Here is a 246,381-nt window from a genome sequence, read left to right on the forward strand (position 1 = left end):
TGGTTCTACAAAATATTCACATTGTAAGAGTGAGTTAAATAAAGTAAAATCTAATGGTCTTGGGATTTTAGAAACTAATCCTGAAGGAATGAGACAAATTATTAAACAATTGTGTGGTGATGGAGTTAAGATTTTATCATTCGGTTTTGATATCGATGAGGAGACTCAACGCAAACATATGAAAAGCAGAGATACAAGTATTAGTGAAGAAGAAATAACAACTCGTATTAATACCAATAAAGAATTTGATGAAATATTTAAAGAAAAGGATTTATTTCAACACATTTACTATAATGATGAAGAAAAGGAAAATTTTCCCATTGACCTTTACAATTCATTAAATGATATTTTTCAATACTAAATGAATGCCGAAGAAAGAGCAAGAAAGTTTAAGGAACATCAACAATTAGTTTCAAAAGTTGTTAAACAACAGGAAGGGATAAAGAAGAAACGGAGACAAAAACTGACTGGCGAAGAAGTCTTTGAAAGAAAACAAGAGAAATTCTTTAAACCACTTTTGAAAACTCAACACTCACCTACAGTCCCCACGGTAGAATTTACTCCAAAAAAACTTCAAATGATCAAAGATTTTAGTCAAATGACAGAGCAAGAACTTGGTGAATTAGAATATGATGACGAGGGATTATTTCAGAAACTTGAGGAGGTAAATCAACCCCCTAATTATGTTGTGGAAGCTCTTCAAAACAATGAGTATTCGGCAGGTTCAAAAACCAGAGCAGGTCTCATTCCAACAGAAGAACCAGCACAGTTCCATCTTGTGAAAGAAAGGTTATTGATATTTAATGATAAATTGGTGTTCTTAAGTTCTGCTCAACCAAATGTTGAATTAACTCCAAGAATAATGTTTCTTCTAACAAACTCCGGATTCAGCGGTTCAAAATATTTTGAGGAACCACTTGATATGGAAAGAGAGGAAGATAGGGTATATATTGATTTACTAAACGCACTTGATTATAGAGTTTCTGTTGCTGGTAAAAGTAAGAAGAATGAGAAGGAGAAACATATTATTGATGCTTTAAGTAAGCTTGGTTCGGGTGTTAGCTTTCTTCCAAATGACCCATCACAATTAGTTAATAGGCTATTATTGTTGTTAGGTAGTAAGAAGGCTGGAAACAACAATTGTTTTAATGAAACATCCGCCATTTTAGACCAGTTGATGCATATGAAAATAATTAATAAATGTCAATACAAAGATATTTTATTAGATATTAAATAAGATGAGAAGCACAATTCTTAGTTTTAATTTCACAATGAGTGATTACACAGCTTCATTCCCTTACCCACTACAACTTGACCCCACAAAATAATATGAGGCTTCTTTGTTGTCAATGGAGACTTACAATACACTTTTTAATATCACAGAGAAAAACAACAAGTTTAGTTATAATCCAGGAAGTGGATATAAAACTATAACCATTTCACCCGGAGCTTACGAGATTTCTCAAATATCTTCAGAAGTCTCTCGCCTTATGAAAGAAAAAGGTGATGAACCAAAAAATATTGTAATAGATATTCAAAAACACACTTCAAAATCAACTATTAAACTTAAAAATAATTATAAAGTTGATTTCATGATTGAAAATTCGTTCAGAGAGCTATTGGGTTTCTCTTCAAAAAAGATTGAAACTAATGGGACGTTTTACAGTGATAATGTCATTCAAATATCCTCCGGTATAAATTCGGTATTAATTCATTGTGATTTGATTGATGGTGCTTATAACGATGGAATAAGAACAAATACAATATTTTCATTCAGCGCATACTCAACACCGATTGGTTATAAATTCAATATGGAACCAAAAAATCTTGTCTATTTACCTGTGTCAGGAAAAACCATATACAGAGTAAATTTTAGGATAACCGATCAAGATAATCGTATGATCTCCTTTAATGAAGAAATTATATCCATCAGAATACACCTTCGTGAAGTTTTTTTTGATAAATAAATAATGGTTATTGTGAGAAAACACGAGTTGGGAAAATATAAAATAATTACAGGGGATGGGATGTTCCTTTCACCATACTATAAGGGTGAAGGTATGTTTCTTGGTAGAGGATACAAAAAACCAAAGAGACAACGGGGTGTGGGACATCAATTTAGAAATAAAGGAGATGGGATAATTGATACTCTTATGGGTATTGGTTCAACCATCCTTAAACATAAAGACCTAATTTGTTCAACTGCTTCTGCCGTAGGCTCAGTTGCGGGTGCTATAAAGAGTATAAAAGATGCTCAAAAGGAGTCTCATAAATTACAGGCAATCAAAGAAATTAAAAAAGGTAAAACTCAACTATCTTCACAAGAACGACAAAAAATCATTAAAATACTTGGGTCGGGGTTTCAACAATTTTAATGCTATATAAATACAAGTATGGAAGCGATTGATAGTATCTATGATTTGGATGATACAATTATCATTTCAAACTCCACTAAAAAGGAAGACTATTTTAAGGTAAATGCTATAACAGGAACAGACTGGAATTCAAACGGAACAAAAAGTTTTGAAATAAATAATCAACAAACTTACTTGAATATAGCTGATAGTTTCTTGCTGTGTAAATTTAAATTCACTAAGGCTGCGAATAATACTAATGCTACACTCGTAAATGATTTCTTCTGGAAAATGTTTGATAGTGTCCGCCTGTATATTGGAACACAAGAGGTTGAAGCGGTTGATTATGTCTCTGCTACATCTGAAATGATGAAATTTACACTATATTCGTTTAGTGATAGAATGGGTAAGGGAGCTGTTGAAGGTTTTATTCCTGATATGTCAACGGGAACAAATGCTGACCCTGGTTATATTCAAAGGAAGGCAATGTATAATGATGAAACAAAAGCAGAGAATAGTTTTACCATAGCAGTACCTCTTAAAGGTATATTTGGATTTTGTGATTATGATAAAGTTTTGTATGGGCTTAAAATTAGATTTCAACTACAAAGGAATGATAATGTAAATAGACTGCTTTTTGGGGCTCAAAATGCTTTTGGTGATAATAATAAATTTGTTATTAATGATTTGTGTTGGTATATTAGTGAATATACTCCTAATCTTAAAACAGAAGAGATGTTAAATAGAAGACTTAACTCAAAGAAACCACTAAATGTATCACACCTTAAAAGAAGATGTCAACACGTTAAACTTGAACACACTACCTACACTTGGAATTTAGGTGTTCTTCAAGGAAAGCCACGATACCTATGGCTCATTTTTAAGAAACCAGATGGAGATGAAGGTACTGATAAGAATAATGCGCTGAGTGATAATGCTAAGGTGAAACAACTTCGGGTTTCTCTTGATGGTACATTTTATCCGCGAGATAGATTGGAAATTGATTGGGAAAAAAATGATTATGCGGAAGCCTACAAGTCTTACCAAAAGGTGTGTGAAAGCAACGGTAATAATAATCCAATTTTGGATATGGTTGCGTTTCAAAAACTTTATACGATCTACGCAATTGACCTGAGTTCTCAAAAAGAAACTATAAAGTCGAATAGAGTGGATACTTCTCTATACATTGAAAGAGGGGAGAGTGAAGAGGTTAATGCATATTGTTTGCTTTTGGAGGAAACAGAATTACAGATTAATACAGATAATGGTGTTATGATTAATATCACATAGGTTTTTTCTCATAAATAAATGGTAGGGGTATATGTTAATCAAATCAATCTTAATAAATTAACATCTTGTATTCAAAATCAAAAGCCTTGCATTATTAATGTTAATACAATTCAAAGAAAAGGTGCTGTAAGAATTGATGTTTTACTCACACACACACACACAAGTAAAAACACTAAATGATACTGGTTCACTTAAAATTAAAATGACAAAACCTATGTTAAAGAAATATTCAATAGACGAGTCAAGAGGAGGATTTCTCCCATTTCTAATTCCTTTATTTGCTGGTTTAAGTGCGGCGGGAGCATTGACTGGTGGTATTTCAGCAGCGGTAAAAACTGCTAACGAAAGGAAGGCACAACTAAAAGCTCAAAAAGAATTGGAAAGACATAACAAGGAGTTGGAGAAACAAATTAGTGGAAGTGGTGTAATTGTAGATTTTGCTCAAAAACTTGAAAGTCTACCTGATAAAGCCAGATTGTTGGTTGGAGATATGCTTTCCTCTCGCTCAAGCGGGTGTTAAACTAACTAAACGGGGTAATGGATTGTATCTTTCTCATAAATAAAAGGATAAATGGTTTAAACAATTTGGAAAGAATACAACGTCAAATATAGAACTAGCTAAGTATTGTAAAACACTAAAAATTGATAATGTGGTTATTTGTATGAGAGATGAATTAATACATATAAATAAGAATACAAATAATATTATTATGAATTTAGACACACAGAATGGTTCTCATTGGGTTTGTATTCATAATAGTCAGGATAAATATTATTTTGATAGTTATGGTATGCCACCACCTGTTGAAGTAATACAATTCTTACAGAATGGTGTTTGTCAAACATTTCAAGTTCAAGAAATTAATTATAAATGTTGTGGTCAATTATGTTTATATGTATTATTTCAACTCAACAATAATGAAAATTTTAATGATATCATTTTAAATCTAATATAAATGACTTATGTTGGAAAAGATGGTTCTATCTTTGGAAATTCCTCTCAGGATATTGATTTATCAAATTATTATACAAAGGCACAGGCTGAACGACAAAAATATAGTATAAGTAAAAATATTAATATGAAGAATACTTATAAATTAATCAATTATCCAAACCCTACAGATGCGAATGACTTAATTAGATTCAGTGATTTATCACAATATATATTTTGCAAGAAAACAGCACGTTTTGTTGAACAAGTAAAATTTACAACCACAACACCTGGTTATACTGACCATACACCTTTCCTCATTGAATTTAACTACCTGCTTACAATTGAATTTTATAAAGAAGGACATATAGTTAATATGCGAATTAATAAATGGGGGTATGATATGCCCGATTTAGGGTATAATTGGTATTTTTCAATAAACTTAGAAGACCTACATGATTTGAATCAGTCTCGTAAAGAAGAATATTATCCGCTTGGCGAGGATAAGGATTTATGTGGAAGTACAATTAGTAAACAACAAATACATGATTTTAAGAAAATAAAAATATATGATAGTATAGCGATGGTTAGCATGACAAAGAAGGAAGGTAATGAGATAAGGATAGAAAGCCGAGGATTACAAACCGATTTGGTAGTGGGAAGATGTGGTGGTATTACCTGTCATAATATTAATCTCACATATATTTCTGATACATAAATGGCAGGAAAAAGACTACAAGAGAATTATAATTTTTGTATTCAGGGATACCTACAAGAAAAGGGTGCTCGGTATTACATACCTTATGATTTGGAGCATATACATGGAAATTTTGTCATTAAAAACTGGCCTTATACTGATATTGCTAAACGCACAAATAGAGACTTGTTTAAAATATTAAATAAAAATGAACTTCTCAAAGTTATGAAATATAAAACTCTTTTAGAAATCGTCAACAAATCTTATTGGTATCCTATTATGAGAAAAATAATTATAGATACAACAATATCTCAAAATCCAGATGAGTATATGTATAATATTCTTTGGGGCTCAAGCTCAAGGGTAGCAAGGGATGAGGAAGGAGTTGAAGAAGAGAAGGAGGAAAGAGAGAAGGAGGAGAAGGAGGAAAGGGAGAAAAAGGAGAAGGAGGAGAGGGAGAAAAAGGAGAAGGAGGAAAGAGAGAAAAAGGAGAAGGAGGAAAGGGAGAAAAAGGAGAAGGAGGAAAGGGAGAAAAAGGAGGAGGAAAGGGAGAAAAGGGAGAAGGAGGAGAGGGAGAAAAAGGAGAGGGAGGAAAGGGAGAAAAGAGAGAAGGAAGAGAGGGAGAAAAAGGAGGAGGAGAGGGAGAAAAAGGAGAAGGAGGAGAGGGAGAAAAAGGAGAAGGAGGAGAGGGAGGAAAGGGAGCAAAGAGAGAGGGAGGAAAAATATAAAAAGATGAAAATCAGTGAGATTCGTAAAAGATTGAGTGTATTACAGCAAATAAATCAATCTCAACGCACCGAAGAGGAAAATAAAGAATTAACGACTCTTACTAAGATAATGATTTTAAAAATGGTTGAGATGAGTTCAGCGAGGAGATTTACATGAAGAAGACAAAGATTATGTGGTTGATGATGCTATTGACTTTAGTTGGTTTTTATTTGTAAATAAATGGAGGAGAGAGTGAAGGCATTCCTAAGGATTCTTTATGTTTTAAAAATTAAGATAGAAATGTATATGTTGAAAACCAAAAAGGTTTTGATACTCTGTCGGACTTTTTCTGATAAATAAATATGAGTTATTGTCTCAAATGTAAAAAGAAAACTAAATCTAAAAATATCTCTTATGTTAAAGCTATAAATAATAGAGTTTATCAAAAAGGAATATGTCAGGTGTGTGGCTCTAAAAAGTGCCAATTAATCTCTCCTAAAAGTGGAGGAGACATAAAAAAGTTTCTGTCAGGAAGTAAATTTACAACAACTGGAATTCCGGGGGAATTACACCTTCCAGGGTATTCTTTCCGTGGTCCCGGAACAAACTTGGATAAAAGATTAGATGAGGCTAACAATCCTAAACCTTGGTCTAAACCAAAAAATAAGGTTGATGAAGTGTGTATGAAGCATGATATTGCTTATGGGAATACCACTACATTGGATGAAAAACATGAAGCAGACAGAGAAATGTTGTATAATTTGTCTTTGATAGGAAATCCTACGTTGAGAGAGAAAGTTGATAGGTTTATTGTAAAAAAAATGATAAGTGCTAAATTGAAACTTGGTCTTGGTTATTCCTCAAAAAACTATTAGGCTCTAATGATGTCATCAAGACTGAGGAGCTTTTGGCTAAAGAATTACATAAACCTATAATCACAAAGTTTAAAAGAAGGAAAGTTTATTCTAAATACACCGACCACATATGGTCCGCTGATTTAATCTAACTAAATAATGATAAGGGATACAGGTATGCTTCAACCGTTATTGATTTGAGGAGTAGATTTGCCTGGGTTGTTCCTTTGAAAAACAAGAGAGGTCATACTTTAATGTTAGCCTTTAAGCTAATATTTGATAGGAATAAAAGGAAACCAAAGAAGTTATGGAGTGATGAGGGAACAGAGTTCTATAACAAAATATTTATTAAATTTCTTAAGGGGGAGGGTATTAAATTATACAGCACCTTTAATGAAGGAAAAGCAGTTGTTATTGAGCGTTTTAATCGTACTTTGAAAGAGAGACTATATAAAAAATTCACACAACTCGGTTCTCAAAAATGGGTGTATTTAATTCAGGATATTGTAGATAATTACAATAATACAGTTCATTCATCAACAAAATCAAAACCATCGGAAACATTTACAAAATTAGAATATGAAAAGGAGATTAATTTGAGAAAGCCCAAGTTTAAAGTTGGTGATATTGTAAGAATATACAAATGGAAAAGTCATTTTGAGAAAGGTTACACACAAAAATGGACTCGTGAATTATTTTAAATCATTGGTGTAATGGATACAGTCCCTTGGACCTACAAATTATATGATTTAAATGGAGAAGAAATCTTGGGTTCATTTTACTCGCAAGAATTACAAAAAACACAAGTAAGCAGATAATACCCTTGAAAATAATAAATAAATTAATAAAATGTAATGGGGATACGTTTTTAAATCTGTGAACCCCAAACACAGAATCCCACAACTTTTTAGTTGGGGCTTAACTTTTGTGTGTACAATGGGGATACGTTCTTGAGATCTGTGAACCCCAAACACAGAATCCCTCAACTTTTCAGTTGGGGCTTAACTTTTGTGTGTACAATGGGGATACGTTCTTGAGATCTGTGAACCCCAAACACAGAATCCCTCAACTTTTCAGTTGGGGCTTAACTTTTGTGTGTGTGTATGTGTGAGTGAGTCATAATAATATACAAACCCTAACCCAACCCCATCCCCAACCCAACCCTAACCCAACCCCATCCCTAACCCAACCCCATCCCTAACCCAACCCCATCCCTAACCCAACCCCATCCCTAACCCAACCCCATCCCTAACCCAACCCATCCCTAACCCAACCCCATCCCTAACCCAACCCCATCCCTACCCCATCCCTAACCCTCACATTCAAAATCCCAACCCTAACCCAATCCCATCCCTAACCCAACCCCAACCCTAACCCTCACATTCAAAATCCCAACTCTCACCCAACCCCATCCCTAACCTAACCCCATCCCTAACCCTCACATTCAAAATCCCACCCTAACCCTAACATAATCTTTTTTTTCTTCTTTTTTTAAATACGTATTTCATTTTTTTTTTTTCCTCTTCCTCCAATTCTGTCTTTCAAGGCTTTCAAGTTTAAAGAAGTAGAAATGGGAAGAAAGAATTTTCCAGCATTTTCTTCCTCGAACTTTCTTGTTATTGCTTAAATCAAGCGTCATTAAACAAAGAACATTGTTCATTGCTTTAGAATCCAAAGAGTCTCCAAGATGGACCCCACAGGTAGAGTCTCCAAAATAAAACCAACTTTCCAAGTTCCCAAGGTATAACCACATTCCTGTTGAGCCTCCAAGATAGGTATCACATTCCGAGTCATCAAAACAAACCCCCCATTCCGAGTCCCCAAAAATATAACCATCTTTCCAAGTCTCCAAGGTAGAACCACAATTTTCAGAAATATTGGGGGTTTCCGTGATAAGTCTCACATAGTATAACTGCGGACCATCAGGGAGAACTCTCCTTGCCCAATTTTTTAGGGTTTCTATGATTTGTCTCACATAGTATAACTGCGGACCATCAGGGAGAATTCCCGTTTCCCAATTTTTTAGGGTTTCTATGATGTGTCTCACATAGTATAACTGTGGACCATCAGGGAGAACTCTGCTTGCCCAATTTTTTAGGGTTTCTGTGATGTGTCTCACATAGTATAACTGCGGACCATCAGGGAGAATTCCCGTTTCACAATTTTTTAGGGTTTCTATGATGTGTCTCACATAGTATAACTGCGGACCATCAGGGAGAACTCCCCTTTCCCAATTTTCAGAAATTTGTGGGTCTCCAATGTATGACTTGTATTCTGGCTCATCAAGGTAGAACTTGTTCAGTGGGTTTTGTTTGATAACTCACAACAAGTATCATCATGGTAAAACTCTTTTTCAGGATTTTGTGGATCTCCAAGGTATAACTCTTTGGCTGGGTCATCAAGGTAGAACTCGTTCTGGGGGTCTTGGTTGTTCAAAATGTCTTCAAACAAAAAAATAACTTCATCCCAAGTTGTGTTAAAAGCAGAATTTTCATTTCGTATCTCAGATATACATCCTGTGAAAGAAAATAACAATGTATTAATTTAATACAATATTTTTATTTGTATAAATCAAGCTCTATGAATATTAAAATAAACTTTGTTAACTCTTACACGAGTCTCATCTAAAAAAAAAAAAATTAAAATAAATAATTAAATAAATAAAGAATTAAATAAATAAATAAATAAATAAACAAACTTACCTCCATTGATAAGAGGTTCGAGTCCAGTTCATCAATCTGAAGGTTGAGTTCTACACAGGTAGTAGGACTCCAAGGAATAGCAAAGTTATCCCATTCCATTTCGGCATAGTAGTCCATTCTCAAGTGAAGCAGAAAGCGTGTTTGAAAAAGCCTGTGTGGTCGGTGCCTTTTATAAGGACTGGGTGTGTCATTTCCTGTGGAAATTCCCTGGGCATGTCTTAACTGGAAATGATGTGATGGAAATTCCCTGAAAATGATGTAATGTCTTAACTGAAAATGATACAATGGCAGAGTTTATAAAGTGGGTGGGGCTAACAAAAAGTGGGCGGGGCTTAGTAAAAATGGGCGGGGTTTAGTTAAAAAGTGGGCGGGGTTTGCCAAAAAGTGGACGGCACTTAGTAAAAAAAAGTGGGTGTGGCTTACCAAAAAGTGGGCGGAGCTTACCAAAAAGTGGGCGGCACTGGAGGCGCTCAGACAAGAACATTGAGGGAGGTTTATCATTTTATCTCAGCTCAGTTAAAATATCTTGAAAAAGAACCAAACTCAAACCTCTTCTTTAATAATATATTAGATGGTGAAGAGAGTTGTAGGAGAATTAAATTATTTCCCACGCATAAACAAATATTTGAAGGATCGATGTTTGAGTGGTCTACTCGGGATCATTGATAGTAAGAGTACCATAAGACCAAGGGGGAATCATTTTTTGAGTGTTAAAAGGCTAAAAGGTTCGTAAAGAGGTGAGAGGAAAATGAACATGTAAGTGAATGGGTCGATGTTTGAGTGGGTCAAAGATAATCTGCCAAATGATATGTTGAAGAAGGATTATAGGTCTATAAGGGAAAACAAATATTTGTAGTGTTTGAGTGGTCTAATAAACAACATTAAGGATAGGTACTATAAACAAAAGGTTCATAAAGATTAGGGTGGGAGAAATAGAGGTGTTAATGGACAATGAGGTTTAGAGGAAAATTAACATGGAAGTCAATGGGAAAATGAGAGTGTCCCAGAAGCAACATATATACACTACTTGTGGGGTTATGTTAACTCCAATTACTAGCCCTTCCAAATATAACCATGACTCTCCAGTCTGCAGTACACCACTGTTCATCATAACAGACCTCAGAACACTAATCACCCCACACTCCGCTCTCATGTTCCTAGTTGAACATTTCTCCTGTTTCGATCCATCCCTGTCGCCATCCCTCTCATGGTCCCTCAATCTCTATTTCTGTATGCGGCATGTTCTCGCTACTCTTTCCACTCCATTATCGCCTGCTGCATTGATCCTGGGGGTTTATAACCATAATGAGCATTGATGTTCTTCTTCTTCCTTACTTTTCAATTCCGTCGTTTCCTTTCTACACAACTATGAACCTCACTCATTTTTGTTTTCTTCCTGACTTTATAATTTGGCTGTTTCTTGGCTGAAGAACCATGAACCTTGCACCTCTTCTTTTTCTTTTTGACTTTATAATTCTGCCGTTTGTCTGAAGACCCATGAACCTTGCACCTCTTCTTTTTCTTCCTGCATAAGGCTCTGTTTTTATTGACTTTCAATCTTGGCCTTGATTCACCATCTGATCTATTGTTGCAATCAGTAACAGCTTTGCTCCGCATGAGCACCAATTTCAACCTCTCCAACTTGACCATCGGAGCCACTCATATTCATCTCTTCTTTCAATGACTGCATAAGGTTTCCTTGCAGGCATTTTACAATGTCTGTGCTGGGCTGTATTTCCTGTGTCATTTGATATGAAGACAGTTCTTCATCCTCACCATCTGCCTCTTCCTTTGCAGTTCCATCTTCTTTGTCATAACTACTCTCAGCATCAATCTGCTCATTTTTGTCAAGAATTCCACTCTCTGGATTCTTTCGAGTTCCATGCACCTTCTCTTTCTGCCATGCCTCCTCACCTTGATGTGCAAAGCATTTCAGAAAACTTGAAGAAAACTCTTTTTCATTCTCCTCTTTATCAAGACTCTTCACATTACTCTCACCATAATTAGTTCCTTCCTCACCATACCCGTTTTCCTTTAGTGACAATTCCTGATCAATTTCTAAGATGGTAATCACTTCCCCAACAGACAGGGCCTGTTCCATTTTTATCCCCTGGACCATGGCTACCAAGTCCTGCAGAGCTGCTGTTCCCCCTTGAGGAGCTGGTACCACAACCCCCAATTTGTTAGGCAATTCACATTTTGTTTCCTTCTCCTGCTCCAGCCCAGCTCGCTGTTTTTTTTATTTCCTCCTCACTCTCCAACCTCGTCTTTTCTTTCAGTTTGTCCATCGCTCGGTAATGTTCCTTCTGTATTGACCAATCACCCGGTCGTGCTCCCTCTGTGTTTCCTTCTCCATCCTTTTTCTTCCTTCATTCTCCAATCTCATCTTTTCTTTCAATTTGGCTATCACTCGGTCATGTTACTTCTGTGTTTCCTTCACTAACCTCTTCTTCTCCTCACTCTCCAACCTAATCTTTTCTTTCAACTGACCAATCTCCCAGTCATGCTCCCTCCGTGTTTCCTTCTCTATCCTTGTTCTTCCTTCATTCTCCCATCTCCCTTTTTCTTCCAGCTGACGCAGCCCTTGCTTCAGCCAGCTAATCTCTTCCACACAAGCCGTTAGTTCAGCACTCTTCTGTAGGTTTTCCTGGGTCAGCCTTCTTTCTACCACGTTTTGTTCATCATATTGTCGTGTGACTACCCTTGGTGAATACCGTAGGGTAGCACGGAAGGCCAAACGCAAGCTTTAACTCAGAGGCGACTGATCAAATGCAGATTTTACATATGCGCCGGAGGGAGAAAGAGAAGGGAAAACTGAAGCTTACCTGTCGCGATCGCCGGCAGTCCCAAAGCCTGCAAAGAAATAACTCAAACAAAAACCGGGTTTAGAAATGTACAAAAAATAACGAAGGGAGTTAATAAACGGAATGCCGTGACAAAGAAAAGCGCAACGATAACTAAAGTCCTAAATGGAGCGCTCCCTCACCAGACTTAGAAACACAGATGAAGGGAAGGATAACCTGGAAAATAAAAACGTGTGGTTAATTGCACTTAGCTCAATCGGCTTGAACCTCGTCAGGGTCTGCGAACGGTCCGAGGCGCTGGTAGCGTTGCGTGCGAAGCACGTGCATTGGCATGAAACAGGCCTCACTAGGCCTCGATGAAGGCCTCCCGAGCGTTCGTCCACGTGTCGTTTCTGCTGGCAAAACTGCAGCTTTCCGTCTGCAGCTCTTCCTCCTCAAATCAGGCGAACAGGGGGACGAGGATGTGATGCCGGCCCACAACCGCTTCCGCCAGAACCGAGGTCCATCAAACCTCGTCAAGAGAGGTGGGAGAATCATCAGCGCTGAACCGTCTTTCACCAGAGTCCGATACCAAGGGGGCCAGATGTCGGCCAGCGTGTTCTTTTATCAGCCGTCTCGTGACGTCATCTGTGACTCTCCACCAATTGGCCCGCAGGCCATCCCTGCATGCTCAGCTCTACACCAATCAGCGCACCGCTTCTTGCTCGCCCTTCTTTCACCAATCAGCGAGTGCCTTCTTGCTCCGCCCTGGCCAATCAGCGAGTCCCTTCTTACCCCGGCCTTCCTGTTGGTCAACTACCGCCCAATCACTGTCCTTCTGGGCGTGGCTCTCAGCCCTGCCTGAGCGATGTGTGCTTGCCAGGCGGGATTGTCAGTCCTAGTGCTTGTTGCCTGGCTTCCAGGTTGGTTTTTATTGTTATGTGTGGTTTAATGGGCAATTCTAACATGGTGTCTATGGTGCGGTGCCATAAAGGACAAAGGATAGATCGCAGAGGTTTGACGAACAGGGGAATTAACATAATCCCTATAACCAATTAACATGACCCATTCCTCCTGATGGGGACAGATATACAATTTATCTGACATCCGGGCTAAACAGGTTCTCCACTTATTACATGGTGGTGGTCCTTCTTCACGACAGTCGGAGCATGATACCTACACAAAAATACCTGCCTCTACATATCACTACCCCACCGACATAACAATATTCCTGCTTTAGCTCATTAAACTGGCATTGCAAGTTGTCCGCATCCTTCACCAGTTGCTCCCTTATTATAGTTTGTTATTTTAGCTGCTGCCCGGAGCATCGTGTTTTTTCCTCAGTGCACTGCAGCAGTCTCTGCAGGATGCAAATGTTAGCCTGCCGCTTATTCAGCTCTTCCTGAAACTTATTTTCATGTTTGATTCTTTCCTCTACACTTTCCTTCAACCACTGCTCCCTTTCTTGTTCTTCTTCGTCCCTTTTCTTAATTCTCCTTTTCTTCATCTCTCCTTGTCACCTTGCATATCTCCTCAACCTTCATTTTTTTCCTCCTCTAGTTGTTTGACTCTCACTTCCTTGTCTTTCCACTCAATCTCAGCTGATTCTTTCCACCTCTGAATCTCTTCAAAGGCTCGCATGATCTCTTTTCTTTCTTCCTTGACCCTCCTAAGACTTCCCATTTGTTCCTTTGTCTCCTTTTTGACTTCCATACAATTCTTCTCCATTTGTTTTACCTGCTGCATTGTCGAGTCTCTTTCCTTTTGTAAATCTTCAATCTCCTTTTTGTATTCCATGCAACATTTCTTCATTTGTTTTACCTGCTGCAGTACCTCATCTATTTCCTTATGTAGATCTTCAATCTTTGTGTCTTCCAAGCAATATTTCCCCATTTGTTTCTCAGCCGATGTAGCCAGAGTGTTGAAAATTATCTGCTGTTGCGGTCGGGGCAGCATGCAAAATACAGCAGAAAATTCAATCTGTGCCGTTTGTGGCCTCATCCTGCCATTCCTGCTCTGCTCCATAGGCTCTGTCATACCACGAGTCTTGCTCAGTCCCATAGGCTCCGTCATATGAGTATTTCTCTGCTCTATTGGCTCTGTCTTCATGGCATGAGTGCTGCTCTGCTCTATTATATTATATTCCCCATAAGTGACATTTTCAGGGAGGTCATGCCACACACCAAAACTATCTCGCCTTCCCCTTCTTCTACTCCTCCTTCCTCTCCTATGGCAGTGTTGATGCGCCATCAAATTCAATTACTAAAGGCAATTGTAACAGCACTGGGTGTACACTCGTCTCAGGTCCTTATCGCAGTACACACAGACACCAGTGTTATGGGAAATGAGAAGGGCAAGACATTTTTAGTTTTCCCCCCAATCTGGACAACCAATTGTTACGGTGTCCAGAGGATTCGAATATCCCACTTCCAGGCACCAATTGTTACGGGTGTCGGGGATGAGGACCAGAGTCCCAAACGTCACTCCCGACTAAGTGTGTTATCGGGTGACTAATGTCAGCGACCCTCAGTGCTATCCCCAACCCGCCGGGCCGAAGCCCACAAGCTGGCCGAGCAGTTTTTGGAAGCTTAAATTTTTGGCTTAATGTAAAGAGTAGAGGCTCCAGAGTTTAGAGTTTAAACTGCCACACTGGCGGCTCAGGGGAGCTTGCAACCCGATCCGAAAAATGTCAAACAAAATGAAATACAACCAATTTACTTCACAGAATGCAAAACGATGCAATCAGCAAATCATACAAGTATGACGATGAATGATTGAATTAATAATGACAGACTTAATTATGACAGACTGAATTAACACAGGCCACATACAACCGATACGAAAGGCCGACAACATACACACACACACAGACCCTGATCTAAACCAGGGCAGGGAAGGGAAGCAAATTAACAAAACAATATTCGCAGGGAATTGAAATAAAACAGGATGAGGATGGGAATGGAATGAGGTTCAGGCCTGTTTCAAGATCAGGTGCATCAACCCTCGTCAGAGCAGAAATTGGTGGGAACAAACGTTAATGGACCAATCATCACGCTCTGTAATTACTTTCTCCTTTGATCCCTTTCCTTTCGTCAACCTCCTTCATACAACACAGCAAATCCCTCAGGAAGTTCATCGAGGTCGACTCCTTCAAAAAGCACACGCCGAGCCTATTCACAGCATGAAGCATGTATCGTTTTCCCACAGAGACCCAAAAAAGCGCCTTTTCCCACACAATACGCTCTTTTCCTTTTTGTCCACCTCCTTCATGCACAATGAATCCTTCAGAAAGTACATAGAGGTCGAGTCTCTCACAGCAACAAGCTCACCGAAGCCGTTCACACCACGAGCATGGATCGCTTTTTCACCACCCCGCCAAGAACCGCTCTTCTTCTTCTTCCTCTTACCCTTTTCCAGCACTTTCTTGTTTCAAATAAAAAGGGTTGAATCGTTTCCAAAGATGCTTTGTGCACCACCACCAACAGTCAAAATCACATGGCATAAAGGGAGTGGATATGGGGTAAACTTTAATAAAAAGGAAAAATAAATACTAAAAGGTCCTATTTGGGGATCCACAGCTGAACTGGCATTTCTATGTAATACACCCTAAACAACACGACTCCTAAATGATTGACATTCCCACAAACATAACAATACTTTCGTTGAAGACGATAGTATGACCAGGGTGGGGATACCACTTAGCAAATATTGCATTACATTTTTTGACTTCAGGCATGGACAACCGGTTCGTGAATGACTTGGGAAAAAAATCAGCGAATGGCAAATGATGAACCAATAAATTCCACATTCCTGTGCCACCTTCAGTCGAACGTCAGGCATTCACCGCAGGTTCTCTACATTTTCATTCCAAACAGCAACATTCATCATTCCAATCACAAATGAATACCAAGGTTTTAATGTATCAAAATATAATGTTAAATCAGGATTGTATTGAGATATTATCAAACCAGCGAACCATCATCTGTTCATTTCCGGATTCAGGAGCAAGGTCCGTGTGGATCACATTTCAAAATCATAATTGAATTGAGGAATTCCTGAAACTTCCACCTACCTCACAACACCCTTTGGGACCCCAAAACGTTCCACAGAAGGTTGTTATATTTCCTTTTAGTAAAACATGCAACTGTAATGGTTAATAAACACATCCCCCTGTCATGTGACCAGATCCTCAGCTCTGATTGGTGGACGTTTGTGGGGACAAACAAACATAATGTAAAAAAAATAATCAAATAATAACGGATGTTTTCTTTCACAATATCGCGAGATTCCTGGAAGTTCTCACTAAAGACCTGTATAATGAATGACACGAGTTTTATCGTCCCGGGTCGAGTCGTTTAAGAGATAATAATTGGAAACGAGGGAGAATTGCTTTGCAATAAATGTCCCTTACCATTAAATGTTCTTGTTCCATGCAAAAAGGGCATAACTGTGAAAAATTTGTGAAACACCCCAAAACTCAAACTTGTTCTGTAACTCATCATCATAAAGCCATGTACCAAGGTTCAGTTGAATATGTTAAAGGGTATGGGAAAAAAAGTAAAGAAAACCACAGGTGGGACGGACAGACATACAGAGAGCTAATCTATTGTCCCCTCTGGATATGGGGCTAAGAAGAGCAATGAGGTACGTGCGTAACCTCCGTGGTAAAATCCCTGCTTGAGAGAATGGCACATACTTATGGGCACTATATAAATAACAGACCGCTAAGGCCCATCTTCACAAGGGAAGTGACACCTATCGGCTCAAAATCCTTTTAACTGTCGTTTTGGTCATTTTACACTGAAGAGAAAACTTATAGGGACGGCATGGCGATTGTGAATATTGTCGCATGGTTTGCGCGACCCCGTTCCCTTACCAAGGGGAGATTAAGCCCCTTGTTCTCCTTGGGTCGTCGTAACCGTGAGACTTGAGTCGCCACTTCCGGTCAGACGCGGGACAGGGTTTCGGGAAGATGTTCGCACGTACCTAAGTACCCACGCCGCCGCGGAAGCGGGGATCAAATCTCCTACGAACCACGCGTAATTTGAGTGCACCGAGTGGATGGTGCACCACGTGGTCCGTGCTATTACCTTGGTATTGGAACCCGATTAGAGCGGTATTATTCGTACCACGGTCAGTCAATGAGGAAAAAGACGAGACGGTCGAATCAAAGAAATATTAGGTTTAATAATTGTCCCCCGTCGCACCGCGGAGCGAAAGGGGGACTATGGTTTTCCCCTCCGTGTGTCCGTCTGTCCGTCCGTGCGTGCGAGCGTAAGCGAAGGACTGCATTCGAATTTGGTGTGTGGGTGCAACCTACGTCAAGATCCAAGATGGCCGCCGCCAAGTATGTCTGACGCCATGTATGTCTGAACCTTGTGAGAGGAATATCTTGAAAAATAAGCAAAGTACCAACTTCTAATCTGGTGTGTGGGTGTATCTAGGCATAAGGAAGAACGCTATTGAAAATTGGGTCGCCACGTCAAAATCAAAGATGGCCACCGCCATGTATGTCTGAACCTTGTGAGCTGAATATCTTAAAAAATAAGCGAAGTACCAACTTCTAATCTGGTGTGTGGGTGTATCTAGGCACAAGGAAGAACGCTATTGAAAATTGGGTCGCCACGTCAAAATCCAAAATGGCCACCACCATATATATTTCTGAACCTTGTGAGCGAAATATCTTGAAAAATAAACGAACTACTAACGTCTAATCTGGTGTGTGGGTGTATCTACGCATAAGGAAGACCGCTATTGAAAATTGGGTCGCCACGTCAAAATCCAAGATGGCCACCGCCATGTATGTCTGAACCTTGTGAGCAGAATATCTTGAAAAATAAGCGAAGTACCAACTTCTAATCTGGTGTGTGGGTGCATCTAGGCATAAGGAAGAACGCTATTGAAAATTGGGCCCACTGTGGGCCCACTCACACATTCAGGGGGATGAAGGAGGAAAAGTTCATGCGCTGGACACGCCGGCTTTATCGTTCAGGAACAGCTCACCCGGCGTGGCACTCTGCCGGTCACAGCACGTCCCTCGACGAAGGCAGGCAGGCAGGAGGGATCCTTGCGGCGCGTATCTCGAACAAAGGCAGGCCGGCAGGAAAATATACGCGCACCTCTCACCCGGCACGGCGGTCCTTCACAGCGCGATTAATCAACGGCACGTTTTCCCTCGTAACTCAACGGAGGATCTGACTCAAGCTCAACCGCGAACTCAACTTGTAACTCAATTCAACAGAGGACCCTGGCTCATAACTTGATTCAACACCGTGCTCTCAGAACTCCAACTTGGTTCAGCGCACCTCTCCCCAGAACTCGTCTCAGCGCACCTCTCCTCATAACTTAACGGAGGACCGAATACAGCGCGTCCCTTCTCGCCTCATAACTCAGGTGGGGGCTTTGGGCACAGGGTTATATGGTTCCGCCCTGGCCCGCATCGAATGTTCCAAACCACGCCTTTTCCCGCAGTGCTAAGCCACTACCCTCGAGCCCTGATTGGCGGCTCGTGCTTACCGGTCACTCCCACTTCTCCTGCCCCGCCTTCCTTCGGCCTGGATCGACTTGTCAGGCCGGCCTCGTGGTATTTTGCGCCAAAACTCAAAGCATCGAGGCAGCATAAGCATTGGAAGGAGACCTAACTCTCATTATTCTACTCAACGGAAAAACTAACAGGAAAAGGACTACGCTTACACTTACGAAGAAATAACTGAACTATCGCGAGGCTACGTGTTGTAGTGTGACTAAACTATGAGGGGAAATTAACCTTTATTTGTAAAAACACAAAACTGCAACAATATAACAGCTCCACAGATGTCTGACTTCACATCGCTGTAAGCACCAACATGGTGGCCGTCATACTGTACATACATTGTCGGTGGATTTGGGTAAACTGACCAACCAATAGGTGGAACTCAGACGCACGCACGGCTCCATTTATACTCCAGTATTGATGTAATTAATAGACGTACTCACATTGCATTTGTGCATAGTTACTGGATCAACTTCCCATCATTGGCATTAGTTGGTGGACGTTAAAAACCCAAGAATGTCCTTCGCGAAGAGTAGGCAAGCTATCACCAGCACTGTGGTTAAAATTCCAAACCCCTGCCCTAACTACCACTGGGAAGGCAATGGCAAACGACCCATTATAACCCTTGCTCAGGAAGCTGCGTCGGTGGCACGGACGCTCTGTGAGGAGTATGGTACATCAGAAAAAAAACCCCACATTTCGAAGCCATTTTTGCCCGCAAAGCGGGGGTTGGCCTTTTTCAGGCACCGTGGTTGTTGTTGTTTTTCTGGCCCCTTTTTGAAGCAATGTTTTACGGCCGGATGCCCTTCCTGCCGCCAACCCTGTTTGTCGCCTTTTACGACAAACAGGGCATTACCAGTGAATTGGTACTCAATTAGCCGACCTCGGAAGGATGAGACAGGCTGAGTCAACCCCCCCCCCCCCCCCCCCGGCGTTAATTCAGCGATCGACCAGGATTCGAACCCAGGATCCTAAGCTGGCACCCTAGCCGCTAAGCCAACACAAGGCTATGGTACATCAGAGACAGAGAGAATGGACCTACTCACGTTCCTGTCGTATGTAATTAATAGATGTACTTACGTTCTGTACAGACAAAAGGACCAAATCCAAATGTAATACCCTCATATCTCCGAAGAAAAAAAAAACTATGACGGTACTCTTCGACATCAACAGGTAGGCCTCCGCCAACAGTACATCATTATAATACTTGTACCAAGTTTGATTCAAATCCCTGCAGCTGTTCTTAAGTATCACATCTTCACCTGCCATGACCTCTGACCTCTGACGCAGAAACCTAAATTCATCTTTTCATCATAATATTGTTGTGGATTTGAGAATTGTTGTTTTTTTTGTATTGTTGTAAGTGTAATGAATACTTGTAAATCACCCTCCGTGTTGTGTGTAAAGGTCAAAGGTCGTCCCTTAGTTCGGCCAAATACAATCACGTAGCAAATCATAGATCTCCCTGTTTAGTAGTTATATCCTTATTATGTGTATTAGTTTAAGGCTCTGTTCCCACTAGTTGACACTGCATTGCACCAAATGAAATAAGGTAGAATCCCCTTTCAATTGCCACCAAAACGCAATTGCCGGTAGCATTCGCTCCCCTTTGGCTGGGGCTCGCTCGAATCACCCCAAACTCCATTACGCACGTGGTCAGCTCGGAGAAGAAGGGCGTGGCCCGCCCCTCGTCATCATGGGCGGAGCCAGGAAGAGCCCGTGCCCACCAATCGGCACTGCGGAGAGCAACCCGGTAGGCGTGCCCTCTTAACCCGCGGCTTGATCGCGGGAAAAGCAATAAAAGGGTGGCGGAGGGACTACAAAAATAGATGAGTGAGGAGGGCGCACAGAGCAGTCAGGGAAGGAGGAGCTGAAAGTGGAGCTTTGACGTGCAGTTTTCGATCCGCTGTGGCGAAGCAACGTGACCGTGCGACCCAGATTGCGGAGGATCGGCGGCCACTCACCTCGAGCCTTGCCGTCTACATGGACCGGACCCGCATCCTCCCCGCCTTGTAATCCCGCCTCGTCCGTCCAGCCATCCCTCTGGTCCGAGCTGAACCTTCCTCCCTTTCCAGCCATTCGTGCCTGCCTTCATTTCCCCATTCGTGTGAGTCTGTCTTTGTTTGTTCTGTCCTGGGTTTGTAAGTAAGACTGCCATAGGTAAGCTAGCATTGCACTGTGTCCTTCTGGTCCGTCCCTCTTTCTGCAATTATTTTCTTATTCTTCCTTCTCCCTTGGTTTCTTTGATTGTGTAAATAGTAATTAGTAAATAAATCATATTTGTATTTCCCACCTTTGTTCTGCTTCTTCTTCACATCCGTGTCGCTTTAGTGATTTCCCAATTGAATACCTGTGGCACGATTTGGCCAACGTTCAAGAATCGGGTCTAGTCCTTGTTAATAGTTCGTGCCACGGTTGCTAAAACCGCTCGGCAATTAACATCTGTCCGCGGTACGAACGGGGCTGCGCACTTGCCTTTCCGGAGGTAGCCGTGTAGCGTCAGGAGCGGAGACGGCCAGTGAAAATAGAAGGGGGGATTCTACCTTATGTCATTTGGTGCAATGCAGTGTCAATTCGCCATGGCGAGATTTTAAAATATTTTTTGGTCAGTTTGCACCTCCAAAATAGCGGCCATGGCAGAGTTTGCAGTTGGTTATGGAGCTTAGATTTCACCTTCAGGGCAGAAAAACACGATGGAGTAAATGAGGAGTTTAGAAACTGTCAAATTGAGCACAGCCAATTATTTTGTCCCGCACCTGATAACTTGGCACGCCCAAAAAACAATCTGAATTAGAAATACGGGTTGCTCTATTTGCAATATTTCATACTTTTCCATCGTGTTCCTTCCACTTAAACTTGAAGCCGACTGTAGTTCGCCAGAAACAGAGGTGATGTCGGAAATGCAAAAATAGTTGGCGGCATTTGACATTCTAATGGATTCCTCAAAACAACTAGATGGTATTCATAGAATACTTACCCCATGCAGTCAACTTGATGGAGTTAACTCTGCTGGTTGAAGGTTTTTTTTTCTTTTTCTTTGACCAACATGGCTGCCAGATCATGTGATCAACGGTCATAAATTTACATTCTCCAATAGTTGTTACGTTGATCACGCTCAAGAAATTTCAAACTGATTGGACCAAGTATTGCACTTGTCGAATTATGACATAATTGACAACACATTCCCCAAGCAAAGTTCTTTACAATGAGGCACGTTTCAATTTCTTCGATAGAGGTGCAACATTTTCCGTTTTTTCCAATATGGTGCCTGTACCACATGACCTATGACGTCATTTTAAAAGTTTCTACAGGAAGCAGCGCTCCCATAGTGAAAATGTGTCCATCAGACCAACAGTTGCAGAGGAAAAAAAATTCATACCAATTGGATCAAGCGTTGTACTGGTCGAATTATGGCGTCATAATGAAGGCACCGATGACATCATTAACATATCTTATTCCCCATGGCGAGTACATGACAATAAGCCACGTTTCAATGTTTTCCATGGAGCAGTTTCGAAGATATAGAGGTGCAAGGTTTTTCCAAGATGGCGCCCATACGTGACCTATGACGTCAAAATCACGAAAAATTATAGAGGTGGTGATGCTCCTATGGTGAAAGTTTTGTGTCAATGGGTCCACCTCTTGCCAAGAAAATGAATTTTTAAAATGGACACGTACGACATATGTAAGTACGCAACCGATCGCTTTTCGATTCGCAAGCGCAGGGTAAAAACAAACATTCTGCCGTCGCCAAAATTTACCAAGTACTTGCAGGCTGCGATTAACCACATCACATCTATCTATAATTCCAGTAATCTCTGTCTGTACGTTTGTACGTCTGTCTGTGACCGCTGTTTCTCGACAACCACGGGTCCGATATACTTTTAACTTGCCAGGTATATTGCTGGGGACCCGAGGATGTGCCTTTTCAAGGTTTCATATTAATCGGACAATTACTTACCGAGCTATGTCCAAAAAACGATTCAACCAATCAGAGAGCAGCGAACGATCGCGTGTGCCGAACGTGGAGGACACACTCTGCCTCGGATGGCACATTTGAGAGCGTATTCATTTATTTCACGTTTGCAAACTATGTTGGCGTTAAACTATGTTTTAAAACTAATAAAACCGAATTTGCGATTCATTCGCTTTCCTGCGCGTTTGTGCACGCGATGGCGATTTCTTTACCAAACTCCGGAAGCCGTTCGCTTTGGACCAAACCATTGCATGTAAATAGAGGGGGGGGATTGTCACCGTACTCGCAAGCCGTTCGCTTTGGACCAAACCATTTCATGTAAATAGAGGGGGGGGATATAATTTTAGATATAGATATAGTACGGGCAATGCCCTAGTTTTAAATAAATGAAGACAATAAACTGAGGCGTCAACTACCACAGGAACAACTAGTGCGACCATTTTAAAGACGATAGCACTTGGGAGGCCACATACTGTATGCAAGTCAAATGTATTTGGAGGAGGCCTCTTCAGCATTTATAATACAAGTAACACTCACTGAGAACCAGAGGATTTTTTTTATTTTTTTTTCAGAATTGGCATTGTTTCCCAACCTCAATAGCCCCCCTCCACTCCACTCCACTCCACTCCACTCCACTCCCGCCAAGAGGTCAGTGTCAAACAACTTGCACAATACAGGTGATAATCACAAGTTCTCACAGGGGAGAGAGGGGAGATTTATTAAATGCATATGAACTGACCCTGGGTACCCCAAGCACGAATGCAAAATTTAATGACTCACTTTCCAACGTTACCATTTTAATTATTCTACAACAGGAGCCACTGCATTAGAGTTCAAAGTCCTGGGTGACGGATGGGTCTCATTTTAATAACAGTAACAACTGTTCAGTGGAAAAAGGTGTCAACACCTACTCCCTCCGGCAGGGGTCAGTGGTTAAGCCACTTGAAATGCAAAAATAGCATATTGAAGGGGTGGGAAAGGGAGGGTGGGGGGGGGGGGGGGAATTATTTTGTGCCCATGGCCTGACATTGAGCAGAAAGAGCAGGTACAAAAAGTGGAATTCAAATATGAACAAAATGGCATGCACATTTTTGCAGAGAAACTAAATAAAAAATTTTAAAAAAAATTAGGGGTCCAAGTTTCATTTTATTTTCCAGCACAAAAACATTGCAGACCATATCAAGGTAGACTAAATGGGAAAAAGGCTAGCATCTATATTATTGATTTTTGATGCTATATGTACTATGTGTGTGTGAGTGGGAGGGAGAACTTAGAGTCCCAACAAGTGAAACAAAGAAGAAGAAGAAACTAAAAGGGCACTGTAAAAAGCCACAGTTCTCAAAAAATCACATCTATAAAACACTATGGCCAGCAGTGCATGTAAATAAAAATAAAAACACAAGACTGCAAACTTTCACAACCATCATGGGACTAGCTTCAAAGCTAATACCGACCTGCAACACAAGGAAAGAGGCAATTAATTCCATTGATGAAAACGAGGTCCAAAAAAAATTATACAATTTAGACAACAACAATGGCACTCCTCGCAATACAAATTAGATGTACACAAAAGTAGCGTTTACAGTATACCGAAAATGATTTTCCCATCGGCATTGTTATATATCGAGTATACGCTACCTTTAAACACGGCGGTGGAAAAAATGTGCATCAGCGAAAATACTTGACAGATAGTGAAAAGAGCCCGTTACCTTATTCATTGTGCATTAACAAAAATGTGTTCACAAGGAGTGCGTGTAGCGACGATTGCCGACACTACTACCTTTTAGCCATCTGCTTGCAACAATAATCATGCTCAACCAGAAAATAGCTTGCAAAGAAAAGTAGTTCCCACCTCATGCAACCACAATCCACACAAAGTGACTATATTGTCGCACAACGGCCGAAATTAATATCTGGCGGTCGCGGATTGCCGATCACGAGGCTTTAACTCCGAGGCGGAAACTCAATAGCTGATTCCAAAATCTAAAACCCCTAAGCGTGCGGAATGGAGGGAAGCAGCGCACGTCCCCGCAGCCTTATCTATCAAATCAATCACCCAGTAAACTGCGTTCAGGTATCATATACAAAAAGTAATATAAGGGTTTATTGGGAAAAGCAAAGACAGGAAAAGCACGCGCCGATAATAAAAGAAGGTAGCTAAATCGGGATCCCGCACACAACAGATATTAAACACGAGACGAGGGAGATTAATTAAAGAAAGAAACACGTCTTGTAAAATGTACACGCGGAGCTCGGCTTAACTTGTCTTGTCGTCTTCTTCCGCTGCTGTCCAGCACCGCCCCCCACCCGGCCCGACCGCACACCACGAGATCCCGCTCCAAGCTCCGATCATCTCGCCGCCAACAAGGTCCGTGCACCAAGCTCCAAAAGCACCAGCACCGCTCCACTCGGGCTACACCTCAGCCTAACTCGGGTCGGGATCTCTGAACGACTTGACCGGGCTGCTGAAGACAACTCCTCGTATCGACTCGACTGCCCAATGGCGTTCGGCAAACTGGCGTTCAGCAACTCCCTATGGCTCAACTGCCAATTCTGCGAACCCAGCTGCTCTGGACTGCGCCAGGAATGTCACTCAACTCCCTCGCTCCTCCTGCTCAACTCAGGTGGGGGCTCCGATCTCATCTGAACTAAATGGCGTCCGGCCCTCGTTAATATCTCCGGCCGATGACGTCAGCATTGGCGCACTGCTCTGCCAATCAGAGCCTCCACCGACTCGCCCCTGTGCACGCCCACTGCGTCACTCCAACTCTTGTCCCCTACTCCGTGGTCCTTGTGTTATAGCTACACATCGGAATTTTATGTGATAAAATAAAAAATATTTTTTCACATAAAACGGCTTTTCTGTGCGCAAAAAAATTATTTTGCTATTTTCGGAGAAAACAAAAATTTCGCCCTTTTTCGGGAAAAATAAAATAAAATGCCCTTTTTGGTCGAAAATGTCTGGCAACGCTAAAACAAATTGGGGAATTTTTCGAAATTTTTTACTGCGATCGAAATTTTTAACTGCGATCGATCTCAAAAACAAAACGTTGCGTCCACTTGCGTCCCCAGCGTGTACAGCAGTGAGGCGGTGTACTACAGTGAGAGAGTGTACACAAAGTGTGAACGAGTCTATCAAGATGAGTGCTGCTCTTCGTGACAAGTGGCTGAAGGAATTCAACGCTGGCGGCGATGGGGCCACCTTCAAGTACGTGTCGAGTGACACGGCTTTCTGTCGAGCTTGTGAAAAGACTTTCCGGGCGAAGCAGAAGTCTGAGCTGGCCCAACATGTCCGAGGAGACCGCCACAAGAGCAACTTGGCCTTGAAGAAGAAGAGGACGGTCATGCAAGCCACCATCGAGGACTTTGGTGGCGGAAAGAGGCACAAGTGCGACGCCGTGGCTCAGGAGCTGTGCCAGGCCATGCTGGCTGCTGGCATCCCATGGTCGAAATTGGAAAACCCTGCCCTCCGGTCGTTCCTGGAGAAGCACATCACTCTCCAGATCCCCGATGAAAGCTGGATTCGAAAGCACTACCTCGACAAGTGCTACGACGAGGCCTCGCCGGGGATCCGTGCCGACCTCGGACAGCAGCCCATCTGGCTGTCCGTCGACGAGACGACCGATTCAGCAGGTCGATATGTGGCCAACATCATCGCGGGACGCTTGTCCAAGGAGGGGTACTTTCGTCCCCACCTCGTCCAGTGCATGTTTCTGGAGGAGACCAACTCCGGGGAGATCGTGCGCGCAGTCAATGACACGCTGCGCTATCTTTGGCCTGATTTCAAGCCGGAGTGCCTCAAGGTCCTCGTCAGCGACGCCGCGGCCTATATGATTAAGGCCGGCCATGCCCTGAAGGAACTCTTCCCGGACTTGCTGCATGTGACTTGCGTTGCCCACGCGCTCCACCGTGTCTGCGAGACAGTCCGAGAAATGTTCAAGGACGTCAACGACCTGATTGCCACGACGAAGAAGGTGTTCGTCAAAGCCCCGTCGCGTGTTGTCCTTTGGAAGGAGCAGCAACCCAATCTTTCTCTCCCCCCGGAGCCCATTCTGACTCGGTGGGGGACGTGGATCGACGCCGGTGTTTTACGCCGAGCACTTCGAGGCCGTCTAGGACATTGTGGACCAGCTGAACGATGACGACGCGATGGCAATCCGGAGTGCCAAGGACCTGTTCGGAAAGGCGGACATCAAGCTCAGTTTGGTCTTCTTAAATGCCCACGTATCGTTCATCCCGAAGATCCTTAAGCAGCTGGAGGAGGCCGGCATGGAGCTGGTCAAGGCCTTCCAGCTCCTTGATCAGGCCAAGGAAGAGCTCGAAAAGATCCGAGGCTGCCGTAAGGAGATCCTGCTCACCAAGTTCAAGGCGGTGCTGCAGCGCAATCCCGACATTGGTGCGCTGAGGACAGTGGCTTTGATCCTGGATGGAGATCAGCACGGATCTGAGGTTGGTGTGCCGGCTGGAGTCAAGCTTGCCGACATCCCCCTCTTGAGGTACTGCCTCATCGTCAGCGTCGACGTGGAAAGGTCCTTCTACGTCTACAGAAACGTCCTCACCGACTGCCGACACCGCCTCACCAAGGAGAACATTACCAAGATAATGATTTCAAACACCTACTTTAACCGTTCCTAAAAGGGTTCCTAAAAGGCAATCTTGTCAATTTCTTCTAGTCGTCTACTTATCAAACAATGCGGTTGCAATAAAGGTACCTGAGCGTCATTATTTTACCTGTTTACTAGCCCAGAGTGCTTAATGTTGTGCAGGAAAAAGCTTACCATTTTTTGTTCTTTTTTTGACTGATTTCTGAAAAACTTGGTAATAATAAAAAATGAATAAAACGGGGGAAAAAAATATTTCGGGATTTTTTCACATTAAAAAAAAAAATTCCGCTTCTCAAAACATAAAAGGCCTATTTACTTAACATAAAAATCCGTAGTCTAACTTATAGCACATGCTATGCGAGGTAGGTAGGCCTCGGAGGTGTAAATGGTGGCGGCCAATTGTGGCGGTGTTCTAGCCTGATTTCTTCCTAAGTCATGTCAGGGGGGAAGGGTGTCATTTAGTGTTGTACTAAAGGCCATAACTAATGTTCAAGTGGTGTTCAGTGCCAAAATGGACAAAGGTTTGACTACCAGGTGAGAAATACAAGGGCTCTACTGATTAGCCCCTACACTACCTATCACCCGAATCTCCTGGTAGATCCACAGTTATACACCTAAACCCGACAAATGCCTACACATGACTTATTACAGGTAGATTCCCTAACGCGACACCTCGAAGCATGTTACCTACTCAGATATAATCTGCTCGACATATTGCTCTACCAAATTCGTAACAATATTACCCTCGACACCAAATTAAATTAAAACAAGCACAGATACATTCAAAGTACACCGCCCCCATGCCAAATAATTAAATATCCTACAGCGCGGCATTGCCGGGGCGCCTCTGGCACCCGACAATACCGCAATGCAGCTCATAGAGTGCATTGGGAGGGAGAGGTGTACAATAATTGATTGACTTATTGTATAATTAAAATAAATAAAAGATTATCACAAAATATTTTCTTAATCAATTGGCTAATAGCATAACTAAACCAAAAGTGCTTCATCCGAAGATGTATCTTTTAGAAATTTAATTAAATAAGTCAGTAAAAAAAAATTAAATAATTAATCGATTAGTCAATAAATAATTAATCGATTAATCAATAAATAATTAATCGATTAAATGATTAATCAATAAATCAAAAATATCCTTGATAGCCACATCACTTGGTCACTGTCATGTCCAAATATTAGCTTGCCAGCTCAAAAGGTGCCTGAGATATTGGCCAAATGAGAAAGAAAATAAATAAATGATTAATAATGAAAATAAATAAATAATAATCATTAAAAAATTAAATTATCAATCAATTCGGTCACAGAACACAAACCACCACCATTTCATCAGAATCTGTAGCGTTCTTCCTTATGCCTGGATACACCCACACACCAGATTAGAAGTTAGTAGTTCGTTTATTTTTCCAAGATATTTCGCTCACAAGGTTCAGACATGTATATGGTGGCGGCCATCTTGGGTTTGGACGTGGCGACCCAATTTTCAATAGCGTTCTTCCTTATGCCTAGATGCACCCACACACCAGATTAGAAGTTGGTACTTCGCTTATTTTTCAAGATATTCCGCTCACAAGGTTCAGACATACATGGCGGTGACCATCTTGGATTTTGACGTGGCGACCCAATTTTCAATAGGGTTCTTTCTTATGCCGAGATACACACACACACCAGATTAGAAGTTTGTACTTTGCTTATTTTTAAAGATATTTCGCTCACAAGGTTCAGACATACATGGCGTCAGACATACATGGCGGTGGCCATCTTGGATTTTGACGTGGGTTGAACCCGCACACCAAATTCGAATGCGGTCCTTCGCTTACGCACGCACGGACGGAGGGGAAAACCATAGTCCCCCTTTCGCGCCGCAGTGCGACGGGGGACAAAAAGTAAGTACACCCCATGTAAAATTTTGACTTTTTCAACATATTTCAATATCCAGCTATTTGATCTTCATTTCAACAATATTGATAGCTAAAGGTGATATAACATAAGTACATAACAAATATCATGAAACATTTACATAAGTCTCTGACATCGACTGGGAGAAATTTTTACCCACTCCTCCATGCAGAATTGTTTCAGCTGTGCAATGTTTGAGGGGTTTCTTGCATGCACAGCTCGTTTCAAATCCCCCCCACAACATCTCGATGGGATTTAGATCCGGGCTTTGACTTGGCCATTTCAGAACCCTCCATTTCTTTCTTTTCAGCCATTCCTTGGTGGATTTACTGGTATGTTTCGGGTCATTGTCATGTTGCAAGGTCCACCTTCGGTTGAGCTTCAACTTTCCGACAGATGGCCTCACATTATCCTCAAGCACCCTCTGGTACAATGAAGAATTCATCGTGGATTCTATGATGGTGAGCTGCCCAGGCCCTGATGCAGCAAAGCTGCCCCAAACCATATTTCCACCACCATGCTTTACAGTTTGTATCAGGTTCTTGTGGTCAAATGCTGTCTTTGGTTTTCGCCAAACATGTCTTCTGGTACTGTGGCCAAATAGCTCTACCTTTGACTCATCTGTCCAGAGCACATTGTTCCAGAAGTGCTGGTCTTTGCCTAGGTGTTCATTGGCAAACTTTAGTCTTGCCCTGATGTTCTTTCTGGACAGCAAAGGTTTCCTCCTGGCACACCTCCCATGTAGATCAAATTTGTGCAGCCTCTTTCTCATGGTGGACTCGTGCACTTTGACATCAACAGTGGCAAGAGCTACCTGTAGGTCCCGTGATGACATTCTGGGGTTCTTAGAGACTTCTTTCAGCATCTTGCGGTCTGCTCTCGGGCTGAACTTGCTGGGACAGCCTGGCCTGAACAAGTTGGCAGTTGTTTGGAATCTTCTCCACTTGTAGATGATCTTCCGGACAGTCGAATGATTGATTTCAAATTGTTTGGAGATCTTTTTAAATCCCTTCCCAGACTCGTAAGCATCTATAACCTTCTTTCTGAAGGCATCAGAGAGCTCTTTTGATTGAGGCATGGTGATGCCGCACACTTCAACAACAAAGAGCAAACCAAACTAAATTTCTGAGGTTTAAATAAGACAGGTTCCTCCAAGATCCTCTCTAACAATGTTCTAATCATTTGCACCTGAGCTGGTGCACCTGATTCTAATTTTAGGTATTTGAAGTAGTGATAAATGTAGGGGTGTACTTACTTTTTCCACATGCGAAATTTGCATTTATGTTTATTTAAATTATACAATGGACTACAAAATGTAAATGTTTCATGATATTTGTTATATTACATCACCTTTATCTATCAATATTGTTGAAATGATGATCAAATAGCTGTATGTTGAAATATGTGGAAAAAGTCAAAACTTTACATGGGGTGTACTTACTTTTTCACATGACTGTATATATATATATATACATATACATATACATATACACAGTCATGCGTCGCTTTACGTCTGTCCGAACAACGTCCGATCGTTTATACGTTTGTGGCCCATAAAAATAATAAGAAAATAATGGGGATAAAAAAACCCGTTCAGACATGACGTAGCGGACGTAAGTGGCCTCAAAGCAGGCGCACTCACGCATGCATCACGTGTTCTTAAACAAAGTAGATTGTGCTGCCAGGCGTATGATGACAGTGCAGTAACTATATATCCATAATATGTGTTGATAGATAAGAAATGCCTATGTTACTGGTTTATGTTTTTTGGCTATTGTTGTGTACAGTACTTTTAATTCGATTTCCTTACTTACAAAATAAAAAGTTTACAAACTTTATAACAGTGTATGCTTGGTTTTGCCTCGTCGGCAGCGCCGCAGCATCATCAGCATCCAGTCTCGATTACCCCTGCGTATCGTGAGCGTTATTCCAGTCTTTTCATTTGATTTTATTAAAATCAATCCACCCAAAAGTTAATCATGGGTCCCAAACGCAGCGCAACCAGTCCTCGTGGTAGCAGCAGCAAGAAACAACGCAAGAGCATTGATTTGGAGGAGAAGCAAAAAATAATAAGACAGCGTGAGGGCGGCAAATCTGTGAATGCTATCGCACGTGATTTCGGCATGTTTTTCGGCACGAATACCACCTCTTTGATTCAGCCTATGGATCAAGGGGTTATTGCAGCTTTCAAGTCCTATGTTCTGACAACGTCCAATTCGGTTAGAGTCACGTTTCCAAGAACGTATCTAGGACATTAAGCGACGCATGACTGTATATACCTGTGCAGTATCTGTCCTGTCCTGTGTTGTCACCGAACTACTCTCAAACTTTTTTGAAATCCTACCAAACTTCTAGTATGCACCTACCTCTCCCGTGTGTATGTCCTAAGGGTATTTGTTTGTTGTTTTTTTGGGGGGGGATTTAAGAAGAAAAAAAATTTCAACTTAAATCTTCAACTTCAATTTTTTGATAAAATGTATCATCACATATATTACTAATACATTTGTACAAAATAATAATTGTTTGCATTGCGATTGGTGTAAACCATGACAAAACAGCAACTCGGGTACAGTCATCCATCTATATGTCAACATATCTGGGCAGTGTCTGTGTTGTCACTGAACTACTCCCTAAAACTTTTGTTTCCGTGGTGGTGACGTGTTTTGAATTACGTGGTGGTGACGTGTTTTGAATTTCGTGGTGGTGAGGCGTTTTGAATTTTGTGGTGGTGAGGCGTTTTGAATTACGTGGTGGTGAGGCGTTTTGAATTACGTGGCGGTGAGTAGTTTTGAATTAGTTGGTGGTGAGGTGTTTTTTATTCTGTGGTGGTGAGGTGTAATCGTCCCAAACTTCCAGTCTGCACCTACCCCTCCTGTATGAATGTGCTGAGGTTTTTTTTTTTAAAAAAAATATTGTTTTCAACATACATTGCTTATAAAATGTAAAAAAACCTTTCCAGGACTTTGATTACAAGGGTTTTGTAAAGGGGTGGGGGGGGGGGGGGTGCACCCCATGTTGTGCTCTCATTGCGATTTTGATTAATCATATTTCCTGTATAAAGTGGGTTTTCATTACATCAGATTTTTATGTACTTTATTTATTTATCTGCCCGTTTGGTGACCGGCTATTGTAGACTTCGTTTTACAAAATAATTAAAAAAGCAATGCAGAAATATCTAATTTACATAAGTATTCAGCCCTCTGCATCAATACTTTGTTGAAGTGACTGGCAGTGATTACAGCTCCGAGTCTTTTTGGGTATATCTATCAGCTTTGTACATCTGGACTTTGAGAGTTTCTCCCATTCTTCCTTGAAGATTTGCTCAAGCTCTGTCAAGTTTGATGGGGAGAGTCTGTGAACAGCAATCTTCAAGCCTTTCCACAGATTCAAGTCTGTGCTTTGGCTGGGCCACTCAAGGACTTTCACATTCTTGTTCTGAAGCCATTCCAGTGTTGCTTTGGCTGTACGCTTGTCGTCATTATCCTGTTGGAATGTACGTAAATCTTCGCCGCAGTCTCAGGTCTTTTGCACGCTTAAGCAAATTTTCAAGGATCTGCCTGTACTTGGCTCCATTTAGGAAGAGGTCAGACAGACAGCTTTAGGAAGAGTCCAGGAAGTTCCTCATTCTTTCCATTTCCTAATGATGGAGCTCATTGTGCTCTTGAGAACATCTCAATGATGATCAAAGGAAATTGGATGCACCTGAGCTCAATTTGGAGTGTTGTGGAGTCTGTGCTGCTTCCTTTGGGATTGAGTCAGGCCAGCTGTCCAACCAATCGGTGTAAAGCAGTGGGGTGGAATCCAGGCAGCTGAAAATTGACCCACGTATAACACGTGACATTTTCGAAGTTAAAAAAAAGGGCATAACTTGGTGAAACGCTCTGAAACTTAAACCTGTTCTCCAACTTATAATAAAACCATGTACCAAATTTTAGTTGCATATGTTAAAAGGTATGGAAACAAGGTGCAGAAAACCACAAGTGGGACAGACTGACAGACGGGGAGCAAAACCTCCAGCCAGGCAGGGGACTAACAAGACTGAAGATTTTTCGAACCAAACCACCGCATACAAAATTCACTCATTCAGTTGTTTTGGCAACTAAAACAATGGAAACAGCGGCTATAGTCGATCCAAATCGTAAAGTCATGGACCTCCAAACTGTGCAAAATGCACTCAAGCATCCGCTGCAGCGTTATAGCTGTGGGGAGTGTGGTGTGAATGTCTGGGCATGTCAGCTCTTACGAGGGGAGTAGGATCGGGAGCGTGAGCGGTAGCCTCCACGGCTGTAAGAAGGAGATGGTGAGCGGCGCCTGTCAGAGAGAAGGAAAAATATTTATAATACATGTATGGAGAGCAAGAAGATCATGAGCAACATTTACAGAGATCAGCAAAATAACATTTGTTCGTCAACCAAAGCACAAATTCCCATATATATATATATATATATATATATATATATATATACACAGTATATATATATATATATATATACACAGTATATATATATATATATATAACTGAGAAATAGTAGAAACTCCACAGTACGAGCAGGGCGTCTCATTTGCATTGAATAAATAATCGGGAGATTAAATCAGACGCAGACGTAGCTTCAGGACTTCGATCTTTAATTTGACAAGCTTTCGACCATCAAAGGTCTTCTTCTGAGTCGGCCCCAAGTTCAACGGAAGTTCAAGTTCCAGCAGGTTGGTTCCAGCAGGTTCAAAAATATATATATATATATTAATATATATATATATATATATATATATATATATATATTCCCCCCCCCCCCCCCCCCACCAAATCAACACCATTTTGGATGAACAAACATTTTATGTACAACATAAAAACAAACATACAACCATTTTAACATTTAATGCATTCGCAAAAAGCCATGAAAACAAAGCACAGAGCTGTGAATGTAGGAGCAGGTCAGCTGCTTTGTGCTTGGCTGGTGAAATTTGTTTTCAAACTGTTATGCTCACGGCATGTGGGGAATTTTTTTTTTTTTGCGCCCACGAATACATGGGACACAGGGCCACGAATGTTGAAGCAGGTCGCATTTTATCAACCGCAAATGGAGGGGTCCAACTAGGGCTGTCAACCGAGCCGAGACCGGGACGAAATCCCGGCGGTTTCGGCTTCGAGACGGTCTCGGGACGGTCCCGAGATAAATTGACTGACGCAATTTCTCGGTAAAAAAATCCCGGTTAAAATTCCAACTTCTTGCAGATATTTTCCATAATAGAGGCATTTATTGAGCCTTGCTTTCATTACTCTGCTTCTGCACAAGCATCATTTTTCGCAAGTGCAGCTGAACTGACAAACGATGATAGATAAAGTAAACTCACTGTTCCAGGATTTTCCCCTCGTCAACAAACAATGCACTGCAAACGAATCCGAATTCCGAATCCGGATCTTCACCAACATTTAATCATGTCGTCCTTGTCACACACGCTGCATCTCCACAAAATTTCGTCCGAATCCGTCCACAACTTTTTGAGATATTGTGTTCACAAACAAACGGACAAACAGACAGGAGTGAAAACATAATCTCCATCGACCTTTGGTGGCGGAAGTAACGAAATCAGGATTAAAGGTCACAATGAAAATCCACCGCATCGCGGCTTTATTTAAACCGTTGAATCCTTCCGCTGTATCACTCCGCCTCGCTCCGCTTTACGCTGCGGTCACGTGTCCGTCCTTGGAGACGAGTTACGGAATGTGGTTGCTATGGTCTTTTGCACAATAATATCGAGGGACTCGCTCGAGGCTCCGTGATTGGAGGGACGATGTTTATTTAGATTAAAAACACGTTTATAACGGATTATTCTACACACAATGTATTAATACAAGTACAATACATTATGTAGTTTTATGAAATGAGTTTTTGATGAACGTTTATGTTTAATTGCAACGCTAAATCTATAAATTGTAAGAATCCCTCGGGAACTCCAACCTGGACTCGAATATGCCTGAGCAGAAACATTTTCTCCCTCTCTCTGACATTCCGAGCTAGAAATTACACGACAATACAAACTGTAATGAGATAACCCGGTCCCATCGGTGGCCGATCATCTGCATGTAGGCGGTGTATTTTATTTCATCCCGGTAAATGGAAGCTAAGTCGGAATTTAAGTACTCAACATCAGAAATGAATTTTTTTCATTGTTGTTTATATATTGTAATGAAATTCCATTATTTTTGAAGCCTTATTATTTATTTATTTATTTTTTAATTTTTTTTTTTTTTTTTTTACTTTGCCGGGAACCGAGCCGAGCCGAGGAGATCCCGTTATGAAAATTGAAAATTTATCGAGACGGTTCCGAGACGGGATTTTGAATCTAGCTAACAGCACTAGGTCCAACTGTACTCAACAATCCCCCTTCCCCCAATCCACAAGCAAAGTCCCTAACCCCCACTTCGTCTGTCCTCCACTCCCCCTTTGTTCCCGTTCTTCACAGCAAGAGGGCGATTTTACATCATTACATATTATAATGTTACTTCACCAAATCCACCATAATATTATGCCATCGCCAACTTCACCGACTCTTACCTCCTCAACCTGCTTTCTCACCTTCCACTTTAACCCTTCTCTCCAGGTCCATGTTCAAACTCAAGTGGTTGTGAGGAGCGAAATTGAGTTAAGAAATTATAATAAATGTGACAAAGACACAGAGACAAGCGTATTATTATATAAAGAGATGCAGCCTTCACCTGTTATAGCGATCATTACGGTAGCCCCCATAATCATCACAGCCATGATCATTGTGACGGTCATATCCACGGTCATAGGAGCGATCATTATCACGATCATTATCACGATCATATTCGCGGTCGTACGAGCGTTCATGGAAGCTGTCACGCCGATTTGGACTGCAGGAAACACAAGAACATTATTACATTGGATATGGTTAAGGAACTACTCAGATTCACAAAATGTATATGAATAAAGCAGGTGTTGGTGCTTACTATGTGGGTCTTCCCATGTAGATGCCAGGTGTTGGTGTATGTGGCCGTTTGGTGATCGAGTAATCCACTCGAATGTAGCGACCATCTAGCTCCATTCCATTGGCTCTCTCCTTTGCCTTCAAAACCCACATGGAATGGTTGAGGAAGGAATATTACAAGTAGAATAGAATACAAGCTAATAAAGCTTCAGGATACAAAATAGTAAAAGTAATAATTTTAATAAATATCGACTGCATATCAAATATAGTATTAACTAGAGTTCATAGAAAAACGATACCCCACGCAGTGTTCAAGTACATCGTTCTTGAATTTTAATAAAATATAATAATAATTTTAACGATCGTTGAACGGCCCTTGTTCAGATTTTGCGTTTTTTATTTTACCGTGCGAGACATCATTCGTGGCTAATGTACCATCCCCCCCCCCCCCCCCCCCCCATCCTGTAGACTCCTCAGACCCCAATTTTTGTAATGCCTTGAACAAATATTCGTACATCACGGGTAGTTAAGGTTGTGGTGAAGTTTCATTGAAATAGTGCATGTAGTTTCAGGGAAAATAGCAAATACCTACTTTGAAGGAAGAGGGGGTGGGGGCAACATGCCCTACCCCTCCCTCCCCAGATAGACCGCCTTGACGCCAAAATTTAATCAGTTTATGCTTACATCATTATATATACCTGCACCAAGTTTTAATTTAAATCCCTTCAGCTGTTCTCAAGTTATCACAATTTAACCTGACATGACCTCTTTTGGCCTTTCACCTTGGGACCCCAAAATCTAATCAGTTAATCCTTACATCATGATACATATCTGTACCAAGTTTGAATTAGATTCCTTTAGCCGTTCTCAAGTTATAGACCTATTACAGACTTTGGCCTTTGATCCTAAAATCTAAAGTTACTCTTTACATCATTATACATATCTGTGCCAAGTTTGAATTATATCACTTCAGCCATTCTCAAGTTATGGACCTATTACTGACTTTGGCCTTTGACCTCTTGATCCCAAAATCTAAAGTTACTCTTTACATCATTATACATACCTGTATCAAGTTTGAATTACATCACTTCAGCAGTTTTCAAGTTAGAGACATATTACAGACTTTGACCTCTGACCCCAATATCTAATCAGTTCTTCTTTACATCATTCTACACAAGTGTACCAAATTTGGTCAGAATCCCATCACTGGTTACAAATTATTGCGGTAACAGGATTTTTACCGAAATTACCTCTAACCTTTTGCCTTTGACCTCATGACCCCAAAATGTAATTAGTTCATCTTTACCTCATTATACATACCTGAACCAAGTTTGACTAAGATCCCTTCAGCCGTTCTCAAGTTATCGCGGTAACAAAACCTATCACGGACGGACGGACAACCTGAAAGCATAATGCCTCCGCTGACTTCGTCAGAGGCATAAAAAAACAAGACCAAAAGTCTAACAGCGGCGTAGCCGGGCTTGTAAAATATTGCTACGGATCTCGGGGGTCGGCGCTCCCCTTATCAAGGGGGGGTTAATTCCCTTGTCTTTTTAGCTGGCCGTCCCGAGTCCTGGGGGTTATAGCGTCCTTCCCGGCGCGGCGTTAGATAGTGTTTGTTAGGCCTAGGGGTTCACTAATACCTAAGTACCAACGCCGGCCGGAAACGAGGGAATAACTCCCGCTCGAACCACGGATATGTTGGTAAATGCCGAGCGGTTAGCAATCCGCGATCCGAGCTATTAACAAAGAGACTAGACCCGATTCTAAGCGGTTCCGATCGTGCCACGTTTACCCAATGGAAGAAAGGACGGATGCGATCGGATTAGGGAAAACCAAGAAAGAACAAGGTAATTTATTCACAAACCAAAAAGAAGAGGAAAGGAAAGAATGTACAAGGAAGGAAGAAGAAGCAAGACACAGGGCAGTCTTAACTACAGTCTTAACTTATGACCCCAGACAAACATACACACTCACACGGGGATTGTAGCTGGTAGGGTGGAAGGTCCAGTGATGGGGTCCAGGCTCCAGATGAGGCTCCGGTTCCACACGCGAAACCCGGCAGGCAGCTCTGCGTATCGTTCGAACGCGACCGGACCTTACATATGGCGGAGGGGGGGGGGGGGGGGGGGGGGGGAGGGGGTTGGGGTCCTTCGTACGTAATATACGTATGGTCGTGCCAAATGCTCTCTCTCCCAAGTCCTCTTTACAAATGCCAGTGAGCGAGTCCTTTTTCGCCAATGTGTGCTCCGTCTTAGGCTTTCGAAGCAGCCAGCGCTCTCTCAAGTCCACCAAAAGAAGAAGTCCGCAAAAGGGCTTTGCGTTCGCCTTTTATCATCCGAGCCAAGATCACTCCGCGCGCTCCAAAACCACGCCCGCCAGCGATCTCACCTCAGCCCTGGTTGGTTGGTGAGGGCTTACCGGCCACCGGCCACGCCTTTGACGGCTGGTTGACAGGCCACACCTTGTTCTTGGCGTTCCGCCCCCTTTTTCCTCGGCCTGACCGCATGGTTAATGGCGTCGTTTGAGTGAGCTCACGGGCAGCAGCGAAGGCTGCAGCTGGCAGAGGCGCGTAATGGCGTCGCTTGGAGAGGGAGGTCGCAAAATGGCCGAAAGGGCCTACTCTTATTTAATTGATGCAACGCAGATTCAACTATTGAAAACACAGCCTTATCTGAAACACATAATAATGAAAACTGGAATTCCTATGGTGACCTACGTGTTGCTGTGGCCTAACTAAGGGTGCTACCTTTAACCTTTAATATCATATTTACAAGTGATTATTTATTTACAAAAGTGCGGGTTCTAAAACCGCAACTATATTATAAACCACAAACACACATGATTAGCTTTTTAAACAGTCGCTCATGCTGTCTATAACATTAAACAAAGAAATTTGGAGGAAGTTCGACATCCGTGAGGTTCATTTTACTTCCAGAACTGAGGGAAGATCTACTGTAATCTAGATTATACCCCACAAGGGTTGGGTATGTACCATTTTGTTGGAAGAGATGTAACGCCAATGCTTTTGATATTTGATGGTCATTTTTCGGTGGATGTGCGGAGTATCATTGAGAGAGAGGAAGACAAATGATGAATTGCGAAAGACGATGGGAATAGAGCCTGTGATTGATGCTGTGAAGAGGAACAGGTTGAGATGGTTTGGTCATGTGTTGAGGAAGGATGAAAGTGACTGGTTGAGAAGAGTGATGGAAATGAATGTAGAAGGAAGTAGAGGACGGGGAAGACCGAGAAAGACTTGGCTAAAGATGGTGGAAGAAGAAATGCGGGCAAGGGGGTTAACAAGGAGAGATGCAGAAAATAGGGCAAAATGGAGAAGATTGTCATGGGGACTGCAAGGCTCTAGCTCTAGCAGCATGGGGACCCTGCTCTAGCAGGGAAAATGGCCTTAAAATGCATGTTGTGTGTTGTTGTATTTTAACAATCGGTTTGTTTGTGTTTCATACTGAATGAAAAATGTAAAGGTGGAGCATGGTGATTGTGCTAGCTATATGACAGGTTTGACGATATGTTCGGCATGAACAACATATAAATCAAAATGGCGGTGGTGGACAGTCAACCGCCGTACTGACGTAATGACATCAGACGTAATCACATCACCCTGTCATGTGACCAGATACTCAGCTCTGATTGGTATACGTTTGAGGGGTCATATATACATACGGACGGACAAACACAAAGCAATGCTTTGCCCTTTGGGCTACGTCGTAAAAAAAATAAATAATAATAATAATAATAATAATAATCGGTCCAAGCATGTCAGGGAAATGGTTGAGGACAAATTTGAGTAACAAAATGGCCACCAGTCATCAATATTGGATCCGATATCGAAAAAAATGACCTGCATATGTAAGTCATCATTAATTTTCTGATTCCAAAGTTTGAACAACATTGGTAAATGCACGTCCGATAAATAGTTGAGAACGTGTTCAACATCAGTTTGTTTTTTTTACAACTAAAATGGCCGCCAGTGGCTATCATTGACCGCATCGCAAAAACAAAATGACGTGCATATGCATTCCATAATGTCTGTCATTCATAATGTCTTTGTGCCAAGTATGAACAAAATTGGTCAATAATCTCAGAGATATGGTTGCGAATGAATGGACAGATGGACGGATGAGAACCAATCCATAAAACCCCGTTTCAGACCAAGTCCAACGTGAGCTAATAACATACCTCCTTTGAATCGCAAACGTTTTCAAAGTAGACAAAAGCAAATCCACGGGAACGTCCAGACTGCTGGTCATAGACGATGTTCACACTGTTGAGCGGCCCATAACGCGAAAACACCTCACGAAGGTTCTTCTCGTTTGTGTGCAAACTCAAGCCAAACACGCCCAAACATAAACTTGGCTCCGGATTGATCTGCTGGTATGTTAAAAGTGGAAAAGCAAAAAAAAGATAATATTAATAAGGGCCTCGGTAGTGCGCATACCTCCACCACACCATCAACCAAAATCTAATGCGATTGTTTTTGTCACCTAACCAACTCATCCACCAAGATTTGTCATAAAACATCCATAGATTTTTGAGATATCATGATGTATATCATTTTTGGCCATCAATCATCATCAAATGATGAAGGCTAACCCCCGCTCTAGCAGGGAAAATGGCCTTAAAATGCATGTTGTGTGTGTGTAATCATCATCAAATATCATCTCTCAATGGTGAATAAACAATGTCTATCCCTGCGCATCGTAAGAGCATGACCAAGGGTTGGCGTCAGGAAGGGCATCCGGCCATAAAAACATTGCCTCAAACAGGGAACCATGATTGTCATGGGGCCCGCAAGGCTAACCCCTGCTCTAGCGGGGAAAATGGCCTTAAAACGATCACTCATTCATTTCATTCAATGGTGAATAAACACACACAAAAAAAAAATTCTCGTATCTGGATCTGCACTAAAATCGAATCATTTTATCCTTGAAATTACTGGTGAAAAGGGAGGGTCAAAATAGAAGAAGAAAAAAACAAAACTACCCAAAACATTTAAAGACCAAATGGTAAAATGCCTTGATCACAACCACAGCCTAACAACAATCAAACAGAAGTGATGAAAACTACATCTGTCCCGGATTGAGAAATGTCATTTAACTCTTCAGAATACCATTTCAACTTCGACGATTTGCAACTCGGGGTTCAAAAGACCTCAAACTGCAAAGGGGATAGATACAGAATAACATTTCAATTTTGATTGTCACATACGAGTCGTGTTATATTCTCAGTGCGAGAAGAAAATCAGCATTCCTATTACAAGAAACAAGAGCACAGCTATGTGATGGTTCAATTACAGAGTTACAAACTTCTTACAAGAATTGGATCGTTAAGTGCCAAGTAAACTGCAACTGAAAGTTAACAAGGGAACCGACCCGTAGCACATCATCTAAATACTTACCCGTGAGCCATGGTGCCGACGACGGCTTGACATGGGGGAACGGCTGTTTCGGCCTAAGGCTGGCGAATAGGAGCGAGAACGAGAGTGGTAGCGTCGAGAGCGTGATCGAGAATGCGAGCGAGAACGGGAATGAGACTTGCGCCGATGGTTTGAGTGCGACCTAACAAAAATACAATAAGATCACAGTTTTGAAATTTTTTAATACACAACCACGACACTTCACAATGGCCCTTTAATGTGATCTAATGACAAATCAATCATTATTTATCAGCAATGTGCAAGATTTTCACTTCCAAAGTATCGTTTCATTCCAAAATAACTTGTGGATATACAAATTTGTATTTCTTTTTGCAAGTTTTACAAACAACTGTTAGAAGAACAACAACATTTTATAAAGCAGCATATCGATCGAGGAGGGGTGCGACAGAGTAGACGACCTCACCTGGACTTTGAGTGTGAACGTGAGTTAGAAGAGGAGTTTGAGCGGGAACGCTGGGATCCAGAACGAGAGCCAGCATTTGTATCCTTGTGGCCGACCCCAGGGCTTCTGCTGTCAGACTTTGGACGGGAAACCTAACACGTGCAGAAACAATTGACCGTTCAGGTACTAAATGTAGGAGGGAGAACACCAAATCAACAGCAGCAAGCTGGAAACATGGGCAATCAAATACATCGAACCTCAAGCAAAATTCTTCAAATTCTTTCCTAGCTAACAAAATTTGAAGCATGCAATGAACTCAAAGAAGAAATGCATCAAAACTTCAATACAAGGCATTCTAAAAATATAAACTTGCATTTCATGTCTTTCATATTTCATGTAATACAGGAGCAGAGTATTGCTTCTAGAAATCGATTTACAAGTCTTAAATCTCTGGGCAAACCAATTCCGGCTGCAATTTGAAGAAGCCAACCACAAGCAGTGACTCGACTAAGACGCGGGGGGAGGAGCAAAGAAAATTGCAACTTTTGTCCAAACAAAGGCAAAATTAGATAAAGGATTTGGACATTTGCTTTTGCAAAAAATGATTCAATCCACAATAATAAGTGTGTGCGCATGTGTGTGTGAGTGTATCTCCTCCATAACTCCAAAACCATGAAACGTACCAAGCCCAAAACCTTGCATGCATACTAAAGGAACTCCAAAGGCGTGCCCGAATGAAGACTGGGTGTTTGGGAAACTTTGAACATGCCTTTTTTGAAGATAATTCATGGTAGTGCACGCTACGAGCTGCTTTTGCAAGCCATGGCGATACAGCACTTTTTTTTTTTTTAATGACATTGCATTGTTTCACCTTTATGTGCGATTTGTTTCATCTATCTATAATTCCAGTAATCTCTGTGTGTTTGTTTGTTTGTACGTTTGTTTGTCTGTGACCGCTGTTTCTCGACAACCACGGGTCCGATATACTTTAAACTTGCCAGGTATATTGCTGGGGACCCGAGGATGTGCCTTTTCAAGGTTTCATATTAATCGGACAATTACTTACCGAGCTATGTCCAAAAAACGATTCAACCAATCAGAGAGCAGCGAGCTATCGCGTGTGCCGAACGTGGCGAACACACTCTGCCTCGGATGGCACATTTGAGAGCGTATTCATTTATTTCACGTTTGCAAACTATGTTGGCGCTATGTTGGCGTTAAACTATGTTTTAAAACTAATATAAAACTAATAAAAACTAATTTGCGATTCATCGTAACTGCGATATACGACCTTCCGGAGCTCCAGTGAGAGCGTGCGCCATTACGGATAGTAATTCAATTAAAAACATAAAAACATTGTCCCAATTCAGTCAGAGCGAAGGGCGTTGTTTTAAGCGAAGAGCGTTTTATTTTTCCCCTTAAATTCAGTCGCCGGACGGTGAAAGCTTTTTTTTGGGGGCAGCTACTGGCAGCCACGTACGGCCAATCACAGGACACGTTGTTGTGTCGACGTGCCGTGTTGTTTTCCCTCGCGGTTTGGAATGTTTTTCCTTTTCATTTTTTTTCTCTTCCTTACGGAAGTACGGGCATTTCCTTAAATTTGCGATTCTTTCGCTTTCCTGCGCGTTTGGGCACGCTATGGCGATTTCTTTTCTTTACCAAACTCCGCAAGCCGTTCGCTTTGGACCAAACCATTTCATGTAAATAGAGGGGGGGGATTGTCACCGTACTCGCAAGCCGTTCGCTTTGGACCAAACCATTTCATGTAAATAGAGGGGGGGGATATAATTTTAGATATAGATATAGTACGGGCATGCCCTAGTTATATCAATATACCTATAAAAAGAAAAAAGACCTGTCGAGAAAACCTTCGAATCACACCTGGTGTGTGGAACTCAGCCATGCCGAGCTCTCGGTGGCAAGGCATAGGCTGACATTTTGGGGTGCTTTCTGTGGCGAATTGAATTTCACGAATTTCCCACTCAAATTTCACTTTTAAAGAACTCAACATCAAGGTAAGTCTTTGCCGTTTTTTAGTTTGGTGTACTTTATCCATGCTGTTTGCCCAAAGACATCCGGAGAACAAAGGAACACTACTTTTTTCTTTTCTTTTTTTTCCCAGTCAGAACGACTGCCAAGCTCAATTTGACAGGTTTAATTTTGAAATTTGGCTGAGGTTAAGAGATTCTAGAACTTATCGCAATTTATTTTTAAAACGTGTGCGGAAACCAACTAAAGGCACGACCACTACCTGGAGACACCCACAGACATCTGTAGAACAAATGAACATATATTTTTAGCAGTAGGAACTGCTAATACGCTCATTTCCACAGTTTAAATTTTGAAATTGGGCTCAGGTTAAGATTCTCCGGGTGTCATAACACATCATTCTCTTTGCCAACTCCCCCTCACCTTTTCTACATCCCCTCTCTCTCTCCCTATCCCTATCCTTTCCTCCTCCCCTTCATCACCCTCCTCCTCCTCCTTCCTTATTCCCACCTTCCCACCGCACACCCTCAGTATTCTCGTCAGCAAAGTGACAGGTGGTATTTGCGAGTGCAAAGTAAAAGAAAGTTGCTTTATCGTGCAAAATGGAAATTACAATCTACCATTCAGTGTGCACAACTCCTTTAAGGCTCAAGCGCAACAGGTTGCACAATGTGTTGCAATTGCTCAAATGCAGAATAAATGAATCAAAGCAACTTTTTGGCGCAATCAGGTAAAATGGCACTATTTCGGTGCAGGTGCTCAGAGTACAGGTATGTACAAGCCGCAGAAACCACGGTATCGTCAAGGTGTGTTAAAGCATGTGACATCATCATCTCTTCATATTCAAAACCATGCACCTTTCAAACTTCTATCTGACAATCTTCCGGTTTTTCGATTCGGCTTCAACACATTGCTGTTTTCTCAACTTTAACCTTCTGTCATTCTTTTTTCGATTACTTCCCTCCCAAATCTTCTTCTGGGAAAAAGAACGTTTGACAACCATGAACGCGGATTCAGTCAACCGATCATTATTTGCAACAAAACGTCACAGATTATAAACAACAAGATCATTCCATATACCAATTTGTGAACACGTTCAACGGGCACATTAGTGTTACACAGATTATAACATTCTTAATGGGCACCTACATATTATGTACACAGCGATGAGGGGGTAATCAAATGTATAAGGAGGGTGAGAGGAAGAGGACCACGGGCAGAAGTCACAGATAAGGGAGGGAAAATGTAAAGGTGGTTAGGAAAGACAGGAATATAGCAAGGGAGGGATTGGTGGTTGGGGGTGGTGGGAAGGGCTCAAAGTGGGATATACTTGGGCTGGGAGTCAAAACTTCCACTAATCATGCACAAGTAATATGAACATGGGCCCTTATTAGCATTTCCAAAAGTTATGCAACATTGTTGATCTGAAAATGCCACCAATTACCAAGGCGAAAAAAAAAAAAGAGCCATCAGGTCACTTCGGCCCATTGAACATCTCGGCCCAATTCCACTTTAACTCACAACTCATCTCAACCCCCATCAATGTGGATGAACCAGACTCGGTGGTGCAACGGTTAGAGCATCCGTCCTGAGTCGGAGAGGTTCGGTGGTTCAAAACCCTCCTGAGTCATACGGAAGACTAATGGTATGTGCTGCTTCCTTGGTTGACGCTAAACATTTAAAGGGGATAGAGCATGGACAAAACAACCATAGGTTGGTAATAATAACAGGATTTGATGGGCCTAATGGTCTCCTGCGATGAAGTTATTATATATAGTATATCGTTATGTATATTTGTGACGAAAACGTATTCAAATTTTCTTTCGACCCTTTAGACTTTTGAAGACCCTTTAAGTCCCCCAAGACCCTTAAAGACCCAAAACAACCAAGTCAATTTGCAACATGGTGCCATCTTGGTCCACAAGCAAACCACGTGACGTCATACAAGATTGATTAATTAATACTAAGTATGACCTCTTTACTATTAACGTTAACTGCCTTAAACTCGGGTTTTAAGCTTTACACCAACACTTCGTAGGATTTCACAATATTTAAAATCCGTTTGAAGAGTCGTCGAAAACGTGGTGGTGGAGTCTCTGGGCCTGGCAAACCCAGGACCCCCACCCAACTGAACCTACTCCGTGCACCATGTCCATTAGCAATTCCTAACGAAATCTAAAACGCGATCGAACGACGATCTCTAAGCTAACAGTAACACCTAACAGATGTGAAACTACAACCAAAGTGGAATTTGTAAACGTTTTGTGCCAGAGATGAAGGCCCGAGCCTGAGGAGCCGAGATAGTCACGGGGCCGAAAACCAGAAAATATATATATACGTATATCAAAAAGTTAAACAACATTCAGGAGGCACAAAGTCAAACTTTTCAAGTTAACATTACGAAATGGTTGCCAAGGCTGAGGTAAAGGTAAGCCGAATAACAAAGCGAACATCGAAGCACCACACCTCACGAGTCACACAGCCTCCACTACGCCGCTCGAGTCCTCGACGCGCGCTTTGATTTACACAAAAATCCTTCGGGTAAAATAAAAAAAATTGCTTTACTGGCGACGAAACCTAAAAGGACATCAAATTAGACAAAAAAAACAACAAAAAAAACAACTACAACCAGCGAGCAAAAAAACACGGGACTGGAGGAACACGGAGAAAACCAGTCCCGCCAAAAGGTAACAAGAACGACATCGGACGAACACAGCGCCGTGACGAGACCGCAGAGTTCAGATAAGCAGCTTCTCCGCCGGAAGCGCCTCCGGTCAGGTGGACCGAGCCAGTTACCCTTCCAGTCAAAGCTGATTCTGCTGTTGCTTTTGTTGTATTCGTAGAAGCTGCATCCATGGTGCTAATAATGGCGCCGATTAGTTTTACTACTTCCTCCTCTCCTATTTGTCCCTCTTCTTCCTCCACAATGTCTCTTCCTTCCGCTGGGTGTTTTTTTTTTTTTTTTTTTTGTTTTTTCATTGGTTATTTCGCGCTTGAAGGTATTTGTGTCTTAAACGTAATTTGTACACGAAATATATATCTTTTAAACAAAAAAGACACCATTTAAAAATTAACTCTAGCTAACCCCAGCAATCTTATAGTTATACACTACTCTGACTCAAAAGGATCTGATCAACAAGATAATTTATTTGAAGATTGCCGAGTACAAAATCGAATACAAAAAGGTAAATATAAAGAAAAAGGAAACAAAACAATCAGAATATTAATTACTCATTGGATAGTTCTTCCTCTCTGCGGCCACCATTATTCCCACCTTGTGGGCGTGGCCGGGGAAAGCCCAGCCCAAGTCTTTCACGAACAGGCTGGCCAGGCCTGACATTCGACTTAAGATTCGTTTAGGAATTTGGTCATGGTGCCGGTGATAGCTCGCCTACTCTTCCCAAAGGACACCGTGGGATCTTTAATACCAAATTTGTTCCACTCGTGTGAGAATTTATACACCGCTCAAACTATAATCATTAACTTACAACTTCAAGTCAAAGTGAAAGCGAAACAAGTGGACAGGCAAAATAAAGCAATTATTTATTTTAACAATTTATTGAATGCAGAACAATCCTTTTTTTTTTGTTTGATGAAAAATGTCTCCAATTATTGATCTCTGAAGGCCAAATTTTAATTACATTTATGTAAACTCGGCATTTTTACCCGTCGCTTCCCTGATACTGTAGTTATAACTAAGAGACAACATGTACGTCACCACCATTCTGCTCGTTTCACCCGATTGTAACCGTTGATTCAGTTAAATAGACGGCAACACGTCGTCAATGCACAACGAGTTTATTTGTACCGTATAACTAGAACCACACTCTTCGACTTCACGACGTCGACCGATATGCTTCTGCCCACATTATAATACTTGTACTGTGGTGGACACGAAAGCTCACTGGCGTGAGGGCATCATTCCACGCACCAAGTGGGCGGCGGCCACGCCCGAGGGGTAGGCGTGGCCACGGGATATACACCGGGCGCGCAGCCCGGAGCGCTCCAGTGCGGATGAGTGAGCAATGAATAAAGAGCTCGATGATAACTCAAAGCGTTGTGTCCTACCTTTGTTCAACGTGTGTGCTCCTGCACCACATTGGTGACCTCCGACTGGTTCAACCGTAGTTGAACCCCCGAACGCGCAATGGCCATCAACGCGATCAAGCTGCCGGAGTTCTGGGAAGCGCAGGCCGACACCTGGTTTCTTCAAGCCGAGGCCAAATTCCAGCTCCGGGGCGTCACGGCGGACGACACGAGGTACGTCTACGTGGTCGCTGCCCTTGGCTCCGGCACGGCCGCGCGCGTCGTGTCCTTCCTCCGGCACCCGCCGGACGAGGGCAAGTACGCAGCGCTCAAGCAGCTGCTCCTCGATACGTTTGGCCTCCCAGAGGCCGACCGCGCCGACCGTCTTTTGCACCTTCCCGCCCTCGGCGACACACGCCCGTCCGCCCGCATGGATTACATGCTAGCCCTGCTCGGCGACGGCCGCGTGGATTTTCCTGTTCCGTGCTCTCTTCCTCCGCGCGCTGCCTGTACAGGTGTGGCTCGCGTTGGCCGGGTCGACCATTACGGAACCGCGGGCCCTGGCCAGGGAGGCGGACAAGTACTTCGCAGCCCACGACGCGCGGCTGGCATATAGCATGGCCGTCGTGGGTCCCGGCGCCGCGCACGGCGCGGGTGGTTCGGATCCTTCCGAGCACGGCGTAGGTTTGGTGGATCACGGCGTGGCATGGCGTTCGGATCCTCCCGAATACGGCGTAGGTTTGGCGGATCGCCGCGTGGCATGGCGTTCGGTTCCTTCCGAGCGCGGCGTAGGTTTGGCGGATCCGTGCGTGGCCGCCGCCACGCCCCGCCCACCACCGTCGTCGCAACCGGTGCGGCGACCACCACCGGGCCACACCTGGTGCCATTTCCATGCCAGGTTCGGCCACAAGGCCAGGTCCTGTCGCCCGCCTTGTACTTTTGGCAGGTCGGGAAACGACCAGGCCGGCGCTCGCTTCCTGCCATGAGCGTCGGCCATACTGGCAGCCTGTTGTTCATCACGGACACCTTATCCGGGCGCCGTTACCTGTGCGACACGGGAGCGCAGGTGAGTGGCGTTCCCGCCGGTACGTCCGACAAGCAGTCCGCGGGCCGGGGCCCTGCGCTGCTTGCCGCAAACGGTACGTCCATTCGCACATACGGAAAACGCTGCCTTTCTCTGCGGTTCGGAGGGCAGGTTTTCCGATGGTCGTTCGTCACTGCCGACGTGCCTATGGCACTGCTCGGCGCGGACTTCCTGTGTGCCAATGGTCTACTGGTGGACGTCAAGCACAGAAGGCTTGTCCAGGCTGAGACGTTCAGCTCGCTCACTTGCGCGCTGCCCGCCTCGTTGAGCAGCTCCCGGAGCGGCTCATCGAGCGGCTTGCTGAGCGGTTCGGTTCCGGCCAGGTTCATCTGTACGCTTCCGGCAGCGAACGAATTCACCCGCCTCCTCGCGGGTTTCCCGGCCCTCACGCGGCCCACCTTCTCGGCGGGGGCCGTCAAGCACGGGGTGGGACACCACATCCCCACCGCCGGGCCACCGGTCTACGCCGCCTCGAGCCGATGAAGCTCGCCGTAGCTAAAGCGGAGTTCGCTACGCTGGAGCGGCTCGGCATCTTGCGGCGCTCCGAGAGTGCTTGGGCGTCGCCGCTTCACATCGTGCCAAAGCCCGGCGGGGGATGGCGACAATGCGGGGACTACCGGCGCCTCAACGACGCCACCACCCCCGACCGCTACCCCGTCCCCCACATCCAGGACTTCTCCGCCCTGTTGGCGGGCATGTCCTTCTTTTCGAAGGTGGACCTCATACGCGGCTACCATCAGGTCCACGTCAGGCCGGAGGACATCCCGAAGACGGCAGTCATCACGCCTTTCGGCCTTTTCGAATTTCTTCGGATGCCCTTCGGTTTGAAGAATGCGGCTCAGGCGTTCCAGTGCCTAATGGACAGCGTCTTGCGCGACTTGGATTTCGTCTACGTGTACCTGGACGACATCCTCGTCGCCAGCGCGTCCCGCGAAGAGCACCTACACCATCTCCGCACGCTCTTCGAACGTCTGGGCCAGCATGGCCTCATCGTGAACCCCGCCAAGTGCCGGTTCGGCGTCGCCGACATCAACTTTTTGGGGCACCGCGTCACAAGGCATGGGGCCGTCCCCCTACCGGCCAAGGTGGAGGCGGTGAAGGGGTTTCCGTGCCCCCGCACGATCAAGGGGCTCCAGGAGTTCCTGGGCATGGTAAACGTTTAACATCGGTTCCTGCCCCGCATCGCCCAGCTCCTGCGCCCCTTGCACGAGGCCCTCAGGGGCAAGCCGGGCAAAGGTGACATTACCTGGACCGAGCAGATGGACGCGGCGTTCGCGGGCACGAAGCTCGCCTTGGCTAACGCCACCATGCTCGCGCACCCGGCGTCCGATGCACCGATCGCCCTCACCACCGACGCCTCGGACTACGCGGTGGGCGCGGTGCACGAGCAATGGGTGCGTGGTGCCTGGCAACCATTGGCGTTCTTCAGCCGGCAGCTTCGCCCGCCCGAACGCCGCTATAGTACCTTCGACCGCGAGTTGCTCAGGCTTCACCTGGCGGTCAGGCACTTCCGCCATCTGCTCGAGGGCCGTGCGTTCACGGCCTTCGTCGACCACAAGCCACTGGTTTTCGCGATGGGCAAGGTCGCCGAGCCGTGGTCGGCCCGGCAGCAGCGTCACCTCTCAGCCGTGTCCGAGTACACGACGGACATCCGGCACATCACGGGGAAGGACAACCCGGTGGCGGATTGCCTTTCCCGGTCCGTCGCCCACGCAGTCCACCTTGGCATCTACTATGCCCGGATGGCGGCGGACCAGGCCGCCGACCCCGGCGTCCAGGCCTTGCGGACCGCCGTCACGGGCCTCCGCGTCACCGAGGTGCCGTTCGACGGCGCGGCCCTCTTGTGCGACGTCTCCCTCGGGCGGCCTCGCCCCATCGTGCCCGCGGGCTGGCAGCGCCAGGTTTTTGACGCCATCCACGGCCTGTCCCACCCGGGCACGAAGGCCTCCCAGAGGTTGGTCGCCGACAAGTTTGTCTGGCATGGCCTCCGGAAGGCCGTCCGCGGCTGGACCAGGACGTGCCTCGCATGCCAGCGCGCGAAGGTGCACCGGCACACCCAGGCCCCATTGGCCCCGTTTACGGTGCCGGCACGTAGGTTCGACCACGTGCACGTGGACCTGGTGGGACCTCTGCCCCCCTCGCGGGGCTTCACCCATGTCCTCACCATGGTGGACCGCACCACCCGGTGGCCGGAGGCCGTGCCTTTGGCGGCGACGACGGCGGCGGACATCGCGCAGGCGTTCATCGCCACCTGGGTCGCCCGGTTCGGCGCCCCCTCGGACATCTCGTCCGACCGCGGCCCCCAGTTCACCTCGGAGCTCTGGGGGGCGGTCACGCGGGGGCTCAGGGTCCAGCTGCACCGAACCACGGCCTACCACCCCCAGGCCAATGGCCTGTGCGAGCGGTTCTACCGCTCGTTGAAGGCCGCGCTCCGGGCCACCCTCCGCGACGGCGGCTGGGTCGACAGGCTCCCCTGGGTCCTGCTGGGCCTCCGGACGGCGCCCAAGGACGACCTGCGCGCAGCTGCGGCGGAGTTGGTCTTCGGACAGCCGCTGCGGGTGCCGGGCGAGTTCCTCCCCGACCCCACGGCACCATGGTCCGCGGCGCAGGAGCGCTCCGCGCTGCAGGAGACCGCCCGGAGGTTCACCCCGGTGCCGACGGCGCACCACGGGCACCCGCCTACGCACGTCGCCCCGGAGCTTCGCACCGCGGAGTACGTCTTCGTCCGGCACGACGCCCACCGGACACCACTGCGGCCCCCGTACGACGGGCCTTTCCGCGTGCTGGAGACCGGGGTGAAACATTTCACCTTGGACATCGGCGGCACTCCCGACCGCGTCTCGGTGGATCGCCTCAAGCCGGCCCACCTCGAAGTGGACCACCCACCGCTGGTGGCTCGGCCCCCGCGTCGGGGCCGCCCCCCTGCGGGCGGACCCCCGGCACCGCTCAGGCCCGCCGGCACGCCGCCCCCCGGTCCTGCACCCATCCCGGGTGCAACCGGAGGCATCCCTGCACCCCTGACGCCGCCAGTCGCCAGAGGGCGCTTCGGCCGGGTCATCCGGTTGCCCCGCAAACTGGCCCTCCAGGTGCGCGGGAATTCTGGGGGGGCGCGTGTGGCGGACACAAAAGCTCACTGGCGTGAGGGCATCATTCCACGCACCAAGTGGGCGGCGGCCACGCCCAAGGGGTAGGCGTGGCCGCGGGATATACACCGGGCGCGCAGCCCGGAGCGCTCCAGTGCGGATGAGTGAGCAATGAATAAAGAGCTCGATGATAACCAAAGCGTTGTGGCCTACCTTTGTTCAACGTATGTGCTCCCGCACCACAGTACCAAAGTTTGCTGTAAATCCATTCAGCTGTTTTCAAGTTATCCCATTTTTACCTGACACGACCTCTGACCTTTGACCTGGGGACCCTAAAATCTAATAAGTTCATCTTTACATCATTATAGATACCTGTACCAAGTTTGAATTAGATCACTTCAGCTGTTCTCAAGTTATAGACCTATAACAGACTTTGAACTTTGACCTCTTGGCCCCAAATACTAATCAGTTCATTGTTACATCATTATATATACCTGTACCAGGTTTGAATTAGATCACTTCAGCCATTCTTACGTTATATACATATTACAGACTTTGACCTTTGAGCTCTTGACCCTAAAATCTAGTCAGTTCATCTTTACATCATTCTACACAAGTGTACCAAATTTGGTCAGAATCCCATCACTGGTTCACAAGTTATCACGGTTAAAGGATTTTTACCTAACATGACATCTGACCTTTGGCCTTTGACCTCGTGACCACAAAATCTAACCAGATCATCTTTACCTCACCATACATACCTGCACTAAGTTTGCCTAAGATCCCTTCGGCCGTTCTCAAGTTATCGCGGTAACGAAAACCTATCACGGACAGACGGAAAGGCAGACTCCAACAAGACGGACAACTAGAACACATAATGCCTCCGGCGAATTCGTCGGCCAAGGCATAAAAACAGAGAAAACTAGAGCGGCACTCAGTAGAGAGCATACCTCCACCTGGTTGGCCATATCACTCAATGGTGAATAATCACTAAAAATTCTACTAGGTGGATCTGGATCCGGATATTCATCAAAATTGAATCGATTCTTCCTTGTCACACACACAACCTCTCCAACAGGTTTCGTCAAAATCCATCCATAACTTTTTGAGATAACCTGATATGTATCGTTTTTGGCCCGATCTTCCAATGGTGAAGATTTACTTGAAAAATTAAATAATTATCATATCCGAATCCATATTCGGATCTTCACCAAAATTGAATCTATTTGTCCTTGTCAGACACCCAACCGGTCCATCAAGTTTCGTCCAAATCCATCCATAACTTTTTGAGATATCCTGCTATGTATCGTTTATGGCCCGATCTCCCAATGGTGAAGAATCGCTTGAAAAATTCTACTCGCCGGATCCGAATCCGGATCTTCACCAAAATCGAATCATTTCGTCCTTGTCACATACGCAGGTGTAACATTTTTTGATTTTTTCCAATATGGCACCTGTAGCATGAGACCTATGACATCATAAATATCATTTTTTATTAATTCTACAGGAGGAATCGCTCCTATGGTCGAAATTTCGTGTCCAGCAGACTAACAGTTGAAGAGAAATTTTTTTCATACTCATTAGATCAATCGTACTTGTCGAATTATCATGTCATAATGAAGGCACCGATGACATCTTCATGAACATATCTTATTCCCCATGGGGAGTACTTGACAATGAGCCTTGTTTCATTTTTTTCCATTGAGCGATTTCAGAGATATGGAGGTGTAATGTTTTTCCAAGATGGCGTCCTTACCACGTGTCCTATGACGTTATAATTATGAATAAAATAATTCTGCCACTGCAGCAGTACAGTCACGTGAAAAAGTAAGTACACCCTATGTAAAGTTTTGACTTTTTCAACATATTGTTATGTCCGGGGGTAAAGGAATATCTAGAGCCAGGTAGATCTGTATAGGTAACATGCTTCGTCTGTCGCGATAGGGAATCGACCTGTAATAAGTTCTGTGTTTTAGGCGGTTTGTCGGGGAAGTGTATACCTGTGAACATACAAGGATGTTCGGGTGTTAAATAATTGTAGGGACTAAGATAAACCCCTGTGTGTCAGACCTGGTAATCATTCCTTTGTCCCTTATGGCAACGCACACATATAAACACTTAGATAGGTCCTTAGTGCACACATTAATTAGTTCCCTTCCCTTACAATGACCTTGGAAGAAGCCGGGCAGGAGGCCAGATCGGGGCACCGCCGGATGGCCGCCGCCAGCCGCACCACCAGCTGGCCTAGCAGCATCGCGTGAGACGAGCTGTACCCACGCCACAGGGAACGTGTGATTGGTTGGCGCGGAAGGCGCGAACCTCCAGCCAATCAGCGCGGGAGGCGCGAAGACGCAACTGAGAAGCGGGTTGTTCATGGGAGGGAAGGCGCTAGAAGGTTCGTTGGACGGCGGGAAGCTGTGATTGACTGGTTGGTGGTGCGCCAAGGCTGACGTCACAGACAAAGTTATAAAAGGACGGGCTGGACGACATTTGCCCTCGCTTGGTCTCTCTTTGCGCTGGACCCCTTTCGAGTTGGAGATTGTGATTCGCCCTTCTTTTTGCCTCCACGCTGGACGACATTTTCTCTCTTGGTCTCTTCCATTTCCCTGTCTGAGCTTGGAGCAGTGCTCGGCCTTTCGCGGTGCTTTTGGAGCTTGGAGTGAGGCGTGCTGCTGAACAGACAAGGCCGGGGCGAGCGGGACGTCGAGGCCTGGTGGCGCACGAGCGGGGCCGATCGGAGCCGCTTTGGTCGACGAACGCACCACTACTGACAGATAAGGCCGCACCCCACATTTCACAAATACATAACAAATGTTTTATTTTCCTTAATTCATTTTCCCTTGTCTCGTATCCGAAATCTGTGTGTGGGGACGTCCCGGTTAGGACATTTATTACCGGCGCGTATTTTCCTGTCCCGCTATCCTTGTAAATAAATCCTTGTATTATTTTCTGCATATATCTGAACGCAGTTTTCCGTGTGGTTTATTTAATTTGCATCGGCATTGGAGACGCCCCGAGGACAGGTAAGACTGCAGGGGTCTGGTGCCACCCCTCCACCCCGCGCAATTTTGTATAGCTTTCTGTCTTTGAGTCCGCCATTGAGTTTTCGCCTCGAGAGCTAAGGCCTTCGCAATCGGCTTCCGTGACCGCCTGATTTTCATCAAAGGCGGCCACACGACAATATTTCAACATACAGCTATTTGATGTTCATTTCAACAATATTGATAGATAAAGGTGATATAATACAACAAATATCATGAAACATTTACATTTTGTAGTCCATTGTATAATTTAAATAAACATAAATGCAAATTTTGCATGTGGAAAAAGTAAGTACACCCTTGGCTCTAATAGGTGGTATTGCCCCCTTTGGCAGAAACAACCTCAAGTAGGCATATCTTATAACTGTCTACCAGTCTCTGACATCGACTGGGAGAAATTTTAACCCACTCCTCCATGCAGAATTATTTCAGCTGTGCGATGTTTGAGGGGTTTCTTGCATGCACAGCTCGTTTCAAATCCGCCCACAACATCTCGATGGGATTTAGATCCGGGCTTTGACTTGGACATTCCAGAACCCTCCATTTCTTTATTTTCAGCCATTCCTTGGTGGATTTACTGGTATGTTTCGGGTCATTGTCATGTTGCAAGGTCCACCTTTGGTTGAGCTTCAACTCTTCGACAGATGGCCTCACATTATCCTCAAGCACCCTCTGGTACAATGAAGAATGCATAGTGGATTCTATGATGGTGAGCTGCCCAGGCCCTGATGCAGGAAAGCTGCCCCAAACCATAATATTTCCACCACCATGCTTTGCAGTTGGTATCAGGTTCTTGTGGTCAAATGCTGTCTTTGGTTTTCGCCAAACATGTCTTCTGGTACTGTGGCCAAATAGCTCGACCTTTGACTCATCTGTCCAGAGCACATTGTTCCAGAAGTGCTGGTCTTTGCCGACGTGTTCATTGGCAAACTTTAGTCTTGCCCTGATGTTCTTTCTGGACAGCAAAGGTTTCCTCCTGGCACACCTCCCATGTAGATCAAATTTGTGCAGCCTCTTTCTCATGGTAGACTCGTGTACTTTGACATCAACAGTGGCAAGAGCTACCTGTAGGTCCCGTGATGACATTCTGGGGTCTTAGAGACTTCTTTCAGCATCTTGCGGTCTGTTCTTGGGCTGAACTTGCTGGGGCGGCCTGGCCTGAACAAGTTGGCAGTTGTTTGGAATCTTCTCCACTTGTAGATGATCTTCCGGACAGTCGAATGATTGATTTCAAATTGTATGGAGATCTCTTTAAATCCCTTCCCAGACTCGTAGGCATCTATAACCTTCTTTCTGAAGACCTCAGAGAGGTCTTTTGATCTAGGCATGGTGACGCCACACACTTCAACAACAAAGAGCAAACCAAACGAAAGGTCTGAGGTTTAAATAAGACAGGTTCCTCCAAGATCCTCTCTAACGATGTTCTAATCATTTGCACCTGAGCTGTTGCACCTGATTCTAATTTTAGGCATTTGAAGTAGTGATAAATGTCGCGGTGTACTTACTTTTTCCACATGAAAAATTTGCATTTATGTTTATTTAAATTATACAAAGGACTACAAAATGTAAATGTTTCATGATATTTGTTATATTATATCACCTTTATCTCTCAATATTGTTGAAATGAAGATCAAATAGCTGTATGTTGAAATATGTTGAAAAAGTCAAAACTTTACATGGGGTGTACTTACTTTTTCATGTGACTGTAGATGTTGACGTATCGGGTATATCATGACCAACGTTATTTTCAATGGTATATGTATATGGGAAATGTGTTGGTGGTAGTGCGAGTCTTTGGTGAGGTAAACTTCACCATATGGTGGCCAACTTGGAAAAAATATCATCAATCTGTAAAATATCAAATCGTAAAGCGCTCCCTCATCCTTTCTTTAGAAAAGCCCGGACGAGAAACTATTAATCTTTAGCTCACTTGGAACGAAGTTCATGGGAGCTTATGTGATGGCGTGTCATCCGTCAGTCCGTCTGTCCGTCAGTCCGTCCGTAAACACATGCAACTTCTTATCCGAAACCGCTGAAGGGATTGTGACCAAACATGGCACAAATTATATTTGTTTTGTTATGACTAAAGTTTGTTAAAAAAATCGGGGTATAAGGGGTCTACCGAAGGTCAAAGTGGATCCAAGTTTGACCCCCCCCCCCCCCCCCCCAAATAGGAATTTGCACACTATTTCGATGAAACTTGACCACAACCTTCATGACTCGTAATGTACCGAAGTTTGTTCACAGCACTAAGAAAATTTAAGTCTGAGGGGGCTTACGTGGGGTCATAGTGCATGGGTCCGGGTTTGACCCCTCAAAATAGATATTTGCTTTCTTCTATTTCGATGAGACTTCACCATAACCTTCATCACCCGTGATGTATCAATGTTTGTTCACGGCATTAGAAAAATTGTGGTCTGAGGAGATATACGTGTGGGGTGGGGGGGGGGGGGGGGGGTTGTCCCCCAAAATAGGTATTTTTTTGTTTGTTTGTTGAAAGTCTTATGATTATATTGTTGCGAATATGGAATTTGGCCTCCATATCCGCTTGTAAATATTCCCCTATTTTCTCCAATACTCCCCAACTTTCCCCAATCCCCCATTCCCTAGTCCCATTGCATGTAAATAACAATCAGTAGAGCCGACCTTCCCCTTATTCCCCCATTAAATGTCGTGCCCAGGTCCACCGCACCACACGTAGACAACTTTCGGACATCTTCCTAGTTATTCTTAATCTATGTCAGTTAAGGCCTCGTCTCCATTAATTATGACTCTTCGTTGCACCAGAATGTGATTATATGGCATCAGTAGTGAGTTTAGGACCTTTCCCATACCTCCTTCCATCTTCTTCCCCAACAATTACAACAACAACAGAGGAGATGGCGGCGGAGCGGGGGAGGATGCGTCCTCACACCGGCTCGATTAGCGCCATAGACCATGCGCTCCACGGGGTTACCACGAAGGGGCTGGCTGTCAGCTCCTCGTCAAGGGCGGAGCCTGGTAAACCCCCCGCACGCACCCAATGAGAAGCAACGTGCCGATTCCACGAGGCGGAGCTAACGAGCCGAGGGCGTGTCACTCCCCGCCGGATATACGCGGCCCCGCGCCGGATGTGACGTCAGATGCGCCTCAGCTTGGAGAAAGAACGTCGCCTTCCGAGCGCTGTGACCTCCCTGCATCTCTGGACCGGACCGAGTCGATTCTGACCTTTGAGCCCAGGTGCACCTGGAGCCATCGCTACCTGCCTTTCCTTGCCATCAATCCCCGTGTGAGTCAGCATTTTGTCCCGTTTATCTGTCGTCTGTTGGGAATAAAATAAGAGTGTGTCTAAGTGCTTGTCTTTCTATGCTGTCCCTCTTGTAGTTGTAATCTAACCTTCCGCCTTAATATAACCTCCTCCGGAGGTCTTGAGAACTGAACCCCTGGTGTCGTATTGTGTTATTGTAATCCAGCCGGGTGTCTTCTTTTTCTTATTGAGCCAGCATAGCGCGACTTCGTCAACGTCGAGTATAGTCGGGTAATTTGTGCGGACACGACGGCCATTCCGCTCGGCCCACTTTAACATCAAAGTCGTGTCTGTAACAATTGGTATCAGGAGTGGGATTCGAGGCCCGACCAAATTTTGAAAAAAAAAACGAATAGAGGAAAAAAAAAAAAATTTGGTCAAAATTTGGAGCGGCCGAAATTCGTTTTGTTTTACAAAACCCGAATTTTGAAAGTCGCGCTATGGCGGATCAAGACGGCTGGGGTCCGGTTAGGGAGAGTGAAGCAGGGTCGGTCCAGGACCAAATTGAGGGACATGAGGGACATGAGGAGAGCGAAACAGCGAGGGTAGCAGGCACGCAAAATGGCGCCTCGCAAGAGCGCGCGGTAGCCGAGCCCGCTGTATCACCGGGCTTTAACATGCAGCCGATTGACATACAGGCCCTCATTGCGCAGCTACAGGCAGCTGTACAGATGAGTATGGGGAGCCAGATTGAGCGATTGGGTGAGCGGTTGGGGAACCGGATGGATGCTCAGAGTGAGCAATTGGGGGTAATGGGGAACCGGATGGATGCTCAGGGTGAGCGATTGGAGGGCCAAATGAGGGTTGATAGTGGGCGATTAGAGGGCCAAATGAGGGGAACCGGTGAGAAGTTAGACAATAATTTTGAGGAGTTAGACAAGAAAATTGGGAAGTTAGACAATAATTTTGAGGAGTTAGACAAGAAAATTGGGAAGTTAGACAATAATTTTGAGGGGTTAGACAACGGGATAAAAGAAGTGAAAAATGGGTTAATGGGGGTAGAAAATAGAATGGCTGCCCAGGAGAATCAGATAGAGGGAGTGAAAAATGGGTTAGAGGGGTTAGAAAACAGTATGGAAGGCAAATTGAGGGACATGAGGGACCAAGCGGAAAGGGAAGTTAAACAAATGGAGCAGCAGATAGAGGGGGTCAGAATGGGGGTAGAAACCAAACTGGATGCTCACAGGGAGGAAATGGAGCAGATGAGGGTGGCATCTGGGCAGGAGATGCAAGTGATGGGAGAGGAGATCAGAAGAGGAGTGAGTGAGGAGGTCGGAGGAGTGCGCGAGGAGGTGAGGCACTGTAAGGAGCGCATGGAGAAAGAGGTGAGAAAGGGGACTGTAAAATTGCAAGGTGGTATAGAGGAGTTGACGCTGGGAGTAGAACAACTGACAGTGGGACAAAAGGAGTTGGGGGACCAGGTAAAGAAGAACACAGCGGTAATAGAGGGTTTAAAATCGACACAGAAAGAGATGAAAAAGGACGTAGGGGTAATTAAAAAAGAGTGCCAGACGGTACATGAGGACCTGACGAGGAAAATGGACAAGGTGGTAGAGGTAATGGAGGTTAAAGAGCGGGAGGTGCGGGAGCACATAGAAAAAAATAAAGTGGAGTTAGAGGAAGAACTTAAAGGGGCGCACGAAGAGATGAAGGAGATGAAGCAAAAATTAGAAGAAGTGGAAGAAGGGGTGAGCGAAATTAAGAAGCGACGGAGAGAGGATAAGAAAGAGATAAAGGAGGAAGTAAAAGAATTGGTCCAAAGTCTGTGTTCGGATCGTGATGATGTGCTCATTAACCGGATGAGGGATTCGCAGGTGATGGAGGAGAAGCGAAGAGAAAGAGGACCCGGTGTAAGTGGTGACCAATATGGTCGTGCGTATGATGCGCCAGGTGATTTAATAAGCTTGGGGGTCGAGATAGACCCGGAAGTTCGTGAGAGGCCACGAGTGAGGTGTATGGCTGGTCCGGAGGGTATGGAACGAGAGGTGCGAGGTGTGGGTGAGCAAGGTTGTGGGAGTATGGAATGGGTAGCGGGTTGCGGAGGTGTGACCCATGCATCGACCCCAACAGGGGTAGTTGTTGGAGGGACCGGGGAGGCACGAGAGCCCCTTGGGGGTAATGTACTGTGGGGGCCCGGCCGGTTCGGCCCCGCGCTGACCCCGCAAGGGGCGACGCACGGGGTCCGGCCGGCGGGCAACGACTCGCATACGAGGTGGTCCCACAAGGTCCCACTCGCGCCGTATGACGGCAAGAGTGATCTACGCGCGTACCTGGCGCAGTTCGACTGTGTGTGTAAGGGTAACGGTTGGGGTGAGGACGAAGGTGGAGTACACCTGGTGGCCGCATTGCGCGGCGCGGCGGCGGAGGTGCTGACGGCATTACCAGCGGGTGCTCTCACCCTGCCAGCCCTCCGCGACGCCCTAATTAATCGATTTGGAATAGAACAGCAGAGCGAGCTTGTTAAAGCTCAGCTCGCGCTGCGAAAGCGCAAGCCCCAGGAAGCCATCGGGGAACTTGCCCACGACATTCGCCGCGCAGTGGGGATCGCACATGCTAGCATGGCAGCGGATTCCCGGGAAAGCCTGGCGCTGGACCATTTTATCCAGGCCCTCCCGGATATTGAGCTCCGGCAACAGCTCGCCATGTGGCGCCCGCAGACTCTGAGCCAGGCGGCTGACGCTGCGGCCCGTTGGGAAGCAGCGAGGCCCCTGGCCCGGGGGGGCGAGCGTCTCGCAATGGCGGTCCGCCAGATGGGACCCCCGATGGAGGGCGGACCCCTTAGGGGGCCCGCCCCCGACGTGGGTCCTGACCTGGCGGGCATGGTCCGGAGGCTGGTGGACCAGCGCCTGGCAGGACCTGGACCATGGCAGGCGGCCCCGGAGGTGGCCCGCGGTGGACCACGAGCGGGTAATCCAATTCGGACCTACAGGGGGGGGAATTTGGAATTCCGGAGGCAAGCACCTTACCAGGTGAGGTGCTATACCTGCAACCGCCTGGGTCACCTGGCGCGGCACTGTCGAAACGCGCGCCGGGATGATCCCCGGCAGTTGAGGTCCTCAACTCCGCCCAGGGGGGAGCGGGTTAGCCGACCCCAGACACCCCCCCGCCAGACCCCGGGAAACTAGAAGGTGTCGGGCACGTAGGGCGGTGTTCGGCAGCAGAGGATGGAGGAGAGCCCTCATTGACGCGACAGGTCATTTATTGTGGCCAAATTGGAACCGGTAGCCTGACAATTAGATGCAAAATTGCCGGCGTGGGGGTAGACGCCGTAGTGGACACAGGAGCTAGCGCCACGATCATCAGCCCTGTGGTCCTTGATTCGAGCGCAGGTGGCTGGGATAAGATCCAGCGCCTGCAAAATTATAGTTTGCAGCTTGCTACCGGGGTGACGGCCCCGATCATAGGGCGTGGTTCTGTGACCCTCAAGTTAGGGTCGGTAAGGAGGGAGATAGATGTTTGGGTGGCGGAGGTGTGCGACCCATGTTTAATAGGGTTGGACCTGTTGACTGCCAGCGGTTGTAAAATCGACTTGTGCCGGGGGATCCTGCAGGTGGGAGTAGAAGAGCTGCCGTTAGGGGGAGTGAGCACGGCCGAGAGAGCGGAGCTGGAGGCTTCCGAGGCCGTGACCATCCCCCCAAGGGCCGAGGCGATAGTGCCGGCCCGATGGGCAGCTCGCCCAACATGGCAGGAGTCCTGCGGCCTGGTCGAACCGGTGGCAGCGCAGTCCATACCGGGTTTAATCGTGGGCCGCACCCTTGTAAAAACGGACGGACCGGTAGTGGCCGTCCGAGTAATAAATATGAGTACAGAACCACGCACTATAGTAAGGGGCACGAGGGTAGCTGGCTGCACCCCCGTTGAGGAAGTCGCGACAGTGAGGGGCGAGAACGTCCAGCCGAGCCGACCCCGGGGGGAGCCTTCAATAACAAGTAGGAATTGGCCCGATCCCATTTGCGAGATGGTAAATCGTAGCAGCATAGAGTTGGGAGGTACCCAGAGGGAGGCCTTACACAAACTGGTTGGGTCCCATTTGGACCTCTTCTCCCTGTCCACCGAGGATATTGGACGTACGGGCCTGGTGAAACATCAGATCCACACCGGTGAGGCCCGGCCTATTCGTCAGGCCGCCCGACGGCTCCCTTGGAGCAAGAGGGCGGAAGCTGACGAGCAGGTTGAAAAAATGCTCGACGCAGGTGTGATCGAGCCCTCGGGAAGTCCTTGGATGTCACCTGTTGTGCTGGTCAAAAAGAAGGATGGGACCACGCGGTTCTGCGTGGACTATCGCCAGCTAAACAACGTGACACTCAAGGACTCATATCCCCTGCCAAGGATTGATGACACCCTCGATGCCGTTGCGGGCTCAAATTGGTTCACAACTTTGGACCTCAAGAGTGGGTATTGGCAGGTGGAGATGGATAGGGCAGGGAAGGAGAAAACGGCATTTTCCACAGGTAAGGGACTGTATCAGTTTACTGTGATGCCGTTTGGTTTGTGTAACGCCCCCGCCACCTTTGAAAGATTGATGGAGCATGTACTAGGCGGCATGCCATGGCAGTCATGCCTGGTGTACCTGGATGACGTCCTGGTACATGCCCAAACGTTCCCCCAGGCAGTAGCTAATTTGGACCAGGTGTTCGGGTGCCTCAGACAGGCAGGGTTGAAGCTGAACCCGAGTAAGTGCACTTTGTTTGCAAGAGAGGTGGCCTATCTAGGTCACGTGATTGGCCGCGAGGGGGTAAAAACAGACCCAGACAAAATTAAAGCGGTAGAGGAGTGGCCCGCACCACGTACCATCAAAGAGGTGCGGGGATTTTTGGGACTCTGCTCCTACTACCGGCGCTTTGTGGCGAAATTTGCGGAGTTGGCCCGTCCCCTCCACCGGCTTACGGAGAAGGGGACGCGATTTAATTGGACACGGGAGTGCCACGAGGCCTTCCAAAAATTGAAGGGGTGTCTAACATCCGCACCCCTTCTAGCTTACCCCACTAGTGACGGGACATTTACCCTGGACACGGATGCGAGCCAGGAAGGATTGGGCGCAGTTTTGTCTCAGACACAGGAGGGCGTGGAGAGAGTGATTGGTTATTATAGTCGGGCCTTAAGTAGGCCCGAGAGAAATTATTGCGTCACTCGCAAAGAGTTATTGGCTATGCTGGCTGCCATGAACCATTTCCACCCGTACTTGTACGGGCGGAAATTTTTGGTTAGAACTGACCATTCCTCCTTGCAATGGCTCCTTCGGTTCAAGGAACCGGAGGGCCAAATTGCAAGGTGGTTGGAAAAGTTGCAGCAGTACGATTTTGATGTGGCCCATAGGGCCGGGAAGGCCCATGGTAATGCGGACGCACTCTCTCGGCGTCCTTGTCTGGGAGAAAACTGCAAATTTTGTGCGAGACACGAGGAGAGGGAACAATTGGGCGATTCGGACCCGACCCTCGTCCGGGCAACCCGGGTGAGAGGGCCAATTTTGCCACTAACTGCAGATGAGGAATTCGGAACTTTGGCATGGAGCACGGCCCAGCAGGAGGATCCTGTCCTGGGGCCAGTGTTCAATTGGGTCAAATTGGGGCAAAGACCAAAGGGGGAAGAGGTCACCCCCCTCGGGGCACAAACAAAGGCATATTGGGCTCAGTGGCAGACCCTGGAATTGAAAGGCAACATCTTGTATCGCAAGTGGGTGGAGGTTCCCTCTGATCGAACTTCCTGGCTGGTGATAGTCCCTGACAAATTCAAGAACGTCATATTGCAACAGGTGCATGGTACCCGCTCCGGCGGCCATTTGGGCAGGACAAAGACAATATCTCGGGTCCGCCGGAGGTTCTATTGGGTGAATATGGGGCGCGACATACAGGACTGGTGTCGGAGATGCGACGCCTGTTCTGCCAAAAAGGGACCAGCACGGAGGATGAGGGCCCCCCTTCAATTACATCAGGTGGGGGCCCCCCTTGAGCGGGTGGCTATGGATATTCTAGGACCGCTGCCCCGCACCCGCCAAGGTAATAAGTATATCCTCGTTGTGATGGACTACTTCACCAAGTGGCCGGAGGCTTACGCCCTCCCCAACCAAGAAGCAGGGGTGGTAGCGCAGGCCTTCGTGGAAGGATTTGTGTGCCGGCATGGGATTCCACAGGAGTTGCACACCGACCAGGGACGAAATTTTGAGAGCAAATTACTAAAAGATGTGTGCAGTCTCCTGTCAATTCGAAAAACCAGGACAACGCCTTTAAGACCTCAATCTGACGGGATGGTGGAAAGATTCAACCGAACTTTAATCCAACAACTGGCACTGTTCACCACCACCCGTCAGGATGACTGGGACGAACATCTCCCTTATTTGCTCATGGCCTACCGAACCAGCCAGCACGGGGCCACCGCATGCAGTCCAGCGTTGCTTATGTATGGGCGGGAGTTACGGGCTCCCGCCGACTTGCTATGCGGTCCCGTGCCAGACACAGTGGTTAACCCGCCGAGGGAGGGGTACGCACGTCACCTAGAGGAAGGCATGGAGCTAGTCCATGCCTTCGCCCGCCGCCAACTCCATCTGGCGGGGGAAAAGATGAAGCGCAGGTACGACGACCGGAGCCAGGGGAGTCAATACGCTCCGGGGATGAAGATTTGGTTCTTTAATCCCCGGAGGCGGAAGGGAAGGTGCCCAAAACTCACCTCCCCCTGGCAAGGCCCAGGAGTCGTCCTGTCGCAAATCTGTGACGTGGTCTTTAAGATCAAAATGGGGCCACGAGCCCTCCCTCGGATCGTCCACGCCGACCGGATAAGACCTTACACCGGCGAGCAGGCGCCCCCGTGGATTGCCTCGGCTTTAGATGCCGAGGCGGGACCCAGTACCTCTGAATAAGGGGGGCTTATTAGTGCCAGAGGACTGGGGGATTGAGGAGCGATAGGCCCGGTGGGAGAGGGTGGCATCCCTGCCACCCTTCCCATGGTGGGGGGGCAAAGGAGCAATAGCTTATGGGGTGTATGGCAGTGAAAACTAGCCCGGGTGGGTTAGGATATGGTGTGTAGGGATCTAGCGAAGATTGACATTAGGTGACGTTAAGTTTAGTTAGTGACTGATACCTGTAGTGGGGACGCAGGTAGATTAGTATGGATGATAATGACGTGGGAGCGCAATAGTTTAAAGGGACGACTGGGAAGCGCAAGTTTCAGAGGGGAGTAGTTAGCTGAGATGATGCCGTGTGTGTGAGGATGGAACAGGTGTGATTGCACAGGTGTGCAATTGGACAGGTGTGTGGAGCAGTGTATGAGTCGTGAGTGTGTGGATCAGCGCGAATGCGCTTGGGGAGAGAAGGGTGCAGGTGGCACCAAGTGTGAGAGCACAGGTGTGCAGGTACAGGTGTGTGGAGAGAGTTGGAGTAAGTGGTACGGAGTGGTGTGCATGGTGCGAAGGTGTGGATGGGGGAAGAGTGGACCCCTTTCACGAGTACCCGGGGCGGGTAGTGTAAGTGTTAGGTAGAGGGTGCAGGTAAATTGTGGTTGGATATTGGCATTTGTGGTGCGGTTGCAGAATGGTGTTGTGAATGGGTGCATTAGTGTTGTGGAAATGGCTGGGCGTGTAGCCTGTTAGTGTGTGTAGTTGGTTGGGCACTCCACCACTGTGAGGATGTCGGCCAGGTGAGGCCGCAGGTGGGCTCTGGGAGCCGGTAGTTGTGAGTGGGTGCCTGAGGATCCCGGGTGTGGATCGGGCAGCCCAGTGCCAGAGAGGGCACGGAGTGGGGAGAGAGCCAGAGGGCCTTCCCCTGGTAGTTAGGTTAGGGTAAGGAGCAGGTAAGCTCGGAGGCAACTGCAGTGGTGGAGGTGTGCAGGTGGGTAGACCCACTGGGAGAGGTACACGCCGCAGCCCAGAAATTGTACGAGGGCACCGGGAGATAAATCGGGGGAGTGAGACCCCAAATTGAAGAGCACCACAGTTTGGCCAATGGGAATTGGTTTTTAGAACCCATAGTGTAAGAGGGCCAATGGTTTGGCCGGAGGAAGACCCCGGGTAGTGTAAAGTTGTTAAAGTCATTTAGGAAATAGTTAGGATTGATGAACCTGTCGCACCATACGCAGCCACTTACCTGTGGTGATGATGATGACTCCACACCTGTGTTTTCTTTGTTTTGTGCAGGAAATGAGATTGCTGTGAGGATTTGTGAGACGCATCACGACGTGGATGAGACATTGGGGTGATTCCATCTCTCCCTCCCTAGGAGGGACTGATGATGAATTGGTAATGGCAAATTTTGATGTTGAGTTGAAAATGGCAAATTTTGATGAGAGTTGAAAATGGCAAATTTGATTGGTTAGGAGGGAGAGAAGACGAATTTGGTTTATGGGAGGAACGGGGAAGACAGTAGGGATGTTTGTTGATTTGTAAAGTAGATGTTTATGGGTAGTGTTGTGTTTTGTGGATACAGTAAGGGGTAAGGGAGGGGCCATGTAGGTTACCTGGTGGGGGGGGGGGGCGTACGATAGGAACGTACCTGTCTCACCTGGTTCCCATGTGCCCCCAGTGTGCATCACCTTACATTGCGTGCACTTTTGCGCCCTTACCACCTTACTCACTTGTTTCTTCTTTTGTCTCCCACCTCCGAGGATCTGGCTTTGGGGTAGAGAGAGAGGAGAGAGAGGTGCTGGCTGCGCAGTTGTGGGCCTGCACTTTCGCTGTTTGCTGCCGGGATCGATACACCATATGGACCGCAATGTTTGTGGCCACCCACAATGGACCGCAGTTCGTTTGCGGCCAAGCACCACCCGGGGATGGACCTATGGATCAACGTGGCACCTCTGCCATACAGGTGAACCACTAATAGTTAACACCACTGAAGGCCACACGAAGAGCAAGAGACACCTGCAGGGTTAGGGGTTGTCGCATTTATTTTTATTCCAATGAACAATGGTGACTGCACCGATTGGTGGTGGGGTGGTGCTTTTGATGCTGGGAAAGGGTGCTCTGCACGTTATTAAAGGCCGTCGGCCACAGAGCACTCGTGGGTTGGTGTATCGATGTTGGCAAGCGCGCTCTCTCTATGCATAACATCTGCATGTGTTCCTCCAAAAACAGGTCCTGGATCGTAGTGTAGATATCAGCGTAATCTTGTAAATAATGCTCCCTACCGGCTGTATGTTTAGTTTGAGAATTCTTTCCGGATTCGGTTATCCTGTGGGTGTGTTTCTGTGAGGAGAAGGGTGCAACGTCGCAGGGGGACATATTTACTCATTTGTGAATATCTGTAAAACTGTCGCACTCAGGGTAGAGTTAATAGTAGAGGGAACTACATTGCGTGCCACACTAAAGTAGGTAAAAATTTATCGGGTCGGGACGCCCCGAGGGTAGAGAAGGGTGCAATGTTGCGAATATGGAATTTGGCCTCCATATCCGCTTGTAAATATTCCCCTATTTTCTCCAATACTCCCCAACTTTCCCCAATCCCCCATTCCCTAGTCCCATTGCATGTAAATAACAATCAGTAGAGCCGACCTTCCCCTTATTCCCCCATTAAATGTCGTGCCCAGGTCCACCGCACCACACGTAGACAACTTTCGGACATCTTCCTAGTTATTCTTAATCTATGTCAGTTAAGGCCTCGTCTCCATTAATTATGACTCTTCGTTGCACCAGAATGTGATTATATGGCATCAGTAGTGAGTTTAGGACCTTTCCCATACCTCCTTCCATCTTCTTCCCCAACAATTACAACAACAACAGAGGAGATGGCGGCGGAGCGGGGGAGGATGCGTCCTCACACCGGCTCGATTAGCGCCATAGACCATGCGCTCCACGGGGTTACCACGAAGGGGCTGGCTGTCAGCTCCTCGTCAAGGGCGGAGCCTGGTAAACCCCCCGCACGCACCCAATGAGAAGCAACGTGCCGATTCCACGAGGCGGAGCTAACGAGCCGAGGGCGTGTCACTCCCCGCCGGATATACGCGGCCCCGCGCCGGATGTGACGTCAGATGCGCCTCAGCTTGGAGAAAGAACGTCGCCTTCCGAGCGCTGTGACCTCCCTGCATCTCTGGACCGGACCGAGTCGATTCTGACCTTTGAGCCCAGGTGCACCTGGAGCCATCGCTACCTGCCTTTCCTTGCCATCAATCCCCGTGTGAGTCAGCATTTTGTCCCGTTTATCTGTCGTCTGTTGGGAATAAAATAAGAGTGTGTCTAAGTGCTTGTCTTTCTATGCTGTCCCTCTTGTAGTTGTAATCTAACCTTCCGCCTTAATATAACCTCCTCCGGAGGTCTTGAGAACTGAACCCCTGGTGTCGTATTGTGTTATTGTAATCCAGCCGGGTGTCTTCTTTTTCTTATTGAGCCAGCATAGCGCGACTTCGTCAACGTCGAGTATAGTCGGGTAATTTGTGCGGACACGACGGCCATTCCGCTCGGCCCACTTTAACATCAAAGTCGTGTCTGTAACAATATTATTATGATTCTACATGCTGCCCTGTCTTCTAGCAACCATTGAAATTGGTTTGAAAGACCTTTAGTCAGTGCAGTATACTGTTTATTCTATCATGTGAGCACCAAGGGTGTTTTTGAGCACCCCTATGTTTTTTTAGTTAAATCACTGATTCCAGATGTGCTCACACTCATACATATACACATACATACTGACACACACACGATGGAGGTGGATACTTTAGGACCTGGGAGGGCTCTGTTTCATCTTCTGAAACCCACATTTGGAGATAACAACCAATCACACACACACACACACACACACACAATTGCAATAAAAGAAGAACAAAATCATCCACAGCATGGATAGACTAAAAAAAAGCTTTTGATTGTGTCCCACATTCATGGATCATACAATGCATGCAATTGTACAAGATTAACTACCAAATCATTAAACTGATAGACAAAGCAATGGAGGTTTGAAATACCACATTGATATTTCAGCATTCGGAAGCAAAGATCGAAATACCAAAGAGTATACATCAAGGAATCTTCTGGGAGAACAACCTTTCACCAACCTGTTTTTCCTTGCCCTGGACCCACTGAGCAACCTCATTAATGAGACAAGGACATGGATATACCCTGAAATCAAATAATAACGCCCAAAGAGACAAAAGGGTGACCCCTCTACTTTGCATGGATGATTTAAAAATCTGCACCAAACGACGAAAAATGGGCAGAACAACTCAAATTAGTGAAACAATACTCCTACGAGATTCATATGGAATTTGGTCTGGATAAGTGTTCCAAATGCAGATTTATACAAGGTAGACCAACAAAAACAGACAACATAAAGTTTAACACAAATACAACAATACAGAAGCTCCACAGCAAAAACAACACAAAATATGTCACAAAATTTGTCCCACATAAATGCACAAAATAATTACCAAAGAATACCTGCGTATAACTGATCTTGAAAACATTCCTATCTCCAAGAAACAAAATCAAAGCCATAAACCAAATCGCAACAGCAGTATTCCAATACAGCTGCGGAAAAAGAAACTGGCCACAATCAGAAATCAATAAACTGGATATCAAAACAAGGAAACTCCTCACCATCCACAAAATGTTTCACAAAAATCAATGCATCCCGAGAATGTACCTGCAGAGACGAGAAGGAGGTAGCGCCCTGATGCAATTCAATCAATTGCACAGAATGACAACTGTAGGATTGCCCGAATACATAAAAATTGCAAGACTACTGAATCCAATTTATAAGCAAACATGAAGACAACAAACCAGAGAAGGTATCCCTAATCCATCGAGCAAGAAATTTCTAAAGACAGGTGTGAATGGAAGATATCTCACTCAAGAAACCAAAACAACAACGAGTACAGCCCCAACAATTACAAAAAAAAAGAAGAAAGAAAAATATAAAATGAAATATCAACATATGCACCGACAACTGAGAAAATGATAATAGAGCAGGAAGGTATAAAAAGAGTTGGATAGAATGGGAGTAGACAAAAAAGGCTTTTTGGAATGGCTAAGAAGAGGTCAGCTCAACTGGGATGGAGAACGAATCATTATAAATTCACATGACCAAGGACACTACACCAATGGCTTTAAGAAAATGGCAGGACTGAGTCAATCGGACAAGTGTAGCTTCTGTAAGGTAGAAACAGTACGAGCACGAGCCACTTAATATCAGGATGTAAAAAAAAACTCATGTCAGAGCAGCTCTATACCCAAAGGCACAACAAAGTATGTCAAGTAATCCACTGGTACATCTGCAAAGTCTCAATATCCCAGTTCCAGAAAACTCGTGGAAGCATGAACCAAAATTCCTCTTTTTCCCACCTCTGGAACAAACTCCTGCACTCACTTCAATCCCACTCTTCGCTCCAGGTCTTCAAAACAACTGTTCACCACAATCTTATATCTTCCCCTGTCCAAAACCTCGATCTTTTCAACCCCCATTAATCCACCCCAAATCCACCTCCTTCAAATTCCCTGTTTTCTTTTCTGAAAGCCCCGGTATTGTCCATCTTTGTTTATCCTGTGCAACCCACCCCAGCCCTCTCTCTATAGATGTCACTGTCCCAGTGTCCCATACTGTTGTTCCCTCTCTCTCGCCTTCTACTCTTGTCTTCTGCTCCCTTTATCATATGTTCTTTGTGTTAGCTCTGATACGAGCCCAGTCTAAGTTTACAAAAACAAACAAAAAAAAAAAACATTCACTCAAAGCAAGGAAGTAATGCTCACGTACGGCCTAATGATCCGATCAAGTGTGAACATAGAAAACAAAGCAATGCGACCGGATATAGTACTGAGGTACAAAAAAGCAAGTCATTGCTAATTGAGGTGGCAGTCCCCAGCGATTTTGGCCTAAAAATGCAGAAATCAAGAAAATGACCAATACCAAGACCTCAAAAATGAAGTGAAAAGATCCTAGAAGCTGAAGAGCACCAAAATTGTACCAGTGACTATTGGAGTAACATGAATGATTGGTAGCGCATATTGCAACGGATATCCTCATGATTCTACACGTCGCAGCTGGTGACCACACTGTGGTCATTTTTCTCTTGTTATCACTTGTTAAACTAGATTGTATTCATAGAATACTTACCCTACACTACACAGTAAACTTGGTGTGAGCCAACTCTTCTGTTTTTGAACGTTTCTTTTTTCTTTTTTTTTTGATCCAATTTGGCTGCCAGACCACTTGAGCGATGACATCATACATTTATATTCTCTAATATAATTGTTGCATAGATCATGCTCAATAAATTTCAAACTGATCAGAGTAAGTGTTGTCCCTGTAGAATTATGACTTCATAATTATGGTACCAATGACGTCATCGTTAACAACACCGATTCCCCATATGGAGTTATTTACAATGAGTCATGTTTCAATTTTTTCCATGCAGCGGTTTTGGAGATATAGAGGTGCAACATTTTTCGGTTTTTCCAAGATGGCGCCTGTACCACATGACCTATGACGTCATGATTATCATTAAAATAATCCAAAGGAGGAGGCGCTCCTATGGTGAAACTTTCGTGCCCATCAGACCAACAGTTGCTGAGAAAAAAAAATTCACAATGATTGGATAAGTGTTGTACTTGTCGAATTATGATGTCATAACGAAGGCACTGATGACATCCTTATTAACATATCTTATTCCTCAATGGGAGTACTTGATAATGAGCCATGTTTCAATTTTTTCCATGGAGTGGTTTCAGAGATATAGAGGTGCAACTTTTTTCGATTTTTTCAAAGATGGCGTCTGTACCACGTGACCTATGACGTTATAATTATCATTAAAAAATTATACAGGAGGCGCACATATTCTGAAAATTTCGTGTCCATCGGACGGACTAACAGTTGTAGAGGAATTTTTGTTTTATTCATTCCGATCAGATCAAGCGTTGTACTTGTCGAATTATGACGTGATAATTAAGGCACCGATGACATCATCAACAACGTATCTTATTCCCCATGGTGAGTGCTTGACAATGAGTCATGTTTCAATTTTTTCCATTGATCGGTTTGGGAGATATAGAGTTGTAACGTTTTTCCAAGATGGCGTCCGTACCACGTGACATATGAGGCGCTTCCATGGTAAAATTTCGTGTCAATCGGACCAACGGTTGCCAAGAAAAAAGAATTTTTTTAATGCATACAAATACGGCACACGTACTTAACTGAACGCTTAACCCCGCTTTTCGCTTCGCGAGCGCAGGGTAATAATGGCAGGTCTCTTCCAACATATTGTAAAAGCTCCGCATTCTTGTGAATTGTTAAATTGACTGTCTCTGTGTGTGTGCGTGTGTGTTTTTGTTTTTTTTGTATACTGAATCGAGGCTCGTGAAAGAGCTGACATTTACTTCACAAACAAATCAACCAGACAAACAAAATATATAAAAAGAGGGAGCGGAAGACAAGAGAATGGGAAGCACACAAACAATTGAGAGCACACAACATTTAAGAGCAGGGAGATGTGTGGGAGGGAGAGGGCTTGGTGGGAGGAGGCGTGGGAAGGGGGGGGGGGGGGGTGGGAGAAGTATAAAACACAAGGACACCAAGGACTTCCAGGACAGAAGTTGGTATTTCAAAAAGTGGAATTGGTGTGAAATTATCGGGGATAGAAAAGATCAAGGTTTTGGATGGGGGAAGATAAGAGATGGTGGTGAACAGCTGTTTTAAAGACCTGGAGGGTGGAGTGGGATTGAAGAGAGTGAGGGAGTTTGTTCCAGAGGTGGGAGAAAAGAGGAATGAAGGAGTGAAGGTGAGCAGAGAGTCTTGATTTTGGCAGTTTAACCATAAGAGGGTTGCAGGCAGATCTTGTGCGACCTGTAGGAATATTTGAGGGACAGAGCCCAGAGAGAGCTGGGGGGGGGGGGGGGCAAGGCCAGAGAGGAGTCGGTAGAAGACGGAAAGACCACCAACCTGCCTGCGGTGAGTGAGTAAGAGGCCCTTGGAGTTAGCTTCATCGCGGGAGATTCCAATGATTCTGAATGCTTTGCTTTCAACAGCGTGAAGACGAGCTAGGTGTGAGGCAGGAGCACCAGCCCAGAGGGGAGAGCAGTATTCCATTGAGCTGCGGATGAAAGCCTTGTACGTGGTGAGGAGCTCAGGTGTGCCAAGGAAGGACTTCGCACGACGGAGGATGCCCAGTCGGCGACTGGCTTTGGAGGCCAGATTTGAAATGTGGTTTTCCCAGGAAAGATCATGGCAGATAGTGAGACCCCAAAAGCTTGAGTGACAGAACTTCTTGAAGAGGATTATTCAGAAAGTGGATGGGAGGGTTGTCCAGTCGGTCTTTTCGGAGAAACATCGTAAGAGTGTGAGATTTGTCAGGATTGAAAGACATGTTCCACTTGTTTGACCAGTCTGTTATTTTGTCCAGGTCTGCAGAGAGTGAGGAGGCTGCAGACTGCCGATCTGAGGGATGAGGAATGAAGCGACAGAGAGTAGAGTCGTCAGCAAAGAGATAGAGAGGATGTGTGTGTGTTTGTGTATGTGTGTCTGTGTGTGTGTGTTTGTGTCTGTGTGTGTGTGTGTGTGTGTGTGTGTGTGTGTATGTGCGTATATATGTGTGTTTTTGTATGTGTGTGTATATGTGTGTGTGTGTGTGTGTGTGTGTGTGTGTGTGTGTGTGTGTGTGTGTGTGTGTGTGTGTGTGTGTGTGTGTGTGTGTGTGTGACTGTCCGGGTCGTAACTTCTTCTTTTTTTTACCATTTGAACTATTGTCATCAAATTTTCGCTAAAGCTTTATTATTATAATATGGAGAAGGCCCGTGGATAATTTTGTCAAAAGGTCAAAAGGTCAAAGGACAGCTTCACATAAAATCATCAATTTTCATCAAATTGACCTGAAATTGCAATTTACCATTTGGGTTTTGTCATCAGATTTTCGACGAAGCTTTATTATCATAATATGGAGAAGACAGATTAATAATTCAAAGAAATGGTCAAAGGTCAGCGTCACATAAAATCGCTAATTTTCATCCAATTGACCTGAAAGGTTAATAATTTGCATATTGCGTCACAGAATTGGTTCACCAATCAAAAGCTAGAAGCTGATCGCTTTTTTCGATCAAAAGGTGAAAGGTCAAGGTTGTGAAAAAAACCCAGCAATGTTCATCCAATGGACCTGAAATTTTAAAAATTTGCATATTGCGTCACAGAATTGGTTCACCAATCGAAAGCTAGAAACTAATTTTTTTTTTTTAGATCTAAAGTTCAAAGGTCAAGGCTGCATGAAATCATCAATTTTCATTTTTTATTTCCTTTCGATCGATACGGTAGATCAGTGGGTCTCGAAGTCACAACATCCACAGCCACAAGGAGGTGCGCCCCTCTGTGGCCAGGGGCGGTGTAAGCGGCTGCTGGACCCCGAAGGTCTAACGCATTGCGCATCGGAGTCGCCTCCATGGTACAGCCGCACTTACCCGTGCATTGACTCAGTGGAAGTGCGAAGGTCCTTTCATTGTATTCCATCGCTTCGTGCCAGGTAGGTTGGTGGGTGTACGTGTGGTGGGTTAACGTGCGGTGGGTGTACGTGTACGCGGAGTCGGGGGCGTGCTGCGCGGCCCGACGTTCGTTTACGAACCGTTCTCACCCAAGGCCTGCAGTCCATGCCGTTGTCATTGATCCTTTTGCTCGTTTCCTCTGTCTGGCAATGACGTCATAGTTACAATAATTGCAACATTCGTTAAACGGGGTTAGATACATTGTCTGGCTTTGTTGCCCCGTGAATGCGCTAACATGCTTTTTGAAATGAATGGATCTTGATCTGTGACGTCCTCGTTGGCTAGATAACCAGTTTTGATTAATGACGTCAAAATGCTGGCATTAAATTTTATTTTTGCGCTTTTTCTTTGCATTAACGGCGTAATTGACGTCTGTACTGAACAACAACCGCTTTAACAGTCCCAATTATTTGCACCTTATTGTGGGGTCGGTTGGAGAAAGTTTCACGAAACGCTGGAATTAGCGATTTGTTCAGGGTGCCGGCGATAGCTCGCCTACTCTTCGTGAAAGACACTATGGGATCTTTAACGTCCATCAACGAATACTGGCAGATAGGGCACCTGGTCTATAACGAATAAAGTCGTGCTTTTATTTCTGACTTTTTGAACCTTTAACATGGTGTGGTCAGCAAAAGTAATCCAAGCTGATAACATCGGTCCTGTAGCGGCTACCGCTGGGTTTTCACAATCGCCTTGCACCTATCAAGGACGCGGAGCGATCACCATGCCGGGCTCGTCCAGGACGCCCGGGCAGGCCCGCGCTCAACTTGCCAGGCCTCGGTCGGGACGCCCGGGCATACCCGGGCATGCCCGGGCAGGCTCGCCCTCAACTTGCCAGGCCGCAGCCAGGACGCTGGGCCACGCCCCCTCTCGCCTTTCCTGGGCAAACGCTCCGGGATAATATGTATATATATTGCTGCCCGATAAACGGGCTTTTCAGAGTGCCTGAGTGTTTGGTTTGATTAAACTAAAGCAACTCGGATGAATTCCAGCTTTTTGTCGCGTCCATTCTTCCGATCGATGTGGGAGCCCCAGCTCCTTCATTGGTGACCTACCGACATGGACACGGCAGTCGCCCTTAAACTGCCTACCTTCTGGGAGGCTCACGCGGCGGTTTGGTTCGCACAGGCGGATTCCCTGTTCGCCCTGCGAGGCATCACGGCCGACGACACCCGCTTCCACCATGTGGTAGCAGCGCTCGGTTCGGCCACCGCGGCCCGCGCCCTGAGCCTCCTCGAGAGCCCGCCAGCCGCTGACAAATACGGCGCGATTAAGAAGCTTCTCCTCAACGCTTTCGCCCTCCCATCGGCGGAACGCGCACGGCGCCTGCTCGACCTGCCCGAGCTCGGCGACACGCGCCCTTCCGAGCGAATGGACTACATGCTTTCACTGCTCGGCGAGCACTCTCCGGCATTCCTGTTCCGGGAGCTGTTCCTCCGTCAGCTGCCTAACCCGGTACGCCTCGCCCTGGCAAGCACGACGATCACAGATCCCCGGGCCATTGCCAGAGAAGCCGACAAGATCTCCGCCGCAGGTCAGCGCATCGCAGCGGCGACATGGGACCCACCGCCGTCCGACGCAACACCCATGGCGCCCGAGCACCCGGCACGGTCGACGACCGAACTGCCGACGCAATTGGCGGCCGCTACACCGAGCCGACCACCTCCAGCACGACGACCAGGGCCTCCACCTGACCAAGCGTGGTGTTACTATCATGCCAGGTTCGGACAGAAGGCCCGGACATGCCGACCCCCGTGCACCTTCGGCAGGCCGGGAAACGGCCGGGCCGGCGTTCATTACCAGCCATGAGCGCCGGCCACACGGGCAACTTACTGTTCATCACGGATAAAGCGTCCGGACGGCGCTTCCTGTGCGACACCGGCGCCCAACTGAGCGTCATACCCGCCTCTGACCAGGACAGGCAGTCCGCGGTTTGCGGCCCCTCCTTGGTTGCGGCCAACGGATCGACCATCCGCACCTTCGGCCCGCGCAACGTCACCCTCTGCTTCGGCGGCCAACGCTTTGCTTGGACGTTTGTAACCGCAAACGTGCCCATGGCTCTGCTAGGCGCTGACTTCCTCTGCGCACACGGACTGCTGGTGGACGTCCAACGGCGTCGTTTAATCAACGCCGAAACCTTCAGCTCCCTGGTATGCACATTGAGCAGCTCCGCGCCGACCGAGCTGGCATGCGCCGTCCCGGCGGCGAACGAGTTTGCTCGCCTGCTCACGGAGTTCCCGGCCCTCACGCGGCCGACGTTTTCGGCCGTCGCAGTACGGCATGGGATCGAGCACCACATACCAACCACGGGCCCGCCGGTCTACGCCAGGGCCCGCTGCCTCGACCCAGCCAAGCTCGCCGTGGCGAAGGCCGAATTCGACGCGTTGGAGCACCTCGGCATCGTGCGGCGCTCCGATAGCGCGTGGGCCTCGCCACTGCACATCGTGCCAAAGCCGGGGGGTGGATGGCGCCCGTGTGGCGACTACCGCCGCGCCGTCTCAATGACGCTACCACCCCTGACAGGTACCCGATCCCGCATATCCAAGACTTCTCCGCCTGTCTGGCGGGACGGGTCATTTTTTCGAAAATTGATCTCATACGGGGATATCACCAGGTACCTGTCAGGGCGGCCGACGTCCCTAAAACGGCAGTCATCACGCCGTTCGGCTTATTCGAATTCTTGCGGATGTCGTTTGGTCTCAAGAACGCGGCTCAGGCGTTCCAGCGCTTGATGGACGGCGTGCTGCGTGACCTGCCGTTCCTTTTCGTTTACCTGGACGACATCCTCGTCGCCAGCACGTCCCGGGCCGAGCACCTCCTCCACCTCCGAACACTGTTCGGGCGCCTCAGCGAGCACGGCCTCATCGTCAACCCGGCCAAATGCCACTTCGGCACGATGGCCGTTGATTTTTTGGGCCACCACATCACCAAGAACGGGGCCGTGCCGCTGCCAACCAAGGTCGAGGCCATCACCACGTTCCCGCGTCCCCGCACCATAAAGGCCCTGCAGGAATTCCTGGGAATGGTGAATTTTTATCACCGCTTCGTGCCCCGCGCTGCTCAACTCATGCGGCCCCTCTACGAAGCCCTCCGGGGCAAGCTGGCCAAGCACGACATCGCCTGGTCCGCAGCAATGGATGCGGCCTTCCAAAGCTCAAAGCGGGCCCTCGCCGACGCAACACTGCTCGCTCACCCGGTGCTCAACGCTCCCATCGCCCTCACCACGGATGCCTCCGACTACGCGGTGGGCGCCGTACATGAGCAATGGGTGAACGGGGTTTGGCAGCCACTCGCTTTTTTCAGCCGGCAGCTCCGGCCGAACGAGCTCAAATACAGCACGTTTGACCGGGAGCTCCTCGGTCTACACCTGGCCGTCCGCCATTTCCGCCACCTCCTGGAGGGCCGACCTTTCACGGCGTTCGTCGACCACAAGCCGTTGGTTTACGCCATGGCCAAGGTCACGGAGCCGTGGTCGGCCCGCCAACAGCGCCACCTCTCCGCCGTGTCGGAGTTTACCACGGACATCCGGCACGTCGCCGGCAAAAACAACGCCGTGGCCGACTGTCTTTCCCAGGCCAGCGCGAACGCGGTCCACCTGGGCGTGGACTTTGCGCTTATGGCGGCGGACCAAACCACCGACACCACGGTGCAAGCCCTCCGGGCGGCGGACACGGGCCTCCGCCTGGCCGACATCCCCTTCGCGGACACTGTCCTGCTCTGCGACGTCTCCCAAGGCCAGCCTCGCCCCATCGTGCCCGTCACCTGGCAACGCCGCATCTTCGCCTCCCTCCACGGCCTTTCCCACCCGGGCCGGAAAGCTTCCCAGAAGCTGGTGTCGGCGCGATTCGTCTGGCACGGCCTTCGTCGGGATGTCCGCGATTGGACCAGCACCTGCACGGCCTGCCAACGGGCCAAGGTCCACCGACACACCCAGGCCCCGCTGGCACCTTTCACCGTGCCCGAACGACGTTTTGACCACGTCAACGTGGATCTGGTGGGCCCCCTCCCCCCGTCACGGGGGTTCACACACCTGCTCACCATGGTGGACAGGACCACCACCACCGCCGACGTGGCGCAGGCTTTCATCGCCACCTGGGTCGCCCGCTTCGGCGCACCGGCGGACATCTCGTCAGACCGCAGACCACAGTTCACCTCCGAGCTGTGGGGCGCGGTCGCCCGCAACCTGGGGGTCAAGCTCCACCGTACTACGGCCTACCACCCCCAAGCAAACGGGTTGTGCGAGCGATTCCACCGCTCCATGAAGGCCGCGCTCATGGCCGGCCTTCAAGACGGCGGTTGGGCCGACCGGCTGCCGTGGGTCCTTTTGGGCCTCCGCACGGCCCCCAAGGAGGACCTCCAGGCATCCACCGCCGAGCTTGTCTATGGCCAGGCGCTACGCGTCCCGGGCGAATTCGTGCCCGACGCTACCAGTCCCTGGTCCGCAGCTCACCAGCGCTCGGACCTCCAGGAGGCCGCCCGACGGTTTGCCCCCGTGCCAACATCCCACCACGGTGACCCCCAGTCCTATGTCCCCCCAGCACTTCGCACAGCGGAGTATGTTTTTGTGCGTCACGACGCACATCGGGGGCCACTCCGGCCGCCGTACGACGGGCCCTTCCGGGTGCTGCGACGGGACGACAAGTCGTTCGTCATCGACATCGGCGGCAGGTCGGACCGGATTGCGGTGGACCGCCTCAAGCCGGCGCACGTGGACGTCGACCACCCACCACGGGTGGCCCTTCCGCCGCGGCGAGGCCGCCCCCCATCCACGGTGCCCCCCACTCGACCGCCCACCACCACACCGGACCCCCTCCCACGACCCGCCAGGGGTCGCTTCGGCCGGGTCATCAGGACCCCCCTCAAATTGACCCTGCCGGTGCAAGTCGATTCTGGGGGGACGTGTGTAGCGGCTACCGCTGGGTTTTCACAATCGCCTTGCACCTATCAAGGACGCGGAGCGATCACCATGCCGGGCTCGTCCAGGACGCCCGGGCAGGCCCGCGCTCAACTTGCCAGGCCTCGGTCGGGACGCTGGGCCACGCCCCCTCTCGCCTTTCCTGGGCAAACGCTCCGGGATAATATGTATATATATTGCTGCCCGATAAACGGGCTTTTCAGAGTGCCTGAGTGTTTGGTTTGATTAAAGCAACTCGGATGAATTCCAGCTTTTTGTCGCGTCCATTCTTCCGATCGACGTGGGAGCCCCAGCTCCTTCAGTCCCATCATTCCCAAGTAATCCAAGCTGATAACATCGGTCCCATCGTTCCCAAGTAATCCAAGTTGATAACATCGGTCCCATCGTTCCCAAGTAATCCAAGTTGATAACATCGGTCCCATCGTTCCCAAGTAATCCAAGTTGATAACATCGGTCCCATCATTCCCAAGTAATCCAAGCTGATAACATCGGTCCCATCGTTCCCAAGTAATCCAAGTTGATAACATCGGTCCCATCATTCCCAAGTAATCCAAGCTGATAACATCAGTCCCATCGTTCCCAAGTAATCCAAGTTGATAACATCGGTCCCATCATTCCCAAGTAATCCAAGTTGATAACATCGGTTCCATCGTTCCCAAGTAATCCAAGTTGATAACATCGGTCCCATCACTCCCAAGTAATCCAAGCTGATAACATCGGTCCCATCGTTCCCAAGTAATCCAAGCTGATAACATCGGTCCCATCGTTCCCAAGTAATCCAAGCTGATAACATCGGTCCCATCATTCCCAAGTAATCCAAGCTGATAACATCGGTCCCATCACTCCCAAGTAATCCAAGCTGATAACATCAGTCCCATCGTTCCCAAGTAATCCAAGCTGATAACATCGGTCCCATCGTTCCCAAGTAATCCAAGTTGATAACATCGGTCCCATCATTCCCAAGTAATCCAAGTTGATAACATCGGTCCCATCATTCCCAAGTAATCCAAGCTGATAACATCAGTCCCATCGTTCCCAAGTAATCCAAGCTGATAACATCGGTCCCATCACTCCCAAGTAATCCAAGCTGATAACATCGGTCCCATCGTTCCCAAGTAATCCAAGTTGATAACATCGGTTCCATCGTTCCCAAGTAATCCAAGCTGATAACATCGGTCCCATCGTTCCCAAGTAATCCAAGCTGATAACATCGGTCCCATCGTTCCCAAGTAATCCAAGCTGATAACATCGGTCCCATCGTTCCCAAGTAATCCAAGCTGATAACATCGGTCCCATCGTTCCCAAGTAATCCAAGCTGATAACATCGGTCCCATCGTTCCCAAGTAATCCAAGCTGATAACATCGGTCCCATCGTTCCCAAGTAATCCAAGTTGATAACATCGGTCCCATCATTCCCAAGTAATCCAAGCTGATAACATCGGTCCCATCACTCCCAAGTAATCCAAGCTGATAACATCGGTCCCATCGTTCCCAAGTAATCCAAGCTGATAACATCGGTCCCATCGTTCCCAAGTAATCCAAGCTGATAACATCGGTCCCATCGTTCCCAAGTAATCCAAGCTGATAACATCGGTCCCATCGTTCCCAAGTAATCCAAGCTGATAACATCGGTCCCATCGTTCCCAAGTAATCCAAGCTGATAACATCGGTCCCATCGTTCCCAAGTAATCCAAGTTGATAACATCGGTCCCATCATTCCCAAGTAATCCAAGCTGATAAGATCGGTCCCATCACTCCCAAGTAATCCAAGCTGATAACATCGGTCCCATCGTTCCCAAGTAATCCAAGCTGATAACATCGGTCCCATCGTTCCCAAGTAATCCAAGCTGATAACATCGGTCCCATCGTTCCCAAGTAATCCAAGCTGATAACATCGGTCCCATCGTTCCCAAGTAATCCAAGTTGATAACATTGGTCCCATCATTCCCAAGTAATTCAAGCTGATAACATCGGTCCCATCGTTCCCAAGTAATCCAAGTTGATAACATCGGTCCCATCGTTCCCAAGTAATCCAAGCTGATAACATCGGTCCCATCGTTCCCAAGTAATCCAAGTTGATAACATCGGTCCCATCATTCCCAAGTAATTCAAGCTGATAACATCGGTCCCATCGTTCCCAAGGAATCCAAGCTGATAACATCGGTCCCATCGTTCCCAAGTAATCCAAGTTGATAACATTGGTCCCATCATTCCCAAGTAATCCAAGCTGATAACATCGGTCCCATCACTCCCAAGTAATCCAAGCTGATAACATCGGTCCCATCGTTCCCAAGTAATCCAAGCTGATAACATCGGTCCCATCGTTCCCAAGTAATCCAAGCTGATAACATCGGTCCCATCGTTCCCAAGTAATCCAAGTTGATAACATCGGTCCCATCATTCCCAAGTAATCCAAGCTGATAATATCGGTCCCATCACTCCCAAGTAATCCAAGCTGATAACATCAGTCCCATCGTTCCCAAGTAATCCAAGCTGATAACATCGGTCCCATCGTTCCCAAGTAATCCAAGCTGATAACATTGGTCCCAAGTAATCCAAGCTGATAACATCGGTCCCATCGTTCCCAAGTAATCCAAACTGATAACATCGGTCCCATCGTTCCCAAGTAATCCAAGCTGATAACATCGGTCCCACCGTTCCAAGTAATCCAAGCTGATAACATCAGTCCCATCGTTCCCAAGTAATCCAAGCTGATAACATCGGTCCCATCACTCCCAAGTAATCCAAGCTGATAACATCAGTCCCATCGTTCCCAAGTAATCCAAGCTGATAACATCGGTCCCATCACTCCCAAGTAATCCAAGCTGATAACATTGGTCCCAAGTAATCCAAGCTGATAACATCGGTCCCATCGTTCCCAAGTAATCCAAGCTGATAACATCAGTCCCATCGTTCCCAAGTAATCCAAGCTGATAACATCGGTCCCATCGTTCCCAAGTAATCCAAGCTGATAACATCGGTTCCATCGTTCCCAACTAATCCAAGCTGATAACATCGGTCCCATCGTTCCCAAGTAATCCAAGCTGATAACATCGGTCCCATCGTTCCCAAGTAATCCAAGCTGATAACATCGGTCCCATCGTTCCCAAGTAATCCAAGCTGATAACATCGGTCCCATCGTTCCCAAGTAATCCAAGCTGATAACATCGGTCCCATTGTTCCCAAGTAATCCAAGCTGATAACATCGGTCCCATCGTTCCCAAGTAATCCAAGCTGATAACATCGGTCCCATCGTTCCTAAGTAATCCAAGCTGATAACATCGGTCCCATCGTTCCCAAGTAATCCAAGCTGATAACATCGGTCCCATCGTTCCCAAGTAATCCAAGCTGATAACATCGGTCCCATCGTTCCCAAGTAATCCAAGCTGATAACATCGGTCCCATCGTTCCCAAGTAATCCAAGCTGATAACATCGGTCCCATCGTTCCCAAGTAATCCAAGCTGATAACATCGGTCCCATCGTTCCCAAGTAATCCAAGCTGATAACATCGGTTCCATCGTTCCCAAGTAATCCAAGCTGATAACATCAGTCCCATCACTCCCAAGTAATCCAAGCTGATAATATCGGTCCCATCGTTCCCAAGTAATCCAAGCTGATAACATCGGTCCCATCGTTTCCAAGTAATCGAAGCTGATAACATCGGTTCCATCGTTCCCAAGTAATCCAAGCTGATAACATCAGTCCCATCACTCCCAAGTAATCCAAGCTGATAACATCGGTCCCATCGTTCCCAAGTAATCCAAGCTGATAACATCGGTCCCATCGTTCCCAAGTAATCCAAGCTGATAACATCGGTTCCATTGTTCCCAAGTAATCCAAGCTGATAACATCAGTCCCATCACTCCCAAGTAATCCAAGCTGATAACATCGGTCCCATCGTTCCCAAGTAATCCAAGCTGATAACATCGGTCCCATCGGTCCCAAGTAATCCAAGCTGATAACATCGGTCCCATCGGTCCCAAGTAATCCAAGCTGATAACATCGGTCCCATAGTTCCCAAGTAATCCAAGCTGATAACATCGGTCCCATCGTTCCCAAGTAATCCAAGCTGATAACATCGGTCCCATCGTTCCCAAGTAATCCAAGTTGATAACATCGGTCCCATCGTTCCCAAGTAATTCAAGCTGATAACATCGGTCCCATCGTTCCCAAGTAATCCAAGCTGATAACATCGGTCCCATTGTTCCCAAGTAATCCAAGCTGATAACATCAGTTCCATCTTTCCCAACTAATCCAAGCTGATAACATCGGTCCCATCGTTCCCAAGTAATCCAAGCTGATAACATCGGTCCCATCGTTCCCAAGTAATCCAAACTGATAACATCGGTCCCATCGTTCCCAAGTAATCCAAGCTGATAACATCGATCCCATCGTTCCCAAGTAATCCAAGCTGATAACATCGGTCCCATCGTTCCCAAGTAATCCAAGCTGATAACATCGGTCCCATCGTTCCCAAGTAATCCAAGCTGATAACATCGCTCCCATCGTTCCCAAGTAATCCAAGCTGATAACATCGGTCCCATCGTTCCCAAGTAATCCAAGCTGATAACATCGGTCCCATCGTTCCCAAGTAATCCAAGCTGATAACATCGGTCCCATCGTTCCCAAGTAATCCAAGCTGATAACATCAGTCCCATCACTCCCAAGTAATCCAAGCTGATAACATCGGTCCCATCGTTCCCAAGTAATCCACGCTGATAACATCGGTCCCATCGTTCCCAAGTAATCCAAGCTGATAACATCGGTCCCATCGTTCCCAAGTAATCCAAGCTGATAACATCGGTCCCATCATTCCCAAGTAATCCAAGCTGATAACATCGGTCCCATCGGTCCCAAGTAATCCAAGCTGATAACATCGGTCCCATCGGTCCCAAGTAATCCAAGCTGATAACATCGGTCCCATCACTCCCAAGTAATCCAAGCTGATAACATCGGTCCCATCACTCCCAAGTAATCCAAGCTGATAACATCGGTCCCATCGGTCCCAAGTAATCCAAGCTGATAACATCGGTCCCATCGTTCCCAAGTAATCCAAGTTGATAACATCGGTCCCATCGTTCCCAAGTAATCCAAGCTGATAACATCGGTCCCATCGTTCCCAAGTAATCCAAGTTGATAACATCGGTCCCATCGTTCCCAAGTAATTCAAGCTGATAACATCGGTCCCATCGTTCCCAAGTAATCCAAGCTGATAACATCGGTCCCATCGTTACCAAGTAATCCAAGTTGATAACATCGGTCCCTTCGTTCCCAAGTAATTCAAGCTGATAACATCGGTCCCATCACTCCCAAGTAATCCAAATTGATAACATCGGTCCCATCGTTCCCAAGTAATCCAAGCTGATAACATCAGTCCCATCGTTCCCAAGTAATCCAAGCTGATAACATCGGTCGCATCACTCCCAAGTAATCCAAGCTGATAACATCAGTCCCATCGTTCCCAAGTAATCCAAGCTGATAACATCGGTCCCATCACTCCCAAGTAATCCAAGCTGATAACATTGGTCCCAAGTAATCCAAGCTGATAACATCGGTCCCATCACTCCCAAGTAATCCAAGCTGATAACATCGGTCCCATCGTTCCCAAGTAATCCAAGCTGATAACATTGGTCCCAAGTAATCCAAGCTGATAACATCGGTCCCATTATTCCCAAGTAATCCAAGCTGATAACATCGGTTCCATCGTTCCCAAGTAATCCAAGCTGATAACATCGGTCCCTTCTTTGTACCCCATGGAGAAGTTTTAAATGAGGTAACAGTCTCCCCTCTCTATATCATAGAAGTGACAAAAATGATAGAACAGCTTGGTTAGAAGCGTGCTAACAATTGAGGTGTCTGAATGTCTCAATAATTTAATTCTCAACTCTGTTGCAATTAACTAAGAGCTGCTGTTGTTGGCAGCAGTGCCATTGATATTGCTGCGTCCTGGAGCAGCACTCTGCTTGATTTATACCAAAATGTGGGCTTTTCAAATAGTCTGAATCCAGCATGAGTGTAAGTTCAGCTTTCCAGTCTGCATTTTGGTTGTGGATGGTAAAGATCCCAATATCTTTGGTGTTTTGGTTAGTTATATTTTGGTACCAAATGCTAAATTCCCTACTCGTCTTTTTTGTTTATTGCTTGTTTGTTGAAATTTGCCCTAAACTAGGCTGAGAGCCACTACATCGAAAGTCTACTGATAAAGAGAAGAGGAAACATGTAACTCAGTCCTGCCTGCCACATGGTCGGGTAGTCGGCGACTAAACCGACTACCCTCACTGGCTTCCCAGTGGGGAGGGTGACTGTGACACTCTGCAGGACTAAAAACAATACCTGTCAAAGGGCGGATGCCCCAGCTGCTCCTGGACTCTGTGTCCTTCTCTCCTGACAAGGTGGAGAAGTTTATGTCAAACCTCGACTCTGATTCTGCAACTGGACCAGACGACATCAGCCCACGGGTCCTAAAGTCCTGCTCTGCCGCTCTTTCACACCCTCTCTCAATTCTCTTCACCCTCTCTTTTGATCAAGGTCATCTGCCATCTGCTTGGATATCAGCAAACATTACCGCTTTACACAAAAAAGGTGCAAAAACAGATCCTTGTAACTACAGACCAATCAGCTTGCTCCCAATCATCATCAAGGTCATGGAATTCCTGCATCGCTTCTGATATCAAATCCTTCCTCTTCTCCAATGGTTTGATCTCTGATTAGCAATTTGGATTCAGACCAGGTCATTCTACTCTGGACATGCTGCTTCTGCTGTCTCAACAATGGATGGAGGTCCTCAATGCCAAACAGGAAATCAGAGCCGTCTCCCTTGACATATCACGTGCCTTCGATACGGTCTGGCACCCAGCTCTGCTCACCAAACTCTCCTCCTATGGTATCCATGGAAATCTCCATGCATGGCTTGCAGACCTCCTCTCCTGTCGTAATCAATGTGTGGCTCGAAATGGAATTCTCTCATCTCCCCTTCCTGTCCAGGCTGGAGTTCCTCAAGGCAGTATTCTGGGCCCTGTGCTTATTCTGGTCTTCATTAATGATCTCTCCGGCTGTCTGGAAAATCCTCTCTATCTTTTTGTTGATGACTCTACCCTCTGCCTCTCCATATCTCAACCCTCAAATTGGCAAGCAGCATCCTCTTCACTCTCTGCAGACCTGGAAAAAATCAAAAACTAGTCAAACAAGTGGAACATGTCTTTCAATCCTGACAAATCTCACACTCCTACTATGTCTCTCCAAAAAGACCATCTGGAAAACCCTCCCATCTACTTTCTGAACAATCCTCTCAAAGAAGTTCTGTCACTCAAGCTTTTGGGTCTCACTATCTGCCATTATCTTTCCTGGGGAAAACCACATTTCCAAGCTGGCCTCCAAAGCCAGTTGCTGACTGGGCATCCTCCGTCAGCAAAGTCATTTCTGGGCAATACTGAGCTTCTCACCATATACAAAGCTTTCATCCGCAGCTTGATGGAGTACTGCTCTCCCCTCTGGGCTGGTGCTCCTGCCTCACACCTATCTTGGCTTCACGCTGTTGAAACCAAAGCATTCAGAATCATTGGAATCTCCCGCGATGAAGCTGATTCTGAGGGCCTTTCACTCTCTCCGCAGGCAGGTTGGTGGTCTTTCTATTGTCTACCGACTCTTCTCCGGCCTAGCTCCCCTTGCTCTGTCTGTGCTCTGTCCCCCAAATATTCCTGCAGGACCAACAAAATCTGCCAGCAACCCTCTTCTGGTGAAACTGCCAAAATCAAGACTCTCTGCTCACCTCCACTCTTTTATTCCTCCTTTTTCCCACCTCTGGAACAAACTCCCACACTCTCTTCAATCCCACTCTTCCCTCCAGGTCTTCAAAACAGCTGTTCACCACCATCTCTTATCTTCCCCCATCCAAAACCTTGATCTCTTCTTGCCCCGTTAATCCAGCCCAAATCCACCTCCTTTAAATTACGATTTCTTTCCTGAAAGGCCTTGTAGTGTCCATCTTGTTTTTCACATGTACCCCGTCCCAGGCTTCTCCCTTCCACAGATCTCAGATGTCCCTGATGTTTTGTTTCCCTCTCTCTCCCCCTCTTGACTAATGCTCCCTTTATTATATGTTTGATGTATTAGCTCTTACATGAGCCTCGACTGAGTATAGGGGAAAAAAAGATGCAAAATAATAATGAAAGTTCAGTAAATGGAGAGATTGAGTCTTTGGGATAAATGCAATTACCTAACATAGATTTGAATATTGAATATTTATCATTAACAAATGGCCTCTTCCTTTGTCTTCTTGTATAGATAGTACTTTTTGTGTTGAACATGATTGTAGGGATTTAACCTTTCAGTATTAATTACTTTGTGGAAATTTGTAATACCAGCCTGTTAAGTTGAGGAGATGTAGTCAAAATGAAACGGCCATTGCAGGCATGACTTAATTTTTTTTTTACAGGATCTAAGGCTCACAGTGTTGTTGACCCACACAAACACAACACAGGACGTAGATAAGATGCCGTTACTTCTTGGGGGCACACAGGGTACCAGTGACGTCACAACAATGGCGCCACCTTTCTCACCGCACCAAGTGGGGCAATTCCTAAGAAGGAATTTCCTCCTCCCCATAGATGCGAATTCACCTAAGGTTGTTTGTCAATGCTATATTCTTTTAAATGCCGAGGAAGCAGCACGTACCATTTTAAAAATATTTGGAATGGTTTGGTCAGGATTTGAACCACGGGTCCACGACAACCTTGACTCCGAGTGGATGCTCTAACAATTACACTACCGAGTCTGGTAAACACTGTACCAATGACTATATTGTTTGTCCTCCATGCAGGCAGCAGCATGGCCGATCGGCTGGACTTGAAGGCAGAGCTGGAGAGGAAAAAGCAGCGTCTAGCTCAGATCCGTGAGGAGAAGAGGCGCCGAGAAGAGGAACGCAAACGCAGAGAGGTGTGAGAGACGACTTGTGTTGCTAACATTTCTGATATATACACACACATACACACATGGTGGATGTGCAGAGTATCGTTGAGAGAGAGGAAGACAAATGATGAATTGCGAAAGATGATGGGAATAGAGCCTGTGATTGATGCTGTGAAGAGGAACAGGTTGAGATGGTTTGGTCATGTGTTGAGGAAGGATGAAAGTGACTGGTTGAGAAGAGTGATGGAAATGAACGTAGAAGGAAGTAGAGGACGGGGAAGACCAAGAAAGACTTGGCTAAAGATGGTGGAAGAAGAAATGCGGGGAAGGGGGTTAACAAGGGGGGGTGCAGAAAATAGGGCAATATGGAGAAGACTGTCATGGGGACCACAAGGCTAACCCCCGCTCTAGCAGGGAAAATGGCCTTAAAATGCATGTTGTTGTTGTATACACACACACACACACACACACACTGCATTTTATTATTATAGATTACTGGATGGTTCTCTAGTCAGAAGTAAGCAGAAATTTTCTGAACTCTTGCAATCTGTGCAGTGTCTACACACCTTAACGTGTAATTACAATATTATAACTTGTCACTTTTTACTCGACTCAACTTCTAGAAGAACCATCTTGCCTCAGCAAACATTGCAGAGTCATACATTATATCCAATTCGTTCTGTATTAAGTCATAGGCATACAGTGTTAACATCACACTGAATCAATACACCGCCTAACAGTCACTTGTAAAGACTTTTGCCATCCATTATCATTGGAAGAATTTTGAAACTGAAAATGGTGCGATACCAGAATTGAGTCTGAAAAACAAATTAAACACAGGCTTGCAATCTCCTGGTGGTGAGAGAGGAACATGAATCATAGGCGTAGTTTGACTTCTCTATTTGGGGTGGGCAGGGGTTTAATATTTCTAATGGGTAGCTATGTCTGACTTCCAAAATTACCATTTGTTAGTGTGGTTACAGTGTTCGTGAAATCACAAATACAGTTTACTTTCATTATTGTTACTCACGTTTAAATACGGGATGTTTTTATCTTATCTGTAAACTACTGAAAAAAATTAAGGTGGGGGAATTGCCCCCCCCCCCCAAACTCCGCCGATGGCATGAATTGAATCTTTGCAATCATCTCAGACAATCTACAATCACAAAGCTTTGGCCTCCACACATGCCACTCCACCATAGTGTCACATGTAAGTCAGCTGATGTGGTGAAAAGTTGGGATCCTTTGCAGTGGCATGTCTGTTATTATGAAACAAGACCGAAAGTCTAACAGCGGCATAGCCGTAGTACTGTACTTGCTGCAATGTACAGCTGTCCATGTGTAAAAACAAATGATAGGTTTGTGCGCTTCGACGACATGTTTGACTGCTTCGACGACATGTTCGACTGCTTCGACGACAGGTTCGACCGCTTCGAGGACAGGTTCGACCGCTTCGACGACAGGTTTGACCGCTTCGACGACAGGTTCGACCGCTTCGACGACAGGTTCGACCGCTTCGACGACAGGTTCGACCGCTTCGACGACAGGTTCGACCACTTCGATGACAGGTTCGACCACTTCGACAACATGTTCAACCGCTGCGACCGCTTCGACGACATGTTCGACCGCTTCAACGACATGTTTGACCACTTCGATGACAGGTTCGACCGCTTCGACGACAGGTTCGACCGCTTCAACAACATGTTTGACCGCTTCGACGACATATTCGACAACAGGTTCGACCGCTTTGATTGCTTCGATGACATGTTCGACGGATTTAACGACAGGTTCGACCGCTGCGACAACAGGTTTGACCGCTTTGATGACAGGTTCGACTGCTTCAACGACATGTTCGACCACTTTGATGACATGTTTGGCCTGTACGGCATTTACATTGAAATGTAGGTTGGTGGAGTCAGCCGTAATGACATCATAGATGTAAGGACGTAGTGTGATGGACGGACACAAAACTGCCGCTACTTTAATACATAGATGATATCTTTTAACCTCCAGTAACTTTGCATTCACTACGAAGGGATTAGTGTTACGATTAGATTTACTGTAATATTAACATTACGTTATCATTATTACCAAAATGATATTAATATAAAAAAAACCGAGGCTAATTCCTTACTTCCATGGTTATTAGTACCGCACACCACTTATCATTGATACATGAACCATACACCACTTATCATTGATACATGAACCATACACCACTTCAATCTAGAAACTTTGCAATAACGACATAGGGATTGCAGTGTTATTATTATATTTACTATATTATTAGTATTAACGCTTTTATTATTATTACGAACACAATACTACTTTATTAAGAAACCTGAGCTAATTTGTCCGAAGCAGCCTGAAGGTGAGGCATGAAGGCATGAAGCCTAAGGCCTATACATACTGTGTCATTGGAAGACCCCTAACGTCTATGCTTGTGATATTTGATGATCATTTTAACAATCGGTTTGTTTGTGTTTCACACTGAATGAAAAACGTAAAGGTAGAGCATGGCGATTGTGATATATGACAGGTTCGACGATATGTTCGGCCTGAACGGCATATAAATCAAAGCGGCGGAGTGTGGAGTCAGCCATTGTACGTCGTAAAGACATCAGACATAATCACATCACCCTGTCATGTGACCAGATCCTCAGCTCTGATTGGTATACGTTTGAGGGGACATACATACATACGGATGGACAAACACTGTTCTAGACGACTTTGCCCTATGGGCTACGTCGTAAAAATGATTTTTTTTGCTCTCTATACGTACATGATTGAGGTCAAGGAAAATGTGATGGAGAACGTGAACTAACAGTATGACAAGGGAGCAACTTTTGGATGCATTAAGTAGGGCAATGAATGACCAATAAAGTGGATAGAGAGAGAAAGAGGAGCTAAACTGGAGGAGAGGCGGTTAAAAAGATCCAGAGATGCCTCCAACCTGTCCATGATGTAAGATACCTTGTGTTTTGGCCTCATCTTTCAATGTTGAGAGCTTTAGATTCAACATAATCCAGGAGAGATGGATGTAATGCTGGGTACCCAGCCAATAGGAGAGAGCATTAATCCATTGAGCTATGGACAGTGCCCGTGTAGGTTGTGAGTAGTTGTGACTTTTCAAGGGAAGTCTTTGAATGACGGATGATGCCCAATCTGTGTATGACTTTTGGAGGTGAGCTTTGTGATTTGGTTGGCTCAGTAAAGGGTGATGGCTGTTGGTGAGGCCTAGAAGTTAAAGAGACACAACTTCTTCCAGTGGCTCACCATGATCATTTGACGATCATTCCGCAGTGACTGTGAGACTCAAATTTTCAAAGATTTAAGGGCATCTTACTTCGATCAGACCAGCATGTATTAATTTTGAGATCAGCAGAGTGACATAGGTGCGGTCTGCCTAACAGTGGGATGGGGTACAATATTACACAGTGTGGAGTCATCTGTAAAAAGGAAGAGAGAGTTTTCCAGATAGTCGGAGACGTCATTTATGCAAATGAGGACCAAGACTGGGCCCAACAAACTACTTTGGGTCGCTTCAACCTCCACTGTAAGAGTAGAGGACATTGTTCCATTTTTATCAATGTATTGACTGTACGAGTGCAGGAAGTGATAACTCCAGAAATTAAAGTAGCATTTTATGCTGCAGGGAGAGAGAGCTTGGCAAGCAAAGCAGGATGTCAAACTGTCGAATGTCCAAGACATAACCAGGAACATGGTCTTCAACTCTTGTTTGAGATTGAGGGCCTCCAACCATTACTGAGTGAGGAGCAACAGCATTCCTAGTGTTGAGTGGCCAGGATATAATCCAAAATGACTGTCAGAGATTTATCACATTTTCCTCTGACAGTCAAAAATGACTGTCAGAGATGAGGCTGCTTGAAAACAGGAAATACTTGACATTGTTAGCAATGATGAATTCCATGACTTTTCTTGTAGTTGGAAGTAGGTTTCCTGGTCTGTATTTGAGAGGATCAGTTGCACCACGTTTCCTTTGGACAGGAATGATGTTTGCTAACCTCCTGGCAGATGGGAGGCAGCCAATGGAGAAGGAAGGATATGCTGAATAGAGCAGACAGAAGAAGCAAGCACAGCAGTGTAAGATTTGAGAATATTGGGACTGATGCCATTTGGGCCCATCTTCAAAGTAGTGTTCAGGATGGACTCGGGTGAGAAGGACCCAAAGTCCAGTAGACAGTGAATCCGCGGGCGTAACATGCAGACAGAACAAGCTGGGTTGGTACTTGAGATTTGGAGGCTAACACAGATTTAAGATGTTCTGCATTATCTTTGGCAGAGTCTCGTGATATTTTGTATGCGTGCACAGCATTTCAAGGTAACCTTTTTGATGTTTTATGCAGGCTGAATTGAAAAAAGAACCACAGACTGAAGAATCAGATCTAGAAAGAAAGCGGAGGGAGACTGAGGCTTTTCTACACAGTATCGGAATTCCAGCGGAGCCCCCTTTGGGTATGTTTTACATTTTAGAGTAAAGCTTTTACAATGGTTTTGTAAATTTGAATGCCAAACTGGACACCTCTTTTTCACTGCACTTCCTGTATTGTACATATGTAATTGGTGCAGTATTGTTATTGCCAGTGTCGTATTTGTAGTTTCTGCCGTTTCTCACCTCAATTATATCAGCTTTTTAGTCCATTTAGTGTTTAGAAGAAGTGCAATTGATTACTCAAATAATCAGGTGACTCAACTAATATATCATCAGATAATGTGGGCTCAGTCAGAGGTTTGTGGAACATTTTTGGTGAGTGTCATTCCACATGATACTCGTTGGGAAAAAAATATTTTATTTGTATGTTTGAATGCTTGAGGGAATCATTCGTTTTGAAGTCAACACACATTTTTCCCAACAATAACTTTTCATCATTCTTGATTATATTTGGTGCATTTTGCAATGTTATTTGGGAATCTCACCATAATTATATCAGCTTTACATTCCATATGGTATTTGGAGGAAGTGCACTTGATTACCCAAATACAGATTACTCAACTTATATGCAGGGTGACCCGTTTTTCTATCCACAATTTTGAACCCCTATAACAATGTTACTAAGAAACAAAATCAAAGAAATGTTTTACAGGATACTGATGCAAATGTCAAGTTTTTAAGATATGGTAACAGGGAGGACCTCTCTGTTTTGTATTTCTTAGGAACAAACAAATACTGGGTATTTGGTATGCAAACAGGTACTGGTTACTCTGGTGTTTACAATTGTCTACAAATCATTCATTACCACCACCACCAAAGGTGGATGGAAGTTATGCATTCACCCCTGTTTGTTTGGCTGTCTGTTTGTGAGCAGGATATTTTAAAAATGCAATGGGCAGATTTGGACAAAACCTAGTGGACAGGTTGGTTGTGTGACAAGGACGAATTGATTCGATTTTGGTGAAGATCCAGATCCGGATACTATAATTTTAAAGTGGTTCCTCACAATTGAGAGATTGGGTCAAAAACGATACATAGCAAATTATCTCAAGTTATGGATGGATGATGACAAAAGTTGGTGGATGAGTTGGTTATGTGACAAGAACAAGTTGATGTTGGGTGGTGTTGGGCTAGTGGCTAGGGTGCCGGCTTAGGATACCTAGGATCCTGGGTTCGAATCCCGGTCGATTGCTGAATTAACGCCAGGGGGGTTGACTCAGCCTGTCATCCTTCCGAGGTCAGCTAATTGAGTACCAGTTCACTGGTAATTCCCTGTTTTTTGTCGTTAAAGGCGGCAAAAAGGGTTGGCGTCAGGAAGGGCATCCGGCCGTAAAACATTGCTTCAAAAAGGGGACCGAAAAACAACAACAACCACGGTTCCCGAAAAAGGCCAACCCCCGCTTTGCGGGGAAAAATGGCCTCTAAAGGTGGTTATTTTTATATAACAAGTTGATTAGACTTTGGTTAAAGTCTGTATGCAGACCCGGCCTATCAGTGGGATACAAAACGTGAACTGTTCAGCCTGGTGGATGTATGCGTTCTACAGAGCGCCACCGAAGGTGGATGGAGGTTATGTTTTCACCCCTGTCTGTCTGTCTGTTTGTCTGCGAGCAGAATATCTCAAAAAGTTGTGGACGGATTCGGACGAAATTTGGTGGAGATGTTGGGTATGTGACATGAACGAAATCATTAGATTTTGTTGAAGATCCGGATCTGGATCCGATATATTTTTAAGTGATTCTTCACCATTGAGAGATAGGGTAAAAATTATGTATAGCACAATATCTCAAAAAGTTGTGGATGGATTCATCCGAAACTTGGTGGACATGTTGGGCATGTGTCAATAATGAATCGGTCCGTTTTTAGTTGAAGATCCGAGAGCTTTAAAAAAATTAAGTGTTTCTTCACCATTGAGTGATAACGCTAAAACAATAAATAACATGATATTTCAAAAAGTTGTGGACGACTTATGACAAAACGAGATGAATCAGCTGGTTAGGTGACAAGAACAAGCCGATTACATTTTGGTTCAGGTCCAAATCCAGATCTGATCTATCAGTGGGTTACAAAATGTAAACTGTTTAGCCTGGCTCTCAACTGAATGCCATTCTAGTTTTATATTTATTTGGGCCAAACATGTTCCTGCCAATAATTGAATCTCAAAACCATTCTTAACCAAGGCAACATATTTTGAGAGCAGTGATTTCAACTTTCCAAACACGAAATTAAAGCAAGAATAAAGGCATTTGCAGCTTGTAGTTATTTATTTATTTAATGAACGATTGATCCATTGATAATTGTACACCCCATTAATGATCATGTCATCTCAGCCAATTGGAAATGTTTATATGTAAATCCTGTATAATCATCACAAGTCATCGTTGCATTGTTATGCACGCAATATTATGGTTGCTCGCTGTTTTGCTATGCATTTGTATTGCACAACATTTTATATTGTTCATAAGACAATGTTTGCATTTTCTGTTTGCCTTCCCATCTCCTCTCCTCCCTCACCATGCATGTTTTCGATTTTGTTGTTTTATGTTAACGCTGCAAAAATAATGATGATGTTGGGACGACGCATTCTTGTAAATCCTGGTTTCAAATTTTATGACTGCTGTCCATTTTCCTGCCAAGGGCATCACAGGGACATTCTATCCTCAAGCATGGCTTATACACTGCCTAAAACTCCTAATTAGACTTCAGGCCTCCTGCTTAAGTTAATTTCTTGATACAGCTTGGATTTTGGCTTGCATTGAGGCCTAGTGCAGGTTGTATGGACGATTCTTGATACATCATGGTAATTTATCCAAATCTAATGAGAAGATGAAACGATTCGTCTTCAATTTCCACCACTCCATTTCAGGATTTGCACTTGGGGTAGAATTGTGGTGCTAATTAAATAATGAACATTTAAACTGAGGATGTATTTGTATACAGTGTGCATTACTCACTCTGGAGAATTTTGGTGTGCCATGAGACTAGTTTGGCCTCAGGTGGATTTATATGGCCTGATTGGTGGAGCCCCTAGGGGTGGTGACTTGTTGGGGCTTCATAATGTGAATTCCTGAGGACCTCAGACTTTGATTGGTGGACCCCTGGTGTCTGTGTTTGTCTTTGTATGGTGTATAGACAATGCATTGATGGCATAGGTTTATGTTCATACAACAAAAACAGATAACTTTTCGGTCTTATTGTATAGATTCATATTCCATTCACATGTATTTTATAGACGTACGTACATACATCTTTCATCGATACATGTACTGTATTTCTATATTATGTACAGAGTGGCCACAAATTCCCTATGCATGCAGTTAGAATTTAGTTAGAATTTATCTGTATGCTCCCCTCCATTCTCCGCACAAACTTGAATTTTTCTCCATGTTCTTCCGGACATCTTTTTCCATGTTGAGGGTTCGAGGTCATAAAAGCAGCTCCTGACAGCTGTTTTGAGGTCTTCAACTGTTGTTAGGCGGAGATGAGAAATTTCCTCTTTCACAATGCGCCAAAGCGAGTTGTCACATGTTGTTAAGTCCAGACTTCGAGGAGGCTACACTATCTCAGATCCACGTCCAATACATCGTCCACTGAATTTGTCGTCTAGATATTCTCTAACTGCGAGAGCATAATGTGCTGGTGCACCATCTTTTTGCAGGATAGCTGTTGCCTCGAGACCTCTCTCACGCAGTTGTGGAACAAACCACGTCTGAAGCATGTTCAAATAAGCAGTGTGATTGACACTTGTATCGAAAAAATATGGCCCTATCAAGTGATCTTCTGAAATTTCTGCCCACATCATGATGCTGTTCAGGATGGATGCTTCTGAACAGGAGGATGCTGTTCAATTTCCTCATAAGGATGAGGATTTTCTTTGCACCAAAAATAAACATTCCTGGATTGATTCCTGAGGTAAATAGCACACTCATCCAAAAAAAATACACTTCATCTTGATTTAATGGTGGGAAATTGCTGCAGAAGAGCCTTGCAAGCGACCCCACAAGTGGCCAAGTCTCTATCAGAAATCTCATCAACACATCCAGGCTTAAATGGCTTCAATCCCAGATCCTTTTTCATTATTTTTTGGACTGTTGAGCATAGAATGCCTAACTCAGATCTTTTTTGAGATGAATTCAGTGGTGATCTCAAGCAGGATGCTTCAATAATGTCCACATGGCGTTGACGTGATTCTGGATGACCAGAACGCTTTAAATCAAGGACACTCCCTGTTGAAAAAGCCTTCTTCTCCCATGTCCGCATCGTGTTGCGCGTAGGAGCTGGCTTATCGAAAATCTTGTCCTTATGTCTTCTAAAGTTACTCCTTCTCACGCGCGGTCGTGAACCCAAACACAAGTAATCAGTCTCTCTTTTATCGTGTACTCACTGGTGTCCGTCATGCTGAAGTCGTACCTGGAAAACAAATAAAACAAATAAGTAACAGAGGACACACTATTATGCATAGGGACATTGTGGCCACTCTGTACTTTATAGATTCACCCACATTCTTAATAGTACATCTACCATATAAGAGAGATGTGTGTGTGTGTGTGTGTGTGTGTGTGTGTGTGTGTGTGTGTGTGTGTGTGTGTGTGTGTGTGTGTGTGTGTGTGTCTGTGTCGCCATTTTTCTCAGAGATGGTTGAACGGATCTTCGTCAAACTTTCAGAGGTTCATCAGCCAGTGCCTGGGGTATTTTAGACAAAAATAAACATTTGAAAAAAACGTTTCTCTTTTGGGGATTTCGCTCAATATTGCTCGATAGTGCTGTCCTTCCCTCCTCCCCGCTCCCCCTCCCCCATCCCCTCTCCCCTCCCCCTGCCCTCTCCCTCCCCTTCCCCCTGCCCCCTCCCCCTCTATCCCCTCTCCTGGATGTGAACACGATTCAGACTTGAAAACTCATGCAAAAAAAACAACAACAACACATTGATGGAATGAATGGAGTGTTTAAACAGGATTACCTTTACTTCCATATAATAATGATGAATGAAATCAGAACGAAGAAATATCTGTCAGCAATTTCCTGTCTGTGGCGATACGTGAATGAAGCTCTGCCCCTCTCCCCACATTGTTGCCTTTTTTTTATGACTGTCATCAAATGGAAAAGTCTGCCGCAAATTTTTGATATATCTTGGCATTTTCCCACCTGTTATTTTATGCGGTGTATGATATACCGTGCCGCAAATTTTTAAAATGTCTCAGCAATTTCTTGTGGGTGCGTGAATTTTCTCAACTAGGGCATGCCCGTACTATATATATATCTAAAATTATATCCCCCCCCCTCTATTTACATGAAATGGTTTGGTCCATTCGCAAAGCCAAAGCGAACGGCTTGCGAGTACGGTGACAATCCCCCCCCTCTATTTACATGAAATGGTTTGGTCCAAAGCGAACGGCTTGCGAGTACGGTGACAATCCCCCCCCTCTATTTACATGAAATGGTTTGGTCCAAAGCGAACGGCTTGCGAGTACGGTGACAATCCCCCCCCCCCTATTTACATGAAATGGTTTGGTCCAAAGCGAACGGCTTGCGGAGTTTGGTAAAGAAATCGCCATAGCGTGCACAAACGCGCAGGAAAGCGAAAGAATCGCAAATTAGTTTTAATTAGTTTTAAAACATAGTTTAACGCCAACATAGCGGCAACATAGTTTGCCAACGGGAAATAAATGAATACGCTCTCAAATGTGCCGTCCGAGGCAGAGTCTGTTCGCCACGTTCGGCACACGTGATAGCTCGCTGCTCTCTGATTGGTTGAATCGTTTTTTGGACATAGCTCGGTAACTACTTGTCCGATTAATATGAAACCTTGAAAAGGCACATCCTCAGGTCCCCAGCAATATACCTGGCAAGTTTCAAGTATATCGGACTCGTGGTTGTCGAGAAACAGCGGTCACAGACAGACACACAGAGATTACTGGCATTATAGATAGATTATTGCTGAAACCAAGTCTAAAGCCATCAATAAAAATTAAATCAGATGGTGAATTAGAGTCAGGATAAAGCCGTGAGGGAGACTCAATGAATGGCCTTTGTATTACAGGCCTTTGAAAATGCATTGAAAATGCAAACGGTAACTTTCATCGAATTTTATTCCCGTTTTATTCCCGTATTCCCGTTTTTTTCAACCGAGTCCAAAACCATTTTAGCAATTGTGAAAAATGAAATGAGATATCGAATTAGAGTTGAAATAAAACTGTGAGAGAGAGCAAGACACCACAGGCTGAACAGCTGTCTTAAAGATATGGAGAGAAGAATGAGATTGAAAAGAATGTGGAAGTTGGTTCCACAGGTGGGGAAAAGGAGGAAAGGATGAGTGAAAGTGAACAGTGATTTTGGATTTTGGGAGTTTCACCAGAAGGGGAGTTGCTGATGCCTCACGTGCACCCTGCAGAAACATGGGGGATGGGGGTGAGGAGAGGGACGAAGCATGGAAAGAGCAGAGGTTGCAAGACCATAAAGGAGGCAGTAGAAGACAGAGAGACTACACATGTGTCTGCAATGAGAAAGTGATAGGCCCATAGACTGCCTCATCGCAGGAGATTACAATGAGCTTGAAGGCTTTGGTTTCCATGGCATTAAGTTGAGCAAGGTGTGAAGCAGGTGTGCTAGTTCAGATGGGAGAGCAGTACTCCTTCAAGCTGTGGATGAAGGCCTTGTAGGTGGATCAGAGTTCAGGTGTGCCAAGGAAGGACTTTGTATGATGGAGGATGTCCAGTCGGTGACTGGCTTTGGAGGCCAACTTTTAAATGAGGTTTGCCCAAGAAAGATCTTGGCTGGTAGATCTTTCTGCTCTCTTCATCCTATCATTTCGTCTATGTCATTTTACATCTGCTTGGAAGTCAACCAACATCACCGTATTACCGAAACAAAGTGGAAAAAGCTTCATTCAATCATCAGCAAGGTCATGGAATCCATCATCGCAGCAGACATGAAATCCTTACATTTCTCCAAGAACCTCATCTCAGATCGTCAATTCTGATTCAGACCAGGTCACTCTACCCTGGACATGCTGCTTGTACTCAGCCAACAAAATATGGAGGCAATCAGTGTCAGATAAGAGATCAGGGCTGTCTTTCTGGACATATTTTGAGTTTTTGATTATAGTCTGGCATCCTGTCTTGCTCTTTCCTATGGCATCCAAGGCCAACTCCACACATGGCTTACTGGCTTCCTCTGGGTGCTGCTCTCCCATCTGGGCTGGCTCCCCTGCCTCACATCTTGCTCAGCTTGATGCTGTGGAAACCAAGGCCTTCAAGACCATTGGAATCTCCCGCGGTGAAGCTGAGTCTATGTGTTTATCACTTCGCCATCTCAGACAGGTTGATGGTCTATGTATTCTACCGCCTCCTTTCCGGTCACACACCCCTTGCTCTTTCTGTGCATTGTACCCACAGGTTTCTGCTGGGCTCACACAAAATCCACCATCAACCCCCTTCTGGTGAAACTATCAAAATCCAGGATCACTGCTCACCTCCACTCCTTTTTTCCTCTTTTTTCCAGGCTGTGGAATCAACTTCCACAGCCTCTTCAACCTCATTCTTCCCTCAAGGTCTTCAAGACAGCTGTATACTACCATTTCAGTTTGTCCCCAATCTAAAACGATGATATTTACTACCCTCATTAATCCCACTCCAAATCCCTCCTCCTTCCAATCTTCCAGTTTTTCCTCTTTGGAGTTTCCTTCTGTATCCATATTGTCCATCCCACGCATCCTCTGTTTCCAACTTGTCCATCCCATGCATGAGTGTTTTGTATCCTGTTTTTCTGTTACATCCTGATCTGTTCAGTGTACTAGCTCTTCGATGCATACAAAGAGCTTTAACTATGGAAACAAAAAAACCCAGAAAACAAAAATAAAGTGGATGTGCAAGAGAAGCTGAGTAGGTTTTTTAGGACACGTGAGCTGATGCCATTTGGTCCAGTTGCAGAATCAGAGTTGATAGTTACCAGAAACCTGTCCACCTTGTCAGGTGCAAAATACAGAGTCCAGCAGTAGTTGGGCGTGACTGGGTATGATGAGTACAGCGAGTGGGGGGTTGGATACACAAGATTTGGAAGCAAACAGGATTGAGGCTTTTGGCTTTCTCACGAGCAGAGTCCGCTGCAGTGCCATTTGAAGTGAGGGCAGGGATTGAGGCGAAGCATACTTTTTGCCGGCTTTGTGTAATTATGGCTTTCCTTCTCTTCGCGATTCTTTAAATTAAGAAACATTTGTTCATCCACTACCCACCCTTATAACTTACCCATACATCCCTCTTCTGTTCCCTTGCCCCAAGTATATATTATTATCAGTTATCACCCTTCTCTCGCTTTTCTTTTTCCACCGACTCGAATCTCCTACTCTCCCCTTTTCTTCCCTTTTCAGCTTTTGTCGAACTTTATTATCTTTCAATGTTATTCGTTACCATACTTATTGCATACATGATATGAAGAAAGCTGCTAAGGTGCATTGCAGTTAGCTGTTCTTGCATTGCATATAATGCCGCAGATTATGTAGAGAGCTGACTCGAGCAATGATTGGAGTGATGGTCGTCATAAATTTCCAATGATATTCGACATTTTATCTCTCCCTTTTCTCCCTTTGCATCCCATTTACTTCATGCTTCACTTTTTTTCCTCTCTTTATTTACTTGCACGCATTTTTTTTTTTGCTTCTTTTCATTTGCTTTGCTCACTTTTTAGGCCAACCTCTCCGCGTAGTAACGTGGGATACTTGTTTATTTCATTATTTAGTCCCACCTCCCATGTCCCCCACATCTTCCAAATCTCTGAGCACACCTAGTGAAGCTGGAAGTCAAGACTTTAATGAGGTACCACAAGGAGTAAGGTATGTCAGGCATGTTACTGTTGTCTATGATGTGCTTACATGTTGTGCAATAAAGCACTTGCTGCTCGGTCCACTGCATGTTCAGCTAAGTGCACTGCAGGAAGTATTACATACATATTTATGTTGATTGGTTGTCTTTTGCTTGTCTTTGTGTTGCATTACGCCCTTAAACTCCACTTATCTAAGAGACACAATCGGCCCCAATGATGTTTCTGGTTAACTTGTGAACAATATTTATTGCACTAATTCAAAAATTATGGACTCCATTGTTAACTTTTGCAGACTTTGTCTGCGGTTCAAAAATTCATAGAGCTGCCTGATGCGTGCAAATTTCTGCTTGCAATATAATATATTGGCAGTTTTTCCTTTTCTGGTTGACATAAAAGTCTGAGCTACATTGACTCCATGTCTGCAATGGGATGTAAATCTACACATTTGGTCTTTCTATTAATGCACTTATTGTGTTGTCTGTGATCCCATACACCAGAACACTACAGTGGGACTCGGATCCAAGTGTCCTGCAGCTTCATGCTGACTCTGACATCGGGTAGGTCATGAGATTCTATTAAATTTTATTACCTCTGCCACCGAAGGTGGATGGAGGTTATGTTTTCAGCTCTGTCTGTGTGTCTGTCTAGTTGTCTGTTTGATTGTCTGTCTGTGAACAAAGTATCTCAAAAAGTTGTGGACGGATTCGGACGAAATTTGGCAGAGAGCTAGCCTATGTGATAAGGAAGAATTGATTCAATTTTGGTGAAGATTCGAATCCGGATCCGGATTAGCGATTTTTTAATGTGATTCTTCACCATTAGGAGATATGGCCAAAAACGATATATAGCAGGATATTTCAAAAAGTTATGGACGAATTTGGACGAAACTTGGTGGAGAGGTTGCGTATGTGAAGAGGAAGAACTGATTCAATTTTGGTGAAGTTTTGAATCCGGATCCGGATCAGCGATTTTTAAATGTGATTCGTCACCATTGAGAGATAGGGCTAAAACCGATACATAGCACGATATCTCAAAAAGTTATGGACGGATTTAGACACAACTTGGTGGACCGGTTGGGTGTGTGTCAATGACGAATTGATTCGATTTTGGTGAAGATGTGAATATGGATTCGGATGCGAGAATTGTTTAATTTTTAAGTGTTTCTTTACCATTGAGGGATCGGGCGAAAAGCGATATATAACATGATATTTAAAAAAGTTATGGACGAGTTATGACTAAACTTGGGGGATGGGTTGGTTGGTTATGTAACAAGAACAAACCGATTCGATTTTGTTTCAGGTCCGAATCCAGATGCGCCCTATCAGTGAAATACAAAACATAAACTGTTCAGCATGGTGTGGGTATGCGCTCTACCGATAGTGGGGCTGCTTAACTGATGAATTGTGCCTTTTCCCTTAAAAGCATGAAACTTGGCACATGGCTAGAATACCCCAAAAGAAAGATTTTTAGTCCAGGGGGCATCTCCAATTTCACCCCATATGGCGGCCATCTTGAAATTCAGGATGGCCGTCATACAAGACCTGTTTTGATGAATATCTCCATAATTAGAACAGATATCAAAATGGTTGAAGTGCCTATACCTACATTTTTAGGGTCTAGGAATCCAATGGCGACATAAAATATTCAATAGTATATGGCAGCCATCTTGAAATACAAGATGGCCGCCATAACAGACCTGTTTTGATGAATATCTCCATAATTAGAACAGCTATCTAAATGGTTGCAGTGCCTACACCTACCCATACTGGGAGTGCATATAAATACTCTTAACAGGTTGGCATTCTTCAGTGATTAAAAGTGTCTATGACATCGCAGACTGTAACTGTGCCATCTTGTGGTTTTCTAGTCTTTGCTGCATTCTCCATCACATGCGCAGAGAGAAGTACAGGGAAGTGCAGCTTTCTTACACCGGCAACGACCAGTACATCCTTTTTTGCACCCACACTTAACAAGTTCATTGCAGATCTTGATTCCACAGGTCTGCCCTTCTTTGCAAACAGTTTCTTTCGTACAATGTTAATGTCAGTAGCAGTACTTGTGCGATCATACAACAGAATAACAAATCTCTCAATGACGTTCATGCAGGTTTCAGTTATCTCTGTGCTCTGGTGGCAAATTTCTGCTAGTACCTCTGTGAGCTCAGGGAATGATTCCCACACATTCCATGCAGTTACCTTTCCACGCCCATTAAACGCTGAAGAAGTGTCACACCCTGTTAGTGCATGAAACATGGGGAGGGCTTTAGATTTCTCAGGGCCAAGAGCTGTGGCTATATCATGTGCAGAGATAAATCGCATGTTCTTGCCTGTCCCAAATTGTAACCATATCATCACTGAAAGCTTCTGGGATGCTGTAACTGCAAGCACGACAACATCTGTGTCCACAGTTTGTATGAGGACCTTACTATTCCCTCTCTGTGTTGCATCAGCAGCATGTAGGAACATCCGACCATCTGCCTCTTCCTGAGTGCACGGGGAGAGTGATTCTAGATCAATGCGTGGTGGAGCAGTAAGAACCTCTGTATCAAGTGTGACAACTAGCTCCTTGCGCTGGTCTTCAAATGATTTAATTGTTTCATTGGAAAGGAAGCTGAAGAGTTCACGCTTGTTTTCATCAACTCGAAGAAAGTTCTGCCACTGTCCAGGAATTTCAACTGAGGTATCTACTCGTCGGCGAACCCCCTTGCCACGCTTTTCACGGGTCATGCTCTTAAGGCTGTCGGGTAGGTAACGGTCCCACAACAGAACAAGTCGGGTTGCAGATTTGTACTGTGAGAAAACAAATGGGATGAAGACCTTTTCGGCATATTCGCCAAATGTTTTGACTGTGCCAACATCGGGCTTTAGCTTTTGAACAATTACTGCCCCGTCAAGTATGACACATGTCACCTCTGGCATCTGTGTGCTTGATGGTGAAAGTTCCTCTAAGCAGTCCAAAAGGTCGCTCTTTGTACCAGGTCGAAGCTTCCCATCCTTGGACAGAGATGGAGGGAAAGATTGATTTTCATGACGGAAAAATTCATCCAGGTTTCCCTCGCGGGTTTGACAGGCAATATAGAGGCGAGAAAACAGTTGAACATCACTCTTCAATGAGGCTACCTTGTGTTTATCTGTCAGCTGGTCTGTTACTGATGAGCTGCCAAACAGTGGTAACTTTTTGCGAGGGACGACATCATTCAAAGGCTTTGAGCGTTCAATCAGCCTCTCTTGCACAAATGACTCCAGAGCCTCCTTTCCCACTTTCTGCATGTCTTTCACACTTTGTACGACTGATGCACTTGCTAAATCCTTTGTGTCAAGGACCAAAAGGTCAGCGGTTTCTTCAAGAAATGGATTACCTAGCTCCTCGATAACTGATACAAGTGATCTGACATGTTTGTCAAAGGTCATCTGGGTGCTTTTATTCTGATCATGATGCAGTGATGGCGCTGCCTTCGACCTGATCATGATGCATGATGCAGCTGCCATATACTATTGAATATTTTATGTTGCCATTGGATTCCTAGACCCTAAAAATGTAGGTATAGAGACTTCAACCATTTTGATATCTGTTCTAATTATGGAGATATTCATCAAAACAGGTCTTGTATGACGGCCATCCTGAATTTCAAGATGGCCGCCATATGGGGTGAAATTGGGGATGCCCCCTGGACTAAAAATCTTTCTTTTCGGGTATTCTAGCCATGTGCCAAGTTTCATGCTTTTAAGGGAAAAGGCACAATCGATCCGAATTTTTTAGCTAAGCCGCCCAGCTACGAGCGCCGTTCTAGTTTATACAATGCATTTCTTGCTTGGAAGATAAAGTTGTATGAATTATCTATTAGGCAGTTAAAATTGTGTGTGTGTGTGTGTGTGTGTGTGTGTGTGTGTGTGTGTGTTTGTGTGATTAAACCGTTATAAATGACAGTTTGAACATTCTAAGTGCAGTTTGATAGAAAGGTAGGTGGTGTGGTCATGCTGGTTGGTAGATTGATGTATTTAAGGGTAAGATGTGAATGATTTAATGATATTATCATATTATCGAGTGTGTAAGGAAGGTTATAAATATATGATAACACATTAAATCCTATTGCGAGTAAAGTTGGAATAAGTGATGTTGCATTGATGGGTTGACTGACTGCCTGGACGCAACTGAGGTTGTGGATCTACTGATGTACCATCTATTGATGTGGATCCATGATCGAGGTTGTGGATCCGCCGTTTGGAGAGGTCCTGGGCTGAAAGGATCGAAACCTCGAGGAAGAACGGTGCCCAGCTGATGATCCATGCAGTCGGGAAACTAGTCAGTTGCTTACGGGTTAAGGTTCTTGCTTTAGGTGGAGAAACTATGTTTGAGGTTTACAATTTAAATAAAGTTGAATATGGGATGTTGTGAAATTAACATCATTTACAACAATCCTTTAAATTATTTATATTTAAGTTCAGGAACAACCGATACTGTACAATTAATTAAGTGTGTGTGTGTGTGTGTGTGTGTGTGTGTGTGTGTGTGTGTGTGTGTGTGTGTGTGTGTGTGTGTGTGTGTGTGTGTGTGTGTGTGTGTGTGAATAAAAGAGAGAGATAGAATTGTGAGGAACAGAAATGAAAAAACGAGATGTGTGTGTCCAATGTACCACACTGTGTTCGAGTGTTGGTTCTGCGTTCGCCATCCCTCTCGCCCAGCAAGTCAGGGCAGGAATTTGGAATTTTGCCATGGTGCCGGAGATGGCTTTTTTACTCATTGGGAAGGACACCGTGGGATATTTAACATCCACCAAATAATGTCAGCACAAGGGACGCCCAGTTTAAAGTCTGCATCCGAGGGATGGCACACACACTGATGAATCGACCTCCCTCTGAAACAGCTGGATGAGAGTTGATAGCTGGATCGGGATAGGTAACCCAGGCTAAATGTCCGAGAGGCTTCAGATTTCCATTGACTTTTTTGGGTCAAGTGTTACTCATGACCAGGGACCAAGAAAAATTGAATCAATGTCGAATAAAAAATATTAATAAGGTTAAAATAAAACGTGAAGTAAATTTTGAACAGGTCCACATTGGGGTTAAGCAATCCATGACCGTGTGACGGATCAGCTCGTTCTGATATCACCGTGGTGGAGGCTGACATGGATGACAGTTGTTGAGTTAATCTTTTAATTGCACATTAAATGGATGTTTCCCAATCGAGCTGTTCATATTTTAATGTGCGTTTCCCAATCGAATCGTTACTGGATTTTGTCGCAAGTTGTGACCAAACTTTGGTCATTCTTATTAATAAAAGAAAAGCGATATGGGGAGAAGAGGTGGAAGGGAAGTGGGGAATGGAACAAATCAAGCGACATTACAGACATGTCTCGGTGGATGGGAATATGCAAACTTGAATACAATTAAAGAAACAAATACTCCTATCCTCTTGGGCACCACAGAAACCAGCCTCTTACATACAAAAGGAAAACAGGCGAGGATTTTCTCCAGCCGATGAGTATGTCGCTGTTGGTCCCATGGCAGGCGGGCGAGAGCGATGATGTCTTGGTGCTCGGGCTCCACTGGTCTCTCAAACTCCTGGCATCTACACCGCAGTCCAAAACACCAACGCCATGGACGAAGAACACTGAGAGAGCACCAGGGGTGAAGATCAGCGAGAGAACACCGGGGGTGAAGATCAGCGACAGAGCACTGTGGGTGAAGATCAGCGAGAGAGCACCGGGGGTGAAGATCAGCGAGAGAGCACCAGGGGTGAAGATCAGCGAGAGACCAGAGAGCACCAGTGAAGATCAGCGAGAGAGCACCGGGGGTGAAGATCACCGAGAGAGCACCAGAGGTGAAGATCAGCGAGAGAGCACTGGAGGCGATGAGCAGTGAGAGAGCACCTGGGGCAAAGAGCAGAACGAGAGCAAAGGGGGCGAAAAGCAATGAAACACATGGTCTATGCGCATTTGTGTATCAGTTTATGTCACCCCAGGACCACCCACAGCTAGACCCTGGTTGGGATGGGGATGGCACTCTTCCACCGCTTCCATTCTGCCCTCTGCCCCCACCCTCCATGGAGAACCTTCCTGCAGCCCCCAAAGGCTGCTTATCGCAGTCCGTCTCGTGCCCTTGGCAGATTCGCCATACCTGCTCTGCTTCACACAACACCGCCATGGCTTGTTCACACCAACCGAATATATCATGATCTGAAGCGCAAAGTACATCCATGCCTTCAGAAAGTCCTCCATGCTCGACCCCACCTGTTTTACGGGGAGGTTTCCCACATAAAACCTTACTCTGTCTATCCTAAAGGTTACACTTACAAGACACTGCCTTTAGTGCACATATTACGTACAACTTAGCCAAACAGGGCCCTGTTACATGACAATCTAACCTACTCAAAACACACGGTCTATACTAGAGGTTTACAACATTCGAACTATATTCTAACTATGAACTATCAGTGGGATACAAAACGTAAACTGTTCAGCCTTGTGGAGGTATGCGCTTTACTGAGTGTCATTTTAGTGAATTCAAGTTAAATACTTTATTGGGTTAAAAATATATATATTGAGGAATTATTGTTGCAAAATGAATATTTCTTGTATCACCACAATATTGTTCTCCTTTTTTTATTTCTACTTGTTTTTTTATTTCTCATCCATTGTTCATCTATTGTTCATCTATTGTTCATCTTTTGTTCATCTTTTGTTCCGTATTACCTCCACCACCGAAGGTGCGCTCTATGAGTACCATTCTAGTAGTTCTATCGAATGCCTTCCTTACGCAGACTGGAGTGTTTAACAATCTTTCCTGTTGCTTCTTTATTCTTATTTCAATTTTATTTCATAAATACGGCCTCTGGCTGATGTACAATTAAACCAGATCTCATCGCGCAGCTCTGGGCATATGCCGGAATACTTGTTCACTAAGCCATGACATGCTGATGGGAATTTGTGGATATAATTAGTTGATTTTACTGTTAAGGAATGTTTTCATTTGTGCTCTCAGATTGTCTGCCAAAAGTACAGAGAGGAAGAAAGTGAAATTGTGAAATTGTTCTATTCTCACTCGATTTGCAGGCGCCGAGCAGCCAAACTAACCATGTGCAAGATTGCCCAGGTTGACGTACCGCCAAAGGAAGTTGTGTCTTACTGCAAGGAGACTCAGACTCCATTGCAAACGCAATTCTCCGAAGGTGATGAAAATCAATGTAAACCAATTTATTTTTCTTTACCCTGTGTAAATGTTATTTGAATGCTTTTCAGGCATGTTAATTATATAATTTATAGGATTATCAGGAAGTACAATACTTGCAAAGTAATTGCTTATTGTTGTAAATTTGTTCAACTTCTTTTGTATAGAAGTTGAAGAAGACGAGGAGATTATAGAAACAATTCCAGCATTTGAAGAAAAGCAGGACAAGGAGGATGACAACATTGCCAGCCATGAAGGTCAGGCATTGGTATCGTAATCACTCATGTATAAGCCACATTTTCCCCCCCATAAATATATGATCAAAATTTGCGGTTTGTATTATCCACGGGAACAAAAGTGAAATCTTTAATCTCCAGATTTCTCGCCATGGCACAAGACCAACCTTGGTACTGGGTGTCGCCATCTAAAAAATGCAGTGCTTTGTAGAAATATATTATACAACATTGAACATATTAATTTTTTTATGCCTCCGCCCCCAAAGGTGGCCGGAGGCATTATGTTTTCGGGGTGTCCGTACGTCCGTCCGTTTGTCCGTACGGGCTAAACCTCGTTTTTCTCAGCAACCACATGTCCGATTGAGACGAAACTTTCAGGTTAGAGCGACACCCATGCACATTGTTTTTATGATAATTGTGATGTTCTGGGTCATGTGGTATGGCAGCCATCTTGGATTAAACGCAAATAATTAAAAAATATTTATCGGAAACCACTGAATGGAAAATTTGAAACTTGGCACATTGTCAAGTACTCCCAATGGGGAACAAAAGCATGATAATGATGACATCATAGGTGAAGTGGTAGTATACCAGCCATGAATATTTTAATCTAATGGCTTATCATAAAAATCTGAAATTGCATGCACATGATCCATTTGTGTTGAAATATTAAACTTATGAGATCATAGGTCACATGGTTTCACAGCCATATTCAATTGAAGGAAAATATTAAATAATTATATCTCTGAAACCGATTACCTTATCGATGCGAAAATTTACAAATGTCATCTAACACCATTGTTGCATATAGTTTGAAAATTGATGAGATCGTAGGTCACGTGGTTTGGCAGCCATCTTGGATAGAAAAACGAAACTTATCCGATCAACATGAAACTTCACAAATGTGATCCCCTACCTATACATAGGCAGACTGTACATTTTTGATGTCATATGTCACGTGGTGTGGCAGCCATATTAGCTTGAAAGCTGATATTTTAAAAAAAACCTTCTCCGAAAATGCTTCACCAATTGATATGAAACCTGTCATGGCTGGTGAAAATGTGATACTTCAAAACAGCTGAAGAGATTTAAACCAAACTTATTTATTTTTAGGACTGGATGAGAGCATCTGCCCATTGTCATGGGCATGGACATATTGGACATATTGGACATCGGAGGCATATTGGCGACATAGTCGCATTGCTCTAGTTTGTTCTGAATAACAATTATTTCAATAGAAGAATTAAAGAATTGAAATTGTTGGGTTATAATGCATTAGTTTACTTTTTAAACCTTTTATCGATTTTTTTTTTAAGTACACTGTCATAGCAGCAAAATAAGCTTGGGGATTAACACATGCATTGTGCATGGCAGCACAGTAGACTGCTTGAGAATTAACGTAAGCTAATGACTCGCTCAATACTTGAAGTTACCATCGAGCTCTTGCTAATCTGATAGATGTCACGTATGACTCAGTAAGAGTTGTTAGGTACATTCAATGTGCCACATCGTTCATATTGTGTTTCATGCAAGTTATATGAAGCCCGCCGTTGTGCTGAATTTAGCACCATCAGCAGGGCTGAAGGATAAAATAGAGGGAGACTTGGACAAACTAAGATGGGTGGAGGGGGAGTGCAGTACACCATCAAGCTGTGGACGAAGGCCTTGTATGTGGATAAGAGTTCATGTGTGCCATGGAAGGATGTTGTATGATGAAGGATGCCCAGTCAGTGACTGGCTTTGGGGGCCAACTTTGAAATGTGGTTTGTCCAACAATGATTATGGCTGATAGAGACCCAGGAGTTTGATTGACTGAATTTCCTCAAGAGGATTGTTTAAAAAGTAGATGGGACGGTTTGCCAGACGTTCCTTTCAGAGAGAGAGAGAGAGAGAGAGAGTGATAGAGAGAGATAGAGATAGAGATGGAGATATAGAGATAGAGAGAGATATTTCTTCTCGATTGAAAGACATATTTTAAGTGTTTAACCAGCTTGTGATTTTGACAAGGTCTGAAGAGAGGGAAGAGGCTGATGCCTGCCCATCTAAAGGATGAGTGATGTCAAGGTAGATGGTTGAGTCATCAGCAAATAGATAAAGGGGATTTCCAGTGAGTCAGAGAGATAAATTGATGAAGATCAGGAATAGGACTGTACCCCCCAAAAAAATCTCTGCCTTGGGGCCCTCCAACCTTAACAGGGTGAGGAGATTAAAGGATTCCGTTGAGAGCCACACGTTGACTACGAGAGTAGAGGAAGTCAGTTAGCCATATGTGGAGTTGGTTTTCTATGCCATAGGCAGAGAGTTTGGAGAGCAAGGTGGGATGCCAGACTATCAAAAGCATGGGATATGTCTCGATAGATGGCCATTATCTCATGTCTGACATTGAGGGCCTTCATCCATTGTTGGGTGAGTAGAAGTCACATGTCCAAGGTGAAGTGACCTGTTCTGAAACCAAATTGTTTATCTGAGATGAGGTCATTGGAGAAAACGAAGGATTCATATCAAGTGCATGATGATGAATTCCATGACCTTGCTGATGATTGGTAGTAAGCGTATTGGTCTGTGGTTGAGGGGATCCATTTTTGCACCTTTTTATGTAATGCAGTGATATTGGCAGATTTCCAAGCAGGTAGAAATGACCTCGGATAAATGACAGGGTGAAAAGAGCAGAAAGAGAATGTGCAAGAGCAGCAGAGCAGATTTGTAGGACACGTGAGTTGATGCCTTTCGGTCCAGTTGCAGAATTGAGGGTTAACAGAACCTTCTCCGCCTTCTCAGGTGCAAAAGACACAGAATCCTAGAGCAGCTGGGAATGACTGGGTAATGCGCGTACAGAGAGCTAGGGGTTGGGGTCACACAAATTGAATTATTCTGCCTCTTCATGAGCAGAGTCAGCTGTGGTGCCATTTGAAGCGAGGGAAGGGATGGAGGCGAGCATCCACCGGAGACAGACTTAAGAAGATGTCACCAGGTTTTAGAGGAGAGAGAGACAAGTTTGAAAGTTCAATCTTGAGGTTCGACATATGTTGTTTTCTGGTTCCCTTGAGAATGGATACAAACTTGCTGTGGGTTTTTCAGAATGATCGGAGATTGCCTTGCATTGGGTTTGCTTTCCAGGGAGAAAAGGCAAGTTGTTTCAGAGAAACTGCCTCACCACATGATTCAGTGTATAATGGGTGGGAAGAGAGGTAGGATAACTGAAGGTGAGATGGGATGAATCTGTGCATAAGAGAGAGCATGTTTCTATGGAAGAATTCCCATGTAGGCCGGGTTAACATCAAGGGCAGTAGATATGGGAGACCAATCCAGAAGGGAGATGCTGCTTTGTAGTCTCTGCTAATCTGCCTTGGTGAACTGTTAGATTTGCTGGTGTTGAGGCAGCTCTCTGAGAATAGCCAAGCTGACAAGCTGAGTCGAGTGCAGAGAAAGGTTCCAGCACAGAATCGGGGACACCAGAAGAAACAGAAGCCGGAAAATAAGCAGGTACACCAAAATAAACAGAGACAGCAGCCATACCAGTGGATTTCACTGAAGGATGTCAGGCTTCTGATTAAGGAAATATCGAAAATGGCCCCATGCAGCCAAAGTTAGCACAGTAATCTTGTGAGCAATTTGGGTCGAAAATATTCTCCTTTCAGTACAACTGGTTACAAAATTATAAGTGGTTTGTTGAACAAAATACTGCCTTTTGTTTTACATGCATTTTGGGTCAAATCACAGCAGACGCAACATCGATACATTGTTTACTAATGACTTTTAATACCTGGAAAGAGCTCTCTATTCATTTGGAGTGCATGAAAAGGTAGTATTACACAAGGTCAGCATGTTGGCACGGACGTCATTCAGAGACAGTGAGCTGGGAGATGATGTCGTGTACGTCATTCAGAGACGTCATTCAGAGACAGTGAGCTGGGAGATGATGTCGTGCATGAGTTACAAGCAATAAATGAAAATGAGATCAAAGAAAGACACGAGTATCTCTGACGCATCGTTGATGCTACACTATTTCTTCGGAAACAAGGAATACCATTTTGAGGTCCTAACAAAACCGAAGATAGCCAAAACAGAGGGAATTCTGTCAAGTGCTTACATTTACTGACAAAGGTTGATTCGTTTTTTAAAATTCCAAAGTACCATTCGAAACTAGCTATCTTTCCCCTTCTCTAAGAAAGAATTCATTCAGTGCTGTTCAGAACAATTAACGCTTGCCGTAGCCAGTGAATGGAAGACATCATGAATGGATGCGGTAATGGCAGTCGAAGCAAGGGGCAAACACACAAGGAGCAGTTCGCACTCTGCGTACGATATGTTGTTCCAGACACTGGCTCAGCGAAAGAGCATTTCCTGGGATTCGGCGACTTAAAAGCTTTAGATGCAGAATCAATCACCCAATCAATACAGCAGTCACTGCCTTAGAGTCAACAGCATACTCAAAGGCAGTGAAACATGTGGATCACTAATAATCACAAAAAAATTCAGCAATGTTCACGCTCAACTGGGATGAAAGAAAAGAGAATTTGCACAGCTTTCAGATACTCATTGCTCTTGCCAAGTACATTCTGTGAATGCACTGATTACAAACAACTTCCCATCTGTTATCCAATGCCTTTCCGATATCAAGTCTGCAGCAGCTGCTGGTCTGTCAGGAAAACGGTGCAAATTACCTACAGTGGACTTGCCTTTTTATGTTCCAGTTTTCTTAGCGCAACAGAGGGCTTTCATGAGATGGTCAAAAAAGAAAACCTTGATTTTACCGGAGCAGTCAATCGTGAAGAAGCGGTGTACAGCACTTTAAAGGACATGAGAACGAATGAAAAGGCAAGCTAACTATATGGTGGAGCACCGGCCCAGAGGGGGGAACAGTATTCCATTGAATGAATAGAGAGCTTACTGTGCTAACAAGCTAACTCGTTGCCTTTTGCAACAACAACGACATTTTTTTTTTTTTTTTTTTTTTTTTTAAAGATCGAGGCTCGTGAAAGAGCAAACATTAATCACACAAAAAGTCAAACCGACACAAACCGACACGTCAAACACAAAATAAGGGGAGCGGTTGACAAGATGGGGAGAGAGGGGGAAGGAAACAAACACAACATTTGAGAGCAGGGACATCGAGAGAACTGTGGGAGGGAGAGGGCTTGGGGGGAGGTGGGAGAGGTATAAAACATATGGACACTGCAACGACTTCCAGGAAAGAAGTTGGAATTTCGAAAAAGTGTATCTGGGGTGAATTAGCGGGGGTAGAAAAGATCAAGGTTTTGGATGGGGGAAGATAAGAGATGGTGGTGAACAGCTGTTTTAAAGACCTGGAGGGAGGAGTGGGATTGAAGGGAGTGGGGGAGTTTGTTCCAGAGGTGGGAGAAAAGGGGAATGAAAGAGTGAAGGTGAGCAGAGAGCCTAGATTTTGGCAGTTTAACCACAAGAGGGTTGCCGGCAGATCTTGTGCGACCTGTAGGAATATTTGGGGGACAGAGCACAGAGAGAGCTGGGGGAGAAACGCCGGAGAGGAGTCGGTAGAAGACAGAAAGACCACCAACCTGCCTGCGGTGAGTGAGTGAAAGGCCCTCGGAGTTAGCTTCATCGCAGGAGATTCCAATGATTCTGAAAGCTTTGGCTTCGACAGCGTGAAGCCGAGCTAGGTGTGAGGCAGGAGCACCGGCCCAGAGGGGGGAACAGTATTCCATTGAGTTGCGGATGAAAGCCTTGTATGTTGTGAGGAGCTCAGGTGTGCCAAGGAAGGACTTCGCACGACGGAGGATGCCCAGTCGGCGACTGGCTTTGGAGGCCAGCTTGGAAATGTGGTTTTCCCAAGAAAGATCATGGCAGATAGTGAGACCCAAAAGCTTGAGCGACAGAACTTCTTGGAGAGGATTGTTGAGAAAGTAGATGGGAGGGTTTTCCAGTCGGTCTTTTCGGAGAGACATAGTAAGAGTTTGAGATTTGTCAGGATTGAAAGACATGAAAGACATTTTCATCCAGTAAACAGCTATGCGATATCCGTAAGGAACAAACAACAACAACAACAACAACAACAGGAGGAAACAAAAACGCGAGGAGGATTTTGTGGTAGGGATGTAGATGTTAGCACAGCAGATAATTTCAGGACGAAATTATTCCCTCCACCACCAAATCATTCCCTCCACCACGATGGATGTTATGTTTTCACCCCTGTCTGTTCGTTTCCGAACAAAATATCTCAAAAAGTTGTGGATGGATTCGGACGAAATTTGGCAGAGATGTAGCCTATGTGACATGGACGAAATGATTACATTTTGGTGAATATCCGGATTCGGATCCGGCTACTAGAATTTTAAAAGTGATTCTTCACCATTGGGAGATAGGGCCAAAAACGATACATAGCAGGATATCTCAAAAAGTTATGGATGGATTTAGATGAAACTTGTTGGACCGGTTGGGTTTCTGACAAGGAAGAATCGATTCAATTCTGATATAAATCTGGATCCGGATCGGGTTCTGCTGAGGGTAAGTGATTCTTCACCATTGGGAGATGGGGCCAAAAACTATACATAGCAGGATATCTCAAAAAGTTATGGATGGATTTGGACGAAACTTGTTGGAGAGGTTATGTGTGAGACCAGGAAGAATCGATTCAATTTTGGTGAAGATCCAGATCCGGATCCAGCCAGTAGAATTTTAAAGTGATTCTTCACCATTGAGTGATCTGGCCAACCAGGCGGAGATATGCTCTCTACTGAGTGCCGTTCTAGTTTTATCCTTGTTTAGGCCGGATGCTTGCTGAACTTGACTAGAGGTTCTCTCCCTTCCAAGCAGAGCTAAAAATGGGAATACAAGCATGCAGACCACTCTCACAAAAACTTTCTCTTGGGAGAAGACTTAACTGCACTTTGAAAACAGGCAAAATAGAACTAAAATAAGGGGAAGTACTTGTTGCTAAAAATTGCCTGGCTCGTAAATAACAAAATGGTGAAATTCTCGACATGAAAGATGCGTACCAGCACTTAGACCCTCTCATGGTTACAACAGTAAATAAATAGCACCGCAAAGCGGGCGTAACCCCTCAGCCCATGCATGGTGAAAGGAAGCCGTGGCGGCCATATTGAAAATCGCAGCGCTGAATAGTTTATGTTTTGTATCCCACTGATAGCCCGGATCTGCATCCGGACCGTAACCAAAATCGAATCGGCTTGTTTTTGTCACCTACGCAACTCATCCACCAAATTTCGTCCGTATCCATCCATAACTGTTTAAGATGTCATGCTGTATATCCTTTTTGGCCTTCTCCCTCAATGGTGAAGAATCACTTTAAAAAACAAGATCGCATCCAGATCTGGAACGGGATCTTCATGGGAAACAAATCAATTGGATCTTGTCACACACCCAACCAACCTGTCCATCAAGTGTCATCGGAATCCATCCATAACCTTTTGAGATATCGTGCTCTATATAGATTTTGGCCCTATCTCTCAATGGTGAAGAATCATTTTTAAAATTATTGTACAGTATGCTCCGGATCTTCACCAAAATCGAATCACTTCTTCCTTGTCACACACCCAACCTGTCCATCAAGGTTCGTCCGAATCCATCCACAACTTTGAGATGTCAACAAAGATAAGACACGTGAAAGCCCGCTTGGAGTTTGCAAAAAAGCACCTAAAGGACTCTCAGACTGTGAGAAACAAGATTCTGTGGGCTTTCATGTGTCTTTCACTGAGGAGAGGCTTCCGTCTGGCCACTCTGCCCTAAAGCCCAGATCGGTGGAGTGTTGCAGCGATGGTTGTCCTTCTGGAAGTTTCTCCCATCTCCACACAGGATCTCTGGAGCTCAGCCAGAGTGACCATCGGGTTATTGGTCACCTCTCTTACCAAGGCCCTTCTCCCCCGATTGCTCAGTTTGGCCGGGCGTCCAGCTCTAGGAAGAGTCCTGGTTGTTCCAAACTTCTTCCATTTAAGAATTATGGAGGCCGCTGTGCTCTTGGGAACCTTCAATGCAGCAGAATTTTTTTGTAGGCTTCCCCAGATCTGTGCCTCGACACAATCCTGTCTCTGAGCTCTGCAGGCAGTTCCTTCGACCTCATGGCTTCGTTTTTGCTCTGATATGCATTGTCAGCTGTGAGATCTTATATAGACAGGTGTGTGCCTTTCCAAATCATGTCCAATCAATTGAATTTACCACAGGTGGACTCCAATCAAGGTGTAGAAACATGTCAAAGATGATCAAAAGAAATGGGAGGCACCTGAGCTAAATTTCAAGCGTCATAGCAAAGGGTCTGAATATTTATGTAAATGTGATATTTCAGTTTTTTCTTTTTAATAAATTTGCAAAACTTTCCAAAATCCTGTTTTCTCTTTGTCATTATGGGGTATTGAGTCTAGATTTATGAGGGAAAAAATGAATTTAAACGATTTCAGCACAAGGCTGTAACATAACAAAATGTGAAAAAAGTGAAGGGGTCTGAATACTTTCTGAATGCACTGTGTATATACAACAACAACAACAACAGGCATTTTAAGGCCATTTTCCCTGCTAGAGCGGGTTGCCTTGCGGGCCCCATGACAATCTTCTCCATTTTGCCCTATTTTCGACATCTTCCCTTGTTAACCCCCTTGCCGGCATTTCTTCTTCCACCACCTTTAGCCAAGTCTTTCTCGGTCCTCCCTGTCCTCTACTTCCTTCGACATTCATTTCCATCACTCTTCTCAACCAGTCACTTTCATCCTTCCTCAACACATGACCAAACCATCTCAACCTGTTTCTCTTCACAGCATCCACCATAGGCTCTATTCCCATCATCTTTCGCAAATCATCATTTGTCTTCCTCTGTCTCAACGATACTCCACACATCCACCAAACCATTCGCATTTCCACCCTTTCCAGCCTTCGTTGCTGCTCTACGTTCATTACTCATTTCTCGCTCCCATAAATTATAACACTTCTCACACATGCAGCATACACCTTTCCCTTCAGCTTCAACGACGCTCCCATCCTCATCAGCACGCCACTCAGTTCCCGAAAGTTCTTCGATGCTTCTTCTTCTTCTATATATATATACATATATATATATATATATATATATATATATATATATATATATATATATATATATATATATATATATATATATATATATATATATATATGATATATATATATATACAGACTTGGCATTTAATATGGAATATTTTTTTTGTGGGGGTGAACTCACTGTTCAAGATGACTTAGAACCAAAAGTTCATTGGAATTATGTTGAAATTATTCCAGATTTTGTTAATGTGACCTTTAAAAGAAACAAAAACCACATTTGACATTTCGAAGCAAATAAATTGATCCTTGAAAGTGATGTAAACCGATATCGAACTCAATTCACGGACAGTACTGTGTTAAACTTCTGTACGTTTTCCAGAAGTATTTCTTTATTTTGCACATTAGCCAAATTTTTTTTTTAGCAAAAACAAAAATTAAATTACGACTGGGATTACGGACAGTAAAATTACAGTTCAGTACTTCGTGTAACCCCCACGAGCATTCAGGAGAGCACGTACACGTTGAGGCATGCTGGTCACGAGATTTGCCAAGGTTTGGACAGGAATCGCTTGCCATGCAGTGACAATAGCCTGCTGCAATTCACGCACAGAGGCAGGCTGCTGGTCCAAGTTGTCGATTTGATGCGTTAATTCTGCCCACAAATTCTCTATCGGATTCATATCCGGGGACATGGCAGGCCACTCCATATGCTCTACACCATGGTCAGCAAGAAAGTGTTGGATTATGCGAGCACGATGAGGCCGTGCATTGTCATATTGGAAGACAAAGTTTCCTCAAAAGGCTGCACAAGCAAGTGGAAGCAATGTTTCTTCCAGAATGGCCCTGTACTTGAACTGGTTCAGGTTTCCATTCAGAACAACCAGGTCAGTTTTGCCCCCTGCATGAAAAGCAGCCCAAACGGTCACCCCACCACCTCCAGCCTGGACTCTTGGCACTATACAATCTTTGTTGTAGTCTTCATGCACTTGTCTGCGCACTCCGACGTGGCCATCTTGACGATAGACCAGACATCTAGACTCGTCACTGAAGATCACGTGATTCCAGTGTCCTGGCTGCCATTGATGGTGCTCTCTGGCCCACTGCAATCGGCGTTGGCGGTGTTGTCTGGTCAGCCGTGGCTTTCTCGGGGGATGCCTGGCACAATAGCCTGCTTGAACCAGTCGTTGGTTGACTAGCCTTTTGGATACAGGCACATTTGTCAGTTGCTGCCACTCAGCCCTAAGCCAATTAGCTGACTTGGTATGGCCATTGCGGACTAACCGGTGCAGCTGGCGATCATCCCTCCTTGTGGTTCTGCCGGGACGTCCTGGCCTCAGTATTGGAGTAGGGACACCCCTCTGAGCATTTCGTTTCAGGATCTTTGACACCTGACCTTGAGTGATGCCATACTGCCAAGCAATAGCACGCTGTATCATGCCGGAATTTCGTAAAGCCACCACTCCATGACAAACAGCATTGTCGAGTTGACGGACCATCTCCAGAGGAAGCGGCAATAACTTTTGTAGACATGCAGCAGTTGTTTTCCACGAATACAGACGCAACAACCCTTATATACCCGATTGTGAAGCCAATCGTCAAATGTACCTGTCCGTACATTTTGTCACGCCACCTGTGATGTAAACCTGTTATTGACTTCTTGCTGCGACATACAATCAGTGACATGGTTCTTTTAACAAAGAAATCACCAAAGTGTAAAAGAATCTCACCAGATTGATATACTGAGGTCAGAAAGTAAACCAGGTCAAGAGAAAAAAATATTCCATATAAAATGCCAAGTCTGTATATGATATATATATATATATATATATATATATATATATGTATATATATATATATATATATATATATATATATATATATATATATATATATATATATATATATATTATATTTATATACATATACAGATACATATATATATATATATATATTTATATACAGTATATATTTATATACAGTATATATTTATATACAGTATATATATATATATATATATATATATATATATATTTGCGGTTTTTAGAACCTTCACTTTATCAAATTTAGTATTAAAATCCCTAATAACCCCCCGTGTACATTTCCCCCTTAATTGGCTGTTAATCGAAATGAGTGCACCTTAGCTAGTCCATCGCATCACGTAGCAAATCATAGGCTTCCCTCAATAGTTATTTTATTATTATGTGTATCAGTCTAAGGCTGTGTCTCCACTAGTTGATCTTACGTTGCACCAAAATCAAATAAGATAGATCCCCTTTCGATGGCCCCAGAACCTCCATTGCCAACTGCATTGCGAACTGCATTACCAACTGCATTCACCGCCATTGCCATGTGCTCTAACTCGGGGAAGAAGGGCGTGGCCCGCCCATCGTCATCAAAAGGAGGAGTCAGCCAGCCCCGATCAACCAACCGAGAATGAGTGGGTTTGGCTTGAGAGGGCGGAGAGAGAACGATCAAGAGGTTCGCGAAGATTCGAGGGTGTGGCCTATATAACCCGTCACGAGGAGCCCCCACCTCGGTTCTGAGGGAGGTGCGCTGGACGAGACGAGTGAGGAGAGTCCCGGGGGAGAGAAGCCGCACAAATGTTCCGTGTGTTTGAAGGTCTTCATTGTTCTTCAACTTTAAATAGACACAGACTAATTCACATGGGGGAGAAACCGTACAAGAGTTCCGTGGGTGTTGAAGGAGCTTCGAGAACGCAGGAGGCGGAGACGCGCAGAGGATCCGGAGCGTGCTCGCCGTACCAACCAACACCGACGGCAACTGCCGGAACCAACCTCCAACGAACAAGGGCGTGCACGGAAACCGCGACGTCGTGCCGCGATCCTCGGACCTCCAGCCCTGCCGTTTGCACGGACCTGAACCTCATCCAGCCCTGTGGCCCCACCTTCTCTTCCAGCCATTCGTTCCTGCCTTCATTCCCCATTCGTGTGAGTCTGCCTGTCGTCTGTCCTTTGTGTTGTCTGGGGTATAAGTAAGCTTGTTATAAGGATTGCACTGTGTCTTCTTCTTCTTCTGTCGTTTCTTTCCTTCTCCTTTGGTTTCTTTGGTTGTGTAAATAATAATAATAAATACCTGTTCCTCCTTCACTTTGGTTTTCATTCACATCCGATCACTTCAGTGATTTCCCAATTGAGTTCCTGTGGTGCGATTTCGGCCAAAGCTCCGCAATCGGGTTAGTCATTGTTAACGGCCCGCGCTGCAGTTCGTTCGCTCGGTGCAACCAATCAAATTGCACTGCGGCACAGGCGGGGGTGCTTCCTTGCATCCCGGGAGGCGCTGGTACTTAGGTCATAGGACGGATAGGCCTAATACCCTACCCAGCGCTGACCGGGCGTGACGTCATACCCTCAGGATCGGCGACGGCCAGTATAAAGGACAAGGGGATAACCCCCCTTGGCAAGGGGAGTGCCGTCGTCCCAGATCCGTAACAATATATATATATATATATATATATATATATATATATATATATATATATATATATATATATATATATATATATATATATGTCGGTCGAAGACCTCAAGGGAAGGAAGAAGAAGAAGAATCAGAGCAACAATGTTTAATGGGATCGATTACAAACACACAGTGTGGAGCAAGGCTCGAGAATGCACCGCCTAACACGCAGCGGGCAATTTCTCAAGGCACTCGCTGAAAAATAAGTAAAAAGGCATTTCATTTATAGCAAAATATCAGACAAGAATCTGCGCTAAAGACCTAGCAAACCCTGGGCCATAAAGACCCACCTTCCCTCGTCCCTTCCTGAAGAAGGCCAAACTTAGACAAACAGATGTAGGCATAGGATAGGCTGAGCCCTTTTGGCTCTTTATCTAAACATATCAGACCCGAGCGCAGGCCGAAGAAAATATTCTCATACACTAGGCTAAATGGTAGATGAATGATTGGATACACGTGCTGAATACAATAACAATCAAGGATATGTAATGTCTATATTTCTCCCGAGGTTGGTTACATCCTTGATTTAGGAGACATACTAGAAACTACAAAGATATATAATTAATTATTCCCTTTGTGAAGAAGGCGTTTGGCGACATGTTTTCCCTGTACGTGGGTCGCGAGCATTTTATCTACTGTCTGGCACATACATTCAAGGACTTGTTTACTGGGCTAAGGATCCACCCTGTACCTCGAGTCTCGAAAGCACATTTTGTCCCCCCGCCTCTGCCTGCAGCTGAGTTCAAATCAGTTTTCAGAAGCACGATATATAATTTCAGATGTTTATGATCAATTGAGTCATGGGGTTTAAACCCCAATGGCTGACAGTTCCTTCCTTTGTCTTTACAAGACAACTCCTTGGAAAGACACCGTATACCCCAGTGGTCAGCATCCCAATTAGTCACATGCCAGGCGCGACACAGCGTCACGCATGCTCAAGAAAGATATCGGCCCTAACTGGCCGTCTAACATTCAACGCATGAATTGTTAGCCATAATTCGCGACGACGGCGCCTGGTTAAGAGATTGCTGCCGCCCGGCCGGATTCCGAATCCACCCTCGCAGCGGCGTAGGTGCGACCTGGTTGCCAGCCAGATTTAGGGCCCTCCTTATGCAGGCGTGGTCCTCGCGAATTAGGGCAAACAATCGACGTCCAATGCCATCAAGCTTTGTACATGTGATTGCTGGGTGGTGTAAGTGGTGGTGAGGGTGGTTCTTCCGGATACATGTTTGCCATCCGCTCCTTACTGCTGGCATAATAGCAATAACCTTTAAAAGAACCTATACTTTCTAAATCACAGGTATAATCATCCCAACTAAAATCATCATTATCAGAATCCCAAGCATCAATAGGTTCATCGTTTTCCCCACATACTCCTTCCTTTTCTGCCAACAACATATCCAAAGCCACTTGATTCTGCATCACCATCGTTCGCATATGCACTAATTGGTTTTCCAATTGTAGTTCTGCGATTCGGGTTTCGTTTCCAATTCGTTCCATTACTAATGCGAGACTATCTATTCGCCAATCATTCATAATACATAAGAGGCGTTTAGCCAGTACACGCAAGGGGTTTTCCACACAAGTATCACAGTCATCACAAAAATCAATACAGGCAGCAGCCAGTTCCCACATGGGATCAACACAAGTATCACAGTCATCACAAAATTCAATACAATTTTCTGGAGCGCTGGTCACAACTGTCTTGTTGAAGGGCCCATTCAGGTCGACGGCCTTTGTGGTCAGAACCATAGTCGTTGTCGGCGGCTTCTTCACTTTCCATCCTGTAAAATACTTTCTTACACACACCATGGTCAAATTCCTAGCCCCCCGTCCCACCAATTGGCATTTAGTTCCTTATCTCTCAGATGGTTGGCTTATTCATAGCCGCATTTCCTGTGTCATGTCTGGAAATTCGAATGCCATATTTACTTTCACCAATTTCCGAAAATACCTTCCTTTTAATCATCTTCCCTACATCTAATAATACATGATTTACCAACCATTTCCCCCCCAGTGCAAGCCAACCCATTGTATCACCTTCTTATCACGAAACAACAGTCCATAACTAACCACTTTCCTTTATTTCCTGTCTTTTCCATTAACTTTTATAACCTTTTCCTCCACTTTCTCATCAATTCCTGCAGTCACCTGTCATTGACAAATAATCCATCTGATTCGACTTTCCACTCCAATCATCTTTGCACTTTCCATGACCTTCTTCACACTTCCTTTTAAACCTTTTCTTCAGACACAACCCACATGAGTTATGAATACAATTTCCCCTTTCAGGCACGTGTCTAGCCACTCACAAAGTGTCCATAAGACAACGTCATCATATTTCACACCTCAGCTCTCGAGACCACCCAGGGGTCCCTTGAGAGATGCATCCTAATGTTAATCAGCTCTCGAGAGCTCAATTTTGAACAGGGGTAAAACCAGCAATACTCAATTCTGCCGAGCAAGAGGCCAGAGCAGTATCACTCCCTCTTCCCTCTGCCCACCCTAACTGGCAGGCAGACAATGGCGAGCCATAAGCCCCAAAATGACATTGCACGAACCCTTTCAATATCTGTCTAAACCTACTGCCATTTAACGACGCTTCCCAGATGACGGCTCCCATACACTATTCTGTCTGTGAATTGTTGCATCCCACAGATGCCACGATTATTTGAACAAATTCATTTTCCTAATCCACCCTTTCAATTTTCATTTCAATTTAAAGTCAATCCAATGTCCTCTAATACCTCTCTTAGCATCCCATGCACCTGTTGCAGACACCTGTTTTAGCCTCTGGCCCCAGATAACTCTCTGCCGGTAGACCTTAATGGTTTGGTCGCCATATGCATATGTCTCCGTGTTCGCCCATGCCCTCATGTCCCCAGTGCTGGCAAAGCGGTATATTAAACTAAGTGTGATTGCCACCCCTAACAGGCGGTGGTGCAGCATCCTCGATCTGTGGTGGTGCGTTTGAGGTGTCTGTGTTTGTGGGTATGGCCAACTTACAATGTGTGGCATGTACCCAGGACGACTTGCCCTCACAAAACACCGCTGTTGGTGTGATCAGAAGAACTTGGTATGGCCCCGTCCACCTTGGTTCGAGCGCAGTCTTACGGGTGAAATGCTTCACCAGCACGTAATCTCCTGCCTCGAAGGTGTGGATAGGCTTGCTTGCTGGCTCCGGCAGGGCCTCCCGAACGCGTTCATGTATGCTGCGCGCTACATGGGAGAGACCTATGCAAAACTTTAAAAGCATGTCATCCATGATAGGTAATTCAAGTGCTGCCATATCCACTGGCGCCGATACCGGCAAACTCATGGGCCGACCCATTAATATCTCGTGCGGAGAGAGACCAGTGGTGCGCCCTGGAGTGGAGCGCACGCTCATTAACGCTAGCGGAAGGGCCTCCGGCCACTTGAGGCCTGTCTCATCGCAAATCTTTGCCAACTTACCTTTCAGTGTGCCATTCGTTCGTTCTACAAGTCCCGCCGATTGCGGGCAGTAAACACAGTGGAACGACTGTATCACTCCCAAGGCCTTTAACACGGCTTTAATGACGTCACCTGTGAAGTGCCCGCCCTGATCGGATGACACTTTCTGCGGGACACCGAATCGACATATAAAGTGCCGCAAAAGGCACTTGGCCACCGTTATAGCGTCAGCCCTGACGCATGGGTAGGCCTCCACCCACTTGGTGAACATGTCCACCACTACCAGTACATGCTTAAAGGACATACAAGGCGGTAAATTGAAAAAATCGAACTGGATATGACAGAACGGCCCGACGGGAGCCGGGTGACCCGCGTTGTGGCGGCGTCTGGGGGGTGCCCCCCTATTATGCCGTTGACATATAGCGCACGAGCGACAGACCATGGTAACCGCAGCCGAAAGGCCTGGTGCTGCCCAGGTGGAAGTGACCTGCCTCATCACCCCCCTATGGCACACATGGCCATTTTGATGCGCCATGCGTGCCAACCATGGCAATAAAGCTCGCGGTGCCACGGGTTTGTCATTAATCGTCCACATTTGTCCTTCTGCGGGGCGCTGAGCTCCCAATTTAATCCAATCTTGATGTTCTACGTTTGAGGCCGCGGCTTGTAATTGTATTACATCGAACTCTGTAGGTGCGGATGTCGGAACGTCTGTCTGGGCAGTCGCTTTAGCGCCCTGTTTGCGCGTAACTACTGGCATATTATATCCAATCTGTTGGTTTGCCGCTTGTGCTGCTGCTTCGTCGGCTCGGGCGTTTCCACGGGCCACAGCGTCGTCTGTACGCTGGTGACCTCGGCATTTAACTACAGCTATTTCACGTGGAAGCATAATACTATGAAGCAGATTTCGCACTAAGTCCCCATTTTTAATGAGTGCTCCCGCTGAAGTGAGGAACCCTCTCATTTTCCATATGGCCCCTTTGTCGTGGACCACTCCGTGTGCGTATGCCGAGTCAGTATAAATTGTCACTGCTTTTTCCTCGCTTACTTCGCACGCTCTCGTGAGTGCGTACAGTTCAGCTTGTTGTGCTGACCAGGTGGGCGGGAGGCGGCCGCTTTCGACCGTCTCCGTATCCGAGCATACTGCGTACCCAGATAACAGGGATCCGTCCCAAGCCCGTTTGGCTGAACCATCGACGTAATAGGTGTGATCGGCTTCCTGTAGCGGAGTGTCCTGTAAGTCAGGCCTTACCGTTGATATTAATTGGACCACGTCCGTACAAACGTGCGGGATTCCCTCCTCCTTTGTTGGCAAAAGTGTCGCTGGGTTAAGAACGGTACACCGCATCACCGTCACGTTGGGTGCCATAATTAATGCCGTTTCGTATTGCATCAGTCGAGTGGCTGTGAAGTGCTGTGTGTTTCGCTGTTGTAGTAGTGTATGGACGCAATGCGGTACCTGTAAAAGGACCGGATGTCCCATCACTATGTCGGCCGTCCGCTCAACTGCGTATCGGGCAGCCGCCACGGCTTGTAAGCACAGCGGAAAGCCTTGTTCTACCGCATCAAGCTTTTTGCTGAAATAGGCTACCGGACGTTCCCTATCTCCATGAGTCTGAGTTAACACGGATTGTGCGAATCCCCCTACTGCATGGGTGAAAAGTGTGAAGGCCTTCTTATAATCGGGAAGGCCCAAGGTTGGAGCCGTTACCAGGGCTCGTTTGAGTCCTTCGTAGCAGCGTATTCGATTGTCCGTCCAGTTTACCATCCGTGGCTGGTCGTTTTTCGTCGCCTCATACAGAGGTTTTGCTAATAACGCATAGTCAATTATCCATGTACGACAGTACCCTGCCATTCCCAAAAATTGCAACACCTCCCTTTGTGTACGAGGCAACGGGGTTTCCATGATGGCCGTGACCCGGCTCGCGTTGAGCTCGCGTCTCCCATGCGAAATCGCGTGTCCCAAGTATGTAACTATCTCCCGAACAAATTGCAATTTTTCCCGGCCTACTTTGTGGCCTTTCTCGGCTAGCGCATTTAACAGCGCTAGTGAATCCGTCTCGCAGGCTGCCTTGGATGGAGAGCAGATTAATAAGTCGTCGATGTACTGCAACAGCACCGAGCCGCCTTCCAATTGGACATCTGCGAGATCGCGGTGCAGCGCTCGTGAAAACAAGGTAGGGCTATCTGCGAAACCCTGCGGAAGCACTGTCCAGGTGAATTGTCTCCCCCGGAAGGTGAAAGCGAAGAGATACTGGGACTCTGGAGCTATTGGCACTGAAAAGAAGGCGGAACACAAGTCTATGACTGTAAAATGTGTAGCATCTGGCGGAATGGAAGTCATCAAAACTTCTGCATTTGGTACAACCGGATGAATACCCTGAATTATTTTATTAATCTCTCGTAAATCCTGCACAAATCGCCACTTTCCTGTCATTGGTTTTGGCACTGGGAAAATGGGGGAGTTACATGGGCTGTTGGTTTCGATTATTATTCCCTGCTGCACGAGCGATTCTATCACCGGAAAAATGCCTGCGTCAGCCTCGTGCCAAAGTGGGTACTGCCGAATGTGTGGTAAAGGTAACCCTTCTTTAATTGGAATCACCAACGGAGGTGCATTCCTAATGCGCCCTACTTCATTCTCGTGTTGCGCCCATAGTGACGGGGTGACGGTATCGAGCAATCCATCGGAGTCCCCTGGAGTCGTGGGGACCGCCCTGACCATATGTGCCGCTTTGGGTGGCAGTTCCACCATCTCAAATCGAACTCGTCTGTCTTGAGGTGCCAAATTAATTATGAACCCTTCATTGTTGTCCAACACATGGACCGTTCGGTGTTCAACATTGTATCGACGCCTTACTGGCGTTTTCCGCAGTCTGTCCATCATCCATCCAATGCTCTCGGGTGGCCATCCTCTGGCGGTGCTAAGGGTAACATGCGCTACCATCCCCTCGGGGTACTTAGCCTTTGATCTCTGGCGTGGCGACAAGGTTACCGTAATCCCAATGCCTTCTCGGCCAATCCATATGTGTGATAATTGAAGATCAGAGGTTTCCCCTAAAGCTGCCGCAACCATGTCTAAATAATAATCATCGCTTCCAGTCGCGTCATAACATGCGGTGCAATGCGGCGGATTATATTTCAATTTTGTGGCTATGTGGTGTTCTTCTAGCCAATCACGAATTTCTTGCGTTTGCGCGCGAATCGTGTCGATCACATGAGTCCATGTTGCTAAAGCCCCTTCTTCCAACCGCCACCAATACACGGTGGGGCTGGCGCGCTGCAATGCCATCATTAACAAATCGCGGTTCGATTCTCCGACGTCGACGTATACACCTTCTTTGGTGCACGCAATGTTACAACCTAATCGACACAGCAAATCCCGTCCTAGTAAATTAGTTGGGGCAGTAGTGGTCATGAGAAATGCATGCTTAGCTTCTAGCGGTCCGAGCATTACTCGGGTCTCCTTTGATACGGGGAGAGCTTCTAATTTTCCTGAAACGCCCTGGATTTTGACGCTTTTGTGTGTCGGTTTCAAAGTAGGTAGTTGTCCCTTATTGATACAACTGCGAGTCGCACCGGTATCCACTAAGAATTTTAGTGGTTGTCCATTTACATCTAACGTCAAGGTCGGTTCCTCATCTGGGGTCATTGTTATTAATGGACATTCCTTTGGCGGCCCGCATTCGTCCCGTCAATAGGCGTTTCCATATGACGGCCCTTGCTGTCCCTGGGGTCTTCGTGGTCCCCTTGGATAATTTGGACAATCCCGTCTCCAGTGGCCCATCTGTCCACATTCAAAACATGCCCCTCTCCCTGGGGGTCCCTGTCCTGGACCCCCCTGTTGGTTTGGCCTTCGCCCCCCTTTGTAGGGAGGTGGGCGCCCTTGCCCTCCCCTCGGCATTTGTTGGACTGGGGCACAAGGCCCGTATGGCATGCCCGAATTGGGGGTAACCCATGGGGTGGGGCCCATATTGGAGGGTCCCCATTGCGGTGCCCATCCTGGCATGGGTGTTTGTGGTGGCCAATAGGCCGGCGGGGGACCTAGCACAGAACATGGTGGAGCAGCCAGCCCACTGGGGTTGTTGGGGTTGTCTCCACGTCTGATTCCCTGGCCCACTAGGCCCTTGTTGTGGTCCCCGGGGTACTTGCATCACAGCTGCCTGCAGTGCCGGACCGAGTGTCTCGTCATCACTTGACTCACTCTCACTGTCACTTCCCATTATTTTTGCCCCCTTTTGTTTCTTCTTGCTCCCCATTGTTCTTGTTGTTTGTTGCTGGGCCAATTTTTCCCTTACTAACATCTGCAACATTTCTTCTTTAATTTCCTTTTTTTCCTCCGAAGAGGAGCCCGGACATTGTTCGAGTTTTGTACATAATTCATTGGTCCCCATTCCTTTCCAACCGAAAAGGACGGCATGCACTTGTTTTTTTAATGCGGGCCGAAGCCCTTCTACTAGGTAATTGTTCACCAGGGGAGCGGGTAGGTCCTCGACTTGGATTAATCCTAACCCGCCCCATCGAGCTATCGCTTTTTCTATTCTCTCTCGGTAATCGCCGATAGTCTCTCCTGCTTTCTGTTTTATGTTCCCAATTTTTCCCCAATCTGGCCCTCCAGGTGGTGCGAGCGCATTGCCAATGTGGGTCAGGAGATGATTTTTCAAAATGTCCCAATCGTTTCCGGTCATGGGTGGCACCCGAGCCATGGGGTCATCTATTGGCCATAATGAAAGGGTTTTAGCCTTTACCCATACCTTTGGTGGCAATATAGATGCTCCCAAATGACAAATATCTCTCCAATCTGGGGCATCCTCTGTAATCCAGTGACGGAGCAATATTACTATATCCAAAGGTTGGTCGATCAACATTTCCTGAACCCTCTTTTGCATGGCCGTTAAATCAGATTCTTTCCAAGGCACACGTTCCCTTACTGCCACGCCGTTTGCGTCTATTCCCACGCATCGCATGGGGAACACTCCCTTTGTTTCTATCGCACGTTGCACTGGTGCCCGATACTCCACTAGTGAAGGGTAAACTTTCTGACCTGGACCTATCGGGGGTGGAAACCCCGGGGTGTCTGTGCCGCTATCTCTATCGTCCTCGACTTGAGGGGCTGATGGTTGTGGGGTCTTATGAACTTTAGGGGGTCTCCCATTTGTTTCCCTTATAGCGCCCTGGTGTCGGGTACGTGCCTTAGATCCTGGGACTGGACCATGGGGGGAATAGGAAACAGGGATTTCATCTTCCTCATCCTGTTCCTTCTCATCGGAATTAATCCGGGCTACCATTAGCCTCTGACTTGTCTGCGCTGCGAGCGCCTTCATCTGTTTACCCTGCTTTTTTGGACCCTGTTTGCGCTCATTCTGGTATTTGCCCAACTCTCCTCGCAAACTCGCTTGTCTGGAGGCTGCCTGTCTCTTCAAGGCCTCCACCTTCCACCAACTATAGACCTTCCATGAATCAGGTGGGAGTCTCTTCTTCTTCTTCTTCTCTAGGGCATCTAAAGCCCCATATAGCACATCTAACCTGTCTATTGCAAATGACCCTTCCTCTGGCCAAGGCGTATTCAAACCCTCGGTCAATATAGTCCATGCCTTGCTCGGTTGCAAAGCAGCATACCCATAATCTCTTTTCATGTAAAACGCTGGAGTGTTCTTCAACGGCTCTCCCTCCTTTCCTACCTTATTACCCATTCTTCCTACCTTCTTGGGTTAATCCCTCCTGGTAGTCCTAAGATCGGGTCGCCCCCCGATCTCTAGCCTTAAACGCAGTTCTCACGCCGGAGTAACTTAACACCTATTATCTATCACCCACATATGGGTCTACCTGCTTCCCACGCAGGAAGCTTACCTGAGGGATATCCCTCCTTATCTCGGGCGCCCTGTATAATCGATTCGTTACCCACTGCTGCTCTGGTTTAAACTAAATATGGTTCGGAATGCAAGCCAGGTAGTGCAGCCGACAGAGGTCCACACGTCCAAAGTAAGGCAGGAGGCTTCAATTTCGATGTGCAAAAATGCTTACCCAAATCTGATGCCGGCAGGCCTCCTCCCCGACCTGGAACGTGAGGGTCCACCTCGTCTGCACACTTGGATGATCCCACTTCTGACACCAAAATTGTCGGTCGAAGACCTCAAGGGAAGGAAGAAGAAGAAGAATCAGAGCAACAATGTTTAATGGGATCGATTACAAACACACAGTGTGGAGCAAGGCTCGAGAATGCACCGCCTAACACCCAGCGGGCAATTTCTCAAGGCACTCGCTGAAAAATAAGTAAAAAGGCATTTCATTTATAGCAAAATATCAGACAAGAATCTGCGCTAAAGACATAGCAAACCCTGGGCCATAAAGACCCACCTTCCCTCGTCCCTTCCTGAAGAAGGCCAAACTTAGACAAACAGATGTAGGCATAGGATAGGCTGAGCCCTTTTGGCTCTTTATCTAAACATATCAGACCCGAGCGCAGGCCGAAGAAAATATTCTCATACACTAGGCTAAATGGTAGATGAATGATTGGATACACGTGCTGAATACAATAACAATCAAGGATATGTAATGTCTATATTTCTCCCGAGGTTGGTTACATCCTTGATTTAGGAGACATACTAGAAACTACAAAGATATATAATTAATTATTCCCTTTGTGAAGAAGGCGTTTGGCGACATGTTTTCCCTGTACGTGGGTCGCGAGCATTTTATCTACTGTCTGGCACATACATTCAAGGACTTGTTTACTGGGCTAAGGATCCACCCTGTACCTCGAGTCTCGAAAGCACATTTTGTCCCCCCGCCTCTGCCTGCAGCTGAGTTCAAATCAGTTTTCAGAAGCACGATATATAATTTCAGATGTTTATGATCAATTGAGTCATGGGGTTTAAACCCCAATGGCTGACATATATATATATATATATATATATATATATATATATATATATATATATATATATATATATACATATACATACAGACTTGGCATTTAATATGGAATATGTTTTTTGTGGGGGTGAACTTACTTTTCAAGTTGACTTAGAACCAAAAGTTCATTGGAATTATGTTGAAATTATTCTAGACTAGCAGAAGTACCCGGCATTGCCAGGGGGGGGAGGGGGAAGGGGAGGAGAGGGGAACGGGGGGGGGGGCGGGGGGGGGGGAGCGAGCCCCTTGGCAAAGCAAGCGATTTTTTTTTTCATAGCATCATAGCGTTTCATAGCGTCATAGCGATTTTTTTTTTTCATAGCGTCATAGCGTCATAGCGTTCATAGCGTCATATCGTTCATAGCGTCATAGCGTTCATAGCGTTCATAGCACCATAGCGTTCATAGCGTTTCATAGCGTCATAGCGATTTTTTTTTCATAGCGTCATAGCGTCATATTGTTCATAGCGTCATATCGTTCATAGCGTTTCATAGCATCATAGCGATTTTTTTTTTCATAGCGTCATAGCGTCATAGCGTTCATAGCGTCATAGCGTTCATAGCGTCATATCGTTCATAGCGTCATAGCGTTCATAGCGTTCATAGCACCATAGCGTTCATAGCGTTTCATAGCGTCATAGCGATTTTTTTTTCATAGCGTCATAGCGTCATATTGTTCATAGCGTCATATCGTTCATAGCGTCATATCGTTCATAGCGTTTCATAGCATCATAGCGATTTTTTTTTTCATAGCGTCATAGCGTCATAGCGTTCATAGCGTCATAGCGTTCATAGCGTCATATCGTTCATAGCGTCATAGCGTTCATAGCGTTCATAGCACCATAGCGTTCATAGCGTTTCATAGCGTCATAGCGATTTTTTTTTCATAGCGTCATAGCGTCATATTCTTCATAGCGTCATATCGTTCATAGCGTTTCATAGCATCATAGCGATTTTTTTTTTCATAGCGTCATAGCGTTCATAGCGTCATAGCGTTCATAGCGTCATATCGTTCATAGCGTCATAGCGTTCATAGCGTTCATAGCACCATAGCGTTCATAGCGTTTCATAGCGTCATAGCGATTTTTTTTTCATAGCGTCATAGCGTCATATTGTTCATAGCGTCATATCGTTCATAGCGTTTCATAGCATCATAGCGATTTTTTTTTTCATAGCGTCATAGCGTTCATAGCGTCATAGCGTTCATAGCGTCATATCGTTCATAGCGTCATAGCGTTCATAGCGTTCATAGCACCATAGCGTTCATAGCGTTTCATAGCGTCATAGCGATTTTTTTTTCATAGCGTCATAGCGTCATATTGTTCATAGCGTCATATCGTTCATAGCGTTTCATAGCATCATAGCGATTTTTTTTTTCATAGCGTCATAGCGTTCATAGCGTCATAGCGTTCATAGCGTCATATCGTTCATAGCGTCATAGCGTTCATAGCGTCATCACGTGATCGCTCTGAGCGTCATAGCGATTTGTTTTCTTCATAGCGTCATAGCGTCACATCGTTCATAGCGTCATATCGTTCATAGCGTCATAGCGTTCATAGCGTCATAGCATCATCACGTGATCGCTCTGAGCGAATCAGCACCCACCTGTTCTGATTCCGTTGATTCCGTGCGCTGAAATGCGCTGAGGTAAATATGAATAAAAAATATGGATCGTCAAATATTTTGAGTTCGGCCATGTTCGTCCCAGGCTCAATGGCCATGTCTATGCCAAATATCAAGCACGTAAGCCTCTCCGTTTAGGAGTCTATCGGTAACATTACACACACACACACACACACACACACACACACACACACACACACACACACACACACACACACACACAAAAACTGTGTTTTATATATATAGATTGTGTTAATGTGACCTTTAAAAGAAACAAAAACCACATTTGACATTTCGAAGCAAATAAATTGATCCTTGAAAGTGATGTAAACTGATATTGAACTCAATTCACGGACAGTACTGTGGTAAACTTCTATACGTTTTCCAGAAGTATTTCTTTATTTTGCACATTAGCCAAATATTTTTTTAACAAAAACAAAAGTTAAATTACAACTGGGATTACGGACTACTCTAGGGGCTGGGCCTGAGTTGTATGCATTTATATGTATCGGGGAAACCCCATTTTTATATGGTAGTATAGGTCCTAGGCTTTAAAAAAAAATTGGGTTCTCGCTCGAAATCCCCCTAGATTTTGCCCAGCTTGCCCCAAAAGTTGCCCCTCGGGCGAGAAACCATACCGGTCATATCTCGGCCATTTCTTGAGCGATTTTGACCAAAATTTTTTTTTAATAGAGGTTTTTTTGGCTGTTGAACACGCTAAAAGCAATATTTAGTCGATTTGAGAACTGGTTTACATGATAGCGGCTCTGAAGCTCTTCCGGAGAAACCAAATCAGGTCCGAAATTTTTAATCCTCAATATCTCTTAGGTCATTTTATTATTTTAGATGATACGTTTTTGCTAAAAAAGGAATACAGGTTTTACTGTTAGACAACTGCCATATCACACAAATTTATTAAGATTAACACCCACATCACAATGAATTTGTGTAAACTTCCACCATATCAGATCTAATCATATGGATTGGTGCAGGCATCATCTTGCAACTTCATGCACTTGCAGAAAGGGGTGCAGCCCACCTCCTCCATGCGGCATGGACATGTGGCTCGAGCACACTTGCCACAGTTACAGGTCACTGTCCACCGCTTATTCAGAGTCTTGCACCCTGTGACTGGAACAAGGCAGTCGTTCTCTAGCTGATACCCAAAATGTAGTGGATCTATGATGCTGGGTTGGAAGAGGTGGATAATCGAGTATGTACCGAACAAGGCTCGCATTATGTGTGGAAGCAAACCCTCTGACGTTGGAGGCAAATTTTGATGTGATGAGCCCTTGGTCTGATGATATATTTGGGCACGAAGCTGTGTGAAAGACGAAAATTGGTTAGTCTCTCTTAACACCAGCACGAGGAATTTTTCAGCATCAGCCTTGGTATCGGGTGTAATTGTCATTTCTCTACCGAAATTTCTAAGCAATTGGGTGGGCTGGGCTTTGAGGGCAGCTTTCTTGGTGCCTACTTTGCTCGTTGCATCACATCCAGTCAAGCAGTGCAAGGCAGGAAGGACATTGCAAACGTCTTGACCTTGACGTTCGTGCAGAATGTGCAGTGGGATATATCGCACAGTTTTTCCGCGTCCACCTCGCATTGTCATCCGTCCAAACCGCATTGCTTGCGCTCCACGATCGCATAGTTTCAGTTGTCGGATATACCAAGTCCGCCATGTGGCTATCACTGACTTCGAAGTTAAGTCTGCCTATGGCCCAAGCCATATCGGATAGTCGCTTGTCCCGCCTAGTATCATCGTAGACTGCTGGTTGATCGTGGCCTCTGTCAGATGTGGGTAGGTCATACTTTTTCAGATTTTCTCCAAATTCGTGTAGCTGCTGACATGGCAATACTTCCTTTAGGGCTTTCGGACCATGAACTACAGATGTGTCACAGCGCTTGGGTTTGGATAAGACGGCCTTAGGCTTATGCTGGTAGAGGACACACACCGTATCATGTTCAGATGAATTTGCACCTTCGTGGTCCCAGTTGTCCATTGCTGCTGATGTGAAGTTCCCTGGGTCAAAATGGGCTGGCAACTTCATGTCCGCTTCATTTTGGTTGACAGTGAACGCGGCCATGTCATGCTGGTACCGGCGAAGTTCAGTGTAGCTCATGGCCAGCACCTGTCGATTCAGAGAGGTGACAAAGATTTTGCCACCACGTCCTAGACTGTGGGCAAACTCGGCATTCAATACAGACATTGGTGTTCTTTTTCTGTCAGAATGGTGAATGTAGAACATGTGCTGGAACATGGTCTGTATTTTCCAACATCGCTGGACTGAAAGAGAACCATCTTTGCGCGGCACCTGTTCCTCCTCCTGGTCTACATCATCGACATCTTCCTGCATGTCACTTGTTATTACTTGGTCAGCTGCGGCCCTGTATGTGGCTGGATTGAATTTAAACAAATGGCCATAAAACTGCAGGATGGGCTCTGGGATATTCATCTTTGACCAGGCTTGCTTTAAATCTTGGGCATCACAGAAGCGATCATCTAAGTCGAAGTCATAGTCATGCAAGCATGCTCTGAATTGAGCTGCTACTAATTGCATGGGACTCACTGATCGGATACGCTCAGCAAGTACATTTGCCTCATTACCCAGCACATAGAATACCATGAGGCATTTTCTTGCAGAATCTGAGTAAGCAAAGTCTATCAGGTCGTTGAACTGCTTGTAGAGGAGGACCTTCACATCCCTATTCTGGACATTACCTTTACCTCCTCGGTGGCTGTTCATCTGGTCTCGAATAGTAGAAAGTTCATAACCCTTGCCAGCACTCAGACCCATCTCAATCTCGTCAACGATCTCATTCCACACCCGCTGCTTGGCATTGAGTTGTACAGGGGCACTAAAAGTTCTGGAGCGTTCATACTGCTGAATATATTTGCACATGCACTGGTTGTGATAATAAATATCAGACCCATACACAGCATGTTCGTCTTGAAGGTCACAAGTTCGACGGAAAACATCATCCTGGAAGTAGACAGTCACATCTAGGAATATGTTTGCTCGGTTGCTCTCGCAGATTCTATATTTGGTGAAGTCACGGTTGACTGACTTGTTGCCACATATGACGCATGTATACTGATAGTACACAGTGGCACGACCAGGTGCCACACAAGCCGGGGTCCGCATGCTGTTTGACTGTGAACGAGTTGTAGTAGGTGTTGGTGACTGGGTTGATGCATCATCACCAGAGGGCACAGATTGCTTCAATGCTTCTTTCTGTTTCTCCTTAAGCTTGGCAATTTTGGTGCTATTTGTGTAGCCCTTGTAGCACGCATTTGTGACATGATAATTGAATAGAGCACCAGGCGTCAACTTCTTCAACCTTGCGAGCACCACATCTTGTCGTGTCTCACTTGCGGATATAATCTGATCGCACCCATGTTGTGTTGACACCACGGTCAGCAAGAAAGTGTTGGATCATGCGAGCACGATGAGGCCATGCATTGTCATCTTGGAAGACAAAGTTTCCTCGAAAGGCTACACGAGCAAATGGAAGCAATGTTTCTTCCAGAATGGCCCTGTACTTGAACTGGTTCAGGTTTCCATTCAGAACAACCAGGTCAGTTTTGCCCCCTGCATGAAAAGCAACCCAAACGGTCACCCCACCACCTCCAGCTTGGACTCTTGGCACTATACAATCTTCGTTGTAGGCTTCATGCACTTGTCTGTGCACTCAGACATGGCCATCTTGACGATAGACCAGAAATCAAGACTCGTCGCTGAAGATCACATGATTCCAGTGTCCTGGCTGCCATTGATGGTGCTCTCTGGCCCACTGAAATCGGCGCTGGCGGTGTTGTCTTGTCAGGCGTGGCTTTCTCAGGGGATGCCTGGCATGATAGCCTGCTTGAACCAGTCGTTGGTTGACTAGCCTTCTGGATACAGGCACATTTGTCAGTTGCTGCCACTCAGCCCTAAGCCGATTAGCTGACTTGGTACGGCCATTGCGTACTAACCGGTGCAGCTGGCGATCATCCCTCCTTGTGGTTCTGTGGGGACGTCTTGGCCTTGGTATTGGAGTAGGGACACCCCTCTGAGCATTTCGTTTCAGGATCTTTGACACCTGACCTTGAGTGATGCCATACTGCCGAGCAATAGCACGCTGTTTCATGCCGTAATTTCGTAAAGCCACCACTCCATGACAAACAGCATTGTCGAGTTGACGGACCATCTCCAGAGGAAGCGGCAATAACTTTTGGAGACGTGCAGCAGTTGTTTTCCACTAATACAGAACGCAACAACCCTTGTATACCCGACTGTGAAGCCAATCATCAAATGCACCTGTCCGTACATTTTGCCACGCCACCTGTGATATAATCCTGTTGTTGACTTCTTGCTGCGACAGACAATCAGTGACATGGTTCTTTTAACAAATAAATCACCAAAGTGTAAAAGAAACTCATCAGATTGATATACTGAGTTAACAAAGTAAACCCAAGTCAAGAAAAAAAAAAAATTCCATATTAAATGCCAAGTCTGTATATATATATACAGTCACGTTAAAAAGTAAGTACACCCCATGTAAAGTTTTGACTTTTTCAACATATTTCAACATACAGCTATTTGATCTTCATTTCAACAATATTGATAGATAAAGGTGATATAATATAACAAATATCATGAAACATTTACATTTTGTAGACCATTGTATAATTTAAATAAATATAAATGCAAATTTTGCATGTGGAAAAAGTAAGTACATTCTTGGCTCTAATAGGTGGTATTGCCCCCTTTGGCAGAAACAACCTCAAGTAGGCGTTTCTTATAACTGTCTACCAGTCTCTGACATCGACAGGGAGAAATTTTTGCCCACTCCTCCATGCAGAATTCTTTCAGCTGTGTGATGTTTGAGGGGTTTCTTGCATGCACAGCTCGTTTCAAATCCCCCCACAACATTTCGATGGGATTTAGATCCGGGTTGTGACTTGGCCATTCCAGAACCTCCATTTCTTTCTTTTCAGCCATTCTTTGGTGGATTTACTGGTATGTTTAGGGTCATTGTCATGTTGCAAGGTCCACCTTCGGTTGAGCTTCTACTTTCCGACAGATGGCCTCACATTATCCTCAAGCACCCTCTGGTACAATGAAGAATTCATAGTGGATTCTATGATGGTGAGCTGCCCAGGCCCTGATGCAGCACAGCTGCCCCAAACCATAATATTTCCACCACCATGCTTTACAGTTGGTATCAGGTTATTGTGGTCAATTGCTGTCTTTGGTTTTCGCCAAACATGTCTTCTGGTACTGTGGCCAAATAGCTCTACCTTTGACTCATCTGTCCAGAGCACATTGTTCCAGAAGTGCTGGGCTTTGCCAAGGTGGTCATTGGCAAACTTTAGTCTTGCCCTGATGTTCTTTCTGGACAGCAAAGGTTTCCTCCTGGCACACCTCCCATGTAGATCAAATTTGTGCAGCCTCTTTCTAATGGTAGACTCGTGCACTTTGACATCAACAGTGGCAAGAGCTACCTGTAGGTCCCGTGATGACATTCTGGGGTTCTTAGAGACTTCTTTCAGGATCTTGCGGTCTGCTCTCGGGCTGAACTTGCTGGGGCGGCCTGGCCTGAACAAGTTGGCAGTTGTTTGGAATCTTCTCCACTTGTAGATGATCTTCCGGACAGTCGAATGATTGATTTCAAATTGTATGGAGATCTCTTTAAATCCCTTCCCAGACTCGTAGGCATCGATAACCTTCTTTCTGAAGGCCTCAGAGAGCTCTTTTGATCTAGGAATGGTGATGCCACACACTTCAACAACAAAGAGCAAACCAAACGAAATGTCTGAGATTTAAATAAGACAGGTTCCTCCAAGATCCTCTCTAACGATGTTCTAATCATTTGCACCTGAGCTGGTGCACCTGATTCTAATTTTAGGTATTTGAAGTAGTGATAAATGTAGGGGTTACTTACTTTTTCCACATGCGAAATTTGCATTCATGTTTATTTAAATTATACAATGGACTACAAAATGTAAATGTTTCATGATATTTGTTATATTATATCACCTTTATCTATCAATATTGTTGAAATGACGATCAAATAGCTGCATGTTTAAATATGTTGAAAAAGTCAAAACTTTACATGGGGTGTACTTACTTTTTCACATGACTGTAGATTTATATATATTTATATAAAATCAAGTAAATGTCTTTCCATTGGAAATCACATGTCTCCATAGTTTCTTCCCCACTTGGTATGAGCTTCTTCTCGGCTATTGAGGTTGTTTTCTATTTTTAATTCCTCTTCCCACTCCCCTCGATGGTTGACCATCCTTACATATTATTTTGCCATCCTAAGTGTCAACATTTTATATAATGACATGTTCAGCTCAATGGTTTTTGTGAACAAAAAATTAATTTCCTCATTGGTATTTAGTACGTATGAGATAAATTCCAGGTATAATACGATATACGGAGTTTGTAGAGGATGCTAATTATAGAACATGAATGCTTAATCGTAAAATTCAACCAGTCTCCTTCCTCTGCCATTGCAGTGCTTTGTCAAGTCTGGTGTGTGCTTTCCCTCCCTCACATCAAATGGCATCACTGCAGACTCTGCTGGAGATAAGGCAGGCCTCAGTACTAGCGCTCGACCTCTCCCAGACCAACCAATTTGCAATGCTTGTCTCAAAATAATATTAAATTATGAAGCCTTTTGCACTCATATATTAATGACTAGCAGAAGTACCCTGCATTGCCGGGCGGGGGAGGGGAGGGGAACGGGGGGGGAGGGGAGAAGAGGGGGGAGGGGGAAGGGGAGGGGGGAGGGGGAAGGGGGGAGGGGAGGAGAGGGGGGAGGGGGAGGGAGGAGGGGAGGATGGGAGGGGGAGAGGAGTGGGGGGGAGGGGGGGAGGGGGAGGGGAGGCGGAGGGGGGAGGGGGAGGGGGAGGGGGATGGGGAAGGGGTAGGGCAGAAAGGAAGGGGTAGGGGAAAGGGAGAGGCATGGGGGAAAGGGAGGGGGAGGGGAGGGGGTTGGGGAAGGGGTAGGGTGGAAAGGAAGGGTAGGGGGGAAATGGAGGGGCATGGGGGAAAGGGAGGGGGAGGGGGAGGGGAGGGAAAGGGGAGGGGGGAAGGGGAGAGGGTAGAGTGGAGGGGAAGGGTAGGGGGAGGGAGGGGGAAAGGGAGGGGGAGGGGGAGGAGGGAAGGGGAGGGAGGGATTATAGATGGTTACTGGCAATTGATCACATCCACAAATGATGTAATCCACACAATTATGTACTTTACATAACGTTAATAGAATACATGGCCGTGTAGATGGGAAATACAGTTTGTTTGAAATAAATCACCAAATATCAGATGAAAGTGAAAAAAAACCTATTAGTCCATGGGCTGAGTAGGTTTACATGCACCCCCCCCCCCCCCCCCCCACAACTTAACTTCCCCGGTATGTCCATGTACCCCCCCACCCTAGGGGTTAGGAAAAAACCATGTTAACAGAAAAAAAAACTCATTCCCAAGGTACCTCCCACGCATATTTTGATGTTACCCCCCCTGTGTCAGTGATTTCCGAAAATTAGGGTAGGCGAAATTCAAATGGCCATAACTTTTTACCTAGTCATCCTATGGTTGCATATGACCCCTCAAAATGTTTGTCCTGGGACACTCTTTACAATGATATGTGTTATATGCAAATGAGGTCACTAATGAGGTCACCAGAGGTCAAACTATGAGGGAATGGGTTTTTTTTTCTGTTAACATGGTTTTTCCTAACCCCTAGGGTGGGGGGTACATGGACATACCCGGGAAGTTAAGTTGTGGGGGGGGGGGGGGGAGTGCATGTAAACCCTACTCAGGCCACGGACTATATGTGGTGTGAATGGCAATGTTCCTCGCTGAAATGTGAAAAAACTGAATTACGTGCGAATGCATAACTGTGAGATTATGGCGGCAAAGTTGGAACATCACCTGATCGCTCTGAGCGAATCAGCGTGCTGCTCTGCCACCAGCTGAGATCCCGTGTATAATGTTCCTCGCTGAAATGCGCTGAGGTAAATATGAATAAAAAATTCGATATATTTTCACTTTTACGTTTTGGCTAACTCGCTCGCGAACCTGACGAAGATCCTGAGCAAGGATCGCTACGTTATGCTAACGCTACGTTAGCTACGCCACGTTCGCTACATTATGGCTAAAAATATGGATCTAAAGATGAAAGAAAAAAAAACGTATGTGGTGTGAATGGCAATGTTCCTCGCTGAAATGTGAAAAAACTGAATTAAGTGCGAATGCATAACTGTGAGATTATGGCAGCAAAGTTGGAACATCACGTGATCGCTCTGAGCGAATCAGCGTGCTGCTCTGCCACCAGCTCAGATGCCATTATATTCCTCGCTGAAATGCACTGAGGTAAAAATATGGTAAAGAAATATTATGAAATATTTTTTTATAGATCAGCCATGTTCTTCCCAGGCTCAATGCCCATATCTATGCCAAATATGAAGCACGTGAGCCTCTCCGTTTAGGAGTCTATCGGTAACATTACACACACACACACACACACACACACACACACACACACACACACACAAACTGTGTTTTATATATATAGATGAAGCCTTATGAATGAATTATGAAGCCTCATATATTCATGATGTTGCTTTTGAGAGCAACACATTTGCAATGATGATTCCATCGTTTATTTTCAGGATTTAAGGCTCATAGTTCAGCTGCCAAATGTCAGACACACATCTTATATACATGGACGAATATGCGAGACACAACAAAGGTCTGTTAGATGAGACAAACGCAGCCACTGAGCTTGGGGGAAGTGCCGTCACTTCCCAGGGCACCCTGGGTACCAGCGACACCAAAACAATTGCGCTGCCTTTCTCATCGCACTCAGTGGGACATTTCCGAAGGAGGAATTCCCTCCTCCCGATGGATGCCAACCTGTGAGGATTGTTCATGCTCTTATCCTTTTAAATGCTGAACATCAATGGAAGAAGCAGCACGTACGATTTTTAAAAGTCTTTGAGACAACTCAGCTGGGCTTTGAAACACCGACCTCCCAGAATCAGAGCGGACGTTCTAACCATTACATCACCGAGTCTGGTGTACACTTCCTTTTTGTTACATCAGAGTCACGTCCCATTAACTTGGGTTTGCCAGCTCGTGGAGCCTGTACTGTTCACTCCAGTGTTTAATGAACTAGCCGAACAAGCCTGACATTCGACTGGAACCTTTTATGGAAGGGATTTTTTTTTTTTTTTTTTTTTTTTGTATACAAGATCGAGGCTCGTGAAAGAGCGAACATTAATCACACAAAAAGACAAACCGATACATAAAACATATAACATCGGGAGCGGTAGACAAGATGGGGAGAGAGGGGGAAGGACACAAACACAACATTTGAGAGCAGGGACCGAGAGACATGGAGACATCGAGAGATCTGAGAGAGGGCGAGGGCTTTGGGGGGGGGGGGGCATGGGAAGGGGGCGGTGGGAGAGGTATAAAACATATGGACACTGCCAGGACTTCCAGGAAAGAAGTTGGAATTTCAAACAAGGTGGATCTGGGGTGAATTAGCGGGGGTAGAAAAGATCAAGGTTTTGGATGGGGGAAAATAAGAGATGGTGGTGAACAGCTGTTTTAAAGACCTGGAGGGAGGAGTGGGATTGAAGGGAGTGAGGGAGTTTGTTCCAGAGGCGGGAGAAAAGAGGAATGAAAGAGTGAAGGTGAGCAGAGAGCCGAGATTTCGGCAGTTTAACCATCAGAGGGTTGCTGGCAGATCTTGTGCGACCTGTAGGAATATTTGGGGGACAGAGCACAGAGAGAGCTGGGGGTGCAAGGCCGGAGAGGAGTCGGTAGAAGACAGAAAGACCACCTACCTGCCTGTGGTGAGTGAGTGAAAGGCCCTCAGAGATAGCTTCATCGCGGGAGATTCCAATAATTCTGAAAGCTTTGCTTTCAACAGCGTGAAGCCGAGCTAGGTGTGAGGCAGGAGCACCGGCCCATAGGGGAGAACAGTATTCCATTGAGCTGCGGATGAAAGCCTTGTATGTGGTGAGGAGCTCAGGTGTGCCGAGGAAGGACTTCGCACGACGGAGGATGCCCAGTCGGCGACTGGCTTTGGAGGCCAGCTTGGAAATGTGGTTTTCCCAAGAAAGATCATGGCAGATAGTGAGACCCAAAAGCTTGAGCGACAGAACTTCTTGGAGAGGATTGTTGAGAAAGTAGATGGGAGGGTTGTCCAGTCGATCTTTTCGGAGAGACATAGTAAGAGTGTGAGATTTGTCAGGATTGAAAGACATGTTCCACTTGTTTGACCAGTCTGTGATTTTGTCCAAGTCTTCAGAGAGTGAGGAGGCTGCAGACTGCCGATCTGAGGGAAGAGGGATGGAGCGGCAGAGAGTGGAGTCATCAGCAAAGAGATAGAGAGGATTTTCAAGAGAGTCAGAGAGATCATTGATGAAGACCAGAAAAAGCACGGGGCCCAGAACACTGCCTTGGGGAACTCCAGCCTGAACAGGAAGAGGAGATGAGAGAAACCCATTCAGGGCCACACGTTGACGACGACTAGAGAGGAAGTCCGCCAGCCATGCGTGGAGATTTCCATGGATACCAAAGGAGGAGAGTTTGGTGAGCAGAGCGGGGTGCCAGACCGTGTCGAAGGCACGTGATATGTCGAGGAGACAGCTCTAATTTCCTGTTTGGCATTGAGGACCTCCATCCATTGTTGAGACAGCAGAAGCAGCATGTCCAGAGTAGAGTGACCTGGTCTGAAACCAAATTGATGATCAGAGATCAAGCCATTGGAGAAGAGGAAAGATTTCATATCCGAAGCAATGATGGATTCCATGACTTTGCTGATAATTGGGAGAAGGCTGATTGGTCTGTAGTTGCTAGGATCTGTTTTTGCACCTTTTTGTGCATAGCGGTGATGTTGGCTGATTTCCAAGCAGATGGCAGTTGACCTTGAGCAAAAGAGAGGGTGAAGAGAACAGAGAGAGGGTGAGATAGAGCGGCAGAGCAGGATTTTAGGACCCGTGGGCTGATGCCGTCGGGTCCAGTTGCAGAATCAGAGTCGAGGGTTGACAGAAACTTTTCCACCTTGTCAGGAGGAAAGGACACGGAGTCCAGGAGCAGCAGGGTACGACTGGGTATGGTGGGTACAGAGAGGGATGGGTTTGGGACACAAGATTTAGAGGCAAACACAGAGTTGAGGCATTCAGCTTTTTCACGTGCGGAGTCAGCTGTGTAGCCGTTTGAGGTAAGGGAGGGGATGGAGGGGGAACAAACACCAGAAACGGATTTGACCAGACGCCACCAGGATTTGGAAGAGGGAGACAGATAAGAGAGTTCGGTCTTGAGAATGGAGAGATATTGTTTCCTGGCTCTCCTGAGGGTGGACACACACTTGTTTCGGGCTTTGTGAAAGGAAATGAGATTTCCTTCCGTTGGATTTGCTTTCCAGGAGACGAAGGCAAGTTGTTTCTGGGCAACAGCCTCACCACAAGATTCCGTGTACCATGGACGGGAGGAAGGGTATGACAACTGAAGACGAGATGGGATAAATCTGTGCATGAGAGAGAGCAATTTACTTTGGAAGAATTCCCAGGATGAGTTGATGGTCAGAGGTGGTAGAGATGGGAGACCAGTCCAGATGATTGATGGCTGCTTGAAGACCGTGCCAGTTGGCCTGAGTGAAATGCCAGACTCGTCGACGCTGAGCAGGCTCCCTGAGGATGGTCAGAGAGATGTCCACTTTAACAAGGACATGATCAGATGATCCGATTGGAGCAGAAGAAGAGCAGCAGACATTTTCAGGGAAGTTAGTCATAACCAAGTCCAGAAGAGAAGATGTTCCGTTGACTGAGATCCGGGTCGGGAAATTGACAGATTGTGTCAGTCCCAGTGAGTCGCAGAAGTTCTTTGCTGAGGAGCCATGGCTGGTGAGAGAGGTACCCACACCCAGCCAACTGGCATGATGACAGTTGAAATCACCACATATGAGGAAGAGAGAGTTGGGATGAGTAGATAGAAGTTGGTCCATATTATCAGACAGCGAGATGTAGATGGAGTCATCACTGTTTGGTGGACGGTACAACACACATATGAACAAGAGGTGGGAGCGAAGGGGAAGCCGTAGCCAGAGGTATTCCTGGGGGTGAGGTGGAGAGAGTGCAGTGCAGGGCGAGTGAGGAAGAGAGTTTTTGATAAAGATAGCAACCCCACCTCCAGCACGAGGCTCAGGTCTATCATACCGGAGGAGGGAGTAGCCCGGGAGAGATACTAAGGAATCAGAGACATCATAAAGGAGGAAAGTTTCTGTTAAGCAGATCACGTCTGGTTTGACAGAAGCAACCTGTATGGAGAGATCAGTTAAGTTTGAACGAAGGCCCCGGATGTTTGAGGTCCATACCGTTAATGAAGAGGAAGAGGGAGCATCAGATACAGAACAGGGGGGAGGAGGGGTAGTGGAAGAGGTGGAAGAGGGAGGGTGAGCTGTTGAAGGTGTGTCAGAGATTTCAGAATAGCTCGGAGAAAGGGAAGGATGGGGCGGACAAAAGGTTTGATGGTGATTGGGTGAGGCACAATGAGGTGTTATTTGAGGAGGGGGAAGAGCGAGGCAGAAGGTTGGGGGAGATGGAGGTGAGAGTTGGAAGGGGGAAGAAGCGGGGAGGATGCTTTGAGGAGGGGGAGTGAGAGGGGGGAAATTGAGAAGCAATGAGGGTGGGGAGATTTGAAGGGGAGGGGTGAGGGGGGAGTTTGGGAGGGAAGGGACAAGGGGAGGGATTTGAAAGGGATGGGATATGGGGGAGATTTGGAGGGGAGGGGTGAGGGAGGAGTCTAGGAGGGGAGGGGCGAGGGGGCGTCTTGGCGGGGAGGGGGTGAGGGGGTAGTTTAGGAGGGAGGGGGCAAGGGGGGAGATTTGAAAGGGATGGGTGATGGGGAAGATTTGGAGGGGAGGGGTGATGGGGAAGATTTGGAGGGGAGGGGTTATGGGGAAGATTTGGAGGGGAGGGGTGAGATTGGATTTTAGAAAGTGTACGATTTATGGGAAACGAACATTTATTGCAAAATGAGTTTCTTGTGACCTTCGAGTTAAAAATACGTTTAAGGACGCTGGATGGAGGATGGAGTGCAGGAGAGTTTAGGGAATGTAGAAAGGGATATGGAAATCGAACACCGTGCCGACAATAACTCGTCAAAAATGAGTCTACCTGCAATTAATACTGACAGACGTGACCCCCAAATTAACATCCCACCAGGTAGACCGCACACTTTTTGAATCAATGTACTTCCTCGGAAACACCAGTCCAACAGTTTCTGGTCATGTCTTAAATCGAAGCAAAAAAGGACAGCTCAAAAGGAAGTTGTCTACTTCTGGACATGCTGTAAGAAATATTCAATAGTTTTCAGGGCTTGTTTAAGTTGAAAGCAATTAAATAAACTGTGAGCTCATATTAGTTTATGCTGAATTATTTTCTTGTTTCATGAGAGAGAGGTTGAATTAGATTGGCAAAGACTTTATCACTGGATATTGTGTGAGTGCCGATAATAATCACTGATTTTGTGTTGTTGGTTTTAATTGGACTTGATGCTGCAGCCCCACCACGTGAACTCACTGAGGAGGAAAAGCAGCAGATCATCCACTCTGATGAATTTATCACATTCTTCGACCGCAGCATGAGTATAATGGAGCGTGCACTGGCAGAAGAAGAGGACATTTTCATTGATTACAGTGGTCGTGATGGAGACGAAAAGGACGGGTAATACGTGCTCGTTGAAAAATATAAACTGTACATGAAACGATAGCTTGGGTTTACAGGATAACTCATGGGTGGAACACTTGCTTTGTCTAGTCTAGCTTTGCCTTGATTCCCAACAGAATATTATCAGAATACAAAGTGTTGCTTTGCAGGCAGCCCATCGGTAACACAGGTGTTCTGAGGCATGCAGTTTGTGTAGGCCTCAGGCTTCAAGCCTTCGAGCCTATAGGATAATTCCTTTATGGCCCAGTGGAACTTGAATCAATCCAAGCCATATAAACACCATGTATTATATATGCACAGAAGCAATAGCAATGTTTTGGCTTCATTACATCACCCGAGCTGTTATTTTTTCGAGGCATTGAGCAATCAAACCAGCGTTGTGTGCCTATGCACCGCCCGCATTTTTTTTTTTTCGGAAGCGAATGAGGTTGTGCTTGTACATCACTCACATTATTAGTCCCCTACCGGTGTACACCGGAGGGGACTATAGGTTTGCACGCCGTCCCTCCGTCTGTCTGTCCGTCACTCCGTCAGTCTGTCAGTCTGTCAGTCTGTCCGTCCGTCACGCAAAGAACAGTTTTCCGGACTTTTTTTCTAAACGCTTAATGCTAATGATTTCAATCTTGGCACATGGTTTCCTCATGATAACTTACAGATGAAATTCGAACTTCACGACGTTTCGATCATTTTTGACAAAGTTATGACACTTTGAACTTTGGGAATTCTGATAATTCTGATGATCCTTAACTCAGTGCCATTTTAAGTTTTAATTTCCTTTAAAAAAGATTTTCTCTGCAATAATAGGACAGATTAAGATCAAATTTTCACCGTAGGGGGGACTCGGTCTGTAGAATATTTTAATGGTAATTATGATGTCACAGGTCACGTGGTTCGGCCGCCATATTGTTTTTCGTGAAAACACGAAAACCCCTTTCTCTCTGCAACGGCTGAACAGATCGAGGCCAAGCTTGGCAGTCAGAATCGCATACACATGGCGAACGAAAAAGTCAGCGAGCATGACGTAATGCGTCATTTGGTTTCAGAGTTATGACGTTTTAAGCATGAACCTTTAAAACCGAGCTCCTCCCTCATTTTTGATCCAATCGAGGGGAAACTTCACAGATCTGTTCAGCATGTCAGTCTACTAAAATGTCCTTTTGGAATTTGCGATAGGGCACGTGGTTTGGCAGATATCGTTAATTAAACGAAGATATTTAAAAAATGGATATCTCTTGTTAGTCCCATACCGGTGTACACCGGAGGAGACTATAGGTTTGCACGCCGTCCCTCCGTCTGTCCCTCCGTCAGTCTGTCAGTCCGTCACACAAAGAACAGTTTTCCGGACCTTTTTTCTAAACTCTTAATGCTAATGATTTCAAACCTGGCACATGGTTTCCTCATGATAGGTTACAGATCAAGTTCGAACTTCACGACATTTCGATCATTTTTGAGAAAGTTATGGCACTTTGAACTTTGGGAATTCTGATAATTCTGATGATCCTTAACTCAGTGCCATTTTAAGTTTTAATTTCCTTTAAAAACCAATTTCTCTGCAATAGTAGGACCGATGAGATCAAATTTTCACCGTAGGGGGGACTCATTCTGTAGAATATTTTAATGGTAATTATGACGTCACAGGTCACGTGGTTCGGCCGCCATATTGTTTTTCATGGAAACACGAAAACCACCTTTTTCTCTGCAACAGATCTCTGCTGAACAGATCAAGGCCAAACTTTGCAGGCAGAATTGCATACCCATGATGAACAAAAAAGTCAACGAGCATGACGCCATGTGTCACATGGTTTCAGAGTTATGACGTTTTTAAGCATGAACCTTTAAAACCGAGCTCCTCCCTCATTTTTGATCCGATCGAGGGGAAACTTCACAGATCTGTTCAGCATGTCAGTCTATTAAAATGCCCTTTTGGAATTTGCGATAGGGCACGTGGTTTGGCAGATATCGTTAGTTAAACGAATTTTTTTTTTTTTTAATGGATATCTCTTGTTTATTCCAGAGTTCTCCTCAAGCCGCACCGCGCGCCCTCAGCCTCGTCTGCGAACATCAAAAGCGCGACACAGTGCACGCTTTCGGGAGGGCCGGAGCCAAGCCGAGCAACATATATATACACATCGATCATAGATCGTGAACCGGAAAATATAATAAATTACTGATATTTAGCGACTCGAAAGGTTCTTTATCAACAACCTATTTTCTCGTGCTTCTGCTGACCTGTCTGCAAGGTGTATAAATCGAAGTCCCGAGTGCGAATCACAGGTGAGCCCGTCCTGAGGTAATTAGCGATTGGGAACGATTCAGAACCTGTGGGTAAATAACCTTTGGTAATTTCCCCAACAGTTTTCCGGATGACAGACTGCCGGTAGGGGACATGTATTGCAGCGCAATACTCAGAATGCTTGTTTATTATTAATTCTGAAGCAATCGAGGCTGTGCGAGGGAGAGGGGAGACAGGGGAGGGTGAGGGGATTGTCGGCGTGGGAGTGGGGGTCAGGCGGGGGGGCGTTGGGGGGGGGGAGGGAATGGATGAGAGACAGGTGGAGTGGGGAAGAGAGAGAGTTGGGGAGGGAAGAGAGAAGGGAAGGGGATCCAATGCTAACTTTTCCTGTCACTTGGGATGAGTACTCTTTGTAGTTATGTAATATTCTGTAATTTTTCAGGGGCCTATAATCCTGCTGGTCCATCAGCGAGCATTTACTAATGGGATATTAAAATTCCCATGGTTTCTTTTTAAAAAGAATAGGCCACTTTGGGCATCCTTAACTACACTCAGAGAAGAGAATGGTACCTACCTACCACCAGTTTGTTCATGATCAATACAGCTTTTGTGGCATATCAACAATCATTATGGTTGATTGACAGACAATTAGATTGGCAACGACTTCATTACTAGATGTGTGAGACTGTAAGAGCCCATAACACTGATTTGGTGTTGAGCATCAGTCTTTGCAGCGGACATGTAGAACAATAGATTGAATTAACACAATGTTGATCAAAGTACACTAACTGCCATGGGAAGCAAGGAAAGCTGACAATACGGGGATTATCCCTTCAGTCGAGCAAAAGAGGGTTAAACCGTTGTCGGCCGGTGCAAAATATTGTTTTGCTCTGCCAAAGGGTTAACGACTGAAACGTCAACTTTTCCGCACCTACCACAATTTATTGTGATCGAGTAGGTCCTTTGTAGAATGTTTTGAACAACTCACGTAGTTAGTGATCAAGTATTCACAAATTAATTTATTCACCAATGGAATCTGCGTATTGCCAAGTACACACCCATAAGATCACACTGTGAGATATTTATTCTCACGAATGATCACAATACACAAGTGTGGCATTTGTAACTTCCTGTTCCTGAATTTTTCTTGCATTTATTCCAATAACCAGATCCTCATTCTGTACGGAGATTAAATCCATGGTGTGAAATCGATTTAGTTTCAACAAGAGAAGATATTACCCATCCTGACAAATGTCCTCTTTATTTGTCTGTTGCAATTTGATGGAATGAATTTACATATTCTGTGGGAGAAAATCTATTCATTTTTAAACCTGAAACTTTCTTCTTGAACTTTGTTGTATCAACTTGGCATTTATAAAAAAATGTTTTCTTCTGTTTGTTTCTTTCTTTCATGGTCATTTAAAGTTAGTATGTGGTCGTGGATGTCATGGTAAGATTGTCTGGAATTTCATTATGAGAGATTGCAAACAAAATATTTTATGTTTTTAGGGAAATGCAAGCTGGAGAGAAGCTCTCTTTGCACAGGAAGTTCTACAACGAGCGTTGGAACAAGTGTCGCGTGGTCACCTGCCTTGACTGGTCAATGCAGGTTGGTAGTATCTGTAACACTGGCAGTCATTATTACAAGTAGCTGGTGGTATAAACTTCTCTCTGATTTGCTGGCTCTGCCTGTTGTAACATTCCATATCGAGGCAATATTTGCCGTAAATTTGATTTCTATCAATTTATTTGTGAATGTATGTTGACCTTAAACTGCAATATCACAGAAGCCCACCACTCACCCCCCCCCCCCCTGACTTATTTTCATGGTAAAAACTAAGAGCGATAGACAGTTTGCTGCATGACACTGCTGATGTGCTCTGCAGTACCCAGAGCTACTCTTATCCGCTTATGGAAGCAATGAGGAGGCACCGCATGACCCAGATGGTGTGGCATTGGTGTGGAATATGAAATTCAAGAAGAGCACGCCGGAGTATACCTTCCACTGCCAGGTGCCGCATCATATTACTAACCCTGGGTATACATAAGGGCTTGTTGGTAATGCATCCTGAGGCTTAGTGTGTATGCTGGAATTTGAAATAACCATGGGACAGGATTTATGAGTGCCCTTGCTCAACCCCACGTTTCATAGTTTCTGCATTTAAAAAAACTTAGTAATGAAGTGATGCCACACACAACTTGAACGACTTAGCAAGGTTGTGGCATAATATTTTAATAGTTTCACAGAATTATCTAGTTACCCTCGCCAAAGGAGAGGGCATTGCATTCTGATCCGTTTGTTTGTCCGGACAGAACGTGATATACTTTTCTCTGCAACCGTTGATCTGATGGCGATGAAAGTTTCACCATAGTCTCTTCCTGTAGATTAATTATTTTTTAAAAATAATTATGACGTTATAGGTCACGTGGTACGAGCGTTATCTTGGAAAATACAAAAAACTTTGCACCTCTATATCTCTAAAACCGCTCCATGGAAAAACATTAAACATGGCTCATTGCCAAGTACTTGCGATGGTGAACAACATATATTCATGATGTGATGTAATTGGTGCCTTCATGATGATGCCATAATTACACAAGTAGAATGCTTGATCCAATCAGGTTGAAATTTATTGAGCGTGATTTACACAAACATTGTATGAATCACCTTTAGAGGCCATCTTTCCCCGCAGAGCAGGGGTTGGCCTTTTTCAGGCACCGTGGTCCCCTTTTTGAAGCAATGTTTTATGGCCGGATGCCCTTCCTGCCGCCTTTTATGGCCGGATGCCCTTCCTGCCGCCAACCCTGTTAGTCGCCTCTTGCGACACACAGGTAATTACCAGTGAACTGGTACTCAATTTGCCGACCTCGGAAGGTATGACAGGCTGAGTCAACCCCCCTGGCGTTAATTCAGCGATTGACCAGGATTCGAACCCAGGATCCCAGGTTCCCAGGATCCCAAGCCGGCACCCTAACCACTAAGCCAAACACCAGGCTCAAACATTGTATGTGAGAATTAAATTGTTGATGTCATCAGTCACCTGATTTGGCAGCCATAAAAAAAAAAAAAAAAAAAAAATGCATGATCCAAAAAATATGATTTGGCAGCCATATTGGATTGAAAATGAAAACCTTCAACAATGTTCTTTTCCAGAGCGGCTAACTAGATCGATGTGAAACTCCACACATGATCTACTGGCTTTGGGGAATAAATTTTGAAAACTATTAAGTCATAGGTCTCACGGTGTGGCAGCCATATTGGATTTTATGCAAAAACTGCATAAATGAAATTATTGTTCTTCTCTGAAAGCACTGAATGTATTGAAGTGAAATTCTAACCATATGTTCGACTACCCATGGGGATACAATGTTGAAAAAAAAAACGTCATCAGTCACATGGTTTGGCAGCCATATTGGATTTGAGGACAAAATTAAAAAAACTGCTTCTCTGAAAGCACTTACTGTATTGATGCGAAGTTTCACAAACATCATTTCACACCATTGCTACATATGGTGTGAAAATCATAGAACACGTGGTTTGGCAGCCATCTTGGATATAAAAACGAACCTTATCCAAAATAACATGAAACAAACACCACACAAAATACAACACACAAACATGTCCTGGCGAGGGGGTCTGAAATCTGTGATTGTTCTTTCTTGTCGTTTCTTGTTTTTTTCCTCGAAGGGAAACTACAAGAGGAAAAAAATCATAAGCAAAATAATAAAACATGAAGGCCAGCCGAGCAGAATTTTTTTATTGTGTTAATACCAGAGGTTGTTGGTTGCATACAAATACCATGCAGAGATGGAGGACACATTCAATAGTGATGTGTCAATGTGGCAACATTTATCAGCAACATTTTATCAACAACACCTCTCACACTCAAGTGGTCTGATCCAATAGTGGGGCGGCTTAGCCCAAATATTCAAAAGAATTGTGCATTTTGTGATACAAGCACCAAATTTGGCACAAATGTACATTAATATGTTGCGAACATTTTCAGATATTGGGCCACTTGAAATTCCGTAATTTGTTTTTTCAAATTTTTTCAAATTTCGTAATTTCAAATTTTTCGGGTGACACCGTCACAATTTCGGTCTTCGAGGCCGGCCGATAGGCAAAGTGTGACCGGAAGGGACGAGGTTCTCCTGACCACGTGGCCCTCGATCTGGGAAGCGAGAGGCGTTCCATTAGTGGACGCGCCCCTCACGCCCGACTTTTGGGCGGCCCCGACAGGCCGTTTGTTTTGACGTTCCGTGACAGGCCCCGCACCCCCACCTCCGGGCCGACCGGAAGCTTGTGCTGAGTACATCATACCTGAACAACTCAGTGAGGCAGAACACAGCAGTGCACACCAGGGTGACCCCTTCAGTGCATAAACCAATTAACCTGTCCACTGCAGGGCATATAGAAATGAAGTTATTTTCTGCATATAATAATAATATAAGTTCAGTTCTATATAACAATTTCTGTTATCACCACTACCACTACAACTACCACTACTACAAGCTTTGTCTGGAATTTTGTGGACTAACAGACAAACAGACATACAGACAAGCTGGGATCAAAACATTACCTCCTTCCACCATTGAGTGTAGAGGTAAACATCATGGAAATTATATCATGCCCTAGATTTAATTCATGCTTACCCGTGTATTTGCTTCACTGGTTCACAAGGTCTTTTGCATACATGTAATTCAGACTCTCGTCTTCATTGCTGACCACACAATGTTCGCAACATATTAATGTACATTTGTGCCAAATTTGGTGCTTGTATCACAAAATGCACAATTCTTTTGAATATTTGGGCTAAGCCGCCCCACTATATCGGCCGGCCTCGAAGACCGAAATCGTGACGGTGTCACCCGAAAAATTTGAAATTACGAAATTTGAAAAAATTTGAAAAAAAAAATTACGGAATTTCAAGTGGCCCAATATCTGAAAATGTTCGCAACATATTAATGTACATTTGTGCCAAATTTGGTGCTTGTATCACAAAATGCACAACAGGTTTGCTATGCTGCTACACTACAAGGGCAAATTGGCAATATGTATTTTGTTGTTTATTTTCAGCTCGAAATGATACTGACCAGATTACAAAACTGTTTGAGGTACCATGATGACTGTTGCACATCATCTCACCCGAAGTGATGACGCTTTTTCACACTAGATTGGCTAGGGCAAAATGTTTTACAAGGTCATGCCTGATTCCAGACATAATCAGGGCAGTCATTGTTGATTACATTCTGACGAAGCATGATAGAACAGGTGCACCCATTGAGCTTGTAGCTAGAGATCATTCAACCAGACATTGTGGCTTAATGGTTAAAGCGTCCACTCTGAATCAGGAAGGTCAGCGGTTCGAACCTCGGCCGAGTAATACCAAAAACTTAAAAAGTAAAACCGGCCGAGTACTTGCTGCTTCCTTGCCTGAGAATCAACATTTAAAAAGGATACAGCATGGACAAACACCATATGCTGGGAACTACAGTGCAGGATTTGATGAGCCAAATGGTCTCCTGCATTAAAGTTCCTTGTGAGTAAAGTTCCTTGTGAGGGAACTCGTATTAGTACCTCCACCACCAAAGATGGATGTAAGTTATGTTTTCACCCCTGTGTGTTTGTCTGTGAGCAGGATATCTCAAAAAGTTATGGATGGAATAGGATGAAACCTGGTGGGCAGGTTGGGTATGTGGCAAGGATGACTTGTTTAGATTTTGATGAAGTTCCGGTTCCGGATACTATAATGTTTAAGTGATTCTTCACAATTGAGAAATGGGGCAAAAACAATTTACAGCATGGTATCTCAAAAAGTTGTGGACGAGTTGTGACAAAACTTGGTGGGTGAGTTGAGTCGGTGACAAGAACAAGCCAATTCGATTTTGGTTAAGATCCGGCGTATCAATGGGATACATGGGTTGTCACTGTTTCAGTTTGCATTCTGGACATTCCGCGCACCATTTCACATGATCAATATCTGCCAGTGTTTATACAGGATATATCCCATGTCTTTTATACCACGTCTTTTGACATATCACTTTTTTTTAAACCCTTTACCCAAAATATACAAAACCGCGGCAACATTCCCTTTCGTTTATAATTTGATGTTGTAAACAATAAAGTATGTGATTTATTGAAGAACAATGCTCAAAGTCCAGCAAAGTCACATGTGAGAGGCATTGTATGGCAGTTTGTTAGTGAGAGTAACAAGGGTACTTGTGATAAACGTGGCTTGCAATACTCAGTTGATGATGTGCAATACAATTTACTGCTTAGTTTAAGCTGAAGAACTTACGAGTACTTAGTGTTATATTTGATGGACGAAATAATGCTATATTAATTGTGTTTTTTTTTTTGGTATACAAGATCGAGGCTCGTGTAAGAGCAAACATTAATGACAAAAAAACAAAACACGGACACATAAGACAAAATAAAGGGAGCGGGAGACAAGATGGGGATAGAGGGGGAGCACACAAGTACAACGCAGGGACATCGGGAGATCTGTGGGAGGGAGAGGGCTTGGGGGTAGGAGGCATGGGAAGGGGGGGGGGGGAGGAGGGGGATTGGCAGAAAACACATGGACACAGCTCGGACTTCCAGGAAAGAAGTCGGTATTTCAGAAAAGTGGATCTGGGGTGAATTAACGGGGTTAGAAAAGATCAAGGTTTTGGATGGGGGAGGATAAGAGGTGGTGGTGAACAGCTGTTTAAAAGACCTGGAGGGAGGAGTGGGATTGAAGAGAGTGAGGGAGTTTGTTCCAGGGGCGGGAGTAAAGAGGAATGAAGGAGTGAAGGTGAGCAGAGAGTCTTGATTTTGGCAATTTCACCAGAAGGGTAAAGAAACGTTATGATGTCCTCCTTTTAAAAGAAACTCCTTTGCAACAAGTTATGCAATGTCCATAAAGTACTACTACTGTGCTGGTAGCTTCTTGTCTGATGCGCGCACTGCTCGTATGTTTCTCACTTGCCTGCCTTTCAGTCCGCATTGATGTCTGCATGCTTTGCTCGATTTCATCCAAACCTCCTTGTCGGAGGTACGTACTCGGGTCAGATTGTTCTTTGGGACAACCGCAGTAACCGGACTACTCCTGTGCAGCGTACTCCACTCTCTGCCACGGCACACACGGTAGGTGTGGAACAGACGGTTAAAAGAAAAACAAATAATACTGTCTTTGCTACCATGGTATATATAATAGTGTGACTCCTTTCAATGTGCGTTCTCTTTTTTTTGGTGTGCAGCACCCTGTGTACTGTGTCAATATCTTGGGCACTCAGAATGCCCACAATCTCATCAGTGTCTCGACCGATGGACGCATGTGTTCGTGGAATTTAGACATGCTGTCTCAGCCGCAGGTATCCTGAGATCAAATTCTGCTTTGGATTGTTCTCTGATGACGTCAAATAACAATTTTATCATCTCACCGTTTTCATTCTACTGTTGGTTATGAATTGGAGTGGCAACATAATTTAGCAATATTCCAAGCACGACATCATCTCATCATATGTGAATGATCTTGTTTCTTAGGGAGAGATTTTTGTAGGCGAGCTATCCCCGGCACCATGGCCATTGGCCAAATTCAAAATTCCTGCGTTTACCTTGTAGGCAAACGTCATGCCTGGCCTGCCAGTTCGTTAAAGACTTGAGCCAAGCTTACCGCTGGCAAAATCCACAATAATGTGGGAATATTTGTGGTCAATAGAGAAGAAGAAGGTGAAGGAGAGATCATGCGGACATGGGATGTGCAGAAATACTCGATCCATTAAAGCACCGATGCAATATCGTTAGTTGTCAACGAATCCAGTAGTACGTGGTACGCCGCCATCTCACATCATCTCCATCCCTGTTCATGACATACCCACATTAACCCAACCCTCTTTCTTGCAGGTTAGTGTTTCCTTCCCTCCTTTCGCTCCTCTTTTCCTATTCATTCATTTCCTTGCTTGTTACATCCAACGGTTGCCCTGCTGTTCCATTGTCAGTACGTTATCTCACTCTTTGAAGAGCTGAGATTTTGTATCCCATTCCACACAGCTCGAGAGCTAAAAGAAGAAGAAACATCTTTGTTGATCCACAGCGATGATTGTTAATTGTGAATTAACTTTCTCAAAATGTTTTATTTTGCACACCCTCATCCATTCATGGTATCCAATACTTGTATCATTACTGAAGTTTGGTTTTGCATGTGATACACAATGTCTCTATGGAATAAGAACCACCTTTGGAGGCCATTTTCTCCTGCAGTGCAGGGGTTGGCCTTTTTGGGCACCGTGGTCCCCTTTTTGAAGCAATGTTTTCCAGCCGGATGCCCTTCCTGCCGCCAACCCTGTTAGTCGCCTCTTGCGACACACAGGGATTTATCAGTGAACTGGTACTCAATTTGTCGACCTCGGAAGGATGACAGGCTGAGTCAACCCCCTGGTGTTAATTCAGCGATCGACCGGGATTCGAACCCAGGATCCTAGGATTACTAGGATCCGAAGCCAGCACCCTATTCGCTAAGCCAACACCAGGCTTCAGTGTCTCTATGGAATACAACAGTAAATTGATTTGGCTACTTAATCACAGTGGTAATTTCCTTCTTTAATGGCCACAATAATTCCCACTTTCTCGTGGAGTCAGCCAGGGCAAGTTTTTCGCTCAAGTGTTTCGTGAACTGGTTGCGTCAGGCCCAAGCCTGCCGTTCGACTAGTTATAGTTATGAGGAGTAATTTGTAATTTGATCAGTGTGCCAGTGATAACCTAGCTACTCTTCATGAAGGACATCTTGGGGAATTTAATGTCCACTAACTAATGCTGGCAGATGGGACGCCCAGTTTAACATCCATCAATGTTCAAACACCCTTTTATTTATTTATTTTTCTATTTTTATCAGGATCTAAGGCTCACATAGGAGCTCGCACATTGTCACACACACACACACACACACACACACACACACACACACACACACACGGACTAATCGACGAATACACGAGACTCAACACAGCACTGTTAGACGAGACAAACATGGCCACTGAATGAATGAATGAATGATCGTTTTAAGGCCATTTTTCCCCGCTAGAGCAGGGGTTAGCCTTGCGGGCCCCATGACAATCATGGTTCCCTGTTTGCGGCAATGTTTTTATGGCCGGATGCCCTTCCTGACGCCAACCCTTGGTTCGCTTCTTACGATGCGCAGGGATACGGTGCACCTATTCTAAGCCGGGGTACACACCGGGATCATTCATCCCAGCAGGTACTCAATTTGCCGACCTCGGAAGGATGACAGGCTGAGTAAACCCCCCTGGTGTTAATTCAGCGATCGACCAGGATTCGAACCCAGGATCCTAGGATCCCAAGCCAGCACCCTAACCGCTAAGCCAACACCAGGCCACTGAGCTCAGGAAAAGTGCCGTCACTTCCTGGGGCACTCTGGGTACGCCACAACAATGACGCCGCCTTTCTCACCGCACTCAGCAGGGCATTTCTTGAGGAAAAATTTCCTTCTCCCCAGGGATGCCAATCTATGGCGATTTTCCATGCTCTTATCCTTTTAAAATGCTGGGGCTAACAGGATGGCCTAACTCTCGCCTCTAAGATATCTAGCCTGGGTTTGAATCCTGATCCAGCTATTAACTGCCATCAAAAAGGTATGGTGTCTCACGGGCAGGGTGATTCATCAATGTGTGTGCTGTCCCTCAGATGGACGTTAAATGGGCGTCCTGTCTGCCAGCATTCGTTGGTGGACGTTAAAGATCCCACGGTGACCTTCGCGAAGAGTAGGCGAGCTATCGCTGGCACCAAGGCCAAATTGCAAATTCCTGCCCTAACCAGCAGAGGGCATTGCATTAGCGGTACAGCCGCGACCTCAATCAATGATGCTACCCCACAGCTGTGTGCTGCATACGAACGAAGAAGAAGATTTTACATGCTCTTATCCTTTTAAATGCTGATAAAATAACATCAAAACCATTGTGCATCACTGGTGTATATGTCATTCCTACATTTTTAATTGTTGCATCAGCTACAACCGTAGACTTTACCCAATAGATCATATTTAATCGTTAATCCTCAAGTAATTACATGTTTTTATTTTGAAACTTTTTGAATGGATCTAGACTAGCCTGAAATATCTGCCAATTTTGGAATGTTTGTGCATTTTCACAGGACAGCCTCGAGCTGTCGCACAAGCAGTCGAAAGCGGTTGCTGTCACGGGCATGTCCTTTCCTCTCGGCGATGTCAATAACTTTGTGGTCGGCAGTGAAGAGGGAATGGTGTACGGTGCATGTCGCCATGGCAGGTAAAAGTACTTCAATTGTTTCTGGATTGGGGGTGAGATGGGGGGAGGGGTGGCAGCAAGGCAATAACCTGAAATAGATAACCTTATTAAAACGAACTTGGAATTCACAAACAAAATAATGCTAAATTTTACAAACAACTTTGAATGTCACAGTTAGTAGTAGTTTCCCATCATGAGTTTGAAAACTGAGGTAGGAATTCATTTTGAAATAATATCATGACTTTCAAAATCTCGTAATCTGCCCCAGATTGCTCGGCGTGCATCTGCAGAAACCCCAAGTAACAAAGTAAATTGGGGTGGCCTGGACATCTTTCAGGCCTCCCAGATAAGGATTGCAGAATGAAATGACTAAAAAAGCTTTTAAAGAAGCCGAAAGTACTTGAAAGCATACCTGCGACAACAAAACTGTTAGAGAACTTCCTGATCAACTCGTCCAAAAAGTTAATAAGTAGCAGTCCGTACTGCAAAAAACTCCCAATGATGTGTGCCTTTGAAAGGCCTGAATATGCGAAGATGTGTTCCAACTAAATCTTCGTGCTTCTGAACACCATTTTGAAGGTCATATCCTGGACTTGTCGATGCACAGGATAAGTTTAAAATGAAGATATTTACTATTAATCATGTTTGGGAGGGGGGGCTGGAGTGGGAGTAGTTTGGGCTATGAGTGTCATTGTTTTTTTATTATTTTTTTTGATCATTAAAAAATCAGCGTGCTTCATCAAAAAATCATTTTAAAAAACAACAAGTAATCTTTTTTTTTGTTTTGTTCCGGGGCGACAGAAATTATACTAGATTTTTGCCTCTATTGGTGAAAGTAGAAGCATCCTTGTGTGTGTGTGTGTGTGTGTGTGTGTGTGTGTGTGTTATAACCATGGCCCCCGCAAGATAATTGTATTAACAGGAATTGTACGAACCTGACGCTTCTCTTCCACTGATATTTCTCGTATTCCCATATTTCCGTGAGTCCAATTTGCATTCAGGAACACAATTATGGTTAACCACCTTGAAATAGCTACTCTTTCATCTAAACACTGAAAATTATGTTTAAAAAACGACTTTAATCATTGATTTCACGCACGTAATGGCAGGTTAAAAGTGCCAGGCGAGGGAAACCGATTCAATATAAACACACACACACACACACACACACACACACACACACACACACTGCACATGCGCAAAAGGCCTCATTTAGCATTCGTACGTCATTAAAAAAAAAAGTTGTGTATAGACTATCAAATGCTCATTACATCTTTTTTCAGTTGCCAATTGCCACGCATATCAAATCTGTTGTGATACATTCCTTGCAACTGTGTTTCCACCTAAAGTAAACTATTTTTGTGAGGTGTCTTCTTTAATATGGGAAAGCGTGTCTTTGTTTCATTCTTAGAATAATTCCATTCTTTCAATTTTACCATGATTCAAAAATATCCTTGAGCGCATTTTTCCATCCTGGTTTTGGTGACATGATTATACTTCACTATAGTAAACAGAAGTTACGACTTTGTAAGCAGAAGTTTGTAACAAGTGGATAAATCATTATTGAGGTCCATCCATTATTTTTCTGCAATGACTTCTAATTCACATACAGGTGCACCAAATCCACTTTTGGCAATGCTGTAGATGTTGACAAAAGATTGCTTTGCTGATCCATGGGGAGGAAGAAATTTCCTCTTTTTTACTTTAAAATTTTTTCAATGGAATTTCGCCCACCACAAAACCAAATGCGACTCAAGTTGGGGGCTACACAAAGGAAAGTTTAGATATTTAACAAAAGAAGAAATTTACTTACATTCCTCTTGAATCGAGGTAGGTTAGGATTGAGGGCAAAGTAGAATGCAGGTAAACTGTTCCAGAGTGATGCAGTGTGGGGGGAAAACAACTAGAAGAGTACCTCATAGTCTTACTCCGGGACAGATACAGTGTATGGATGTGAAGTAACTGCCAAACGTGTAGTGCGACTAAAAGTACGCTCAAGTGGAACAATCTGTCTCCTTACATTTATCCTTAAATTGTCCTGCTGAGAGTGGAGAGAAAACCAACATCATAAAGATGGTGTCGCAGGTACCCAGTATGTCCCAGGAAGTTAGGTCACTTCCCCCAAGCTCAGCGGATGTGTTTGTCTAAATTCAAGTCCAGTGTTGTCTCATCTATTTGTCTGCATGCATGCGTGTGATTTGTGCTGTAGCTCCAATGATATTTAGACCCTGTAAAATAATAAAGAAAAAAGGTTTAGTGCATTTAAAAAGCATTTGTTCTGCTAAATAGTTTCCTTTACCATGCTTTACAGTAAGGCTGGCATCGGTGAGGTTTATGATGGTCATCAGGGACCGGTGACAGGAATTCACTGCCATGCTGCTGCTGGGCCAATTGACTTCTCACACCTCTTCCTGACATCATCCTTTGACTGGACAGTAAAGCTGTGGAGCACCAGGGTGAGTGCCGTTTGTTTACTATCGTGGTAATGTGGCGGTGTGGGCCATCTTTCCTTTGGTTGGATCCCAGAAATAAGTGTATGAGGACAGTTATGCAAAAGGTAGGGATGGTGTAATCTGATTGGGGGTAGGGACAGGGAGGGGTGGTTTACTCAATGCATAATTAAGAAATTCTTAATTAATTAATTCATTCTTTGAAAAGAATTCTTTAATTAAGATTAATACTTTCTCAATAAATAAAATACAGTCACGTGAAAAAGTAAGTACAGCCCATGTAAAGTTTTGACTTTTTCAACATATTTCAACATACAGCTATTTTATCTTCATTTCAACAATATTGACAGATAAAGGTGATATAATATAACAAATATCATGTAACATTTACATTTTGTAGTCCATTGTATAATTTAAATAAATATAAATGCAAATTTCGCATGTGGAAAAAGTAAGTACACCCTTAGCTCTAATAGGTGGTATTGCCCCCTTTGGCAGAAACAACCTCAAGTGGGCGTTTCTTATAACTGTCTACCAGTCTCTGACATCGACTGGGGGAAATTTTTGCCCACTCCTCCATGCAGAATTCTTTCAGCTGTGCGATGTTTGAGGGGTTTCTTGCATGCACAGCTCGTTTCAAATCCCCCCCACAACATCTAGATGGGATTTAGATCCGGGCTTTGACTTGGCCATTCCAGAACCCTCCATTTCTTTCTTTTCAGCCGTTCCTTGGTGGATTTACTGGTATATTTAGGGTCGTTGTCATGTTGCAAGGTCCACCTTCGGTTGAGCTTCAACTTTCCGACAGATGGCCTCACATTATCCTCAAGCACCCTCTGGTACAATGAAGAATTCATAGTGGATTATATGATGGTGAGCTGCCCAGGCCCTGATGCAGCAAAGCTGCACCAAACCATAATATTTCCACCACCATGCTTTACAGTTGATATCAGGTTCTTGTGGTCAAATGCTGTCTTTGGTTTTCGCCAAACATGTCTTCTGGTACTGTGGCCAAATAGCTCTACCTTTGACTCATCTGTCCAGAGCACATTGTTCCAGAAGTGCTGGTCTTTGCCTATTAGTTCATTGGCAAACTTAAGTATTGCTCTGATGTTCTTTCTGAACAGCAAAGGTTTCCTTCTGGCACACCTCCCATGTAGATCAAATTTGTGCAGCCTCTTTCTAATGGTAGACTCGTGCACTTTGACATCAACAGTGGCAAGAGCTACCTGTAGGTCCCGTGATGACATTCTGGGGTTCTTCGAGACTTCTTTCAGCATCTGGTGGTCTGCTCTCGGGCTGAACTTGCTGGGGCGGCCGGGCCTGAACAAGTTGGCAGTTGTTTGGAATCTTCTCCACTTGTAGATCATCTCCCGGACAGTCGAATGATTGATTTCAAATTGTTTGGAGATCTTTTTAAATCTCTTCCTAGACTCGTAGGCATCTATAACCTTCTTTCTGAAGGCCTCAGAGAGCTCTTTTGATCTATGCATGGTGACGCCGCACACTTCAACAACAAAGAGCAAACCAAACTAAATGTCTGAGGTTTAAATAAGACAGGTTCCTCCAAGATCCTCTCTGACGATGTTCTAATCATTTGCACCTGAGTTGGTGCACCTGATTCTAATTTTAGGTACTTGAAGTAGTGATAAATGTCGGGGTGTACTTACTCTTTCCACATGCGAAATTTCCATTCAAGTTTATTTAAATTATACAATGGACTACAAAATGTAAATGTTTCATGATATTTGTGATATTATATCACCTTTATCTATCAATATTGTTGAAATGAAGATCAAATAGCTGTATGTTGAAATATGTTGAAAATGTCAAAACTTTACATGGGGTGTACTTACTTTTTCACGTGACTGTATATGTCTCTAACACCTGTGGTGACATCCTTTTTATGTTTTTCACCAGTTACTCACACAAACTTTTTTTAAAATCTGAGGGCCATGACAAAAACAGGCCTTCCGCACCACTGGAATTTCAAGAAAAAACAAAAACTCAATAGCCGGAGACGATCACTATCCCACTGCCAGAAAGTTGGTTGGGCTCTATTTTATACACATTTATATCTGACCTTGCTTCTTCCATCTTTCAGCTCAGGAGACATGCATTCCTCTAGAAACCCACACCTGCTCACCCTCACAGATTTGAGGCTGGTTGCCCACCTGCATTCATTTCTCCCCTTACTTCCCCGATTCTGGAAATGCTGTGGATTGTCTCAGTCTCCTCACTTGAGCATTTTTAATGTTCTGCACATCATTACTTCATGTGCTCACCCATGCACATTCACAATTTCCTCTGCACATCATTTTTGGATTACCTATCCTTTCCTCCTTGTGTATGTTCCCTCTCGCCCCCGCCATCCATCCTCTATCCCCCAATACCCTACGGTATAATTTGTAAACCTGCTGCCCTTTGTTGTTTTCCTCCTCCATGAACCAGGACCATTGTATAATAAAAGTTGGGTGAATGAGAAATCTAGTACACATTTTTCTGATTTCTTTGTTTTAGCATGTGTGAAACCAAGCTGTAATAATTTTCATCAGGTTTTTCAGGTGATGTAATTTTCTTCAATACACTCCTCTTACCAGAGGGGTTAAGGGTTGAGTATAAGTAATCTTACTCTAATTCACCAAATGTCCGTCTGTCCGTTCGAAGGTACCGCAAAAACGGCTCAACCGATCGCAACGATATTTTGGGAGGGTATTCCTGGGACCCCTGGGAGTAAAGTAGGCTATATTGTTTTTCCAATTTTCTCAAGTTTTCCAATTTTACAGTTTTTCCAAACACGATGGAATAATATTTACCGATATGAACAGTGATGTGGCTTTTATTGAAATTCTACAAATACTGTTTAGATTTTGATGACAATTATGAACCTGCCGCGAATGCGGAAGTGGACAGATGAAGGCAATGCGCGGGTTTGATAATATCCAAATACAACCGTCATTCAATCGTAATGTTTAATCGTTAATCGTTAATTGTGTTAATCGTTTTGTTAAAGTATCAATTGATGATTGGAATTGAGTGAATACAATTACGATTTTGAATTCTTAATTGTATTCACCCAACCGTGAATTCACATCACATCAGGATCTTCACATCAGGATTTAAATATTTGTTTATGTCACGAATGTTGTTGAAAGTTTATTTTTTATATTAATGTTATTTAATTTGTGATTAGAGTTATGCTGTTTGGAATGAAAAAAGAGATATCAAGTTCAAGTGAATGACGAAATGCCGTGACGGTTTCTACTTTCTAAATGTGAATTCGCGGATCGCCATATGCAGATTCGCCATTGACTGGGTATGGAACAAATGTACCCGTTTGTTGGCCAACGGGTACGTTTTTCATGGAAGTCCTTCACGAACTTGCTGTCCATGTCTGACGTGCGACTGAAGGTGCTACAGGAATGTGGAATTTATTGGTTTCATGCTTTAGCATTCGCCGTTTCTGCATTGTCTGTTTGCTTCTGGCCTCCTACCCGTGCATAGCACGGGTACCTCACTAGTTTTTTTTAATTAGAAGTCAGCTAAACAATTCCTCATTAAATGTAAAGGGAAATAGTTTCCCATCAGCCATGATGCTATGCTATGAAATGTTCGTGATTTGGTCGGATAGTATATATAAAAACAACACGGCGCTTATTACGCATTAATAATTTATTATTCATTTATTTATTTTACAGAATAACAGACCTTTGTATTCGTTTGAGGACAACTCTGATTACGTGTACGACGCCATGTGGTCTCCAGCTCATCCAGCCCTTTTTGCCACAGTGGACGGAATGGGCCGGCTGGACTTGTGGAACCTCAATTCTGACACAGAGGTAAGATTGGCATAATGAACGTGTATGGAATGTGCAAACATAATAAAATGCCAAAAACTATCTCTGGTGGAACCAAGTATAATTTTTTATTGCACTTCTTACAAAAGAGGAAGTAAAACTTTAAAAGTCAATTTGACTCAAATTTCACATGTCAAATTCATGTGAATTGAATTTGTGAATTCAAATTGTGATTTCAAATTCATTTTTTCAAATTCATTCAAATTCATTCAAATTTCACAAGTTTTGTGAATTTCACATTCACAAAACATCCCTGGTGTTGGGCTAGCGGCTAGGGTGCCGGCTTAGGATCCAAGGATCCTGGGTTCGAATCCCAGTCGATCGCTGAATTAACGCCAGGGGGGTTGACTCAGCCTGTCATCCTTCCGAGGTCGGCTAATTGAGTACCAGTTCACTGGTAATTCCCTGTTTGTCGTTAAAGGCGGCAAAAAGGGTTGGCGTCAGGAAGGGCATCCGGCCGTAAAACATTGCTTCAAAAAGGGGACCGAAAAACAACAACAACCACGGTTCCCGAAAAAGGCCAACCCCCGCTTTGCGGGGAAAAATGGCCTCTAAAGGTGGTTTTTTTAAATTTTATAAAATGTACATTATTGCAAATACTACTCCAGCAAAGCTTTTCTTTGCATTCACATTTCCATAATGTCCACAAAACAAGCACCAAAAGGCTTGTTTTGTAAATTTACGTTTTAAACACTCATAAAAGAAGTGTCATTGCTGTGATGTAGCATAAACAGCCATCCCCAGCCTTTTTGGTAATAGTGAACTAGGTCTCTTATTCGTCCTCAGCTGGCATAATAAGAATAATCTGAATGTTAAAGTCGCCGGATTTCTCTGTCCATCTGTCCATCTGTTACGGTCTTTTTGCTGGGATGTCAATACGGAATTATGTCTGGGACATCATTATGGCGTTATGTCTAACGATAGGCTAGGCCTCTATGGATGTGCACATCATCCCAGTGTACAGCACTCAACTATCCCATCGCTTCGCTAATGGCAGTTGAACATCATAACCTACATATCTGACGTCTGTAGGCGACGGGATGAATGCCAGAAGCTAGGCGTCAGAGATGACGGATTTAGTGAGATCGTGGTGTCGTAAGATGGCGTTATGTCTGGCAGGTCATTACGGCGTTGCGTGTAGCACTCAGCTAGGCCTTGATGGTGGTGTAATTTTTATGTATACAGAGCCAATGCTCGTGGAAGAGCTAGAACACAGAATGGAGCAGGATGCAACATAACAAAAGGAACAGCAGAAAGAGAAGGGGGAAATTCCAACAGCAGGGCCAAGGTAGAAAGTAAATGGAGACAGACAACAAGGATTCAAGGGTAAGGTTAATGGAGAGGAGAGATTCAGGGGGTGCATAAGATGGATACGGAAGCAAAATTTGATGTTAGGGGAAATGGCTGTTTAAGTGGTGCAGAACAGATCATGGTTTTGGATTGGGCTTGATCTGAGATGGTGCTGAACAGCTGTCTTGAAGACATGGAGGGTCAAATGAGATTGAAAAGAATGTGTGAGTTCATTCGACAGGCAGAGAAAAAGAGGAACAAATGAGTGGAGGTGAACAGACTGGCCAAACAAGTGGAACATGTCTTTCAATCCTGACAAATCTCACAATCTTACTATGTCTCTCCGAAAAGACCGCCTGGACAACCCTCCCATCTATTTTCTGAACAATCCTCTCCAAGAAGTTCTGTCAATCAAGCTTTTGGGTCTCACCATCTGCCATGATCATTCTTGGGAAAACCACATTTCCAAGCTGGCCTCCATAGCCAGTCGCCGACTGCACATCCTCCATCGTGCGAAGTCCTTCCTTGGCACACCTGAGCTCCTCACCACATACAAGGCTTTCATCCGCAGCTCAATGGAATACTGTTCTCACTTCTGGGCCGGTGCTCCTGCCTCACACCTAGCTCGGCTTCACGCTGTTGAAACCAAAGCTTTCAGAATCATTGGAATCTCCCGCGATGAAGCTGATTGTGAGGGCCTTTCACTCACTCACCACAGCAGGTAGGTGGTCTTTTTGTCTTCTGCCGACTCCAATCCGTCCTAGCTCTCCCAGCTCTATCTGTACTCTGTCCCCCAAATATTCCTACAGGTCGCACAAGATCTGCCTGCAACCCTCTTATGGTTAAACTGCCAAAATCAAGACTCTCTGCTCACCTTCACTCCTTCATTCCTCTTTTCTCCCACCTCTGGAACAAACTCCCTCACTCTCTTCAATCCCACTCCACCCTCCAGGTCTTTAAAACAGCTGTTCACCACCATCTCTTATCTTCCCCCATCCAAAACCTTGATCTTTTCTACCCCCGTTAATTCACCCCAGATCCACTTTTCTGAAATACCGACTTCTTTCCTGGAAGTCCGAGCTGTGTCCATGTGTTTTCTGCCAATCCCCCTCCTCCCCCCCCCCCCTTCCCATGCCTCCTACCCCCAAGCCCTCTCCCTCCCACCCACAGATCTCCCGATGTCCCTGTTATCTGCTGTTGTACTTGTATGCTTCCTTCTCTCTCCCCATCTTGTCTCCCGCTCCCTTAATTGTATGTTTTGTGTGTCTGTTTTTTTGGTTTTTTTGTTATTAATGTGAGTTCTTACACGAGCCTCGATCTTGTATACAAAAAAAAAACAAAAAAAAAACAGTGATTCTAGATTTTGGGAGTTTCACTCGAAAGGGGATGCTGGTGGACCGCAGGCACACTGGAGATAACTGGTGAGTGGGGGTTAGGGGAGAAAGCATGGAGAGGGCAGAGGGTGCAATAACAGAAAGGATGCTGGAGAAGACAAAGAGATCATCGACCTGTGCATGATGGCAAAGTGATCGGCCAGTAGACAGCTTCATTGTGGGAGATACAAATGACCTTGAAGGGCTTGGTTTTCCACTGCGACAAGGTATGGTGACACCACATTGACATTGGTTTCCACGGCACAAAAGTGTGAGGCAGGGGCGCCAACTCAGAGGGGAGAACAGTACTCCATCAAGCTTGGATGAAAGTCTTGTGGATGGATAATAGTTCAAGTGTACCAAGGAAGGACTTTGCATGATAGAGGCTGCCCAGCCATTGACTGGCTTTCGAGGCCAGTTTTGAAATGTTATTTGCCCAAGAAAGTTCATGGCTGATAGTGTGACCCAAGAGTGAATGAACTTATTCGAGAGGGTTGTTAATAAAGTAGATGGGAGGGTTTGTAGGGAGGGTTTGTAGAGAGAGAGAGAGAGAGAGAGAGAGAGAGGGAGAGGGAGACGGAGACGGAGATTGTGTTAGACTTCTCAGGATGGGTATGATAACTGAAGATGAGAGGGGATTAATCTGTGCATAGGGGAGACTATGTTTCTGTGGAAGATTTCCAGAGCTGGGTTAATATCAGGGATGATAGATAGAGGAGACCAGTACTGAAGTGTGATGGCCACCTGTAGTCCCTGCCAGTTTGTCTGAGTGAACCAGAAGACTAGCTGGTACTGAGGCTGTTCTCTGAGAATGGCCAGAGAGATGTTGACCTTCACAAGCATATTGTTACGTTTATGGGGGGTAAGCAATGAAATACCTTAGTTCATGTAGGATTGTGCATGGTAGTGTGCTCCGACTGTCGTGAAGAAGAAGAAACCTGTAACTTAAGTCAACTCCATGTGTCCGGTAAGAGTGTCTAATTGTCACAATTAGAGGGGTGGAGCTATGTTAATTAGGTAGGGTATAAGGGTAATTCCCTGTTTGTAAATTACCTCTGTGGTTTTTCCTTTGTTCCTTATGACATATGCAACACCAGCCATGCACTCCGTACATATACTAAATGAACCCTAAATAAAGCCAGCGGATGCGGACATTCGAACACTACCACTGATGGCACCAGCTGAGTCATCACAAGGGCCGTGAGGCCCCGCCCCGATCGGAGATGATTGGTCGTAGCCGTGGAGCGATGTGGTGGGACTCTTTGATTGGAGCGTGCGCGGACGTCATCAGAGAATGTTCGAGCACCAAGAGTAAAAAGGACATGGCCTGGCATTTTCCCTCTCTTGGTTTTCGACGTTCGTGGCAGGCCGTTGCAGTTCATGCATTTTCATGGTCCCTGGCTATCATCCTGTCATGGCCACAGATATTCTCTTGGCGTTGGGTTTTACTGCAGATGGTCGCGGCTCGTGCGCTCTGACTCTCTTGGTTCGTGGTTGGCAACACAGGCAGGCACAGTTCGTGCATGCCCGGCAGACGCATCCTTCCCTTGTCTCACCTCGGTGCGGAGAGGAATGTCGGGGCTCAGTGCGGCCGAGCAGGAAGGAGCGCGGGCCTGCTTGCTTCACTTTAGGCGGCTGGAGGGTGAACGGATTTCGTGCCAAGGCGTGTGTTTTCCCGCGTAGGGACGGGACGTGGGATTTTTGAAGGTCACGGACGCCATGCGGAGTGAAGGCAAATGCACCACACACACACATTTTATTGCTTTCATTTATTTATTCCCCTTGTGTTGTATCCGAGTCTGTATGGGGGCGCCCCAATTTAAGAATAGTAGTTTTACCATGCATTTCTTGTCCCTGGCATTTACTTTTATTAAACGCTTTATTTGTTGCATTTTAATTCCGTGTTGGTCTTGTTTGATTATCATGGTTCGAGGACGCTCCAGTCGAATCCGTGCAGATAAAAGCTTCCTCAGCCTCCGCTCCCACGCGTGTAAAGAAGAGCCGCCATTGTTTGATTGAACGCCTCAGAGTTTAAGCTCGATGGGCCACCCGTCACCTTGGGCGATCTTAATCCCCCCGGTGAACACGACAATATGTTCAAAAAAACTAATTGGAGTAGAGGAAGAGCAATATACATTGGCAGGCATGTTGGTCATAACCAAATCCAGACGGGAGGATTCGCCCTTGCCATAAATCCAGGTGGGAAAGTTTACAGATTGAAACAGTTCCATAGAGTCACAGAAGTGCTTTGAAGTGCCATGACTGGTGAGAGGTACCAACACCAGCTAATTTGCATGGTGACAATTGGAATTACCACATATGATGGAGAGCGTTGTTGTTGTTGTTGTTGTATAACCACGGAGAGTTCTCTTGAACAAGCCCACGGCACAGAGACTGCTGATCAATCTCCCAGGAGCAACCCCCGATATCCCCCACATCCAGGATGGTGTACCACTTCCGTCACAAAGTCAGGGCCTAGACAGAGAGAGAATGAGAGAGAAGAGAGAGGAGAGAGAGGAGAGAGAAAGGTCTGTTCGGCTCTGTTCGTGACCGTGCTGCCCTGACTAATCCGGGCAGCAGGGAAGAATTGGGGGAAGATTTGGCCTCCGACTAAAATAGTTTTACTGCATTGTACTGTAACATGCAGTATATGTTATGTTGTTCAACTACCATCAGCAAAGCAATGGGATCAATGCAATTGAACATTAGAATACAGTCTCTTTTTGTAAAAGTTTATTTTCTGAGTTAACTATTTTAAAAGCTGTTTTGGCCTGACCGAAGTTGGGCACACACACATATGATCTTCCACAGCACACCATTTCTGTGCGGCCTTGCTAAGGACGCCATGTTGTATAATTTTTGTGTTTTGTTTCTCAAGCAAGGAAGTGATGTCACACACAACCTGAACAACCATGGCATCATACTTTAGTAGTTTCATATAATTATCTAATTGTTTCTTCTTTTTGACCACGAAAGGAAACTACAAAGAAAAGCAATAATAAGCAAAGCAGTAAAACACGCAAGGCTATTTGAGCATTATATTTTATGGTGTTGATACTCATGGCTGTTGGTCGCATCCAGATACCATGCAGAGATGGAGGACACATTAAAGAGTGATGTGTCAAACAAGCCTGCAGTAAAGGATGCAAGAGCTAAGTTGGTTGGAGAACATTTGTTTTTGCAGCATATATCAGTAATTGTGCTATAAACTCATTAGGGCTATATACAGTAATGATGTTTTGCATAATTTGTGGATTAAACAGCATGTTTAACTTCTTGCAAGGAGGGGAAAGCACTAATTGGCTGTCGGGCTGGAAAAAGTTGAAAAAACTTCCATCAAACTCAGCGGCTGTGTTTGCCTCGTCCAACAGTTTTATGTTGTATTCTGTATGTCCATGTGTGTGTGGCAGCTCCACTACGAGCCTTAGATCATGTATTTCAAAAACCAAAAAAAAAATTCAACACAAATATAGTACGGTGATGTTACAACGTGGCTGCATCACTGAACAAAGAGTTAGTGAATATGAGAGAGGAGCTCCACAGAACAAAAAAAAAATAGCCCACAAATAGCAAAAAGTAGCTATCAAATATATATTTTTAATATTTGAGCTCTGGTGCAGACACAGCTTGCTTATGTGACATGTATCAGTGATCAGAATATTGTATGCCAGCTCCTTGAAAACCCTATATGGGTGGACATGTACGCATTATAAGTACCAGCAACGGTACCCGCCCTACGGGCTTCAATTGGGAGGCCCAAATGAAAAGGTAACATATCAGAAATTGAACGCTTTTTTTATTTTAAACGATTCATATAAACATCCGTTAAATCATATCACATGCAAATCATCAAAATCTAAACAGTATCTATATTATAATAGCCGTAGATGATTCTGTCTGTCTGTCTGTCTATCTGTTGGGTGTCTGTCCGGGGTGTGGCTTACTCGGTTTGCAGAGTAGCTCCACCCATAGCTCCACCCATTCTGGGAGTGGCTATAAACAAATATCCACCATTTTATTAACTCGCATAGCTTTGAGTCCTGTTTTGTAGGCCCGTGGTGTCTTGCTCTCCCCCAGTTTTATTTCAAATCAAATTCGATAAATCATTTCATTTTTCACAGTCGCTAACATAGTTTTAGACTCGGTTGAAAAAAAACGGGAAGAAAATCCAATGAAAGTTGCCGTTTATAGAACGAAATGAATTCTCAAAGGCCTGTAACTTCAAGGCCATTGAGTCTCTCTCACGCCTTTATCTCCAATCTAACTCACCATATGATTTCATTTTTATCGATGGTTTTACTTTTAGACTCGGTGTCAGCAATAATTGAGAACAATCCACACACGCGGGAAAATGCAGAGATATATTTTTTAAAATCGCGTCATGGTGTATCATACACCGCCCAACATGACACCGCCGGCAATGTGTCGATATATATTAAAAATTCGCTTTTGCTTTTCCGTTATGATATATTACTATTTCGTTTGATGATAGTCGTCACAAAAACGTCAACAATGATGCCGACATATATTTCTTCGTGTTTATTTCATTCAACATATTAGCCGGAAGTAAAATATGTTTCAGGAAATTACCGAGAGATATTTCTTCGTTTTTTTTATTAGTTATGTGCGCATACACTTTAAATAGGTTTATTTGAAATCTTTAATTTTCCACAAACATTCCACACACGCGGGAAAATGCAGAGATATATTTTTTAAAATCGCGTCATGGTGTATCATACACCGCCCAACATGACACCGACGGCAATGTGTCGATATCTATTTTAAATTCGATATATCATTTCATTTTTCACAGTCGCTAACATAGTTTTAGACTCGGTTGAAAAAAAACGAGAAGAAAATCCGATGAAAGTTGCCGTTTATAGAACGAAATGAATTCTCAAATGCCTGTAACTTCAAGGCCATTGAGTCTCTCTCACGCCTTTATCTCCAATCTAACTCACCATATGATTTCATTTTTATCGATGGTTTTAGAGTCGGTGTCAGCAATAATTGAGAACATTCCACACACGCGGGAAAATGCAGATATGTTTTTAAAAATCGCGTCATGGTGTATCATACACCGCCTAACATGACACCGACGGCAACGTGTCGATACATATTAAAAATTCGATATATCATTTCATTTTTCACAGTCGCTAACATAGTTTTCGACTCGGTTGAAAAAAAACGGGAAGGAAATCCAATGAAAGTTGCCGTTTATAGAACGAAATGAATTCTCAAACGCCTGTAACTTCAACTTCAAGGCCATTGAGTCTCTCTCACGCCTTTATCTCCAATCTAACTCACCATATGATTTCATTTTTATCGATGGTTTTGGACTCGGTGTCAGCAATAATTGAGAACATTCCACACACGCGGGAAAATGCAGAGATATATTTTTAAAAATCGCGTCATGGTGTATCATACACCGCCCAACATGACACCGACGGCAACGTGTCGATATATATTAAAAATTCGCTTTTGCTTTTCCGTTAAGATATATTACTTTTTCGTTTGATGACAGTCGTCACAAAAACGTCAACAATGATGCCGACATATATTTCTTCGTTTTTATTTAATTCAACATTATTAGCCGGAAGTAAAATATGTTTCAGGAAATTACCGAGAGATATTTCTTCGTTTTTTAAAATTAGTTATGTGCGAATACACTTTAAATAGGTTTATTTGAAATCTTTAATTTTCCACAATATAATTTACTTGCCATTTATCATTTGATGATTACGAGACACTTCTTCTTGAGGATCGTGACAATTCATGCGCTGCGTGGAAACTTCTATTTCCAAAATGAATGAGACGATCGATGAAGAACGCAGACTTGAACAGGATGCAGCAAGAAAACGAATGAGACGGGCGAACGAGTCCATCGACGAACGTCAATGCAAACTTGCGGGGTCACCCGTGGGAATCCCACGGGCATGGATGTGTGTGACATTTCGACATATTGAGTTAGATGCTGCACATTCATTTTTACAAAATGGTTACTGGCAAGTCATCAGATCCAGAAATGGTGTAAAAACCACCGTTTAGAGGCCATTTTTCCCCGCAAAGCGGGGGTTGGCCTTTTCGGGGACCGTGGTAGTTGTTGTTTTTTTGTCCCCTTTTTGAAGCAATGTTTTACGGCCGGATGCCCTTCCTGACGCCAACCCTTTTTGCCGCCTTCAACGACAAACAGGGAATTACCAGTGAACTGGTACTCAATTAGCCGACCTCGGAAGGATGACAGGCTGAGTCAACCCCCCTGGCATTAATTCGGCGATCGACCGAGATTCGAACCCAGGATCCTAAGCCGGCACCCTAGCCGCTAGCCCAACACCAGAAATGGTGTCATGAACACAATTTATTTACGCACAAGCACAAAAGCAAGACGGGCCGATTTCCGATTCCGACGGGCCGACGGGCGAGACGGGCCGATTTCCGATTCCGACGGGCCGATTTGGAGCAAGAAAAAGAACGAGACGGGAGAAAAAGGAGAGAAACGAGACAGGGAAAGCCGATTGGAGAGGCGAGTGAGGCGCGATTGGAGAGGAGTGTGAGGCGCGATTGGAGAGGAGTGTGAGGCACGATTGGAGAGGAGTGTGAGGCGTGATTGGAGAGGAGTGTGAGGCACGATTGGAGAGGAGTGATTGGAGGGGAGTGTGAGGCACGATTGGAGAGGAGTGTGAGGCATGATTGGAGAGGAGTGTGAGGCGCGATTGGAGAGGAGTGTGAGGCGCGATTGGAGAGGAGTGTGAGGCGCGATTGGAGAGGCGTGTGAAGGATTGCAGAGGAGAGGAGTGTGAGGGATTGGAGAGGTGAGGGATTGGAAAGGAGAGGGATGTGAGGGTTTGGAGAGGAGAGGAGTGCTAGGTGGAGAGAGGAGAGTGTCAGGTGGAGACAGGAGAGTGTCAGGTGGAGACAGGAGAGTGTCAGGTGGAGAGGAGTGAGGGGTCACATATTATGTGAAATAACTAAATTCACACCATTTCTGGATCTGATGACTTGCCAGTAACCATTTTGTAAAAATGAATGTGCAGCATATAACTCAATATGTCGAAATGTCACACACATCCATGCCCGTGGGATTCCCACGGGTGACCCCGCTAGTCTTACTATAATTCACCAAATGTCCGTCCGTCTGTCTGTCTGTCTGTCTGTCTGTTCGAAGGTACCGCAAAAACGGCTGAACCGATCGCAACGATATTTTGGGTGGGTAATCCTGGGATCTCCAGGAGTAAAATAGGCTATTTAGTTTTCCCAATTTCAGCTTTCGTCTCCAGCATTCTCAGGTTTGGACTCCCGCATAATATTTGCGTTCGCATAACGTTCATTGTGACGATGTTTTCATTGTGATGATGTTGTTTTCCCGGGTCCCGCACAAACGGCTGCACCGATTGAACTCGGTGACGTCGGACAAAGACCTTTTATAAGGACATGGGTTGAATCCTTGCTTGAGAGAATTCCAACCCCCTCCATGCCATCACGGCCATCTCTCCAACTCACAATCCCACGAGATATGCGGAAAGGATGACCCAAAACCAATATAAACATAATTAAACATCATTCATATATTAACATCATTAAAAGTAAATAATGACCTCGGCCAAAGTTCAAACGACGTTTAATCTCTGCATGAGAGAATTCCACATAGCTATTTGGGCGGTGTATACGCTAACAGATCGCGATCACAATTTGAAACACGATGGAATAATATTTACCGATATGAACAGTGATGTGGCTTTTATTGAAATTCTAAAAATACTGTTTAGATTTTGATGATTTGCGTGTGTCATGATTTAACGGATGTTTATATGAATCGTTTAAAATATCATATCGGTAAATATTATTCCATCGTGTTTCAAATCGTGATTGCGATCTGTTAGCGTATACACCGCCAAAATAGCTATGTGGAATTCTCTCATGTAGAGATTAAATGTCGTTTGAACTTTGGCCGAGGTCATTATTTACTTTTAATGATGTTTATATACGAATGATGTTTAATGATGTTTATATTGGTTTTGGGTCATCCTTTCCGCATATCTCGTGGGGAGGGATTTGGAATTCTCTCAAGCAGGGATTCAACCCGTGTCCTTATAAAAGGTCTTTGTCCGAGGTCACCGAGTCCGATCGGTGCAGCTATCGGTGCAGCCGTTTGTGTGGCACCCGGGAAAACAACATCATCACAATGAAAACATCGTCACAATGAACATTATGCGAATGCGAATGTTATGTGGGAGTCCAAACCTGAGAATGCTGGAGACCAAAGCTGAAATTGGAAAAACTAAAGAGCCTATTTTACTCCTGGATTTCCCAGGATTACCCACCAAAAATAGCGTTGCGATTGGTTCAGCCGTTTTTGCGGTACCTTCGAACGGACAGACAGACAGACAGACAGACAGTCAGACAGATGGACGGACATTTGGTGAATTGTAGTAAGATACATTATTATGGTTTTCTGCATCTTTGGGGTATTTTGGGTCTTTTGGTTCCTCTGGCTTTTCAGTCTTTGGGGTATTTTGGGTCTTCGGGGTCTTTAAAGTTATTTTGGGTATTTTGGGTTCTGTTTGGTCTTTAAGGGTCTACAGGGGCTTTTGGCTCTTCAGGGTCTTTGGGGCATTTTGTGCCTACAGTGTTTTTTGGGGTCTTAATAGTCTTTAAGGGTCTTTGGGGTATTTTGGGTCTTTGGGATCTTTTGGGTCTTCGGGATATTTTGGGTTTTTGGGATATTTTGGGTACTCGGAGTCTTTCAGGTCTTTTGGGTTCTCTCGGTCTTTTGGGTCCTCTCGGTCTTTCCGTCCTCTGGGTCTTTTGGGGCCTCGAGGTCTTCAGAGCCTTTTGGGTCTTTGAGAGTATTTTAGGTATTTTGGGTCTTTTAATGGTCTTTGTTGTCTTTTGGATTTTTAAGAGTCTTTGGGGTATTTTGGGTCTTTGGGTTATTTTGGGTACTCTGGGTCTTCAGAGCCTTTTGGGTCTTTGAGAGTATTTTAGGTATTTTGGGTCTTTCAAGGGTCTTTGTGGTCTTTTGGGTTTTTAAGAGTCTTTGGGGGTATTTTGGGTCTTTGGGGTCCATTGGGTCCTCGGGGTATTTTGGGTCTTCTGGGCACTTTGGGTTAAGTATTTCAGGTTTAAAGTGTGGGTGGTGTCAGGTCAGCTGTCCAACCAATGGGTGAAGAGTGGACACATATACATTCATACATACAGTGCATTCAGAAAGTATTCAGACCCCTTCACTTTTTTCACATTTTGTTATGTTGCAGCCTTATGCTGAAATCGTTTAAATTCATTTTTTCCCTCGTCAATCTACACTCAATACCCCATAATGACAAAGAGAAAACAGGATTTTAGAAAGTTTTGCAAATTTATTAAAAAGAAAAAACTGAAATATCACATTGACATAAGTATTCAGACCCTTTGCTATGACACTTGAAATTTGACCTCAGGTGCCTCCCATTTCTCTTGATCATCTTTGAGATGTTTCTACACCTTGATTGGAGTCAACCTATGGTAAATTCAATTGATTGGACATGATTTGGAAAGGCACACACCTGTCTATATAAGGTCTCACAGCTGCCAATGCATATCAGAGCAAAAACCAAGCCACGAGGTCGAAGGAACTGCCTGCAGAGCTCAGAGACAGGATTGTGTCGAGGCACAGATCTGGGGAAGCCTACAAAAACATTTCTGTTGCATTGAAGGTTCCCAAGAGCACAGTGGCCTCCATAATTCTTAAATGGAAGAAGTTTGGAACAATAGTGCAGGCCCATATGTCATAACAATATTGTTTGTGTTTTTTGTTTGTTAAAATTGATTTAGCAATGGATTCTGCTTCAGAATATTATAGAGATGTAAAAAAAATAGGGTTCCATTTTTTCTTTTACGTCTAATAGGTAGTAATTCGAAGAAATCCAAGATGGCCGCCATAAAATTTGGAAAATACACTTTTGTGCATATCTTTGTATCTAGATATCATATAAACATGAATAATATGTCCTTTTATATGTTTTCAGACCCAAGGAAGCCATTTCTGCCATTGTTTTTACAGAAAAATGCAAGGAAAATAAAATAGTGGACATATACCAGCCAAAGTGGGGTCGGCCGGCATGAAATCGGTTAATTAAGTTTCCACCATCTAGTTAAGGTCTGGTTTTGACTGTGTTGACGAAATGTGAATCTGAATAGTAGTATCTATCTTTGCAGGACCGACGACAGTTCAAGAGTGTCTAGAAAATTACACCTACCTTCAAGATGAGTGACTCACCACCCAGGAAGATTGAGAAGTCAGTAGATTTCGGACTTTGTTTTGTATGCCAAATGGCCATAGGGCAAACAGACTATACAACCTTTGTAACGAAACCAAAACTCTCCTCTGTCGAGAAACTGATGGCAGGTGCTGAGGAACAGTACACGTATGGTGAAACAAAGTTTGCATCATTGAATAGACGTTTGCAATATTCCTCTGCTGAAGAATTGCTCGCAAAAGGTCTCCGCTACCATAAAGCTTGTTACAAAGATGTTACCAATAAGATGCACATTGATCGAGCAAAGGCTAGGTTTGAGAAAGGAACAACATCAGGCAGTGCCGCAGAAATCCGACTGAAAAAGAGAGGACGACCAAGTTCTAGTGATCTAGGGGAAAGCACGTCAACATCCAGAAGGTGTTCCCGAGAACAGACATTTGACGCGCTCAGATGTGTCATATGCCAGGAAGACAGAGGAAGTGAACTACACAATGTGTCAACAAAGAACATGGGACTCCAGATCAGAAACATTGGCCAAGAAACAAGTAATGACAATCTGAAAGTGAGACTGAACAGTGTCATAAGTTCGCCTGACCCATTGCAAGCAATGGCTGAGGACATGAAATATCATTTACCATGTGTAGTTAAGGCCAAACGTGCTATAGTTAAGACGGAAAAACAAACAGAAACAACCAATGTTAACTTTGGTCAGGTGTTATCAGACCTTGAACTCATTGAAATTGTTGAAACTGCGTTGAATGATACTACTGAAAATGCTGTGCTGAATATGAATGAAATTCATGTAACCTATGTCAATTTACTTAAGGAGCACGACTTTCCGGTCTCAGACAACCATAGTTATAAGCCATACCTGAAACAATTGATCCTAGACAACATTGCCGATGTTCATTTCAGCCGGCCCTCAAACAAAACAAAGCCAGAGCAGATTCTTTCCACAAAGCTCAAAGACCACATGATATCAAGCACAATTACAGCAGACAGCATCAAAGACGATTTTAAAGTACTTTTGCGAGCTGCGAAAATATTGAGGAAAGACATCGCATCTTCCCCAGCATGGAAATTTAATGGAACCTTTGCTGATTACAAGCCACCCCCGATGCTCAACATCTTCTGCAAGCATGCAGTCATGGGAACAAGGAAAGTAGGAAATAGCAACAGGGAGGACTCCATTGGTGTGAGTGCATCATTGTTGGCGCAGCACTTTGTCGGTGCTTATAAATCTGACCGACAGGTATCGTACGAACCAAGAAGCGAGGATGGATCATTCAAACAACGATTTGAAACTCCATTGAGTGTGGGCTTAGCTCTCGACATACACAAAAACACACGATCCAAGGCGCTTGTAGAGAAACTTGCACATCTGGACCTCGCCATCTCCTACAAAAAGGTCATGGAGATTGAGACCAGCATTGCCAACTCCGTACTGAAGCAAATGGAGTCCACCGGAGGCATCTGTCTACCACCATGGTTGGTTCAGGACACGTTCGTCTGGTTTGCCATGGACAACATCGATTTTCTAGAGTCAACTCCTTGCGGGATGAATACCCTTCATGGTACAGCAATTGCGATCTACCAGCCTGTATCACCGGAGAAATCACCCATGATACCACCAATTGAACTTGACCGGTCATCAAAAGCTCAAACGATACATGATGCAGTTGGCTGTAAAACGTTGACCTGCAAGAAGCCAGCACCCGAGAAGAGAAAGAGCGACTGCAAGCTGCTCACATCAAAACCCGAGACAGACAAGAACAAGAAAACCGATATGACCTGGATGATTGGATGCCTGAACTTCGAGGAAGAAGGAGAAGTTGACGTCAAACTCACAGCTCCGGGGACGTGGGGAGCCTTCAATTCCTTGCTATCTTCGTCCAGTGAGAAGACCAATGGTGCTCTCGTTCCTCCGTTGATAAGGTCGCCTCCTACAGACTATGATACACTGTACACGGGTCTGATGAGAGCTCACAACATCACAACTCGTGTTATGGGGAGTGAGGCAATCACAGTCATGACTCTCGATTTGCTGCTATACGACCTGGCGATGAAGCTGTGGGTGGAACGCGAGGACATCAGGAAGCAATTCCTCTTCCGACCTGGTGAGCTACATGTTGTGTTTTGGGCCTTAGCTGCATTAGGAAAATACGTGGAAGGGAGTGGAATTGATCAGGCATGGGTCGAGGCTGGACTTTTCTCGCCAACCACAGTGAGCCAAATACTAAATGGGAGGCACTTGTATCGAGCTCTGGAGGCACACATGGTAACACTGATCGCTTTGTACAACCTGTACTTCCAGAGATTCCTGGCAATGGAACCTGAAGAAAGGGCCTATCTGAACGAGTCATCTGTTCGTCTGGGAGAGGCATATCAGAGAGACATCAGCGGGAGCATGGAGCCAGAGAAGAATCTATGCGACATTCTCAAAAAAACATTGGCCATGATGGAGTCCAGAGATATGACCAAAAAACTGGAACAATTTGAGGTCAGCACAAACAAGATACAGCGCTTCATCCTGAACTACATGAAACAGTTTGAGACTATCCTTCTGTTCATTAGAAGTACAAGACAACGTGATCTGCTGCTGCATATGGAGAGCATCGAGTCTCTCACGAAGTACTTCTTCGCTCACGATCATCTAAACTATGCTCGGTTGCTCCCTCTCTACATTTCAACAATGCAGGAGACTGAAAAGCAGCACCCAGAACTGTGGAGGGAATTCATGAAAGGGAACTTCTGTGTGACAAAAGGATTGGCAGGCTTCACATCAATAGCCCCAGACCATGGCATTGAGCAAGAAAACCGTACACTGAAGGTGATTGGAGGAATCGTAGGGATAACTCAAAATGAGTAGGCGCTTGACAAGTTCTTCCTCATTGCACCTGAGCTGTCAAAGTCACTGCACGAGTTTGCGGAGGGATATGGTCTTGGTGAAAACCAGAGCAGAAAACAACACCACAAAATCACGGGGGGAAAGCTTTCCCGGGTGATGAGCCATGCCTCCAAGCTTTCTAGGGTGTTCCGTGAACATGGCGATCCATTTATGGAAGAGGAAGTAGACGAGGTCTACAACCTGCTCACCAAAGAAGTCATGAATGAAAAAGTGTCCAGCGACATCTTAGAGCGCGACGAGATCGGACAACAGATGTTCCAGCAATTTGCCACAGATCGTTTAGCTGAGGGAAAACTTTCTGTGTGGGACAAAATGACGAAAAGAAAACTTCGAACATTCAAGAGTTCGAATGCCACAACAGAAGTGAGATCGGGCGACAAGCTGATCAAAGTCAAAGAAGAGCGAGGATTGTTGCAGAGGTTCATCGTTATCTCACGGAGCCGACCAGAGCTCGACCTGAAAGAATGTATTGGCACCTATGAATTTGGCATCGTTCCACGTTCTTTATTTGCATCTGATGGATCCCTCTTGTTGGCATACGACAAGGCAAAAATCCTTCGTCAACTTGAGCATCTGGCTGAGCCTGAAGAGCAGGATGTACATGATCCACCAGGAGAACCTATTTCGACAGAAATCAATGAGCATCAAGACGCGGGAATTGCCGCTTTGAATGATGCAGCAGCACATGCTGGGGAAGAAACTAATGACCCATCAACTGACTATGAAATCTCAAGCCAAAATTTGCAGGAACCCTCTCAGATCAGCCAAAACCCAGACACAACCACAAGATCAGGAGTGATCAATGAAAACGAGACTACTTCCTTCGCCATAGAGTGATAATCATTGATGGCATGGCTCTTGTTAACGGGATCTCCAAAACAGAACAAATGATTACATGCAGTGACTTTGCTCAATCGTTCATTGAACGCCTCGAAAATATTGCCGTGCATTATGATGACGTGAGGTTGGTATTCGACCGATACATCGATAACTCACTGAAAGACAAAATGCGCCTAAAGAGGACAAAGGGGAAATCAACATACTATCACGTCAGGGATAGTACATTGATCCAGAAGATTTCACTCAAAGATTTCCTTTCCAATGTGAAGACCAAGGCAGAGCTTACAGAGTACTTGGCTGTGAAGTGTCTATCTTACAGCAAGGCTCATCCAAACAAGTTGAAGAAGTTCATGGTGACATCAGGAACTAAGACCACGGGCAACACTGAAGTTCCAGACAGTCTACTCACGCACAGCCAAGAAGAGGCCGATACACTCTTAATTCTGCATGCTCTCACAGTCGACAAAGATGCAGAAGTTATCATTGATTCGCCAGATACCGATATCTTCCTCCTACTGATTCAGAGATTTCACGATCTACCACCTGCTACGAGGTTTCTCACTGGGAAGGGAAAGTTGAGGAGGAGCATTGCAGTCCAACCTATTCATGGCATGCTAGGAGAGAAACGTGCGTCTGCAATACTTGGATTCCACGCATTCACGGGAAGTGACATGTCTGGAAGGTTCGCTGGCAGGAGCAAGGACTGGTGCTTTAAGGTCTTCATGACATGTGACAACAAGATATGGGAGGCTCTGGAGTCTTTGGGACAAACTGATCCGTCACCAGAAGTGTGTTCCCAGCTGGAACGCTTCGTCTGTCTGCTGTACAAGTCTAAAGTTCACACGAAAGTAAACGAGCTTCGCTGGTTCTTATTCTCCAACCGTGCTGCTGAGGGAGAGAGTCTTCCACCTACCACTGGTTCGCTAAAGTTACACGTTCAGCGAGCACATTATATCGCAATGATATGGAGAAAGGCAGCAGAAAGCCATCCGTCCCTTCCATCACCTGTCGAGTATGGTTGGCAGTTACTTTCGGATGATGGGGTTTATGCCCCAAGTCGATGCCTGAATCCTCCAGCCCCAGAAGCAATAATGAATCTCGTGAACTGTGGGTGCAAGAAAGGGTGTATGGGAAGATGTAGCTGTCGCAATAACAATATTCCTTGTACTGAAGTTTGTGGGTGTGTGGGTTACAGTTGTAACAACAAAGCAAACATCAATGAACCGCGTGTGATAGATATGGATGAGGATGAATGAGGCATTCGTTTATGTGATCGTTTATGTTCATTCATCGTTTATGTTTAGGTGTGTGTGTATGTGTGTGCGTGTGTGTGTGTGTGTGTGTGTGTGTGCGTGTGCGTGTGTGTGTATTCAAAATAAATGTTATCAGTGAAGATTGTTTATTGAATCGATTCTAATTGGGAAATTATACGATCCGATTTCACGACGGCCGTCTCCATTTTGGCTGGTATATTGCCCACTATTTTAATTTCCTTGCATTTTTCTGTAAAAACAATGGCAGATATGGCTTCCTTGGGTCTGAAAACATATAAAAGGACATATTATTCATGTTTATATGATATCTAGATACAAAGATATGCACAAAAGTGTATTTTCCAAATTTTATGGCGGCCATCTTGGATTTCTTCGAATTACTACCTATTAGACGTAAAAGAAAAAATGGAACCCTATTTTTTTTACATCTCTATAATATTCTGAAGCAGAATCCATTGCTAAATCAATTTTAACAAACAAAAAACACGAAATTACTAATCGCCCTAGACTACAACCAGGACAACCAGGAGTGGCCAGACGGAAGGCTCTCCTCAGTGAAAGACACATGAAAGCCCTCTTGGATTTTGCAAAAAAGCACCTAAAGGACTCTCAGACTGTGAGAAACAAGATTCTGTGGTCTGATGAAACCAAGATTGAACTGTTTGGCCCCAATTCTAAGCGTCATGTCTGGAGGAAACCAGGCACCGCTCATCACCTGCCCAATACCATCCCAACAGTTAAGCATGGTGGTGGTAGCATCATGCTGTGGGGGTGTTTTTCAGCAGCAGGGACTGGTCAGGGTTGAGGGAACAATGAACGGAGCAAAGTACAGAGATATCCTTAATGAAAACCTGAAACAGAGCGCTCAGGACCTCAGACTGGGCCGAAGGTTCACCTTCCAACAGGACAATGACCCTACGCACACAGCCAAGACAACGCAGGAGTGGCTTAGGGACAACTCTGTGAAGGTCCTTGAGTGGGCCCAGCCAGAGCCCTGACTTCAACCCAATCGAACATCTCTGGAGAGACCTGAAAATGGCTGTCCACCGACGGTCCCCATCCAACCTGACAGAGCTTGAGAGGATCTGCAGAGAAGAATGGCAGAAAATCCCCAAATCCAGGTGTGCAAAGCTTGTTGCGTCATACCCAAGAAGACTCGAGGCTGTAATCGCTGCCAAAGGTGCTTCAACTAAGAACTGAGTTAAGGGTCTGAATACTTATGTCAATGTGATATTTCAGTTTTTTCTTTTTAATAAATTTGGAAAACTTTCCAAAATGCTGTTTTCTCTTTATCATTATGGGGTATTGAGTGTAGATTGATGAGGGAAAAAATGAATTTAAGCGATTTCAGCATAAGGCTGTAACATAACAAAATGTGAAAAAAGTGAAGGGGTCTGAATACTTTCTGAATGCACTGTACATAATCACAAACACTTGCTCCATTGTATATAGATTATTCTTATAATTATCATAAACTGTGTGTCACCATCCTGCATGTCAATACACCACGTTAATGCAAGAGTAGCTGCAGAAAAAATTATTGAAGATAATGGTCGATATATGTTGCTTAATGTTGTACGTTTAACTGTAATTGGTGAGGACACCAGAGTGAGTCCCATTAAAGCTATTGCTGCATGATGTGGGACCAACAAGTGCCACCTGCCACATGGACACATCATCTTCCACCCCACCAATCACAACGAGGAAGCATCAGCATTACTTTTAGCGGTCGGGAGTTCTATGATGATGATTAATGAAGTTCTCAAACCTGGACAAACGCGCAACCTCAGAAGGACATCCTGCAGTGCAAAGATGCCAAGATCAAATGCTGTCACCAGGCAGATGAAAAGCAAAGCTGCCGACTAGTTTCACCCTTTTTGGCTTTTGTCAGGGCAACACATCGCCGTTCCACCGACTTTGTAATTTTGAAGCAGAAGCTGTCACCCAGTATTTTTCTGGCCCCAGAGGTCAGGGCAGATTACATCAAGTGTGGTGAAAGCTTTGTCTGTCTTATGTGGCTGTATGGGGGCCATGCATAGATAGGAGATGGTGATGGAGTAGAACAAGCCTTCCTGTGGTTGTTCATCATCATATCCCACTTTTGGGTCATCTCATGGAATTTGGTTATCTCTCATGATGTCCATGTGCCAGGAACGTTACTGCTCTTTGATCTGTCGCTTCTTCTATACGGTTTCACTTTGCTGCGAGACTGGTCGTGCTGTTTATTAGCCGATTTGCTTCTGTGTTGCTTGCGCTTTGATTTCTGTCAATATTTCACCCAGTAACACTTAGAGCCACATTGTACGTTAGGCATCCGCCTGCTGGTGCGTAAAACCACAATTTGAGCACGCTTTGCGCATTTGATGGATATCATCAACTGTGGAGCTGTTGTCTGCAAGAGTTTGTAGACTTTTTTTTTTTACTGCCAGGGGTGATCGGTGATCCGTGTTTCTTTTCCAATAAATGTACTCTTTTCCAAAAAAAATTCGAAGTACTCCACCTGTTGTGGTGCAGTGATTTCACGCAATGTATGGGTGATCTGGTATCATCCATGTACGTTTGGCATGGCCAGCCGCTGTCATGTGGCCATTCCACTCGAAGAGTTTAACTCCCAAAAACGTCATTGTTTTAGACTTCTGCAGAATCAAGTCTCTGATTGATTTACCTCATATCACGATTAGTATACAGGAAGAGGACAAACCACATCCAGCACATGCATACGTGCGTTTAACAGGCGTAATAAAGTAGTTCCATAATATCACTACAACCTGTCAACATCAGATTATCCAATGTGGAATTATGTTCATTTTTCATCATTTTCAGCTAATGGTCACATGACCTTTGACCTCAATATCTAATCAGTTCACCTCTGAATCAGAGTACATACTTGTACCAAGTTTGGTCAAAACGAAAATCTGCTACTTTCAGTTAAAGGTCACATGACCTTTGAACTTTGACCCCAATATCTAAATGGATCGTGCTTTTCATCATCTATCTATAATTCCAGTAATCTCTGTGTGTGTGTGTGTGTGTGTGTGTGTGTGTATGTATGTGTGTATGTCTGTGTGTTTGTCTGTGACCGCTGTTTCTCGACGACCACGGGTCCGATATACTTGAAACTTGCCAGGTATATTGCTGGGGACCTGAGGATGTGCCTTTTCAAGGTTTCATATTAATCGGACAAGTAGTTACCGAGCTATGTCCAAAAAACGATTCAACCAATCAGAGAGCAGCGAGCTATCACGTGTGCCGAACGTGGCGAACAGACTCTGCCTCGGACGGCACATTTGAGAGCGTATTCATTTATTTCACGTTGGCAAACTATGTTGGCGTTAAACTATGTTTTAAAACTAATTAAAACTAATTTGCGATTCATCGTAACTGCGATATGCGACCTTCCGGAGCTCCTGTGAGAGCGTGCGCCATTACGGATAGTAATTCAATTAAAAACATAAAAACATTGTCCCAATTCAGTCAGAGCGAAGGGCGTTGTTTTAAGCGAAGAGCGTTTTATTTTTCCCCTAAAATTCAGTCGCCGGACGGTGAAAGTTTTTTTTGGGGGGCAGCTACTGGCAGCCACGTACGGCCAATCACAGGACACGTTGTTGTGTCGACGTGCCGTGTTGTTTTCCCTCGCGGTTTGGAATGTTTTTCCTTTTCATTTTTTTTCCTCTTCTCTTTCTACTTTTCCTTGCGATTAAATTGCAAAAAGCCAAAATGCGTTGGCGCTAATTGAATATCTTGATTGAATTGGCGCTAATTGAATAATTGAACTTCCGGACAGTGAAGACTTCACTTCCGGCCTTACGAAAGTGCCGACTTACTGTCTCGATTGTATCTTCCCACTGTCTTATTGTTAGATCTATCTATTCTATCTATCTATAATTCCAGTAATCTCTGTGTGTGTGTCTGTGTGTGTGTCTGTATGCGACCGCTGTTTCTCGACAACCACGGGTCCGATATACTTGAAACTTGCCAGGTATATTGCTGGGGACCCGAGGATGTGCCTTTTCAAGGTTTCATATTAATCGGACAAGTAGTTACCGAGCTATGGCGATTTCTTTACCAAACTCCGCAAGCCGTTCGCTTTGGACCAAACCATTTCATGTAAATAGAGGGGGGGGATTGTCACCGTACTCGCAAGCCGTTCGCTTTGGACCAAACCATTTCATGTAAATAGAGGGGGGGGGGATTGTCACCGTACTCGCAAGCCGTCCGCTTTGGCTTTGCGAATGGACCAAACCATTTCATGTAAATAGAGGGGGGGGGATATAATTTTGTACGGGCATGCCCTAGTAGTATATAATTGTACCAAGTTTGGTCAAAATCCCTTCTGCAGTTCACAAGTTATTGTGTTAACGAAAATCTGCTACTTTCAGCTAAAGGACATATTACCATAGACCTTTGACATTTTGAACCTAAAATAGAATCAATTCAACATTGTATTACAGTTGATGCATTTGCCAAGTTTGCTTGTTATCCATTCAGTAGATCACAAGTTAATGTGGTAACCAAAAATCTTATACGCATAAATGGACGGATGCACAGACAGATGGACAACCCGAGAACATGATGCCTATGGTGCCTTCGGCTCGGAGGCGTAAAATTTTTAGTTGTTAGCTTTTATAGATCTTTCAATGTTGGAGCGGGGAGATTTACAATAGAGAGGAAGGTGGGATTGTGAAATTAATGAACTTGAATGATCACCACCAAACTTGGAAGTTAATGATGAAAAAAAAGGAAGTTATCAGCTTTGATTGATTTTGAGATTTTATGGGAGGCAGGAGGTATTTGGAATGATAATCTACTGAACTGCTTTGATTGATCTTCACCATACATGTCAAGGATAAGGTAGACCCCAATGGGAATAGAAGAGGGGTGGGAGGTCAGGGGTTATTTGTGTTTATGGTCTTGAGAACAGTGTGGATGTAGCAAGTGTACCCCATTAGTGCATGGCTTTTGTTTATTAGTCCCCTACCGGTGTACACCGGAGGGGACTATAGGTTTGCACTCCCTCCCTCCGTCTGTCCGTCCGTCAGTCCGTCACGCAAAGAACAGTTTTCTGGACTTTTTTTCTAAACGCTTAATGCTAATAGTTTCAAACTTTGCACATGGTTTCCTCATGATAAGATACAGATCGAGTTCGAACTTCACGACGTTTCGATCATTTTGGACAAAGTTATGGCACTTTGAACTTTGGGAATTCTGATAATTCTGATGATCCTTAACTCAGTGCCATTTTAAGTTTTAATTTCCTTTAAAAACCAATTTCTCTGCAATAATAGGACCGATTGAGATCAAATTTTCACCGTAGGGGGGACTCGGTCTGTAGAATATTCTAATGGTAATTATGATGTCACAGGTCACGTGGTTCGGCCGCCATATTGGTTTTCTTGAAAACACAAAAAACCCTTTTTCACTGCAATGGCTGAACAGATCGAGGCCAAACTTTGCAGGCAGAATCGCCTACCCATGACGAACAGAAAAGTCAGCGAGCATGACATCATGCATCACATGGTTTCAGAGTTATGACGTTTTTAAGCATGAACCTTTAAAACCGAGCCCCTCCCTCATTTTTGATCCAATCGAGGGGAAACTTCACAGATCTGTTCAGCATGTCAATCGACTAAATTGTCCTTTTGGAATTTGCGATAGGGCACGTGGTTTGGCAGATAGCGTTAATTAAACGAAAATATTTTAAAAATGAATAATATCTCTTGTTTATTCTCGAGTTCTCCTCAAGCCGCACCGCGTGCCCTCAGCCTCGTCTGCGAACGTCAACAGCGCGACACACCGCGTGCTTTCCGGAGGAGCAGAGCCAAGCCGAGCAACATATATATATACACATCGATCATTGATCGTGAACCGGAAAATATAATAAATTACTGATATTTAGCGACTCGAAAGGTTCTATATCAACAACTTATTTTGTCGTGCTTCTGTCTGCCTGTCTGCAAGGTGTATAAATCGAAGTCCCGAGTGCGAATCACAGGTGAGCCCGTCCTGAGGTAATTAGCGATTGGGAACGATTCAGAATCTGTGGGTAAATAACCGTTGGTAATTTCCCCAACAGTTTTCCGGACGACAGACTGCCAGTAGGGGGACATGTATTGCAGCGCAATACTCAGAATGCTTGTTTATTTATGTATGCTTTAGCATCTCCACTACCACCATACCACCTTGAAATGCTTATATTTATTTATATCTGTTTGAATTATTTTTATGTAAAATATACATGTCCCGTTTTTCAGGTGTGGTTGGCAGCTGTGTCCTCAATGAGGATTTGCCTCTGTTTTTAAGCACCACGCTACTGATATTAAATCAAGGAGCAATTTAAAGAGCAGACTTAACCGTAGACAACATTTTATTCATGATCCACGAACTTGCTCAATTCCAGCTCCAGCATGCGGCAGCCATTTTCTATCCATTTGCAGCTCATGTCCAGCCATGTGCCAAAACACCTAATTTTTTGGAGTGTCAGGATAAAGCCACACCATCAACATTGAGGTTCTGTTCTTCTGAAACACTTGCAAGTCCCCCCTCTTTATCCTACAGAGGTTGCCAGTTACCCTATGGTCAACAAACCGCCACATTATTAAACTGATATCGTATGACAATTGTACAGTATAGTATGATAAACTGCTGAATGTCTTGTGTGTAGGTGCCTACAGCAAGTGTGGCCATTGAAGGCTCCCCAGCTCTGAACCGTGTTTGTTGGACTCATTCGGGCCGTGAAGTAGCCATTGGTGACTCTGACGGGCAAGTCTGGGTGTATGACGTTGGAGAGGTGCGTAGTATTGTTTAACATTTTTTGAGTCCTTCCAGCATATCTCATGCAAACATGTCTTTGCAGTCTAGACTATCTTTGTCCAAAGGAAAAACACACCACGAGTAAATGGAACCACAAATCCCATCCTCCCATCACAATGCGAAAGAATGACCGTTGATCTTTATTAATATAGGCATTTTGTAGTGACATTTAATGACACATGGTGTGACACATGAGCCCTGGTGTTGGGCTAGCGGCTAGGGTGCCGGCTTAGGATCATAGGATCCTGGGTTCGAATCCCGGTCAATCGCTGAATTAACGCCAGGGCAGTTGACTCAGCCTGTCATCCTTCCGAGGTCGGCAAATTTGAGTACCAGTTCACTGGTAATTCCCTGCTTGTCGTTAAAGGCGGCAAAAAGGGTTGGCGTCAGGAAGGGCATCCGGCCGTAAAACATTGCTTCAAAAAGGGGACCAAAAAACAACAACAACCACAGTTCCCGAAAAAGGCCAACCCCCGCTTGCGGGGAAAAAATGGCCTCTAAAGGTGGTTTTTATTTAATGACACATACAAGAGCAGCTTTACTTTGCTGGATGCCACTCCATTGGTTGCAGTTTTAGCCCATACATTTTTAATAATCAGCTAAAGTAAAACGGCCATTGTAAATCAAAGGTTACCCAAGGATGAGAGCAAGAGCATCTGCGATCATCGGATGCCAATATATTTGTTCCTGAGCTTAATTATGCTGATAATTGTGTTATATAATTGGACAGCTTTTCCTCAAAGAAGGAAGCTTCTTTGGCCAAATGGAAAAGACCAAAGACAATGATCAAAGGAGCCAAGGGAAAAGATTAATTGGATTTCTCTTCCTGTTCCCCCTATGCCTTCGGCTTAAGGCCTAAGCAATTCGGAAGGATATTATGCTTTTACGCAAAAACTTCAAAACAGATGCAACTAGAACAGCACTCGGTAGAGCACATACCTCCACCTGGCTGAACAGTTTACGTTTTGTATCCACTGATAGGCCGGACCTGGATTTGGACCCGAACAAAAGTCGAATCGGCTTGTTCTTGTCACCTAACCAACTCGTCCACCAAGTTTAGTCATAACTCGTCCATAACTTTTTTAAATATCATGTTATGTATCGCTTTTCACCCGAACTCTCAATGGTGAAGAATCACTGATAAATTAAATAATTCTCTTATCCAAATCCATATTCAGATCTTCACCAAAATCGAATCTGATCGTCCTTGTCAGACACCCAACCGGTCCACCAAGTTTCGTCCAAATCCATCCATAACTTTTTGAGATATCCTGCTATGTATCGGTTTTAGTCCGATCTCCCAATGGTGAAGAATCACTTAAGAGATTCTAGTAGCCGGATCCGAATCCGGATCTTCATCAAAATCTAATTATTTCGTCCTTTTCGCATACACTACATATCTGCCAAATTTCGTTTGAATCCATCCACAACTTTTTAAGATATCTTGTTCACAGACAAACAGGGGTGGAAACGTAACCTCCATCCACCTCCGGTGGCGGAGGTAATAACAACAGATCTTTACTTAATAATGACATCGAACGCTGAGAGATATGATTATTTATCTTTGTCTAATACAGATCGAGTCGAAAAAGAGAACTTACAATGGCCAATGTCAAATGGAATGGGAGAAAACATTTCTTATCGGGCGGGTTACAAGTATCGCAAACATTTTTATGTAATCTTTTCATAATGTGTAGTTATGCCCATCAAGGATAACGAGTTGTTACTGGGCCATAAGATGTGTCAATTTGCCCATCAAAGCAAATCGGATGTAACAAGACACATGAGCTCACCCACATCCACATGAATGATGATGATGCCGGAGAGACATTTTGCTCAACCCAACGTGGAACATTCACATTTGTTGTGGCTAAGGTGACGGTTGTGTGCTTTTTTTCATGCATGTATGAAGTAGGGCTAAATCGATACCTGGAGCATGCTTTTTTAAATTAATGCTATTATTCCCTGGATACCCCGAAAATGTCAAGTGGATACAGGCAAACACAAACAACGGAGTCCCTGGGGGCTTCGCTTGCTGAATCCCCAGTCTTACTCCTTTTATTTGTCCAAAGTTGACAAACTTTGTGGATGTTGGACAGATCAGGTCCAGCAGAGAGTGGGAGTCATGAGGAGAATCCTACAGATTTGGTAAGGCTTCCAACTGTAATTCTGGTTTTGGATTTCTTCACGATCAGGCATGATCTCTGGTCTGCGAAAAACTTCTTCCAAATCTCAGCTGACCTGTTCCGCAATTGAATTGTTCAACATTTTTTGTGAATTTGTAGGTTTACCTCCACCAACGAAGATGGGCTGAGGTTATGTTTTCACCTCTGTCTGTTTGTTTGCCTGTTTGTTTGTCTGTGAACAGAATTATCAAAAAGTTATGGACAGATTTGGACAAAACTTGGTGGACAGGTTGGCTGTGTGACAAGGAAGAATTCATTCAATTTTGGTGAAGACCCGGATATGGATCCGAGAATTTTTAAGTGAATCTTCACCATTGAGTGACAGGGCTAAAACTTTCGAAAGTGATAGGAGTGATAGGGATAAAACTTCCTAAAGTGATAGGAGTGATAGGGCTAAAACGTCCTAAAGTGATAGGAGTGATAGGGCTAAAACTTCCTAAAGTGATAGGAGTGATAGGGCTAAAACTGCCTAAAGTGATCGGAGTGATAGGGCTAAAACTTCCTAAAGTGATCGGAGTGATAGGGCTAAAACGTCCTAAAGTGATAGGAGTGATAGGGCTAAAACGTCCTAAAGTGATAGGAGTGATAGGGCTAAAACGTCCTAAAGTGATAGGAGTGATAGGGCTAAAACTGCCTGAAGTGATAGGAGTGATAGGGCTAAAACTACCTGAAATGATCGGAGTGATAGGGCTAAAACTGCCTGAAGTGATAGGAGTGATAGGGCTAAAACTTCCTGAAGTGATAGGAGTGATAGGGCTAAAACTTCCTGAAGTGATAGGAGTGATAGGGCTAAAACTTCCCAAAGTGATAGGAGTGATCAGGCTAAAACTTCCTAAAGTGATAGGAGTGATAGGGCTAAAACTGCCTGAAGTAATAGGAGTGATAGGGCTAAAACTTCCTAAAGTGATAGGAGTGATAGGGCTAAAACTTCCTAAAGTGATAGGAGTGATAGGGCTAAAACTTCCTGAAGTGATAGGAGTGATAGGGCTAAAACTTAGTAAAGTGACAGGAGTGATAGGGCTAAAACTTCCTAAAGTGATCGGAGTGATAGGGCTAAAACTTCCTAAAGTGATCGGAGTGATAGGGCTAAAACGTCCTAAAGTGATAGGAGTGATAGGGCTAAAACGTCCTAAAGTGATAGGAGTGATAGGGCTAAAACTTCCTAAAGTGATAGGAGTGATAGGGCTAAAACGTCCTAAAGTGATCGGAGTGATAGGGCTAAAACTTTCTAAAGTGATAGGAGTGATAGGGCTAAAACGTCCTAAAGTGATCGGAGTGATAGGGCTAAAAGGTCCTAAAGTGATAGGAGTGATTCGGGATAAAACTTCCTTAAGTGATAGGAGTGACAGGGCTAAAACTGTCTAAAGTGATGGGAGTGAAAGGGATAAAACTTCCTAAAGTGATAGGAGTGATAGGGATAAAACTTCCTAAAGTGATAGGAGTGATAGGGCTAAAACTTCCTAAAGTGATAGGAGTGAGAGGGATAAAACTTCCTAAAGTGATAGGAGTGATAGGGCTAAAACTTCCTAAAGTGATAGGAGTGAGAGGGATAAAACTTCCTAAAGTGATGGAGTGATAGGGCTAAAACTTCCTGAAGTGATAGGAGTGATAGGGCTAAAACTTCCTAAAGTGATAGGAGTGAGAGGGATAAAACTTCCCAAAGTGATAGGAGTGATAGGGCTAAAACTTCCTGAAGTGATAGGAGTGATAGGGATAAAACTTCCTAAAGTGATAGGAGTGATAGTGATAAAACTTCCTAAAGTGATAGGAGTGATAGGGATAAAACTTCCTAAAGTGATAGGAGTGATAGGGCTAAAACTGCCTAAAGTGATAGGAGTGATCGGGCTAAAACTTCCTAAAGTGATAGGAGTGAGAGGGATAAAACTTCCTAAAGTGATATGAGTGATAGGGCTAAAACTTCCTAAAGTGATAGGAGTGAAAGGGCTAAAACGTCCTAAAGTGATATGAGTGATAGGGCTAAAACTTCCTCAAGTGATAGGGCTAAAACTTCCTGAAGTGATAGGAGTGATAGGGCTAAAACTTCCTGAAGTGATAGGAGTGATAGGGCTAAAACTTCCTAAAGTGATCGGAGTGAAAGGGCTAAAACTTCCTAAAGTGATCGGAGTGATAGGGCTAAAATGTCCTAAAGTGATCGGAGTGACAGGGCTAAAACTTCCTGAAGTGATAGGAGTGATAGGGCTAAAACTTCCTGAAGTGATAGGAGTGATAGGGCTAAAACTTCCTTAAGTGATCGGAGTGATAGGGCTAAAACGTCCTCAAGTGATAGGAGTGACAGGGCTAAAACTTCCTGAAGTGATAGGAGTGATAGGGCTAAAACTTCCCAAAGTGATAGGAGTGATGGGGCTAAAACTTCCTAAAGTGATAGGAGTGATAGGGCTAAAACTTCCTGAAGTGATAGGAGTGATAGGGATAAAACTTCCTAAAGTGATAGGAGTGATAGTGATAAAACTTCCTAAAGTGATAGGAGTGATAGGGATAAAACTTCCTAAAGTGATAGGAGTGATAGGGCTAAAACTTTCTAAAGTGATAGGAGTGATAGGGCTAAAAGGTCCTAAAGTGATAGGAGTGATTCGGGATAAAACTTCCTTAAGTGATAGGAGTGACAGGGCTAAAACTGTCTAAAGTGATGGGAGTGAAAGGGATAAAACTTCCTAAAGTGATAGGAGTGATAGGGATAAAACTTCCTAAAGTGATAGGAGTGATAGGGCTAAAACTTCCTAAAGTGATAGGAGTGAGAGGGATAAAACTTCCTAAAGTGATAGGAGTGATAGGGCTAAAACTTCCTAAAGTGATAGGAGTGATTCGGGATAAAACTTCCTAAAGTGATAGGAGTGATAGGGCTAAAACTTCCTGAAGTGATAGGAGTGATAGGGATAAAACTTCCTAAAGTGATAGGAGTGATAGGGATAAAACTGCCTAAAGTGATAGGAGTGATAGGGATAAAACTTCCTAAAGTGATAGGAGTGATAGGGCTAAAACTTCCTGAAGTGATAGGAGTGATAGGGATAAAACTTCCAAAAGTGATAGGAGTGATAGTGATAAAACTTCCTAAAGTGATAGGAGTGATAGGGCTAAAACTTCCTGAAGTGATAGGAGTGATAGGGATAAAACTTCCTAAAGTGATAGGAGTGATAGGGCTAAAACTGCCTAAAGTGATAGGAGTGATAGGGATAAAACTGCCTAAAGTGATCGGAGTGATAGGGCTAAAAGGTCCTAAAGTGATAGGAGTGATTCGGGATAAAACTTTCTTAAGTGATAGGAGTGACAGGGCTAAAACTGCCTAAAGTGATAGGAGTGATAGGGATAAAACTGCCTAAAGTGATCGGAGTGACAGGGCTAAAACTGTCTAAAGTGATGGGAGTGAAAGGGATAAAACTTCCTAAAGTGATAGGAGTGATAGGGCTAAAACTTCCTAAAGTGATAGGAGTGATGGGGCTAAAACTTCCTAAAGTGATAGGAGTGATAGGGCTAAAACTTCCTGAAGTGATAGGAGTGATAGGGATAAAACTTCCTAAAGTGATAGGAGTGATAGTGATAAAACTTCCTAAAGTGATAGGAGTGATAGGGCTAAAACTGCCTAAAGTGATAGGAGTGATAGGGATAAAATTTCCTAAAGTGATAGGAGTGATAGGGATAAAACTGCCTAAAGTGATAGGAGTGATCGGGCTAAAACTTCCTAAAGTGATAGGAGTGATAGGGCTAAAACTGCCTAAAGTGATAGGAGTGATAGGGCTAAAACTTCCTTAAGTGATAGGAGTGATAGGGATAAAACTGCCTAAAGTGATAGGAGTGATAGGGCTAAAACTTCCTAAAGTGATAGGAGTGATAGGGATAAAACTTCCTTAAGTGATAGTAGTGATAGGGCTAAAACGTCCTAAAGTGATAGGAGTGATAGGAATAAAACTTCCTAAAGTGATAGGAGTGATAGGAATAAAACTTCCTAAAGTGATAGGACTGATAGGGCTAAAACGTCCTAAAGTGATAAGAGTGATCGGGTAAAACTTCCTAAAGTGATCGGAGTGATAGGGCTACAAATTCCTAAAGTGATAGGAGTGATGGGGCTAAAACTTCCTAAAGTGATAGGAGTGATAGTGATAAAACTTCCTAAAGTGATAGGAGTGATAGGGATAAAACTTCCTAAAGTGATAGGAGTGATAGGGCTAAAACTTTCTAAAGTGATAGGAGTGATAGGGCTAAAAGGTCCTAAAGTGATAGGAGTGATTCGGGATAAAACTTCCTTAAGTGATAGGAGTGACAGGGCTAAAACTGTCTAAAGTGATGGGAGTGAAAGGGATAAAACTTCCTAAAGTGATAGGAGTGATAGGGATAAAACTTCCTAAAGTGATAGGAGTGATAGGGCTAAAACTTCCTAAAGTGATAGGAGTGAGAGGGATAAAACTTCCTAAAGTGATAGGAGTGAGAGGGATAAAACTTCCTAAAGTGATAGGAGTGATAGGGCTAAAACTTCCTAAAGTGATAGGAGTGAGAGGGATAAAACTTCCTAAAGTGATAGGAGTGATAGGGCTAAAACTTCCTGAAGTGATAGGAGTGATAGGGATAAAACTTCCTAAAGTGATAGGAGTGATAGGGCTAAAACTTCCTAAAGTGATAGGAGTGAGAGGGATAAAACTTCCTAAAGTGATAGGGCTAAAACTTCCTGAAGTGATAGGAGTGATAGGGATAAAACTTCCTAAAGTGATAGGAGTGAGAGGGATAAAACTTCCTAAAGTGATAGGAGTGATAGGGCTAAAACTTCCTAAAGTGATAGGAGTGAGAGGGATAAAACTTCCTAAAGTGATAGGAGTGATAGGGCTAAAACTTCCTGAAGTGATAGGAGTGATAGTGATAAAACTTCCTAAAGTGATAGGAGTGATAGGGCTAAAACTGCCTAAAGTGATAGGAGTGATAGGGATAAAACTTCCTAAAGTGATAGGAGTGATAGGGCTAAAACTTCCTGAAGTGATAGGAGTGATAGGGATAAAACTTCCAAAAGTGATAGGAGTGATAGTGATAAAACTTCCTAAAGTGATAGGAGTGATAGGGCTAAAACTTCCTGAAGTGATAGGAGTGATAGGGATAAAACTTCCTAAAGTGATAGGAGTGATAGGGCTAAAACTGCCTAAAGTGATAGGAGTGATAGGGCTAAAACTGCCTAAAGTGATAGGAGTGATAGGGCTAAAACTGCCTAAAGTGATAGGAGTGATAGGGCTAAAACTGCCTAAAGTGATAGGAGTGATCGGGCTAAAACTGCCTAAAGTGATAGGAGTGATCGGGCTAAAACTGCCTAAAGTGAAAGGAGTGATAGGGATAAAACTTCCTAAAGTGATAGGAGTGATAGTGATAAAACTTCCTAAAGTGATAGGAGTGATAGGGCTAAAACTGCCTAAAGTGATAGGAGTGATCGGGCTAAAACTGCCTAAAGTGATAGGAGTGATAGGGATAAAACTTCCTAAAGTGATAGGAGTGATAGGGCTAAAACTGCCTAAAGTGATAGGAGTGATAGGGATAAAACTTCCTAAAGTGATAGGAGTGATAGGGCTAAAACTGCCTAAAGTGATAGGAGTGATCGGGCTAAAACTGCCTAAAGTGATAGGAGTGATAGGGCTAAAACTGCCTAAAGTGATAGGAGTGATAGGGCTAAAACTGCCTAAAGTGATAGGAGTGATAGGGATAAAACTTCCTAAAGTGATAGGAGTGATAGGGCTAAAACTGCCTAAAGTGATAGGAGTGATAGGGATAAAACTTCCTAAAGTGATAGGAGTGATAGGGCTAAAACTGCCTAAAGTGATAGGAGTGATCGGGCTAAAACTGCCTAAAGTGATAGGAGTGATCGGGCTAAAACTGCCTAAAGTGATAGGAGTGATAGGGATAAAACTGCCTAAAGTGATAGGAGTGATAGGGATAAAACTTCCTAAAGTGATAGGAGTGATAGGGCTAAAACTTTCTAAAGTGATAGGAGTGATAGGGCTAAAACGTCCTAAAGTGATCGGAGTGATTCGGGATAAAACTTCCTTAAGTGATAGGAGTGACAGGGCTAAAACTGCCTAAAGTGATAGGAGTGATAGGGATAAAACTGCCTAAAGTGATCGGAGTGATAGGGCTAAAAGGTCCTAAAGTGATAGGAGTGATTCGGGATAAAACTTCCTTAAGTGATAGGAGTGACAGGGCTAAAACTGCCTAAAGTGATAGGAGTGATAGGGATAAAACTGCCTAAAGTGATCGGAGTGACAGGGCTAAAACTGTCTAAAGTGATGGGAGTGAAAGGGATAAAACTTCCTAAAGTGATAGGAGTGATAGGGATAAAATTTCCTTAAGTGATAGGTGTGATAGGGCTAAAACTTCCTAAAGTGATAGGAGTGATAGGGATAAAACTGCCTAAAGTGATAGGAGTGATCGGGCTAAAACTTCCTAAAGTGATAGGAGTGATAGGGCTAAAACTGCCTAAAGTGATAGGAGTGATAGGGCTAAAACTTCCTTAAGTGATAGGAGTGATAGGAATAAAACTTCCTAAAGTGATAGGAGTGATAGGAATAAAACTTCCTAAAGTGATAGGAGTGAGAGGGATAAAACTTCCTAAAGTGATAGGAGTGAGAGGGATAAAACTTCCTAAAGTGATAGGAGTGATAGGGCTAAAACTTCCTAAAGTGATAGGAGTGAGAGGGATAAAACTTCCTAAAGTGATGGAGTGATAGGGCTAAAACTTCCTGAAGTGATAGGAGTGATAGGGCTAAAACTTCCTAAAGTGATAGGAGTGAGAGGGATAAAACTTCCCAAAGTGATAGGAGTGATAGGGCTAAAACTTCCTGAAGTGATAGGAGTGATAGGGATAAAACTTCCTAAAGTGATAGGAGTGATAGTGATAAAACTTCCTAAAGTGATAGGAGTGATAGGGATAAAACTTCCTAAAGTGATAGGAGTGATAGGGCTAAAACTGCCTAAAGTGATAGGAGTGATCGGGCTAAAACTTCCTAAAGTGATAGGAGTGAGAGGGATAAAACTTCCTAAAGTGATATGAGTGATAGGGCTAAAACTTCCTAAAGTGATAGGAGTGAAAGGGCTAAAACGTCCTAAAGTGATATGAGTGATAGGGCTAAAACTTCCTCAAGTGATAGGGCTAAAACTTCCTGAAGTGATAGGAGTGATAGGGCTAAAACTTCCTGAAGTGATAGGAGTGATAGGGCTAAAACTTCCTAAAGTGATCGGAGTGAAAGGGCTAAAACTTCCTAAAGTGATCGGAGTGATAGGGCTAAAATGTCCTAAAGTGATCGGAGTGACAGGGCTAAAACTTCCTGAAGTGATAGGAGTGATAGGGCTAAAACTTCCTGAAGTGATAGGAGTGATAGGGCTAAAACTTCCTTAAGTGATCGGAGTGATAGGGCTAAAACGTCCTCAAGTGATAGGAGTGACAGGGCTAAAACTTCCTGAAGTGATAGGAGTGATAGGGCTAAAACTTCCCAAAGTGATAGGAGTGATGGGGCTAAAACTTCCTAAAGTGATAGGAGTGATAGGGCTAAAACTTCCTGAAGTGATAGGAGTGATAGGGATAAAACTTCCTAAAGTGATAGGAGTGATAGTGATAAAACTTCCTAAAGTGATAGGAGTGATAGGGATAAAACTTCCTAAAGTGATAGGAGTGATAGGGCTAAAACTTTCTAAAGTGATAGGAGTGATAGGGCTAAAAGGTCCTAAAGTGATAGGAGTGATTCGGGATAAAACTTCCTTAAGTGATAGGAGTGACAGGGCTAAAACTGTCTAAAGTGATGGGAGTGAAAGGGATAAAACTTCCTAAAGTGATAGGAGTGATAGGGATAAAACTTCCTAAAGTGATAGGAGTGATAGGGCTAAAACTTCCTAAAGTGATAGGAGTGAGAGGGATAAAACTTCCTAAAGTGATAGGAGTGATAGGGCTAAAACTTCCTAAAGTGATAGGAGTGAGAGGGATAAAACTTCCTAAAGTGATAGGAGTGATAGGGCTAAAACTTCCTGAAGTGATAGGAGTGATAGGGATAAAACTTCCTAAAGTGATAGGAGTGATAGGGATAAAACTGCCTAAAGTGATAGGAGTGATAGGGATAAAACTTCCTAAAGTGATAGGAGTGATAGGGCTAAAACTTCCTGAAGTGATAGGAGTGATAGGGATAAAACTTCCAAAAGTGATAGGAGTGATAGTGATAAAACTTCCTAAAGTGATAGGAGTGATAGGGCTAAAACTTCCTGAAGTGATAGGAGTGATAGGGATAAAACTTCCTAAAGTGATAGGAGTGATAGGGCTAAAACTGCCTAAAGTGATAGGAGTGATAGGGATAAAACTGCCTAAAGTGATCGGAGTGATAGGGCTAAAAGGTCCTAAAGTGATAGGAGTGATTCGGGATAAAACTTCCTTAAGTGATAGGAGTGACAGGGCTAAAACTGCCTAAAGTGATAGGAGTGATAGGGATAAAACTGCCTAAAGTGATCGGAGTGACAGGGCTAAAACTGTCTAAAGTGATGGGAGTGAAAGGGATAAAACTTCCTAAAGTGATAGGAGTGATAGGGCTAAAACTTCCTAAAGTGATAGGAGTGATGGGGCTAAAACTTCCTAAAGTGATAGGAGTGATAGGGCTAAAACTTCCTGAAGTGATAGGAGTGATAGGGATAAAACTTCCTAAAGTGATAGGAGTGATAGTGATAAAACTTCCTAAAGTGATAGGAGTGATAGGGCTAAAACTGCCTAAAGTGATAGGAGTGATAGGGATAAAATTTCCTAAAGTGATAGGAGTGATAGGGATAAAACTGCCTAAAGTGATAGGAGTGATCGGGCTAAAACTTCCTAAAGTGATAGGAGTGATAGGGCTAAAACTGCCTAAAGTGATAGGAGTGATAGGGCTAAAACTTCCTTAAGTGATAGGAGTGATAGGGATAAAACTGCCTAAAGTGATAGGAGTGATAGGGCTAAAACTTCCTAAAGTGATAGGAGTGATAGGGATAAAACTTCCTTAAGTGATAGTAGTGATAGGGCTAAAACGTCCTAAAGTGATAGGAGTGATAGGAATAAAACTTCCTAAAGTGATAGGAGTGATAGGAATAAAACTTCCTAAAGTGATAGGACTGATAGGGCTAAAACGTCCTAAAGTGATAAGAGTGATCGGGTAAAACTTCCTAAAGTGATCGGAGTGATAGGGCTACAAATTCCTAAAGTGATAGGAGTGATGGGGCTAAAACTTCCTAAAGTGATAGGAGTGATAGGGCTAAAACTTCCTGAAGTGATAGGAGTGATAGGGATAAAACTTCCTAAAGTGATAGGAGTGATAGTGATAAAACTTCCTAAAGTGATAGGAGTGATAGGGATAAAACTTCCTAAAGTGATAGGAGTGATAGGGCTAAAACTTTCTAAAGTGATAGGAGTGATAGGGCTAAAAGGTCCTAAAGTGATAGGAGTGATTCGGGATAAAACTTCCTTAAGTGATAGGAGTGACAGGGCTAAAACTGTCTAAAGTGATGGGAGTGAAAGGGATAAAACTTCCTAAAGTGATAGGAGTGATAGGGATAAAACTTCCTAAAGTGATAGGAGTGATAGGGCTAAAACTTCCTAAAGTGATAGGAGTGAGAGGGATAAAACTTCCTAAAGTGATAGGAGTGAGAGGGATAAAACTTCCTAAAGTGATAGGAGTGATAGGGCTAAAACTTCCTAAAGTGATAGGAGTGAGAGGGATAAAACTTCCTAAAGTGATAGGAGTGATAGGGCTAAAACTTCCTGAAGTGATAGGAGTGATAGGGATAAAACTTCCTAAAGTGATAGGAGTGATAGGGCTAAAACTTCCTAAAGTGATAGGAGTGAGAGGGATAAAACTTCCTAAAGTGATAGGGCTAAAACTTCCTGAAGTGATAGGAGTGATAGGGATAAAACTTCCTAAAGTGATAGGAGTGAGAGGGATAAAACTTCCTAAAGTGATAGGAGTGATAGGGCTAAAACTTCCTAAAGTGATAGGAGTGAGAGGGATAAAACTTCCTAAAGTGATAGGAGTGATAGGGCTAAAACTTCCTGAAGTGATAGGAGTGATAGTGATAAAACTTCCTAAAGTGATAGGAGTGATAGGGCTAAAACTGCCTAAAGTGATAGGAGTGATAGGGATAAAACTTCCTAAAGTGATAGGAGTGATAGGGCTAAAACTTCCTGAAGTGATAGGAGTGATAGGGATAAAACTTCCAAAAGTGATAGGAGTGATAGTGATAAAACTTCCTAAAGTGATAGGAGTGATAGGGCTAAAACTTCCTGAAGTGATAGGAGTGATAGTGATAAAACTTCCTAAAGTGATAGGAGTGATAGGGCTAAAACTGCCTAAAGTGATAGGAGTGATAGGGATAAAACTTCCTAAAGTGATAGGAGTGATAGGGCTAAAACTTCCTGAAGTGATAGGAGTGATAGGGATAAAACTTCCTAAAGTGATAGGAGTGATAGGGCTAAAACTGCCTAAAGTGATAGGAGTGATAGGGCTAAAACTGCCTAAAGTGATAGGAGTGATAGGGCTAAAACTGCCTAAAGTGATAGGAGTGATAGGGCTAAAACTGCCTAAAGTGATAGGAGTGATCGGGCTAAAACTGCCTAAAGTGATAGGAGTGATCGGGCTAAAACTGCCTAAAGTGAAAGGAGTGATAGGGATAAAACTTCCTAAAGTGATAGGAGTGATAGTGATAAAACTTCCTAAAGTGATAGGAGTGATAGGGCTAAAACTGCCTAAAGTGATAGGAGTGATCGGGCTAAAACTGCCTAAAGTGATAGGAGTGATAGGGATAAAACTTCCTAAAGTGATAGGAGTGATAGGGCTAAAACTGCCTAAAGTGATAGGAGTGATAGGGATAAAACTTCCTAAAGTGATAGGAGTGATAGGGCTAAAACTGCCTAAAGTGATAGGAGTGATCGGGCTAAAACTGCCTAAAGTGATAGGAGTGATAGGGCTAAAACTGCCTAAAGTGATAGGAGTGATAGGGCTAAAACTGCCTAAAGTGATAGGAGTGATAGGGATAAAACTTCCTAAAGTGATAGGAGTGATAGGGCTAAAACTGCCTAAAGTGATAGGAGTGATAGGGATAAAACTTCCTAAAGTGATAGGAGTGATAGGGCTAAAACTGCCTAAAGTGATAGGAGTGATCGGGCTAAAACTGCCTAAAGTGATAGGAGTGATCGGGCTAAAACTGCCTAAAGTGATAGGAGTGATAGGGATAAAACTGCCTAAAGTGATAGGAGTGATAGGGATAAAACTTCCTAAAGTGATAGGAGTGATAGGGCTAAAACTTTCTAAAGTGATAGGAGTGATAGGGCTAAAACGTCCTAAAGTGATCGGAGTGATAGGGCTAAAAGGTCCTAAAGTGATAGGAGTGATTCGGGATAAAACTTCCTTAAGTGATAGGAGTGACAGGGCTAAAACTGCCTAAAGTGATAGGAGTGATAGGGATAAAACTGCCTAAAGTGATCGGAGTGATAGGGCTAAAAGGTCCTAAAGTGATAGGAGTGATTCGGGATAAAACTTCCTTAAGTGATAGGAGTGACAGGGCTAAAACTGCCTAAAGTGATAGGAGTGATAGGGATAAAACTGCCTAAAGTGATCGGAGTGACAGGGCTAAAACTGTCTAAAGTGATGGGAGTGAAAGGGATAAAACTTCCTAAAGTGATAGGAGTGATAGGGATAAAATTTCCTTAAGTGATAGGTGTGATAGGGCTAAAACTTCCTAAAGTGATAGGAGTGATAGGGATAAAACTGCCTAAAGTGATAGGAGTGATCGGGCTAAAACTTCCTAAAGTGATAGGAGTGATAGGGCTAAAACTGCCTAAAGTGATAGGAGTGATAGGGCTAAAACTTCCTTAAGTGATAGGAGTGATAGGAATAAAACTTCCTAAAGTGATAGGAGTGATAGGAATAAAACTTCCTAAAGTGATAGGAGTGATAGGAATAAAACTTCCTAAAGTGATAGGAGTGATAGGAATAAAACTTCCTAAAGTGATAGGAGTGATAGGGCTAAAACTGCCTAAAGTGATAGGAGTGATAGGAATAAAACTTCCTAAAGTGATAGGAGTGATAGGAATAAAACTTCCTAAAGTGATAGGAGTGATAGGAATAAAACTTCCTAAAGTGATAGGACTGATAGGGCTAAAACGTCCTAAAGTGATAAGAGTGATCGGGTAAAACTTCCTAAAGTGATCGGAGTGATAGGGCTTCAAATTCCTAAAGTGATAGGAGTGATAGGGCTAAAACTGCCTAAAGTGATAGGAGTGATAGGGATAAAACTTCCTAAAGTGATAGGAGTGATAGGGATAAAACGTCGTAAAGTGATAGGAGTGATAGGGCTAAAACTGCCTAAAGTGATAGGAGTGATAGGGATAAAACTTCCTAAAGTGATAGGAGTGATAGGGCTAAAACTGCCTAAAGTGATAGGAGTGATAGGGATAAAACTTCCTAAAGTGATAGGAGTGATAGGGCTAAAAATTCCTAAAGTGATAGGAGTGATAGGGCTAAAACGTCCTAAAGTGATAGGAGTGATAGGGCTAAAAAATCCTAAAGTGATAGGAGTGATAGGGATAAAACTTCCTAAAGTGATAGGAGTGATAGGGCTACAAATTCCTAAAGTGATAGGAGTGATAGGGATAAAACTTCCTAAAGTGATAGGAGTGATAGGGATAAAACTTCCTAAAGTGATAGGAGTGATAGGGCTACAAATTCCTAAAGTGATAGGAGTGATAGGGATAAAACTTCCTAAAGTGATAGGAGTGATAGGGATAAAACTTCCTAAAGTGATAGGAGTGATAGGGCTAAAACTGCCTAAAGTGATAGGAGTGATAGGGATAAAACTTCCTAAACTGATAGGAGTGATAGGGATAAAACTTCCTAAAGTGATAGGAGTGATAGGGATAAAACGTCCTAAAGTGATAGGAGTGATAGGGCAAAAACTGCCTAAAGTGATAGGAGTGATAGGGATAAAACGTCCTAAAGTGATAGGAGTGATAGGGCTAAAACTGCCTAAAGTGATAGGAGTGATAGGGATAAAACTTCCTAAAGTGATAGGAGTGATAGGGCTAAAACTGCCTAAAGTGATAGGAGTGATAGGGATAAAACTTCCTAAAGTGATAGGAGTGATAGGGATTGTCGTGGAAATCAAGCTCAGACACGACTTGACCTCTGGGTAGGTTTAATATCATTTTAGATCGGTAATACATCCTGTGAAAATACATACATACATACAGGTATCAAATCAGAGCATTCATGAGCAGCAAAGATAGTTTCCATTTAACCATGGTTAGCGCAGCGCGGCATTTGGGGAGGGGCGTACATACCATTCAACTACTGGATAATGTCACAGTGAGTCCCGCTGAAGTGACCGCACGCCCCGGTTGTCCCGCTCTTATAGACGGCCCCTTCCGTAGCGAGCACCCTGGGTTCACCTTGGATTCCGAGCAAACATAATTTCACTACATTCTCCCCGCCGTTATAACTATACTGCCGCTCGGCAGGTTGCCCAAGCATCAGCAATAAACGAATGGTCACGTCAATCCATGTCGATGGCAGGGTTACTGCAACCTGTAAGCCGGGATAGCATCAATCCCCAGAAATAGCAGGATTGAGGAGGATATCCCAGTCAAGAAGATATCGAACCGAGCAAGCAGTGGTCATCCCAGGGAGAAGACGATGAGCCCGTGGGTAGCAGGAGTCTTCCCGTGGGGTAGTCGGCATGGCAGCTAGATGGATAAGGTATACCTTAGCGTTACGCAACACATGGCATAAGGTGCGCCTTGACGAAGAGCGACTGTCCATTCGTCGCAAGGCAACATGTCAGGAAGGTGTGTCAATGTGGAAGATGTGTAAACGTGGAAGATGTATAGAGCAGTAGCCCCCTTAACAGTAAGTAAGAGTACTTGACAGGAGGGCGCTACAGTGAGTCATTACAGTAAGCACTACAGTAAGTCTGTACCTGCCCTGGCTCCCAAAAGTCCATACGCATTACAAAACGCAAACTCACACGCAACTCTACCGTTGGCAGCGATCGCACGAGACACGAGCAGCCTCTGAAGGCTGTCTGGACGACCGGCATGGCTAAAACGACCGAAGCCAGCGAAGCGTGCAGAACCCCCCCCCCCCCGGGATGCATATGGCAATCCTGTCCAGCGGCACAGCGCGCGCGGAGGATCGGATAAGATCGGCAGACCGAGAGAGCCTCGGCTGGACAAACCATGTTTGTCCCAGCGTTGTCCCGGGTGGATGGTCTAGATGTCGAGATGATTGTCATGTCAGATGTCCCGGATGGATTGGCCATCCCCGGATGTCCAACCGATCCATCCATTCAACGCCATCATTGCATGGCACGGATCCAGCCGGACCGCGGATGGATCGACCATCCACGGACGCAGTGGCACAGAGACCCAAAGACAGCCATCTCCCCAGAGGGACTGTCCATCCACGGATGGCCGACCAAACCATCCATGCAACACCTTCATGGAATGGCTCGGATCGACCATCCATGGACTCAAAGTCACGCACAAAGACACAAAGACACAAAAGCATCCATGGACGCCATCCACAAGGGCGAGGTGGGAGTCGGTAGACCGGACGGCACCCGGGCGAGCAACAATACCCACCCGGGCCCCCACAAAGGGGCGAGGTGGCCCAATCACAGGGAGGGGCCATGTCGAGAAAAGGTCGCAGACGCAGACGCTCCATGGGTCACGGTGTACCCCAGAAGATCTATCCATTGTGCGTAGGGAGTATTCGCACGTAACCTCGAGCACATGAGTGATACCAGCGCGACCCCAAGGAAGCGCTGCATATTAGGAATCATGGTCATATGGACATATCCACAAACCGTAAGATTATCGAGGTAGCCGAAACATCTGGTAAGGCACCCGTAAGGCACCCGACCCCACCCCCCGAGGATGCAGCAGCGCGCGGCATACCGAAGACAGACGACCTTCACAGTCGGAAGGGGCGAGGTGTCTCGCAGTCTCGAAATGTACGAGCCAAGAGCTCTGGCCGATAAACAGCGAGCCCAGCGTCAAGGGCGAGCAGGCAGTACGGTGCCCCCGTTACATGCGCGCGCAGGTGGCAAGGGAGTCTGGCGCGACGCTCAATGTATGTCACCATTTCACGAGGTCACCGTGTACGCCCTAAATGGCGCTGGCGCGCGACCCTGAGGTAGCGCCGCGTTACGTTGTTTACGTCTTCTACGTAAAGGACAAATGGTACGTAGTTTACCAAGGTACAGGGTAATGTAAACGAATCCCCGATGAGATCGCGGGATGCACGCAAGTACGTTAATGTACGACGCTAATGTACGCACGCAAGTACGACGCTGTAAAGCAAACGCGTGATAAAGTCGATGACGTCATCAAATCCGAAATCTAAAGTCTCGCGGCCATTGGGCAGCAGCATTCGAGCGAGCTCGAGATCGGTATACAGATACGAACCTGCCGACGGGTTTCATTGTCAATGATACGAACCCGGCCGACGGGCGAAAGTAATGTCTAGGGCGCACCGCGTACGAGGGAAACCGAAAGGCGAGCTCGGCCTGTTGCTCCAGTGCGGGTGAGCCCGCCGAGTCGAGGGGCGAGCACGCCGAGTCGAGATGGCGTGCATGCTGGGCAGCGATAGACTGCACGACTAAGGAGCGAAAACCAGTGCGGGTGAGCCCGCCGAGTCGAGGGGCGAGCACGCCGAGTCGAGATGGCGTGCATGCTGGGCAGCGATAGACTGCACGACTAAGGAGCGAAAACATATAACGCCCTGAAGTAGCATCTCATTGGAGGTGCATTGAGCATGAAGGATGCAGGGGGGCCTGTCGGTCCGTCAAGCCTGCTCTACATCATCACCACATTAACTCAATCCAACAGCTTATCAAATTAAATTAATAGGGTGAAACGCGGGACGCGGGGTGTGTGAAAAAGAATGATAGCATTCGGTCCACATACATTCCATGCACAGCATGTTTACACGGTCGCAGGTGTTAAACGAAAACGCCGTTTGAGAGCGGGAACACCAAATCGAGTAAACAAAGGACGAAGATGAACGAAGAAGAACGAACGAAGAACTACACATGGTAGTTCTTCCATCATAGCAGAAGCATAACAGATGCATAAGCATCATAAGCAGAACCCGAGTGCCGTGAAAGGCTATGAAGGTCCCGCTCGACGCCCTTAGAAATTCATCCGTGCTGCGACGAGTCCTCGCATGGTGTCAAGCGAGCCTCCATTGAGGCGATTCCGGGCAGCGGTGTTCGCCGGCCTCGGGACGTAGCCACATGCAGGTGGGATTGCCGGCCGCGATCAGAATCGCCGGTGGGGCCCGCGAGAGGAACCGCAAGCAAAGGGGTTCATCCAGCGAAGAAGCGGCGCGCGCAACTGGCGCGTCGTGCATTGTAGGGACTCCATCCAGCGACGGTGCGGCGCGTGACTCGCGCGTAAGAGGGGTTCCGTCGATCAGCGATAGGAATCGCCGGCGTTGGGCCGCAGAGAGGGCCGCGATGGGTGCCACGTGTGGCTTCGCGTAGGTGGTGATTCCGAGCAATGAACGGAATCGAGGGCCATGCCGATCGTCGTGGGCCTCGCCGAGTAGGGCCTGCAAAAGGGAGCAACGTGCGGCGAGGAGGTGATCAGAATCAGGATGGAGGCCCCGATTCGCGTGGAGGAGGTGGTGGTTCCACCGAGTAACGAGTGGTCGGAGTGAGCCGGTCGTGCCGGCGTGCTTCCGACGAGCAGTGCGCGATTCGCACGGAGGAGATGGGCCACAGAGTAGCGAGTGGTCGGAGTGGAGCCGGTCGTGAGAGAGACACGGCGTGATTCCGACGAGCAGTGCGCGATTCACGCGGAGGAGATGGGCCACAGAGTAGCGAGTGGTCGGTGTGGAGCCGGTCGTGAGAGAGACATGGCGTGATTCCGACGAGCAGTGCGCGATCAGCGCAGAGGAGATGGGCCACCGAGTAGCGAGTGGTCGGAGTGAGCCGGTCGTGACGGCGTGATTCCGACGAGCAGTGCGCGATCAGCGCATAGGAGATGGGCCACCGAGTAGCGAGTGGTCGGAGAGAGCCGGTCGTGTGGAGGCATGGCCGACATGGGAGACGTGATCACTCACGTGGGAATCTCAACTCGGGCCGAGGCACGCATATCTAGGATGAATCCCTCGGACGGAGCCGTTAGCGCTTCCGAGCTGTGATCGGACGGGTCGGCTGGCGGCTCCAAGCGGGTCCGTCGTTCCGACGGGGTATCAGCCGCAGGACGTTGCCCAGTAGCGTCGTGCTCCAGGCATCGAGCCGGAGTCCGCCACGCCTGCTCTGGCGTTCGGGTCTCATGAGAGCAGGTCGCGTTTTGACGACGCGGTCCCGCAAAAAGGCTTGCGACGTCCCTTCTTTCGAGGCAGGCCGGCAGCGAGAGTAGTCGGAGCTCCGTTGCTGGAGCTAGCTCGACGGGTCCTCCGCTGGGCATTCCTCTCCGAGGCGAGCAGTGCAGGAGCGATGACAGGAGAGGGATTACGATTAAGTAATTTACGACATGGCCCCTGCGCGAAGCGATCGATCGATGCAGTCGGTTGGCTGTCTCCGCTGCGAGAGTTGACGCCGGCCGTGCACAGCGCTCCGTGTCGTTACGTAGAGGCGCTTCAGCTCGGCTGAGCGGTTGCGGTGTAAACGCCAATGAGCAAACGCCGTAGCAGATCCTTCAGCGTGTGGGTCGGCTCCGAGAAGCAGCACCACGATCATCCGGTGGGCAGCCATTCGGCGAAATAAAATGATATTAAGTGTCGTGGAAATCAAGCTCAGACACGACTTGACCTCTGGGTAGGTTTAATATCATTTTAGATCGGTAATACATCCTGTGAAAATACATACATACATACAGGTATCAAATCAGAGCATTCATGAGCAGCAAAGATAGTTTCCATTTAACCATGGTTAGCGCAGCGCGGCATTTGGGGAGGGGCGTACATACCATTCAACTACTGGATAATGTCACAGTGAGTCCCGCTGAAGTGACCGCACGCCCCGGTTGTCCCGCTCTTATAGACGGCCCCTTCCGTAGCGAGCACCCTGGGTTCACCTTGGATTCCGAGCAAACATAATTTCACTACAGGGATAAAACGTCCTAAAGTGATAGGAGTGATAGGGCTAAAACGTCCTAAAGTGATAGGAGTGATCGGGTAAAACTTCCTAAAGTGATAGGAGTGATAGGTCTAAAAATTCCTAAAGTGATAGGAGTGATAGGGCTAAAACGTCCTAAAGTGATAGGAGTGATCGGGTAAAACTTCCTAAAGTGATAGGAGTGATAGGGATAAAACTTCCTAAAGTGATAGGAGTGATAGGTCTAAAAATTCCTAAAGTGATAGGAGTGATAGGGCTAAAAATTCCTAAAGTGATAGGAGTGATAGGGCTAAAAATTCCTAAAGTGATAGGAGTGATAGGGCTAAAACTGCCTAAAGTGATAGGAGTGATAGGGATAAAAATTCCTAAAGTGATAGGAGTGATAGGGCTAAAACTGCCTAAAGTGATAGGAGTGATAGGGATAAAACGTCCTAAAGTGATAGGAGTGATAGGGCTAAAACTGCCTAAAGTGATAGGAGTGATAGGGATAAAACTTCCTAAAGTGATAGGAGTGATAGGGATAAAACTTCCTAAAGTGATAGGAGTGATAGGGATAAAACGTCCTAAAGTGATAGGAGTGATAGGGCTAAAACTGCCTAAAGTGATATGAGTGATAGGGATAAAACGTCCTAAAGTGATAGGAGTGATAGGGCTAAAACTGCCTAAAGTGATAGGAGTGATAGGGCTAAAACGTCCTAAAGTGATAGGAGTGATCAGGTAAAACTTCCTCAAGTGATAGGAGTGATAGGGATAAAACTTCCTAAAGTGATAGGAGTGATAGGGCTAAAAATTCCTAAAGTGATAGGAGTGATAGGGCTAAAAATTCCTAAAGTGATAGGAGTGATAGGGCTAAAAATTCCTAAAGTGATAGGAGTGATAGGGATAAAACGTCCTAAAGTGATAGGAGTGATAGGGCTAAAAATTCCTAAAGTGATAGGAGTGATAGGGCTAAAAATTCCTAAAGTGATAGGAGTGATAGGGATAAAACTTCCTAAAGTGATAGGAGTGATAGGGCTAAAAATTCCTAAAGTGATAGGAGTGATAGGGCTAAAACGTCCGAAAGTGATAGGAGTGATAGGGCTAAAAATTCCTAAAGTGATAGGAGTGATAGGGCTAAAACGTCCTAAAGTGATAGGAGTGATAGGGCTAAAACTGCCTAAAGTGATAGGAGTGATAGGGATAAAACTTCCTAAAGTGATAGGAGTGATAGGGCTAAAACGTCCTAAAGTGATAGGAGTGATCGGGTAAAACTTCCTAAAGTGATCGGAGTGATAGGGCTAAAACGTCCTAAAGTGATCGGAGTGATAGGGCTAAAAATTCCTAAAGTGATATGACTTTCAGATAGCACGATATCTCAAAAAGGTATGGATGGATTCAGACTAAACTTGGTGGACAGGTTTGGGTGTGTGACATGAACGCATTGATTCAATTTTGGTGAAGATCCGCATACGGATCTGAGAATTTAAAATGTGATTCTTCACCATTTTGATATGGGGTAAAAACGATACATAACATGCTTTTTCAAAAAGTTGTGGACGGATTCGGCCAAAACTAGTTTGATGAGTTGGTGCGCCAATAAGAACAAGCCAATTCAAGTTTGGTTCAGGTCTGGCCTATCAGTGGGATACAAAACGTTAACTGTTCAGCCTGGCGGAGGTAAGCGCTCTATTGAGTGCCATTCTTGTTAATGTAATGCATGTACGCATCTCATTGACTACCTTCAAATGTACTTTTGTACTGGTTTCCTGTATCCTTATCCAGGTCACATACTTTTGTCGGCCTCATTTAGATCTGTTACTGCGATTCTTACCCTTCCTCTTTTCTTTTTTTGTTCATTCTCCTCTTTAATGCCTTGCTGTTCGATAATATATTTTGTTCTCATTCGATCTTGTAGAAGAACGTTTAAAAAGGCCCTTTGTGAAATACCATGGACGGTGGAATATGGAAGAAGTCAAGTCAGATAGATTGGGAACAGGGGAAGTCGCCATGGAGTTAGAAAAGATAACTGTGGTGGGAGGATAGTCGGAAGTTAAACGTTTAAGCAGAGAAACCCTGCCACCCTCCCAACTGTAATGAGTTTGCAGCAGAGAAATACAGATCAATCACAGTTTAGACTTTAGAGGGTGTTACATCTGGAGCAGAAACAAATCATTACTGTGAAAAAGGAGTACATGGATTCAGAGATATTCTCGGTTTGATTGTGGTGAGGAATAACAGGACACCACTATGGTAAAGGAATGTCCAAACATAGACTGCGACATTGCTACTAACATGAACATTGGATCGATCAAAGCAGAGCAGGGAATAAGCTGGAAGTGAAATGACTAAGCCAGGAATATCCTGTGAATTACAGTTGGCATCAGATGATGAGGTGGAGACCTGTAGGAAAAGATCCATGGGATTGAAATGTCGGCCCTTGATGTTGGTGGACCATATGGAAAGGGTTAGGTGATGCATAGCTGAGTGAGCAGGAGGGGTGGTGCAGGGAGAGGAAGGGGTGAGGTTGAGGATGTGAGCTGAATAGTGGAGCATAGGTAAGGGTGGTAAAATTGGGGGTAGGGGTCAGAGGGGAGAGGTGGGGTAATGTTAGCACATGGGCAAGGGTAATAACTGAAGACGTGTGAATATGGTTCATTTACTGAGTGGATTGAGAAGGAATGGTGGAGCTGTGGCTCGTTATTTTCTTGGAGGCCGACATCATGTCAGGTTGTTTTAATTCTGAATACAATTATCTCCAATGCAGAAACACAATGGCTGGGGTGAAGAGCAACGTCAGTAAATGTCTGAGGAAGGTTGTACTGTCACTGCATGGTGGATGTTATGAATTGGTTTGTATACTACCCAGGGAGGGAGAAGCCAAAGCAGGAGCAAGCATGGGGTGAGGTTGGGCAGGTATGGAGGGTTTTTTTTTTTTTGTATACTGAATCGAGGCTCGTGAAAGAGCTGACATTTACTTCAAAAACAAATCAACCAGACAAACAAAATATATAAAAAGAGGGAGCGGAAGACAAGAGAAGGGGAAGCACACAAACACTTGAGAGCACACAACATTTAAGAGCAGGGAGATGTGTGGGAGGGAGAGGGCTTGGGGGGAGGAGGCATGGGAAGGGGGGGGGGGTGGGGTGGGAGAAGTATAAAACACAAGGACACCAAGGACTTCCAGGACAGAAGTTAGTATTTCAAAAAAGTGGAATTGGGGTGAAATTAGCAGGGTTAGAAAAGATCAAGGTTTTGGATGGGGGAAGAAAAGAGATGGTGGTGAACAGCTGTTTTAAAGACCTGGAGGGTGGAGTGGGATTGAAGAGAGTGAGGGAGTTTGTTCCAGAGGCGGGAGAAAAGAGGAATGAAGGAGTGAAGGTGAGCAGAGAGTCTTGATTTTGGCAGTTTAACTATAAGAGGGTTGCAGGCAGATCTTGTGCGACCTGTAGGAATATTTGCGGGACAGAACCCAGAGAGAGCTGGGGGGGCAAGGCCAGAGAGGAGTCGGTAGAAGACGGAAAGACCACCAACCTGCCTGCGGTGAGTGAGTGAGAGGCCCTTGGAGTTAGCTTCATCGCGGGAGATTCCAATGATTCTGAATGCTTTGGTTTCAACAGCGTGAAGACGAGCTAGGTGTGAGGCAGGGACACCAGCCCAGAGGGGAGGCAGTATTCCATTGAGCTGCGGATGAAAGCCTTGTATGTGGTGAGGAGCTCAGGTGTGCCAAGGAAGGACTTCGCACGATCGAGGATGCCCAGTCGGCGACTGGCTTTGGAGGCCAGATTTGAAATGTGGTTTTCCCAGGAAAGATCATGGCAGATAGTGAGACCCAAAAGCTTGAGTGACAGAACTTCTTGGAGAGGATTATTCAGAAAGTGGATGGGAGGGTTGTCCAGTCGGTCTTTTCGGAGAGACATCGTAAGAGTGTGAGATTTGTCAGGATTGAAAGACATGTTCCACTTGTTTGCCCAGTCTGTGATTTTATCAAGGTCTGCAGAGAGTGGGGAGGCTGCAGACTGCTGATCTAAGGGATGAAGAATGGAGCGACAGAGAGTAGAGTCATCAGCAAAGAGATAGAGAGGATTTTCAAGAGAGTCAGAGAGATCATTGATGAAGACCAGAAAAAGCACAAAACCCAGAACACTGCCTTGGGGAACTCCAGCCTGAACAGGAAGAGGAGATGAGAGAAACCCATTCAGGGCCACACGTTGACAACGACTGGAGAGGAAGTCCGCCAGCCATGCGTGGAGATTTCCATTGATACCAAAGGAGGAGAGTTTGGTGAGCAGAGCGGGGTGCCAGACCGTATCGAAGGCACGTGATATGTCAAGGGAGACAGCTCTAATTTCCTGTTTGGCATTGAGGACCTCCATCCATTGTTGAGAAAGCAGAAGCAGCATGTCCAGAGTAGAGTGACCAGGTCTGAAACCAAATTGATGATCAGAGATCAAGGCATTAGCGAAGAGGAAGGATTTAATATCAGAAGCGATGTCGGATTCAATGACCTTGATGATGATTGGGAGCAAGCTGATTGGTCTGTAGTTGCTGGGATCTGTTTTTGCACCTTTTTTGTGCAAAGCGGTGATGTTGGCAGATTTCCAAGCAGATGGCAGATGACCTTGAGCAAAAGAGAGGGTGAAGAGAACAGAGAGAGGGAGTGAAAGAGCGGAAGGAACAAGATTTTAGGACCCGTGGGCTGATGCCGTCAGGTCCAGTTGCGGAATCAGAGTCGAGGGTTGACAGAAACTTTTCCACCTTGTCAGGAGGAAAGGACACAGAGTCCAGGAGCAGCTGGGTACGACTGGGTACGGTGGGTACAGAGAGGGATGGGTTTGGGACACAAGATTTAGAGGCAAACACAGAGTTGAGGCATTCAGCTTTTTCACGTGCGGAGTCAGCCGTGTGGCCGTTTGAGGTGAGGGAGGGGATGGAGGGGGAACAAACACCAGAAACAGATTTGACCAGATGCCACCAGGATTTGGAAGAGGGAGACAGATAAGAGAGTTCTGTCCTGAGAACGGAGAGATATTGTTTCCTGGCTCTCCTGAGGGTGGATACACACTTGTTACGGGCTTTGTGAAAGGAAATGAGATTTCCTTCCGTTGGATTTGCTTTCCAGGAGACGAAAGCAAGTTGTTTCTGGGCAATAGCCTCACCACAAGATTCCGTGTACCATGGACGGGAGGAAGGGTATTACAACTGAAGACGAGATGGGATAAAACTGTGCATGAGAGAGAGCAATTTACTTTGGAAGAATTCCCAGGATGAGTTGATGTCAGAGGCGGTAGAGATGGGAGACCAGTCCAGATGATTGATGGCTGCTTGAAGACCGTGCCAGTTGGCCTGAGTGAAATGCCAGACTCATCTACGCTGAGGAGGCTCTCTGAGAATGGTCAGAAAGATGTCCACTTTAACAACCACATGATCAGATGAGCCGATTGGAGCAGAAGAAGAGCAGGAGACATTTTCAGGGAAGTTAGTCATAACCAAGTCCAGAAGAGAAGATGCTCCGTTGACTGAGATCCGGGTCGGGAAATTGACAGATTGTGTCAGTCCCAGTGAGTCACAGAAGTCCTTTGCTGAGGAGCCATGGCTGGTGAGAGAGGTACCCACACCCAGCCAACTGGCATGGTGACAATTGAAATCACCACATATGAGGAAGAGAGAGTTGGGAAGGGTAGATAGAAGTTGGTCCATATTATCAGACAGCGAGATGTAGATGGAGTCATCACTGTTTGGTGGACGGTACAACACACATATGAACAAAAGGTGGGAGCGAAGGGGAAGCCGTAGCCAAAGGTATTCCTGGGGGTGAGGTGGAGAGAGGGCAGTGCAGGGCGAGTGAGGAAGAGAGTTTTTTATAAAGATAGCAACCCCCCCCCCCCCCCCCCCCTCCAGGACGAGGCTCAGGTCTATCATACCGGAGGAGGGAGTAACGTGGGAGAGATACCAAGGAATCAGAGACATCATGAAGGAGGAAAGTTTCTGTTAAGCAGATCACGTCTGGTTTGTCAGAAGCAACCTGTATGGAGAGATCAGTCAAGTTTGAGCGAAGGCCCCGGATGTTTGAGGTCCATACTGTTAAAGAAGAGGAAGGGGGAGCATCGGATACAGAACAGGGGGGGGGGAGCGGTTGGGTGAGGATGTGGAAGAGGAGGAAGATGTAGGGAGAGCTGTTGAAGGTGTGTCAGAGATTTCAGAATAGCTTGGAGAAAGGGAAGAATGGGGCGGACAAAAGGTTTGATGGTGATTGGGTGAGGCGCAGTGAGGTGTTATTTGAGGAGGGGGAAGAGTGAGGCAGAAGGTTGAGGGAGATGAAGGTGAAAGTTGGAAGGGGGAAGAAGCGGGGAGGACACTTTGAGGAGGAGGGGTGAGAGGGGAGTCTAGGAGGGGAGGAGTGAGGGAGGGTCTCAGAGGGGAGGGGTGTGGGGGGAGTTTAGGAGGGAAGGGGCAAGGGGGGAGATCTGAAAGGGATGGGTGATGAGGAAGATTTGGAGGGGAGGGGCAAGGGGGAAGATTTGAAAGGGATGGGTGATGGGGAAGATTTGGAGGGGAGGGGCAAGGGGGAATATTTGAAAGAGATGGGTGATGGGGAAGATTTGGAGGGGAGGGGCAAGGGGGTGGATTTGGAGGGGAGGGGTGATGGGCAAGTTTTGAAGGGGAGGGGTGATGGGGAAGTTTTTGAGGGAAGGGGTGATGGGGAAGTTTTTGAGGGAAGGGGTGATGGGGAAGTTTCGGAGGGAAGGGGTGATGGGGAAGATTCGGAGGGAGGGGTGAGATTGGATTTTGAAAAATGTACGATTAATGGGAAACGAACATTTCTTGCAAAATGAGTTTCTTGAGACCTTCGAGTCAAAAATACGTTTGAGGACGCTGAAGGATGGGTGGAGTTCTGGAGAGTTTAGGGAATGTATGAAAGAGGCACTGTAACTGTAAGAGATGGAATTTTTTTTTGGAATGAATAGATTTGCTGAGCAAGTCGAAAGCATCCTTTTATAGAAGAAGAAGAAAAAGGTGTTATAGTATATGACAGAATACAGTTCTTCAGGGGACAGTTGAAACATTTTTTAACGACGTGAACACATGATCACGAACAACGTGGTCGAAGAACCAACGAACAAATAAGAACGAACAACGGATACGAACAGAGAAGGGAATTTTTTTTTTTTTTTTTTTTTTTTTTTTTTTGAGTTGAGGTGAAAACAGAGACAGAGACCGAACATGAAACGTGAAAAATAGAGACCGAAAGTAATTGTGAGCGCAATCGAAGAACCGCTGAGACAGAAACAAAGCCTCAAGCCAAGGTCAGACACGGTAACCTACTAGTACTACACTAGGCCTCAGAATACGTGACACGAACTAACCGACGATTCTGTACACAGGTATGAAAAACCAACACCAAGAATACTATTAAAGACACAACAATAGTTTCACACACCGAAAGAAAGATACAGTTTCGACAAAAACACAATTGTGAAAAGTTACTTAACTTCGAAAGTGTGCGCGCATGGACAGCTTTGAAGAGACGTGACGTGACGTGACGAGAAGAGACGTGAAGAGACTTTGAAGAGATTAAAAACGTTAGACAAGTGGTCGATGTTCGGGGAAGTTAGGGGGAGAAGAGAAAATCTAAGAAATAAGCAATACAGCGAAGGAAAGAACTTAAATTCACAGAACACCGATGGGGGGTGGGAAGCCGAGAGAAACCAGGCCGCGCACGCGGTGGGACAGAAAGCGATTAAATTATACAAAAGTTTGCAAGAATTGCAAATCAACACCAACTGGAAAACACACTGCAACTGGAAAAACTGAGAATGAACAGAATACACATGACTGAGGAAGTGAATGAAGAAAGAAGGGGAAATGGGATTTAATTTTCAGCAGGACAAGAGGAGGAAGAATGGGAGTGCGTGATTGAGAAAAAGAGGGAAGGAATTCAGCCAGATAGAGAGGAAGCCAAGATAAGTTGTTGAAGTCAGAGGAATGATTCAAAAAGACCAGTGCACAGAGTGAAAGGGATTTTTGTATCATAATAATGTGGTGGTGAGTGAAGGAATTTAAATTAATAAGGTGGTCAAAGAGGAAAGAGAGGGATGGAAAAGAATGAACAAGAGCATAAGAACATGGATAGTACAGGCAGACCATGTGTTTCCTTCTCTATCCCCCAAACAAGTAAGAGAAAGGAAGATGTGCGGCGAAGATGTTCAAGGCTTGCAGGACACAGTAATGGACATGTTTTACAATGATTCAAAGAAAAGTAAGAGTTAGGTGGACACAAATCACCAGACTCGGAATAGTTAGTGTCTGCTCTGAGTCTGGGAGGTCGGTGGTTTGAACCCCGACCGAGTCGTATCAAAGTCTTTTTAAAATACCATGTGCTGCTACCTTGCTTGACGCCCAGTATGTATTTAAAAAGGACAGAGCACGGACAATGAACCATAAGTTGATAATAATAGTGCAGACTTTGATTGGCATAATGGCCTCCTCCGCATCAAGGTTTCTTGTAATGGAGCCCATATTATTTTCTATAACTGTAAATGTCTGTCTGTCTGTCTGTCTGTCTGTTGGTCTGTCTGTGTCTGTTACCCATACACTTTTACACCTCTGGACGGATTTTGACAAATTTTGTCACAGAGGTAAAAGGTTGTACCGGCCAGGTTTTAGAGGGCTTAGCAGTTCCTTTGGCTTCTGAGAAACCCCCGGGAACTCCCAGGAAAAATGATGGCGTATACTCCCTCGCTGTTGCAGTCGGTTTGTATAGCGCCACCTTTGGTGAAGTTGAGCGCTACAGGACGGATTAATTTTCCCTGACAATACCTGACTATCACCTTCTGTGGTTATTCTCGCTACCACCATGGCTAGCTTTTCCTGTAACTGGGGACGGGTACTTTTGCTAGTTATTAATACAATCAGCACAACGTGGTTTGTGGAGAAAATAGTACACATCATCTATATGCTTCAAATCAAGCAGGAAGTGTTTTGGCCTTCTGAAATCAAAGCAATTACAATTTTTTTTATCTGAGGACAGACTGACTATCACTATCACAGACTATCACTGCTGTCACATGTGCAACATAAAAATGTACATGGAAGATCATTCATCTAACAGTGTCCTTTTCAAGGTATTGCTAGCACCCTGGCTACATTATAAAATCTTGCCACCCTCAGTTGAGTACCTGTGTCGGAGCCAAGAAACTGCTTCGGCAGAATCCACTCTCTGTATAGAGCATGGTGAATAATAATAATCTCACACTCTCGCTCTGTCTTTCCGAAATGACTGTCTGGCAAGCCCTCCCATCTATTTATTTAACAAACCTCTTCAAGAAATTCAGCCACTCAAACATTAGGGCCTCACTATCAACAAAGATCTCTCCTCGGCAAACCACACTTCAAAGTTGGTCTTCAAAGCCAGCTGCCAACTGGGCATCCTCTCTCATGACTTGTACCGTTTGCTCTGCCCTTTGAGTTGGCATACGCCTCACACCATTGCCATGGAAGCAAAGGCCATCACAATCGTTGTAATCTCCCAAGATGAAGCTGTGCGTCTCTGGGCTTGTTATTCTCGCATGACAGACAGGTCAGTGGCCTCTCTGTCTTCAAATGCATCCTTTCTGATCTTGCACCCTCTATCTTTTCCTTTGCCTCTCTTGCCAAGGTTTCTGCTGTGGTCCCCTCCCCCCAGTTTCTGCAGGGATCCCATGGTCTGGAGCCACTTCTCCTGAAACTCCCAAAATTCAAGCTCTCTGCTCACTTTCACTCATTTGTTCCTCTCTTTTTCTCACCTGTGCAATCAACTTCCTCAATCTTCTCGATCTCATTCTTCACTCCCAGCTTCAAGATGGCCGTTCACCACTACCTCAGGTCACCTCCCCCCCCTCCCCCCCCCCCCCATACTCATGATATTTTCTACCCTCATTAACCCTCTCCAAGGCCACTCCTTCCTTTCTAGGTTGCGTTTTCCCCATTTCGCTCACATTGGTCTTTGCTTTGTGTCCCATTTCTGTTTCAGACCTGGTTTTCCATTTCTCCTCTTGCTGTGTTTGAGCTTCTGTTCAGCACTTATTGACCCACGACCCATTCCGTTGCTCTCATTCTTCACCATTACCAATATCCTTCTGTTGGATCCCTCTGTTGTCTCTCTCTACCCTACTGTTGGTGTATTTCCACATCTTTCCAGTATTTTCTGTTCTGTTATGTTCTGTTCCATTCTGTGTTTGAGGTGAAGCCTGGTGTTGACTTAGCGGTTAGGGTGCCAGCTTGGGATCCTAGGATCCTGGGTTTGAATCCCGGTCGATCGCTGAATTAACGCCAGGGGGGTCGACTCAGCCTGGCATCTTTCCGAGGTCGTTAAATTGAGTACTAGTTCAATGGTAATTAATTCCCTGTGTGTCGCAAAAAGGCGACTAACAGGGTTGGCGGCAGGAAGGGCATCCGGCCATAAATCATTGCTTCAAAAAGGGGACCATGGTGCCCGAAAAAGGCCAAACCCTGCTCTGTGGGGGGAAAATGGCCTCTAAAGGTGGTCTCTCTCCATTTTGTGTTTGAGGTCTTCCATGAGCTGTGATTTTGTATTCAAAAGAAGAAACATTTCCCAACCAATGGGGTGGGGAAGTCTAATTAGTCCACGCACCCACTCACACACACTCACAACAATTCTAAAATTCAATAACATCATGTTCAGACTATATTCAACAGACTATGTTCCACTGACCCCTTCTCCTCCAACCCACTCCCTCACCCTCCTCTCCCTCCCAAAGCAATTGGCCGCACCACGTCCCGATGAGTGGAACTGCTTTGCAAAGACACTGATGGAAATTCGAGCAAGTCGTGCGAATACTGACGAGGCATTCACCAAGCTCACCACAAAGACTTGATCACCATGGATAACATCAACGATGATGCCAGTGTCCTCCCTTTGCTCGTAATCTTGCTTTGTCATGTAATCGTAACCTGATGCAAAACACTGCATGCCAGATCGGGAAGACGCAGGTAACATGGCAGAATGTTTATTGTTAAATTACTTTATCGTTTATTAAAAGAGGTTGTTGATGATGAAAGTGAGATACCAGTGAGCAGGCTGCAGGGTGAAAAGGCCATTGAATTCCAGTGTTTAATGAACAAGTCATTGTCACAATATTAATGTCTAATTTTTTATTTTTATGCACCCTAATAAGGTTTAGTGGATGACTTATTTTGCAATAGGTGAGGTATGTGCTTTAATTCATATAATGGTTTATTTTTTGGCACATTTACCTGTGATAGACAACCTAAATCCAATGCTGTGTTTTAGTGACTTTCAATAAAATGAATGATGCAGAATGTAAAACAAACTTGTACTTTTGTGGTGAAACAGTATTGTGCTGTTTTCAGGCTTTTAATGGTGTAAATAATTTCAAGTGTTTGTGTGTTTCCTTGTAAGTTATTCTCTCGCGGCTATGTCCGTCCCTACGTCAAAAAATGAAGAAGAAGAACCTTTCTAACCAACAATGTTTAATTCTAAACGGTAATTCCAAAGGGTAATTGTAAGGAGGAATTCTAAAGGGTAATTCTAAAGGGTAATTCTAATGGGTAATTCTAAAGGGTAATTCTAATGGGTAATTCTAAAGGGTAATTCTAAAGGGTGATTCTAAAGGGTGATTCTAAAGGGTAATTCTAAAGGGTAATTTTAAAGGGTAATTCTAAAGGGTAATTTTAAAGGGTGATTCTAAAGGGTAATTTTAAAGGGTGATTCAAAGGGTAATTCTAAAGGGTGATTCAAAGGGTAATTCTAAAGGGTAATTTTAAAGGGTAATTCTAAAGGGTAATTTTAAAGGGTAATTCTAAAGGGTAATTCTAAAGGGTGATTCAAAGGGTAATTCTAATGGGTTCTAAAAGGATAATTCTAATGGGTTCTAAAAGGGTAATTCTAATGGGTTCTAAAAGGGTAGTTCTAATGGGTTCTAAAAGGGTCATTCTAATGGGTTCTAAAAGGGTAATTCTAATGGCTTCTAAAAGGGTGATTCTAGGGTTCTAAAAGGGTGATTCCAAAGGATTCGAAACAGTAATTTTCTAAAGGGTAATTAAAAGAAGGGTTAAGCGATTGGTTGCATGCATAAGTGTAGTGTACGTACATATAAATTAAAAATTCATTTTCTCAGCAAGCGTTGATCCGATTGGCACGGAATTTGGCATCAGAGGAGCGCCTCCTCCTATATAATTTTTTTGGTGATAATTATGATGTACATCACGTGGTGCAGACGCCATCTTGGTAAAACGTTGCACCTCTATATCTCTGAGACCGCTCAATGGACAAAATTTAAACGTGGTTCATTGTGAAGTACTCTCCAAGGGGAATACGATACCTTAATGATGATGTCATCGGTACCTTCATTATGATGTCAATTTTGACAAGTACAACCCTGGGTCCGATCAGTGTGAAATTTATTGTGTGATCTACGCAACAATTACAGTGGCTATAGAAAGTCTACACCCCCTTTCAAAACTTTCACCTTTTGTTGCCTTATAGCCTGGAATGAAAATGCATTGATTGAGACTTTTTCCACCTTTATTTACACACCATAACCCACAACTTCCAGGTGAAAAACAAATTCTACGAATTTTCGAAAATTAATCAAAAATACAAAACTATATGGTATTCATAGAATACTTTAGTGTAGCAGCAGAGCAAACCTGTTGTGCATTTTGTGATACAAGCACCAAATTTGGCACAAATGTACATTAATATGTTGCGAACATTTTCAGATATTGGGCCACTTGAAATTCTCTCTTTATGTCCGCCATATTGGATTTCAAAATGGCCGCCACTTGAAATCTACATTTGCTATTATCTCTGGACGTAATGCAGCTATTGACTTGATTCTGGTATCTAAATGTATGTTTTTGGGGGCAAGGAATCCAATGGTACCAATTTCAACTTAATATTATCTATCACAGTCTGTTATATAATTTTATTTGGAAATTATCTAGGCAAATATTGGATTCAACACAATACTTTGAAAAGAATGTCTTAGTTCTGTAAATGTCTTAGGTATAATACTGACATGCTACATGGTCTAGTATTTGAGGCTAGGTGTACTGGTATCTGAGGCTAGGTATATACCGGTACTGAAGATACGTGTACATAAACAGTGTCATGTTAACAAGTTCAGCATTGCCACAAGTACATGTATGTTGTTGACTCATCGTCATGTGCAGTCCCCTTCACACACACAGAGGGCTGTGCACTGAAGGGCAGCCTTTTTGCACTTGCAGCACCTCACACACCCTTTCTTGCACTTGCAAGAAACCAGCTCAATGCAGCTGTGAGCTGCCTCAGTTAGCCTGGTCCAGTAAGGTGTGTACTGTCCTTCTCCAGTCCTTGACCAACCCCAGTTGGTTGGTGGAGGGAGCTCTGGTGCTGGCAGCAGTATCTGACCCCACACATGTCCACCTTGATACACTGCCCTCTTGACATGTTCCTCCAGAGCTGCCTTCGTTGGAGGGATGAGCTGCACATTGTTCTTCCTTGCGAAGAGTTTCCTCCTGGCCTTGTCAATGTCTGTGCATTTGCTGGTTCGATCATACAACAGGATCACGAACCTCTCGATGATGCGCATTGCATCGTCTGGTATGTCACGAGGTGCAGAGGACAGCAGCAGCAGCGCCTCAGTGAGTTCTGGCAGTACCGTCCAGACTGCCCACGCAGTGTTCTTGCCATGTCTATGAAAACTAGACACAGTGTCGCATCCAGTTAGAGCGTGGAACATTGGCAGTGCACGAGCCTTCTCTCGTCCCAATCCAGCTGCTATTTCGTGTGCTGCTAGGTATCGGAAACTCTGGCCTGTTCCGAATGCCAGCCACAGTTTGTCTTCTGGTTGCAACTCCTGTGCCAGGGACACTGCCAGCACCACAACATACAACAGGATCACGAACTTCCACCAAACATCACCACTATCTGGTCTTCACCATAGCTCTCTGGCCACTTCCACTGTATCTGCTTGGCCAAAGCAAACAGTGGCTGATCAACGGTGACCACTGGTGTCTGTCCAGGATTCAGGTGTTCCACAGCATTCTTCACGACGTCCATTGAGTGCCGGATCATGGCCACTGTGTGGGCACTCTCCAGGAAGAGTGGAAGCAGCGACGTGGGGCAGATGACTCGAGCATCTGGTGGCTGTCGGCTGGCATGAAATGCAGCCCAAGATGTGTTGTCATTGTCCACTGTACCAGTGTTGTCTTCCAGGACTCGCTTTGCATTGCCTAGCCATTGGTATTCTTCATCAGTCTGCTGTTTGAAGTCTCCTCTGGTCAATGACGCCACTTTAGCAGCTGGGACAGGCGACTTCTTGATGCTGCTAGTGACAGGGGGTACATCAGTGTAGTAGTGCGGCAAGGGGGCGACTGTCTTGGACTGTGCATCCCCAGATCCTCCAACAATGACGATACTCCGATCCACTCCTTCACCAGTGTAAGAAGGATGTTGTATGAGGGAGATAGCGGTACCATGGAAGGAGTCCTTTGATGTTGTTGCACTGGGGTTGTGATCTATGTTGTCTACAGCGGCAGTTGTAAACACTTTGCCACGCATCTTCGGAGGGCAGACCACTTGTTCTCTGTGAAACTGTTGGCAGACACTGTTGCCCATCTGTGCTGAGAGCTGGAGCACTCTATCATAGGAGATGCTCAGGCCAAGGTGTGACAGTCTGTCGACCAATTCCTTCTTGCGTGTATGAGCATGCAGCATCATCCCTATGTATATTGGAAGTGGGGTCTCCTGTGCAACACTGTGCCTGACACTGGTGGATGATGTGGTGCCACGTGTTCGCATGTGTTTGATGCTGTTGAACTTCAGTATCTGAGCTGTGGCAATTGCTGCAGGGTTAGTGTCTGCCATCTGTTCCTTGATGCTGGGTCCCTCTAGGATCATACTGGCTAGGGCAAGCAGCAACGGTGGCACAGATTCTTCTTGACATACTTCAGGGAATCCTGTGAAGGGCTTGGCTTCTCCAAACATGTGACGGCGAACAATCTGTGCAGCATGGGCAAGATGGACTGCATCACTATCACTGTCCAGCTCGCAGGCTTTGGCAAGAGCAGCACCGACATCTTCAAATGCCATCAGGATGTCTCTCCCCTTGGTGTGTGCCCGCATGTCAGGAAACTGAGCCAACAGTCTCTGTTTCAGTCGTGTGGAGTGGACTCTCGTGTCGAGCTGGACTCCTAGCTGTTCCATTCTGGACTGATAGAGCTGGACAAGGTCAGCCAATCTGAATACTGGTGCCGTCTCCTCATCTTGTCTGGTTTCTTCAATGTAGAGGACGAGTTCAGCGAAGACAACTGCCGACATTGCTCGCTCTTGTTTTGTGTCCTGTGATCCTGTTGACTGGGCCTTTCTTGTGCGATTGTAAAGTCCTATCAAGCACCGTGGGTGATACTGGGCGTCCAACGCTATCATGTCCCCACCACTGAGACGGCCCAGCAGTTCTGTATCACCAAGAAGGGTTGCACAGGCACGCACCCGTTTGTCCATTTGGAATGTTGCAGCTTTCCGAAGACTGTCAGCCCCAGCAGGTTGTTCACAGAAGAAACAATTTTCTGGGACCTTCTTCTCTGTACTCGATGAGCGTGAATGTAACCTGGTGCGTTTGCATGCAGCTTGTTCCTCATCGCTCTCACATTCTTTCTTGAGTGCTCTCTTTTGTGCTCTCTGCAGTTTGGTGTTGTTGTACTGGATCCTGCATGTCTGATGATATTTTGCACCGTGTGCAACCATCGCAGCTTCAATGCCATGACCATCATCGAGTCTTTCCAGGTGAAATGATCCTGGAAGCTCTCCAAGTTCACTGAATTTGACCAAGTTCTCTGCGAGTGAACTGTACCCACTCCCAATGTCTTTTCTCTTTGATTGGTCAGGTTTGGTCAGTGTCTCCGTCTTGTCCTCTTGACATATAAGGCATAACTTCCAGTCAGTTGTGGTGAGGTGCTGTGATGTTGATGGTGAAGTTCGCTCAACATCAGCTAGTCTGAAGCTCTTGGACATGGTGGAACTGTCTTCTGAATCTGCAACGATACAATGATATAATGTTAACATTTTGTTATATATATAATAGAGGGGTTTCCTCCGCCATACTAATGGAGAGGAGGATAATTCCTCTATATCGTAGAGCATTTAGCTTGGCACACTTAGTTTTGTTTTGTGTTTTGTGGAATTAGTTTTGTGAGATTATGCCGGAATTAAATTTTCACCCATACCGGAGGCAAGAAGAGAAATAAAATCACATGAGATTCTTTAGTTAAAAAATATTCCCAAATTTATTGAATATTTACAAAACATTTGAATTCATAAATTCTTACAATATTTACACAGCCAAGATTTAAATATAAATCAGTCTAAACTCTTATTAGGTTGGACAGTACATTTTCCAGACATACCCCGTTCTGTTAATTACAGCCTTCGTGTTAAATTCAGAACATGTCAAAACTGTCAGTGTGGAATACACACTTCACTCAAAATACTACTTTATATAAAACATTTCTAATTTAAAGCCTTATAGTAAGAATTTCAGATAAACCCCAAAAAAGTAAGACCAGGTTGGCTATTAGACAACCTGCCTCTGTCGTGCCCACCAGACAAGTGGTTTTAGCCAGCACACATGTGTATCAGGTAAGCTTGTGCTGAGTACATCATACCTGAACAACTCAGTGAGGCAGAACACAGCAGTGCACACCAGGGTGACCCCTTCAGTGCATAAACCAATTAACCTGTCCACTGCAGGGCATATAGAAATGAAGTTATTTTCTGCATATAATAATAATATAAGTTCAGTTCTATATAACAATTTCTGTTATCACCACTACCACTACAACTACCACTACTACAAGCTTTGTCTGGAATTTTGTGGACTAACAGACAAACAGACATACAGACAAGCTGGGATCAAAACATTACCTCCTTCCACCATTGAGTGTAGAGGTAAACATCATGGAAATTATATCATGCCCTAGATTTAATTCATGCTTACCCGTGTATTTGCTTCACTGGTTCACAAGGTCTTTTGCATACATGTAATTCAGACTCTCGTCTTCATTGCTGACTACACAATGTTGTCTAGCTGAGCCCAGATTGTATGTAATTAACTCATTTATGTGGAGTCACAAGGTGATTTAAACACAGCCACACACAAAGAACACAGTTGATGTGGGTCAACACACATGCAGCCTCTCTACTCTTTTATTTGGGTCAGGGCTGTGATTAAAGACATGTAGTGGAGTCATGTTTGTAAACATTGTTAAAGACATGCTACAGTGCATTGTTAAGGAAACAAGACAGATGGAAGCCTATACAAGAAATTTCTGTACTCTAGAAACACAAAAGATGGCTTAAAGGGTCTAGGAAAAGGGGATTATGCATGTTTGGTATTTATTGACAATATGAATGTAATGTTACATAAAATATGCATATGAAAAACACAAATGAATGGGTCACTTTGTTTCCTAATGGGATATGAATTTATATTTTAGACTGCCAGTATATATGAGCTTGTCTGAGTTGTTACTAGTGATTTAGTATAGTTTATTTATTTATTTATATTTACAGAACTAAGACATTCTTTTCAAAGTATTGTGTTGAATCCAATATTTGCCTAGATAATTTCCAAATAAAATTATATAACAGACTGTGATAGATAATATTAAGTTGAAATTGGTACCATTGGATTCCTTGCCCCCAAAAACATACATTTAGATACCAGAATCAAGTCAATAGCTGCATTACGTCCAGAGATAATAGCAAATGTAGATTTCAAGTGGCGGCCATTTTGAAATCCAATATGGCGGACATAAAGAGAGAATTTCAAGTGGCCCAATATCTGAAAATGTTCGCAACATATTAATGTACATTTGTGCCAAATTTGGTGCTTGTATCACAAAATGCACAATTCTTTTGAATATTTGGGCTAAGCCGCCCCACTACTTACCCTGCGCAGTCAACTTGGTGTGAGCCAACTCTTCTGTTTTTTGAAGGGTTTTTTTCTTTGATCCAATATGGCTACCAGACCACGTGATCGACATCATAAATTTATACTCTCTAATATAATTGTTGCATAGATCACACTCAATAAATTTCACACTGATCAAATCCGGCATTGTACCTGTCGAATTATGACGTCATAATGAAGGCCCCAATGACGTCATCATTAACAACACTTATTCCCCATGGGGAGTACTTCACAATGAGCCATGTTTCATTTTTTTCCATGGAGTGATTTCAGAGATATAGAGGTGTCATATTTTTCCAAGATGGCGTCAGTACCAATTGACCTATGATGTCATAATTATGAATAAAAAAATTCTGCAGGCGGAGGCGCTCCTATGGTAAAATTTTGTGTCGTTCGGACCAACGGTTGCCGAGAAATTTTATTTTAACTATAAAAATGCGACTGTCGCCAAGATGCCTCCTTATATTCCCACAATGGGTAGATGCCATCGTTCACTGTCCTAAAAAGAAACAAGTTTGATTTAAATCCTTTCAGCTGTTCTCAAATACCACATTTTTACCCGACATGACAGTTTTACATCGATCAGTGAAGTGGTTTCAGAGAAGGGATTTTTTTTTTATATCGGCTTTCATGCTGATATGGCTGCCATACCACATGACATATGACCTTAAAAAATGTACACTCTGCATATGTATTAGTAGGGTCAATATACGAAAAAAACTCACCTAACTCCCAAAAAATTGATACAAAAGGTTTTTCAATGGATTCTGGTACCATTGGGCATGCTAAATAACATACTAAAAATCTAGTAACATCCAACTTCCGGAAAGGGGTCATTTTCAAGATGGCGTCCAAGATGGCCGCCGGGAGCTTAAAATGGCCATATCTCAATTATTATTCAACCTAGAAAGGTGGTTTTGGTGTCTAACCATAGGTTTTAGGGCCCAAGGAATCCAATTGAATCAATAAAATTACCATCAGTTAATTATTTATTGACAAGTCCAAGATGGCATCCCAAGGTGACATCCTGATCCACTAAAATGGCTCTGTCGAATAGTAGTCAACCTAGAGAGATTTTTTCAGTGTGTATACCTAGGTTTAAGGCACCCAGGGAATCATCAAAATTACTTAAATAAGCACAAAGTAATCAGGTAATCCAGTAAGCCAGGTTTACCAGCCCATGAGGCATTTGTTGTCTTATACAGTTAGTCGCTATTCATCGTCATCCTCCGACTCCTCTGGAAGAAACTTGTTATGTGGATTGTCACATTCTTCAAGTTGGCACGGTCCACAGGCAGTAGTACATGGTAGTCCATATTGTCTACAAGAGCAGCTACAAATTCGGGACTATCATCTGCCATCTCTGACACTATCATACGGTTAAGACATTTGTCTACAAGAAGATGGCCACGGAATGCTCTCTGAACCGATTTGCCTGTCATCATATGGGCTACGGCATTTCCACCAGAGACTACCTCTAGAATGTCCTTAAGTCCTGTGCCCTCCATCAGTGTACCAATCGCTCCTAGCAAATTCATAAACGTGTGAAAGCAGCCTAGCAGCAGGACAATGGATTTTAGGTGGCTGTCTGGTGGTGAATCCAGGATTATTTCTGTCGCCTTCCAATATAGGGGCTGGTCGAATGTAACTACTGGGGCAAGGTGGTGCTTGGACGCAAGACCAGAAAGGAACTCCAATGTTGACAGAATGCACGTCTTGTCCCCCGAGTACATGTCTATCATCGGTAGATACCTGACTGAAGACTGGCCTGGGTGTTTGTTTCCCTGATAAATAATGTGCATCATCCCCTGCCACCTGGTGTGGCCTGTTTGAAGTTGAACGACAACTCCCAAAGCAGATCAACCTTCATGTCACATTCAGTGAAACTCGGAAGTTCTGTGAATGTGATGTCTCGGCGAAGGTGTTTGGCAAAACGATGATCTATTATCGCAACCTTTGACTTCTCTACAACATTCAGTTCTGTTGTTTTGTGCCTAGGGATACTCTGGTCTGTCTTCTGTCCACATAACAAGTTTCTTCCAGAGGAGTCGGAGGATGACGATGAATAGCGACTAACTGTATAAGACAACAAATGCCTAATGGGCTGGTAAACCTGGCTTACTGGTTTACCTGATTACTTTGTGTTTATTTAAGTAATTTTGATGATTTCGTGGGTGCCTTAAACCTAGGTATACACACTGAAAAAATCTCTCTAGGTTGACTGCTATTCGACAGAGCCATTTTAGTGGATCAGGATGTCACCTTGGGATGCCATCTTGGACTTGTCAATAAATAATTAACTGATGGTAATTTTATTGATTCAATTGGATTCCTTGGGCCCTAAAACCTAGGGTTAGACACCAAAACCACCTTTCTAGGTTGAATAATAATTGAGATATGGCCATTTTAAGCTCCCGGCGGCCATCTTGGACGCCATCTTGAAAATGACCCCTTTCCGCAAGTCAGATGTTGCTAGATTTTTAGTATGTTATTTAGCATGCCCAATGGTACCAGAATCCATTGAAAAACCTTTTGTATCAATTTTTTGGGGGTTCAACCATATATTGACCCCTCTACTTCTTCTTCTTCAAATAAAATTATTAACACCCTCTTAATTAACCATCTTAATTACGTTTAGACTACTGAGACCCCTCAGACCTTTGACGACCCTTTAATTCTCCCAAGACCCTTAATATCACCAAGACCCCTGAAGACCCAAAATACCCTTAAAGACCCAAAATATCCTGAAGACCCCAAAGGCCCGAAGACCCAAAACACTCCAAAGACCCAAAATACCCTTGAAGGCCCCGAGGCTCAAAAAGACCCTGAAGACCCAAATTGACCCGAAGAGCCAAAAGACCCAGAAGACGAAAACACCCCGAAGACCCAAAACACCCCGAAGACCCAAAACACCCCAAAGACCCAAAATACCCCGAAGACCCAAAAGACACCTAAGACCCAAAACACAATGAAGACCCAAAACACAATGAAGACCCAAAACACCCTGAATACCACAAAGACCCTTGAAGACCACAAAGACCCTGAAGACCCTGAAGACCCAAAACACCCCAAAGACCCAAAATACCCTTGAAGGCCATGAGGCTAAAAAAGACCCTGAAGACCCAAATGGACCTGAAGACCCAAAGTACCCCGAAAATCCAAAGGACCCCGAAGACCCAAAGGACCTCGAAGACCCAAAACACCCCGAATACCCAAAACACCCCAAATAACCAAAAGACCCAGAGACTCAAAAGACCCCAAACACCCAAAACACCCTGAAGAACCAAAACACCCTGAAGACCACAAATATCTTTGAAAACCCCAAAGACTCCAAATACCCAAAACATCCCAAAGACCCAAAATACCCTTAAAGGCCCAGAGGATGCTGAATACCCAAAAGACCCAAAACACCCTGAAGACCCAAAACACACTGAAGACCCAAAACACCCTGAAGACCCAAAACACTCCGAAGAACCAAAATACCCAGAAGACCCAAAACACCTTTAAAGGCCCAGCGGATGCCGAAGACCCAAAAGACCCCAAAGACCCAAACACCCTGAAGACCTTTAAATACCATTAAGACCCAAAAGACCCTTAAATACCCAGAGGAAACAACAGACCCGTAACACCCAAAAGGCCTTAAAGACACCAAAGACCCAAAAAACCCCGAATACTCCAAAGACCCAAAATATCCTTAAAGGCCCAGAGGATCCAAAAGACCTTGAAGACCCAAAACACCATGAAAACCCAAAAGACACCAAAATGGTCAAAGATGCCTATCCCTCTTAAAGACGTGTGGTGAGGCACACGGAGCGCGCCGAGTCACGCTAGTTTGATCAATAAAGCTGTTGCTTTGATCCTGTGTGCTGGTTTGATCGTTCCAACTGGGTTTTAAAGGGTAATTCTAATGGATGTCGTTCGTTTCTAGGCTTTTGTCATATTACTTCATATTAAAAATGCCAAACTGAACTACCTTCGGACACTCGATTTTTTTTTCAAAACAATGATATATTTTGCAAGAATAGGCCTTTGATTGGAATTGGCTTATGGGGTCGAGTTTTGTTTTGATTTGCTGCACTTGACTCCTTTGGACATCCTGGTAGTGCAATCGCCACAACGATATCGGTTATTTCCACAAGATGGCGCTGAGATTTCACTTGCTGTCTTTCCAGGCTTACCTGCCAGAAGATAGTGATTCCAAAAATGGGTATTACACAAATTAACAAGCTTAAAAAGTCCATAAGACATTCAAGAGCCCAATATATATATATATATATATATATATATATATATATTTGTATATATACCCCGTATATATGCACACACATATAGCCCCGACCTAAATCCAATTGAAAATCTTTGGCATGACGAAGATTCATCAACGCTCCCCACACAACTTGACTGAGCTTGAATAGTTTTGTTCAGAAGAATGGGCAAATATTGTCCAATCAAAGTATGCAAGGTTGGTAGAGACCTATCCCAACGGACTCACAGCTGTAATTGCTGTCAAAGGTGCTTCCACCAAGTATTAACTCACGTGGGTGGACACTTGTCCAACCAAGATATTCTAGTTTGATTGATAAAAGTGGAAAAAGTCTGATTTAATGCTTTTTAATTCCAGACTACAAGGCAATAAAAGGTGAAAATTTTGACAGGGGGTGGAGACATTCTATAGGTACTGTCTATATGTATATATAATCATAAATATATATCTACATACCCATATATATGTTGAAGACCCTCTTGTGAGCAGACCATTGGTGCTCCTATGATTTGCAGTGAGTGCCCAGAAATCATTGATGGAAAGAGAGTGGCAATTCTATCTGTGGGAAAATTGCATGCGAAGGTCAGGGTCGCCGAGGAAAGCTCAGATGGCAGAGCACTGGTATTTTTTTTTTTTGCAGAGTCGAGTCTCGTGTAAGAGTTAACACATTAAACATGAAAACATGCACAGACATATAAAACATACAATGAAGGGAGTGGGAGATGAGGGGGAGAGAGAGGAAAGCACATAAGCACAACAACAGTAGAGAACAGAGATGTTCGTAGATCTGTGGAAGAGAAAGGGTTGGGGGGTGGGGAGGGAGGGGTACACGGTGTAAAGCAAATGAACACTACTAGGAATTTCAGGAAAGCAGTCAGAGATTGAAAGAGGTGGATTTTGGGTGTTTCAAAAGGTTTTGGATTTGAAAAGATCCAGGTTTTGGATTGGGGAACATGCGAGATTGTGATGAACAGCTGTTTTAAAGACCTGGAGGGAGGAGTGGGATTGAAGAGATTAGGGGAGTTTGTTCCAGAGGCGGGAGAAAAGAGGAATGAAAGAGTGAAGGTGAGCAGAGAGTTTTGATTTTGGCAGTTTCACCAGAAGAGGGTTGCCGGCAGATCTTGTGCGACCTGTAGGAGTATTTGGAGGACAGAGCACAGACAGAGATGGGGGAGCTAGGCCGGAGAGGAGTTGGGGGCAGACAGAAAGACCACCTACCTACCTGCCTGCGGTGAGAGAGAGAAAGGCCATCAGAATCAGCTTCATCGCGGGAGTCACCAATGATTCTAAAAGCTTTGGATTCAACAGCGTGAAGCCGAGCTAGATGTGAGGCAGGAGCACCAGCCCAGAGGGGAGAGCAGTATTCCATCGATCTACGGATGAAAGCTTTGTATGTGGTGAGGAGCTCAGAAGTGCCCAGAAAGGACTTCGCACGTCCGAGGATGCCCAGTCGACGACTGGCTTTGGAGGCCACCTTGGAAATGTGGTTTTCCCATGAAAGATCATGGCTGATAGTGAGACCCAAAGGCTTGGGTAACAGAACTTCATCGAAAGGATTGTTGAGTAGATGGGAGGGTTTTACATATGGTCTTTTCAGAGAGATATAGTAAGAGTGTGAGATTTGTCAGGATTGAAAGACATGTTCCACTTGTTTGACCAGTTTGTGATTTTATCTAGGTCTGCGGAGAGTAAAGAGGCCGATCTGAGGGTTAGATATGGTGCGGTAGAGAGTGGAGTCATCAGCAAAGAGATAGAGAGGATTTTCCAAAGGGTCGGAGAGATCATTGATGAAGACCAGAAAAAGCACAGGGCCCAGAACACTGCCTTGGGGAACTCAGTATGGTTCACCAGAGGACCTGGGTTCGATTAGTTGTCTGGGTGTGTAATTTTCCCCACATATGTCAATGAATTACACACACACACACACACACACACACACACCAAGTCAATTGCCTGAAATTGAGGATTTTAGAAATTTCTCCTAAGTTGTTGACCTTTCTTCTTTTTCAGAATTGCATTGCTTTGTGGCTACTCAAAACATTTTCCCATTCTCTCTTAAACTCGAAGTTCACTTGTCCCGTTGCTTTACTCATTCTATTCCTCCTGTTATGTTAATCCTTCTTTTATTTCGATCTTTAATTTAATTTATTTTGCCTCACTTTGAGGATTTCCCCCTGGAGAACCACGTCCACTGTTGCCACTTCCATTGCTCCGGATGCGGGAGCCCTTATGGCGATGCTGCAGCCGAGCTTATCCCGCTGCTTAATTATTTTCATTGCAGTCAATGAAGTTACATTTTGGTCACATTGCTTAATCTTTTCTTCATTTTATATAATTGTCTGAACAGTAGAAAAAGAAGGAGCATAGCCTTGTATAAATTAAATATTTAAGACCCCTGGGTGACTGATGACCAAAATGAGCTTTAACTCCGAGGCGTACTTCGAACCTTGGCGGGATTGTCTTTGGCACATGTGGGAAAGGCCCAAAGCCTTATCTAATCGGACAGCCGACACTGGGTTAATCCGAACCCACAAACACAAATACAGGACAAGCAAAATCCACAATACTAGAATGAAATGCAAAATAAAGGATTTAATGAAAATAAATGCAAGAGACAAAAATGAAAGGCGAGGTAAAAACTATAATTCCGAATCGAGATGTCTCCACTCAGGCTCGAATACAAACAAGGGGAAAGATTAAATAAAAATAAATGATGTTCCTGCCGGCCGGCACTTAACTCTGGTCTCAACGAAGGGGATTGGCGTTCGTCGCCTCCAAACCACTGTGCGGGAAGCGCACCAACAAATGGCTCTGAAATCGTCCAGGCGTGAACAAGCAGCCCTTCCTCGCTTCCACCACCAAGCGAGACGTGGCTCTCTCCGCCCCCGAAGAGCACCACAGTCAACAACTCCCCCTCCTCCGATGTTGCAAATGGTCATCATAATCATCACTTTGAGATCTGGGAGGACTCTGATCCACCTTCTGAAACCCCCATATTGAGATAACAACCAACACACACATGCACGCTGGTCGCGTAACCTACTCCCCTGGGACGGAGAGGACCAGGAGCCGTGTCGAATAAGTGAGTTTCAAAGACAGTAAAGGCTGACCTGAGAACGGCACCTTTGATGGGATGAGATGGTGGACGGTATCGCACTGTTCGGCATACGTTTGGGTGGCCTGGCTCTGGTACTTGGTCAGACTTGTGAGCCCCATGCTGCCAGGTGGGACGGCCCGGGCTTTGACGGACCTCCTCATGGAGTGCACGGTGGCTTTGGTAGGGCATAGGGCTGTGCACATGGTGCCGAAGTCACGTGGATCGTCTGGTACGCAGCCTTGCCTGGGCGGCTGGCTGGATTTCTCGGATCTCGTCATGCTGGGAGCAAGGTCCCGGGATTTGATGAGGGGGCCTGAGATTTGGCAGACCTGAGTAAATAAAGATGAGGACCAGTGGTGGTGATGCATGCATGCATGCACATACAAACATACGTGCATGGGTGGTGATTTGCATGTACACATGCATGATTATGGTTTATACACGTTTGGATTTGGTTTTGCTTTTGCTTTGGCATTTTTTTTTAGCTCACCTGGAACGAAGTTCAGGGGAGCTTATGCGATGGCACGTTGTCAGTCCGTCAGCATGTCCGGCCGTCAGTCCGTCCGGCCATCAGTCCGTAAACACTTGAAACTTCTTCTCTGAAACCGCTGATGGGATTGCAACCAAATTTGGCACAAATTATATTTGTTGTGTTGTTACTAAAGTTTGTTCACGGCATTAAAAAATCGGGGTCTAAGGGGGTTCACCGGGGTCAAAGTGGATCCAGGTTTGACCCCCCAAAACCGGAATTTGCTTTTTCCTCTGAAACTACAAACACTATTTCGATCAAACTTGACCACAACCTTCATCACCCGTAATGTACCGAAGTTTGTTCACGGCATTAAAATGAAAGTCTAAGGGAGTCTCAGGGGGGGGGGGGTCAAAGTGGGTCCAGTTTTGACCCCCCAAAATAGGTATCTGCTTTTTTCTCATAACCTACACACACAATTTCGATGAAACTTGACCACAACCTTCACCACCCGTGATGTACCAAAGGTTGTTCACAGCATTCAAAAAATCTGCCCCTTTAGGTGTCTACGGGGGTTGCCCCCCAAAATAGGTATTTGCTTTCTTCTCAGAAACTACACACACGATTTCGATGAAACCTGACCACAACCTTCACCTCTTGTGATGTACCAAAAGTATGTTCATGGCATTAAAAAAAATCTGCCCCTTTACGGGTCTACGGGGGTGGGGGGGGGGGGGGGTTAACCACAACCTTAATCACCCATGATGTACCAATGTTTGTTCGAGGCATTCGAAAAATTGGGGTCTTAGGAGGTATATGGGGTTGGGGGTTGCCCCCCAAAATAGGTATGTTTTTCTTTGTTTGTTTAAAATCTTATGATTATATTAGTTAATTAGTATGAATCTACATGCTGCCCTGTCTTCTAGCGACCATTGAAATTGGTTTAAAATACCCTTAGTCAGTGCAGTTTCCTGTTTATTCTACCAGGTAAGCACCAGGGGTATTGCCCCTATGTTTTTTGTTTGTTTTGTGTGACATCATATGCTGTGTATTGTATGCATACTTTTTTTTTTTTAATGCCAAATATACACATATACATATTTTGCACATGTTGTATTGTATACACACATGGTATGCGTAACATGTTGTATAGTGCTATGTTATGTACACGCATCTTGTGAGTGACATATTGCACATATTTTGTCCGCCGACACACGCGCACGCACACACACACACACACACACACACACACACACACACACACACACACACACACACAATAATTTGATGACTGTCTAGCTGGAAATACATCAGTGGGAGGGACTGCTCTCTGCTGTGAAATGTTCTACCTGCTGTGAGACAGGGTTAAGTCTAAGTACCGATACTATTTATGGCTTACATCCACATGAGAATAGATGGCTAATTTTTCAACTCAGCTCGACTTTGTCCTAACTCTAGGATTGGAGACACCTTCATGTAAAAACTCTTTTTATTTATTGATGATGCAAGCCAAGTTGCTCACTGTCTTGGTGAAATTCAAAAATTGTCCCCTACTTTGATTAGCATCTAAAACACGAAATTCTGCACCAGCTACTTTGTGGACAATCCAATCCTGACCTTCTCGTCTACATGCTAACACTTCACTTAATTCAGTCGAATAGTTTAACTATATTGGCAGCACAGTCAGTGGACAAAATTGTGGATGCACAAATCGAAAACCACATGCAGACAGTCTTCAAAGCGTTTGGTAGCCTTTGGGTACATGCTCGGTCCCAACACAAGATCAAACTGGCCACTAAATGCAGAGTTTACTGGGCAGTTGTGCTCTCAGCGCTGCTACTTGTAAATGCCATTGTAACCGTGATGCTCTACAGATGTCGCATCAAAAAGCAACAGGGCTGGCCCCCAAGAAAGAATCACCAGATCACATGGATCGAAAGGAATCCAAATGTGGCGATGCAGCAACAAGCAAACGTGGCTTGCGTCGAGGCCAACCTCACTTCATCTCGATTGCAATAGCAGAATACGTGGTGTGAAAGACTGGCCATTGGTTCCCAAGCCTTGACTTGGTATACAAAAAAGTAGTGAACTGTCTCAGGGAAACCAAAAACTGTGAAATAGAGATATTTTCAAAGAACATCTAACAGCTCTGCACGTCTTGCATAAAGGGTGGCGAAAATCGACCAGAGTGGAACGGAGTGATTAAGAAAGGGATCAAGTCCATTATGAAAAGTACCAAAGACAGGTATCAGTGAGAACAGCACAGATACAGGAAAACATCGATCAGCCACTTGTGCTGTCTCGCGACATCTGTGGAAGGGCTTTCATTTCAAGACTTGGCCTTGACTTGATCACAACAAAGATATAAACGTACAGTCTACCTTGTCTTCTCCATTGGGGTCATTGTAAATTTGTAAAGCTGTCGATACACACACACACACACACACACACACACACACACACACACACACACACACACACACACACACACACACACACACACACACATATATATATATATATATATATATATATATATATATATATATATAGTTACTTTTTGGGGGGTAGGGATACTTTAGTCCAGGTAGATTTGTATAGGTAGGTGCTCCGAATGTCGTGTAGAAACCTTGATGTAATAAGTACTTGTGTAGACCGTGTGTTCGGATTAAGCTTGTATATTTGTCCCCATCGTGAGGGGGCGGGGCATGTTAACTAGCTTAGGGAATAAGGGTAAATTATCCCTTATATGTCGTTCCCACTGTGATTATCTCTTTTTCTCTTATGGCACCACATTAGACACTTAGAATCGCGCATTTAATGGCACTAATCTATATATATATAATTATAAAATTGAAATCTTGCGTGTTTGTATGTAACATTCGATTGGTCCGGGGGCGTGGCTTACCCCTTTGAGAGAGTAGTAATATCCACCATTTTATTAACTCGCATAGCTTTGAGGCCTGTTTTGTAGGCCCGTGGTGTCTTGCTCTCTCTCTCAGTTTTATTTCAAATCAAATTCGATATATCATTTCATTTTTCACAGTCGCTAATATAGTTTTAGACTCGGTTGAAAAAAAACGGGAAGAAAATCCGATGAAAGTTTCCGTTTATAGAACGAAATGAATTCTGAAAGGCTTGTATCTTCAAGGCCATTGAGTCTGTTTCACACCTTTATCTTCAATCTAAGTCGCCATCTGATTTCATTTTTATCGATGGTTTTAGACTCGGTAAAAGAAATAATTGAGAACATTCACGCATACACGGGAAATTGCAGAGATATATTTTAAAAATCGCGCCACGTTGATATACGAAAATACACCGCCTAAAATAACAGGCATACAGTATATATCTTCGTTATTTCATTCAACATTATTACCCGGAAGTAAAATATGTTTCAGGAAATTACCGAGAGATATTTCTTCGATTTTTTAAATTATTTATACTAGGGCATGCCCGTACTATATATATATCTAAAATTATATCCCCCCCCTCTATTTACATGAAATGGTTTGGTCCATTCGCAAAGCCAAAGCGAACGGCTTGCGAGTACGGTGACAATCCCCTCCCTCTATTTACATGAAATGGTTTGGTTCATTCGCAAAGCCAAAGCGAACGGCTTGCGAGTACGGTGACAATCCCCCCCCCCCCTCTATTTACATGAAATGGTTTGGTCCATTCGCAAAGCCAAAGCGAACGGCTTGCGAGTACGGTGACAATCCCCCCCCTCTATTTACATGAAATGGTTTGGTCCATTCGCAAAGCCAAAGCGAACGGCTTGCGGAGTTTGGTAAATAAATCGCCATAGCTCGGTAACTACTTCTCCGATTAATATGAAACCTTGAAAAGGCACATCCTCGGGTCCCCAGCAATATACCTGGCAAGTTTCAAGTATATCGGACCCGTGGTTGTCGAGAAACAGCGGTCACAGACAAACACACAGACACACACACACACAGAGATTACTGGAATTATAGATAGATGCGCATACACTTTAAATAGGTTTATTTGAAATCTTTAATTTTCACAATGTAATTTATTTGTCATTTGATGATCGGCAAAACGATAGCACAAACACAATACTATTTGCAGGAAGAATGTCGTATCAACCCTCCGACGGCGCTACGGACACGGACAACGAATCACACCTCACGTCTATGGACGCGAATAGCAACATCCGCACGAATCAGTCATCAATGATTTTCATTGACGCGCCTGGAGGCACAGGGAAGACGTTTCTTATTAACCTGATTCTCTCTAAAGTGAGAGCGAGTGGAGAAGTTGCCCTTGCGGTGGCCTCATCTGGCATAGCTGCTACCCTCATGCCTGGTGGAAGAACAGCGCACTCAAGGTTCCAAATCCCTCTGACACCGAGGGAAGATGGCGTATGCAACATCGATAAAAATTCCACTATCGCAGACCTCTTTCGAAGTCCAAAACTCATCGTGTGGGATGAGTGTCCTATGATCAGGAGAGAGAGTTTCGAGGCTGTGGATCGCACGTTGCGTGATGTATGTGACAAAGACGAGCCTTTTGGAGGGATCTTGACGATATGCTGTGGTGATTTCCGTCAACTTCTGCCCGTGGTGAAAAGAGGGTGTGATGCTGACGTTGAGAATGCGTGCATAAAGAAGTCCTACTTATGGCAGAGCTTTGGAATGTTTCACTTGAGAACTAATATGCGACTGACCGACGGAAGTGGGCAGTTTTCAAGATTTTTGCTCGACATCGGCAAGGATAGAATCGAGAAAAATGCAGATGATGAGATAGATTTGCCAGAGGATATACTGCTGACAGCGAGTGGGCTCGATGAGTGCATCGATACCATATATCCATCATTCGCCAATCCGATGGAGGTTTTTTCAGCAAAGTCTATATTAGTGCCCCTCAACGATATGATGCGAAACATCAATTCAAGATGCATCACAAGGTTCCCTGGTGCTAGCAAGGAGTATGCTGCGTTCAACAGTGTGACTGAGGGTACTGATGCGATGCACTTCCCAACGGAATTCCTAGATGCCGTTGAAGCCTCGGGATTGCCGCCGCACAACCTCGAGCTCAAAAAAGGATCCCCTATCATTTTGATGCGGAACTTGGACCCTCCGAAACTTTGCAACGGGACGCGCATGATTGTTGAGGACATGCTTCGAAATATTATAGTTGCGAGGATCATAAGTTCAACGTTTGAAGGCGAAACTGTAATGCTCCCTCGGATCCGACTAAATCTGTCGGAAGCTGAGGATATCCCTTTGCAGCGCTGCCAGTTCCCCATACAATCCTGCTTCGCAATGACGATCCATAAGGCGCAAGGGCAAACTATGGAGAATGTGCTGGTCTACCTGGAGAAACCGGTCTTCCAGCATGGTCAGCTGTATGTGGCGCTCAGTCGAGGGAAGAGGAAAGAGAACGTGTGAGTTTATGTAAATGGAGGATCGTCGACAAAGAACATCGTCATCAGAAGTGTCCTCTGACAACAAAATCGTGGTAGTCCACGGGTCGCGTGTTTTTTTCTATAAATAAATAAATAAATAAAAAACCTGATCGGAGATAAGGGCCGAAATCACGTGTCACAGGTAAGCGATTTAGAACGCTGGAGAGGTGAGCCTTATGGCTTGCTGGCCCAAATAATCTCCCTGATGATGTCCAGCGTTCGCTTTAGTTCTATTCTCATATCTATTCAAACTGACATTGACCCAACGGGTCATGGGTCGTCTAGTTAATAATAAAACTAACTGGAAACCCAGATGACACACTTCGGCTGATTACCACGACTGGAAAGGACGCATAGGACGAAAGATCCATGAAGACACGCCCCACGGAGCCATGATTGGCCAGAGCTCTTGATTGACAGGGAAGGATGAGTAAGAAGGGACTCGCTGATTGGTGAAGGAAAGGATGAGTAAGAAGCAACTCTCTGATTGGCGAAGCACGACCGATGACGTCAGAGAGCGGGCTGTAAAAATAGTTGGAGCGGTGGACATCTTCCTTCTCGTTTTTGGATGCCATAGCGATCGGTCGTGAGTGCTCCTCTCCTCCCCCCTTCTCGGTTTTGGGTCTGGCAATAACGGTTGTGTGCCGGCATCTTCTCCTTGTTACTCTGTTCGTAAGGCGTCGGGGCATTGGGGGTGAACATTCCCTCTTGCGCCTTTCGTTCCAAAAGCGATAGTGCACGGGGAGGATTGATCGCAAGCAGCCGTGTTCCGGCAGTGGGCTGGTGGACGTGTAGAGGCAAAAGGCAGAGCGGGGATGGAGAGTTGCGGTTTTACCGGCGCGGCTGGACGAGCAAGCTGCACGCCTGCAATTCGGGACGCACGGTGAGGCCTGCTACGTGGGAATGGGTGGTTCCCGCCAACGAGTGAGCGGAGTTTCCACCAACACCAGAGCCGTGTCGAGACTGCGCGCCCGGGGCCTGGAAGAGTTCAGCCAAGACGCACCAGTCGAGTCGAGTTAAGTGCACCCCCATACACAATTATTTTGATTTATCTTTCCCGTTCGCCTGTTTTCAAGTCTGCTGTGGGAACGTCCCAATTTGGGAATTTATTTGACCGTATTGTACTTTGTATTTCCGGCATTTCTTTTCATAAAGCCGGTATTTTTGGACATCTCAAATCCGGTTTCGTTTCAGTTTATTTATTGCAGGTTTGAGGACTGCCCGTGGGATCTATGGAAATAAGTGCTCTTCACCATCCTCCTCCTCCAACCCCACCCCCCCCCCCCCCCAGGTGTATTAACTCCACCACATTTGATGAACGCCTTGGAGTAACAGCTTGTTCGGCTGTCCGTTCCTTGGAAAGATTTTCATTCGCCAGGAACGCGACAATATATTAGGGTGTGTCACTGCATAAGGGAAAAAACCTGAAGGTGGTCCATTTGTTTCGCTCGCTTTCTCAATTAAGTCACTGTAGGAGAAAACACCCCAGACAATTTTTCATTTGAGTAGCTGTTTATTTAGGGTCGCGCATCCACTAGAAAGTTTGTACACTACACACGACATATATTCTGGGATTGGTTTCCCCTTACTGATATTTTTCTGGAGAAGTAACTCTATGAAAGCTCCCCCTGTCACCCCTCTAACTTGAGATGGACCGGGTGATTCCTCGCTCTCCGATGATGACTCCGATGCCGAAGAGGATGAGTCCTCCATTTGGAGCATCGAGGTCAATGCACCTTGCTCCTCCAATGATCGCAAACGACGCTGGACCTCCTGCTCCAATTTCTTCCTCTTCGTCGCTTCCCGTTCACACCATCTCTTGTCCACCCCAAGCATGCTTCCAGGGCGTCATGGCCGGCGTTGAGCGATGAGGAAATCCTTGTCCACTTTGATTTTTATGAGGCTCAACGCGTCTGGATGCGCCACGCCAAATAGATCCACCAAACACATCACAAACTTTTCGCGATCTTCAACAGCCTTCCCACTGGATCTGTTTGTGCTTTTTCACAGGCCATAGTACTCCTGGTGGAGCCTGGGGAGCTTGTCGATGATCAGGTAAGGCGTGATCGTTGGTATTTTTGCCTTGTCCCAGACTTTGGAAATCATGGTTGCAGTTTGTTTTATACACTTCTTGAGCTCAGGGTCCTACAACACAACAACAACAGGCATTTTAAGGCCATTTAAGGCCAGGGTCCGATTTGTGTAAATAGAAAATGACTGAGGGACTCGGGACCATGGCTGGGCATTTTAGTCCCAGGGAACAGTGGGATTGGTTTCCCCAACAACCAGATTTCCTCAGCTCGCTTCTTCACTTCCTTAGCACCTTTGGTCGCCATTTTCATAAAGCAAACCACCTGTGGAAGAAAATAAACCAACAATTAATAGAGAGCCTCATGTAGAAAATCCTAACCCCATGTATTCCAGGGTATTTTAACGAAAAGTACAGCGGAGGTGGGGCAATATGACATATATACTGATACACCAGATCATATGGCCCCACACCGGTATAAATAGGGTTATTAATTCACTGTGCGCAACCCCTAAACATTGATATTGTTGTGGATCCCGAGTCTGTCAATGTACTAAGGGGGTATATATGGATAGTGTCGACGAACTATACATATATACATATACATTATACATATATATATATATATACATATTCGACATTACAGCACAACAAGGTACGATTTAACATGGGAACTTGGATGAAAACACAAATAGCAACACAGGACAACAACATAATAGAAAGACACCTGTCCGAGAAACTTAGCGTTGATGAAGCGGAAATAGAATTCCTCACATACGCTAGGAAATGTATGCTTTGGGGGTTTATACATTTTCTTGCACTAAACACACGCCTTTCTGGCTGTTTTTGAACTTGAATCTAAAAGGGATGCGGCTTGTCCTGACTGCCACAGCTGCAGAACAAGCTCTTCAGCTGTTTTGCTATGGGCAGTGCCTACCGCCTGTAGCAACGTTTGCCTCTTTCCTTCCTCTCTGTTTCATATACACTACTTCACGGCACCACTTCTGTTCTCGAGCTAACAGCTGCAACGTGCATGTAGAGGACATTCCTCTTAAAAAAAAAAAAATTCAAAGGATTTCGTACATTTCGTATGATATCCTGTTGTGAATGCAATTTTCTGAAATTCGATTTTTGTGTTGGAAGTTCCATTGAGAGTTTGAAACCTTTCTCAATGTTTGGCTGCTTCACCTCACACCAGTAAATCAGACAGCAAAAACTTTCTTGAACTCATCGTTATACTTGGTTGGTATAGGTTTTGGTTCAAAATTATTTTTCAAACGATATAATTAATCACTAATGTCCAATAAACATGAGATGGTGCGTTGGTATAAAACTTTAGAAGTTAATGCATTCATTTCAAACCTTGTTATTGACATCCAAATGGTAATTTGAGGAAAATCATTGTTATTGAAATTTTAACAACGTTGTGACAGTTTCATAAACAATGTGTTGACTGCAAATGAATGCCTCTCAAGTGGACAGATTTTACAGGTGTACTCGGCTATTGCAAGTGATAAGAATGACTCCATGGAATTTGTCATGCAGGTGATGAGC

At 44.8% G+C, this 246,381-nt stretch overlaps 2 protein-coding genes across 3 annotated transcripts; one reads left to right on the plus strand and one right to left on the minus strand.

Annotated features, from left to right (window-relative positions):
• Window positions 1-23,953: 23,953 nt before the first annotated feature.
• On the minus strand, window positions 23,954-47,063 carry LOC137431754 (transformer-2 protein homolog beta). Its single transcript, XM_068123437.2, has 8 exons — window positions 46,922-47,063; window positions 42,158-42,288; window positions 41,716-41,875; window positions 40,497-40,688; window positions 36,319-36,434; window positions 36,064-36,222; window positions 33,589-33,656; window positions 23,954-24,281 (listed from the first exon to the last, which is right to left on the minus strand). Exons 1-8 carry the CDS (start codon window positions 46,979-46,981, stop codon window positions 24,271-24,273), a joined length of 897 nt encoding a protein of 298 aa, XP_067979538.1. The 5' UTR covers window positions 46,982-47,063; the 3' UTR covers window positions 23,954-24,270.
• A 27,847-nt stretch (window positions 47,064-74,910) lies between these two features.
• On the plus strand, window positions 74,911-222,884 carry LOC137430897 (cytoplasmic dynein 1 intermediate chain 1-like). Of its 2 annotated transcripts, none has more exons than XM_078782432.1 (17): window positions 74,911-75,061; window positions 88,815-88,930; window positions 93,271-93,379; window positions 102,036-102,180; window positions 102,668-102,727; window positions 109,222-109,337; window positions 109,504-109,593; window positions 147,588-147,750; window positions 151,496-151,595; window positions 151,873-151,998; window positions 156,969-157,115; window positions 157,229-157,342; window positions 160,137-160,270; window positions 162,561-162,705; window positions 166,398-166,538; window positions 191,138-191,263; window positions 222,320-222,884. In XM_078782432.1, the coding sequence occupies exons 2-17, from the start codon at window positions 88,823-88,825 to the stop codon at window positions 222,434-222,436; spliced, it is 1,941 nt and encodes a 646-aa protein (XP_078638558.1). In that variant the 5' UTR covers window positions 74,911-75,061; window positions 88,815-88,822; the 3' UTR covers window positions 222,437-222,884. The 2 variants fall into 2 exon arrangements, with proteins under 2 accessions (XP_078638558.1, XP_078638559.1); XM_078782433.1 differs by having other exon boundaries at window positions 102,087-102,180.
• The last annotated feature ends 23,497 nt before the right edge of the window (window positions 222,885-246,381 follow it).

The sequence above is a fragment of the Myxine glutinosa genome, chromosome 7 (assembly GCF_964187855.1).
Source record: "Myxine glutinosa chromosome 7, kmMyxGlut1.1, whole genome shotgun sequence".
In the NCBI taxonomy this organism is placed as follows: Eukaryota; Metazoa; Chordata; class Myxini; order Myxiniformes; family Myxinidae; genus Myxine; species Myxine glutinosa.

Excerpts from the sequence above, each read along its gene's own strand:
- LOC137431754 (XM_068123437.2), bottom strand. The coding sequence starts at position 46,981 with ATGGATGCAGCTTCTACGAATACAACAAAAGCAACAGCAGAATCAGCT. Across the intron at positions 40,689-41,715 it reads GTCGGCACCATGGCTCACGG|CAGATCAATCCGGAGCCAAG; the intron begins GTAAGTATTTAG and ends TTAACATACCAG. Across the intron at positions 33,657-36,063 it reads CGTAATGATCGCTATAACAG|GCGCCGCTCACCATCTCCTT; the intron begins GTGAAGGCTGCA and ends TCTCTCTGACAG.
- LOC137430897 (XM_078782432.1), top strand. The coding sequence starts at position 88,823 with ATGGCCGATCGGCTGGACTTGAAGGCAGAGCTGGAGAGGAAAAAGCAG. Across the intron at positions 88,931-93,270 it reads AGGAACGCAAACGCAGAGAG|GCTGAATTGAAAAAAGAACC; the intron begins GTGTGAGAGACG and ends TGTTTTATGCAG. Across the intron at positions 166,539-191,137 it reads ACCTCAATTCTGACACAGAG|GTGCCTACAGCAAGTGTGGC; the intron begins GTAAGATTGGCA and ends TCTTGTGTGTAG.